Here is a 278,069-nt window from a genome sequence, read left to right as displayed (position 1 = left end):
GTTGCCACAGTATTTTAAATATATATGACCTCGCGTGGTATATGACAGCATACATTTATTTTTGAATGACATCAGTTTGCATGCAAGTCTATATGTACAAGTAACATCAGGTTATTGAAAGGCAGCATGAAAAAATCATATGCTTTTTCAAAAAGAGAAACTTCCTAAATTTAAAAAAAACATCATGATTACCATGTGTGAAAAGTCGCTATGCCTGGATTACTGTTCACCAGTGTCAAAGGTTTTTTAATGAAGAAGTGACCGTTTTGTAATGTTTCACAAAATCATGATGATTAACTGTTAGAACTGCTCAGTAAGCAGCTAATATAAGTCATATTCTAGATTCATTTTTTTCTATAATAATGATTATATTTTTCTATAATATACATTTAAGAATGACAAAATGAACATAAGTTATGATTAACGTTTCTTTTCCCAAGTGAAAGCATTTTTCTTTCATGGACTGAGAGTCACAAGACGAACTGCAACATGAGTATTTTGCATTTTGCTACTTTTTGCTTTAACGCCACAAAATTTCATAACAAAATATTCCTGATCATATTCTTCCAAATTTAACACACAGTGGATAGCCCCTTTTCACCGTTTTACGTAGAGCATTATAATATTGATAATGCAGTTTTAAATGGGGAATGTTGCACATTTCACTAACATTTTGTGCACTCTCAACACTTGATTATATATATATATTATTTACGTACCACCAAACTTTGGATTGAAAGATGACTATATCTCAATAGAATTTGAAGATGAACAAATTCAGAGAGACACCCTGAGTCCTCAACACCCCAGAGAGCTTACATCCTCATCCTCACTGATACTCACCAGTACTGTATTTTATTCAAGCTCACCATTGTTATTGCGTTTTGTGTTTGAGAGCGATTAAGGCTCCAATTTCTTTTTCCAGAGCTTTCTTGCTTACGACAGCTTTAGTGTGTGTGGGTGTGCTAGTATATTCATGTGTGGACGCTACCGAGCTGCTGTTCGCTTTGTGTTGTGGGTGTGATCGGATTGTGGCTGTGAAAATGGACTTGAAACTGTCATTTTCTCGAGAAGCATACGCTTGACTTGTTTAATCACTGCATGAAAGAGCAGTTGGTGGAAACTGCTGATCACTTTAAACTACAAGTTTCCAAACTGTTGCGGAAACCTGAATTTAAATCTGAGCAGTGGTCTACTCTAACAGCTAATGATGTTTACCTCCTAAACTGGTTTCACCTTCTCTGGACTATGCAGCTGAAATACTTTGCTTGAAGGAGATGCTGTTACGGCCTTGGCCGTATGTTTTAGTTCTGTTTATGTCCTCCTGTGTTTTTGTTTTGGTTCGTACCTCTCTGTGTGAGTCCTGTTTTTGTCATAGCAGCTCTGCTCGCCCCGCCCACTTCCAGACGTCAAGTGGAGTCAAGCCCCTATTGGTCAGCTCATCACCTGCCAGGAGCCAAAAGGTGCAGGAAGTGTGGAGGAAGGGGGGACTCGGCCTGACAGCAGCTGTGTTGCGTTTGTGTGTTTTCTTGTCAGAGTTTTTGTCAGAACTGGTGATGTCCCCCTGAGCAGCATTTCTGTGTGATTCGGTGAGAGTTTTTGTGTGAGAACTGGTGGCGCTCTCGTATTGGTTGTTGAGATTATTTGTACCATTGTACATATTCAGTACTTTCTTTGGTTTACTTTGATTTAATTACCTTTTTACCTGGAAATCAGGCCTCTTTTTGTTAAATAAATCCACCATTGAAGTGATCTGACTTGTGTTGTCAAGTGTTTGTTTTGGAACACAGTTTATGTTCCTTACTTTCTTTTAATCTTTTATGTTGCGGCCTTGCCCCTAGACTGGGTCGTAACAGATGCGCCGGTTAGATCTTAAGGAAAAAGAGCTTGACAATGATCTGGAGACGCATGGAATGGAAGAGGAAACCAAGCAACAAATTAGAATGAAAGAACTGGAAGTACAACAGCCTCCTGTGTGATGAGTTTGACATTAATCCGTGGTTGTGTTTGGTTCCTCTGTTTAATGATAAGGATGTGGATAAATAATTCATTTCAAGCACGTTGCCACCACATTGAAATGGCCTAAACAAATTTAGCCATTGCTTCTCTAGTGTCTTTACGGGAAGAACCCAGGATGAGTCATCGTCGTCATAAGCCAGCCTTTAATTGTGTTGAAATGAAAATAGGTGTGCTGAGAGCATACGGGTTTCGTGTCCTGCTTCACTCCTTTCACCTTGACCGTGACCTGGTTCAAGGTTGTGTTGTGATGGGTGTGAGTCAGCTGCTCCCAAATGAGGGGGTTGCTTTTACAGTGGGGGACTATCTAGCTGGAGGTAAAGTGCTGCTTAATCCAGATGTGCCAGTCATCCCACTTCCTGAGCAACCAGGCGAGTTAGAGGGGGAGTATCCAGGTGTGTTGTCCTTGTGCGCTGTGACGGGCGGGCGCAATGGCTGAGAGGAGGAATCGAAATTCGTCTGCTGGGGAGATGGATGACATTGATTTATCTAACAAAGTACTTCTGTTGGCTCATGATAATCCTCTTGCTGGTCACTGAGGGGTTAATAAAACCTGTGACCATGTGTTGTTGTTTGTTTGGGCTGGGATTGAAGAGGGATGTGCATCAGCTCAGTAAAACGTGTCATGTCTGTCGGGTTTCCGTCAAACAGAACCAGGTTATTCCATCGCATCTGTTAAATCCATGTCCTGTGGTTGGTGAGCCGTTTGAATGGGTACTGGTGGACTGTTTAGGAGGCGGTTCGCTGACTGTTTTTGCAGCCCTTTAATTTCATTGTTCGCCATGTTAAAGGCAGTAAAATGTTCTGTCCAACACACTGTTTTGGTGACGTGTGAATAATCGCATTCCATTATTCACCATCTTCGGGTGAAGGGTGTTATGAGTGGCCAGATACTGGCTGATCAAAACACCCAGGTGTGTTTTCGGCTGCAGATTTATTTCCTCTTTCATCCTCCACCACAAGTCAATTGGCTATCGGGAGAATAAAAGGGGAGGAGGAGGAGGGGGAGGGAGGCTCAGGAGGACATGCTCTTGCTCTTTTTCTTAGTTTGAGGGAAGTGCAGGGTGCAACGCTCACACAGTGGTTGGCCCTGTGCTTTCCTCTCTTTTGTTCTTTTTGGGATTAACATCTTTCTTTGTTTCTGTTTCCACAGTGAAAGAAAACAAAAACTGTGTTTTTTTTTTTTTTTTTATCCTGAAATTCTTGTGTGGCGTCCTTTTTCTGTGTTATGGTCTCTTTAAGCTGAGTCATGTTTATTCATGAATTTTTATTAAGCCGGCACAAACATTTCTACCTAGACTGTGTAAAAATGGTCTATTTTTGAGAAAAAGCTATCTTTTCTTAATCAGTGCATCTTGTTTTTCACTTAAATTTTACACATCATCCCAAACTGTTTGGAAATGTGGTAATATATATATATATAAGTCTGAACAGCAAAAGAAAATGCGACTTCAAAAAGCGCCAGCTTCGAATTAGGACAACTGAACACTGTGACCTTAAATTGAGATCAGGACTCAAGAGTGAGCCCTTTTGGCCCATCAGGCTATATGTCCAGAAATTCAATGTGTGGTACCCAGGTTTTAAACTCCAGTTGGGCAGGAAAGGATGTGTGAAAAAAACTAGGACTGCAGTGCAAACTGCAATTACTATCTATGGTAGAAAGCAGCTGACATGACACCTGCTGTACAGTCTGTCTGGGCTACGGTATATGCAGTGGGTACGGAAAGTATTCAGACCCCTTTCAAGTTTTCACTCTTTGTTTCATTGCAGCCATTTGCTAAAATTGAAAAAAGAATATTTTTTTTCTTCTCATTAATGTACACTCAGCACCCGATCTTGACCGAAAAAACCCAGAAATGTAGAACTATTTGCAAATTTATTAAAAAAGAAAAACTGAAATATCACATGGTCATAAGTATTCAGACCCTTTGCTGTGACACTCATTTAACTCACATGCTGTCCATTTCTTCTGATCCTCCTTGAGATGGTTCTACTCCTTCATTGGAGTCCAGCTGTGTTAAACTAAACTGATTGGACTTGATTAGGAAAGGCACACACCTGTCTATATAAGACCTTACAACTCACAGTGCATGTCAGAGCAAAGGAGAATCATTAGGTCGAAGGAACTGCCCAAGGAGCTCAGAGACAGAATTGTGGCAAGGCACAGATCTGGCCAAGGCTACTGAAGAATTTCTGCAGCACTCATGGTTCCTAAGAGCACAGTGGCCCCCATAATCCTTAAATGGTAGAAGTTTGGGATGACTAGAACTCTTCCTAGACCTGGCCGTCCAGCCAAACTGAGCAATGGTGGGAGAAGAGCCTTGGTGAGAGAGGTAAAGAAAAACCCAAAGATCACTGTGACTGAGCTCCAGAGATGCAGTAGGGAGATGGGAGAAAGTTCCACAAAGTCAACTATCACCGCAGCCCTCCACCAGTCAGGGCTTTATGGCAGAGTGGCCCAACGGAAGCCTCTCCTCAGTGCAAGACATATGAAAGCCTGCATAGAGTTTGCCAAAAAAAACACATGAAGGACTCCCAGACTATGAGAAATAAGATTCTCTGGTCTGATGAGACCAAGATTGAACTTTTTGCCATTAATTCTAAGGGGTCTGTGTGGAGAAAACCAGGCACTGCTCATCACCTGCCCAATACAATCCCAACAGTGAAACATGGTGGTGGAAGCATCATGCTATGGGGGTGTTTTTCAGCTGCAGGGACACGACGACTGGTTGCAATTGAAGGAAAGATGAATGCAGCCAAGCAGAGATATCCTGGAAGAAAACCTCTTCCAGAGTGCTCAGGGCCTCAGACTGGGCTAAAGGTTCACCTTCCAACAAGACAATGACCCTAAGCACACAGCTAAAATAACAAAGGAGTGGCGTCGATTACCATTCTTGACTGACCCAGCCAGAGACCTGACCTAAACCCAATTGAGCATCTCTGGAGAGACCTGAAAATGGCTCTCCACCAACGTTCACCATCCAACCTTGACAGAACTGGAGAGGATCTGCAAGGAAGAATGGCAGAGGATCCCCAAATCCAGGTGTGAAAAACTTGTTGCATCATTCCCAAGAACACTCGTGGCTGTACTAGCTCAAAAGGGTGCTTCTACTCAATACTGAGCAAAGGGTCTGAATACTTATGACCATGTGATATTTCAGTTTTGCTTTTTTAATAAATTTCAGTTTTTTTCTGTCAAGATGAGGTGCCGAGTGTACATCAATGAGAAATAAAATGAACATTCTTGATTTTAGCAAATGGCTGCAATGAAACAAAGAGTGAAAAATATAAAGGGGTCTGAATACTTTCCGTACCCACTGTATGTATAAACAAATGTAAAGGTGATATGTCATTTCATTTATGGCATTTTCTGGACAAATTAATAGTAATTCATGCAATTTTTTGGGGTGAAATATTAACCCAAATATAGGTTTTTGTTGTTGCAGCTGCCTCAAGAATGAGGAATGTTGGCCTTTCAAGTTTTAATATAAACTCACACGATTGGCTCATTTCACATGTTACACCATGGAACTCTCACTGTACTTGAAGACAAAACACATGGTACAAAAGTAAATACAATATTTAATCTTTAATAGTTACTTCTGACACATCGGGGGGTGACAAAGATTTGTTTTGCGTCTGTTTTGGTCCCGAGTCACTGTCAAGGTCTTCATCTCCCTCTTCTCCAAGGTCATCATCATCACTGTCAAAGCCCAAGTCTTTCTTCCTTCCACATTTTTTTGGTCTTTGGTCGTTTTCCTCTTCCTCCTCCTTGTCCAGATGTGAGTTTATCCTTGAAAGAGATTTTTGAAAGTTATGTTTTAGACATTTACCTTTCAGTTTTGCTCTTTCCACAATGAAGGACACATGTATGCTAAAAAGTGCCTGTAAAGTACATTCTTCAGAAAGACCATCCACGCTCATGTAATTTAACTCCACGGTGAATGAATATAGAAAGAATAAACCTTTTTGCCAGAATGATATGGGAATTGTGGGTGCACTCATGTCATTAAAAAGGTTATACATTTGCTCTCTGGAAAAAAAAAAGACCATTAAATGTTGGAACTATCGAAATTATTGTTGGTTATAGACACAGAAGCAATACATGGTTCTAATTATTACTTGTAATAAAGACTGTTGGCCACAAGATGGCAGACTTGAAGTAATTTCTTTTTTTTTTTTCTTCCTTTCAACCTAAAAACAATGTTTTTAAGACTGGAATGTCATTGGAACCCAACAGTGATTTAGTGGTCAGCACTGTTGCCTCTTAGCAAGAATGTCCTGGGTTGGATTCTAGGCTTCTAGGCCTTATGTGTGGAGTTTGCATGTTTTTCTTTAGCATGCGTTAATTTTTCTCAGGAGAGTCCAGTTTCCTCCCTCAGTCCAAGAACATGTGTTTGAGGTTAATCAGGAACTCCGAATGGCCCCATGGCTACGTTCACACTGCAGATCTTGATGCTCGATTCAGAGTTTTTGCTGGTATCCAATTCCATTGCGTGATCAATCACATTACATTTTAAACGCATCCTCTATCAGACTGCTGTGTCAAAGTGATCAAACAATGGTTTCGGTCCCCGAGCGCATGCCCAAAAGACGCTGTTGACGTAAGTAAATATGGATGGCATGCCGGTCCGCATCAGGGGTTTGCCAGATGTGACACACAGTTTCCTCTCAAACAAAAATCCTGTTCGCCTGTGTAGAAATCATGTTGAAAGCATAAAACTATTATATGTGTAATAAAAAACGTGCCATAAACAAAAATAAACAAAGTGAAACGGTCAGCGAATTTGGCTCCCCAATTCCGGGATACCCGCCATAGCTGGCAACACAGATCAGCATGTGTAGATCCATTTTGAAGTGGTTGATTTTGACAATCTAGACAAAATGTGGAGGGAAATGAAGAAAAAAATAGAGCACAGCTTTTAAGAGATTGGCAGAGCAGTTTCCTCCGGCGCTTATCCGTAACGTCAGCCACAAGTCAATGACGAGGCAGTGACATGTAGAAAAATATCCGAATTGGTACCGCATAGGAAGGAGGCCTGGGTCTGGTGTGAAATAAATCGGAATTGGCGCTTTCACACAGCCACAAAACAGGTGGGATATGGGTCACGTGTGAGCAAAGAAATCTGAATTGGTTCGCATTTCCCTGCAGTGCGAACAAGTGTGAGTGTCTAGTCTCTCTGTGTTCGCCTTGTGGTGGGTTGGCTCCCCTGTCTTCAGAGTCAGGTGGGATAGGCTCCAGCACCCAGGAACTTCAAGTTGCATGAGCATTATAGAAAATGCCACAAATCTCACAAAAGAAATGATTCTTTGGCGTAATTTCATTCAGTAGTAATGAGTGAAAGGGTCAAACATTAAATGGGTTACATGAAACAGAGACAGTCTTTCTCTATTAAAAGTAGAAGTCGAGATGATCAACTCACGGAACAACAATGTCCTCTTTCTTCCCACACTTGCAGCAAATCTCAAATTGTAGAGAGCAAGGCTTACAGATTATGTAATATGCATCTTTCACGGTCTTTTGTGAACATCTCACACTGTAAAGAAAAGATCACACGTATAAATATGCCATTGATAGAGTGTAATTGCAAAACACTTCACCCCTTTACACAGTAAAGAATGCATTAGCGTTGAAATGATGCGACACAGAACTTTCCTTGGACATCCTAAAGTCTCGTACCATTTCTCACTAATGAAGTAAACTATCACGAGTAAGTAGGTGGCAGAAAAGCTTTCATCAAATTTCTAGTGGCTACTTTTGCTCAAAATCTGTCTATGTTTTTCTGATTATAGGAGATCAAAGTGATGTTCTTTTGAAGAGTTTAAATTCTGTGACGAACTAACTGATAAACAACATTCCTGTTGAGTCCCTTGGTTTGTACTTTACTCATTATTTACCTTGGTGACATGGGCGTCAATGCAAAAGCACTGAGAACCAATATTTAGTATTCATAATTTCCACTGACTTTAACAAACAGTAAATACTCTTTGGAAAGGTAATAGACTATATTAAACAGAAGTGTACTTACCATTTTTTGGCCTGTGTAAGTGGCTTGTATTTGTTGTATTTCACTTTCCACTCCAGGACACCCGTACAGCGTTGACAGAGCCCATCGTGGACCTTTGCATTTGCTTTCTATATTTAATAAATCAGATAAGCAGAGACATGAGGGTCATGCCTCGACATTAAGAGTGTTGTAAGAAAGGTTCAACAAATAAGTACATGGTACAAGCAAAGTTGAACGAATGAAAACACTGGGAAAAAATGTAAAGCATGTTCTTGTGGTTGTTTTGAGATCAAGGTTATGCAGTGTGTGCCTCGTTTTGCATTTTGTGTATTTAAAGTTTGCACAAAATGTAAGAATTGTGTTAGCTAGATTATTGGTTTCTTGTAAAAGCGCCCAATACATTTCAAGAGCATCTTTACTTAACTATAATTTTGTGCTCATGAACATACTTACACTTGTGGGATCAGATTAGGCATGCTTTCCAACAGTAGAATATAATGAAACGCACCAGAGACACATTTCTAAACTCATTGTGTTATATATTTATTAGGAATCTTTCTAATGCTTATCTAGCATAATATATTCCATTTACTCCGTGCAGCTGTCTATGTAGCTTTTTTTATTATTATTAACGAATTTAGTTTTTGTCAAGACCATTGGAAAGTAAGACTAAAATCACTGCAAACAAATGAAGTAGTAGTCGAGCTACTTGAACTTGTTGAAGATATCAAGTTTCGGCTTGGCAGAGCTCCACATGAAAGATTAGTTAAATATGCACGTACCTTCACGAGTGCCGTCGCTCCGTATTTATCATTTTTGTAGGCGATGGTGTTTTGGTGTTTCTGACCCCGTGATCGAGACACATTACCCTTCTGAGAACTCATCTTAGTGAGATTTTGTTTTTCCACTCCACGCGTTCAACTATAATCAAACGCAAACTCCATGCTGGGCACGAGCCGTAACCCGGAAGTAGTACGTGTGTACGTCACAGGCAAAACGCAATCATTTCAAATATATTTGAACGAGTCATTATACGAAATACAATAAATAAAGACATTTATTTTTGAAACCATGTTGTAAATATGTATATATATGTGCATGTTAGTGTATGTATAAAAAATTGTTCATGTTGATGACGTATTTAGCAGACTAAGAACATCCTTGCCACCTCTGATTAGTCGCTGTCTGACAATAGTAATCATCTATTGGTTTAACCAGCTGTCAATCAAAATTTCGGCCGCAACTCCGTTGTCTCGCCAAGTACCGCCCACAACGCCGTATGATTGGTGGATTGTTTCCACCAAGGCTCCTTGCCATTGGTCCACATAACTGTCAATCAACACCTCTCCTCCTTTCCAAAACCAGGATAACAAGCAGAGTGATTTTTACCACGAAAAGAGGTGATGTTTCAGAGACAGGCGACACCGCTGTGAAGTGATTGGAGAAGAGGAAATCTCTACTATTATTTCGTTAAAACCCACTTCGCTCTGGAGCTGTACAGACCTGGACCGTGTGGTTGAATCGATCTCGTTGTCATTCAGGGCCATATGCTGAGAAAAAAACAGAAGGGAGGAGAAAAAGGAAACGGAGGACGAGGCGGCTGCTTGAGCTAATAGTAACTCTGCTGCCAGGAGGGAGATTCACATTCAACGTGACATCCGTTAACACATCGGACGCGGTGCCGGGGGATAATCTGGACGAGGATAACCTCCTCAATCTCCTCGCAGGTTTAGTTGGTTGTGGTGTGAAGATAAAGCGGGGAATACGGAGACCTTGGCCACGACTGTCACCTCGGTAATAGAACCCCAGCGAGCGGTCAGCCGCCGTCCAGGTAACCGCCACATCGTTTCCTCTCTCGGTGCTAATGAGCTGCACGTTCACGCCTGTGTTGACGCTTCATTGACCCGCCACACTTGGCAGCAAATGATGCCCACAGCCAGTGGAGATGAAATACTTACAAACCAGCCTAGATTAATTGTAATCTCTCCCAACACACTGATCCATCAACTTCCATTTTATACCAAAGCACTGCAGGGATCCTGCCTGTGAGATTAAAGAGTTTTGTAGTTGATGCTCCAGTATTTTCTATAAGTGTCTTCAAGATGTGTTCACACTGAATCCTCTCTGATATCTCCAACTGGAGCCATACTAATTCAGTTAAATGGTAAATTTAGGTTTAATTAGGCTGGCATTACAAGACATAGATAATTATTTTAAATGGATTACACGCGTGATGAAACAAATGTGTATGGACTCAGTCCATGGCAAATCATAAAGTGTCTTGTTTTGTCCTAAGCCATAATAAATAAACAGTATTACCTCATATGGCTAAAGCATCCAGGAAATAGACCTATTGAAGTTGGAGTCTGAGAATATTTTGTATTGATAAATGATGTTAATGTACTATATGAACATAATACTTTGTTAGGGCTTGTCGAGGCCTGCAGCAAATCTATATTCTGTGGATAACATGGCTTTTGTTGCTTCGGTCTTTTTTTTCAGTTTCTTTTATTTGAAACACAGTTGTAACTTGCCTTTCCAAAGGAAGGCCCATGGGGCTGTATATTCTCATAGAATAGCAACATGGGAGTCAAATATATGCATTCATCATGACATAACTTTTAAATCTTTTTGAGAAGTGTATAATCCAGGTCAAGATTTCCTTCATTTAAAATAGCATATAAACAGTTGCTTCAAACTATAGTGAAGTAATAGAGGGAAGTCTCAAGATGTGGAGGCAAGACTTTCAATTTCAGTCCTCTTTTGATTATGTGAATCGGTTATTTTAACATAACCATTGATGTAATGGCATTGTCCTGTTGTTGCAAGTGATTGATGTTTTACTTGGAAATATAATCTGGGACGTTTTGTCACAAGTTGAACGTAATGAGCCATTTCTCCCGTCCCTTTAAAAAAAAAAAAAAGCATGTGTAGTTAAAAGACATCATGTTACAAAGCCGTGCTGCAACCTAAGATAATTTTGAGAATGACCTAAATAATGTCACTCCTGAGGGACATTTCAACCAACCAACTCATGTGTCACTAAACGAGCTCTGCAACTGGCAATTCCAAAGCACCTGGCAAGTCTAAGAGTAGCCTTAGGTAGGGGTCCAGGTGCAGTGTCGAAACAAAAAAGCCTCTTTGGTCAATACCGGCTGAGTGATTGAGGAGCCTCAGGCACTCAACCAGGGTCTGGAAGTAGGATTGTCTTGATAGGTTGTTTTTTTTTCTTCCTGCCGAGGACACCCATGCCTTCTATAAGGGGAAATGATAGCATATCAATAAAAAGGACTAAGTGTAACACCCAGTCCAGGAACCCACTGCTTTGCCACTTACAAAGACAACAGCTCATTGTCAAGACAGAAAATTATTGAAGAAGCTCTGTTGTATGTATCTGATCTCGTCTTGTTTTCTTTGTGATGAATCTGCAGGGGATGCAGTGGCGACTCAGTGTTTCAGTTGTTTGAGTGCTCAAAAAGCCCCGTCACATTTGTTTTCTCTAATTTCCCCTTTACTTGTTTGATGAAGAAGGTACTCAAACGAATGTCTCTCTATTTGTCACAGAGTGTTGAGGATGAACCATTTATCCATCAGTGAGCTATGCTGCCTGTTCTGCTGTCCGCCGTGCCCCAGCAAAATCGCCTCCAAGCTGGCCTTCCTGCCCCCCGAGCCGACCTACAGCCTCATGAGTGACGACAGCGGCAGCCGGTGGACACTGCACCTCTCAGAGCGCGCCGACTGGCAGTACTCGGCCCGCGAGAAGGACGCCATCGAGTGCTTCATGACGCGCACCTCCAGGGGGAACCGCATTGCCTGCATGTTTGTGCGCTGCTCCCCGAGTGCCCGTTATACTCTGTTGTTTTCCCACGGGAATGCAGTGGACTTGGGTCAGATGAGCAGCTTTTACATCGGCCTGGGTTCCCGGATCAACTGCAACGTCTTCTCCTACGATTACTCAGGTTACGGAGCGAGTTCTGGGAAGCCCTCAGAGAAGAACCTGTACTCCGATGTTGACGCTGCCTGGCAGGCACTGCGATCACGGTAAGGACAGATTTCTACGGGGGGGGCGGGGGGGCAGTTGAACTTGTGATATAGGAGATCTGAAGACTCTGTACCATACTGTTGTAGTGAAGAAGATGTTGGGCTTTAAAGGAAAGTTGTCACTTTAACGGTCGCTCTAGGTCCCAACCATCACTGATGCCAAAACTATTTTTCATCAATGGCCACATCACCATTATAGTTGTCTTTATACGGCCAGTTCTAACATTCAAGTTAAATAGCACGGAGGTCAATAAGTTTCTCTGCAGTTTCCGTCTTTAATTGTTTATATGAAAAGTGCATTTCTCCATTCATAAAACAAGAATATTTTTCAAGAGCCCCATGTCTATCAAAGAACTGAAAAGTGACTTTCAATGAAAAATAATCTAAGTCTACCTTTTAATTGTTGGAGAATTTGGTGTTTTTCTTAAAGGCTAAATCACTTACCTTGCATGTTTCTGTTGAAATAAAATGCATTCACGTTTCATTTTCCAACTTTCATTAAACATGAATTTATTTTCTTGGACAATTCAAGATTTTGTTTGTTGACCTATTAGAACGTAATAACTTGATAGAAAACAGTTATGTTGAAATATCAAAATGGAAGCATGGCTATAGTTGCGGGATACTGACATTTCACTGGTCACACAGTCAACATGTGTTTTGGTGAATACAGCCCGTTGTTCAGTGCAGCAGCATAGCGCTTTATTTTAGAACAATGATATACATTTCAAGTTCTCAGGGGCCACGTAAAATGACAGTGTCGGATTTTGCCCGTAGGCCTTGAGTTTGACACACGTGACACAAGATTACTATTGTGGGTGAACATGAGCTTCCTTCACCGGTTGATGTATCCAGGAGACGCTCAAAGTTGAGCTGCCGTGCTTCCCCATGTAGCCAGTTGAATTGTTAGAGCATCTGATTTGAATGGCCCCTCGCATTAGCGGGTTTTTCTTTGCTTTCAATATTGCCACTATGACCCCATTTGGACTGAGTGAAGTAAATGAATGGATAATAGGAAACTGATGCGGACGCAACCCTGGAGATCAGTGCTTTCCAATGGGGTCTGCTTGAGACGCGTTCCAGAGATCATGGAGGGCGCCGAGGCTTCGCCTATTCTGAAAGTGTCGAAATGATTTTGGCACCACGGCAGGTTCGACATCTTGAACTTTCAATTAAGTGGAAAAACTCTTCAGATGATTGGAAGTTGCAGTGAGCTGTATCTTAACTGAAAATGTTAACGGATTCAAAATGAAACTGTCAAAACTTTATTGGGTTGCGAATGGTAATAACTTTTTTTTTTTTTTTTACTTCCTCTGCACATCACAAGTCTCAAAAGCAGTCATTCATGTGAACAGTGTGGAGAGAATCATGTTGATCGAAACTTACTGTTGTGTTGGCTGACAGCTTTGTGTTGAAAGTTAGAAATAACAATGCGAACATCGACAGAGTGGGCTTTTTCTCTCTTTTTTTAAATTTATTTTTCTTGTTCTGATTGTGCTGCGAATGATGAATGCAAATATGAGGGCATTTGAGGAAAAAGTGTATAAATTAAATTGGATTCACTGGAAAAAAGAAACAAAAACAGCTGATGCAGATCATTGAAGAATGAGAAGAGAGCGTGAGCAGAAGAAGAGTGTTGGAGGAGCTTTGTCGGAGGGATGATTAGTGAACTGAAGGTGATAAAATCATGGGTGGAGATGATGAGGAATGATTTAGGAGGGATGACTTGATGTTCCTGTGGGCGATAAGAAACGTGGGTTTTATGAGTATGGAGGTGTTGAGCGGGCGCTCTGCTGCATCTCTTGGGGTCCCAGGCTATGAATAGATGGATATTTGTTGTGTGGTATTACACCTCTCGTGACTAAAACTTGGGTATCTGTGATATGACTGTCAAGAAAACTTTATTTGGGGCCTTGTGTTATTCATACAGATATATTCAGCATCATAGTGGCATCATAAACATAAAAGAAATGATAACCTGATGTCCTGGCGTGTTTGCTTTTTTTTTTTTTTTTTTTATAGCATAGATGTCCGACCTTTTTAATAATACTAATAATATAGCAGAAAAAAAAACTAATTTGTAAACTCAACTCAAATTTAAAGAAATCACCCAGTAATGGACACAAAAACAGACCCAACGTGCAGGTACTTGTTGCTTACTGATTCTGAGTCATTGGTGTGTCGTACGGTCTTATAGCAGGTGTGGACTCTGCTCGGCTTCAGTTCCTTCCCACAGATAAGACCTTTTCTGCATGTAAGCAGTGCTTATCAGTCAGTTTTTTTCACCCCACGTTCCTCACTTCCTTCCATCCCTGTTTAAAGACATCTGCTTATTGTCCTTAACCCTCTCGTCATCTCCTCCTTTTGTCCTTTTAGCCACACCGTAGACACTCATGCCTTTTGGATCTTGTTTGCCAAGAGAGTCTCTGTGTGTGATTTGTCTGCTAAGAGGATATATTTTCAAACATTTGTTGGCAGTTACAGCATTTTAAAATGGACATCTTTTACAATATGTGACTTTTCTAGACGAGGAGCAGTTCACCGATTAATTGTTGGTAACTGGTTGGTTAGTTTCAGGTCGGCACACATGCATGCAAAACAAAAGCTCTCGTCGCACGAACAAGATAACACGCATACACACACACCTGTTCTCCCATAACAGGATATAGAGGAAGAGTGTATGCCATTGTATGTTTGAAAACAATTTGTTCTTCATATTCAGGACCTTGCTGTTTGTGAATTATAAGTAGATTGTGTGGTTCCTGCTGGGAGACAAAACATATTAAAAGAGCGTCTAAGCAAACCGAGGAGCCAGTAAGATGGAAGTCAACCAAATGAAAGTGGACACCATTATGCTTCGAGTGTGGAGAGCACCTCCTATGTCAGTGCTGATGTGGGTGGACGTCTTGTTGTTGGAATTGCAGATAGAAATGATACTACTGGTGCCACCACTGGCATCAAAATGTGAAGGTTTACTAGATACCGACTTGCTCTGAGTGTCTCTCGGCACATTGGCTGTATTTAATGACGGCTTGTTTAAATAAGGATCTGTACATAAGGAAGCTGGCTGGTCAAACAGGAAACTCTATCATGAGGGTTTTGCACACAAGAAGTGGGCCACTGCTGTGAGAAAGAACCTGCTTCTCTGGTGACCAGATTCTCCGTGTGGCTCTCTCTCTCTGAGTCGGGAATTGGTTGTATTCTTTTAACTTTCTGTAAAAAGAGCTTCTTTCACTCGTGTTTTTCAACCAAACGAATGGCACGGTTTTACCAGCTCCGTCAGTAACGACGCAAATCTTTCTTCTGTGCTTATTTTGGCCAGCAAACAACTACCCTAAAGACAATGGAGCACTTTTGGGGCAGGGATAGTTATGGCAGTTATTAAAGTATTTACGAGTCTTTACGCTCGCCTTCTCTTTCCACGTAGATCAGTTGCATATATGATCAAAAAACATTCCATGAATAAGTGAGATTTCTCTTTATTCTACACAATCCCTGGCTTCATCTAAAGTGTCTTTAGAGATCAGACATTTAATTGTCACTTCTATGATGCTTATCAACTTTTTAGTCCGCTTTCTGTTCACATACCATGCAGCTTCCACTTGTTGGAGCAAACTAAACCTTTACCTTTAGTCAACGTGGGAGGTCATTTGCTTTCAGTCAGTGCATTTACTTGTGCAGCTGTAGCTCAACGAAGCTGTTGAAATCCTGTCGCCTTCACGATGATCGGTGGCGATATGAACTCTTCCAGCCGGTCAGTATTGGGGCATTTCCTGTTGTAGATCACAACAACAGTCGGGGAAGCTAATGAGTGTCTCCGTATCCATCCAAAAAGAAACTTCACCAGTTTTCGCGATGTTCACAATCGGTTGGTTTCTCCTAATTAAGCCTGTTTTACTTTTTTAAATGCTGTTTGATTTCTGGATGAGTATTGGGCACAGAGCTACAACATCTTCCCTCAACACCTCGACCTGTTCCAGTCCAACCTCTCTGTCTACATAGATCGATTTTAAATTTCATCATCTGTGTTTTAGTCCGACTTTGAAAACTTGATTTCACACGAGCTGGCATGTTTTGATCAGACCTTCTTTTGATGCAGTGAATGTTTTTGTCGAGTCCACTTTAGTGATGGCTTCTAAAAAAGGCTTCTATTTTCTGTGTGATATAAATAAGCCGTGTGTGTGTGTGTGCGCGCGCGCGCCACTGGAAGCCAAACAATGGGTTGTTGTCGGTCATTCTCAGCTTCACATGACTCTGTAGGTCAACCTAGGGAGAAACCTATTTAAGATCAGATGAGGAGCATTCAGGCACAATGAATGGTTTTGACATTTTTAAAGCCTCACCTTGGGTGCGTACTGTATGTCTTGTGATTCGCAGCCCTGCAGCACAGTGAAGCTGAGCGGCTCCTCGCTCTCGCAGCCCGGACAAGTTGAGTTGGGTTCGACGAACGAGTGCTTGTTGTTTTTGTTTTTTTTAACGCAGCACTTCGTCGCGCGTTCGCCCAGTTGAGATTATCCCATCTATCCCGATATTGCAGTCACTAATGAAGTATCTGTACAATGCTGCCTGGTGTTGATAAACAAGCTGTAAATCACCGGGTAATTGTTCCTGCAGGCGACACTTTGTTTGTGCCGAGTGGAGACGAGATGCAGGACATAAAAGTGTGCCTTTTTTCCCCCACAAATACGTCGTAAACCGTGATTATAAGCAAATCTTTGATGATTGTAAACTGCACACTGGTCACAAAACTGAAAGGAAAACCAAAACATCAGAATTCTGCTTTATATGGCTCCACTTATTTTAACATGTGGAGGTTGTTCCATAAGATCTACAACTTAAAAAAATATATTAAAAAATCAGCAAATCATTCATTGACCACTTCGTACTCTAGCGTAATGTGGATATTGTCTTGGAAGACCAGTCGGGTTGAAATGTCCTGTTAGTCGCTAAAGGTGATCAATAACATCTACTTTGCTGCTTTGTATGGATCTGCTACAGCTCTCAAAACAAGTTGACTGTAATCGTAGACATTTTCCTAATATCTTTCTATCTAAATATTGATATTTTTGCTCCGTTACCCTGCTTTGTCAAATGCAGATTACTAATGTGGATGCACTTGGGTGGGGCCGGCGGTCTTGTCACAAACACTGGTAAATGGGCCTCGGTGAGAAGCAGTCAACAATACCACAGCCTGTAGCTGCTGGATTTTCCTGACGAGCAGGAAGATGCGCCGTTGCGTAACATTTTGCGCTGTGAGACTGATGTTGTTAGAAATGTGCCTGAGCTGTACAAATGACCTTTATACCTGACTTGGGATCGGTGTGATTGCAGTACAGTGTTTTAAGTCTTGCCTCTTTGTGTGAACATATGATTGATTTTACAAATGGGACTCTCAATATGTGAATGAATAGAAAATTGTCTGGAAATCTAATGTGATTGGCTGCAGTTAGTCCTGTCACCAACCTGCTGGACGACAGATGGCTTTTTGCGACGAATACATCGTGCCACTATTTGTTGTCCTTGTGATGTACAACGTGTTTAGAGTGCATGCTGCCTTTTTCCCCACCGCAGGATAGGCTCCAGCCTCCCATAACCCACATGGCGCTCCTGGTCCCTTATTTTGCTCGTACATAGTCTTGAAGCTTTTCACACTGGTAGTACCATTTCATTCCCCTATTCACACACGTAGTCACACACTAAAGGGAACAGCTGCACTGCAAGGTGTTTGGCCTCTCTTGGGAGTAATTTGGCGTTCAGGGTCTTGCTGAAAGACTCCGACATATAAACTGAGTGAAATTGGGAAACGACCCACTCTCTCAACTAATATTCTTATGTTTCGCTTTTTAAATAGCTTAAGCTAAGGAGGACCGTCAGTGTAAAACGTCTTGTCGCTGGATCACTGACGTCATTATGTTAATGCTTTATTGCTACAATATGTCGGTTCACCAGATGCTTCTGCTTTAAATCCTGGAAGAGTTAAATGATGGGAGCAGACAGATTACTAACAGCACCTCAGGGCTTGTTGCTTGCTGACTGAAACAGTTAGAAAAAGGTTAAAGTAATCAAAATATTTTAGGGATTTATTTACAGGCAACATGAATGCAATTTTGTGCACAGGTTTAATCAGGACAGATACTTTAGGAAAATAAGGCTGCCTTTATCTCGTAAGATGTGTCTTTAAAAAAGAAAAAAAAATTCAGCTGCCTGTGCCTGCCTGGTTGTGCCAACTTCATAATAGACTGCCTATTTGATTGGAGGGTACAGCCCCTCCGCCTTTTGACCCCAGTGAACATGAATCAAGTAGATTGTGTTTATCTCATCAAAAGGGTTCTCTGCACAGCCTCACATTAGTCGGCTGCCTCCATCTCTCAAGTTAGATCAAACACACAGCCTGAAGAATGGAGCTTCTCTCATGCTCTCCCGTTGTTGGATTTGTCAGTGCCCCTATTCTCTGATTCATCTGACTTTTCCCAACACGGCCGATCTTGAATTTTCAGCTTTTGTTTTGTCAGCGTGTTCTTTTTTCTTCCAAAGAGATCTTCATTGAAGCTCTTCTGAGTTGTTTCATCTCCCACAGTTGTGTGACTGAGCGCGGCCGCCTGTCACTTTGCAACTTTAAAACACAACCGCACAGTAAGAGACACCGACACACGGTCGTCCTGCTGTCTTTTGTTCAGCCTCTGTGGATGATGAGGCACTCCCTTCACCTGTGCATGGTCTGATGACACAGTCACCGTGTGAGTCAGCTGGTGTGCGCACTCGGGCGGCGTCCATTGTCATACCGAGGATTACACATGCTGGAAGAATGTGACAGGTGTACTATTTGTTGTAGCGCTTGAGAAGAAATCAAGCGTGAGGAGAAAAGCACAGTTTGTTACTTAATGAGCTGATGGAAGCCATCCACTTCCTCTTTTTGACCATGGGCATGTGTGTGTTTTCCAGGACAAAATGGCACTGTATCATTTTCTTTTCCCGCTCAGAGGTGGAGGCGGGCCAGCAGTCAATCCTGCTGGTCTAATATTGAGCAGTAGCGTAGCAACCACTTTGCAATGAGCTTTCAGACTGAGGTCTTCCCCCACTGTGGCCAATAAAAACAAAGGGGGAAAAAAAAACTTCCTGGTCAATCAGCTTATTGATTGAAATCTAAATGGTTTTTATCGTGGCGGTGGGGAATTCTCGTTAATGTGGACAGGAGGAGAGGGAGGGAAGCAGGAGCCCGACATTAACGTTGTTTACTTTGCCTACGTTGAAATATCGTTTGGAGTGACGAAGTCCGCACACAAAGGCCGCTCTGTTTGGTAAATCACTCGCTCACCTGACGGATCTCCTCCACACAGGCCGGTATTGTTCTCAGGTTCTCACATTTAAATCACTTAAATTCAGTTTTAATAAACTATGGCCGAGCAACTAGATCTCAATTTCTGCTTTATTATTTTCCCCCATAAACAAAGTCACGAGCTCCTAAGCATACTGACAGATCAGTGAGCATTTCAGCGACGACTCCCCCTGCTGTGGTGCAGATGGTACTCTAATCTGTGACAATTGTTGTACATATGCTCCGGAAGCCCTGAACATATCTATTAGGCATACTGACTGCTGTAGAATGAGAATATTTGTGGTCCTTGGCGAGCACAAGGTGGGTAGTCAAAAGGGAGCGAGCGCTGCGATGGAGGAATGAGGGAGGATGTGATGCATAATAGATTGGATTTGTGTCAGGAGACTAAATTGATGAAGGTTTGAAGGGGGGAGGGGGCTGTAACCAGGGAGCAAGACCGGCTATGGCCCGTTGACGTCTATTCAGGCTGAAATGCAATGGAGTAAATTGCATAGTAGTGTTGTTCGGCCTGGGGGGGATGGCGGGGGAGAGGTGGGGGCTGGGGGCATCTTGTGTGGAGCTGGGTGGCTCAAAGCCTGTCATGTTGTGGTTTAAACACAAGTGCAGCTCTGCTCTGCTCTGCTCTGCAAACATCCTCCTCTTTTTCTTCGCCTTGTCTGGATATGCATGCGTAAGCCAAAACAGAACTGTACCAAGACAGCAGGGTGGGCATGCAGTTAGTGACCTTGGAAAGAGAAGGTCACAGATTCGAGCTTTGCATTATTCACCACGTTTCTGTGAGAATCCTCCAGGAGAAGAAAACACTCCTTATGCCCCGACCACAGATGGTAATAACAGTGCTGATGTGCCAGGCAAAGGGTGCCCATTTAGTTTAGGGTTGGATCTATTTACTGTCTTTCAGACTTTCTTCATGACTCTGAGTTGTGTAACGCTTCCACTTGAGTATCATGTTCATAATTTGTACATTGTTGTGTCTCTCGTGGTTGCCCTAGTTTCAGTGGTCTGATAGGGCAAAGAGCATGGATGAGATATGCTAAAGCTGCACTTGAGAAAATGACAAGATAATGACTGATAAAGGTATTTATTATTGTAAACAAACAGACTGTAGGCTGACTACAAAGGTAAGGTTTTATTTTGATTTTGAAGGCAACGGGGAACCACTGGAATATTAACCGTGTTGTCATATCTTATGACGAAAACATTTGTTTTGTTTTTTTCTTCGAACAAATAAACATCTGAAGTCAGAAAACATGTTTGACCTTCAAAATGAAGACACCACAGCTTATAAACCTCTACATATCTAGTTTTTCTTTATTTACATAAAGTGTAGTTAATGTAGATTTTGGAAATTTAAGAACTTTATGTTTTAACTCTTTTTAGCTCTTTTAGCGGCTTTTTGCAATTTGGAGCAATTTATCCCATTTGAATTGTTTCAGACGGTTACTTATTTGGAGCAGTTACACCAGTTCCATTCATTTCAGCCATTTTTGCCATTTGGCCAGGTTTATCTTTTCCTTTTGGCCATTTTAGTACTTCTGGTCAGTTTGATCCCTTTTCTGTTGAGCACATTTATCATAGCCTCTTAGTTGTTGACCTCTCTCCACCTAAACTAAACAAAAACTAATCATACTTTATTCTTCCCCCTTGGGGAAATTCCCTATTCTGCATTTCCCCATCCTATTTCCAGTATTATGATGCTCCAGGGAGCTGATAGGGGTCGAGGGTCTTTCTCAGAGTCCTCACAGTGAACTTATACATATTTAATTTCTCAACACAGGAGTCTTTCTATGTTGAATTTAATTTGTTTTGTGAGAGTTGTGTTTGTGGATAGTGGACATTTATAACTTCAGGTGAAATGCAGCAGGCAGGTGACATAGATCTTACTCAACATCTGATTTAAGTGTCACGTTTTTCAACTTGAACTGTGTGATAAGGCTCCTTTTGGAGGATTTTCTGCTGTGCACGATTATTAACGAGACAAAATGACTGAATTGTATATTTTGTCGTAAGGTAGAAATTAAGTGATATTTAAGAACAGTGTGTTCCCTGTGATGAAGCCGTTCTAGAGTGTACTGTGCTTTTCTTCGATTGTTTGTTTCCTGCAACTTCATGTTCAATAAAGTGTGTACCAAACATGGGTAGATGGATAAATAAATATATTGTCTAATTACATTTAGACAACGATTTCCTTGGATCGTAAGCAGGAGTGTGGTGGATTTAACTCTGCTTGATGAATTTAGCTACAGCGAGGGTTATTTGTATCTTGTTCTTGTTCTTGAAGCAAAAACTAAAAACCTATCTTTTTAAAAAAGTCTTTTTTTAATGTTTTATGTATCCCTTTTAAACTTTAACAGACTTTTCTCGCCCTGACCTACCTTTTCTTTTAACAATTAAAATTTTTTATTATTTTATTTTCTATTTTTCTGTAGCACTTTGAGATTGTTTAAATGTAAAGTGCATTACAAATTCAATGTATTATTATTATTGAAGCACTACATGTACTTCAATAACAGACGGAGATGCAAAAATGTAGTAAAATAAATACCTTTAAATCGAAGTGGAATGAAACTACGAATACTCACCAAATCCTTTGCATGTTCAGCGCTGATATTGTTGGGAAGCTAAACTTCCGATATTTTCACATTGAAAGTTCTTCGTCGGGATTCATAGGAAATAAGATGGACCATAAAAAGCTTGAGTTTATCTTCTAATTTTATTTTATATTGAGGATTTTTTTTACATTACTTTCTAAAACGTGTTGTCGTACTGGTGAATGGGACATGCACTGTACCAGATCTTTTTTTTTTTTTTTTTTTGGTCAGATCTTTAAGCAGAACGGAAGAGTCAAATAAAGCACAGCAAAGTCGTTTGTAGAATTTTTCGAAGCATCACAATTGTTGCAAGCTTTGCTAAAAATATCACTTTGAAATCGCACTCGTCTGTAAAATAACCTTTTATCCCTGATCTGCCATCTCCAAAATGTGTAATATTGCTTCAATTTCCCATGTGTATTTATTCTTTCTTGCTAGATGTAATTACCACTGGCGATTGAGGTGATGTGTGTGCAACACTACAAAGCTCTGCCTTCAGTAATCTCTTTCAGGGATTACAGTTTTTTGATGCAGCTAATTGTGATCAAAACCATTAAACCTCTCTGAGCCTTTTAAAAGATTTTGAGAAATTTCCTTTCCACACATTGCGGTAAAACCATAGTGGACTCAGCATTTGCGGCTTTTTTTTTTTTTTTCATTGTGAAGTAAATTGTGAAAATTGCTCCAAACATAAATGGCTATAAAAGTATGGTGACATTTACTGGCGATAAAAGCAGTTTGAGGCCGTTTTTTTGTTTTTTTTGTTTTTTTTAAGTCACTGTCACATTAGGAAGGGGCAGTGATTTCTATTCTGCGTGGAAAGAGACTTGAAATGTTGACCTCCTCCTTAGTGTGAGTCACGTTCCTTAAACAGCCACATTTTGTTGAATAACCAAGACAAGGCTCCACGAACCGTGCATAACGCAGGCCGAGTTAATGGAGCTGTTAAAGCTGAAGCACCCGTCTCTCTGCACGCTTTATCATGCCGGGCCAGTATTATTACCCCTATTTATAATCCCAGAAGACCAGCTGACACACCAACGGTAAATAGTTCCTATATTTCCTCTAATGACTCAACGCGAGCTGTGTGAAGACTTCCATGTTTTTGTTTTTTAAGTTGGCGTGTCTGCAGCCTCCTTGCTGCAAGCCTACATTACAGCAACGGTTTAAAGTATAAAAATCCATCACAGCAGTTTAGAGTGGAGCCAGACAGCAGTGTTCATGTTGTCATCCACCGCGGAGGATTATAGGAGTGCAGCTGTAATGCTAAGCTCGTAATGTTAGTCTTGTGTTGGAGCTCCTAATTTTAATAATAGAGTGGAGCAGAGGTTTTGTCAGGCCAGTGTGTGGCTGTGGGGCACGTATTACCCAGCAGTGCAGCGGCGGGTTAGGGTTAGTGATGCAGTGTTCTGGGTTCCAGTTCATCAGCTGACTGCTGCTGGACTGGGTCACGTTCTCCATAATCAGCTGTGGAATGTCTTCGCTTCCCCCCTTTTTTTCTTTTTCTTCCCTCTCTCTCTCTCTCTCTCTCTCTCTCTCTCTCTCTCCTACCAGTGTCTCTCTTTGCTCTCTTTCTACTCTCATTCCCTCCCTTCCTGTCTGAGTCACAAGACTACTGAGGTGGTCCTCTTGAAACAGAAAGCAAGCTTCACTCAACTGTGGCTGTGTCACATCTTCGTTGGCCTGTTTTAGGAGGCCTTGTAATCACTGAGTCACTGTGGGGCGACGTTCACGCTCATGATGGAGTATTTCAGTTAGCGCCACACAGGTGTATGTGAAATAGCAAGAACAATGGGAGACTTAATAGTGATTTTAACAGTCCCTTTCTGCTTTGTGTCATTTCACAGACAGCCCAGTTGGATCCCTGCCTATGTTTAGTGGTTTTAATAATGTGTGGTTATTAGGAGTGTAAATATCCTGCTCATAAGGAAGGGAGAGTGTGACGGTGTGATGTTCTCTGTCCCTGTTTCCAGGTATGGCATCCGTCCAGAGAATGTGATTGTGTACGGTCAGAGCATTGGCACCGTGCCCTCGGTGGACCTGGCGTCTCGCTACGAGAGCGCCGCAGTCATCCTCCACTCCCCCCTCACCTCCGGGATGAGAGTGGCTTTCCCCGACACCAAGAAGACCTACTGCTTCGACGCGTTCCCAAAGTGAGTGACTCGTACGGACCGGAGGTCTGAAAACCGCAGCGCTCCGGCCTGTCGGCTCCATGCAGCTTTACAAAAAAATACTGAATACTCCGTCATCAATTACTTTTACTGCAGGTGATGCTTAGTTCCCCAAGATTCGATTTCAATGTGTGTATGTTTGGAATAAACTCAGAAAACGCCAGTGAAAATACCAGTGGTTCTTAATATTATCAATGCAACATTTTTGGTCTTCGTACTAAAACTGAATGTTGTAAAGCCGGAACATTTTCATGTAGAAGGTTTGAATATGTTTTGCAGCGTCGGAGGGTTTCTTTTGATGGTAAAGGTTGCAGACCGCTGGTATGAACAGATGGCATGTGGAACCGGGCTACATGAGCCTCAAACGTGCACCGAACAACACACAGCATCCCTGTGCAGTTCAGATAAAAGATAAAACATCTTGATGCAATGGCATTGAAGGGCTGAGTTTGCATTAAAAAAAAGCACAAAGACACAAGCAAAAGATCAGATTTGTAGATATTAGACTTTACAAGGCAATCCAGACAATTTAGGAATCGAACGTGCTCCCTCTGGTGGTCAGTTAGTGAAATAACTTTCATTTTTTCTTTCATCAAGAAAACTTTACAGTTGAAGTTTTTGGTATTGAAACATTCACCCAAACTAACCAAAGTTTTATTTTTTCTCCATGTCCCTTGTTTGGTCTCACCTCTTCCGTCCAAAGCATCGACAAGATCTCCAAGGTAACGTCACCAGTGCTCGTGATCCACGGCACGGAGGACGAGGTCATCGACTTCTCTCACGGTTTGGCCTTGTACGAGCGCTGCCAGCGCCCCGTGGAGCCGCTCTGGGTGGAGGGCGCCGGGCACAACGACGTGGAGCTGTACGGACAGTACCTGGAGAGACTCAAACAGTTTGTAGCACACGAGCTGGTCAACTTGTAGAGGAGCTTGTAATCGGGGTGGAGGGGGCAGACGAGAAGAAGCAGCATCAGTGAATAAGAGATTACCACTTTTTTTTTTTTTTTTTTCCCTCTCGCTTCATTTTTTGGTGTAGTAATGCAGGTAGAAGCGATGTCCGTCTGTGTCGTGCTAACTTCTCACCGTCTCACCCCTCCCTCTCTGAGCTGCCGTGTGCCGAGGCCCCGCCCACCCACACCGTCGCACGCTGCAGCCGTGAACCGAGAATCACCCGTCGTTTTGTTTTGCATAGTTTTTGTTATGTTGACAATTGCACATTGTGAAAGAGGGGAGGAAGAAGGCGTGCGCACAGAGAAAATTGTGTGCGTCCCCTTCGCTGCCTTTCGATGTCGACATGGTCCACGGTTCTTAACGGGACACCTTCATCCAGCTTGCAGGCCTCTCCACGTTCTGGGAAACAGCCTTTGTACTTACCGTTCTGGACCAGAGTGGCTCTACTTCAACTGAACCCCCTCTGACGCCACAGTCGGGTTTGGACCCGCAAGCTGCAGTCACCAAGAATCATTTCTTTTTGGAGTACTGTTGATTCTATTTTTTTATATTTTCCATGATATTTGCACGTACCGGCTCACTGAGGAACTGTACGAGATCAACTTGACATATTATCTAGCTGTGCCAGTGTTGCCAAATGTTCAGTAGGATATGACGCGGAGACTCGCTCACACAAAGAAGTGTACTTTCAACTAGAAACTTCTCCAAAAGCTCTGCCAGCTGTATCGAGACCCCACGTCTCTGCTTTTAGTTTTGAAAGTGGTACAGTTCAGTGTTGTGTAATATGATGCAAGACCAGGCTCGGGTTAAAATGTTGAGGCTGTGTGTCGCCGAGCTATGAATTGTGGGCGGCTTCCTCACGCCGTTTCCACACGTTCTACTCGGAAGTTTTGTCGCTGTGGTGTCGCCCACGCTGTAGTTGAACGAGCTTGATGTTTTTAGAGAAGTTAAAAATACTGGCACTTTTGTAGACCAACATATCTGACACATTGTATTCAACTAGATATAGTAACTATTATGAAACCCAGTTTGGACCATTTTTCAAAAAAAAAAAAATCTTTTGGATATATCTTGTTGAAAAATCGTACGCACTCTTATGCATATAGGTTAGATCTTTCTGGAGTTTTCTGTTTATGAGAAAAGTTTAATTCCTGTGACAGCAGCTAACGGTGGATGATCTGATCAACACTTTAACCACTAATGCCAATCAGAATGAAGGTTGAGAGCACAGCAGGCCTCTATTCACTCTCGGTGCAGAAAGACTATTATAATTAGTTTTACTTGAGTTTGATAGCGCTGTAAAATGAAAGTACTTCGTGACTGACTCGCAACACGTACTGAGTCCATTACAAGTGGCTCGGCGTTATAAGCCTCAATCGTGAATATATAATTTTTCAATCTTAATTTTCCGTTTTTCTCTGCATGATATCTTTGAGCCCATTGTTGTGTTTTGATTTGCCCTCTAATGCCGAGTGAAGCCAAACGAAGCTTGAGCACGCTGATGAGCTCCCGTTCGGCTCAATTGTCAAAGTGCTACTGCATGCCACAGCGGCTGCTTTTCTTTACGTCTTCGGCCTGTTTGAAAAACACAGAATCACTTAAGAGAACTCTGTACATTATTTTCTTACGGGTGTTTTTTTTTGTTTTTTGTTTTGTTTTATACCGGACTCAATCTTGAGCCTGATGGGGCTCAGATTCTCTCGACAATGACAATTAACCAATAAGTCGATAGGTGCTACTGTAAACCTTCAGGTCGAATTAGTTGCAGACTGAGACGCGGTGGAGAAATCTTGATTTAGTGGTGAATTCTAGTGAGCTGAAGGCCTGTTCTGATTTTTCTCACACCTCATTTGTCTTATAAAAAAGGTTATGCGTTTTCTTTGTTTTTACATTGTAAATAATATTTGTATGGGACATGTCTTTTTTTTTTTTTTAAGATTGTTTCACATGCTGTTGTCATCTGTATTGACTGTATTGTCCAACTCTTCATATGACTACCAGCTCGAGGAGGGCTGTCCTGGCTTTTCAAACGACCCCGTGAACCGGTCACCTTGAGGAGTGTCACCTCTGATTTTGATTAATTTTGTACAAATGATCTCAACACGGAGAGAACTTATCTGTAATGACATTAATATAGTAATTCTAAAATGGATAGAGGAAATAAAATGGTATTTGACAAATAAAAGAATTTGTGTCTGTTTTTGAAGAGAATACTGGTTTAATTGCGTGTCATCAAAATAAATCAACAAGCAAGTCAGATGTCTTGTAGTTGGTTATTATGGCTTTATTCTGCAACTTTAAACTCAAATGCCAAAGGAATGGACACAATATTAAACCCCTGTGATAAAGTCAATGTCCAAGGAGATCCAAATGACACATTTTAATCAAATCATGTCTTTGTCTTTGGATTACAATAGAGGCAAATGGGGGTGTAGTGGGAAGGTTATTCCCATTTTCATTCCCAACTTGTAGGCATTTATGTGTGAATTTGCCTATGCACGTGTTTCCACTGGATACCCCGGTTTCCTTTCACGGTGCAACAAACAATATGTGAGTGCCTCTCTGTGTTTGCCCTGCATTGGAGTGGCGACTCGTCCAGTTTGTACCCAGACTTTGCTGATAGTCAGCTGGGATCAGCTCCAGTTGCCTCCTCACCTGGATGAAGTGGTATCAAGCAGACGGATGGCGAGATCGCAGACAGGTGACCCTCCTATAGTATTCAGTATATTGGTCCTTATTGTGCATTCCTCGTGCTGCACAATGCTTTTGCGTGGCACTCCATATATTTAGGCATTCTTCATTTGAAGAGAGATGCCAAGGTGAACTTTGCTTCAAAGCAAACTAGCAAACATGACACAGCTCGAGTTCAAGAGGTTAAATCTGGTGTTTTGACTCCGGCTCAGGATAAATTCCAAAAGTGACTAAGAAGGAATGTGAGGTGCATATTATGAGCATAATTGTTATGAAAACATCGGGATGTGTTACAATCTTTTTAGACAAAGTAATTATACTTGTTGCGTCTCGGCCAACATTTCATAATTTATCATTCTGGAGCATGACATTATAGGTGTGTTATGCTGCTCACCAGCAGGGGGCGCTGTTGCTCAAGTTAAAGCTTTTTTTTAACCTCTTGTCTTGAGAAATACATTTGTCATATTCAAATACTTTAAGTTTATCGCGGAAGTGAGGCTTATTTCTTCTGCCACTTCATGATTTCTGCTCAAATATGTTGACTGAGATTCAGTGTGATTCTGTTGAGCTACTTTCATACATGATTGAGGCTTCAGATGCTTGCACAGTTATTTGCTGATGTGTGGGTTGAAACTCTCCAGTCTCTGATAATTTGACTGTCCTAGACATGGTAACATTGTCATCTGTTCCTCACTGGCCCAGTCTGGCTCTTCCAATGACTGTAATCACATTACTGCCGCCTGATTCTCCAAAACAGACTCCCACATAGCAGCCGAGTGTCATATAACCATCTTTTCGGTTAAGTTATATTGATTAACTCGTGCTGCTGTTTCTCGGTATAATTGCACAAATTGTACGTTTATTGAATATTGATTTTTTTTTTTTAAAAGTCAAGTAGGCTATTGCCTCAGTTACTATAAGAAAACTATTGCATTTACTCATTTAAAAGCAGTAAACACTATGACTTACAGTTTACATGATCAGACATAAACTCAATAATCTATAGTTTCAATGAATATGTCATAAATATTTAAACAAAAATAAAGCTTTGCTATAATCCGATTGTACTGAAAATAATTCTTAAAATGTTGAGGTGATGCATGCAAAAAAAATGTTTTTTTGCAATTCTTTGCAATTCTCCAAAACATCACAAACAACATACCATATGTACATCTTACTGTTTAAAAAAAGAGCTTATTTTATATTTATTGACCAGAGTACATCTCAAAATACTTGAGGTAGAGACATACAAATTCTTTGTGTATGTAGTCTCTGTTGGCAGAGCTTCACCGATCTATAACAAAAACGGCAGCAAGATTTTGTGCAATAATGTAAAAAACAAAACAAAACAAATGCCTTAAAAGTGACTGTACATTGTAATGATTCCCAAAGCCCCGATTTTTGAGTGAGCTTCAGTGTGCAGAAACTGGAAAAATCAGGGGGTTAGGGATTCCTTTGCCCTTTCAATGTTTGAGACTATTAAAAGAAAAGGTGATTCATCATTCAGACTTTCTGTTATAGATGGAGGCTTTGAATAATGAAGGGAGTGTGGAGTGCTCAGTGTGGAGGATCTGTGGTACATTTGTATCAAGAGAAACAGGAACAGTCAAAAAAAGAATTATTTCGATACCTAAAAATCAGATATTTTCTTTTGAGGACCCGCCCAGACCATTTTGAAACACACCTGACAGGCGAAACATATGTCCCAGAAAAACTACACAGTGGAAAATAATGTGATTTTGTTTAAAAATGATCTGTTGCAAGAGCAAGACCAAAAAATGAATATGGAGAACATAAAGAAAAGTTGAAAGAGGATACCCAGTATGGGAATAGCAGAGGATGTCTGGAAGAAAAGTCTGAAATATGTGATCAGTAGATGCTGCTTGATCCCGTACAAAATCCTACATCACTTGAGGGTAAAATTACATACATTTTTCCAGAAACTCTGTGGGGAAAAAAGTCATCAAGCAAATGGGTTATGGTGACACCTGACTTTTGACGCAGAGCTTGGCTTGACAGCAGGGACTGATGGTTTAAATTTAAACAAGATTTGAGATGACACTAATGACCGAGCGGATTTTTCGAATTGGTTTTTAATCGTGTAATATTGAGGGAATACAGTTATCCGAAATAAATGTGAAAACCCTTAATTCAACAGTGATGACAGCTGGAGACAATTATAGAACCACATACCTGATATTCTCATATTTCACACTTAAAATCATCTAACTATGCCAGACTAACTAGCCCTCATCTAAGTAGCCAGAGAGATTAAGGGGGTGCACACCTGGGGTTACTGACTTTTCCCTCTTCATTGTTGAGAAGAAATCCTTATATAAATAGATAAATAGGCAGTGAAATTAAATTAACCTTATCTCCTTTTCTCCCTTTTTAAATTTCTTCATTCATGTTTTATTCTTTTTTTTTTTTTTTTTAGAACAAAATCAATTGTAACAGTAAGGATGACTGACTAAAAGAAAAAAAAGAGGTTTAATTGAAAACCACCAGTGTAGAACAGTGGCACACACTATCTTATCCAGACTATTTCTTGCCAGCTTTTTCAAATTAAAATAGTAAAAGTTCCATTACTCCTACTACGACTACTACTACTAGTAATAATACAAATAATGGTGATGATGATGATGATAATATACTAATAGTAGTAGCAGCATTGGTGGCCACTACTACAACTACTACTACTTCTAATAATAATAATAATGATAATAACAATAATAATAATAGTAATAGTAATATACATCCAATATTGATATTAGTGGTAGCATTAGTAGTGAGCTACTAACGTTACTAATGATAATACTACCAATCTACTATTTCCGACAGTCACTGAACACCTCCTCCCTCCTGTCTTTAAGCCCCGCCCCTCCCGCCCCCCCCCCTCTCGGTGGAGCTGTGAGGGCTGACCGACGGCCGAACGACAGCCTACAGCAGTAAAAAAAAAAAGAAAGAAAGAAAAAAGTCCACCATGTGAAAAAAGATATATAAAGGGGGACGCGTAAAACCGCAGTGTTGCCAGGGTTCGACCTTGTTCGTCGTCCAGCGGCCGCGGGTCGGTGTATCTTGAAGCGGGCTCGCTGGGGAGCGGATGGACAGAGCCGCAGCGGAGCAGGACAGTCTCACCCACGGTACGTACTCACCGTCCGTCCGTTTACATTGTGTCCGTGTGTGTGTGTGTGTGTGTGTGTGTGTGTGTGTGTGTCAGCCTGCTGGGGGTGAAGCAGCGCTCAATGGGGCCAGTCTCTCAGTTCGCTGTTTCACCCTGTCGCCCCGCGTGGTGAAAATAGTCACTTTATTTAGCTAAAATAAGCGTTTTAAATACCGCGCGAGGGCTTCGGTCACTTTCAGGATATGTGTCACGCTCCCTTCAGGCAGTCTCTGAAGACAATAAAAGAAGTGTAGTGTTTCTGAGGGTGGGCTAAACAAGCCCCCAATCATTGATAAAGCATCGTCTGGTCCCCCGCGTGTTCTCCGGCTCTCTCCTGCTCCTGTAGTCTTGGTTTGTCTAATGTAGGAAACACATGGTTCACTCACTGTGTGTCACCCTGCCAGTGAGCGTGGACCCCCGGACTGAAGGAGCTGAACAAGTCCAGTGGTTCCCCCCCCCCCCCCACATCTGGTACATCATCAGCTCTCAAATCAGGAAAATGTGAGGGGTGAGGGGAGGAGACCCTGGTTGTTAAGAAACATTATGTCCACAGATCCTGTCATCAGATTAATTTCCAGACCCTGATCCGGCCTTCAAGGAGGAAAACTTAGTTCTGACAGGTCAGATAGTAGCAGGGGAGCTGGACTGGATCTCCTTTTTAAGGCGAGGAATGTGAATAAAAACACAGAGATAGGATTATAAAGACTGATGCCCAGGAGATCAGCGCATCACAAGGTTCCCACTGAGGAGGGGAGAACATGAGTCACATTTTATGTTTTACAGCCACATAAAGGTTCCAAACATGAGCTCCTATAGACTCTAACAACTTTGTCATTTTGTTATGTTGCCTGCTCGGATTCATTTTCCAAAGTGAAGATTGTTCATACCTGTTTTTATCATTCATCCATCTTCAATAATACTATGTCCAACTTAGGGTGACATCACGGCGTGGAGCAAATTCCAGCTGACCAGACCAGACAGTTACACCGTTTGGCAATTTTACAGCCACATAATGTCCGCAAACATGTGGTTTATGACAGTGTTTAGAAACTAGAGTACCGGTATGTTGAAAGATTTCATGCAGAAACAGCCAGAGAACAGCAAACTCCACACTAGAACTGGACGTACGATTACTCCTTATATTCTTGTTTATCTGTCTTGGACACAGCCAAACTCTGATAATACAATATACCACTGCTAGGCTGCTCATTAACTTTATTCTATTAACTTTTAAGGTGAGGATGTGGATGGTCAGCACCACTGAGTGTTTCACTCCATCCAATCCACAACATAAGATCCTCTGACAGATTTCTCTTAGTTATATTCAGGACAAGAATAAAAACCAAGGGTGTTTCTGTCAGAGCCCCGTCACTGTGGGAGGACATGCCACAGATAATCCGACTTCCTGTTCTCTTTTGAAACTCTCTTGAAAACACTTTTTAAATGTGTGGGCTTTTCTTCCAAGTAATTATATTCTATTTTTAATGCATTACACAATGTTTTTGCGTCACCTTAAGTCTGTTTTTCTTTAATGTGGAGCACACTCAAACTTTGTTTTAAAAAGTTTAAAGATATCACTTTTATTCTTGATATTACTTCTCCATCCGTCCACATTGTGTATCATTGACGGGCTGAAGCTTATCCCACAGATAGGCAGAGTACATATCACGCCACAAACACCAAACAAACATGCCAAAGGAGTAAATTGTGCCTTTTTAATTGTAAACAGTGCCACTGCCACCATCATTTACTGATATCATATCCATCCATTCATTCCTGATTATACAGGCTGGAGTCTTTGGGGCTCACACAGTGTTCAGAACAATGAATCTGAAGATCTAAGGCACAACATCCCCAAATATGAGCTTGGCGAAGCGGTAAATCCTAACTATGAGGTGTAATTAGTGCCACCACGTTCTGCAGGGTCGTGATGCAAGCAACAATTCCGGGCTTGAATTTATTCTCAGCAAGTCTGGTGCCCTGGATTTCTTCCCACAAAGATATCTTAATTAGATCAGTAGTGACTCTGAATCCCTCGGTGTGGATGTTTATGTTTCTAGGTTTTCGATCTTCTTGTGTTCTCTCCTTTCTGTGATGGACTGGCCTCTGGTCTTAAGAGTTGTGTCTGTTAACCTAGAAGACATGTCAATGACGTGTGAAAGAAGCCATGGAGGTATATAACTGAATATGCAGACTCTTTGCTGTGCGACCCATAGTTGTAATCATTTCATTACTGTGTCCCTGACCGGTAGAATAACACCACACTATCTAATAATTCAGAGAAAATGTTTGGAGTATCACTATAATATCTACTCACATTAAACCTTTGTAGAATAAATAAATGAATGATTCAGAGATTGTTTGAATCACACGGCTTCATCTCTTTGTGGATCCTGACGATGGCTTAACATCAAAGGTTCAGAAGGACTGTTTTCTGAAGAACTTTGCCATTTTCCCTTTTTTTCTTTCAGTCTATTAGATCACTCTTTGTGAAATTGTATATAATATAAAGAAACGTTGTTTGGTAAATTCGCTGATCAGTTCAACTTTTACTAACGTCATTGCCACTTATTGGAACAGCCATCCACATATCTGCTGAAGTCATTAATGTAATATCCACAACCTTTGCCATTATTCATAGTTGATGATCTCACAAGCATAATGAACCCCATTTGTATTTGTCTGTGTTTCTTCTCAGAAACAGAAAATGCCTCATTTTTCTCACTGATTCGACTCGGACCGGCCAGAAAGTGAAAATTAAAAAAATGTACGGCGTGATCTCCGCGCCTCTGTGGATGATAGTTGAGATTTAAAGTTGGATGGAGAATAAACCGCTTCAAAGTGGAATGGGATAATTCAAGCTGAAGTGGGTGGACCAGCTGCTGTTAAACCCAGTTTACTTTGTAGCCCGTCTAAATGACTGAAGCCTTGTTGAGTTGTCCTCGATGGTACAGTGCTTTGTTTACGAGTTGAACAGCTCTGTTGTTGCTCCGGGCTGAAATAATGACAAATTGGAGACAATGGTGGTTATGTGTGTGCTTGTTTGTGGGTTGTCACACTTTTTCTTATGTGAAATTCTTATACAAACTTATGACTAAAAGCATAAAAATGATCATTTGTTTCTCCTTGATTTTACAGAGCCGAGAGTTGACAACTGTCGCAGCCTTGCCCTTTTAAAAAGAAAAAGAGATGTGGTCATTCTTTGCGTCATATGGTGAAAATCCGATGTGTAAAATTTAGTTTTAAGAGCAACCAGCAAGCTGTGGTGGCATTACTGTGGGGTGTTTCTGTGTGAGAAAAGTGCAGTTTAAGGCTTTTTTTTTTTTTTTTTCATTTCCTGTACCCCTCTGTGTTTGTGTGTGCAGGTGTATGACCTTTTCCTCTCATGGTGCAGAACTATTTCACTTTTGGGGAGGATAAAATAAAATCCCCATCACGTAAATTCCATTTCAGTGGGAAGAAGAATTTAATTCAAGGTTAGTTAAGTTTAAGCATCTTGAGGAAAGGAATTTATGTCAATCTAATGTACTCTGAAGGGAAAAAAAAAAAAGAAGCTGTGTGTGTGAGACCATGGCTGCAGTTGTTTTAATGCTCTTTTCTCAGTTTGTGTGAAATAAATAGAGTAACAACCAGAGCTCCAGCGCTCTCCTCCTTCTCTACTGTAATTGGTGCCATCTGTTTTGGCTGCAGCTAACATAGTCTGAGGAATGTTGCGATCCATTATTCACAAGCTTTTTCGTTACCGTGGACAAAAGCAGCCAATGTCACTTCTGTTCAGGCCAAACCAGCCGGGGGATAAGTGGACCTCCTGGAGGAGTAGATTAATAGTCTGTTGAAGCCTCACTGTTCTGGTCCTTTACCTGGAAGTCCAGGACTGGGGTGCTCGCTGCATTTTTTGCCAGTTTTCCCAGAATCAGGCCGTTCGCTCACTTCACCTCCTACTGTTTTAAACCTACTTTATGGGACTTTTTTAGGGTCCTCTTCCTCCAGCTTTGACTTCTCCTGTCAGAACTTGTTTTCAGGCACTTTGTTATTTCTTCCCTAAACACTATTTTACAACTATACCCTTGTTGTACAGATGTGCCTATAATTGAGTAAGAAAATACATATATCTCATCGGGTCATTTTAAATTATTTTTTTTGCGAAAACAAATGTTTTATTCACAGACAGTCTGCATTATTTGTGTCTCTTTTCTCTCTGCACAGGAAGCAGACACGTATACCATGCCGACAAGTGATGGCCCCAGTCGCTTCCCCGTCTTTGTGGCTCCGCCTCACGGCCACCATACAAGGTGCCCAGGTTACGTTCCCGGGCGAGTGGCTCCCGTGCGCTCGCCGCCGCCCGCCAAAGCTCCACCACCTCCACCCATAAAACCTCACGGTCCACGAGCGGCACAACAAACCACGTTCAGCGTGTCGGAGGAGAACCAGCGCCGGGAGCTTGCGCAGAGACTCCAGCAAAGAAAAAACACCCTGATTTGCTGTGGGGTGTCGTTGGGTGCTTTCTTCTTCACACTTATCCTCGTCCTTAGCCTCAAAAGTGGACACGTGTTGGACGGTTAGTGTTATGAGTTGGTGATACAAAGTTCTTCATGTGATCCAACACCTCTCTATTTGTTCTGTGCCTCCTGCTGTATATATATATATACATATATATATATATATATATATATATATATATATATATATATATATATATATATTTCTGTTAGCTCCTTAGACAGATTTGCTTTTGATGTCTGTAAGCATGATAATCTCAGACTTGCCACTGATCTTTACAGAAAATTGTCCAGACCATAACCCATCACTAAGTAGCTGGAGTCCAGGTCACCAACCGGAGAAGGCTGTTGTTGTGAGGAGGGGAAACCTGTTCAGGCTGGATGCTTCGGCTACCTTCCTTTCACTTACCATCCAGTCTGGAGGTGAATATGTCAACTAGCTGGAGTCAGTGTCCTGCTCGAGCATTCTTTCACTCAACCGATTGGGTTCAGTTTATTATATTTTTAATCCAAAATACAGCATGCGAGAATTCAGGTCTTTTTTCTTTTTCTTTTCCTTTTCACAGGTCAGGTTGCTTTTGCAGACGACGCTGATGGTTCTAAAAACATAACTTTGAGAACACATCACATCCTCATAGAAGAAGGGGGAGCCCTTCATATCGGTTCGCCCAAATGTCGCTACCGGTCTCGTGCTACCATCGTTCTCATCGGCCGTTCGGATGACAAGGCCATTCTCCAGGTGCCCGGCTTGGGCCAAAAGTTTATTGGCGTTAAGGGCGGAGGAACTCTGGAGCTGCATGGTACCGAGAGAGTTTCCTGGTCTCTGCTCACTCGGAGCGTCCCGGCCTCCGGGCTTGCCACAGGGGGTTACGCCTTCCAGCGGAATTTCAGCCGAGGCATTAACCTGCGTGTGGTGGACCAGGACACGGCTGCCGTGCTGTACACCGAGCGCTACGACACACACGAGTCTCGAAACGACAGTCGGCGACTCACGCAGCTGCTCCGCTCCCTGCCGGCAGGCCGCATCGTCACTCTGGCTGTAGGAGACTCGGCTGTCAAAAGTCTCCTGGATGAAACAAAGAAGGCCATTGAAGAGAAACTGGGCAGCAGTTTTGTCTACGATCTCAAGTACAGGTAAAAACACTGCTGCTTTGTGAATTAAAGAGATGCTGTAAAAACCTGTAAATTGTACATTTTGCACATTAGATACATGACGGATCATTTCTGTTGGGGGGGAGGTGCCAGAGATCACACGTCTGAGTGTGTCAAAATAAAATTTGTACATGTTCTTAGAGGTTGTATGCAGGTCCGTTATATAGGCCTGCCCTAAATGAAAACACAAATTAGCTACATCTTAAAAGGCATTTGGGTATTACTGGGTTAACAAGGTGCTTTAAACATTTCTCCGATTTTATTTTGTTTGACAAAAATTGCTGCTGTTTTAATGAATATTGTGAATCTCATTTTCCAGTACATCTCCAATGGACTGAAAAAAAAGTCTCCAGTCAATGAATCTCATTATTATACAGCACCTTTAACTTGTCCTATTGAAGTTACGTGTTGTAGACGATCAAGGTTATGTTTGTGAGATGCTTGTGGCATTTAAACAAGACACATTTGATGCACCGAGACGCAAGTGTGCCAATAAAATACCCTCCGGCCTTCTTCTGCCGCAGTCCAGCTCCTACCAAGGTTTAACAGGTAGTCTTCTGCATGCCTTGGTTATGACAAATCGTTATTTGATCTGTATTTATGTCATCTTAATCTTTTCTGACAGTCTCCCTTAAGGACTTGCGTGATTATGGCAATGTTGCCAAGAGAACATATGCTCACTGGATTTGTCTTTTGGTTGATGTTTAGCTTTGTGAAATGGAGTCATGGTTATTTTTAAAAAATCCCAGTAGATCATCAGACCAGCCCAACAACTATCCTATGTTCAAAGTCGAGCGAAATGAAATTTTCTCCTTCATAAAGATGCCATGCCTTAAACGTTTGGGTTGCTATGCCTTTGGCTGATTAGGTGTCGGTGTTGGGAGCAGTTGAACCGCGTTGCGACAGCTGAACGTGACGGTGCCCTTGGCTCAGAGGTGTTGCGGCATATGCCAGCATTCTTTGTGTCTTTTGTGTTGGTTCTCCATGCTGTGTTGACTGTGCAAGTCTCTGGGATTGTTTTGTTTATTCTTGGGTCTCCTGGGCCTGATAAAGAAAGTTATTGTGTTTTTGTTTAAGAGTTTAAAGTAAACCCTCTCAACTTTGAAGTCGCAATACGCGGACTGACAACACCAGCCTGTCGCTCAGGGTCCACCCTCTCTGGAAATTTATTCTTTTTCCTGTTTGTCTTTTGCTTCGACTATATCGTGCCCCACCAGAGAGGAAGCGCGCACAGGATAATGGGTCACAGTTTCCAGGATTTGCGCAAAATGTGACGGTTCAGGAGGTTTTTATTTCCCACACGCTTATTCCTTCAAAAGGGCATAAACCACAAATTTATACAGGGTGTAGTCCTGGTCACAAAAGGACAACTTCGGGTTTTGATGATGCATGACATTTAATATTCTGTTACCGCATCTAAAACTCGCGTACAGTTTGTGCCACTTTGACAATTTTGTTAACCGACAGGGCTCCTCAGTTGAAAAATCACAACTGTGCCAAATTTTCTGGTGTCACATTTCAACTATGTGAGAGAATGCCAAGGCAACACAGGGGCTCTCAAACAAATCCCTTCAGATCCACAGCAGAGGGGTATAAACGATTCAGACGATGGCGTCCTGTGTGTGTGTGTGTGTGTGTGTGTGTGTGTGTGTGTGTGTGTGTGTGTGTGTGTGTGTGTGTGTGTGTGTGTGTGTGTGTGTGTGTGTGTGTGTGTGTGTGTGTGTGTGTGTGTGTGTGTGTGTGTGTGTGTGTGTGTGTGTGTGTGTGTGTGTGTGTGTGTGTGTGTGTGTGTGTGTGTGCGTGCTGAAGCCTACACCAATAAGTTAAGTTTGTTCACTTTTCTCAAATCTCAGCTTCATGCGGATTTGCCTGTGGTTAGAGGAACGCATGTATTTATGAGACAGGAAGCTGTTAAATGTCTTGTTAAAGTCACACTATGGCAAGTTCAGCAGTAGAGACATTTGACCTATATGTGTGAGCATGAAGACAAAGTGTAAATTAGTTGATGCCATGCTGTGAAACGGCAGTGAATATTCCTGGAAAATATAAACGACTTATAAATATACATTTCTTTGTATTTCTGTGGGTGTAGTGACCTTCCAACTTCAAAAGAAGACTGTAGAACAAAAGAACAACCTGCAGTGTTGCACAAAAATCCCTGAAATTCCCAAAGTTGATTTCATTTGTGTCAACGAATCTTCCCGACACAAATACACAAATGTCTTGGCTGTTGCCTCGTGCCTATTGACCCTGCTGTCTTTAATCTTTGTCTCTCTGGAGAGCCCTCACACGTGCATAAACATACTTTCATCCTGGTCTATGGTGGTCTTTATAAACCCTCTCTGGACTTCGCACAATTGCTTTTCCCGTCACACAATGAAGTCGTTAAAGGTCAATAAACATCAAATAAAGGATGTGGCTGAAAGAAAAAGCTCTCACTGATTTCCTCTTTGTGTCACATATTTAATTTTTTTCTCTCGGTTTGATCTGTGGAGATACACGGGCCGCATATTGGAACCCTGAAGTGGCCTTTCCTGTTTTTGTGCAGCTGGACAACTCGCAGGAAATGTCAATGTCTTCCAACTGCTATATTCACAAGCAATCCCTCTTAAAAAGCTAAAAACCTCTACGGCTTCGAGTTGCAGTGTGCTGTTCAGTTCTCATCACACGCCCTGCAATGCACGCCTTGCTCCAGTCACCATCCACACCCTCAAGCTTCCCTGTTGGAATGATTTCAGACTCTCCTTATTCAAATCATAGCAATCTAATCAGAAATAATTTTCTTGACATTCCCTCGCCATAAGATAGTGTGCAAAACGGTCAGGAGGGAGGATTTGGAACGAAAGACATCTTTTTCCAGACACTATGAATCAACTGTCTGCCTATTGTAATCTGCTGTGTCAATTGTCCCGCAGAAGAAATTTGACACATCTTGATGCTGATGCCTAAATAGAAAAATACAGAAAAAACTTTATTCTTGTTAAACGTAACATCACATTGACATCTTTATACAAGTCTTTTTAAACTCCTAACGCTACTGCATCTTCATTATCAAGTAGGATGTCATGTTGCTACACATAATATTGCTTTTCCCCAACAAGCGATGGGATTGAAATCCTGAACTCCTCTCACTTTGATGCGTCTTCGACCATTTTTATATAATTTATTTTCCATCCGTCTGATCTCTACAGGCAGGCATGGGCTTTGGTCTCTGTGGTTGGAGGCGGTAATACGTCGTGTTCAGAGGACGTCCGGGAACACGAAAACCACGACACAGGTGGGCGAGCTGTGGCAAGACGCAACTTCACCACCGTGGACGGAGTCGGCTTCACTGTCACTGCCTACAGCGAGTGGAAAAATGGTGAGAATCAGTTTTTTGATGAAAGCAGCTCAATATCATGCATGGTTAAAAGTTGACGGCAATTAAAATGTAGTCGCAGACAGTGTGTCTAATATATATCGTCATTCTGCGTGGGCAGTCTGTCTCGGATGCAGCGGAGATCGTGTCAACCGTTTCTCTCATGACTTTCTTTCAAAAATGATTCATGCTTATTAATAGCCGTGCACTTGGTGAACTGTTGAACTCAAGACAAGATCAAATTGACTTCACTGGACAGTTGGATGAACACATTCGCTGCAAGCTGTTAGATTTTTTATTTTTTTTATGCAGTTAATTCTCCATCATCCCGTTTGTGTATTTTTCTCATCTGCTGAGCATCAGGAATTCATCATGTAGTGGTGTTTAGCCTCACTTGTTATGAAAACAAAAGGCAATACGTTTTGATGGCTCCCTGGAAAAAAGTGACTTTGCATTGCGTCTGTCATTGGAAACGGTGTGATACATGTTTACTGAATTAGATTTCCTTTTAAATAAGTTATATGTTATACCCGCCAGGCTTCCCCATCTCAGGCTTCCAGGTGGATGCTGTGGACCAGGTGGTGCTAAACCTGCAAGATGAAGTGCAAGAGACCTGGCGACCAGGCGATAACATTGTAATTGCCAGTACAGATTACTCCATGCACCAAGCAGAAGAGTTTACCCTGCTGCCCTGCCCTGACTGCACTAGCAGACAGGTCAGGATACAAGGTGAGACTGGATATATTGATTGATTTATTACATGTATTTTTATAGATTTCTAAATATTATTTATAGTGTGTTGTTACTGCTGCCACCTTCACTGTCTTACTTAAAGACCATTTACCACGTGCATAATCAAAGCAGGAGACTGAGCTATCAACACTAAGGTTTGCTCTACCATCTGAGCCATAGCTTCCCCAATACATTTGATTTCTTTAGACACATACTTTAGACACAGTCTTTACATCAAAACCGCTGCGTTTTGCAAATCGTCATTTGATTCTCTGCGAAAGCCCAACTCATGTCATTTTTATCACATTAACCGATGGCTAAAGGTTAAAATTTGAATTAACTTGTCAAATGTTTAGTGATCTGTATAGAAAGATTTAGAAAGATTTATCTGTATAGAAAGATTTATCTTTGTGTGCTTGGTGTGAATATTAAAACTGTATAAGTTTGAAATGTCGCTTTTAGAATTCTGTTCACCTCTTTATAGTCAATAAATGCATCCAGCAGATGTAGTGTTATTAATCCTGAGCTCCAGTGAGATCTCATTTCCTTTACAGCTGTTTTGCTGATGTCAGATTATTGGAGGAGCCACAAAAGAGATTGCCATATTATGTTTCAGAAGTCTTATACCTACCACGAGCTTTCTCTTCTCAGTCTCCCACCAGCTTCTGCCTTCATAAAGGTCTGCCTGAACAATCTGTCCGTTACATTTGGCCCAACCCTCTATCAGCAATGTTTCCTGATCTCATTTTTTTCTGTTATCAACAAAGACCAACTCCCTTCCTGGAGAGAAGGGCGTAGTAGTAAGTGTGTGCCTGCCATGAGAAAACACTGAGCAGCTGGAGAAGCATTATCACTGCGGGCAAGGATACTTTCTGCTTTGTTGAAGAGCTGATTATTCCTGTTTCATATGCAGTTCATTACTTGCATTTACATTTCCGTGATTTCGGCTGGTTGCTTCAGGGGTGTGGTTACGTCTTAATGTTCCGCTGGGTGTTGCTGAGCACACTTCCTGTGGTTGACAGTTGATGGCATGTGGTTTACAGAAAATAAACCTGAACTTGGGTGATGCCACCTCAAAAATGTTACTTCGAAATAAACCACCCTTTTTTCCTCTTAAATTGTGTGTCTGTTGTCACATTTGACCAAGCATCTGCTGCTCTGTGTTTCCCAGGGAGGCCTCAGTATAACCACGTTGGAGAGATCATAGATGGAGTCGACATGCGAGCTGAAGTGGCTCTGCTCTCCAGAAACATTCTCATTTATGGAGAAATGGAAAACTCCTGCTACGGAAACAACATGTGCCAGTTCTATAGCCACGACACCTTTGGAGGCCACATCCAGGTGTGTGTGTGTGTGCGCGCGTGTGCGCATGTGCGCGTGACTGTGCGTGTAATGTAATACCACAGGTCCTTGTTTAGACTGCACTTTATGTCTGTGTTTGCTGATGGATGTTTCTCCCCATCTCGGCTTGACTTCACTTTCTCACTAAAGGTCACTCTGTCTGCAGTAATCCATTTGACAGAGTCCACGCTGCGAAGCCAGCGCGTGTGCATACATTCTATATTTATATGCCATGCTAAATGAGAGAGGTCATTCATGTTCCTACTTCAGTTTAGTCGACGTTCTGTTCCCGCAGCTCTCACCCATTCTCTGACTCTGGATGTCAACTTTTGCTATTTTGAAATGGACACTAAAGATAAAAAAATAAATAAATAACACAGTGATGAAGGAAGACAGATGAGAGCAGGAAGTGAAGCATCATATCCTCGCTGGATTACTTTGCTTGCCATATATTCATCTATCCCACAATATTATGGTTAATAATGGAAACCTTCTTTTCTTATTGTTGGAAAATACACATCAACATTCCAAAGCCTTGTGTAACTGATGTACTTGACCCCCTTTGGGTGAACTAATTTCTTCCACATTAGCAGTTTTTTGTGTTTCACTTTTTTTTTCTTTATATATTTTACCGTATAAATGTTGATATGTTTGCAACAAGGGGGGCATTCACTTATGTTTCATAACACCCCTTAAACTATTACCCAATCTAGATACAGAAACAGACTTTCTTTTTGTTCATTTGCATACAGGAAATCATGCATATGTATCTCAGGTATATAAATTTGAAGTATTAAGCTTCCCGGTGTCTAATTCATCAGGGTATATGCTGTAAAAACAACGATTATGCATGTGTTTGTGAGTGCTTCTGTAAGCGATAGAGCGATTGTGAGGGAGCTGGTCAGTAAGAGCTGTGTGTATCTGGGTTAGAGTTACAGTTACAATCGGGGGATTGGCCAATACCCCCCCCCTAACACAAACCAGACCCAGTCGATTATGCCATACCCACAAAAAGACCTCCGAGAGAGCATTGTACAGCATGTTTGTGTTGTATTATTCCTCGATGTTCCTGTTTAACCATTTTTTTGCCTGTTTCTATGTGTGTTTGGGTTTCGATTTGAGCTTCTATAAACCTACTCCTCTTTTTGGTCAACATCAGTGGTTTTGGGGCAGTTGGTTTATCTGGATCATAACCCAGGGAATAACTCTGTAGACATAAACCTTGAACTTTATATTGTTTTCACTCGACTTAATTTCGAGGCAAAAAAAAAAAACCCCAGTGTTGCCCACCACAAAACCAGAGTGCCTTACTTGTGTTGTGTAATAAGTCATTGTTCTTACTTTATCAACTTGAAAAGCTTGTCACTCATGGCTTTCGATCTACTTTCCACTCGCTGTGGTCTCTGTCTCTGACATCAACAGATTCTCGGTAACTTCTCATCAGTTCATCTTTCCCACGTTGAGCTGAAAAACATGGGTCAGCAGCGGGAAAAAAGACGCTACCCGCTCCACTTCCACATGTGTGGTGATGTTGACCAGAAGGGAGGCTACTGGGAGCCCACGTACGTGGACGGACTCTCCATACACCACTCGTTTTCCCGCTGCCTCACCATCCATGCTACCAACGGCCTGCTGGTAAGGGTAGAAACACACTCTTCAAACTAGTTTTTGATGTTTACAGGTACAGTACATAGTGTGTGTTGTGGTCTGGTTTCTTCACTATTTGTTCTTGCTGGTATTGTAATGGACTTTCACTTTTATCAGTATTAAAAGTCAATGAACTGACATTGTTATTCTTGGACTATTGAGCAACTGAGTGATTTTGTAATATTCAAAAGCTCAACAACTACAACATCAATTCGCTTAGTTGTCTCTGTTTCTCACTTTATTTTTTGTTTAGCTTTTTTGCAGATCTTTATTTCTTGCCTCTTGGTTCATGATAGAACATCTTGCAGTCACTTTGGACTGATGTAGATCTTCTTCTACACCACATAAATGATTTGCACAGACACGTCACCTAAACTATGAAACTTTCTGTAATCACCCTTTGTGGTATTTGCTTTGCTCTCGATGGAATTTTTGAAACCTCCTGACATCAGATCTTAATGGCTAATGAGCATTTGTCCTTCAGACCATTTGATTGAAGAGGAAATAGAATAAAACATTTTGAACAGCATTGTTTTTCATGATTCCTTTCCGGCACGGTGGCTCTGTGAATTTTGTACCATCCGTCTCCACTGGCGTTCAGCTGGGTAATAATAAAGCTGATGCCTCGGACGAAATGTATTCAGGAATTCCAGCTATTTGAGGAAATCGGGGACATCCTGCAGCTGGAACACACTGTTTTCCTTTAGGTTTTAATGATTGCAGAGGTAGTCGTACAAATGATGTCCTTGCACTTTTGTTTACTGACATTGTTTTCGTACATTTGTCTAAATTACAATGTTCCTGGAAAAGAATGCCAAGAAATCTCATGGATTTTTATTTCTTCTCCAGCCAAGAACTCTGCTACGGTCCTTCTGTGCATATATTTATGATGTTTTCCTTCCTTTTGCGTTTGGCACAGGTGAAAAACACAGTTGGCTATGACACCTTGGGTCACTGCTTTTTCCTCGAGGACGGGATCGAGCAGCGCAACACTTTCTACCACAACCTTGGCTTGCTGACTCGACCGGGGACGCTGCTACCCACCGATCGCAATGAAACCATGTGCACCAGCATCAAGGACAAAGTCTACGAGGGCTACACCCCCTCCCCAAGCACAGAGTGCAAGTAAGACAATTAGGAAGACAGTTTTAGTTAGACATTTGAAAAAGAAAAAAAAAGAGGTTAGTTTCTCTACTGTCAGAGTTATTAGTGGTCATTACATTTATCACTTAATTCTTCTTTCATGTGAAGTCTGCTAATAAAAGTCAGTCGTATTTCTGAGTCATTCTGCTCTAGAAGAGCAACGAGTTATGTCAATTTTTATTTATAGCAACAAGAAAATAGAAACTCTTCTTTATCATCCTTTAAACATAAAATACCTTTGATTGCAGAGGTCTTGTTAGGCACCATTAAGTACCAGACTTGACATTTAAAGGGGAGGTGATTTGTTCCCATCTTAAGCGTATCCCTACCAGTGTCGCTGTAAATCGTAGCTGCGGGACTTGTGTGAGAACGCTGGTGAGATACTTTGTTTGAGGGAAAACAGATGGCCTATGCCTTTGCCAGTGAGATAGTGTGCTTGGTAATAGTGCGTGAGAGAGATATTTGCCGGATGGTTTTATCTATGCAATAACAACCTCTTCTCTCCACGGCGTGTTTTAATGTCATAGTGGAAACAAGAAAAGTGGAAGAGGAAGACCGATAAGTCGGTTTTTTTGTGTGTGTGTATGTTGGCAGACACACACACAGGGGTTATGTCGAAGAGGTGGATTATAAAGGAAATTTAGAAAGATCACATGATTCTTTCATCTCTGTCTTATGTGTGATTGTTTCTGATATAGTGAAGAGTTATCTTAATTTTTTGTTTTTCTGTTTGTGTGTCTTTGTCTCTGTGTGCGGTGGGGTTGTTCTCCAGGGCAGTATCTACATTCTGGATCGCCAACCCCAATAACAACCTCATCAACAATGCAGCTGCTGGTTCTCAGGTAATAACACCAGAGTTATGTAAGAAAACTTGATTAAGGAAAAACAAACCACCAATAAGATAAATCTCCGAGGGACGTTGTTACCTGTTATTTATGTACATGTAGTTGCCTGGGCTTTGGTGTTCCTGAACTCCTTGATAAAAAACAAAAGATGGCGGGTTTCCATGCTCATAACAAAGTGATCCATCAATAAAATTGGATTTAGCAGGCCTTAGTGTTTGATAGAAGAGTACAATAACGTAGTAAAACCCCTAATATATGAAAGAGGATCTCTTGTCCCGTCTCTTTTTCATTTGAGCACAAACAATGCACAGGTCCACAGGCGAGGCTTAGTCCTTATTGAGATATTTGTGTGATATTTAGGTTGTCTGTCTATATCTAATGAACAGTGGTCTGGAATAAGCCACTGAGCTCATAAGAACTCCTACATCTGTTTTACTCTTGTGACGTGACTTGACCAACATGGGAACAGTATGACAGCTCATCCTACCACCGGTAATATTGTTTAGATTTAATTTCCTACCTCCTACGGACTAAATGAATAGAGGCACATGTAATAAAAGTCGTGTTGTTGTTTTTGCAGTCACACTATGAATCTTTGCCGTGTTGTTTATCACACTCTCTCCGTTCGTCTTCCTATTTCAGGATGCAGGCATATGGTTTGTGTTCCACAGCTCTTCCACTGGAGACTCTCATGGGCTGGTACCAGAGACCAAGGCAGAGCTTACTCCTCTGGGGATTTTTTACAATAACCGTGTGCACTCCAACTTTAAGGTATTGGTCGTATTGCTTTTCTGCAGGATTTCTGCTCCACATATAATGTTGGCTTAATGTTAGCTGCCAGATAGTTGTGTTGTCCCTTTGTGCTCATGAACAAGAAAAAATACAGTTTATTACTTGTACATTATACTTTGCTCAAAGATGTGTGCTCACTTTTATAGATCATAGCAGCAAGGAGAATGTACACACACACACATTATGTTTCAGTACCATGCTATACATTGATTCACATTAGTTTACTGCAGACATATGATATCGGCCATGACTATAACTATAGCACAACCTTGAAATATGATTTCATTTAATATGTATTTAATTTCCAATAAAGAATTAACTGTGTGATATACAGAAGAACAAGGCTACAGACATAATCTTTCTCTGCCTCATGGGGGCAATACATTAACTCGCATACATTTTTTTGCCGACTTACTCAAAACTCAGCAATAACTACTACTTTCCTAACCTTAACTGTAATCTGATCTTGAAATGGTATTGCATGTCCATCCATCCATCCATCCATCCATCCATCCATCCATCCATCCATCCATCCATCCATCCATCCATCCATCCATCCATCCATCCATCCATCCATCCATCCATCCATCCATCCATCCATCCCGCCACTTTATCACTCTATCCTAGTATACAAATCCCAGCTGGCAATGTGTGAAAGCAGGTTACACACCTGGGAGGGTCAACAGTCCATCTGAGGGCAAAAGGCTGAGAAAAAGATGGCCGCTTTTTAAAAAAAGAAAATAAATAAAAAGAGAAAGACAGCCTCACACTCATTTGCACCAGCTGTAATTTTCGAGATGGTTTCACAGGGAGAACATTCAAACTCTGCACAGGAAGGCCCTCAAGCTCGGATTCCACCCCGTCGATAAAGCAATGTCTTCTCCTGAAACTTTAAGATGCCAAGTCTCCATGGTAACATGGGTCACTGTGCAATAAGCCTACTGGTCCCCACCAGTATAGGAAAAAAAGACACACATGCACACACATGTGAGTGTATTCCACAATGTATCACTGTTGTGGAATGACAGACGTTGGGCAGGTGAACTGTGAGTTCTTTGTCCAGCCTGACCACAGCAGCCTCTCCTACAGAGGAAGGAGCCTTGAGCTTTCAGTCTATACCTCGCTTATATCACAGGACCAACTGAGAGCGCACGTTTACATATACACAAAACGCACACACACACATGCGCACACACACACACACAACCATACGCAGATGTACTCCAAGTTCCCTTTAATTTATTTTACAGGTTATATTTCAAGCATATTAAACTAATCCGCATGTTATGGAGTATAAATATGCATTGCACCTTCACATACATTCTAAATTCCCACAGTACCCCTCGCAGCATTGAAACTCTGTTGAATCCTGTAACTCTGTTCAGCCAAATTTTAAATTTAGTACATTTATTATTGCCTCTGATACCACACTGTAAAATGCACTAGCTGACATTTTTATTCCGTTTCAACAGAAATAGACCTGTGGCATATCCTCTGTCTCTGAGTGTCGTTTTAGAGAAAACTCTGTGCTTTAATTAAACTTTTGTCTTTCTAGGCCGGGCTGTTTATTGACAAAGGAGTGAAAACCACCAATGCAAGTGCTGCCGACCCCCGGGAATACCTGTGTCTAGATAACAATGCCAGGTCGGTATGTGTGTACAAGAGCTGTTTCTTTATTGAGAATCGTGTGTTAGTTAGACTGGTCACAATGCAAGGAGTTTATTTTTAATTCTATTAATTTTAGGCACATCCTGCTTGGTTTTAAGTGTTTATAAATAAATATTGAGTCACAGCTTCCTGGTATTGCGCTTGTGTGTTTTTAAGTATCTTATCCCTGCCTTCAAAAAGCAATGTGGTGGGTTCCCCTAGACATCATGGTGTTAAGTTACAGTGTGTAAATATTTATGGTTTACCAATGTGTTTGTTTAATGCCACTGTCAATAACTGCGTGAATTACATTATTTATCACTTCCTGTTGTATAACTGTGAGAATATGCCCATCGACAGGGATAGATGATGGCTTCAGAGTTGCTGCATTTTAGTGGAAGGCCTGTCTAGTTTGTGTTGACAGAGAAAACAGGGCTTCACAGATAAAGTTTCCACTCTGCAGCTCCCTACCTAAATACAGCCCTCAACTCGCTGGAAAAAATCTTATGTGTCCACTGAGACTGCTGGCCGTGCTCCGTGTGTGTCTGTGAGGGTACGCATGTGTGCAGAGGAATGAGGGGAAGGATTTTAAATGCTACAAAATGTGTGCAGAGGAACTGAGATAGAGGGAGATTTGTGTCGTGTGATTCTGTGAAGCTCTAGTGAAAAGATATCGGCCAGCAATAGTTCCGAGGGCTTCATTCAAGTCAAAATATCCCCCGGAGCAACGTTTGGGTCCCCGAAAGGAGGTTTCTGAAGCTAACCGCAAGAAGTGCCACCAAGGAAATGAGAACAAGCCTATTGAAGATTACAAAAGGAGAATCTGGGTTTATTTAGAGCTATAATGTCAACTTTGTACAAATGATGTTACACACTTGAATGTGGGTTTGGCAATTAAAAAAAATTATCTTGAAAATATGAGCTCCCAAGGCAGATAAAAGCTTTTGTATTTAATGACTTTTTATCTTATAATGTCACATGGGAGGCACAGAGAGGTGCCTGCAGTCTCCAGAACTCAACTTTAGGGTTTTAAACTTTGCGCTTTTATACTAATTCTGTCAGCAGATTTATTACATGATGATGTCATTCTGATGTAATAATTATTACGTTTTTTGTTTTTTTTTAATCCTTTTGCGCACATGATCCATATGAGGACCATATGTGCTGTGAAATTAGGGTGAAATAGGTTTGACCCTGTGGGGATGAATACTTCAGTACACCAATAGAACACAACAGGACAGAAAAGTGAGTTTTCACGTGTGTGTCTTCAGATTTCGACCACACCAGAATGCCGATCCCAGCCGTTCTCGTGTGGCTGCAGTCATCGACACTCTGGTCTCCTTCAAGAACAACGACTTGGGAGCGTGGATCCGAGGCGGGGACATCGTCATCCAGAACTCCGGGTGAGACGGCTCACAGACAGTGTTTCAGCTCGTGTCAGCTTGGCACTCAGCTCAGGAATGAAAGAATGGTGTCATCACAGGGCTTAAAGTGAATTGATGAGTCACGCCGGAAACACAACGTAACCCCATGTGCATATTGCTGCGGTGACACTATCTACTTCTCCTTCCTCTTTTCTTTACTTGGAAAGTAACTTTTGACCAACATCCGGGTTATTTCACTTCTAATGTTCACATTAGTTTGACAGTTGAATTTTCACGGAAACATTTTGGAAAAATGCAGAAATTTGATTCAACTTAACCATTGGGTACTTCAAACACTTTCTTTAATTGCTGGCTGGATAACAATAATGGCTCTCAGTGTCTCTGAAAGAATATTGAAGCATTGCTGTCTGTTATAGGAAATGTTATAATCTGTTGTGTACAGATTTCAAAAGATTTAACAGCGATTCTTTTTTTTTTTTTTTCTTCTGAATAGCTTTGCAGATAATGGAGTGGGATTGTCTTTTGCCAGGTGTGTACTTTCCTAATTCATTGTTCTCTCAGTTTTATTTTCTTCCATATTTGCTTGCTGGCTGGAACAAGACTGTGTGTGATTGATCGATACTGAGCTTAGAGTAGAAGTTTAGACATTTTTGTGGTGTGCTATCACATCTCTCATGCTTGATAATGTGTTTTTCCTGGCAACTTCGCCCATATAAAGAGCATAAATGATCATGTTTACACGTGGATGATATATTATAGTGTGTTTTTACGGCACTATTCTTCAGTGATGGCAGCTACCCGAAGGACGAAGGTTCCAGCCAAGAGGTGACACAGTCCCTGTTTGTGGGTGAAAGCCGAAACAGAGGAACCAATGCAGGACAGAATAAATACTGGGGAGTTGGAGGAACCGATGCCAAAATGAGGACCCTGCCAAGAAACAGGTGAGGGGGAGCAACTAAGAGATAAATGTTTGACTGAATTGAGGAAATAGTGTGCGCGCGCGTGTGTGTGTGTGTGTGTGTGTGTTCCAAGTCGAACTTGAGTTTTTTCAGGAAGTGCAGGAGTTGGGTTGCAGGAGTTGCCAAAAGAAAAAAATACGCTGGGGAAAAACAAACAAACAGGGAAGAGATTCAGCAAGGCAGAATCATGGAGTCCGATGGACAGATGAGGCTGTTTCAGCTGCTTTCGCTGTGAACGAAAGCTCAGTTTTGACTGTAGCTGGTTGCATCACTTACTAGATGAACCAGACATCAGTTTGAGATTACCAGATTGTCTCAGACTAGCCGTGGCTCACTGATAATAGCTTAAATTGGACTTCCTAATACGAGGCAGTTTACACCTCATGCTGTCATCCCAAATCTGAGTTTCACGTCCCCACGGCGTCTCCTCACTCTCTGCCACAGGCTTCTTTCCCACCTTTTCCTGTTACAGATATTGTTTTACTGAGGGAGAGTAACTTAAACAAACAAGTGGCAAATGGCTTCTATATTTAACTTGATGAACCAGGCTGCTAGTTTGTGACCACTGTGTACAACTTTACAGCTGTTTAATAGGTTTTCTGACCGCACTGTGACATCTGGCTCCGTCGGTGTGTCTGGCGTCATTGTGGTCACTGCCAAAGCTGCTGACATTTCTTTTGCCAGAGATAGGTCCACTAAATTATCCTGAGTCCAATTTTCCTTTTTGAGTGAAATTAAATATATCAGGACATTTATAATAAAAACAAGGAAAATCTGTGGGAATGAGTTGGACTTTGGGAAATAAGTGAGAAAAATTATAATTCTTCTTCACATGGTGCAAATGCAGTAATTATTTCATACTGCTAATGTTAAGCAATTAACCTTATCTTACATCCATGTATCTCCTCCACCTGGAGCAAATATCTTTCTGAATGAATTGCACCTATAGGCTGGGCAGGGCTCATACCTGTGTCTAGTTTGAAAGTCCACCATACATTTCTTATATTAATCAAGTCAAGGTCACCGACTGTCACACAGAAACAAGGTAAAAGGTTATTACTGTGATTACATTGAATACGGTCAATGGAGCCCTTCTCACCCTCTGTTGTTCACGTCTTATCTTTATAGTAAATAACCTTAACCACACCTCGTGGGTCAATCGGTGAACATGTGAAACGTAAACATTGAACAAAACAACGTTTCAAAGGTTGCTGTTATGGATCCCTGCTGACTGTGGGTGAAGGCAGGAGCAGGTTGCCAGTCCATCACAGGGCAAACACACACAGACCGATGGTCACACACACCCACATTAACAACAATGTGGAGTTCAGAGTCACAGAGGGAGAACATTCAAACTCCTAGAATGGTAACCAGAACGCCACTGTGGAGTGTATCTTATATGCTATGGCTGTTATTTAGGTTGCATCCTTTACATTGGAAAGTTTCCATAATTTTTCTTTTATTGTTGCACTTCTCCTAATTACAGGACGTTCCCAATCCGAGGTTTCCAGATCTATGATGGGCCTGTGCGGCTCACACAGAGTACATTTCGGGGATTTGCCCCCACGCCAGAGCGCTACACCAGCGCAGTGGGATTCAACTTAAAGAACACCTGGCAGCTTAACCCACGAAACAACCTGTCACAGCTCAGCTTTCACTCCACTGTGAGTAAGCACACATGTTTCCATTGGACGTTATCCTGCCTTAAACACTTTCAAGACCAAAATGTCTTTTTAATGTATGTCTACTGTTTCGAAAGTCACTGAACTGGAAAAAAGAAACAAAAAAACTTCTGTTGTGTATTTGAGTGTGTCATGTTTCATTGCACTCCTCCTATAATGATGTATTATTGGTTTATAAGCAAGCGACCATTTACAGTCTTTTATTTTGGGCTATTTGATGTGGTTTAAGTGACATTTTCAGTTCCTCCCATGTGACTCCAGTCATCCTGTTTTCAATCTTTCATTTGGGGTTCGCTCCATTTTGATGCGTTGCTCTTTTTTATTCATCCATCTGTTTCTTCTTTGTTTGTTGTTTTTGTAACCATTTAGATTCCTTACTGTTATGACCGTACTCACACACACTCTTCCCACTTTTTTGTTTTTTAAATATTTTCTCGCCGATGTACAGTTTTTCTGCATTACTTTTTTTATTTTCTTAAATCTGCTCATCTGTATTACATCAGATCAGAGTATTGTCTGAATTGAAGTTGGGATTTCTTTCTGGCAGACAGAACAAAGTAAATGAAATGAAAAGTCTCCCTTCAGTTAATTTAAATCAGAAATCACTACTGCCCTCTGGTGGTGGCGTCATACAAGTGAACGGTTTCTTAAACGTTAACTTTTCCACACCTTGGAGCAGGTGAGCTTCGTCCCGCCATTACTTAAGCAAATTATAGCAACTAATTGAATTTAAATGACTAATTGCGTGTGTTCAGTTTTAATGCTTCTGTTGTATAATTCATATCTTTAAATATACTCATTATTGCTGTAGTTTAGACTAATTCCAACTGATATGTACTAAAAATCTCCATCATGCAACCATAAGTCGATTCTTGTTGCTCCAGCTTAACGTGAAACATTCAAAGTACATGTACTGTATGCCTAGTCTTAATAAACTACCGTTCTAGTTTGTAGATATTACTACTTTAAATGTGGATCTTATGCAAAAACGAAATCAGTAAAAATCTTGTTTTGCTGGTTTTGTTCTTCATTAGCTCTTTTGATTATGAGAAATTCTACATATCCATACAGAATGCATTGTTGTTGTCTCGGGGCATCCCAAATAATCCTTCTAGGATCAACGAACAATACCTACAGAGGAAATAGCAGCTTTGTTGGCACGTGGTAGATACGGTGCCTCATAGACCTGAGTGTGAAAAGGTACGCCCTAGCTTTTAAGTCACACTCTTTGATGTCGTCAGGTTGGCCTGCAAGCTTTCTTTGGTCGGCCTGGTCAGTGGTTTGAAGAGAACGATCTGGATGGCGACAAAAACTCCATCTTTCACGATGTGGACGGCTCCGTGACAGGATACAGAGACACTTATGTTGGCCGTGCTGATAATTACCTGATCCAGCATCCCAGCTGTGTGAAAATGCCACAGTGGAGTGGAGTGACCTGCAGCGGCCGCTACTCTCAGGTATTGTACAGGGTCAGCACCTCCATGTTGCTCTGAGCCTCTGATGTCTAACATGCTTTCTCTCCTTGACCGTTCCGCTCCACAACTCCCCTCAGGTGTACATCCAGACGCAAGGAGCCCCGAGCTTGAGTTTATCCATCAGCAGAGACGAATACCCCGACGCCCCTCTGTTACTGAGGGGCATAAACAGCCAGGGGGCGCCGTCACAGCAGTACCAACCCGTCCTGATGATGAGCAAGAGTTACACTCTGCACTGGAGCGGCCCTGCGCCCAGAGAGGTCGTCCTCTCCCTGATTAACTTTGATAAGTGAGTAACAAGAAGCTGGCGTGCGTGAGAGAGCCCACTGCTCTCATCAAAAATCATAATCGCTCAATTCAATTGGGTTGTTTTCATATCTTCTTAAACACATTGATCCAGTATCAGTATCGAGTGGTCCTGTGTAATGTTGCTCTGTTTCTTTCATTTTAGAGACGATTGGGTGCTGGTGGGACTTTGTTACCCGTCAGATACCACGTTCCAGATCATGGCAGACATCAATGACCGGCAGAGCAACAGTTTTGATGATATCGTAGACTACGGCACGGCGTCGTCTCTCGCACAGCTCGAGAAGAATCCCATGGAAAGGAAATACTTCTTTGACCAGCCTGTTGGGTGAGTTTTAACAGTAACTCACGTCAACCCGTGATGATCGATTCTCTCACACTAATGACTGAAACACAATTCCAGTATTTCAAATATGTTTCGTCTCTCTGAGGACTCAAGAGTTTCTCCTCTCATTATGACACCCAGCTTATTGTGGCTCTACCTCCGGGCCCGACACGGTCGTGACAGCCCCAGCTATTGTTCCGTGAAAGGCTGCGAAAGAGTGAAAGTCATGGCAACGACATCCTCCAGAGAGACGTGCAACTGTACAGGAAAAGCCTACCCCAAGTACTCCAAGACTCCCTCAGCTGCGGTGCCTATGCCAGCTGTGAACACGCAGCCCTGCAAAGGCTGCGGTGCCCAGCAGGTTTGTGTTTTACATTGGAAATGTAAACATTTGAAACATGATCCACCTCCTCTGATCAGAGTCTGTGTCTCAGCTTGTGTTTTCTAGTGAACCATGGACTTCCTACCTCCAGACACAAGTCAAGTCTCTGAGCAGCAAACAGGAGCAGAGTGGAGATAGCGCCTCCTTCATCACTGTGAGCACCTCAAGCAGCCAAAGCAAATCAAGTGACTTTTATATTGATGACATTTTTGTTTTGGTTTATTATTTAAATGTTGTTTCCCCTGTTTACCCGCCAGGTGAATGAAGTGACCATGTCCTTCTCCCAGCCTGGGTTTTTCCTGGTGTCAGTCGATGCCTGTACGGGAAAAGTCACTAAGAAAACCTCATTTTCCAAGATGGATGCCAAGATGGAACAGCACCTGAAAACAGGAATACCAAAGCGGTGAGCCTGGGAAACTAAGTAAAAAAAATAGGTGCAATGAGATGTTATGTGAGCCAGTGTGGTGTGAACAGATTAACAGATTGATAAGTCCAGACCCACATTAATGTCTACTATAACTTTACTGTAGTTTTAGGGTGGAGAGCCGCCATAAAATCCACTGCACACACATAAACATCACTTTTTAAATGTATGATCTTGTTTGTTTTTTGTTTCAGTTCAATAGTGCTCATTGCAACCCGAGGTCAGCCGGAAGGCCTCCCTGGTCTGGCACCATATCTGGTCTCCTTCGGTTTAGCCAAAGCGGCCGACCTGCACAGTAAAGGTCAGCAATGCCCTCTTATTGTTTGCTCTCTCGACACTATTCTGTTTCCTTCTGTCACACTCTCACTGCTGCACCGTCTAACCACAGAGAGTCTGGCACTTTGGGGCTTCCTGGGTGGTCCGTCACCTCCTCCGTGGGTTTCACTACAAGCCGGTCACGGGGAAGACGTCCTGGGGCTGCAGGAGCGCTACTTGCCCCTGGGCCTGGAGCTCTACGGCTGTTTGCCGCCTGCGGCTCAAACACGCAAAGACCTGGAGCTTCTGAAAAAAGCCACGGGACAACAATAAGCAATGTGAAGTGTACAACTTACCGACTCAACAAGAACACTCTTGCACACAGTTACACAAACACACAGCCAGCTGATGAATGTGAACTGCTGAACCTTTAATTTATTTAACAGTGACCGAGATGTTTACTGATTTCACCTGGGTCAAAGGTATTTTATTATGAACAGGGTGAATATTTGTGTGCGTGCGCGTGTGCGTGCGTGTGTGTGCGTGTGTGTGTGTGTGTGATTAGTTTGCCTTAGGGCCTTTAAGTCAATGCACTTTTTATTTCAGACACACGACTTGCTTTCTCAGTGATCAAATGGAGCTTTACAAAAACCTGGCTGGTTTATCTTGTGCACCAGCAAAAACACGGGCAGGATCTACCCTAACAATCTTATTTATTATGCATTGAGAATAGAGGCGGACTCACAAAGCAGAGGGTAATACATTACATCTGCACATGCCAGAAGGAAATTATGAAAATAAATTACATTTTCCCTGAAATTAGACCGTGCTAGATTGGAACTGAAAATGAAACGAGATGGATTAGATACACTCAGGTCAAAAGGAAATTATGAAAATAAATGCCACAGTGTCTGAACAGCATTATTCCACTATTACCATGTACTGGGGAAAGAAAAATGTGATCCGGGAGATGAGATGTGTGAAGAGCTGGTCTCACTGGGCTGCAACAAATTGTGACTGAAATTCACAAGAGAGTTTCCGAAATGTATGAAAACATTGGCAGGGGCTCGCCAATTTCCCTCCTGAATGTGTCACTTCGAATTTGAACGTGTTCAAAAGATTTGCAAAAAGGCCTTTTTTTTTTGTTTTTTTTATAAGCCTCATATTCTTCTCACACATCTCAAACCTTTCTTGGATCTGAGAAATGTGAGCCTGATGCTCATCCAGAAGCTTCTGCACTTCTTTTATGAGTTTCAGTTTGCTCAACGGGGAAGAAACTCCATACTTATACAGTTAAAAAAAATACAGTTTTCATCATGCAGGTTTCATGCAAACGTAGGGCAGGTTTCACTTGAAAGTCAAACAAGTGTTGAGCAAATGTGACATCAAGTGAGTACAGTACAAATATAAATGTAGAGCATCGCACAAACATAGAATGAGTATCAGCCAAATTAAAGCGAATGTGACATGTACGTCGTTAAGCTGGGATTTGAATTCAAAATGTTCGCCACACCAGGAGTTGGTGTGAAAATCAAATTTGCTCATATCATCACATTTCAGTTTCAGTTGCATATTGTTACCGCCCGGTGTGATAGGAGCTTTAGGGGCCGCGTCCATGTGGCATTTCTTTGTTGTTGTTGTTTCTTTGGGGTTTTTTTGAGAGGAAAGCGTTGGCAAGGAGCTGCAGTGAGCTGAGATAAAGCGTTCATTAAGAAGATGCCTGAGGTCGTGTACCATTGGAACGGGTCGGCCACAAAGCTGATGAGCTCACCTTTCAATAACAACACAACACCGTCTTTCCTACATGGCATCTAACACTCCTGAACAGACAGGATGAGCACAAACTTCTCCATTTTCTAGGCTATGAGGTTGATGAGTCAAATCTCGTCCTTTATACCAGAAAAAAATCATTTCATCATGAAAAGTTTCTGACAAAACAATGAAACTTTCCCCCCAAAAAAGGAGCAGGACACTACTTTTTTCCCCAAAAGCTGTTGACCCTCGGAAAATAATGTTAAGTGGACCTGGAATATAAGTGACTTAAAACAATTTATTTTAAACCTTACAGAAACAAGCCATATTCATGTATGAGGGTTTCAGATGGTCTTGCAGATGAACAGCTCAGTGCAGGAACGTAACCTGGCTGTCTTGCCTTTCTAACATTATAAATGCCATAAAGTGGTTCAGGCGTCTCTGAACGTCGCAGTCCAACGACTGAATCTCCAACTGGAAAACCTCCTCCGATCATCGTGCAGCTGTACAAGTTTAAGCACCTTTTTTTTTTTTTTATGGATTCCTACCTGGACTTACTGGATCTTTGATCTCATGAGATTATTTATCGTTTCACAGCGACTGTCTCAGCGAGTGCAGCACAAATCTACTAATATTTTTCTTTTTTTCTTTTTCTTAGTCAAACTGAATTGAATGTTTTACCTTTTGTCTGCCTCATTCACAATCCTCTCATTTACTTAATTGCCAAAAAGCGATATATTTACAGAATGCTTGTTTTTACTTGTTTTTTTATCTGTTATTATTATTTTTTTATCTTGACTGTACGGCAGTGAGCAGTAAATGCAAATGGCTCTTCGAGCTGCTGTGATGTATGCGGCTTTACGTTGACACTATGTAATCTGGTAATGGGTGTATGGATGTGAGCAGGGCTCCCCCACTGAGCAGTGGTCATTTGTTACTGTGTGAGTTTATGACTGATCATGGGAGATGGAAGGAGGACAATCACCTTGTTGCCTTTTAACCACTCTACTGTTAAAAAGAGCAAAAGAAAAAGAAAAAAAATTCCATTCACTTTTGTTCAATTGATGCCTTGGAGATGCAAAAATGAGAGATCTCCCCTTTTCTGTCATGAAAAATGAACTTTGTTAAAAATGATCTTGAACTCTGTACATGTAATTGGGATACAAGTTGTCAATATTGGACTTATTTGCTGTGTTTTCTAATTATTTGTTCTTTTTCTGGTCAGTTGATAAATAAATAGAGGATTTAAAGTGATTGTTATAAAGATGCCAGTTTAATAAATACGTTTGATTTGTGGCTTTACCATAAAGAAATGGGAAAGAAAATAATTTTGTGGTGTGGCAGTATGGGTGGTGTGGCGCACATTAACAGATGTTGACGTTCGCAGCAGTTATGCCACTTCACCACCAGGGGGCAGTGTGGTATCTTTAGTGACTCTAAAAATCCATGTTAGCTTTGAGTCTGCCATGCTGCAATTAATTCAATACAGTAAATTGTGTGAATGTCCCTCACGATTAAAATTTTTAATACACACACGGGATCAACTTCGGCCCCCACAGATCCTCAGTTGGACTAAGTGGTGTGAAAGACGGATGGATTGATGCTTATTTCACTACTTCTCTAATGAGCCTGAACCCTTTACAGACGAAACCCTTTGAAAATATACGGTTATAGAGAATGAAAGGCATTGTAGGATATATTGATAAAAATGGCTAAACTGACCACACATTTTTCACAAATCAACATTAAATAGAAATACTTTATTATTTCTAAGCTGGAATTCTTCATAATGTTGCTCCACACATCAGGAATTTACAATATATCAGAATGAAAGTTAAGGCTTCACTGTGAAAAATGAAATATAGAAACATTGAGAAGGGCCTCACAGTACAATAAAATAAAAAGTAAATAAATACATAAAAAAATTTACTAGAAGAATTAGAAAGTTTGAAGGTCACATGAAGGGATGGAGCAATCTCTTCTGATGGTATGTGCAGCTCAGTCAAATGAGCAGGGGTGTGAACGCTTCAAGGATGTTTCACTCCCTTGTTTTCCGTGTATAGAAAGGAATTTTTGGAAGATTGTTTTTTTATCCATCTATCTATTCATCCACAAACAGTGTATATGTAGTACAAATGTGATGACTTTTCTTCATCTTATAACCTCAAAACCAACAATATATTTCTGGAAACGGGCCAAATATTGGAATGGGGCTCATATCTGTAAGCTTTATAATGATTCAGAATGGGAAAATGTTTCTCAGTGGATGCCTGTAAAACAACCAAAATAAAACAACAAAACAAGGTGTACCGGCCTGCCATCACATCCTATGTATTATTAAATCTTACGGGCTCATAAATGTGAAATATACGTGGGAAAAGTGCTCAAAACGGAACTCCCTGGACAACAACCCTGAGCTTGGTTTCTGTTACTCTTTGTTAGTCTGGAAGAAATGTGTAAATCAATGAGCCACTTCTTCTCGCAGACATGTTCAACCATAGATGTGCTGTTAAAACACGGCCGCGTGTCTGCAGCGGCTGTGTCACGTCATAAAAAGAAAGGAACCAGAGAAAAAAGGATGGATTCAATGGATTTACCATCTGCAAGAAGCAGGATGTGCTGAAGTCGGCAAGCTGAGCAACAAATAAATAAAAAAAAAAAAAACATAATTCGAGTAATTTGTTAAATATCTGTTGCACGGTGATGCACTTGCTATCCTGGTGATAGTGTCTGTGAGAGCGACTGTGTCATCGACAACAGAAGGATTTAAAAATGACACAAAGAAATACGGTGTAGGCCACCAACCCCCCCCCCCCCCCCCCCCCCCCGCCCCCAAACGTGAAGAATGTTTTGCGGATACACTCGCATTCGGTGTCATGTAAACGGGGCCTAATTCATGTGCCATTTAACATAAAACCAGTACGCACCGGGTGGCATCATTACCCAGCATCTTTTTCTTGTGTTTCTGCACAGTCCTGCGTCTCAGGTCCTCGTTGAGACAGTTTCACAATGAGACACCGTCATCAGTAGCGGAGAGAGAGAGAATCTTTCCATCAGATTTATTGGCACATTCCAGAGCTTGGCAGGGGCTGATATTCGTCCTTTGACAGTTGTACGCTCATGACACATGGATGAACTGAACACTATTTGCAGCTGAGTTTTAATTATATAATTTCAAGGCTTTTGAACTGTGTAAATACATTTAGAGAAATTCAGAGGCTAAAAATACTACACTCGAGACCCATGTGTGAGTGTGAAGAAGTGTGGGCGGCAGGCTTTAGCATAATGCTTTATATTATTTTTACTAGAAGAATAAAGCATCAGCAACACACTATATTACAGAACATCAGTCGTATTGTACCTCTTTATTTTTTTATATTGTATGAAAATGATTCCCAGACTTTTTTTGGGAGGTCTCCTCTTTAAGATTTAATTAAGAAACTAAATGTTAAATATAACTTGTGAACAAAAAAAAAACACATATTTTGTAAGGTAGCTTAATCTTTATCTGAGCTGGTGTCTGATTCCTGTTGCAACTCATCCATCCTGTTCTTACTAAAGTTCCACACACTATTACAACCCATTGGACTGGATTGGAGTTTTAAAGTAACTGCAATGATTGTCACATTGTGAATTATGATATTCATTGTGAAACTAAAAACCTGGATTGAGAGTAAAGTTTACCAAAGATGAAGCGGCACAAGCTCTCAAGTCCCATTGTATGTTCTGTATGTATTCTACTGTAATGGGTTCCAGCATAGACACAACATGATCTTTAAAAACGTCTCTGCAAAGTCATATTCACATCGATAGACACCTGTGGCGAAAATTATTATGACCACAGATATTAGAAAGAATCACTTCCTGGCAGTCTCAGATTATTGGATTACCAGTGTATGTATATTCGTGCAGCAATGAAGTCTGTGTGTGGAGATGCTCATTATCAGAGTCCACCTGGGAGCCTCGGGGCCCGGCAGTGCGGCGGATCCACGCTAAGTTTATCTGGATTCCCACAACTTGCTACGTGGTATAATTTTTTAATCTCCCCATTCAATCGGTTCAGCGGTTCCAGTTGATTCCCCGCTGTTGCTCGGTGATGGTGGTCCTGAATAATTAAACGATGCTGACAGCCATGTGGGGGTCCGTTTCCATGACAACCCCGTCTCCCGTTGTCCCCCGCAGCCCCGAAGAGCAATGTAAATCTGCTGTCTGCTTAATGTCACAGTGGCACCGAGCAGAAGTGCCACACAAAAGCCGCACGGGCAGGTTGGAGGTGAGCGTGGCGGTTTTTGATTACACCGCCGGCCTCGTCTCCTCGCTGCTGGGCGTCCTCGTGACAGTGAGATGTGGTGGACAGTTTGGGATGGCATCAAGGAAAAGGGTTCACACTCTGGCCGATGAGTAAAAATGTGTGTAAACGAGCCAAATGTGAGCGATGAGCATTCACCATAACGTTATGACCTTGGACAGGTGATCTGCTCATCATGGTGACTGTTAATGAGACGGATGTGTCGGTCAGGGTGGGAGCACTTTGTTGGTTGTTCCAAATGTTTCCAAACTTTCATTTGAAATGACATTTCTTTAGCTGATCCACGTTTCCCCCCCATAGCCAAACAACTTCACTATGCACTGAATGGTGAGTGCAGACGTGGGACGGATGCCTTTAAGGTCACATAGGGAATATTTTAATGATGTCAATAATCTTTTCTGGCAGTATGTTGACATATCCGTAGCTTCTGAGGGTGACGCTCCCTCCTCCACACACACACGAACACGCACACGCACACACACACAGCACTACTCAGACATAGGCAATTACCCTTTAACATCAAATGCTTCATCACAGTTCCCCCGGCCCATTAGACAGTGAATTAACCTTATCTACCTGTAGAGGAAGAAGTATGGCTATGATGGTTATAACCTTGTTTCAGTTGGAGCTATTACAAGAAAACATGCAGTGTACTTTCCACGCAGCACGACACTGGCTTATCAAACCCTGAGAAATGCAATAAAAAAGGGATTATGGTGCAGTTATTTATTGTCAGAAGTGCCTTAATCGTTTGCTGGGTTATAAAGGGTGGAGGACGTCGATGGAGCTGTGAGTCGTGGAATTGTGAAAGCTCAGCGGGGGATTTTTGAAGCCAAACTTGCTAACTCTGTGAGTTTAAGGTGGTTTCTGCTCCGTTAAACGAGGGGCAGAAAGTGAGAACGCTCCACATGTGAAAGCAGAGTTGGAACAAAAATGAAAACAAGAAAAGTGGCTTCGCTCTGGTTAAACGTTTGCGGGTCGCTGGAAAAGCTTTCAGCAGAAACACAGTTTTGTAACATGTTGGGGTTGCTGGGAGCTTTTTCAGCACATGTTAATTAGCAAAATCTAATCAAACGGGGCCATCCAAATGTTCATGAAGCCACGAGGACATTGACGTTTTGGCAATCACAGCGATGGTGATGACTATGCAAATGATGATCGTGATGGCAGCAATCACGCGTGTTGAGTCGCAGCCTGCGTCTCCACTGGCTCTGACTCCACTCGCCTAATGAGAGACAACAGCGCGGGTTACCAAACCAAGTTCGTCACTGCTCCCTGCAGACACGCTACCACGGTCCAGTCCTGACCGTCCAGACATCCCAGCTTTGTGCTCCGGGTCCCTCGCTGACAGCTCCGATCCTGGAACCAAGCCACTGTAAAAACTATCGTGGTACCCCCGAGGGCCCAGGTTTGTAAAGTGGAGAGATGAAGGGGATTAAATCCTCTGAGGTGCTCTCTCAACATCTTAGCCCGTTTTGGCCAGAAGACACTTCAAAGATACAGCAAACTGGCAGATCCCTATTTACTCTGACAACTTTTTTCATCAGGCCAGCTCAATACGTGACACAACGGAGTATATCTGTGTGGCTCACGTTACAAATTAAGTGACTTATATTTTATATGTGTGTGGGGGTTACATGGCCTGCAGCAACACTTTATGATGAGAAATAGATTTTGTGCCTTCTTTGCAGAGGTCTATGTTTTGCTTTTGTTTACAGTTTGATCATCTTGTTATTGCACCACAGCAAGGGATGAAACCTCAGTCCCCATTCTTTTATCCATCGACTTTGCCCATTTTAATATCCAAACTAATCCCAGCTGACATTTGGTTAAAGGGTTCGTAACGTGACTTAGAGAAACACACTCACACGCACAAGTAATATTCAGAGATACTGTAACAGTGAATCGTAGCAATAAGCTGGCATACCCAGACAAACAGGTACGAGGAGATCATGCAAACACCACACAGAAAGGCCAGATTAAAACCTCGGTTTACTTACTGGGTGAAAACAGTGCAAACCACTGTTGTGTTGAAGCGTCCAGGTAAAAATTAAAAGATTTCTTAGCTTAAAGTATGTCAATTGTCTAACCCCAATCTTGCTTTATGAGAGCTGTTCTTGTGTAAGACAGCTCTGGACATACTCATAAAATGTCTTTGGCAGTGGTCTTTATTTCTCTCTCTTCTCTTTGAATCTCATTTTAAGTTTGTTTGATTCAAGACAAAAAAATCATTATTAAGTTGTCGTGGTACAAATATAGAATAATGAGTAGATCCAGTTTTTACCCAGTCAGGAGACGTCACATTTGTCAATATTCACCGTAATATAATACATTTTTCAGTGTTTTAATCAGATCAAAAAGGGCATCAGGTAAAACTTTTACAATCAGTTACAATTAAACAAGTCGATGGTTCTCCTCTAACCCCTTTTCATCTTTTGTTTCTTATCCATCTTCCTTCTCTCTGTTGTCATGCATACCTGGCAATGAATATTTATAAAACCAAGGGGAAACCACCCACTCACTGTCACCTAATTGATTGCTAATTGTGTGTCGTTATCTAAAGCTATTGTCTAAGAAGCCTCTCCTTACTGCTTTATCTTTTTCATGCTCTTTGTTTCCTCAGACCTGCCTCTCCTCCTTGTTTATCTCACATGTAGCCTGGCGGAGGCTCGTGTTTTTGGTGTCTGAGGAATGCCTGAATGCAGCAGGTGTACACACTTGTGAGGGAGCAGCGTGCAAGTGAATGAGGCCCTGATCAGCACCGGTTTAAACCTGATATGACAAAACACGCAGGCAGGGCATGATGGGAGAAGGTGGAAAAGTGAAGGAAAAACAAGGAGGTGGGGAGGGGAAATGGACTGAATCAGGAGGGATGCCACTAAAGCAAGTAGGAAGTTATGTCATGCTCATGTTTCCAGACAACGGAGAGGGCCCTAAAATGATCAGCGGGCCAACGGGGGCCCCTCGCTGTCGCATCACAGGACGGCTCCTCCCTTCTGTTGCTGTGGCGTCCAAATGATCTCTTCATTAATTCATAGTACGGAGCAGAACCGAATTAGCACTCGTTAACCACCCGCTGTTTACTTTTCTTTATTTGCTGTCATTAACCCACCACCCTTCAGACTGGGATGGGTGTGTGTGTGTGTGTGTGTGTGTGTGTGTGTGTGTGTGTGTGTGTGTGTGTGTGTGTGTGTGTTATTGGGAGAGATTGGGGTGGGCATCATAGCATTATCACCTAGCAACCTGCCCCAGTGAGATGCTCAAAGGGACTTGATCACCATGGTCAACACAAACACACACACACACACACACACACACACACACACACACACACACACACACACACACACACACACACACACACACACACACACACACACACACACATACACACACACACACACACACACACACAGACTCCCGCCCTGTAGTTTCACTGTGAATCAGGTGCTGTAGCGGATGACGAGTCTTCAAGTCCTCTTGCGTTCTTGGCGTCCATGATTCTCTTTCACCCCTATCAACAGAAAAAAAGGCGCAGCATGGTGAGCCAATGAGAGAGAGACCGCAGGAGATGTGCCACATCAGACGAGGACACAGGATGCCATCGCTTCCTCTTCATCACCTTCAACATATTTTTAATCATCACTTCTGCCAGAAAATCAGGAGATGTTTTACATAGAAGATTGCCTCTTTTTCTTGTGACCGAAATCAAACTTATGCAAGACTGACCACAAGAAGTAGATCCATCAATTAGAGCATCACAATTACTTTGATATCAACAAACCAGTTTTTGTGTTGCGAGTGAACCAAGATGGTCACGGAATATTGCAGCTCACTTCCTCGGCCCTGCAGTCGCCATGGATCTACAGATGTGTTATAGAGACTGACAGTGTCTTACGCACACACGCACACGCACACGCACACACGCACACACGCACACACACACACACACACACACACACACATGCTGATGGGCTGCGTCATGCCCTATCCTCCAGCACGCCTCCACTAGCAGAGGGACGTCTCACCCACCTGTGGCTTCTGACTCCTGGAGCCACCCATCTTATCACAGCCACCATTTCTGTCTCCCTCCATTCTCATCTGGCGTTTTCCTCACCTGGTTTAGGCACCATCCACGCTCACACCTCTTTGTTTAAAGTTTTTGAAACAACAGAGAGAGGCACCTTTTGCTGAGAAGTTCAGGACAGAGAAGTATCCAGAAGAGGAGAGCAAATCCGAAACGAAGCTTCAGGGATCTCCAGAGTGGTAAGACATCGGCCATTTTGAATTAGAATTTCCTGTTGAAGTTGAAGTTTGGGGCTGACTGCAGAAAGAACAGAGACAAAAGATGATTTATGCATACACAGAAACTTTAATCAAACCGTAGCTGTGAGGAGAAAGATAATGACACTTTAGTTTGTGAATGAAGGTCCCTGTAGTCTGGGATTTGTTCATGTGATACTTTTTTATTAGGCAATAATTAAATTTGCATCATATAAGTAAAATAAGTTCATTGCTGCAAGTGTCCTAAATAAATGACAGTTATCTCCCTACAATCCCTTTCTTTCTTGCTTTGCCCCTCCATCTGTTGGCTGTTGGACCATGAAGTTGCCATATGGTGTCTATGTATAAATCATTCACAATAGCCTGATCGCCGTGAGTGAAACATGGATTCAGCACATTTTGAACCTCTGTCCTTTAGTTCTTTGTGCTTTTCTTTCTCTACTGCATTGTCTTCACCTGTCCTGTTTGAGATGTTTACTCCATCTAGTCTTTTGCCTGATTCTTTGTTTGTAAAAGTGGCAGAAGAGTTGGTCACGACATGAACGTTTCTCACCCCCGAGCTGCAGAATCATCAGGCTCACGATGAGATGAATTTTTTGTCTTCAATCTGATTTGCTGCTTAACTAGAATCACACATGAGCCGTCCCTCATTAGCTCATGTGTGATTCAGATGGATGGCTGGTGAGTCATGCCAACAGTCGCATGAAAATTACTGATGCACCCATTATGCAAGCATATTGAGAGTATCATGGCTTCGCTTGGCTGTCATTTAAGCTGTTGTCAAACAGGCTGAGTGATGTGTAGGAGTTTCAGCTGTAGTTCGGACAGTTTTAGTGACACGTCTTCACGGGAGGCTGTGCTTGTTTTTGCCCCGTCTGCTGTAGCAGCCTGACAGCTTGTAGAGTCTTTCCCGGGTGACAGCAGCAGATAGGTTTGAAAGCCGAAGAAATGTTATATTTAATTCATCTTTTATGGAGGGTTTGTTCATCTCTATGGTTTACATTGGTGCTGCAGGATGATGACAGGCACAGAACACACCGTAGAGCTGCCGTGCTGGATTTGTAGATCTCTCTCCCCTCTCTTGAGCCTGAATCACTTCACCAGTTTTGTCCGTAGGAAAAAAAAAAAAAACAACCCAAAAAACATTTAGATACACAAGGAAAATTTATACGAGGGAGGAAAATCCACAGATTCTGGCAAACTGAAACACACATATTGTCTGTGAATGCTGTGTGTGAATTATTGATAGCATCAGCCTGCTTAAAAATGCATCCCCAACCTTTCTGCCTCACGGAGAGAGGAAACAGTAATTAGTGTTAGGATATGAGAGGAGACACAGGCTAATTATCAGAGGGGTAAACATAAATACATGCATTTTACATCTAAAATAATGGGTCCTTTTATCTGCAAAAACAGAGTGTGAAAATGCCATATTGTTCATCATCGGCTTTACATTCTCTCACAATATACAGCTGGTTTGGTTTCAGTCAGCAAATAGCAACAAGAATCCTGATTCTGAATTCATTACAACAATTTTCCACACTGATTTGCTCATTTCGGAAAGGTGGCTCCAGGCCACAGAGGAATAAAACAGAAAACCTATGAAGGTATGAACAAATGAATGTGGAACGGTGAACTGCAGCGGGTCTAGCTGGCTGTGATGAAGCTCAGGAAGTTAATGGCCAAGTCTTGTGAAGAAAGCGGGAGTGACAGGTGAGAGCTGAAGCGCTGCTGGAGTTTGTCACGCCTGCCTCCTCCCACTAACAGCCGCCGACAGCCAGGATGCATCCAGCATTCCTGTCCTCTGAACGGAGTTGACGTGCTTTTCTCCATAAATGATCAAGTTTACAAACACACACGGGAGCAGAAACGTTATTTTATGATCAGATCGTGATCATTGTCACTCTGTTGATCGAAATGATCGACAAGCAGAGCAGATGATAAAGAGCCTGAAAGAAATTGTGTTCAAATTATCGTCCCCGTAGGGAATAAAGTAAATCCACCGAGAAGCTCGTTTCACCATTTCCACGACATCTGCATTGTCTTTGGCTGATCTGTCTGACCATTAGGGAAGTTTGATTTCAACACTTTCCCAACCAATATTTTCTCTGAAGCTCACGCTGTTATCAGTTCTTGTAATTTAACTTTGTGTGACGCAGGTCTCGAAGGTATACTGGCACAAAGTTAGAGAACAAACGTACATCCGACTGGAAACTCGCAGACTTACAAATCAACATAAAACCGTCAACTTCATCACCTCAACATGTCAGAATGGCGATGTCACCGAACAGACTGAAATAAAACAGGAACAAAATAAATTGACACTAAATTAAATTAAAGAGCAGGAATTTTAATGGTGATAGAAATCTGTTAGCAGAAGTCAAGCCTTTTGTATTCTAAGCACTGGTTTGCTCCTTTTCAACACATTTCATCATGGAACCAGTTACAGTGAATTATGTAAACCATACCTTGGTTTTACTGTAGCACTGCGGTGACTTGGACAGCGGACGAGCAGCATAGAAGATGGATAGACGGAAATCAAGTCATTGGCAGAGAATTGATTTTGTAAAAATGTTTGTGTTTGGGATGGCGCAGGTGTAAAAGACTAAGTTTTAAATGTGATGTCTGTTCTTTAGAGAGGATTAATAGTATGATCTGCTCTCTGATGAGATTTTGGAGCATATTGGTTTTCTCCAAAAAACAATTAGGTCATTGTTTGCTTTTTCCCTCCAGAGAAAGATGACGAGGAAAGCTCACGCCAGGAGAGTCCTGACCCCGCTGTGCACAGAAATTAAGGTAGGAACGTTACAAGAGACTTTCCAATGACAACATAACATTGAATCACCATGAGATTTTTCTTAATTAAAAAGAAAAATAACCAAAGTTGAATGGGATAGTTCTTTACAGAAAGAGAATTAACCATATTATTTTCAAGAGAGTTGATTTGATAAACCAGATGTTAAAAATGCTCTGAATGTGTGAAAGATAAACGGACACCCAACTTTTTCCAAAGACTCCTTTTTCTCTGACAAGTCATGAAAACAAAATCTGTGTTCTTTACTTTACCTGTTAGTAGGTTGAGTTTATACAGCAGCAAAGGGGACACTTCATCCTTCAAGTTGATGAGTCAGAAGTTGGAAAAATGAACACGTATGAAGGTTCGAGTGAGTTTGATGAAGTGTGATGACTGCGCCAGAGCATTTCCAAATCTGTTGCTCTTGTGGGGAGTTCCTGGTCTGAAATGGTCATTGTCAATCCAAACTGATCCAGTGTGGCATCAGGGTCATCAGTCACCAGCGCTCGGTGGATCCACTATCAGGACCTAAATGATCTGATCTTAAAGTCTTGCTGTCAGACACATTAAGGAGTTAAACAGGTTCTCTTAATTCATGGCTGCAAGTTGTGAAGCCAGCTATTAAATCAACGTATTTGCATATTTCTTACTACTGTAGTGATGGATTGATATCTGTGGTAACTTTTCATCGACACGAGAAAGGTCTGGTAAGTAAATACTGACTTGTGAAGTTAGTATTTGCTTCTTGGGATCAAATAGGGATCAAGCCACGTTTGAGTCTGACACTAGACCACAGAAAAAAGAAATTGCTAATCAGACTTTTAAAATTGTTTTATTTTTAATGAGATGACCCGCAGTTAATGAATGTTTTGATCAGGGAACATACTCCGCAGCACTGAACCAGAACACGATGTACTGTCCTTTATAAACCTTACTTTTTGCTATTTCAAGTTTGCTCCATAAGCTCTTCAAACGTCTCGTTATGTGGAGGCATGCCTGTGTGCAACAGAGAGAAAGTGCAAAGATTTCTGCAGTTATTCGAATGGAGGGACATGTTTTCACGGATGAAACTGTGAAATTGTGCGTGCGGCGATACATGGTTAGATTATAATGAAGCAGTGATGAGGAAAAATTTTGTGTTCAGGTTAGTAACCATGGCAACCCCCTGACACTGTGTAGGTGTACGTTTGATGTTAAAGAGAGGGGGTGATTGCTAGGAGGGGGGGCTGTCAGCCTGAATACACAGACTCATCCAAACTTTAAACACAGTATCAGATTGCCTAACGATTCCCCGTGTGAAATGTACAATCTCTCATTTCGCAATGAGCCCAATAATCAGTAAGCATGAAGCCTTCCTCACAGAGCCGAGTGCGCCGATAATCCACAGCAAAATGCACACAAAATAACTAAACCTCAGTTCAAAAATATGCTTTAACGACCTTGACAAATAAAAGCATCTGTCATGAAAAAAAAAGCTGTTATATGATCAATTTGTTTGCCGTTTTAGTTTCTGTGTTGAGGAGGGGTCCCTCAATTTGTTTTGTTAAAAACAAAATTGCATTACATAACACCTGCCAGGACACAATACAACGGCACACGATGCAAGCGCCTGTTAGGAGGCGTTAAAAACCCACCACTGCCAACACATCAATTGTCATAATTTTTCTTTTACATAAATCATAATAATACATTATTCAAAACACACATTGTGTGAATAAAATAGTTATCCTGAAATTGGATTTTCATTGCTGAACCTTGAAATTTACATTGCAGGTACGGTTATGGTCACTTTAAGCTCTGAATATGTGTTTTTTTCTATTCTTACACCACTAAATAGTTATGTTCGTTGAAGAAAGTGGAACATCTTGACTTGGATGGTTGTTTACAGATTTGGAGGAGACCCTAAATAAAGCAGTTTACCTGGCCAATATTCACTCCTCCTAATGTCCTCTTCTCACTTTGCTTAGAGGGAGTGAGTGATTGGCATGCTGACTGCAAGGATGTCCACCAGACCTTCGATTCGAATGTTCATTTCGTGACCATGAGCCATCTCCAAAGGCATTTTAAAGAATTTGGCAGTACATCCAACCGGGCTCACAACCGGGCTCACAACCGCAGACCACATGTAACCACTCATTTAGCATCTTCACCTCCAAGATGTTCTGAGACCAGCCACCCTCACCGCTGCTGCATTATTCAAATTGGATAACCAAATAATTTCTCCAAAAACAGTCAGAAACCATCTCAGGGAAGCTCATCTGCATGCTTGTACTTATCGAGGTCTCCGTCTGACCGCAGTTTTTGTCACCATAACTGACTTGAGTGGGCAAATGAGGCGCCATTTGATGGCGTCTGGCACTTTGGAGAGGTGTTCTCTTCACGAATGAATCCCGGGTTTCACTGTACAGGGCAGATGGCAGACTGTGCATGTCATCGTGAGGGTGAGCAGTTTGTTGATGTCGACGGTGTGAATGGAGTGGCTCGTGGTGGCGGTCGGGTTATGGTCTGTCGAGGAGTTATGGTGCATTGTATCGATGACATTTTGAATGCGCAGAGAAACCGTGACAAGATCCTGAGGCCTGTTGTTGTTGACCATCACCTCATGTTGCAGATTGATAATGCCCAGCCCCATGTCGAAGGATCTGGACACAATTCCTGGAAACAGACAACAACCAGATGCTTGCATGGCCAGCATACTCACTGGATATGTCACCCACTGTGCATGTTTTTGATGCTCTGGATCGACTTATACGACAAAGCATTCCGGTTCCTGCCAATACCCAGCAACTTAGCTCAGCCATTAAAGAGAAGTGGATCAACGGTTCACATCCACAATCAACAAACTGATCAACTCTATGCCAAGGAGATGTGTTGGGCTGCGTCAGGCAAATTGTGGAGTTTCCTTTTAATGTGGCCAGCGTAAAGCAAACCTGTGCAATAATCCTGCTGTCGAATCAGCATCTTGCAATGCCAGACCTGTGAGGTGGAGGGATTATCTCAGTAGAGGAAAAAAACAAACCCTGGCTATTTCCCCCTCTACATTTACAAAAAAAAAAATCGTCATTTATATGACCCATATATACACCTGGTTCAGAGCTACTATGAGCATGCCAAACCTGTAGGGGGCAGTGTAACGAGAGGCACTCTGGAGACACTGAGCTTTTCTTTTCTTTTTTTTTTAAAATACCTGGGTATGCGTAAACTTGGCCTCATACATATTTAGACACATTTGCGAACAATATTTGAGAGGAATAGGCCTTAAGTATTGAGTTTAGCTAATTAAAAATGGGTTCAAAAACAAGTGTTGGGTTTACATATTTGTTCAGTGTATTTTCTTTCCACTTTAGCTTGTATTATGTAGTGAGTCAGTCCAGGGGATCAGACTGTGTCTACATTAAAAATTATTTGTTGATTTTTTTATTTTCTATATTATTTTTTGCAAGTTATTCTGGTCATAACATGAACTAGCCTACTCTATTTTGGAGAACCAGCTTCCTGTGGCCATTTGTTTCATGACTTTGACAATATAAATAGGTTATTAAGAATTAACTCTGATCTATTAGTTATAAATCACAAATGTAAATAGTGAACTGAGAGATAATAGTTGAATTTGCATATTTCCGGTTTGTCAAGGATAGTGAACTTATAAAAGACTTATTAATACTTTGCCACACGAAAACAATATTTTTTAAAATTCCTTTTTAAAAATTTTTTTTTAAGAGTTCTAGTTAGTTATACATTAGACATTATCTGATTATAAACCAGTCTGCGGTCTGGCCCACTTGAGATCGCACATCTTTACTGAAACGGGAATTTTATTGAGAAACTGTCAGAGGAAGTGACGTAAGAGCCCAGTAAGGGTTTGACTTCTTGAGTCATGCGCCCCTTTTTTATTTGTAAAAAAGAAAAGAAAACAAACAAACAAATAAACATGTTATGACACTTAATCAGCTGGACGCAGAGAATGTTGACCGCCCCGTTGTTCCTGCACACCTCCGCGTACTGTCAGGTAAGATACATTTATTCAAAACAAGGCGTGAACTAATTGTCACACACTGATTAGATAATTTTCTAACCACCTGTAATTGATTGCAGCTGAGTTCAATTGAGCTTTTCCTACAAAATCAACCCGAATTTGACTGTTTCTGAAGCGCATTTTTGATTAGCATCGCTGGTAAAATTGCCCTGTTCGAGCCTTAATGGCAAAAAATTTGACAAAGTAAAGTTGTTTCTGTTTTGGGATTTTGTTTTTTCGAATCAGTGCTAAATATTTCCACCTGTCATGGTTGGAGATTTAACTGTGTACTTGTGCAACTTTTGAGTTTTCTTTATGTAAACAACTTGTAAACATTTTCTCAGCTATTGAATTAATTTTCTGTGCAGAAATTTTGAAAATGATGAATATATTTTCAAGATTTCCCTCTTCTTGTTCAAGAGTCTGGAGTTTTTGAGTTTACAATGATATAGAGGGGTGAATGATAACCTCTGGAGAAGCTGTGCAGGGTTGACATTTCGCTTCAGGTGACCTTTCCTTTTCTATAATCCGGCAAAATATTGACAAATGGTTTTAACATTGTTGTTGCGTGATAGGACTGACTCATTCATCCAGCTGATGCTGCTCAGACACTGTCATTATTGCCATTGATTCACAAGCAATTTACAACACCCTCCCGTGCCTTTTTCCTGCAGCTTTTTTGAAGAAATTTGTCACAGCAATTAATGTGTGAGCCTTATTCAAAACACCAGTAGGATTTTAATGTCCCCGTGGTGTCTCTTTGTCTTTTATCAGAATAAACTTGTGTCTCTGTGTGTGTGTGAGATTTTAATCCCACTGCTTCTCCATCTCCCTCCTTCATATGCTCTTGTTTTTTTATGGTTTCATCCTTCAGGGATCTTTGTCTCTCTCTCTCTCTCTCTCTCTCTCTCTCTCTCTCTCTCTCTCTCTCTCTCTCTCTCTCTCTCTCTCTCTCTCTCTCTCTCTCTCTCTCTCTCTCTCTCTCTCTCTCTCTCTCTCTCTCTCTCTCTCTCTCTCTCTCTCTCTCTCTCTCACACACACACACACACCCACAGGAGCATATTCTCAGGTGGCGAATCGTTGCAGAGAGCCACGACAACAATGCCCCTGGTGCTCCGACACCGTCAACCCCTTTCTCTCAGTCTCCACGACTCTGACCCCGTCTCTCCTCATTCCTCCGCTCGCTGTGACTCTCTTGTTCAATAATACTTGTGTGTCTCCTTCCTTTGCCAGTTTGGAATATTTTGTTTCCCAACCGCGATGCATCTTGCCACTTGTCCTTCTCACCGCCACACTTGACAAAATGACCTAAATTCATATTTCTGTGTCAGCTCGGCTCACTCCACTCTGGCATTTTCACATCCTCCAACACTTGCAAGTGGTAGATTGGAGAAGGGAAAACAAAAATTATGACAACTGCTGCTTTTGTTTGATATCACCCTTCACCACAGAGAAGCTGATGCTTAGGTGCTTTTACTTCATGAAATTAAAGCAGGAGAGGAAGACGAGTGTAGTGGTGGGTAAAGGCTCGGGAAGCAGGGAGAGATGAGGGTTTTTCAGAGTAACCACGTTCAGAGTGAGAGAGTGACTTTCTGTCGGTTTCTCTGCCTCTCAGCTCAGAGCAGCTCGGCGCTATGCTCAGCAGGAACCCTGCACTCCAGAGACTCCTGCTTGTCTCTTCGTTTCCCTTGTCTGGTAGCCTTGTCTTTACTCTTCTCCCCACCTGTCTCGCTGTCATTTGTTCTTTCTCTCCCGTCTTCCTCGCACCACACCTCCTCCCTGATAGAATTTCTGAAGCCCTTTTCACCCGGACCTCAATATCGTTCCCTCCTTCTTCTTTTCTCTTGCCGTGTTTCCCTGCTTCTCTGTCTCTCTTTCACTCTCTCACTCTCTCTCTCTCTCTCTCTCTCTCTCTCTCTCTCTCTCTCTCTCTCTCTCTCTCTCTCTCTCTGTGTGAGGAGGGAAAACAGCATCAACGGCTGAGCCACAGTAACGGCACATGCAACAGGGTGCAGGCAGCACCTTCTGCTTCGCCACCGTCCTCTCTGACTCTCACTCCGCCCAGAGGAAGACTACAGGGAAGAAAAGAAGAGTGCAGCCGACCAGGTGAAGACGAGGTTCAAGAGACGGGTAAAAGTATAGGCAACGCAGGAAAAAAAAGGAGTCAGAAACTGCAAGTTCTTGTTTTCAAAGTGAAAAAGAGGACTTTGAAGAAGAAGGAGGGGCACAGCCCATTCAGGAGGCAGTTGAGAAAGAAGGGAAGATGCCACCTGTGGCACGAGGAGTTTGATTGAAGAACAATCTCCTCGACTCAGCCAGGCTGATCTGCTGCCCACGTCTCTTGAGTGAATCCTTCATGTCAATGGCTTCCAAGAAGAAATGGGGAGAGCGGCGGGAGTTGAGAAGGGAGCGGCAGTTCTCCTCCCGGGACGACGCATCTGTCACGTCCGGGACATCCGGGCCGGGCCGTTCCACCACCAGGGGGCGCTTTTCAGAGTCATGGAAGAGGCTCAGCTCCAGAGGGGGGTCCACCAAGAAGGGGGGGCTCAACTCTCAGCAGCCAGCGGTAAGGTGTTTCGAAGATATCCAGCCCCCCCCCCCCCCCCCCCCCCCCCCCCCCAATTAATCGATGACCCAGGTGCTGGGAGGGAGGGGGGACAGGAAGGCTGCTGTCACCTTGTGCGGGAGGGATTTAGGCATCTGTCTGGGATTAGGCGCTTGATGGGGAATTCAGACAACTAACTTTTTTGTTTAATATGCAGTTTAGTAATTTCGAGTTTAATACTGTGTTAGTTTCATCTTCCGTGTTTTACCTCTCTGTGTCACTTTAGTATTACTACAAACATCTGATTAGAGTAAGATGCTGTTTTTGTCACTGTGCAGTTGTTTTTAGATATATGTGCTCTTTCATTGCCCATTGCCTTGGCAATGAGACCCTGCAGCCACATCTGCATGTATTTCACCTTGTTTCATTCATATAATATACATATGATAGTAAACTGCACTATAGAAAAGTCATGCAAGAACAATGATTGCTCAAAGCTTCTTCTTTTTCTCATTATCCACCTTCGTGGCGCTAATTCTTCCTGGTGGTGTGTAAGACTCATTTGACCCATTTCTCACTAGAAACCATTTGTGATTGTGGTTTCTGTTATTTCTTTTAATAAATATAGGAACAGAATATTCAGAGAATTAAAATAGCCAAATGAATCTCAAATTACCAGAGTGAGTTAACAATGGAAAATCTAAAAAGTGAAATGTACGGTGGTGGTGTTGAAGGTTTGGGAAAATTGACAGATGCTGCACTTGGGAAAACTTACAAATGGTGGATTTGAAGACTGTTGATATTTGATAACGTTTAATTTGAGCCTGGGATGTTCTCAAAATTGTAAAGGAAGGATTGATTGTTTTGGAAACTGCATGCACTTACACCTATTTACTCCGGCTTGCTCAGATTTAATATTTTCAGTGCATTCTCATCTTTTAGATATTCTACAGGTCCTGCTTTACGACGCTGGGCTCTTCATACACTTTGTTTTCTGCTTTTGCCAAACTGATGGGAGGAAACAGTCTCTTTAGTCATTGCAGCGATGATGAAACTTCTCTGCAATATTGATGTGGCCAAGCTGGGATCCCTTCCACTCTATTTTTGAAATGTAGAACTTCACAGATTTTTTTGTGGATCAAGGTCAGAATATCTAAAGCGGACTGCGAGCTGCTGTTCCCGGACTATGACACATAGCCAATCTGTGGGGTGATATTTTGGCATCTTGGCAGGGAGATGTGTGGTAGACCAAGATGCGCACTGATGGAGATACGAGATCCATTTCGGGTTTTTCAGTTGTGCCCCAGTAACCAGTGCTATTTTGTATTGCACACATGGCCAGGTATAAAAATCCCAGGTGTTTTTATTTTAGCAGTATGTATTGGAAGGTTTTGGGCTACTAGTCTGTTTTGTTACATCTGTACTATAGGGGACCATGCAAAGGATATTTATGTGTTACCAGTAAAACTGCTTGGTGTTCTTCTGTGTATCTTGCATGTATTTAAAGTGTGTGGCTGTGGGGACAGAGCAAAGCTGGGCTTAGTCCTTGTGGATTTGTGTTGCTTAGATATGAGCCACATGTTGCACTACTGCAACACCACTGCCAGTGTCAAATCATTATGTACTTTGAATCATTAGGCCCTCATGATGGCTCGCCGTGTGTGTTTGGTTGTACAAATGCTCCTCGGAGAATGAGCGGTCCTGTGTGTGTCTGTCTAAATAAAAGAGAGTGAAGAACTGAAACTGAGGGAGAAAAGCCAGAGAGAGATGGAGAATTACTCTCAACAGGAGCTTTGAGGATCCACTGAATGAGTGAAAGACAAGTAGAATTAGAGGGCGAGAGAGATAGGAGGGAAGAGCTTTAAGAGAGTTCTCTAAATCGCAGTGGATTTAAGTGTTTCTCTTGAAATCCACAGCAGACGTCTGTATGCTACTGTAGGATTGGCACGTTTGTGCCTGAAAAATCAGGTTGTATTCAGGAAACTATTTTGCACACGTGACAAAGTTGCCATTGCAGTGAGACTGGAGCTGTCCTGATTGATGAATTGGTAAAAATTGAATTGACCGAAGGAATGATTAAAAGAGAGAGAGAATGAGAGAGACTTCTTGATGCGACTTTAGAATGCTGACTACTACACATGTGCACTGCTGTCGTAGTCAGTAGTTTTTCTGTACATCTTCAAGTAGATCGACGACAATAACAATGGAGGATTCAGGGTGTTTGTACTGCTCACTCTTTTGAATGGAACTGTTTCTCCAGTAAAGTTTACCAACGCAACGAAAGACCGTTAAAAGGAAGTTGGATGTTCTCACTGTACGGTGTGCGTGAAAGAATGATTGTTTTACAAAACAACACAGCAGCAACTAGTGGTCTGATTGGTACTTCAGTGTTTTTCAGTATTTCGGGTGTTTCCAGAGCAATTGTTTTTAAAATTTTTGTTGTCAGAACCTGAAACTTTGGACAATCTGATTAATGTCCACATTTATGTGAGACTCCAAAGAAAGAGAAGCAAGTCTTTTTCAAGTTTACACCTAATAATTAAGCAAAAAAATAAAATCCACTCCAGTGGTGCATAACGTAACTGCGTTAAAAGGATGTCAATTGTGATTGGGGCCTGTGTCCATGTGTGACAATAATTAATTGATACTCTTGTAGATACGATTTCATCCAGACTTCCATTTACTGTCCACATTGAGATTGGCCCCTTTATCCCCCCAGTCTTTATCACATTGTCCTTCTTTGGGGGGGGAATGGCTCCAAAATGAAGCAGTGTTACAGTGTTTGTCTGGTTTTATAAAGAATAAGCTGGATTTAATCACTATTTCTCCTTTTTTGGTCAGAGCCACCACTGTCCAGAAGACCATCTGGACCCAAGAACCAATCAGTGCTCCGTGTGTTGTAGAGTGGCAGTACAATGATTTTAGCACTTCAGTTTAATATGCTTACTATTCTTCATCGTGAGCCAAGTCTGGAGGTGGTTTGGCTCAGAGGATCTCAATCTGTTCGCAGTGTGTCTTGAGTGCTCTTGCAAAAGCCTTTTTAATGTGGTCAAGTGGAATCCCATTGCAGTGTGGTCGCACTAAACGCTCCACAGAATGGAGATAGTTATAAAAGCCATTGAAAAGTGATGTAATGAATAAATGTTTTTTTTTTTATCAAATGTGTGACTCTGCTGCACAAACTAAAGTGAAGGAAATTTGGCAAAATATAAAGGAAAACTGTATTTTAGAAATGTTAATGCAACATCTGAAATACCTGAAGTTATGAATGCATGCATGCATGTAATATTTAGCATTTTGTTAAAAACATTGATGATGTGGCCACACTAAAAAAAAACATTAATTGTTGCTTTGTCTCCAGAAATGTTTTGAGGACAATTGCAGATGGGGAGCAATAGCTTGATTTTTATAAAACTGATTCAGTTCATCATCTTTGGTGATAAACCATATGCAACTTTCTTATCTGGACTTCAGTGGAATTTTTGGGGATAAGGGGAGACAAATATCTTTCCAGAACAAAATTCTGGACCACAGAATTGAAAATCTATTGAGATTTGAAAAATGTTGAACCTGTTTTAACATTTACACGTTTTGGTTGAATTTACAATCTGTGGATTGAAGTGTTTAAAAAATAATATATTGATATATCATTTTTACCTGAGGTGTGAAAAAATGTCAGACATTTTGTTGAGTTCACAAACCAAAAGAAACACCTTCCAGTGAAGCTTTCATTTTTTTTTATCTTGGAACAGAGTGACGTTTCTTTTTTATTTTATATGAAACATTATTTTTTTTCCGGTGTTGTTAAGAGGAAGAGGCGGGTCAGTCAGGGTTTTTACATAGTTTCCTGTGAGTATAACCACAGGAATACACATTTTAAAATATCTGTAGACACAACATCAGTAATTAGACTCAATAGTGAGAAAATGTCTATACAACGCTGCAAGAACAGAGAAACTTGTTCTCTCTCCTCGAGCTGAGAGAAAACAAGAAATCACAGACAGTTTACCGTTTGGTGTCCAACAACTCTCGTGGGATTTCTCAGACTAGACGGCTCAAAGGAACCACATGAACTAAAACCACGTGGATAAGGAGTGAAATATCTTCTAAAACATAAGACAAAGTCCCATTGACCTGATTCACTTGTGTTGCTTTCAGATGCCTCCGACCAAAACAAATTAAATCTGTGATTGTTCACAAATCTGAAGTCGGTCGATGTGGAAAAGCAAAGTCTCTGTGCAGGACTGCTGCTCTTAACATTCTTGCGAATTATGAAATGTCCTGTGCAGAAGTAACTATGGCCACCTTGAGAAATGAACAAAATTCCCTGTTGTTGTTGTGTATGTACCTACTTAGACTGCGATAAGGGTGAGACTGTACTTACCAATCACACACTGGGTGTGGGCTACCTCACATGTGGCTGGAACAACATGTTTCTCAGTTTTAGTTTTTTGGGGGGTTTTTTTTGGACTATATCTAGACCTTCACTTCAAACAATGTCTGAACCCAGAAAGTGGGACATCTAAACAAAATGGGGTTTGTAATTAGAGCTAACTCCACCTGTGCTTTTCCTGTCTTGACTTGTTGAAATGTCCGCGGGGAGTAATTCAGACAGCAACCTTCTACGTGTAGCGTGTTTTCTACTGAAGTGGATCAGTATCATTCATGTTTTGTGTTGATTATAAAAAAACCTGATTTCATTGTTCCATTTTTTCCCTTTAACTGAAATATAAGCTAAACATTTTAGCAGACTTCCAAAGACTGACACAGGCACAGACTCAGTTTTAACAGGTTTTGTAAACATTTGATTGTGTTGTGCCTTGTGAATCAGCAAATCTCTCAATCTGAATGTTTGCTTTTCTTGCCGTGTTATTGATTGTACAGCCATCTAAGGTCTTTTATCTTTTCAGTGCACCGGTCCGTGGAAGTCTTTAAAGAGCAAAGTGTGGTAATGTGTGTGACACAATTTGTGGTTTTCTTTATTGCCATGTGAATGCCCTGCAGTTCATCAAGCCATCTGTGGATCACTGAGACCTTCTGCTCAGTAGAGCGAGAGAAATCCCTCTGCCCTCTTCAGTGAACAGAGAAATGTTTCTTCGGTTCAAATTGCATGAGTGGTGTCTGTTTGTGTGGGATGTGTGCTTACAACTGTATCTTTAATTTCTGAACCGGCATGTCATGAGGACTCCTCCTTTAGGAATAGTGTGTTTTTTAGATTGGATGGCAGAGTTAAAGGTTTGCCGCCCACACAATTATTTTCATGCTTTGATTGGGATGAACATTATATCATGTCACAGTGAAGCCACAGTTGTCTTGGCAGATATTCACGTCCTTAGTGATCACCCCTGGCATCGGGGCAGGACATCAAAAGCTCTCATAGCCTAATCGTCTCTTTTTGTACCTCTTTAGTTGCTTTGATTAAACATATTGCTGCTCACTGTGATCTTTTTCGGTCTTCTTTCATGTTGAGGAAAAAACCCCACCAATTAAAGTTACACTGGACTGTACAGAAAGCTTTTGAAAACTTACCAAACATTTCCATCAGTCTGTCCAGTTTTAAAACAAACATTTTATTGATTAAGCAGAGGGATGCTTGACTTATCTAAATTGCTATAAAAGTAATTTGATTTGAACAAGGAATTTGGTTAAACAATGGAAACTTCATATATCCCTTATCAACATTTCTATTAGCAGTCTCTTAAATTCAGCTGCGGATCAATCACATATTATATTTGCTTAATTTTTATTTGTATTTCCTTGTATTTAACAACTTCAGTATGTTCTTAGTCTGGCACCTGCACTATGAGGGAAGATTATTGGGCAACCGCAGGGTGGTAAGCCTAAATCCGGCCTTTTCATTTTCACAGAGGTGGCTCACGTTTAACCTGGCTCGATCGCCATGGTAACCAGCTCCTGACCAAGTTATGTTTGAGATGAGAGATTAACTCGTATTAAAACACCATTGACGGAGAATGGAGCTCAGTGCACAGATTGTGAGTGGGTTTCTTTATAAGATGAATGTTCAAAGATTGGCAGCCCTTTAGATTCCCATTGTTGTTCCAATTTTCATTACGTTTTTGTTTGTGAGAGATTCTCAGAGGGACTGATTGCTTGAGCGACTGGATGTCAGTGACATGTTGAATGGTGTGTGTACACTCCTCCAGAAAATACATGCCTCTTAGCACTAGAAGATCTGGGCTGGCTTTTTTGGGGTGACTGTGTCCCAGCCGGTGGTTCGGTACCCCTAAGGTTCTCCCAATGGCGTGGGAAGACTGTACAAAGCAGCCATTACAATTGGTGTGTGGGTGTGTGCGTGAATGCGTGAGTTGCATCATAGAAAGCATGTGAGGTCTGCTGAAGAGGTGAAAATCTGTAATGTAAAGTAAAGCTCATCAATTATTTTGTAAAAAAACACAAAGCTGCTGCCAGCTTACTTGCCATACTGCCATGCTGTCCTTACTGCCAGCACACTGTTATTTATAGTGTTCATGTCATCATACGTTGTAGAATCGACCTTTCTGCTTTAATGAGTGTACCCTCTTCACTTATCTTATCAAGAACATCAGTCCTGATTCTCAGGATGTTACATATAATTAACAACTTTGCCTCCATCACATGAACTAGCAGTGAACTCCGCGCGCAAAGGCGGGAATAACAATCGTGATAAGTGTCTTCTTTTTACCAGTTATGTCAAGTTGCATGTTTTAGTCAGTTAAACTCGACTGTGCTGAATTAGTTTTGGAGTACAGACACATTTGACATCCAGTATGTCTTAAATGTTAAACAAAGGGACACATTTAGTTTATTTATTTAGTTTTTTCCGTGACATAGAGCTCTATTGTGGTAGTTTTACAGAGTTGAATTAATATACTCATCTTGTCATCATATAAAACCCTGTTCTGAGTTTGTATGTTGGAAGGTGAAAGATTTTTTGGAATCTACAGTGTAAAAAGTTTCTGTATTTGAATCCTTGATGGGTCCTTTTTGAGTGGAATCTTTACCTTGTAATGTGATTGTCCAGTTTCACCAGCTGCATACATTATGATGCGTTGATGAATGAATGGATGAAGGAAGGATGGTCTTTTGTGCAGCCTTACACACTTGAAAAAAACAACAAAACAGCTTTTGCTTTGGTCTCTGTCAGCTATTTTCCACCTCACAATTTGATTATTTAGTGCTTGTAATTTGACACAATCCTCTCCCGCTGTTTTAGTGCTTTTACCAATAGATGCTTTGAAAATAAGAGAAGGCTGGTATAAACTTTATATTTTCGGTAATTTCATGGCCTGAACCTCTTCCTCAACTTAGTTACTTTAACATTAACATTCTTACATAATTACCCACCCAACATGACGACCTTGTAACTGTGATAGAAATCAACAAAGATGTATGTGCAATAACCGATTTATTTTTGCATCATACGTTCTTCTTCACTTTTGAAGTTTTTGCTCCATCTACAAAACACAACTTCATCTATTACACTAAAGGGAAAAAAGATGTTTCTGTGTTTTATGCATCTTAGGAAACCTCATGACACTCAGGTTTTGTCTTTCTATGACTCAACCATTACAATTGATAAGATTATGTTTTTTCCACTTTGTTTTGAATTATATAACAATCACATTGCCACACCTGTTGCTGGGATGGTTGTTCATATTCTATTTGTGGTAATATTGTCAAAGATTAAAAAAAACGATTTTTTGCCTATCTCCACTAAATTGCAAGGACTTTATAATAGTTTTCCTCAAACCCTTTGGCACTAGCCTGTTAGATATGCTGATAAGGTAATCTAACATGTATCTCTACTATTGACCTCCAAAGATCTCCTCAGCAAACTGACCACTTTGCCATGGTGATCTGGAGGTCAGAAAAGTGAGTTTACAATTGTAAAATATCTGGTTTAGTCCCTGAACCAATAATATATGTTAGTGGGGATTTATGAAGCCACGTCTGGTTCCCACCTTCACCACCACTGTGGGACCCTTGAGCAAAGTGCCTCAACCACCAGCTGTTCCCAGGCACTAACCTGGAGCACTTTCTGGACCAATAATTCTTTGTCATTTAATTGTGTTTGGCCATGCTTTCTCATGTGAACACTTTCGATTTATCTTCGTATAGATGATTTAATAGCACAGAAAACAAACCTCACTGAAGTTCAGCCATCATAATACTTTACAATTTGGGGATCAAAAAGCATTAAGTGCATTCCGCACCAGTGATTTTTCACTACTTCGCTGCGTGGAAAAAAGCAAGCTCACTTTTGTTGAAAAATTCAATTTGTTCTTTTTCGTTACGCCGCTCCTCTGGGAACAAATCTGAAAATGTGTGAATGCTTGTGTTGGATTCTCATTATAATGAATCCAAGTGTGATATTACTTCATGAGACAGAGGTCGTGAAGAAGCAAAGAGTTTTGTCGGTTCCTATGGAAACGGGGCACAGTTCACCAATTTGTATTTTTGCGGAGGGACGCCTTTAAAACAAAGATCAGAGGCTTTTAAATTGTGATTTATCGTAGCAGGTCTGACATTTGCTCTTTTACTGCTGGCTGAGCGTATCGGCAATTTACTTTTCAGCAGGTTTTAGCCAGACAAGACATTTCCATAAGCTCGGCCATACTCTTTTGCATAAACAACTTATATATTACCTTACAAGTGAACTTGCACAAAGATTTATCTGTGGGTACATGTAACTACGGTGCCAATAATAGACAGATGTACTTTTGTTCTGCACAACTTTGTAGTTGAAAGTTAGTTTGCTGCACAGAAAAGTGGGAGGAGACCCACATTCATGAAGTTAGTTTCACCATCTTCCTTGCCTTAATGCCTGTCAAGAAGTTAAACACTCATAGACAAGAACATTTTTATGGGCAAGTTTGACATTAATATTATTGTAAATCTTGTTTATAGGACAGTGATTGATCTAGTGCAGACAGACATTAGTCTTTTGAAGATCCTGACTGTGAATGTTAAAGCATTTAGGGATTTTGAGTTTCTAACTGAACTCTTAAAAGCCAGTTGTTTCCATTTATTAGTTATGGGGTCTATTGATTTGCATTGATTCAGCCGACTGAACCAATATACTGGTTTAACTTATATAAACTTATCAAAACAAGTAAAAATAAGGACATATTGTATGATGGATTATTTTTGTTGTTGTAACAATAAATTATCCTTTTAGAAAACCTGATTTATTTGACATTTAAATGATTATTACAGCTCTTGTATTGTAAGCAATGTGATCATGTGGGGTGGCATCTCGCTCACTGGAAAACAAGGCTTGTCATCATTGGAGGATATTTCAATGTAGAGAGATATTGAGTTTAAATTGTGCGACCAGCAGCACTCCCATATTCATGTCAGAACCACGTTGGCTGACTTGCAGCGAATGCCGTGTGAAGAATGGGATGCCATCCCACTGCAGTGTGAGCAGACATGTGACTATTTTGTGTGGCGTTGTGGTTATAAACCGTCCTTCCAACAGGCTCCTGATGGTAGATATGTACTCCTCAAGGACAGATAGATTCTGCCACTATCTCAAGGTGGCAAGAACAAGAATAATTGTTGTTCTGGCCGTGACATTTCATACTTCACAAGTAACTTGAGTGCAGGAGATGATCCTGGGAGAAGATGAAGAACAAAGAGTGAACATAAGGGGCATGTTCTTTTTTTTCTTTTTTCTTCACTTGAACCCAGTCCACTTGGCTGTTCTGACCAATTACACTACACGAGAATAAAAGATCATGAAGAAGCTGTGAGATCTCCCAAACCAGGCTACACTGGGAATGAGAGGACATTTCTCATTTGGTCCTGTCTATATAGTCCTACAGGCTCCTGTTTGTTAAATGAGTTGTTAAAAAGCCAACATGACCATTCACTTCAGACTTTCATTTGTGCAACTTGTACACCTTGCTGCTCATCCCACAAAATACATGTTCCTTACAAACATGACTCCATTTCTAATAGCGTAAAAATCAGGCTTTGCAATGTTATTAGATTTATTACCAAATAAGAATGTTGCAACAAAGAAATAATTCACAAGAGAAATGTTTTTACTCTTTGTGCGTGGTTTAGTTTTGCCTGCTTTAGCTGTATTTATGGGCGTCTTTTGATCGGCCACATTGACCAAGGCCATTGAGCTGCAGACCCTCCATTGTAAAGTCTTGTACTGCAGCGCCCTGAAGTCCTGTCCTTGGCCACTGCTGAAATGGAAAATCAACCATCGGCCTTGTAGATGATCTGTAGTGCTGCAATCGTGTGCAGGTGAAGTATCAGATTCAGAGTTAATGCTGTATGAACACAAACCTTCAACAATTGCATCCCATCGCAGCGATTTTCAATAATTAAATCATTTTGACTTACCAAAGAAATGTTACCTTCAAAAAACAGCTGTGTTCAAAAATACAAAAAAAGAAACCTTTCTTTGCTTTATTATATTTATTCCACACAAACCAATAAATAAACAGAAGTGAAGCATTGAGTCAATCTCAACATTCATTGACTATAAAAACAGATTTCGGTATTCTCTCACCAGCTGCACAGCTGACATTGCAAAGTGAGACGGTACCAGTGCAGGTTTCTCTGTGCAGTGTGAGTCTTTCTGCAAAGACATTACAATATGAGGATGAAATAGAGGCCCACAGGGCTTCTTTTGCTGCCTGAACGCAATTGAAAGACTCTCTGGGTGAAGGTATGTCTCTTCCCTGCAGCTCTGCCTTTCCTGTTCTCTGGCGCTATCACGTTATGTTTGATGCAGAGTAGCTGGATTCACATTGGGGAATCTCAGCGCTGCCTTACATTTTTCAGCTCAGCTGTTGTGTGTCTTGTAACTTTTTGTTAGTTTGCAATTACAAAATATATCATCTTCCTCAGTTCAAATATTCAACAAAGGCTAAATAGTTCAATTCACATAAAACTCTTTGTCAAGCGCTTTCCTTTTTTTTTTCTTTTGTTTATTTTGGCATGCCACTTGTCTTGCCAACTTTGTAACACCCACTTTGAAAGACAAATATTTTAGCCACCTTTCAACAGACAGTTCTTATCTAAAAATACAATTGGGTGAGATTTCAACTGCATTGGGCTCAGAGAGTCTAACAATGGCTGCTTTGACATACGTGGGCAATGCAGCTGGCCTCTGCAAAGTCCCGCTGAAATCGAGTGTGAGGAAAAGATGAACCAAGCAGGTGGCGTTTGCATCTGTTTGAATTCACTGAATCTTTGTGTTGTTGGTTTTCTGGTGGGTTAATTTTCACAGATAACACCAGACCTGCTAGCTGCATTCATAATTCCATTGTGGTAAAATAGATGAGGGATGTTTTGCCAAGCATTCATACTCAACATGATTATTAATACATTTTCTTACTAATTATAATTACACTGAGCTTGTTTTGCTGTTTTTAATTGATCAGAAATTTTTACTACCATTTGTCATTCCTTAAATAAAAGACTATTTCTAGAAGCAAAACATCAGCAGTAAATGTGTTTAGTGGGTATATTGCAGTATGCAGCATGTAGAGTAACAGCACATCCCAGTACTGATAGTCTCACTTGTTTTTGAATGGATGTTCAGCTACGCAGATGAAAACGAGACAAATTCGGCCTGGTTGAACACCTGCACAGAATACACCCACTTAGAATGCAAATAATAGTATCATCCCAGTGTTGTCGCTGCTGTCAGGAACTTACCTGAAATGAGGCGACCTTTGAACTCCTCACTTATCTAAAAATCTGCTGTTACTCCTGTGCTTAATTATTGTTCCTCTCATTATGGATCACAATGGCAACTGCCGAGTGCCAGAGGTGTCCAGAGTTACACTCGAGTTTCTAATGATTTTGAGTTCACCATTCAGCTTTTTTTTTTTTGAAAGCACTTATGCTCTGTCATAATTAAAGTGAAAGTATGAGACAGAGCGCAGGTCAACATCTGAAGGGGCCGTGAATTAAATTCTTGAAGGCTTTCAAATTAAAATGGTCACAGGAAGTTGTAGCATTCAAGTGAGCTCTTATGTAACTTTAATTACTCTTCCAGTTGGCCTCTATCATGCTGTGGGAATTTATTTGCACAGATGCTTTTGGCTGTTTCTTTTCTGAGTTAGGTTAAAACGTTAGTCCTCATACAACCAGATACTCTGGAAAAAATGCCCCACTCAAAACACACACAAAAAACCCCAACTTATTTCGAGGGACTTTTGCCTTGAAATAAGTGGTAAAGTCTGCCAATGGAACACGTGGAAATAGTCTTGTGGTGAAATTTTTAGAAATAAGATGTGATTTCAAATAGTGAGATCTTAAAATTAGCAGAGAAACTTATTTTAAGCTATATTTTAACAGTCTTTTCACACTTGGTGTCTTAGAATAAGCCACAAATGCTATAATGAAGATGATCTATTTTATACAAATAACACCGTAGCTTGAAAGATGTATGAAATGTGAAATAAACCTTGTTTATTTTAAAATACAACTCAAAACAAGATAATTCCAAGATTGTTTGACTTAATAAGATATTCAAGATGCATTGTATTAAAACAAGAGCCAAGATCTTGCTGAAATATTGCTTGTTCGGTGAATTTATATTAGATCAAATGAAATGAGACATTTTGACTAAGAACAACATAATAAACTTGCTAAAAATTTGAGTTTTTGCAACGTCAACCATCAGAAAGAAAGTTGTAATAAATAATAATAACATATAGCACCTTTCACGAATAAAATTCAGTTCAAAGCGCTTCACTAGTTAAAAATTAGAGGTAAAAAATACATGGGCTTTTTACATCGGTGTCAATATTAAAAGAGAACTTTAAGCAGATTAAAACAGATTATAAAACGTACAAGAATCATATGCAGGAAAAAAAATCACAATGATCACAATTTAAGAAAAAAATCAAAATAGAATATAAAACTACATGATACATCCAAATAAAAAAATGTTATGGAGTTTTTTAAAGCTCGTAACACATGGTGCCTGACGAATATGAAGCGGTAAAGAATTCCACATTTTTAGTCCATAGAAGTTGTTGTGAATGCCGTTGAAAGTCTAGCAGAAATCACTAATTGTGGCATAACTGTCATGTCATGCCAGAGACTTTAATTTTCACTTTCTGTGAGCGCCCCAGTGGGGCTGAGTCACAACAAACCTGACTACGAACCTACTGGCATGCCAATGCAGCTGAGTCCTCAACATTTTAATCTGCTTAACACACGTTTCAGTGGCAGACCGGTAGTAGCTGTAAGCTGGTTATTTGATGGAAGTGATGTGTGTGTGTGTGTGTGTGTGTGTGTGTGTGTGTGTGTGTGTGTGTGTGTGTGTGTGTGTGTGTGTGTGTGTGTGTGTGTGTGTGTGTGTGTGTGTGTGTGTGTGTGTGTGTGTGTGTGTGTGTGTGTGTGTGTGTGTGTGTGTGTGTGTGTGTGTGTGTGTAGTGCTGACTGACATCGGTGGCAACAGTAACTTGGAAACAGCTCAAAGTATCATGTAGAGTTTGTTTAAGCGGGGAACGCAGTGGGAGGTGTTGGATATTGGGAGAATGTACTGCAGAGACAAAGCATGCTCTTGAAGGATAAAAGCGGTTATTTGTGTGCGTGTACGTGAGACACAAAAGAAAAAGTTGAGTGTGTGACACAGATGAAGCTTTATGGGTGAGAGGACTGAGTAGGCACGGAACGAAAGGTGCTTGGTGTCACAAATGAAAGTGGTGTGATTTATCTTTTTTTTCTTCCCCGCCCTCTGTCACACATTGTGGGGGTGTGGCTTGACCTTTTTTTTTTTTTTTTTGTTGAACCTAACGAATGAGATCTCCTCTCCAGATAGGATTCAGAGAAACTTTGCGGATAGTGAATTTTTCAGGCTTTAGAACTGAAAAGGCAAAATGAACTGTGGCCACGAAAAGATAAAAGGAGGGTGAAGGAAGGTGAAGGAAGGCAGCACGGCAGCGTTTGATAAGGTCTCATGACATACTTTTGTTGCTTTGGCAATGATCCCTCAACATGACTGGCTGAAGAAATGACCACAGTTCATCAGATGGACATTATCGGTGTGTGTGGGGTTGTTATGTGCGTGTAGGCTGTCTGGCAGAAGACGTAATTCATCCTTAAAAACACTTGTCTCTGTGTTGTTTTTGTTGTTTGACTCGAGTTGACTCTTTGTGCTACAGCCTGCCAAAGTTGCTCTGAACTATTAGTTTTCCCGCTGTCTGCCTTTGTCTCATGAAAATCACCCAAAATAGCAACAAAGGAACTGCCTGTAGATGAAATCTCACATCCTACACCACCACAGAGCTCCTCCTTCTCATTGCAGACAAGAACACATGCACAGTGTCAGGAAATTTGTGATCAGATCTCATAAAAATTCTAGATATAATTGGGCTTTTATTTATCGCTTCTTCCTCTCGGATACATCTTTCTAATTTGCAGATCCATTCATCCCCTCGCCTTTCTCTTCTTGTGGTTTTATGAGAGGTGGAGGTATTATGACAGCTCCATAATCCTTTCTCTCTGCGAGGCTTTTGGAACACTCGTTGAAAGGGAATACTGTGAGGGGCTAATAATTAAATTGAGCAGGTCGTTTTCATTATAATACACAGGGTGAAGGTTGCTATTGTCCTGACTTAACTTCATCTACACTTTGTGGGCCGCGCCTGTCGGGCCAGCGCAGTAACTCTGAGTGGCAGGAACATCAACGTGAAATCACTTGCAGGGTACATTTCCACAGCGAAGTGAGAGAAATGGTGAAAATCTGCTCGACCTGGATTAAGAACCGGTGTCTTCAGGGTTTGTTATCTACTCCACAGCTGTGACAGACACTTGTGCTCATTTACTGTACACTCACAGTGCAACACAAACATTTAGCTGTGAAAATCAGGCATTTTGTCTAAAATATGTGAAACTAAATCATCACAAGGTCTTTGCTAAAATAGTAATAGATGTTAATTTTGTTATTACCACAGGGCAGGGTGGAGCAAAGGCACTGGTCATGGTCACTTGCCAGAGCAGTATACTGTATAGCCAGTCACAAAAGAACATGCTCTGAGTTGCTCCCCTTATGGATTTGTCAGATTACTGGCATGGGTCCTGATCAAAGCTTTTTTAAACCCTCCTCTAAGCAGCCTCGCTCTGAATTCCTTTTGCTAATTTATCCTCGCCGAGACTGACGAGGAGAAGAGCAGAGGAGGCGAGAGAGAGGCAGACTGAAATGTTTCAGAGATGCTCAGTCATGCCTCAGTCTGAGCAGCTTCCATTAGACCGCTCACATTAGATTACAACCCTTTTGTGTGCGGAAAGAAATTAGTATTAGTTTTTCATTTCAGGGAGAAATCATTGGTTTTCTTTCTTCTTTTTTTCACTGGTGTTGGTCTGGCTGCATTCAGACTTCATTAGGCTAGATCCCAGTCTGCTCGCTGCTAAAACCTGCAGTATTTCTCTATGTATAGATGTGAAATGTGTGGGACCGGCTGAAGGAGTGACCGTGGTTGTCCTCTGATCTCGTGATTGATGGTTCAGTCACCAGCTTCTGCTGTCAATGTGTCCTTGGGCAAAGCATTGAATCCCAAGTTTCTCTCAAGTACCTTTGCTTGGCAGGCGAGTCCATTGGTGTGTGTGTGTGTGCGTGCGTGCGTGCGTGCGTGCGTGCGTTTGCATGGATCTATGTGTGCCTATGTGTGTTTATGTTTAACAATGCTTTAAGAAAGTACCTCTACATACTTGAAGCCTATTTATTATATAGTTTATCTTCTCTTCAAATAGCATTTTATTAGAGAGGACAAACTCCAAATATTCATTAATATGCAAGTTTTTGTGACACGTCCTGTTGTCATATATGAATGCTCCCAACTCGGACGTCGGAACTCCCAGTTGGTAACTTTCCAAGTCCCCAGCTCCATGAGCACACTTTTCACATGGCCTGCATACATTTCCACAGACAGAGGAGCTCTTTCTGACTTTCTCCAGTTTTCAAACAGAGAAGATGTTCTTTTCAAATCGTTGCTCTAATTAACTGGAGACGACTAAATGTAGCATTTGATGAATCTGTAGCCGAGACATCTCGTTTTGTGAGCAGCGTGGAGACCTGCTAACCACTTAAATGCTCACCTTATTTGGCTCTTTTTTGCAGTGCGATGCTCAGTGCTTCTGCTCCTTTTCCCTGAAGGGTAATATTTTATTAAAATGGAATAATTTCTTATGTCAGTACAAGCGTTTTATTTCAGGGAAGCTGGGACTCCTGTTGGGGGAAACTAAGCTGTTGTACAGGGTTGCTGTCCTTGGTATTTTAGAAAGAGGAAGTCTTCAGGTATAATATGCTGTGTGTTTACTCGCCATGGTCCAAATCTAGATCCAGGAAACTCTTTACTAGGTAGTCTTTTTTATGTAAATGTAGACATGTTTGAGTGAAGATCCGTTGATCTGAAACCTGTGTTGCTCCCTCCCTTTGAACTGGAGCTTTGAAGCTCTGCTGTGTGATGCCATGAGCTCTGGGCTTTGAGGCCGACCGTGTCCTCCTATGTTTTTCCTTGTTTAGCCGCGTGGCAATAATGATAGTCATAAAAGCCATTACCAGGGGCCCGGGGCCACTGGGCGGTGGGTCTAGTTTTATGACTCTGGCCCCGCAAGATGGTGATTACACTATGTCTACGTTGCTATGGCAACATTGAGGTTTGCAAAGGCTAATGCAGAATTTATGTCAGGGGAGTGTAGCATTTTTTCAATCCTGACCTGTCTGTGGTATGTGTGTCATTGTTTATTGTTTTGTTTTCTTATACCAGTGGGGACTTAAACCTGACTATAGATCAACCAGGGAAGACTTCTGTCACCATAAGGACAAAACTTTATGTTCTCAACCAACAAGCATGTAATTTACTGCTGAAAATGTTGATAAAATTAGGCGTTAAGGTGAGAATAGGGTTGAGCTGAAGTTAAGAAAATAATTCCAGTACACACAGTATTTAGCAAGTTAGTAGTCGGACTGAGATTAAAGCAAGTCTGCAGGAAATCTTGTTCAGTGACACATTCCTACAATGAAGAAAAACATACTTTGTGTGGGGGAAGGTTTTCATTTAATAACCAATATAATAATGGCCAATAACGTTATCATTTTTGTCCATTCCCAATGTTCTTAAGCTAAATGTGTAATAACTTACCAGTGATGTAATTAAATGGTAAATAATGTTTTACAACCATGATTGAGTTGGTAACATGGTGAATGGACTTCATATAGCTTTAATGAGCTTTATATAGACTTTCTGTAGTGCTTTTCAAGGCATGTTACATCGTTAATCACATTCACCCATTCACACACCAATGGAGGCTGCGGCCATGCAAGGTTGTCACTCCAATGGGAGCAAATTGAGATCGAGCTTGAGAGAGTGTTGCAGAGTTTGTATCCTCGATGAATGACTATGATGACGAAAACTGCACAAAACTTTCAAAAAAATGCTTTTATTTCCTTGAAACGGAGGCCTATTTATGTATTTTTACATTATTCTCTGCAGTTATTAGAATTTAATGCTACTTCAGTCATGTAATAATTTATTACATTAGTGGCAAAATGTTATTACGCTAATGGAGCAAATATATTATTATGCTATTGGCAAGTTATTACACCTAAACCCGGCTGACCCATAGGGGTGGAGGTGAGTTTAGAGCCAGTCTACAGGAAGTGAATAAGAGTCAATGCGTGGGTGTAACTGTGTCCGTTATGGAGGGTCATTTCAGAGACAGAAGGACAAATTGCAGCAGTTTGCACCATTATTTTTACCCATCCACTGTTCCATCCATGAAATTGAGCAGAGGGATTTTTAGGAAACATTTTGAATTGCAGGCCAGATCACTGAACTGATCCAAACGCCATCACGCAGAGACAGAAACTCATCAGACTCACACCTGCCGAATGATGCATGTATTATGAAGATTAAAGTGGGAATGTTGATGATGAGGGGGTTTTCTGGGTTATTTTTACAAATGTGATTACATAATCATTAGATTGAAATGACCAGATCGATGTTGGACTGGGGCCCTGTAAGAAAAATGTTAAATACTTGCTTTCCTTGCATGTTTTTTTTTTTTCCATGGGCCTGTTAAATGATTTTACAGTAGCTTTAACAGACAACTCTTCAGCGTGCAAAAGTTTCATTAAAAGTTTCTCAACTTGATCCTGGATTGAATTAATGAATCAAAAGTCTTGTAAATCCGTACGGAGTGCCGCGGAATGAGACTTTAGGTTTAAGTTGGCAGTGGACTCCACAGCGTTGAGCTGAAATGAGTGACTGTTCATTATAGTGGCTTCTGACACTGAGCCGTGTCTGCATTGCTCTGTTGACTCAGAAGATTACATCGGCAAGCACTAAAGGTAATCTGGCATTTATAGATCTGTGTGTGTGTGTGCGTGCCTGTGCGTGCCTGTGCGTGCCTGTGCGTATCCATCCACATGCTTTGTCTCCCCTCTGAGCACTGACAGGGACTTGTGGTCTTCAGGTATTAGCAAATGGACACAGCACTGACCTGCTGTCCCAAGAGAGAAAGTGTCACTAAAGCGAGGGAGGCACCATCAAATTATCTTTTGTATTATTGTGCAAATGGATCCATCAAACTGAGGTCTTCATCTGACAGGGATTTCCACTTTATTCCAACCCTGACTGCCCATAATTTTCATTTTCTTTTGGGTGTATTTTTTATGAAACTGTCCACAAATTCCAAGGTTTTGAGTTAAAATGAGTGAAGACAGATGCCTGAACAACACACATTCTTAGACATTGCTACAAATTTCAGAACAAAAGTTTAAATTATAATTAAGATTGGACCATCTTTAAATTGTACTAATACATAGTTAAAAAATACCTCCTGGAGGAGCATATTTTGTGGTTTTCATTCTGAACTGCATAAATGCCTCTGGTATAGTTCAAGGATGGAGAGTGAGTTGTTGGTTTTAAACCTTTACACTCAAAGTCCCTCTAGTCACGTCGATGTACATTTTCAGAAACACATTCATAAACAGCCTTCTCCTTGTGGTCTCCTTTTATTTTTTTTTGTTATTTGAGTCATGTTAGCCTTTAAACCTTCATCTTGTGTGACGTTCAGTGGTTTGGTACTAAAATAAATCCTTTGTCAGTCATACAGTTATTATTTGTTTAGGCCTCACTTAGTTAATGATGCAAAAAACTATTTATCTCCAATTAGAATTGGAAAATTACTAGTATTAAAAAAGAAGTTAAAATCCTATACAAACAAAATTGTGTTTATTTAGGGTGGCCATATTTCGATTTCCCAATAAGACACAAATGCATGAATTTTTAGATACAATTTTTTATTTTGTAATCCCCTACAAATATCTGGATGTAGATTTGTGGTTGGGATTCAAATCTCAACAGGTCACCTGCGCAAAGCCCAATACTCAGGACTGCCCACTGCTGATGGGTTCAATGCAGGCATTTAATTATATATGTAACAAATGAAGGCTTCCACTTTGAATCCATTGATAGACCATGTTGGCACAGTTGAGAGCATTTTTCTGAATAAGTAGTCCACGTGGTTCAGCGTATCTTTCCAAACATTCTGTCCTTTTTTCCCCCTGATGTTTCTCTCCACTGTACCAGTGACTCCACCACAGCTCAGACAGAATGCTTTCAAGCATGGCAACAACTTTACTTTCACCCTGAAGCATCTTCTAATCCAAAGCTGTACCTATTTGTTATGATCATGTCCTGTATCTTAAATTTCATGCAATAAAGGATAGGCTTTCCATCTTTTAGTCGGATTTAAATCTGCATTTTATTTTTAACCCAATGTTATTTCACTTGAAAAAACTTAATCACAGCTGAATTTGTGGAATCCTGGCCTAAAAGTTGTTCTTTTGAGAAAAGTATATTATAAAAAAAACAAACTCTGGATGTGACGAGGTCAGTCTGTGTGTACACCACTTCCAGTAGATATATAAAATAACTTTCTTTAAATGTGCTCTCCATGAGGCGTCACACAGAATTACTTCTCTTTATTGCTTGTGGCTTTCGTTTTATGCGTGCTCCTTGATGATACACACTTTGTGTGGTAGATGTAATCTAATTCGCCTCAGTAGATGGTTCATATTGCTGTTAAATGCAAAACACAAGTAGTCCTTTCAGGAAAATTCTTCCTGAGCGATTCGGATGAAAAGGTGGTTTGAGTCACTTCATGAGCTTTATTACAGCCACATTATGCAAAAGAGCGACTCAGGACACTGCTGAATTGTCCTTACAAGTCCATCATGCCAATGCTGTTTTGCTCTCTCTGTATTTTTTCCCGAACTTGTCTTTGCAGCTTTATCCTTTGCACTAGATCCGTCCTCTCAGTCTGCAGAGATGTTCCTCCGCTCTGGCTCTTTATTACACTCTTCTGCTTCATCGAACTACAGATGGAAACACTAAAAACTCCCCAGATGGACTTTTAAAGAAACTTCAAGCCTAACATTGGACATTTTGGATCAAGACAGATTTTATTCTCTTGACTGAGCAAAGAATTCGATCAGTGGAACTGAAAAAAAGTGTCTTGCCGATCCCTGTTGATAGCTGCTTCTAGATGCGTGTAGTAACACATTAAAACTACTCCGGCAAGCACAATTTATCCAAGAAGGTACTCAAGTAAATGTAACGGAGTAGTTTTAAAGTAAATTACTTTTTGGTTTTACTTGAATACAATTCTAAAGAAAGAAATGTGACATTTACTCCATTAAACTGGGATTAAAGCTCATTTTCTAATACAAATACAGTAATATATCTGCTGCAGCCACTTCAATTTATTATATTGTCCTGATTTATATTTAGTGCTACTGATTTCTAAAACAGAAGGCATGTTTCCCTGGGCCAACATCAAAATTTACTCAATGATGCCTTAGAATTCTGATTTATTCAAACTGTCCCACTGCCATATACATAGAAAATTCCATGTATAAGACATACATTCTTCTCTAACGGACAGAAATTCACATAGGCTTCTCAGAAGTTACTTAATATGTTTTGATTTGTCTGAAATAATCTCTCTTACACAATCAATGAAAATAGTTTGTGGAATAAAGAATAATAATAATATAATTATAATGATAGAAATAATGCCTCTTTTATATAGACTATCCCTATAAACAAATATGAAGTCTCTTTTGAAATCTTATCAGAGTAATAATTAACAATATGTAACATTGTTTTGAGTCATTCTTCTGATTTGGACAATGCTTTTACAAAATATATCTTACTTTTTTTTGACTGATATTTTAAACAATAAAGACCCCTCCCCTCTTAAATATATACTTTTAACAAACACAATTATCTACATTTCAATCTGTGAATGGGCACATTTATCTCCCTCTGAAAACCACTTTGTGCATTGTTTTAGGCCGATTCGATCTAATGTCACCCTAACATCTATTTGTCGGGTATTATATTATCCCTGATTATTTGTGGTCACAGTAGTGGTGTGCACACGGCAACTGTTGGAACATTAAGTAGCAAATTACTGTAGTATTCTGCACAAAGTGCCAGTCAGTTTAAGTGCATCTTCTTAAATCTCTAACCACAATATGGTGATCCCAACACAGGATTCAGATAATGTAAACATAATGAAAGTTAACTATGTAAAACTGTTCACATTTATACTTTGGTTAATGACAAGGAATATGTTCAATATCAAACTGTAAGTCTCACTTTTTAACACTTTTAAGATAAAAATAATATATAAAAAAAAAAAAAAAAGTGTCCAAATTGAGATTTGTTGTGTTAAGAGTGGAAAAGTGAAGTAGGCCCCATATCAAAGCTTAACGCCACTCTCCAACAAAGTAACAATACAGGGCTCTTTTCTTCTCTCCCCATGCATGGTTAGTTCCCCCTACATGTTTAATTAGGTTGATAGTTCTTATAATACTTGATGAAGTAGGATGAGTACTGCAGTACGAAGAGTCTGTTCTGCATATTAACGGTTTAATCTGAGGTCCAGTTTCTGTTTGATAGCGCATCGCATAATCATTTATAACCATAAATATATGTTGACATTGTCATTGTCATACTGTACACAGCTTCGGGGTAATAGTGGTTAGCTGCTCCCTAATAAATCCCCCCAACCCATTCAACAACAGACCTCTTTTTGATTCTGAAGTTTGGGGTTGTTGGCGTTTGCATGATTTTCTGGTACAGGTACGTGTACTCCAGCTCCTTCCACTAATCCCCCAAAACATGCTTATTTGGTTGTTGTGTTACTTTTAATTGTGTGTAGGTGTGACTGTGTGCATGAGTGTTTGTCTGCTGTTCTGTGATAGGTTTGGAATGGACTGGTGAGCTTCACCCACAGTCGGCTTGTAGGCTTGGTTCGAGCACCTCATAGCAGTAATGAATGAGTGAATAGATTGAACATGTACATGTATGTTTTATTGTCTCTTATGTGTTAATGTAGTGTGATAGTTAAATAGAGGTGAAACACAATTAATTTTCTTCAAGTTTTTTATTGCATATTATTAGAAAAAATGGATTAAATGATGCTAATCAGTGGCTGAAGTAGGACTGGTTTGTCATGAATCTTTTTTTTTTTTTAATAGTTCACGTAACGAGAGTGAACATTGCCAGGGTACAATCATCACTTGCAGCGAGAGATGTTTCTGATTGCTAATTTCTAAATCGATGTAACACAGACTTGAATTAGATCTCATTGACAAGTCTAAAATGGAAAAATAGTGTCAATTTTATTGTGCATTGAGGCTCAACGTTTTCACTCAACTTCCTGCAGCTTTTACCTTAAAGTTGGCTGCAGGCAGATCATGAGAGGTCATTGTTGTGGTGGTATGTTCTCAGACTGAGCGATCACACTGTTCCGGGGTCAATTATGTCAGATTGGCCTGAGTCTGGCTCCCTATCACCACTCACAGCAGTAGCCATCATCCTGTGCTGCTGATGTCCAAATGCTTGGGTGAATGTGGTCATGCATTTATCCACTGGAACTGGACTATTTGCTATCTCAAAGTACTGACAAATTGCTCTCTTTGTTTCCCACTGTGATGTTTCAAAACATCAGTGTGCTCCAGCACCGCTGCAGGGAGGACTGCTGCTTTCTAACTGCTCAGTCGCCCCAACTATGCATGCACATCAATACTTGCAACCGAACTATTAACCTATGATCGGTGCTTTAAATATTAAGCTGTATTCAAATGTTTACTTTAAGTGTGCTTATATATTTTGTGTCATACGTCGGAGTGCTCGGAGTGATTCTCCTGTAAAGACCACCAGTAGATGTTGTACCACATTCAGGACCAATTACAGGGACAGAGTGGCCATAATTGCGCCTCGCTGTGTACTCCGTTTATTCCTCCCTCGGTCCCGGGCCAGTTTGATGTTGCATTTTCATTTACAGGTGATCCAACTTCTGATGCATACACACCAATAACAGCTCTAATGCAATTTACATACGCCCACATACAGCCTGAACGTACTGTAATGCGCTCTTTATTTGTAATTGGCTCATATCTTGTGAACTCTATTTCAACCATCACACATTTGAAACGTTGCAATATCAAAGGAAATTACCTTTACTCTGCTCCCATTTGGTTTGTGATTTGCTTTTTAAAGCAGAGCAGGGTCTCTGGTCTCATAGTCCACGTGTTATTTTTCATACTGATCACTTAATGGAAGCATTATTTGTAATTGTCTGCTGTCTATGTGGTTCTACTACAAAATAATTAGCTGTAATGAAGCAGATAGAGAAATTTCCTTTTTTGTGACTAGTGTGTGTTTGCACCATGCTGTATTTCAGCTATAAACCTAGCAATGCTTGTTCTTCTACTGAGTTATTTGCTGCTTTATGGGGAATGCCAAATGGCACATAAATTATTTGTACTGCAGAGAAAAGAGGATTGACTCTCGCTGTTCCTTTTTGACGCCCTCACAGCTTGAATTGCTACGTGCTAAACTGAAAGGTTGAATTTGTCTTTAGGGAAGACCGTGCTTTCCTTTTATTACTCCAAACTTTCATCATTAAAGTTTATATTCCATCTTTTCTGGTTCTCAGCCTCGTTTCTACCATCCAGTGTTCAGTACTCTCGGTCATACCTACTTTATCTGTCCTCTGCTTCATTTCCTGGTTATGTAGTTGTCAGTAGGGTCATTTACTACTCTTGTCTCACAGCAAGAAAAACACTTTTTCAAGTCTGTGCTCATGGCCTTTCTGTGAGGACTTTCATGTTCTTCTGTTGTGTTGGTTTTCTTCAGGTCCTCTAATTCCCTCTCATGGTCTGAAATATAGATTTATATTAATTGTTGAAGGCTACACGATGGCACAGGGAGGCGAGAGCGGGAACCACTGAGCCATCGTGTAGCCACATGCATATGAGGTTAATTGTTGACTCAAAATTACTCCAGAGTGTGAATGCGAGTTTGTGTATAAGTGACCTACCTTCATCTACTGGTATTGTCTCTCGCCCCCCAACCCTAAAGTGCATAACTCATCGTATCGAACATGGATGGATCTCTTTCAATACACCAGGGATTTAAGTGTCAAAAATAAACAAACTAAAAAATGTGGCTCCACTTACAGAAACATATGGCATTACCAACAGAATAAAAATGTTTTTCTCATTTAACAGAAATCCTTTTCAGAATTTGTTGTTTTGTTTTTCTGTAATAGGAGAGAGGTTTCTGAGGCGTCCAAATTATATCAGAAAATCTTGCCTGATTGGAGCAGTTCAGGATGTTTTGGTTATGATGTTATAGGTAGCGGGTAGCCCAGGAGGAGCTACCTCAGGGAGTGTCGACCTTGCCTACGCAAAATCCAGGCTCAGCTGGCTCTGGCTGTCAGTACCCGTTTAGAACCCCCCACTCCAAGATACGAGTACCTCTGCCTTGTGCCTTACCATTGCTTTTGGAAAGTCAAAGGGAGTAAACCCTGACAGAAAATCAGGAGTGGAGCCCCTAAGGCAGTTGGTGGAACACTGTGACACCTTCCTGCAACTCCTGCAGCTGCGCTGACACTAACTGTATTGGCTCGTCCTTTCCGTTGGATTCTGCCAGCAAGGCCGAGAGGGGGATTCTGACATCTGGGCACCCCAGGATCTCCACAACTTTTGTCCAGCTCTGCGCCCTGGAGAGGTCACTCCAGTGTCAAGCAGAAAAGTGCCAGGTAATGACAGAATCCCGCCGGGGGTCATCAAAGCGGGAAAGGACAGCTCTCTCCTCTACCATCTCCATGAACTCCTGCTGCAGTGCTGGGAAGAAGGGACAGTGCCTCAGGACATGCGTGATGCGAAGATCATCACGCTGTACAAAAACAAAGGGGTCCGTAGCGATTACAACAAATATCGTGGAATATCCCTCCTCAGTGTTGTGGGAAAAGCCTTCGCTACGCCGTCCGACAGTTCAAGGATGGCATCTTCCGCCACACCAGGAGCAACGGCAGCCTTTTCAACCTGGTATACCTCTGAGGGAAGACAAAGGCATGCAAAGTCCTCATCAGGGAGTTGCTTTTTATGGATGACGGCGCTCTAACTGCTCACAATGAGGAGTCAGTACGGCGGCTTATCACCTGCTTCGCTGATTCCTGCACCGAGTTCGGTCTCACCATCAGCTTGAAGAAGACCAACATCATGGGTCAAGACATCAGCAGGCCTCCTCAAATCTCCATCGATGACCACACCCTAAAGTTGTCGATAATTTCACATACCTGGGCTCCAACATCTCCAGGAGCCTCTCTCTGGATGCCGAGCTGAACGTGCACATTGGCAAGGCAACAACAGCTGTGGCTCGTCTAGCAAAAAAAGAAAGTTTGGGGTGACACCATGCTGACAACCAACACAAAGGTGAAGGTGTACCAAGCGTGTGTGCTGAGTACGCTTCTCTGTGGAAGCGAAGCATGGACCTTTTAGTCCTACCACGAATGCAGGCTCAACGCCTTTCACCTGCGTTGCCTCAGATGACTCCTGGGCATCACCTGGCAAGATCATGTTACCAACAACGACGTCTTGGCCAAGGCAGGGATATCCAGCATGTCTGCCATGCTTATTTATTCATTTAGTTTTTCCCCTTGTCCTGTTTGGCAGCTTGGGCAAACAATATTATGTGATTGAGAGCCTTCCGGTGTCAGAACAGTTTTTGCTCTTGCAACAGGAAGAGACCTGGAGTCTCCGCCTTTATTAGAACTTGGCATGGCTGCCGTACACAACCGGGGGGGAACGCTCCAAGAGAGAGAGGAAAGAGATGATTGAGGGGGTGGGTGGAGGACAACATTCAATACCCTTGTTAGTGCTACATATATTACTTGTAGTTATCACAATGATCCAAATACTTTCTAACTGTTAATAAATTAAAACAGCCTGAGCAGCTCTATCGAGACAGTAACAGGATTTTCAAGATTAAACCAGCCTGTGCAGCTCTATCTAGAAAGTAACATGATTTTCAAGCAGGAACATGAATTAACAAAGGCCCCGACCCAAGCCAAGAGCCCCCAGGCCAAGTGGGCCGGGAGACCCCCATAATCCTGGCAGCCCCCCCAATCCCACCAGGCCACCACGAGATCCTATCCTCCACTAATCCAACCGTGAATGGGGAGGGAGAACCGCACTCCAGCCCCCCCGCGAGCACCATGCCTGAGTGAGCCGGGATGAGACCACAGCGGGAGGTGCTGGGGGGAGCTCCATCTACCACCCCCAGCACCCTGTAGAGTGTTGGATGCATGTAGGGGTGTGTCTTTGTGTTTTGAAGAAGTGGATGCAATGTGTATGTCTCGGGTGTGGTTTAAAATTGGGGGGTAGCGGGGGCCCGGGCGTTCTACCGCTGCCATGCTGACACAGAGACGACTGTGCTGGCTGGGCCATGTCTGCCGCATGGATGATGGCCGCATTCCAAAAGACATTCTGTATGGTGAGCTGGCCACTGGCCCCAGACCTACAGGACGCCCTATACTGCGCTACAAAGATGTATGTCCCCATTCTGTATGTGTGACCTGAGGGCAGGTGGCATCGATCCAGTTGACCTGAAAACTGCATCCTCAGACCGCCTCAGTAGACGCTCCACTGTGAAAACCGGCATCAAAAAAGCAGAATTGAGGAGAGAGACCAGATGGGAAGAACAATGGCTCGGGAGACAGCAGAGAGTACATCCAGCATGCAACACCATCTAGGCCAGCATGTTTACCTGCAGTAACTACGGCAGACACTGCCTTTCAAGGATTGGTCTGTACAGTCACAGCAGGTGTTGCAACTCCACCACAGACTAATCCACGGTGCAACTACCATAGTCTTCCCAGATTGACGGATGCCAGTAGGCTATGATGTTGATTCCAGTGTTAAAATGGGTACATTGTTGATGGTATTGGTTTATTGTGTTGTGACAAATTTTGGTATTTATTTTAACAAATGTACAATTTTCTTATGTTTAAAACACAACGAAGGCTTGCTGTTTTTCCTTGAAAATATTGCCAGGTAAACAGGCCTACCACGTCTCTCCCTCTGAAAAAGGAACAATACTATCACTCTTCATTCCTTTGGTCGCAATATACGATCAAAAGTGAAGTATCCCGCTTTGTTACGTTCAGAAACCGCAGGAATATGTTTGTTTTTGTCACTGTCTTTAGTAGATAGTTGCCTCTTCTGAGTCGGAGCACCTTAGAAGTCTTGTTTCATAGATTTTCTGAATTGTCTGGTCTTAAGTAGTCTTGTCAGATTCATTCAGGCATTGACAGATGCTCATTTGAGATCTATCTAACGTGGATAAACACGCCGACGATACTGAATGTGTCACATCTCCTTTGTTTTATATTCGACTGCTCTTAAAATTTTATGCCATCTGTATAATCTATTAAAACTTGCACTTTTCAGATGCTATTAAAGTTTGCAGGGACAATTTCAGATTGAAATGCTGTAACTAAGCTGATGTGAAGGCAGGATAGACATTTTGTTTTATGAGGAGAACCTGCTCAGATTAGGGCTCAATGCTTTGGATTTGATCTGGCAGATAAACTCTGTGTCCACAGGCTGGTGGATACAAATAATGAACTGAATCTTTTCTGACCTGAAATAACATTATGGGAGGCTTTAATAGAGGATAAGTAGTTGCCACACGAACAATCCCTGCAGGTCATTATTTTTAATTAGTAGCATCTCCTCACTGTTACCTCTGGCCTAAGTGATAACACAACTGCTTGTCAACAGCCGTTTGCACCTGCCGATATCATTCAACAGTGCTGCTTGAGGCCTAAATGTCAGGGATGAAAAACGGTTACCTCTTCCACAGTTGTGAACACATATATATGACTTTTTTTCCCCCTCTCCCCTTTTCAGCTTAGGATGATCATAGTTTAAGAGTTTTCAAGTAGTGTTAAACTGCACTGGGGCTTTGGGATATTAAGACAATTCTGAACACTCATGAGCTTGGTAATGAGTAATGGTGGAAAGAAATGTGACATAAATAACACATCATGAGGACTATTTGTGTATGTGTGAGCACGTGTGTGTGTGCAGTTTCATCCCACTGGCTAATAATCATTGCTTGCCTCCAGATGGAGGAGTGTACCCGACTCAGCGGAAGTCTTCCTGCCTCTTCAAGGCCGAGGCAGTAGGGGGTCGTTGTGTGTGTGTACGTGCATTTGTGTGTTTGTTTGAGCAGGTTTGAAGCTAAGTGTTTAACTGTCGCTTACCGACAGTCCTCCAGGGTATAATGCGATAAAGCAGAGGAAGCCAAATTTTAAAAAAGATCATCAGTTTGGAGGAGACAGTTTTGTTAACACATAACTTTAGTCATTTAGTGCTCTCAAAAGTTGGCACCAGATGCATTTTCATGGTCACTGTTTTGTTTTTCAGTGTGATTGAATCTTGTCCAGTTGAGAGATCCGATTGTCCAATTTACATAGAGACAGAATAAAGTGATTACATTTATGTTTGAGTTTATACACATAAACAATATCATCGGATCCAGTCACTGTGGATCAATCCCATAATGGTTTGCACTGCGACATTGGCTGTTCGTGATGTACACACATGATTCCACATCCAGTTTTACCTAGAAGACCACTTGTGTTGAAGATAATTTTGTTTCTTAGACTGATCAACGCTGTTGTGTTTGCTTGTGTGTTTATTTGTGTTTGTGTACAAACCTCCTCATTCAGAGTGTGAGAGACTATAAAGTTGAGAAGCATTGTTATCTCCTGCTTTGTGCTTTCCCACTATAACTTTTCTTAAAACATTGTGTTGGGATGAGTCACATGGTGAAGACGGGTTACAGATGTGCACAAAGCTCCCATAGTGGGAATCAACATAATGTACCATTTACATGGACTCATAGACTTTGATCATAAACAGGCTGAAATGAACTGTATATAATAAACATGTTGATCCGTTTTCACAATCATAACTTCACAGTATGTTCATGCTAAGACTGTTTCACTGTTACTTCAGGTATAGGTGTGAACTTCTTTTCAGTTCTGTATCTCAGAACTAAATAGCAGATGGCAGAGTAGCTGTCAGAGACTACTTGGGACACCTACTTTCACTGCAACTCTGAGTAGAAACCTTTGGAATAGCATCTACTACTCTCTGAAATGTGGTTTTGTAGTCCTATGCTGTGGCCTGGAGTGGATCACTGTGATTAGAAACATTTCACTAAGCCTTTATTCAGGACACTCAAAAGGAAATCACTGTCTGTTCTAAATTCTGTCCATGAATAAATGCATTACAATGCAGTAGATGTAATTATTTATTTATTTTTTGATAAGGAGTTTAACCTCAACATCTTAGAGCTCCTGGCACTTCTGAACAGATCGGTTAAAATGCATCCATGAACCCGTTCAGCAGACTATAACGTTTTTCTGTTTTGATGAATGTTGTCAGGCTTCACCAGAGAAGCAGCTTGGGGCTGGGGAAGGTTTTGTAGTGGATCTGACCTCTGGCGGACACAACAATCAAAGATATTCTGAAAATGTATTGTAAAGCAATGTTGAAGTCCTTGTAACCAGACATGAATACCTGAGGTGAAGTCTAGTTTCTAGACTGTGCGCTGAGTCCACTCATCACAGTCACTAAACTGCCCACAGACATGCCACCTAACAAATGTTGCAGATTAAGGGGCTCCTGTTTAGTTAAACTGGCAACTGGGAACTGAATCAGCTGGATATATTTGACCTTTCAATCACAACCACGAGGCAAACCAAATTAATACCTTTCTTTTTATTCAAGCTTCAGTTCTGACAAATCACATAGCATGTGGCTAAGTGGTGTAATGCTGACTTGTGGATCCTAATGTCAGGTTTTAAAGCTCCTCTCCCAGTCGACTCTGCTCAGGTGGTTTAGTTTACTTAGATACATTTCATCAACAATAGTGCCAAGATTTCAAATAAAAATTCTTTGTGTGCAACATAATAATGATATAGCACGTGTCCATCTCATTTTCTGAGAGACGCTCGCTGATCTTTGCTCTTTCACAAGTTGCCTTTTCACAATACGAACAGAGAGAATCGTCAAAGAGTATGCAGCTGTTCGGTAGCTCCTGCTTTGCTTGAATGACAGCTGGAAATTGGCTTCTTTCTCACTCCTGTCACAGCACAGATAGGCAATGTCACAAGGTCCACCTGTAGCAAAGATGTTTCAGAATGAATCGACTATAGGACACCCACTCAGTGCTATCACATATAAATTTGCACACACGCCCACTTGTACACCCAGCTGACTTCTTGTGGGTAGTGAGTAGCACAAAACAAGATGAAATCATGTCTGGAGGCAATGAAACACTATGACTCCAGTTGGCTTAATAATCATTTCACGTCCATGTTTTGTTCTGATACTAGTGTCAAAAATAAATCACCTCCCTCTCAACTTCATTCCAAATTACCACAGAAAACTCCTCTTTTCACCTCGTATTAAGACATGATAAAACAAAATTTGTTTGGGATAGTTGGGATTTTTACCTTCACCACCTTGTTCAAGCTCTCAGGGTTGTTCAACTGAAGTGATTCACAGTAAATTGCCTCCCTTGTCTGCCAAGTTGGGTCCCCACTGGGAGAAATGATTCACAGAGAGAGAATAAACTCTCCTCCTGACTGGTCTTGTTTTTTGTGTTTTTTTTGCCGGGGCTTTAATACCTTTTAACATTGTGATAATTAGTGTGGTCATGAAGAGTGAGAGGACAAAGCAAACAAAGCTGCTGAGTGTTGAACAGGTGCCCTCTTCTGGTATAAGTGAGCAGCTTGACTTTCTTTGTTTTGTTTTTGACTAAAATAACAGACCATTGCTTTGTTCTTCATCCTGACATAGTCACTGATGTAAAAGGCAGACGGTGTTTCTCTACTATAGTAAAGAAGCTGACACTTTAATGTAATTCAACTTGTGCAGTATGTGTGGTGATGGAGAGTTGGAGGGGGGGTGAGGTTGGTGCAGTGTTTGTGCATTAGAAGGTTGCCATCTAGAGTCACCATGAAAGCAGTGCAGGGTGAAGCTGCTGTGTTCGCTGAACCATCGCACGGAGTGAGATGGAGAGGTGCGAACTGAGAGGGATCAACGGGAGAAGCCCCCAACACCACCACCACCACCACCACCACCACACACACGCACAAAAACAACTACTCACTCACACGTTTCACAGTCAAGACATCCCAGAGGTCTCTGCAGTCCTCAGGGGACACCAGTGGTCAGTGAGGTGAATACTCTTAATGTCAGGCTTTAATTAACAGGGAGAAAACGCCTACAAACAGTGAGTCAGGAGAGTAATTAGGACTTTTACTGCCAGAGAAAGGAGTTCTATACTATCAGTGATGTATTTGAATTTCAGCGTGACACAGTCAAAGAGCAATGTGTCAGTTATGCCTCATCTTCTTGTGTTGTGATGCAGCAGCTATTGTTTTGCTGTTAATTTTGAGGAAGAAGAACACAAAAAAGAAAACGCCTCCTTCTTTGTTTCTTATTTGTGCTTTGAGAATGGCTGTGACAGTATTTCTTGCCCTAACTATGCTACAGGTTTCATTTTCCCCAAAAGTACGTTAATCCATCCATCTTCTATACCGTTTTATCCAACTCAGGATAAAACAGACTAGACAATCTGCCTCCAGTCCATTACAGTGCAAACAGAACCAGGCCAAAACCCGAATACAAGGCCTCTGCTTTCATTGTCCTTATGACAGTAATGTGCTTCCACTTTCTTCATGTTGCTGCTTGCACACACTTTCAAATATTTAGATACTTGGATGCATTCATTGTGACATTATTTTGAGACATTTCAAAACATCGACAGTGTCTGGTACATCTACCAGAAAGCTTTTTGGTTTATTATCAACACCTTTGAAACCCTAAGGCTTTTATTTTACACCAAATGATCACACTGAATCATCTTCAGCCAGCACAAACGCGTCAACGCTGTCCCAATGACAACTGTAATTTTATTCCTACCTTTTGTTGTGACAAGTGTTTGAGTGTTCAAATATTGTGTCTCGGTAATTATCCTGAGACGAACGGTCCGAGTGGTTCAAAATAGAAATGGAAAAACAACAAAGATGAAGCAAAAATAGATGCCTCGTTTAATTTATAAATTTTTGTCAGTTTGCATCACAATCAAGCATCCAAGCCTTTGAGAGGTGTACCACTGATAAGGTTGGCCGTGGCTGTATCTTCGATTGCTGCACCTCGGTGGGTGAACCAACAGCTTCTACAAAATGCAATTCACCCTCTGCCCTTAGACAGTGAGAATAATCAATTACCTTGTAATCAAATCTGGTAATCTCAGTTTTTTGTAGTAACAGATGGTGAATAGATGTACTTAGCCCGATGCAAAACGACTGTAGGAATGTGTTTCTAAGGAGCTGAAAGATAGCAAGGTGTAAAAACAAAAAAATATTTAGCTATTAGTGTAGACTGACAAAGTTGAAGAATCTGTTATTATTCATACAGCTTGTGTGAAATGCGACCCGTTTAAATGAGGCTGGTTTTAAGACAGTTTAGGAAATCTCTATCAATACTAAATCTGCGACTGCTAATCAATTCAATTGGTGTGCATTTTTTCAATGTTCATTAAAATTTTTATTGGTTAAATATCTCAGGTACATAATGCATATATTCCAGGTGTTTGGTCTCAAATATGTGAGTCACAAGTTGAAGAAATGTACAGAACATGAAGAAAATGTGATGTGTTTTTTTAAATTTCTGAATGCAATTTAACATTCACGTCAATACGGCAAACAGAATTGCATCAAATGAGCGAGGGGGAGGTGAGGATGTTGGGAGGCATTTAAAATGAGTTTATACAGTATGACAGTCACATCAGCAGTCTAGTCTTCAGCATTCCTTGGTTGTTGTTTTTTCCCGCCACTCTTTGGTGCATTTCGATGCGTAAATATGATGTCTGACATGCAAATTTGTAAGTAGGTCGTACTTCTCTCCACTGCCACAACACCAAGTTAGTCAATGCGCTTCCATCTTCATTCTCCATCTGGATTCACTCCATAAGACACGGCTCTCACTCTCCTTCACCCATTTCCCCTCTGACCACCACACAGTGCCTCGTCACATCTCTCCATCTTGCCTCCTCTATTTGTTTCTCTCCATCCTTTATTTTTTCCATGCACAAGAGCAATTTTTTTTTCAATTTGTTTTAACATTCAGTCTCCATACTCTTATTGTCAGCTTGTTTTTTAATTGTATAAAACCATATTTTTTCTCCTCCCCATTCTCCCTGTCTTTCTCTCTCTCTCTCTCTCTCTCTTTCTTCCATTCTCTCTGTTTTCATCTTGGAGACAGTAGTGTGCAGCCTCAAATCTAAGCCACTGCCTGTCAGGCTGCTCCGTTTATGCGCTCTGCGTTGCTCTCCTTTCCTCTCCTTTCCTCTGTGCTTTACTGCACTGCACTGCACTGCTCATCTCTCCTCTCCCCACATCTCCATCTCTCCTCCTTCTCTTCCTCTCTTTCTCCTCCTCTACCTGCATCCTTTCACTCTATGCGCTCTTGTCTCTGTAGTGCACTGCTGGGCTCTGCTCCGTTCTTTGGAGGAATACTGTACTCTCTGGGTTTTCTCGCGCCAGAGGAGAGTGCACTCCAGCTACTGGTGGGAAAGGAATCGGATGCTCTTGGTGCTCCTGGTTGGACTTGCCTTGGATTCTTTGGATTTGTGTGAGCTGGAGAGGAGCAGCGTGCAGCAAAGGAGTGGAGAGGGGGCAGAGAGCTGCCCGCGGGAGAGCTTCATCTGCTTGGGGAAGTAAAGGCTTCAAGGTGGTGGCGGTGTTAGAGGTTGATGGTTGTCTGTCAAGGGTCATGCCCTGGGACTTGCGTGTTTTTCGGCAGTTGGAGTTGGAGACCCTCTCCCATCCTCGCCCCCCTAGTGGGGCAGCATTGATCCTGGTGCCGGGAAAAGCCGCCAGGCACCAGTGGCCGCGCCGTGAAGAGCGGACACCATGAACCAGCTGGACGCGCCACGGCCACTCAACTGGACCATCAGAAAACTGTGCCATGCAGCCTTCCTGCCATCTGTACGCCTGCTAAAGGTAAAAGAGCAACAACAGAAGGGAGAGTGGGAATGAACCAAAAAAGATATATGCCCAGGGAGATGTAGTAAAATATGTCAGGCAGCCCTTCTGCTATCCTGCTGCTTTCCAAAAAGAAGACAAGTAGAGGTGAGGATACAAAATGAATGCTGGGGAAGATGTAATGGCACATCTCTGGTTCCCTTAGCGTGTGCTTAGTGCATAACTCAGTGCACGTAATGCAGTCATCAAAGAGGAAGAAAGAGAATAATTTTGTTGTAAATGAAGGCAAGTGTGAGAAAGCTGTCAGCATTACACTCTCAGAAGGGAGCTTAAAGGTTTGGAAGTGTGGGGATGCGCAAAGAGTGTAGGATAAAAATGGAGACAGGGAAAATGGGAGCATGCTGCCAGAGAGACGCACTGGAAGAGTGGGATAAAGGAAATGGAGGGGGGGGGGGGGACTGAGAAAAGTGTTGGAAAGAAAAAAGCTAAAAAAAATTATTAATTTAGTGTTAACCAAAAAGGACACTGCCATCGCAGGGTCCAATCTTAAAATAACAAGAGGCTTGCATATTGAAGGAAGCCTGCCATGTCCACAGATAACGAGAGTTTGCAAAAACATTGAGAGAAGCAGGAAAGAGGGGACGATGACCTCAAGAGACAGAATCTGAAGTGAGAGGGATTTGTGGGGATGTGTGTGAAAATGTTAAATTGGAGATGACAGACGGGGCACAGGAGCTTCAGAGAAGAAGTGGATGAAATCCCAGAAGACAAGTGTTGAAATGAATTCCACAATGCACCTTGGTCATGAGGAATTCAGGCTGGACTTCTCTACTTTGCACTTTGAGTCTTTTTTTTTAACAGCATCACCTATGCAAAGGTGTGCAGCGAGTGGATGAGCATCCATCTGTGTGTATGAGCATGTAAGGACACCTTGATCTTGTGTACTTGCCTTTGTAAATACACATTTCCTTTCAATAACACTTGCTTACAGATGTTTCCATCCAAAAAACCTAATTACTATACATACATTTGCTTTTGTAAGCCAGTTACTGGCTCTTTGTCAGGAGGACTATTGTCAGAGGTCTTGAATGCCTCTCCTTCACTGTCCTTTGATCCAGCTTTATCAAAGCAGCTTCACTGTGATGTTGAACCACACAACCAGAGTGCCTGGGCTCATATGTCAAGCATTTGCATTTGTATAGCCTTGTTAACTGATTATCATTATGCGTGTGTGTTTGTGTGTGTGTGTGTGCAAGTCGTACAAAGTGTCATGTACACCTGTGAAACCTCACATGAGAATGCAGCTTTTTATTGTCCTCTTCATTCAAATACAAATTACATAAGCACAGCGGGTCTAGTGGTTAGCACTGTCCTCGCAGCAACCGCATCCCTGGTTCAATTCCAGACTCTGTGGGAAGGTTGCATGTTCTATTAATGCGTGGGTTTTCTCTGGGTTCTCCAGTTTCTTCACAGTATTTGGAGACTTCAAATTGGCTGCGTTTGCTCTCTGGTCAACAAGCAACCTGTCTAGTGTGTGTCTTGCCATCAACTTTTGGCAGCTGGAATCTGGTCCAGCCCCCGTTCAACACTGAGTTGTATACAACAGTACATACGATGGAAAATGTCCTTTAAACACAACCCTATATTTTAGTACATTTAGATATTTTTGATGGCTTTTCTCCCTCACAAGCAAAGGAATGAAAACAACATTTTTTGAATAAAGTACTGAGGCACTTCAGAAATTCTTTCCTTGGTGGATTCACAACAACAATAAATGATATTTGTTTGGAAGTAGGGCGGTTTTCCCCGTCCTGCTCCTGAGGGACCCTATGCCCCGTGTGCTTCAAATGCCTCGCTGTTCCAGCACACCTGATTCAAATGAACGGCTTGTTATCAGGCTTCTGCAGAGCTCAGTGGCGACCCGTTCATTCAGGGGATGGTGGAGCTGGGAGACATTTAAAAGATGCAGGGCATGAGATCCCTTTGGACCAGGACTGGGAAATACTGATGTAGGGCAGCAAGCTGTGAATCAAAAAAGGTTCCTAGCCCATATTCTCTCCACGTGTGCAAGGGCTGTATGTGAGGCAGCTCTGCAATCGACTACACCGGCACCATGCTACTTATCTCAGGTGATCCTCACTCAGCTCTCTAATTTTACAGTGAGGGTGGATCTTGGATTTGGTATTACTCCTATATAGAATGTTGCTGCTTTTGAGTTGCTGAATTATTTCTTTTTTTTAGCTTATAATCCTTGGCAATGTTTTCTAACCTTGGGTTAGAACGTTTTTTTTGGTGGTTTTTTTTAACTGTTCACACTTGAGTTGTGGCTACCTGACAACCATGGAAACAAATGAATGGAAGATAACATTCCAATCTGGCTTGATTTTTTTTTCCATACTGACATTTTTTAATATCGGACATGAAGAGGTAAACATAAGTCACGCTGAGCAGCTGTTGTGATGTGTATTATGCAACAACAGTGCTGTATGCTGAGCTAAATGCACTCATGGGAGTTTTGTTTTCAAGCAGCTGAAAGCTCACAGACTGCTTATAAAATGGAGAAATGAGTCCAAACAACAGAAACAGAAGGATGTCCTCAATTATACACATCAACACCAATGAAGAAAATCTCCTGCAGGGGCCCTTTTGGCTCTGACGCCATCACATCCTGTGTTGATAGACTTCCTCACTCCAGATTGCATTTGTCATCTGTTGAATGACGCTTAACTCAGCAGCAGACTGAGAGATGCTTTTCAAATGATATCAAGGTGTTTGTTTTTTGGGCCTCAGTTTCTTTTAGTTTACTAATGTGCCACCGTTTTGCACAAGGGGTAAGAACACACCCTCTGCTGTCTTCTTGCTCTCACACACCTGATTCCAAAAAAGATCTGTGCAAGATCTGGCACAAGAAAGCATATAAGGGATGCAGGGCAGTGGCTTCCAGGACTCAGTGTTCTGCTATATGGATGTCTGCAGTGGCAGTAAAACCTTTGACTAAGCTTCTGTTAGCACCACAGATATGGTTCAAGAAACTGTGTTTACTTGATGTGAATCCTCCTGTCGGCCTGTCAGTGTGAAATTAAGCTAATAGCCTGTCATTATTGTTGGAAATTTCTGCACGAAAAACACTTTCCTCTCATGTCCCCCTAACTTATTACCTGCCCCCTGCTGGCAAATGTGTGTGTGTGTGTGTGTGGGGGGGGGGCGTGTGTGGGCGTGTGTGTGCGTGCGTGTGCGTCTTCAATTTATGAGCTATCAGAAATGTTTTCCATCTTCCCTTATAAGCAGGGAAATATGGCCAACAGATTGTGTGTGCATGTTGATGCTGGTGCGTAGGTGTGTGCACGTGCTTCACAATATGTATGTGCATTTATAATGCAATGCCACAGGCATTGTAGCAAATAGGTACCGTGCCAGAGCTGATGCGTTAGCTCATGATCCCAACCCAGAGCTGAAGAAACAATAAGGTTTCAAAAATTACATTTATTAATATCTAATATCTTGATGTTAGTAGTCATTGCCAATGCAGATAAAATCCCATGGAAATGTATGCCCATCATCAAGTAAGAACTATCAAAGCTACAATTCTATAGCTGTTATACAAACACTCAAAACTTGATAATGGCATTTTTTTTTTTTTTTTTAAAGGTCCTTATCTGAAGTGGTAAGGAAGTGTGATCCACCAGATATTGATGGCAGATTTAACAAAAATGTTTTGCCTCTGTCAATGATGGTCTTTCCTCTTGAAATAATCACGTATTTGCCACATTGATAGCTGCAGTCTTTACGAGTTTAAGCCTGGGATTTAGTGTGGACTCGGCAGAATAAAGTGTCAAACAGGGAAACAATATTGAGAATTGGGAATGGTAAATCTTCTCTCATCCTCCCTTGGAGTCTTTAAGACTTGTTTCCGTTGTAGTTTGAAGCACATACCTTCGCCTATTTTTGGCTTTATACAATGGCAGACCTTCTTATCGTCTGCATTTTGATTGAGCTTTTTTTTAATCTCACGTTTGATCAACACCCTATCAAGTTGTGTTAACAGCTTTTTCCTTATCAGTTTGAATTGCCTTCACCCTCCTCACAGATTAGACAGAGCTGTGCTGTAACTTGAGTAAATAAATGCTTCCTACAGTGAATACAGTAAAGATATTTTCTTTGGTTCTCCTCGTGAAGTTGTGTAATTTCAACGCCCCCCCCCCCCCCCCCCCCTTCTCTCTCTCTCTCTCTCTCTCTGTCTCTCTTTGTCCCCTTCTCCCTTTTTCATGCCATTGCTTCCATAATCACAAAGCATAGATAACGCTCCATCTTATGCAAAATACATGGGGGATGGAATGTGCTGCTAAAAAGAAATATATATATATATATATATATATATATATATATATCTATCTTACTAAAAATAAATCTGTTACATAAAAAGGTACACTGTTGCAGCGCTCAATACTATGTAGTTTAACGCTGATGTATGTCTGAATGTATGAATGCCTTTCACATAGCAATCTTTATTATATTAATTTAAAATATTTCTGAAGCAATTTTTGATGCCTAAAACCTACTAAACAACCAAGGAGCCAAGTACGAGCTGTCACCCATAGGTGGCACCACCCATTTTTCTATCTGTGGTGATTGAAGTTTGGTGGGATACAGCAGTTTCCTGCCTGTGATTTGTTTTGTATCTATGTGTTTATTACTAACAGTTTCAAATGGTATGTATCAAATGTATTTATAGTAGTTTTAACCCGTGTGCAATAATCCTAAATACTATTGTAAAACTTTTTCTCAATATTTCTTGCACTCAGACATGTGAAGTTGTAGATCTCATAGCAATTTATCATGTTTAGATAAAGTTAAAATGTATATGTATCTATATTGAAGAAAGGAGAGAGGAATCCCTTTAATATATATGATGTATTGTTGCAGTGTATTCACAGGCAGAGCTGAGTCTTTGCTTCAGTCTGCCTCTTTGTACTTGTACTTCATTTACACATTGAGATAAATCATTACGATGGGGACAGCAGGGATTGTTCCAATTATCAAACTATGATTATCTGATCCAATTTTCCCATGGCTAATGACACTTCACATGCACGGGACATTAAGATCCTTGACTGCGTTCTGCTGTTTCATTCTGTTTTTCCAGGCAGTGAAAGTACATGTAAGCAATAAACACAATTAACATGGTTGTTACTTAAATACAGGGAATATTACAGCAAACATGGTCACAAATGAATAAATAAATTACAAACATGAAATATCATTAATCATTTAAAATTACGAAAATCTGCTCATGCAGTGTCCCTACATATACATAGGTTGCTTTAGTTTAACGGTGCATTTCAGGTCATTGTTGCTTCTCCGTCACCACACTCGTCTTCTGTTAGTTTCCACACACACATGCAGACAGATCCTAACGTGTTGGGAACAAATGCTACTTGAGTGTTGGATTAAGCTGGAGCACACGCACGCCCCAGGGAAGGTCCTTTACACTCTCCCTCACTCTTTTTTTTTTTTTTTTTTGTTAACGCTCTTGCAGGAACAGGCCTCAGAAGAACAGGATGTCTCCCCGCTTTCTTGTTTACGTCTCAATTAACCAGCAAATGCAGCATTTGTGGGATTTCAATTAAAACATTATCTCTCTAATGAGCCAAAACCAGAACATAAGCTGCCAATTAACACCTCATTTCTTTATTTGGGCACAAAAAGACTTTATATTTTCTATTTGGCACCCTTCCATGACACATAACAGGAAGTGAAACAAGTCGTTAATACATTTGTTTTTGTAATGCTTTCAGAAATTCGGGATCCTTAAACAAGACACATGCTTGTTGAAAGAATGTGTAGCCACGGTTTTTGTACATTTTGTTTGTAGGTGCGTTCGTCCTGATTTAATCCAACAGATAATACAGAACAAATCTACCTACCAGTCAGCTGCTGAATAATTCATGAGAACGGATGCTGAAAGGAACCTGCATTTTCAGAATAAATGTATAACTTGACAAACCACCTCCAGCTTTTTATCATTGAGATATCCCACAAGCTAGTGTACAAACCTCAGTGACACACATGCAAATGCAAACGAGCTATTCATTCTCTTGCTGCCGGCACTCTGTAGGTACAGTAGCAGCATCCTTAACTCCAGCGCTGAAGTTATGAACTCTGAACATTGACCTTCGGTCTGCAAGCTGCCCGGAGTGTATACATACAATATATGCTATAAAGCAGTGATGGAGGCCTGTTTAACTATGCATGAGGGTGATATGTCATGAACTGCCATGAATTGTTTTATGAACCCGACACATGGGTGTCAGTCGTGCTGAGAAAATTTATCGGCTGTGTTTGTGTTAAAGTGGTCGTGTGTGCCCCAAGGTTACCATGCGCATTTGTTGATTTTTATAGGTTAACTTCTTTTTTTTATCCAGCATGCACATCCAACACCTCTATGAATAATGGAAATACCAGGCATTATTCACTTTTCAGCTTTAGCAGATGACATGAAACTCATTGACTGTGAATTCCTGTTAACTTTTATTCAAAGGGACAGCTTGAGTATGAACATTCAGTATGAAATTGAAGCCAACTGGGCATTAGTCTATATTGGGAAAATGGGTAGTCGATGGCATCACTTACCCTCAAGCACTATTTAAGAAGATGAAATATTTAATTTTCAATGATCTGAATCAATGTTATAGCAGCTTAATTGAAGTTTGTCAAGCCAGCTGAATTACCATTGTTGAATGCTATTTTTCCATATACCTTTTGATCGTAGGGCACTTACTGGAGACATCAGGTAAAACCAGTGACATCAAGTGGCTGTAATAATGATGAACAAAAGAGAAAGTCCATTAGTGGGCAATGCTGGGATATAAGTGGAAAAGGCCCACTGACAATTGAGGAAAAAATACATAGAAATGCTGTCAAGCTGGGAAGTTGAGCTGAGAGGTAACCTTAACCCTAATCCTTACCCAAAGCAGGTCTGCCGTGGCTAAGCATAGCAGAAGTTAAGAATTTACTCAAATGTACTCAATTGCACATCTTTCATCTTATATGTTCTAACAAGAATCATGACACTGTACCAGTCCCTCTCAGTGAAATAGACTTCCCATTTGAAACTGTTGCAATTCACAGCATCAGTTCTAATGATCGTTAAGGATTGTCAACGGAAATAAAGAGAGTAATAAATAGAATACCTTATCTTCACTTCATCCCCTTCTTTTATTGATGCATGTGATGAGGAGCTTGTTAATCTTCCCTTTTGTTCTCCGACTGCAGCAGTAAAGCAGCACTGCTGGATTCATCCATGCTGCTTGTTTGTTTTTGTCATGTTAACAGTGTTAACTGGGAAACGGTCCCTTCGTAACTGGATCCCAGTTACCAGCTGCGTGAGACCACAAGTAAATATCAGCCAAAAATGTCGACGTAGGGCAAAACCTAAAACCAAACAGGACTGGGTTCTTTTTGTGTATACCTGAGCACACTGTATGACGTTTACAAGATAGTACCAATGATTGAGTAACACTTCATTGACATGTTGACTAAAGCATGGTTGACAAAACGACTTTACTGAACTTTAATCCAGCTTGTCATCAATATCCAGTATCTGTAGCTGGCTTGTCATGTCCCCTGTATGATCACCCGGTCCACTTCAACGGTCGGCTTCAATGTCAGTTTCTTTTGTGCACACGTGCTGTTCACACAAAGCTATATTATTAAGGAAATCCTTTCCTTGTTTAGTCTTTAAAACCACTGTCACAAATGAAAGTGTTATGTTTGCCTACTGCTTCTATGTAGAATCAGCCTGATAAATCACTTTAACAAGGATGTGGTTGTCTTAAGTGTGTTATTGGATATTCACATAGATCCTTGGGAGGTAATTTGTGATCCATAGTAAGCCTTTCAATAGGTCAATGATGAATCAATGAAAATCAATACATTTCCATTACCACTCCCACATAAAATTATCAAACCTGTTAAGATAATGAAAAGATCTGTTGAGGTGTGAGAGGAGGATAAGAGATATATCAAAATCCCCAGCACAGGAAACCAAAATTAGAGGCTTTATAATCATCTGAGAGCTACAGCCATATTGTTACTGAGTCATGTGTAATCAATCAAGCTGTTGTTCACGTTGACTAGGAGCCAGACAATCAGTGGCACTGCCACAGTGAAATGCAGCCAAATTGGCCCAAGTTTGAAAATCAGCACCACGGCCAGCGACGGCTCTGCATCTCTGACTCTGACGGTGAGATATCTTCCAAATAATCACTGCATCTATTCATTTATTTTAATACAGCCATGCAAAAGGGGATCAATAACAACAGTTACTACTCATCTATAATTGGGTGTTTTGTTCATTGTCTAATCAATTACTCGTATTCTCTAAAAGGTCTGAAATCAATGTATTCACAGTGTATGGACGCAAAGGGACAGTGTTTACAGTAAAATTCTCTTTTTAAAAGAAAACGCTTCAATTTCCCTTGGAAAATATTTGATTAAAATTAGGAATGTCACAATCAGAATGATAGTATTGATTATATATGATTTCAGAACTTGGACAGGTGCAATATAAGTTCCTTGGCTCAGTAGATTAAAAAACAAAACAAAACAAAACAAAGAAAACAGCTGCTGTAAACTCAGCACAGTTTGTGAAATTCCATATTAAACCATATAACAACTCCACTCTAACGGCATCAATAACAGTGTTTATTATTTCAGCGTTGTGAAAATAATTTTAAATGTAACGCAAAAAGAGCCACGTGCAGTTTCTGAAACACCAGCGTTTCAAGAGGTGACCACGTCACAGCTTCACTCAATACAACTAGTTTAATACAACTTCTGAAAAGTAACCACAAAGCAAAGTACAGAAGGTTCTGTAAACGTGATTTTATATTACATACAGTATGTAGCGGACCACTTGCCCTGTTTTCCACAAGTTTGAGCTGAGAAGGCAGAAATGTAATATTATAAATTCTTCTTTATTTTATTTTTTGCTTCACTAACACCACATTTACAGAGCGTGAAGAATGTTTGTGTGGATGCTGAATTGTAATAGTCCTGTCAATCAATTTTCTATATTGCTTTATCCAACTTGTGGACTGATCCCAGCTGACTGTGTGAAGGCACGGTCACCGGTCAAACACACAACGACACGCAACCACCTACTGACAATGTATTTTAATAATGGATCCTCAAACACAAGTTTTCAGACTTTAAGAGGAAACCGGGTGACCTGGACAAAAACCAACATACTGGAGGAACATGCAAACTCCACACGGGCTCTTTGCTGAGATGTATTTTGTTATGAGTGAACAATCTTGCAAAATCAAAGTGTTTTGTATCCAGATAATGACTGGGAGTTTGTTTGTGTGCTCATTACAGTACATAGATGTCTTTATTAAAAACATGCACTGGTATTTTCACTTATTTAAATCTGGGGCCAGCCCAGGGGAATGGACGTGTAGCTGTCTGTGCATGTCTGAGCATGTGGTCGCCTGTGAATAATTGATGCGGCCTTCATGTGGCGTTCATTGTTTTGTTTGTGCATGTGTGTGTGTGTGTGTGTGTGTGTGTGTGTGTGTGTCCACCTGTTCTGTTCTAAATGGTCTAATCTTTTGTTTTTACTGTTTGTGGACGCAGTTCAACCCTTTAACACTTAAAGATAAAGAATGATGCTAACAGCTGGCCCTCCTGGTTGCTGAAGCTGAGATGGTGTGATTATTATTGTTGTCACTGCTGATTTAATTATTTTTCCTCATTACGAGGGAGACCAAACATTTAGTGATATCAATTGCACAAACAGTGACTGTAGTTTGGCCTTTATCATTTTGAGGCATCAAATCAAAACAAAGTGCTTCTATTAGTTTTCATTCCTTCAATATCGGGTTGCCCACACATGAGGTTTTTTTCCACCTCAAGAGATTTTTTGAAGCACACATTTATCACTGTGAAGATATTTTTTTTATTGAAATTTATCACGGTGCTAAAACAATTAGCAAACACAAATCTTTTTAAGTTTCATTACACAATGATACAGAGGCATTGTGGTCTGTTCTCCATGAATCGATAGCAGATCTGACACCTTGTCTGTTGTGTTGGAGGGCTGGTGCTGCGGCGTGACAGCCAAATGAGGAGGAATGAATAAAAGGTTTTTATTAAATGAAAGAGAATGAAATAATTTTTGACACAACGAGCCTTTTAACAAAATGCTTTGATCATTGGGACCTCAAACAGATCTCTCTCTCTCTCTCTCTCTCTCTCTCTCTCTCTCTCTCTCTCTCTCTCTCTCTGTCCTGCCTCGGCCTCTGCTTTATCATTCTCTTGATCTGTACCTTTCTGTCACCTCACACTGCGAGTGTTTCCTCCATCCATCACCAGAGGTGTCACTCTCAGTACTCTCTTCAGCTCTGCTTCTCAGTCTCCACTAATCAAGAAAAACTAAGCTAAAGTCAAAACAGTTTCCACCTCAGTCAATCCTCCTGCCATGTCATTCTGTGCTGTTATATTACAACTGTTTCGTCTGGTCAGAATAACACTAAATAAACTTGCCAAACCTATCTCCCTCCTGTCGTGATGAAAGCTACATCACCAGTGGACAAGACAAAATACGTTGAATAAATATAATCTAAAAACAAAGTGAAACTGCACTTCTAGCTCTCATACATTTGAGTGTAACTCAACCAATTAACTCTAAAACTCGCGTTCTCACGCCAAATAGTGGCTCTGGTTGACTTCCCAATGTCTTTCTTTGGAGGAAATATTGTTTCTAATAGCAGTTGGTATTAAAATACAATGAGATGCATCGCCCAATAACTAACTGGCTAATCTTGTATGTAGAGTGCGGCTGTGGCATTTGTTTCACTCTGGTTTTGCATTGTTGCTTGTTTCGTCATTTGAGTTGTCTTCATAATAATTACACAGCATTTGGTGTTAAAATGTGCTTTTTGATAAAATAGTTTCACCTCTACGAGCACCCTGTTGTGTTGTTAGATTTGAGGTTGTGTTAAGAAAAAAGGCAGAAAAAAGGTTACTCTTTATGCTGATATTGACTCTGCAACAACTGCTCTACTCACAATGTTAAACTGCTCTTTTACTATGAGTTCATTCTGACATATTCATAGATAAAGTGCTTCACAGACAGACCAGCCCACAACATTTACAGAGTTCAGATGAGTGACTTTGAGTCTGGCACTCGGGGCCAGTTTTGCACGGTCGTCCAGCTGGCCGACACTCTGTGGTACTTAACTAAAATGGGACAGGTCATTGGTCATATTCATGCCACACATTCACATAAAAGCACAATTTTCTCTGAATCTGAATGATCTCTAAATACATGTGCACTTTATTATTTAACACCTTTAAAATCTTTATATATAAGAAATATGCAGCCTTTTAACAAAGTGCTTGAAACATTCACACCACACTGGTAATTTTACTTCTTTGTTCCAACATTTCTCCAAATTTAAGCTCTTTTCAGTATTTCATCTCTCCAATTTTTTTTTCAGCCTGCAGCCTGCCGTCTCTTTTCCTGCATCCATCTCCTCAGCAGCTTTATTTTCCTGCAGCTCTTACAATGGATTGTTTCAGCGTTTGTGTGATCTCACTCAGCTCATTAGCTGCGAGTGGTGGCATCTTAAATCATGCCGGGGCAGCTTTAATTCCCCTGAATGCCTCCTCCGAAATGTTTCCCGCTGCTTTCATTTGTGCATCAGCACATACACACAACAAACAGGAATGAAAACGCACAAGCTGCCAAGTATCACACACACACAAATGCTCACATGCAAGGAGCAGGTAAACTAGAGAAGCAATGCTCTTTTATTGCATGTGTGCAATTAGCCTGCTTTCTGGCTTAGTGTTGTAATGGTACTGTTAATAGCAGTGCATTAGCTCTTCAGCAAGATGGAGGAAATGGGTAAAAAGTCTGCACCCAGTGGAGGAATTAGGGGTTTTCCTGTGCCAAAATGAATCGCACACTCCAGTGCAAGCATGCGCATGTTCTTGCATGTGATTCATGAGGAGCGTGATAGGTCTTTGAAGATCAGCTGGAACACCAAGCCTCAATTTCTAAATCTGGTATAAAAAAGAAAAAGAAAAAAAGGGCTGAACTCCTGTGTGTCACTACAAGCCACCAAGGAATGAACGGCACATGTATGCAAATTGACCGCTCCACTTTTCTGATACCAAGTGCCCTTCAAGCCTTCATCTCCAGCCTACTGTCTCTTCCACTCCGGGTTTCTCCTACCAACCGCTTACCAACCGCTTACCATCGATCAGTCTAACTTTCAGCCCTCTTAAATTGGATGAGCAGCTCTAAATCTCATGGCATGACTGTAGGACAGCACCCATGGGGACTTCTACCTGCTACTGTCAGTGTGGGTGCACCTCTGAGAGAGCATGCCCATCCTTATGTGTAACTGCACCTACGCTCAAGTATGAATTATTTCCCAGCGCATGGCAAGGTAAAACTTACCATCTGTTGAAAGTATATATAATCGAAGGTGGGAAGGCAAGAGAGAAAAAGGGCGACTGTGGAGGTAAAAAAAGAATGTGAGAATAGATGAGTTATATCACAAAAGTGAATGAGACGGTCTCCATATGTGTTTGTGCCGCAGAGAGAGTGTGTAATTTGTGCTGAAGTTGTGTGTATGAGAGACATTAGAGTGAGATGTGTGAAACTGTGAATATGTGCCTGTGCGTGTGTGTGGCTGTAAATTGGATACTGGGACATGGAAAATGAAAGTGAACAGCATGGCCACACAGGGCTATTTTTGTCCTTTCATCCATCTCTCAGTCCGTCTCACGCTCTCCCAGTGCAGATCCCCCCCCCCCCCCCCCCCCTTATGCTCCTTCACCCCACTTCTTTTCTCCACCCCCCTTTTTTTCTCTCTCTCCCTGGTCTGTCTTTCCTATCGCTACTTAACCAATATATTTGGCACAAGTGTGCCTATATTTGGCCAGTCAGACCAGTTCATCCTCTCTGTATTTCACCAGTCGCCCTTCCATCTCTAACAGTGGGTATAGCTCCTGCCATGAGGGATGGCTGTCATTTTATATGTGATTATAGCGGTGCTTTGGCTTTCTAAGTGCAGCTTTAATAACAGTAATTCTAAAATGATCATCAATCAGACCTCTCATCAATCATTTTCATGCCCTCCAAAGTCCTGCGTCATAAAAATGCAGTTTCTGTTCATCTTTAAAATGTATTGCATAATATGGTATGCAGCCATTTTTTTCTCTTCATAGGCTAAATGAAATGGAGCAGCATTGCTGTTTTGCCCCCGAGGAAAAATTCTTTGGAAAATTCTGCAACTGTTTATGCAGGATTTCTCCCACTTCTTTTAATCTTTCCCTTACCAGCTTCTACAGTAGGCACCTCAGCTCAGATAAATGAATCTGCATCTATAAAGTGACACAAACCACTCTAGATACTTTCAGAGATGCATTTCAAACATGCCGATATGAGGGGGTCGCTCTGGCTGACTTGATAAGTTGCAGACTTGTGTTAAAGACCAAAAATAACCAAAAGGTCATTTGTATGTAACAGTTGCTTCATGAAGTCGTGTTTGGTCTTTGGATCACTCAACAGCTTTTTGGCATTTCACTGAGATTTGTTCTGAATGGTGGTTCCCATGTGCATGCAGAAGGCACAGATGTAACACAAAGCAGGGATTGCCACCAGTACAAACAATGCAGTGCAGAATAAATACGATCATATGCTTGTGTATCACCCTCCACAGCTGTACAGTTGTAGTTTGAATATTTCTCTAAATTCACACATGCTGTGTCTTTCCACAGCTGAACACTTTGTGAGCTACATGCAGTGCATATAGTGCGCGTGTTCTATCGCTGTGCCTCACAGAACATCAAGAGGATTATGCACTCAGTGAGGACAACCAGAGACTTAGACGGTATTGCGCTCTCTGCCTGATCCCGAAAGGCAGGGGCAAGCAGGACGGAACAAAGGCGAGAAGACACGAACAACCAAGCAGATGGAAAGAGGTATAGGAAATCGGATGCAGGAAGTAGTGTGCAATGATGAGCGTGTGCCCGGTACGATCCGTGGGATTGTTGGCATGCGCTGTGGCCGCTGAGCACCGGCTCTGGTCCAGCCAGCAACCTTATGTAATGATGCTTTATCCTCATCACCTCACGAGGGTGAGAGGTACCGCGGCACAGTGCCATGAAGGGATATCGAGATGCAGGTCATCAGAGGGAAGTGTGAATGGGATTTGCTTGTGCAGCTTCTTGTGATTTTGCCACCTAATACAGTAGATTACGTCGCTCACTGTGACTCATTCAGTTGCCTTACAGTCAGTTCACTCTGGGGAATAATGGTTGTTCACCTGTGAATGTTCTTGTGCGTTTTACTTCAGTGTTTCAGTTTCAGATGCAGCTGGATTGGTTGCTGATCCATTAAAATGCTAATGAATGGAAAGCACTGACCACTTTGACTTACAACAAATTGGTTATAGAATCAGACATTTTGTACATGTTAGCAAGTAAATGGGATTTTTAGGCTCTTCCTCACAACTCACTTGTTTAAATGACAATAAGTGGAAAGGGGTCCGCTTAGAGTAATACTGCCCACAGAAGACCAGTAAAGCATGAAATTATAAAATTGTAATCCGCTGCTTGTTTTTTTAATAGTAGGGCTAATATTTCACACTTTTGACATGTTTTTCTAGAAGAAATATAAATATGTCTCATGAGACATTTACTTCCACGAGTTATTTAGAATAGGGACTTTAACTAAAGAGAAAAAAACCTACAAAATATAAGATTGAATTTATATTTCTGAGAGGTTCTTTCATTTGTTCATAATGTAAATAGTTTATTATCTCAAGAATTCTGTTTATATTTTATTTTTCAGAAAGATTCAAGCATCACAACCACTCAGACATATACATTTTGACAGTCCATTTTCAAGTTGCAGTCAAAGGGTCAGTGCGAAGGGGACTCCACAGTTGAGTGAATTTGTGTTAACACAGAGAAAACAAGGCTCGTTTTTATGCGTCGATCAGAAAAGGTCGTATTCAGTTCAGCTGAATTGTAACACATTCTGGAGCCCTTCGAAAGCCAGTAATGCACTCTGTGGGTCCATTTTCCATCATCCCCGATGGCATGTCACATATGCTTTTAACCTGGGTTATCCCACGCCCCACGAGACTCTATCCATACTCTAGGTTCTTGAAACACACACTATGTTTGAGTTTGATCACATGCTCCCTCACGCTTTCAAGTTATTCTTATTTTCTGCAGATCCAGCCCTCCTGTACATATATGTGTGTCAGTGTTTGTCTGCTGAAGAGGGTCTGGTGCTTGACGGTCGCGCCTGCCAAGAGAGGCAGACAAAGAGAACCTAGACCACAGAGAGGCTCTAAATGAGAGTAACTATTTGGGGAAACCTCACACGCCTAAGCATTGACACACACGTACATTGAATTTATATATTTCATGGGCCAACACCAGCTCATGACTTTGCAGCATGTGAAGTACAGGTCCACTGGGATGTGCACATACGTAAAGGTTCATTTGCGTATAATTCTTTATGTCAAATAAAAAGAGCTTGCATGCACCCACATGGTCAGACATGCAGGAAGCACACACTCACTATCTCCCCATCACCTCCATATTTGCATGTTTGTATGGAAGCATTTTCCCCCATGAATTGGATAGATTGACAGAGTGGGGCAGGGGAGTGAGGTGGGAATAGGGGGATGAAAAGCAATTAAAGTGGCAGTCAAATGGCAGCGGTGTAACGGAGCACTGGATGGAGTCGGTCCCTGGCTTAATTACGCTTAGCCCTTCACCACAAGATGTGTCATTATGACACGCCAGAAGAGCCTCGAACATGTGGTGAGGTTTCTGTGTGATTTGACCGTGAATGTATTAGTGGAGCTGCGGAAACTGTGGATACTAATTTCAGTGGCTGCTGGTGGTATTGCAATGAATAATGCAACCATCGAGTCAAGGATGGCCTTCTTGGGGTTTGTTCAGATTTTTCAGTGATGGTTCAGATACTTGTGTGAGTTCAGTGTTATTGTTGTCCATTTGCAGAATAACCACGGCTGTCATCTGAACTTTTGTGTGCACAAAACAAGAATGCAGGAAAAGAAATGCATGCATCACCGCCTGGTTTTGTCAAAGTGAACTTTATTTAAAGCCTTATTGCAGCACAGACTGAGTCTGACCATGACAGGTTTTAAAACCATCTAATTATTGCAGCACCATTGAGGTAATCCTTGTGCAAGTTGGTAAATCGGAAGCAGAAAACACGGTGGTGAATGTTAACTGATCGCCAATATGAGAATTAACTGACAGCTGCATTTTTTTCAAAAATATGTACACTCTAATTGCTTTCATTTATAAATATGAGCTTTGATGATTATTTTCCAGAAATGTCTTTCACTTCTATGTGTATCATGACAAGGTTTGCAGATGAAGTTTGGTTAAAATGGGATCTTCCAGCTTTTTCTTTTCCAGCCCCGTTTCCTACTTTCCATCCTGCTTCTGTTGAGTTGCCTCCACTCACAAGCGCTCCGGCTCCCTCACATGTCCTTGGCTCCTCTCAGTGTTTGTCTTACAGGAGCATGTCTCTGGGCTGACAGCCTGACAGCTAGAGAAGAGACGAAAAAGAAACCTGAAGAAAAGGAGAGAGAAGAGTTGAGTGCCAGGGAGCTGGGAGGTGATGAGGTGTTTCAACAGTGGGAACAGAGGGCGAGAAAATCCCATTTTCAAAGAGAGTGAGAGAACTAGAGGGTGAAGGCAGTAATGAGTTTCATAGCAAATGAGACAATAAGTCAGAAGAGAGAAGAAGAGAAAATGTCCAGAGTAAAACAAAGAAAAACAGGGAAGCAATTTGATTAGCAAGAGATATTACGTATAGGAGAGGATGAGGAATAGGAGAGGAAGACCTGCTAATAAATGGGGGTTGTGCGAAAATGAGAGAGTGAGAGAGGGGGAAAAGCAGAGGTTGTGTTCGCTCTGATCCTCAGCCAGCTCTTTTTGCCTTATCAGACTGGTCCAGACAGAAAAAAAAAACATTTTTCTACACTGCACTGTGGCTGCGACTCTTGAACATCCGCTTGGAAAGAAGCTCTAACCCTGTCCTATCAGCTCAGAGGTCGGCTGCCAGTGCCACTGGCACGTCGTCTCTGGATTCAGGGAAAGATTTGCGTGCTGAGCTTGACCGACGGAAGGACACTCTCATGAATGCACCCGAAACTGAGCCTTCAGCAATCAAGAATTCTGTTCAGGACAAATTATTATCTACATCATTGTCTGAGATGACAGCTCACGCCGAAGACAAACCCAAGACATGCATAAGCATAGACAGGGTGCAGCATTTTCCCAGCATGGCTTTTTCTTTGTCGTTTCTGAGAAGAAATCGCGATGAAGGTAAAACTTTATTTTGAAACACAAGTGTTTTTGAACATAATGTAATATAAGTCTGATGGGGATTGATTCATATGATAAAATATAGTCTGTTGCAAAACCATGTGGCGCAATGGTTGAAATACATAAAGAAATAACTTTTAAAAGTCTGAAGGTGCCACCTGTTGTCTCTGGACCGTCACAATCATTAAAGGTTAAAGTTTTAAGTTTCACACTCGGTACCTGAGGGTTGGAAGCTGCTTTGTGAAAATACATACGTATGTCTATTGGATTGAATTTGACTGGTCTGCTGAGAGATTACCTTTAATCACTCTGAGGAGGAATAGATTGAATCCTCATGAAAATAATTTAGGTGATGGGAGTATACGCAATCCAAAACCCACGTATACAAGGACACAAACTCATGTTACATCTTGATATTTTAATAATAATAGAGTCGGAATCACTTGTCGGGCCCTGCAATTGCCGCAATGTTCAGATAGTTTAAAAGTGCCATGAGATGCCTGTGTTTTAATTGGCGCTACATGAAAAGAAGTGAAATGAAATGAAAGAATGGTTTCGACAGGAAGGACTGTCTGAGCCAAAGCAGTGCTAGCATGTCATGAGTAACCACATCTCCTATGTTCTCGTTCAACACACAAGTTCACCAACTAGAATCGAGTGCATTGAAAAATGTCAAGTTAAAATAAATGGCCTCTTGTAAAAGGTTTTTTGGAAAACTTAAGACACACACTGTTTAAATAAATTAGCCTAAATGGCTAAAATTCCTGAAGGAAAGATTTGTCGGAATTAAATACATCTGGAAAAGATCAAAATGATGATTATTTTTTCATCTTGATGGATCACATGTTGGATCCCTCTTGCTGCTTTTACCTTCAGGCCATAGCAGGCACATCTGAAACAGATCTGACGTTTGGGAAAAGAAATGTGTCACAATTTGACAATTTCACAAAGAATGGTCCAACAAAAGATCCCTGGCTGGCTCAGTTGGTAGAGCATGAGACTCACAATCTCAGGGTAGTGGGTTCGTGTCCCACGCCGGGCGCCACCTTCCCGTGGGCTCACCACCTGCAAGAAGGTTCTAAATCGGTGCATTGTGATCTGGGTGACAGTGCTCAGACTGACACCCCCGCGACCCGGAAACGGATAAGCGGAAGAAAATGAATGAATGAATGAATGGTCCAACAAATAGACCCAAACTGGTTTTTCTTAGACCCTCACAAGGTTAAGTGTGTACTTGTTGTAGTGAGTAGTACACATGCATCACTCTCATCAGGATTCAGAACTCAGCTGCTCTGACTTACAACCCCTGGCAACTCTGAGGGAAGTGTGCCGTCTAAATGCACACATTACTTAGTTCCACCACATTTACCACAGTGCTTGTTTACTGACATGTAATTTGCAACAGAATTATCCCACTTACCTTATATGCGTTTAGAGACACGCTTGCTTTTTTTAGGTCACTTCTGAAGGCCGATCAGTGACGACTGTTTACTCTGGATCTCTTCACGAGGGCCAGAGTTTTGGTAACGGTGGCTTTTTCTGCTGACCGACTTTGAAGAGTTCATGAAGCTGTTTCCTTAGCTGAAGGGTAACCGAACAGCCCATGTGATGTCATTTCAACTTGACACGGGCGTGAAAAATGAACGCAAAAGCATTTCAAATCACTCTTCTTCCATTTCAAATGAGATATTGTGCACGGTGTGAGAGCAAGACAGACAGATGGGGGTGGGTTGAGGGGTGCGGGCCGCCTCATGAACTGTGGTTGTGAGGGGTGTGAACGTGGTGTCCGAAAACTCTGCATGGAAATTATATCGAGATGAGATGAGTCTCCATCGGCAACACACAATAAAACATGTTAAAGTGATCCAATGAATGGAGGATAAACGTGGCCTGTTTTCTGCTGTTATTAGTTTTAAAAAGATGCGTGTTTTCATTGACCTTTACTGTACTGGATGTATGCTCTCATCAGGCCAGATGATTGCCTGATACCGCAAGAGGTGTAGTGAGTTCTCGTTGTCCTATTGTTTCTGCACATCTGTTGCAGATTGACCTGCACGTCTCCTGCTAACCACATGTTACTGTCTGCTCTCCAGGCGCTGTCTGAAGCACAGCTGTTTGCCCACAGTGCTGCACAACAAGCGGAGGTCGTCTGAGTAGAATTAAGAAGGTGAAAAGAACTTAGTGGCATGAAAGTGCATTCACTGACTGTTTATAATAATTTATTGTTGATTCTGCTGGAAGTTCAGTGTTGGAGCAGCCCCTGCGGGTGACTGTAAACTCTTTCAGAAAGCAGGTTTATTAGGCTGACTTTGAACTGACGAATTATATTTTTAATTGAAATGTTTCTCCCTCTTGTGAAGTCGCAGTAAATGGCCTTGAACATTTGACTGATTGAGCTGAAATGCGTGAAGCCGACTGATTTGTTAAGACAACATGGCAAAATGCTGCTCGCTTTTGAAAAAGGGACCAAATGGCAATTGGCAACGGCAATAATTTGATTATACCATTATTAGGCTTGTTTATAGCATGAATTTCTGAACTGAATGTGTAAATCCCTTCTGACACTACTTTTCCAAACACTCCCGAAAGGCTTGACTTGCTTTCTTTTTTCCATTTCAGTTCTTTGACATTCGATGTGTCCTTTTGAACCTATTAAAGCACATTATCAACACAATAAATTAAGATTTGCACCTTTTTGTGTTGAAACAAAGTTGGTGAGGTCCTTCGGAGATGTGTACAGGGAGGGAAAGAGGAGGATGACACACCAGCTTCGCTTTGATTGCTATGCTAGAGAGAGTGTGTAATTGTGGGCAGTGCTGATTGTCTGATTATGGAGCTAATGGCTCTGTCCCCTGAGACCCCGCTCACCCCACAGTTCATTTGACTGGATAAGTTTGAACCAGCTCACGTTAATCTCAGTGAAACTGAATATAGCAGCCCATTTAGCCCTTTTTAAGATTTGAATGGCAGGAAATGGATTTCTAGATGCACATGCAAAATTAATGAATAATGAAAAAGTTGTCTGCTTGTGGTTTTAAAGCTTTGGGTGACTTACTGTACAAACATTTACTCTGTGCTGGTGTGGTGACCCATTCATTACCTTTGAACTGAGCTTTGACAATGAGAATGGGTGCATAATAAACACTTTTTAATAACCCCGCTCTGTTAGAAAGGTCACGACTGTGACGTTCAGTCTGTATTAATTCGTCACGAGATGGCATTTCATTCGGAATATATCACATTCATCCCGCCAAAAGCCCTCTTGGTGTCATGTAACTGATTCTGTAATGAAAACCTTATACTAGTCTATTATTACTCTGTTTCTGTACTAACATTTACTGTATTTTTCCATCTGCGATATCTGCTGAACTGAGATAGGAGGCAGCTACATCCTGTCTCTGCTGGCACGCTAGCAGGCATGAAGGTTGAATGCTACGAGAAAACCCATAGATGTGATAAAAGAACATGCAAGCTCCACATAGAAATGCCCCAAGCTCATATTTGAGTCTAACTTTTCTAGCTGTGAGACCAGACTCTTAACAAGTACTAACTACTCCACCATTGTATCTTTTCTGCTTCAAGACTCACACAACATTTGTTTTGGAAACTTTCTGAGGAAAGTCGAGCTCAGACAGCAGTGTACAGGTTGACCCTCCAATTTGGTTCCAGACCAGGGTTGAATAAATATTGTAGCGTTTCTCACACAGTCTGGTCCACATTGTGCTTTCACTGGCATTTGTACTAACGTACCGATTAGGGTAAACTTTTGAGACCCGGGATATTTGGTCATCTCAGAGATTTTTTGAGTCAGTCGAACTGCAACACAGTTCATTTAAAGGGGGATAAAACAAAACAAAATATAATATACAAATAATATAATTTCTGTGATATAACATTCAAATCAGTCAGGTTCATTTCTGTATAGTTTTTCAGGGGGCGGCTGTGGCTCAGTTGGTTGAGTGGCTGTCTCCCACTCGAAAGGTTGCAGGTTTCGATCTCCACCTGTCCACATGCCAAAGTGTCCTTGAGCAAGACACTGAAACCCAAATTGCTCCCTCCCTTGCATGGACAAGGCGCCTTGCATGGCAACCGCCTCCATCGGTGTGTGAATGTGTGAATGTGATTAACAATGTAAAAGCGCTTTGGGACTGCTCAAGATGCTGAAAAGTGCTATATAAGTGAAATCCCTTTATTTCAACTGTATTTCAAACATAGAATTAGAATAACTAATTGGCCGCACTAATCCAGCTAATCACACATTTTTTGTTTTGTTTTGACTTGCTGGAATCATTGAAAATTGTAAACACAGCCTCAATTTCTGCAGCCGTGTGGTCTCAGCACATGCATCTCTGCATTATATATCTCCCTCCCCTGTTCCGCCTCTTTCTCTTTGCCTCGCTAATTAAAAGGCCCTTGTAAGTTTTCACTGCGGGAAATTTTTCTTGCTGAAGTAATGATGTGTAAATACAGAGCATTTACTGTACCATCCACTTCCTCTTTGTCCAATTAGAGGGCCTGACACAAATCCCTGCTGAGCAAGGACAAATAGTGCACAAACTGGTAATTATCTGTAAAAGCAGGGAACATGCTGCTGGCAAACGGATCACAATTGTTTGAAGAAGATCAAGATAAGCCTGTTCAACACGTGTGAAAACCACGGAGCTCGTCCGTCACACTGTCATTCACACCCGCTCGCCAGCATGCAGCATGTGACTGGTATGGATATCATCACGGTTCTGCACGATTGTCATTAGTGCACCTTTACTGAGTTGCATCATGTTTGAGTCAGACGGAGATAAAGAACCAGAAATAAAGAGTCAGAAAAATATTCATGAGCTTCATGTTAATGTTGGCATCTGTTATTTGCATAAAAGAAGTATCAAAGCGGAGGAAGCTTTATCCACATCTGAACAAGACTGAGCTCACACGCAGTGCATCAGCATACAGTATGAGCCACATATTTGTGTACATTTCATAGCGTCTACTGTTCTTTGGTTATGAGAGATGCAGTAGAAGAAAATGGAGTAGTGATAGATGTACAGTAAAGCAACATATGGTGGCATGTCTCTCTTTGTGAATTTGTACCTACATTTACAGACACATGCCTCATTTAATGCAGGTATCACAGAAAACTACAAGGTTAGTTTGTACCAGAGTTTTTTCCTCATTATCTTGTCATGTCTTTGGTTAAACAAAACATTGCCCCTGCCCATCCAATTAGATGTAGATGCCCACAGCACAGCAGCGGTGACACGTGAACAGATACTCCATTAACACTGATCGAGATGAATGGTAACGGACCACAGGCGGGAGAGAGAAGAGACATTTGTCCTTCACTGAGCTTTTCCTCCTTTTTTTTCTTCTTCTTCCTCCAAACAGCTGCCTTTCAAGGCATCATTAGCAGACACAAAGTCGATCGAGTCGTGATTCCTCTGAGAGACACGAATATCTCCACAAGAATTTGGCCGGCCTGATAATTTGCAAAATGTCTCATGTCTCACTTGATTGGTTTTCATGTTTGCTTATAGTCAGTAGCCTACAGCAGTTACATACAAACAGGCTGTAATGATTCATAATGAAGCCAATGAAATCTATTCGCAGTGCAATTATACTTCTCTCATTTATCTTGATGTGACTGATACCATAGTTGTTGTGACAAGCCTGTCCGTGGGGTTCAAAAGATGTACTCCTAATTTAGATGTGAATTTAGTGTCTTTGAACTCTCCACCTATTAAAATTCATCCAATTAAATTTTTCGTTTTAGTGACATGCATGCTTTTACTCACAAGGCAACTGTATAATCACAAATGACTTAGTTGTGAGGATGAATTAGTATAAATGAGAAGTGCTTTTCTGTGGAGGGTGCAGTTTAGAAAACAATATAGTGAGCATTTGTCAGTCAGAGGGAAAAATGTACAGAGTTTTTGATAGCTTTATGCAGGATTTGACTTTTTTTTTTTTAAATCAAGCGACTAAATGCAAAGTGATAAAACAGAACCGAAAGTTCAACTAATGTGGAAAGTTTTTGATTCATCTGGAAGTTCACACTTGTTTTGTGGGAGCCAGATCATCATGTTCAAGACTTTTTGGTCAATCATTTGACCCTACACTGATGGTACTGCATGTTGAATAAGAACCCTTGTTTTCATAAACTGCTTCAACCTTTTGACAGTACTATACATTGACAGTGTTGGTGTGGCGGTATAGTCATTAACTATGGATGTGTGCAACTAGTTGACTAAATGATGAAATGTATGCTTCCTTTACACCTAAATTGATATGTGTTTAATTGTTGTCATGTGTCACTGTCTTCATACTTATGTTAGTGCGATTGTTAAGTACTACATTCCGTAGAGGGCAGTTCATGTTGATGGTTTCATGTGGGACAATATTTTTCATATCTAAATGTCAGTAAACAGGTTCAAAACTGATGAAATAGGGATTTATGTCCCTCATAGTTTTTAAAACTTGGTCTGGGTGGATGATTTGTTGCCAACTCCCAATGACGAGGCGAAGTGAAGTCTTTCTTTGAAGGATTGTCATGTCCATCATCCATTGACGTTGCCTTCTTTGGTCATTTCGCTGATCACACAGGAGGTATACTGAGCCCTACCTGTCATCGGTAGTACTATTCTTTATGCTATGCGTACATGAACTCCCTGTAAACATCCCAAATCTTCCAGGTAATGAAGGTAGAAGACAGACAGAAGGCTCCTTCCATACCTAAATTCAACTTGTAGAGCTTGATTGGCCCTTTATACGAGATGTCATTTTTCAAAAGCAGTGCACTTTTTCTCTACTTGTATGAATAATATATGAAACAAGGTTGCAACAAGGCTGTGTTAAAAAAACCAAAAAAAACCCAACCATAAACTGGAGCAATACACAGATTGACAGCCGCTGTTAATGTGCAAGCTAGCCCTGCGAGACAGCCAATTTGACATTGTTTATCTGAATAAGCTCTTTTCTCACCCAGTCTGAAAATATAGCAACAGTTCCTGATGACAGTGACCTTGCAAAATATGCTTCCTCTTCACTTTGTTAAACGTGAGGGTTTATGGGTGTTAATGGAATATGTTGAGTCTGAATACACAGCGATAACTCATTACACAAAATGATAACCTTGTACTGCTTGATGCAACGTGTCTCGCATAATTCAAAATCCAACATGAATGTTGAAGTTTGTGATTAGGTATGCATTAGGCTTCAAAATGCTCCTAACACTCCCAAAATATTAAAGGACAATGTTTGAAACACCTGATCACGGCTGCCTCATAGTAAAAACATCTTGATCTTGAAGGTACATTGTGATTATGTGTCTTTGCTCAATGGAAAACAGCCGATTTGAACAGACTGTACCCTGCCTTTCACTCATTGTCAGCTTTAATAAGCTTCCTGCTCTCTGTGACCCTGTCTTTGATATAGAAGATGGTTGGATAAAAGATAAAAAAAAATGTTTGAGTAAAAACCACGAGCCACATACGTTTTAAATGCTTCAAGCGTTTCTGTTTAGTAGCCTTAATATGGGCTAGTGTGCAGGTATATTAGTTGTGCCATTAAAGAGATGTACAGAGACTTGCATTTAGACTTCCACTAATAAATAATAACTGACAAAAAAAAACAACTGTTGTTTTGATTTTACGGATTTAGAAGAAATGAGAGAAGAAAAAAAAACATCTGTTTACCTTTTTCCACTTACTTTAGTTAATTTCTGCCTTTCTTTATTCTCTAAACATATTGCATTGCAGCATCCTTAAATGGCTTTGTACTGAGAGTGTAGGTGGGACAAATCATTTTAATGAGCCTTGCTATTCTTTTTCTTCCCACAGCTTGTCTTTAAGGCCAGGGTTCCTCTTGATTTTGCTGACAGGCTGCTGTCGTGAGTGTGTGTGGGAACGGCTGACCACAGAGCAACCGGTTCACTGATTCACATAGAAAGATGAAACACTTTTTACTCTGTATGCTGAACAAAGCTTGTGATCCTGCCAGCACAGGCTCCGACTCCTGATGTTCTCCGATGAAATGTATGTCCCTTCTAATGAAACACAGCACATAATGAAGAAACTAAAACAACATTTAAAGTCAGAATATTCTCCTGCAGAGGAAGGATCATTGTAATACTCAGATAGATAAAGTGTGAAGTTCACATTACTGTATGCCATGTATATCAGTATTTTCTACATGTCTCCCACACTACCTTTAGAAGAATCATGGTTGACACTTTCTGAATTGAATACAGAGTGTTGCATTAACCCACATCTTAAGAAAATGAGATTACACAAATATTATTAATAAAAAAGTACATTGAAATCACTTGTCAAACATTCGGCCTTGGAACAAGATTAGCTGAAACTCAGCTTGACATGTTCTCTTCTTTTAATCCTTGATGTCCTCGACTTCCCCTGAGAAGACATAATACGAGTGAAGAGGGTGTGTGTTTGTTAAAGGAGCCTCACAAGTATGCAGGTATTTTAGCTGGTGTGTAAGAAGCAGTCAGTCCATCCTCAGACTGAAACAGAACAGGTTGAGTTTCTCTCTCAGTGGACGGGTGTGTTCACACACTGCTCACACTTGTTTCAGTCAAAACGAACACTGGTTCGATTGCTGCATCTCTGTGTCCCACTTGCAGCACAGTTGCAGCAGTGGTGCAGTTTGATTAACACTCAGGTCATTTCTGAACCGACCAAACACAGGCTGTGGCAGACTTCAGAAACACTAAATCCTCCCGGTTTATCTTAGTTGTTTCGCATGAGGGACTAAATCCTGTTGCTCTTTTGAGTCCTTTATACAGTATCAATAGAGGTTTTTAGTTCTTAGGTGATAAAACATCCTGTCAAAATGATCTAGCACACAATGTGTTGGGTTTGATGCAGCATACAGCATTGATGTGGATGTTATGGCATACAATATGAATGAGAAAAGTGTCCACCATGTGTTTTGTTTGGTCCAGTGTGGAAAAAATGCCAGTGTGAACTTGAAACATACTGAACAGAATTAAAACTTGTATCTTTTATTTTTTCAAATTGGGTTCAACAGTACAATATGAGGCGCATTAAATCCTACACTAGAGAGTAACAATACAGGATGACTGTTATCATAGTTTCACGAACAAACATGTTCTTCCTACATGGTCCACTCTCTGTTTCGTTAAGTTTAAGTTAAACGTATGTGGCAAAATGTAGCAAATGCATCCTTTTGTAAATGTTTATTTTTTAAAAGTTCCAAAGTGACCTTGCTAAAAGAAAATTGAAAATTTAAAAAGTTTTGTTCTGTGTTCTATGACAAAAAGAGATGTTGAAGCAAATGATAATACAGTGAGTCATTGTTTTTAATTAAAAATGTTTTCAAAGAGCGCTTTTGAGATGAGGAAAACTTTGTGATTTTCTTTCTTCTTTTTTTATATAAAACAATCACTTAACCTCTTTGTGTGACTGGATTCAAAGGTTACTCTTATTAGTAAATGCCTTTACTGTAACCTGTCCCTTCAATTTATTCTCTTCCAAATGTGAGTCTCTTGGCCGTGTTACAGCCATGCTACAGATCACTGCTTTTCATCCTTTTTGCTGACTAGGCCAGATATGCACATGGATCATTTTACAGCTAACACAGTTGACCTGTATGATCATTTTTCACGTGAGAATGGCCTGGACGTTCTTGTTCAGCGTGAGGGACCTGGGTGGAGTGTGTCAGGCACTCAGCACAGATTTAAGGATTGTTCCGTGATCTATGTTGTTCCTCTGCGCTGTCATCTGGGAGTCCAGTCTAATGTTTACCTGAGAGTGGATTCAAAGGTCTCTACTACAGCCTGAAGTCAGGAACCTGCCACTTCTCTCTAGGTCAGTGGAGCTACACTGCCCTCCTGCCATGACATGGACAGGTACCTGACCCAAAGAAGTCAAAACATGCCCCTGGATTGCCTGAAACCTGTCCAAATGATTTAGTATCACCAGGAGACATAAGGGGCACCAAGCTCCTGAGTCATTAACTACCAACACTCTTCACATGGGAGACAGCAGAGGAAACAGGCATGTCTTATCAGATAATGTGGCCTGAGTTGCCTCAGATATGTCCATCACATTGTAGAGACTCTTCAATCTGAACTCAGATACTCTTGTGCCAATCTGAGCCCCGGCTCAGCGGTACTTAATGCCCTCAACTTCCCCCTCAGTAGACGCAGCAGTGGTTACCCAGGTGTAAGTTTAGCTGGATCTCGGCTGCCTGAGAGGCTTGTTCTCAAAAAAGAGCTGCCCAGCCCCAGACAGGCATTATCTCAGTAACACAGACATGCAGATATTGTTATGTAACGTTTTAGTGAATTACATAAAACTCATAATCGCACAACAGTGCAACTATTATGTCTATTTTGAAAAAATATCTTTTCTGTGTGGTTAGCCTTTCTGTAACCAACGTCAAGATTGCATAAGATTGAGTTTTCTAAGATTTGACATAACAATACAGGCATACCATCTGTGCATATCTATCCTGGGTGGATATTACCAGTGATTGGTGATTTGATCATATATTGGTGATTGGACAAAAAATAATTGTGAAAACCACAATTGTTTATTTTCTCTGTTGCGATCAAAGGTTTAAGCAATCGTACAGTGAACCTTACTCTACACAAGGGGTGTCTGCTGCGGTCAGGGAATTGTGACTGCGAGACAATTCTTGTGATTTCACCAGGGTAGGCATTGTGTGTTTCAGACACCTTTGTCTGGTGAACTGTTGTCAAGCTTGGGACTCGACCCTCCGGTTATCACTGATCCTAAAGTTTGTTCTGCTGCGTCACAGTGAGAAGACCACTCGGGGCCTTTGGTGACTGTGTGTGTGTGTGTGTGTGTGTGTGTGTGTGTGTGTGTGTGTGTGTGTGTGTGTGTGTGTGTGTGTGTGTGTGTGTGTGTGTGTGTGTGTGTGTGTGTGTGTGTGTGTGTGTGTATGACCATGTTAGCTCTGTGATGGACTGCTGTACTGATCTGTTCAGGTTGTACCCTGCCAATCGCCCGTTGTCGGCTCCCTCCAGCCTGGAGCTGTATAAAGCCGGTATCAAAGATTGATGGATGAATGGAAACCTTCGCACCCGAAACTAAAAGTTTTTCTCAGACCTCTGTTCCAACTTTACTTCTACTTTTCATCCATTATCTGTGGCTTGAGAGGCAGCAATGTCAGTGAAAAAAGGAATTAGTTGTATAGTAGGAACCTCTATTGAAAAATGTGTTCTATGAAACTTTCAACAGTACTGGGTTGTTTCACACTTTTGGGCCTGTCTTTCAGCTATAGCTGGAAGGAAAAAAATCTGTTCCCCACTATCCACATACTGTGTATGTATTATTCTTTCTGTTTCCTCCAGTAGTCTGCTTCTCCCTCAGCACGCTGTGGTTAAACCTTCTCTTAACCCCTAGAGTGGTTGTACATTTGAGTAGCCCAGTCAGTTGCTCACTTTTCCATCTTTCTTAAAAATATTTCCCTTGTTATCTCTTAACTGGTCATCCTTTACACTCAGCAGCTTCCTCTTATCCTTCCTCTAGTGTCTCTGCTCCTACAGTAGCCGTCCCTCAGGGTATTTTTTGTTTTGGTCTGACATGCTGACAACAACAACAACAAAAAAAAAAGAATACTTCCAGTGTGTTTTCCTCTCTCTAAAGACTAGAAGCTGTTTGTGTTGACATAAATGCCTTCAAAGCTCTTGTCAAATTTATTTTGACCAAGTTTGACTAGTCCTTTCCATGTACATAAACACCTGTCTGCAAAATGACAAATCTAATTTAACTCTGAGTCAAGAGTGGAAGTTCTGAAAAAACAGGAGAGCTACAGCATGAATAAAATATCATGTTTATTGGATTGAGGCTTATGTGACACTTTTGTTGCCAGGCGACTAAAGGTGAGACACTTTGTCGAAGCACGACGATGATCTGAGTGACCTTTGGGTCAAAACTACACATCACCAGAGCTCAAATTAATCTTCAAAGCCGAGCCACGGTTTTCCGTGCCTGGTGGCAAAACATCACAACATCTTCTGCTACAGCACAGCGTCACTCCCTCGTCAGGGAGGTCATTTTGACCTGCCCAGAAGAATGATTCTGCTAATGAGGATATAGAAAGACACACTGAGGCGTTAAGATATTTTTGAATGGCCCTTAACAGCTTTTTAATTTTTTTATTTTAGATTATACGGATGTTATTCAAAAAAGAAGTTGCACCTAAGTTTTGAAACAAAGTTTCTGGAAAGTCAATTATGTTTGGCTTGCTTTTGTTGTACCTCTAGATCTCTGAAAAAGGAAACTGAGGCATGCACGAGGAGGTAGATGAACAGAAAGGGAGGAGGAAAGTTTTGTGTTTGTTCAGATATAGCATGTGCAACTCGGTATATTGTGACATGTTTTTGTTTGTATTCTCTGGGGTGTGCAGATTTAGCATGCAGTTCGAGCAGCATTTGGCACCACAGCTATTCATCAGAAGTGGTGCCATAGGAAAATACCTAAACTGTATAATCATTGTTATTAACGTAGCAGAATTAGGCCTTTTTTTAAGATCCTTCTGCCTGTATGATATTTTTATCGGGTCTGCTTTCTCCCTGCCTCTGTGTAAGTCTTTAAGGCTTCTAATGCTCCACTCCTTGTCTCTGTTTGTGTCACTTTCCATAAACTCTCACATACACAAAACAAGATCCTGGGTTACAAGGGGGTAATGTACACGGAGAGACTGGAGAGAGGCAATCGGATTAAGGCTCAGGTCTCAGTAAAGAGCTTTGTGTCAGTGTAGTTTTGACCACAGATACATTTCTAAGCTGCTGTGTGAGCACAAAAAAGATCTGATTCCCACAGAAGTGCTCCAGGCAATGGACCCTCTTCAGGGAAATGGAGATATTGTCCTGTGCTCTGTCTCTTTATTCCCCCAAACAACATGCATCACAGGAAGAAAGCTTGCAAGTCATCTACGGAGGGATAGTTAAATTCAATTCAGTTGATTCTGTCATTTAGCGTGTGTGCACGTGCTCTCAGGAAAGAATATCTCTGCCATTAAACTCGTTTCCATCTGTTTTACATGTTGTATGGCAACAGTTTAGTTCTGACAGGCGGTTCAGAAAACAATAAGAGCCAGTTTTTCTCACACCTTTGACAGACAGCACCATTACCCGGCTAGACAGCTCAATCCTCAGGCTGATAACAAATCACCATACTGTGCGGCTCCCATGGAAAAGAGCATGTCTCAGAAATGTCAACATGCAGCAATTTGTTAAGCTGTACACCGTGTGCATGCTACCTCCGCAGCCATCAAGACTGTACAAGAATGTATTACAAAGTAACAATGTGGCAAAAATATAAAATGGAACTCATTAGTCCTTTTTATGAAGTCCAGTTCTAAATCCTTATCAACTTCAGCTGGTCTAGTACAGATAATTGATAATAGAAATGGGCAAAAGAACAACCCAATAAGTTTTTTTTTTTTCCCGAACTATTTATGCTTCTCCAAACAAAACATCACACGATGTTCTGTGTGTCATCAGGGCCGATTCTTCCTGAGATATCGCCTTTGAAATAAATGTTGTAACCTTCCATTTTACCGCCTGCTTCTTTGAGTCGGCTTTGTCTTGTCTATACTTGGACATGGCTTGATGGCGAGTTGTCCTCCCAGGCTTGTTAAATATCACCTCACATACAAAATCAAGTTTGATGGACAGAGGAAGAGATAAACGGCAAGAAAAAAAACTAAATCCTTTTCTTGTCTCCTCATTTCCTTTAATTGGGATGAAAGTTATTTCTGTATGAGTCATTTTCACGAGCCAGTCAGAAAAGTACTGTTGGGCAAATGTGTAATTATCCTTTAGAGCCTTATTTTCAGTCGCTGTGCGTGCATGTGTACTGTTTTATCAATGTGCTGACGCATGTGGGCATGCTCCAGAGATCAGCACTCCAAGTTCACAGCCATGCCTGAGGGGTTACAGGAGGGGGGGCAGGAAACAAGGAGGGAGGGAGGGAGGTGAGGGGTGGCAGGGTCCTCCTTGTTTTTATTTATTTTTTTTGTAACCATGGTAACCCCGTCCTGCCCTGCCAGGATCTCTGACAGTGGTACTGAAGGGTTGCTATAAGGAAGCAGATGGGATGTCGCGAGGGAAAAAATGTCCCAAAATGGTGGAACAACTTTAAGTAACAAAGAAAAGGTGAAGGGAAAGAATGCAAAGGGAAGACTGCAAGGATGATGTGTAAGCTGCCAATAATAATTTTGATGTAGCACTTATCATTTTTAACACAACCTCAAACATAAATACATAGTGGTGGTGTATATTCCTTTCGGCTACAGCTGATTATATGAATTACATGTTTTGACTCTGCAAGTTTCACACTGGATGCCTCTCCCATAACATATTCCTTTTGCTGTATTCATATAATGACAACTAAAGCATTCTATCCTATCTATTCTATACTGCTGTGAGGCTAGATTCACAAATTTCCACTTACAAGCTCTTCTCTCAGTGCTCAAGACCACCACTGCCCCAACGGGGGACTCTACATGCTAGAAAGTTCTCGCAAATGACAGAACAAAGGAACTATTTTTTGCATAATGACATACAATATCCACCATCTTTTATTGAACGACTTACTAGAGACCCACAATAGCTTTATAAAAGACAAGCTTGATGAAATTAATCAAAATTATTATATTTGTGAAGACCTAAATCAACTGTTTTCATTATTCCTTAATATATTGTTGCTGTTTGAGAGAGAATGCACAACTTTTAATCTCAAATATGCCATAAATTATGTTAATCTAATAAATAACTGCATTACTGCTGTATTTTACTGAAACCTTTTAATTTCTCATCTATTCTATTTACCTTTATTTAACCAGGAAATCCCATTACAAAAAAAACAAACAAACATATGTCCAAGAGAGATCTGGCCAAGGTAGCATCACCCATGCTGAGTGTCAGAGTGGGTGAACAGATCGGAGCAGCCCTTCCACCTGGGTTTAGGTGACAATGCTGCTAAATGCCGAGCAGCAGTTGACAAACAACATCATTATATAGTTTCCTGGGAGGTCCAGGTGGTCCAGAGCTGTGGGAAGCCACCGATATATTGAATCTGCTGCCACTGTGTGGCAATGGATCCAACGCCTCACCTTCCTGCATTCCTTTTTGGCTGTCTATAAAACTCTCTTTAGGTTTGATTTTGCCACACTGGACAGAGCTTTGTATTATAACTTGAAATCACAGAACTGGGTCTTTGGGAGTGCCTCCACTTATGAACTCATCTCTGGTTTTTGGTTCGGATAGAATCAGATCTGACAATCAATAGTGCCTGAAGTAAGATAGGAGAGCAATGGGAGTCTCACTTTCGTCACACATCTTATATGATGACAATAAAGGCATTCATTCATTCAGTTATGATATTGATTACCATTATTATATGATCATGGTGCATGTTATGAGAAGGTTGTTTTGCCAACTGTCTAAATCCAAGGAACACTGAAAAGCAACCACCCGGACGCATGCAGATGGTAACTACTAGAAGTAATAGTAAGATCTGATTGCACCCAGCAGATCAACATATACTCGTGTTCGTGTCTTTAAATGCCCTTGTGTTTAATGCAGACCTTGTTTGTAGACATCCTACTAACCCGTTTTGAAAATCTACTGCTCTCCGGACAAAGGAACTGCAGGACTGCAGCACTCTGATGGTTGACATGGAGTTTAACCTTGGAAATCACAGGCATGTGGTCTTTGGATAAATGGATAAATGGAGAGCAGAAAGCATGAGGGAAGATTATTGAGGAGAAAAAACCATAACTTAGACCTACTGCGTCATTTTTCACTGAAGCAATGGCTCTTTCATCCCCACCTCTAACAACCAATTTACACCATACACCCGACCTCCAACTGTCTCTGGCAGCAGGTCCAAGACTGACATGAAGCATTTTGCCGCTCTCTCTCTCTCTCTCTCTCTCTCTCTCTCTCTCTCTCTCTCTCTCTCTCTCTCTCTCTCTCTCTCTCTCTCTCTCTCTCGATTATGAGGGTCTGACTCAGTTTAGCAATCAGCCAAATTGCTTATTGATCAAAAGTGATACACGTAGCGGGAGTTCTGTAATTTAATCAGGTGTCAGGATGTGATTGTAAAATACCTAAGGTGTGAATTTGCTAGTATCTGAGGTTGGGGAAAGCCTAAATATACGGTGGCTGTGGCTTATTCATTTTTTAATTATGCATGGGGGTTGTTTTGCATGTGTGTTGTGAAATGATACTGATGACATGCCAGAGGAGGAAACCTGTCAGCTGTTCCCGCTGTGGTGAAAACAACAGGGAGACAGACAGAGAAATGGAGACAGATATTGTGTGTGTTTGCAACCTTTTCCTCAGAGTGTGACAGGGAATCTTTGTATATTTGTGTGACCGCACAGTTTCTGTGATTGTGATAAATGGATTCAGCTTCTCATTTCTGCCTCAGCACAGTAACCATAAATACATGTTTGCTGCAAATAAAAGCTGAAATCCATGCCACACTCCAAAATGAGAAATAGGGGTAGAGGAAATAATGCGTCTCGCTCTCTCTCTCTCTTTTCTTTTTTTTTTTTAACAAAGGCGCAATCTTAAAGCGAAGTCATTTCTTCCCCATTTATTTCAGTTTTGAGCTTTTCTCTCATAAAATCCCTTCATTTATTCCAATTACATTAACATTTTTCATCAGAGCTATTGATCACAAGACTACGTCCAATTACATCTCAAAAGCTATCGATGATTAAGTGTAAGAAAGGCGTCTGTGCTTCACAGTACGCCCGGCTGTTTCACAGTATTCAGAAAATCTTTTCAAGAATGTTACTGCTGCCGGGAGAACGGGGGCTTCCTCACAGCCGGAGTTTGAAATTCGCTAATGGGACCACATCTAAATCACTGTGTGACCGCTGTGCTGGTTTTGATATTAAAAATGAATTATTGGCCATGTACACTTGACCTGAGAAATACATCCATCATACACTGATGAAAGAGTGAGAACTTGGAAGGACAAAGTGAAACGTGAGGGAGGAGGACAGATAAGGTCACAGCCAATCAGTGCGTGCTCTCGTAGCACCGATCAATGTATTGCAAGTTTTTCATGAATCGGCCCTTGCGTTTCTTTATTTTTCTGTCGGTTTTCTCTCTGTTGTTTTTGCACACATTTTCAAACTGTCCATTGGCGAGAATGTAGTGGTCACACGAGAAGCAATTTCACAGTTGCTGGTCTGAACCTCCTCAGCACCTGAAACTTCATTACACTACAGTGACGTTGGTTTGTTGTACACGCACACAGAGGAACAAACAACACAGAACAGTGAAGTGCAACAGCTTGAAATGTGACACTCCATGATAATGGCTGCGGCATGCAAAGTGCCCCAGTCCAATTGACGGAGGTGTGGTAGAGCACAGATCACTTTGTGATTCAGCAAAAGGCAAAGACTGACATACACCGGTCCTAGAGGGAGAGACGTACAGCTTGACACTGAACTACTGCACATTTAGAAAGAGTGCAGAACTTTGCACCACATCTCTGTTTTTTTTATTTTCTGGGTTTGTTTTGTTTAACCACAGCAAGAAAATCCCTGGGCTTGGGGGCTTTCTCGAGAGAGTTTGCATGTTCTTAATGTCTTTGCATGGATTTTCTCCAGGTACTCCAAAATCCAAAAATATGATTTGACGCAATTGGTGCCTTAAAATTTGCTAAAAGGGGTGGATGTTATAGTCTGTATCTCTCACAGGTGTTTGACCTGTGATAGACCTGTCCAGGGTGTATTCTGCCTTAGTCCATAGCTGTCTAGCCCAAAGATAGATAAGTGGTATAGAAGATGGATGGGTGAACAAAAGTGATGTCAGGATTAAGATGACCACGGGTTCCTAACCTTTTCTTCTCTGAAACCTCATCAGGTTCACTCTAAAGAAAAGCCTCCCCTGTGACCTCTGACAGCCCCTCCAAAGGGATTGAGCCCCTCCAGATTGGGAACCACTGCTTTAACCCTTTATAACCTGGACTACCATGTGTACAGCTCTTTTAGTTCGATGTGACACATGTTGCTTCTCCATTTAGAATTTGATGTTAAATGATTGTGGCTTTTCCCACATGTATTTCAGCAGATCACAATGCATTTCATCAGGCACAGGTTCAGATATGTCAAAATGAAACTCTGCTGTGGCTTGATGTATGCATTATATGTATCAGCTTGGCCTGCCAGATCAACTTAGGGTCCTACAGTCACAGACAACATCTTCAACTATAGTTAGAAATGGAGTAATATGGCTGAAGTCTTTTCTCCCTGTGGGTTTTCTCTGTTACTCCAGTTTTCTCCCTAAGTCCAAAGACATCTGTATTGTTGTGATGGACTTGTGATGGACTTGCTGCCTTTCGCCCATGCTCAGCAAGGATCGACCTGCAACCATGGGATAGATGAAACATTAGAGAAAAGAGATGGACAAATTTCTTTTTTTTAGAGTTAGTCATTAGCTATTATTTGTGTTAGGGTGTCTTTCAACCAATATCTGACAAGTCACAGTTTGAGTTGATTCTCCCTCCATATTTGATTTTGCAATTGGCTTTAAGAAAAATTGACTCATCTGTCCAATCATCAGACAAATATTTATGTAGGTGCATGTTGTTGTTTTTTTAATTCTGCGACTCTATCAATATCAACCGTGTTTCTACAAACCAAACTTCATATAGACACTCACCATGTGGGGGATAGTATTCATTTAATACATCCTGATCCTCATGTCAAACTGTAATCACCTTTATCTATTTTTTATTTATTTAAATTTAATCAAATGAATTGATAGACGAGGAGTTTTGAAAGAAAAATTGTTTCAATATGGTTTTATATGTGCTTTTTAGGAAAAAAAACCATTGATCCTTTACTTGTTACTGATGCATGCATTCACTTACATGATAGTTGTTAATTCATCAATTTAATATTTAGGGACAAAATTATCACATTTCTACAAAATAAACAACGTCCAATGAGTGAGACTATCTGTAGTTGAATTGCTCAAAGCATAAACTAGAATGGAGAAGGAGAAAAATGTCACTTCAGGTCTCTGTGGGTTAAGAAGAGACTTAAACACCATCCACATTTCCTAGGGCATGCAGCTGATGAGTGTTGGAGGCTTCAAATCAACTTTCCAATCAGAGCAAAGCAGACCGAATTAAAAATGGCAACTTTAACCTTCATCTTAAGCAGCTAGCTCAGTATATCTGTGAAAAGCAACTTAATGCCACAAAAACAGTGAATTGCTGTGTCGGTTGCTGTCAAGTTTTCCATCCATCTTCCGTACCACTTTACCCACTGCATGTTCATGGAGTCTGGGGCTGAAGAGAAAGACAGGTTACACCCTGATCAGACCATCAGTCCTTCATAGGGAAAGTCACCAAATAAGAATGTCTTTGGACTGTGTGATGAAACCTGAATACCCGGAGAGAGACGCACAGGGAGAACATGCAAACTCAAGAAAAGATGGAAAAGCTCTCAAGCCCAGAATCACTGTGATGAGACACTGCTTACCACTGAACCACAGTACAGACTACTATACTAAAGGCACGTTTGTGACAAACTAAATCATGAATTGACTCTATATTTGGAACATCATTTGGCCTCCTGCTGTTTTTCAGTTGCAAAAAGCCAACAGTGCTAAATGTGTTTTACACTCTCCCATCAGTTTGAACTGAAATCTGAATCCGGAGATGCTGTGCAGCTGCAAGCATTTTATAGGATGCATTAATTAGCAACATTTAGCAACCGCCCTCTCAAGCGCGATGAGTCATCAGACATTTGACATAGATTTACAGAAATAGAAACATAGCAAATTTAAGGTGGAAATATCTGAGTACAAATTTTGACAATTGGTTGAAAGCCTTATTGTATAAATGTAAGGAAATCAGTCATGCAAATAAGGAGGATGTTGTTAAATTATAAAGCTTTACCACTTTACTTTTCATTTAGAAAAGAATACATGTATATAATACAGTAATCGCTTCCAATTACGATGAAAACACTGGTCTCGCTTAAGGAGAAACCCCCTGTTAGCGGCAAGAAATCACCTACCAAAGCCTGACTTAATGACCACCGTGCAGAAAACAGTTGACCTCTGGTCTGATCGCCACGCTGCATATTATACATTATGCACGTAATGAATTTCGTCACAACATGCTATAACAACAAGATAACAAACCGACACGGCACAGCGCATGCATCAGGCGGCACAGTGAAAATCAGTAAGACACAGCAGCAAACCTTCCCCGCTGCAGCACGACAACCCAACAGCTGTCTGAAAGTATCCAAAACCACAGCGTTAACACACCTGATGACACTGAAACACCCAACGTGAACTCATTTTCAAACTCCTGTTCTCTTAGTCTTTAGCCTCTTGAGTATTTCAAGGTCACACTATTTCTCCAGGCAACTCGACGCGTGTCAGTCAAACGGTGGCTAAATGAACTGGCAGGTGATCATTACATAGACTGCAGTTAACTGACTGGATGCTGTGCTTGTCATTCACTATTGCTTGTTGCCTCTTGCCTTTTCTTCACTCTTTCTGCCACAGTCTCATCTCTACTGATTTAAAGTTTGTCACTCCTCTGCCCTCATCATGCTGCAGACCTAATGGACACAACTTATCTCTCCTTAGCTCCATGGTCATCTTCCTCTCCATTTTCTTCATTTCTTTTTCTGTTACGTCCGCCTCATCTGTCTCTTAAGATTATTGTCTCCACTCCCTCCTCTCCCTTGCCATTGCTTGTCTCTGTTCACTTCCACACTTTAGTCTCTCCTGTGGTATTTTGACCATCACTTTCCCTCACACATTCTCACTCATACAGTACAAATCATCTCATATCCTCCCACTGCCTCTCTCATTGTGTACACTCTGTGTCCATCTTCTCACCATTAACTCCCCCACCTTCACCCCTGCCTCACCTCTTATCACTTCTACCACCTACCTTTGCTCCCATCTTCTCCTCTCTCAACCTTTATCCTTCCCTCTACCTCACCTCATGGTGACGTCCCCTCCCTCCCACCGAAAGCCTCCCCAAAGTGTGAACCTGTCTCCCACCGATCTCCCCCCTCTGTCACAGACAGAATGGCCATGCCAGTGTTGATTAGAGTCTGCATGGCCAGATGCTCAGCTTGGCTTAACGTAGGCCTGTGGGAAAGAGAGCTGCTTATTCTAGCCTCGGGAGATGGATTGAAAACGACGGGAGCTAAAACAAGCAAGCATTCTCTCATTATGCTCGCACATTCAACACACATGCACATGGACACAAGGAGGCAAACATCACACAGCAGTACCACACCGCAGAGCACAACAGATGCATGCAACAAGCACATTGTTAAAACCTTTTTCTTAATACATTTGTTGTGTATTTAATTATAATACAGCTGATAGTCAACCTGCTGTGGCTTTCCTCTTGAAAATTCAAAAACATGCCGCATACGTGGATAAATTCACATGTTGACTGCCATAAATTGAACTTCAACTCATTTATCCTTCGTGGAGTAAAGTATAACTTTCCTTCCATTAATGGCCCTATACTTATATTTCATGCTTCTTTTGTAGTCAGCCTTTATGTCTTGGGAAATGTATCTACATGAAAGATCAAGTGCTGCACAAATTATCATAAGAGGAACATAATGTGTAGAGCAGGGTTAGTGCAGATCACCATCTGGTGTGTGACGATCAAACCAGTAACAGTCTCATACGAACGCCATCTTTTCCAGCAATTATAAACCTATTTATATCACGAGTAAAAACTTGCTTTCCAGTCATTGCTGAGTGAACGAATACATATTTAAACTATGCAAGTTAGAATACCAGTTTGTGTCAGTGGGGATTTTTGTCAAGTGATTCATTGCCTTTAAATGTTCATTTAAAAGCTGTGGTTGGTTTTGTGAAGCAATTAGACTTTATTTTGGCTGTTTTTATAAATAACCACATAACCTTAGATGGAAGGGTTAACCCGAAGCCACATCAAATAGATTAAAGTTTAAAGCAAATTGAAAGTCAAGTCTCTCACTTCAAATCCAAGTTGAGATTAGATTAATTTCTTAAATCAAAAAGGGAAACATTTTATTTTTTCAGTCCATTCTGAGCTCCATTTTCACATAAAATTGTATTTATTGCATTCATGTTACACTGTGATTTACTATTACTTTCTGAGAACATATTTCTCAGCAGAGAGTATGTGTAGGTTGATTTCACAGAAAGCCATTAATATATGAAGTGTTGAGGAGTTTGATGTATTATTATTGAAGGTTGGTTGAGGATTTCAATTAAATATTACATAAATCAAGCTTAGCACATACAGAGTTGAATGAAATAGAAATACTACTTTAAAGGTTTTACTATCCACTGTCCTGGAGGACACCACATAGCTACAGAAAAACCTATAAATCATACTTAAGTTGCTCCATAAATCGTAGTGCGACCTGGAGTAAAATACTTCATTGGGATGGCTGACATCCCATTACATATGATTTGAATCAAGGTCTCCTCAATACCATTCAGTTGAAAGGTTGCACACAGATGTGGACACAGATGTGGTTCTCAGCTTTTTAAAATATAGATAATTTAGCTGCATTTGATTACCTTAAACTCTGTGACTAGAAATGAATGTGTTAAGTAGGAAACAGTTTAAAATTGATGGGCAGATTTATGGCCTCTTGTGTTACATCTATAAAAACTAAAACAGGGTTAAAATGTGTTCAAATATTTATGTAAGCTTCAGCTGCTTCAGTCTCCTGCATGGATTTCTTTTGAAAAGCAGTTGTTGTGGAGGGAATGAGAGCCAATTTGTGAAAAGTGAAAAGTGCCTTTTTTGCCTATTTTTTGGCAGGGGAATGTCGTATTTGCAGTTAAGTGAAAAGCCAAAAAATAAACGTTGGCTTGTTGTTCAGCGCCTTGACTTTGTATTGAGGCTTACCATATTGTGTCTAATCAAAATATATAATATTAATCGTACATAACAAAAGTCTATTTTTGAAATTTAACCCAGCTTGTTTTTATTTGGTTGGTTCATGGTAATAATTGGACCTCACGATCAGTGCCATGCAGCTCACCTATATGGGTTGGGTGTTGTGTTGTGGGTTTACCACATTTCATGAAACTGAACCAATGAGGTGTCTTTTTAATGTTTGGTTCAAATGTTCATTGTGAACATTGCGACCATTCGCCCCTTCTGATTAATCCTGGTCAGGATTGAGTGTTTCGCTTCACACACCAGGCGGAAACTGTCACATTGATTATGTTGTGTATTGTCCAATTCAATACTTGTGAAAACTATTGAGCCAGTAGAGTTTCATTTCGTCTACCAAACTGGAAATGCTGCTTATCTGTGGTATAATTGTTGTTTTAGGCAAAAGTTCTGCCAGCGTTGTTCACTTTGTATTCATATACGGTCTGTAGTACTTGTACCTGAGTTTCTGACTAATTGGGTCAAAGAAGGAAAAGCCCTCTTGCCCATTGGGACCATTGGAAAAACAAAAACACAGACGCAGCCCTTGTAAATCAGCTCACATACAGCATTGACATTTATTCCGGGTTATACTTTAAATTGCTCTGAATCTACAATGTGCTGGAATAAGCATATGTGTGTTTGTGGCCCATGGCTACCCTGCAGGAAGATAAACCCAGCATCTTTCTGTGTTCAGGTCAGTGAGTGTCAGGTTACTTCACTTGCATAAATGGTTCCTCCTCTTGGCGGGACTGCATTTATAGAAGCATTGACCTCGTCACTAAAGCAAGCATTAACATGAAGCTGCGATCGGTCTTTGAGGATCTGGATCAAACGTTAAATCGCCGTTTACCAGTGCATTGACTTGCACAAGATAGGCTATCTTGTGAAGGTCATATTGGCTATCTGAGGGATTAGTTATGGTGTGCATGGTTTGCTTCTAGCTGCTCTTGAAGAAAAGAGAGTAGGGATAAATAGGGACTCGGAGTGACATATAGTGGATTAAGTGGAATAGTGGGCTGAGATGGAAGGTGACTGGCTCTGTTTTAAGTCTGCTGTGGACATCATGGGTCCACATTCAGGTAAAGAAACCAATCTTTGAAACAGTTAATTAAGGTCAGCTTGGTTGTTGACTTACCACTCAGTAACTTCTTGAACTAATAGTCCAGTGTCCCCCTATAATACATTATAGTCTCTTTTATGCCAATTATATATTTAAACCAACTCCGTCATCACATTCTTTTCTGCCCAAATGTCATTAATGGGTAAAAGCATCCTCTTCACGCCCAGTGTATTTAGTCTTATCCATTAGGTGGAGAATTTGAGTGTACGGTTCCCATCAAGTCCATTAGAGGCTCATTAGGGAGAAAATCCTTCATTTGCATGAGTGGGGCAGAATTTACTGTCAGCAGCTGCAGTCATTGATTTTCTAATGTGTTCACAGATAACTTGACATCTTAAAGCATAAAATATTTTTAACAGTGTCTTTTTGTTACTGTCACTGTACGGAGTACATAAGGATGCCACGATATCAGACTTTCATTTCAGGCTAGGTATGGGCTACGAATACCACAATAACAATATTATCACAGCATTAGTTGAACATGATTATTTATGATATACGTAAACTTTTATAAAAAAGACAGCATAGGAACAGAATGCAACTCAAAATTTTAAGTTTAACAAAAGACTCAAGCTTTATTAGACTGAGAGTAGATCATTGATTAGTAACCTGAGAGCCATGTGACTCTGCTGGTTGACATCTCAAACTCATACTGAGTTTATGCTCAAACATATCAGATTGTTACGGCGAATTTAGCTGAATTTGGCAGAAATTAAGAAAATGCAATATGGGAGATTATCTGTCACAAATTCATAGCTGCAGAAAGATTGAAGAAGAGGTACAACAAAAGCATCTGCAAATAAAAGTTGTGGAGAGCCAGGCGAGGAAATGTGTCTTAGCCCAATAACAACAGTATCATGACTAAAGTGACTTCAAGTGCAATAAAAACAGATATGATCATAAACAACGCTGCTTTGTTCAGGTCTTTTAAGTCACATGAAGCATTGTACATTCATCTATTAGCAGTTGTGTCAAAAAGTGTTTGCCCTCTCCCGATTTCTTATTTTTATGCATGTTGTCACAATTAGATGTTTCAGATTGTCAAAAAAATTTGAATATTTGTCAAAGACAACACAAGTAAACACAAAATGCAGTTATCAGATGAAGGTTTTCTTAATTAATGTGCCTGTGTGAAAAAGTGATCCCTCCCTAAACTTAATAACTGGTTGGGCCACCCTGAGCAGCAACTACTGCAATCAAGCATTTGCGATAACTTGTAATGAGTCTTTTACAATGCTATGGAGGCATTTTGGCCCCATCATCTTTGCAGCATTGTTGCTTTTCAGCCACATTGGAGGGTTTTCAAACATGAACCGCCTTTTTAAAGTCATGCCACAGCGTCTCAATAGAATTCAGGTCAGGACTTTAAACAGGCCACTCCAATGTCTTCATATAGTATGTCTTCAGCCATTCAGACGTGGACTTGCTGGTAAGTTTTGGATCATCATCCTGCTGCAGAATGCCAGTTCATCCAGCTTGGCCAGACGTTGTCCTTCAGGACTTTTTGGTTGACAGCAGAATTCATGGTTCCATTTATCACAGCAAGTTTTTCAGGTCCCGAAGCAGCAAAGCAACCCCAGACCATCACACTACCACCACCATATTTTAGCCTTGGTATGATGTTCTTTATCTCAAATGCAATGTTACTTTTACGCCAGATGTAATGGGACACACATCTTTCAAGAAGTTAAACTTTGTCTCGTCAGATGTTGATGTTTTCCGGTAAAATTGAGATGAGCCTTAATGTACCTTTTGCTTTAGCAGTGGATTTCGTCTTGGAACTCTGCCAGGCAGGCCATTTTTGCCCAGTCTCTTTCTTATGGTGGAGTCATGAACACTGACTTTAACTGTGGTGAATGACTCCTGCAGTTCTTTGGATGTTGTTGTGCCATCTTTTGTGATCTCTTGGATGAGTCATCGCTGTGCTCCTGGGGTAATTTTGGTCGGCTGGCCACTCCGGGGAAGGTTCACCACTGTTTCAGGTTTTCACCATTTGTGGATAATGAGTCTCACTGTGGTTCACTGGAGTCCCAAAGCTTTAGAAATTGTTTTATAACCTTTTCCAGACTGATAGATCTCAATTACTTTCTTTGTCATTTGTTCCTAAATTTCTTTGGATCTCGGCATGATGTTTAGGTTTCAAGGATCTTTTAGTCTTCCTCACTACTATTCAATTGATTTCTTGATTGAGAACAAGTCTGGCAAGATAAATTGAACTCAGTTGTGATAAACCACATTTCAGACATTGCTGCTCAGGGTGGCCCAACCAGTTATTAGGTTTAAGGCCAATTCATACTCCATAAGAACAAGAAGAAAGTTCAGCACTCGGGGGTCCTGCCGAACAAAAATGACGTCATTTTCGTCGGCCAACTCCCTCTGGCCAAAGAAATTTGGTTCGGCTGTGCCAGCCATCCTGGCCGAACTCTGTGGGTGCCGCACTGCCGAAACTTCGGCACTGCCATGTGCTGTGCATGCGTGTTCCAGCTCTTTAATGACTATCAGTCATATTTTAATGATATTTAGCTTGTTAGCTCGCTACTGTTTGAGCCCCGCGGCTCGTTAACATATCGGAGGCGGACTTACATGATGCACCTGAACGCATCAGTAAAAGCTGTCAGCTCCTGCAGTTAAAACCAGACAACATGGCGGCTCGGACAAAAACTCTCTTTTATTACTGAAACAGTTCAGAGAAATGTATTTCTGAAAGTATTAGAGGAGAGAAATAAGCTGTGCAGTAGAAAAATTAAAACGGCGCTTCACAGACGCGTGGCTGTTGTGAGGGGGCGGGGCCTGCGAGTTTGACAGCTTCTTATCGGAGTATGGACAGCATGTTTTTCGTCAGCTGGCTGACGTCACTGCCGAATTTTCTTCTTTTTCTTATGACTCCTAAATGGGAGTATGCAGGGGCTTTTAGGGGGCTCTCACTTTGTCACACAAGGCCATGTAGGTTTGGATTTTTTTCTCCCTTAATAAAGTAAACCTTCATTTAAAAACTGCATTTTGTGTTTACTTGTGTGGCCTTTGACTAATACTCACATTTGTGTGATGATCTGAAATATTTAAGTGTGACAACCCTGCAAAAAATAAAAAAATAAAAAATCAGGAAGGAGGCAAACACTTTTTCACACAACTGTACTCCTTCCTGTATTTTATGTGATCGATTGTCCCATATTTATGAATGCTAATGCACTATATAGATATGCACTATATGTTATTTTGTGCGTCTGTCTAAGAGTTGTTCTTGATTGCAGTCCGTGAGTAGATCAGCTTCCACATGCGTGTGTGTTCAAACTCAAGGTCACACCCATTTTTATATGCAAAAACCTTTAGAACATCAGACCTTCAGTATTTAAGTGGCATTGTGTCACTTGCAAAATTTTATCATGTGTACATTTTTAACACTAATTAATTGCTATTATTCATTACCATAACTAATGGCGGTATCCAGACAATGCATTTATTCACTGCAACACATGGACCAAAGGCAATAGAACAGGGACCAGTAATAAATAATGCTAGCCTAAGAAAATGATGATAATGACATCAGAGAATACAATGATGTTTGCTTATTTGACCGAACTGGTATGGCTGCTCAACCTTAATTCTAATTGTGCCATCTAATTCTGGGATATTACATGTGATTACGATTTTTTGGTCATTTTCAAGCTTTCAACTGGACAATGAATTAAAAATGGGAATAATTAAAGAAAAACCATGTAATTATCACAGATTTTTGTTGTTGTTGTAAAGGAATAATACACATTATATTCAGTCATGATACTCAAACTGCAGCAGCATTACACTACAATTTCTGTACAAAGGCAGGCCATGTGTCGTATTATACCGTTGTGTGTTGTCCCACTCGGTTATTTGGGCCTACTAGTTAAGCATATCTGACAGGTGTGAAAAGTGCATATCGATTATTCTGTGATTTTATTGTCAAATGAGTAACATTGTGCCCTAAAGCAGTTTTGCTGCTGAGTTCCATGTGGTTGACACTCGGTTTATTGGGGATTAATGCTCAGAGGCGTCATCAATTATCGTTAATATGCTGTCTTTGCTTTGGCAGAAATGAGTGAGTGTCTCAGATGGTAAAAAGAACTTAGAATGCAAATGTTGTTTATCTCGGAACAACTGTTATTTATATACAGCAACAGTTTATATTAAGGTAATATTGGATGTTAATGTGGGTATATATCTGTTTGTGTGGAGCCCTTCCTCGCAATACCCCAGAGAAAAAAAACAAAAATAGAAATTTACAACCATGCAGTCATCGCTGCTTACTCATAGGTGCATGTTTGTGAGTCTGTCTGTGTGTGGTCTTGTCAGATGTACACACACCTACCTCTTTTGCCTCGCAGCATCTGGATGGACTCAGGTGCACCCCTCTAAGCTTTCTGTTTGTCATAACACTGAATACATTAAGGATTTTACTTGCACCACATTTGGAGAAGCAGTCCTTTTTGTTGGATGATTTTGCTTAGTTAAACAGTTTTGTATGTGTAGCTTGCGTGCTTGTTTTACACTACATCAAATCATCTCGGTTGAGACGGCTAAAATCAACACTAATAAGGACAGTCGCCACTTTTTAGGTAAATAGGTGTTTTAAGGTCAGGCACAGATTGCATATGAATAGGAGTAAGGTTTAGGCAAATCGTAGTTACAGTTGAGATTAGATAAATTCTGCATAACAGCAGGGTTAGGGTTCTGCATGGCAATTATTGTTTCAACAAGGTCATGAATACATAATGTGTGTGAGTGTTTGTGTTCAACATTAACAAAGGATACCATTTTTAGAAAGGACAGTTTTTATTTTGTTTCCTTGCTGCCTGTGCATTGTTCACTTTCATTTATTTCATTGTTGTCTTATGTGCCCAGTTTATTTGCATCTCCAGATAATTTTTACTGAACTGTAGTGTATCCAGATTGGCTCATTTTATTGATGAAAATAGGTCAGAAGTGACACTTTGTACAGTAAAAAAAAAAAAAAAAGTGCACTGGGGAAACAATCATGCTTAAACCTGTATGTGTCATTTAGGGCAAAATAAGAATGGTGAAGAGGCTAGACAAGTGTCATGTTGGTCCACCTAATAGGCTGTCTTGCCATTCAGACTCTCCCTTCGGTCTTGATCTCTGACAGAAACGCAGCTGAGGGAGACGTCGCGCACACTTTCTCTCAGTCCAACTAATTTGAAGCTAAAGTAGGTGAGGTCTTGTAAAGTGAAGGACACCCACTTAATTATCTTAAGTGCACTGTCTCTGGGGAACGATGCAGACTTTTCAATATTATTTTGTTTTGGAAGGGTCAGACGCGACTGGCATCACATACAGATACTGTAATTGATGAACTGCATCTCAATGTGAGATTTCTAAAATGTTTTAATTTTACTTCTCAGCCTGGGCTATGAGAGCTTGGGAGTGGGGAGGAGATTGTTAGGCACCAGTTGAACACATGCCTATGCCACTGTGAATACACACACACATTGACACACACTTACAGACACACTCTGGCAGTCCTCGGTCCCAGAGTGGGTCAGTTGGCTGTGGACAGAGAGACAGGCAAATCATATTTGGTGTGATGAGATTAATTTAGATTACATCTTTACTGGGGATCATGCTTCTAAAATCCCGATCAATATTGACTGTGAAGGAAAATCTGCAAAGATGCAGCTCGTCAAACACAGGTGAGTCAAGATAAGATGTGTGTGCTTCCGGCTCTTTGTCATATAAATTATCACAGCTTGTCATTGGTACACTTGATGTTTGGTTAGACATAATCAGGCTTCTCGGTCAGTTTTTTTCAGTCTTTCATTTGTGGAACTCTGGTTCTGGTTCTGGTTCTGTTCTATGTGTTTGTGCAGGAATGGGTCTTTTTGTGGGTGATTTTTGACCAGCAAGAAAAGAGTAACTGACATGTGCATTAGGTTAAGTAGTTCTTAACATCACAATATCAGGATTAACTAAATCTTTAGCATGCAAAAACATGGCGTAATTGTGGTTGTGTCCTCTTCTTTTAAAAGTCAATGAAAACTAAGGAACTGTCCTGATGTGCATGAAATCAAAGTGACCTTAAAAAAGGGATCAAACGACACTCCTGTTCAGCAGCCGTGAATCTTTTTCACTGATAATTTCATCTCTGAACTGCATGTGGGGCTAAATTAATTGTGACACAATTGAAAATGTCTACAAAAAGGAAAAGATAAAGTGGCACAAAAGAATAAGTGATGGTGATCTATTAAATGTGAAAAACATACTTTGTATTAAATTCAGGCCGGCTGCCCTCGTGCTCACCTGTATGATCATAAGCTGAGCCATTCATGTTGGTTCAAGGGAAAAGAGAAGAAAACGGGATAAGGAAAGGGACAGAGTGGAAAGATTAGGCTGTTGATTGGATATGGTTCTCAATTCAGCTCCCTGCCAGTGCCAATAACAAAGAGACGATACAATAGTGAAGCCGTGGGAAGAGAGGACAGGGAGAAGAGGCTGGAGGTGGCTGAGGTTGAGCTTAATGGAGTCAAGGCCCTTGCTGTCAGAGGCTGCTCACTTGCACCACAGTCATCCCCCCCCCCCCCCCCCCCCCCACACACACACACACACACACGCGCAAGAATCAATTTACTTGTTTGCCAGACAGCTGGTGTGTTTGTGTGTGCATGTGACTGTGCCCCAGTGATAAATCTTAATTACACAATGGAGTGCAGGCCATGTGCCATCTCATCATACCATGTCAAATCTCATAAGCGACACTAAAGCGAGTGAGTGAGGAAGAGCCAGAGAGGTGCAACAGTGTGAGGTAGACGGATCGAGAGGGAAAGTGTTGCATATCATATCTAAAGAAGAATGACGGCGGAGCAGCTGTCAGGATGGAGGAAATCATTCGCTACAAAAGGGAACTGAGTTCCAGCTTTGGATGTATTGGAGTAACAGACATATCTTTGCTAGAGGTTTTCCTTCAGAACATTAAAGAGTTGTTTTTTTTTCTTTTATGTGCCTGCTAGTGATTTTCCCTTCAGGTCTGTCAATAATAATAAAGTTTTAAAGCTTCTCTTGCTCCTGTTGCCAATAAATAGACTTAAAATCCAATGCTGTATCCATCGAACGGATCTATTTTGTTCCAGAAGTCGCTGGCGGATGAATACACAGTTTTAGCATGTCAGAGAAATAATGGGGCTGGGGCGTTGTTGTGGGCCGCTGAGTCATCGTGGCCAGGGTGAGCTGTAAAAGCAGCCCCCTCTGCCCCACAGAGTAATGGTTAATCGTGGGAAGTCTGGTGTTAGGGTAAGTGTGCCTGTGTGCAGGCCTGGCCTGGTTGTGGACAGTTACGGTGGGTTTTTGCGTGCCTCGGTGTGACAGGGCCAGTCAGGCGGATGGGGCGTGTGTTGTTGTAGCTGTGACAGCGAGGAAAGCCCTGTACAAGCAGCTCTCAGCTCTGCTGGCTGGGAGGAGGGCAGGGGCAGCTCTCCCAGAGTAAAGAGCAGAAAAAAAGCGCTGCCCTTTTGTTTTCACGGCTGTTGTGTTTCCCTATGGCGTGGATTTGAGAGTCTGCCCCGGGGTGCCCTCCTTGTTGTCTGAATGTCCCTTTGTGACATTTGGTCCTGTTTCGGACCCTTGGTGTCGCCACAAAACCCCACACGGACACTTCCTGGAATGGCGGAGTTGACCCAGGAAGCACAACCTTTGAACCTTATAGTGCTGAGTGGACAAAATTAGATTAGTAAATGGAAGAATATGTAAAAAATGTAAAGATTCCGTGACACAATGCTGAACTCTTTTGAAAGAGGTGAATGTTTCAGAATTCTTTTTTTCCTTGTCAAACAGGATTCAAGAGAGAAACTTTACAAAACCTTCCAGACCTGGTGTATTTTTCATTTGGTAATACAGAAAGTGTATTGTGAGGTTTAGCACTAGAATAGGATTTGAAAATAAAATCTGCAATATGCTCCCAGTCAATGTTTTTTTTTTTTTTCTGAAGCCCTGTTATGAAAATACTGTTATGCCAGTCTGGTGAGGAATCAAACAACCTTCAAAAGTTGGTATTGTTGAGCCTCTTTTATTGCTTTCCGTAGAAGTGCTTCAGAGAGCAGGAACTGTTTTCCATCTCGGCGAAAGTGCAAACTGCTTTTATCAATGCAAACTTTTCTAAAACGATTAGTTTTGCACACTCAGTTCTCAGAAACAGGAAGGTTGTGCACCGGCACACTAGTCCAGCGGTCAAGGCAACGTTCTTGATAAGGGGACGCACCAGTGACGACATAGGAGACATAGAGCTGAATACTAAAGAGTCACAACAAAAAACACTAAGATGGAAAAGGTTTTTCATTACAGTACATTATAAAATCTATAATTGCAAATATGAGCACAAGACTTTGAACGTGTAAAACAGGCCACGTGGTTTTTCATTAATATTCACAGAATAGCACATCTGTGTATTATTCTACAGACCAATATTGAATTAACTTCATTCAAAGAGATAAAATATGATTATTTGTATGAAGCATAATTAGATTACTAGTCAGGAATCATTGCTGGAAGCTGACTGTAGCTCCTACTTCATATATTTCCTCTTACTCTCTTTACCTTGTGCTTTGTGTTCACCTGCAAACAATTAGCTGCAGTAAATGACCAAGATATTTTGGGAATTGTCATTTACTGCACTGATAAACTAATGTTTCAGATTTCAAATTCTTTATTCATGGCAGTCAACAAAGGAGTGTTTTTTCACAGTTATACTGCTCACTGCTCAATTGAATGCTTAAACTATAAACGTCTGTGCTTGTTTGCTAAAAATATCTTCTACTTTATAGTTAGAAGACAATAATCATTTTTGATTTTTAAATGTTACATCACATAATGTTATGGTGTCCGTACTTGTCTTGTCAACACTGCCTCTTAAAAGAGCTTTTCATTCTGACGCAGTACATGAAATTTTTAAAGCCACTTTGCAGCACTTTCTATTTCCTTTTAGGTAAAACCTCATGCCTAATTTTGGTTTGTAGTGTACTCACATTTTCAGTTGAGAAACATCTAATAAAGTGACTGAATTGAAGAAAACCCAACCTAATCTGAACAAAATAAAAGGCAGATTGTGTACTTGGCTTCCTCCCGCTGTTATACCTCAACATTACTAGTTTTGCTAATGCCACCATTAAAGGAGCTGAATTACTTTATAAGAAATAGAGAGATGCTGCTGCAGAGATGTTCTCTTCTGCAGCAGCATCCTGATGGAAATCAGACCTGCATGGAAGCAGATGCTCCTAAAAACAGCATTGGCTTGTCTGACTTTTAGTGTTGTGGTGGGATTTCTACAGCAAATATCAGAGGAGATTCAGTTTAGAATCTCGGCTTGTGACATTTCGTGGTACCTGTTAGCCAGCGAACTCTTATCTGTTGCCAAACGCAACACTATTACTTACAGGTCACTGTAAACTCCTGCAGAGACTGTATAGTGCAGTCGCAGCGCTTGTTGATTGCTGATAAAACTCACATTGGCAACAATGATATCCAGTATTGCACTACTTTTAGCTGAAACAAGCACATTTTATTTTACACTTTTTCTTTTATTATACAGCACAGGATACATTTTTTTGTTCCTAATGGCTCCATGAGGAGTTTGGTACATACAGCATATTGTGTCCTCTATGGAATTGTGTTTGTTTATACTGTACCAAGGATGTATGCCTTCCAGTATATACTGTATGCATGCATGTGCATATGTATGTGTGGAAACGCAGATGTGTATTACTTTCTAATCCTGTGCTGCATCCCTCGGTGGTTTCACAGAGTCTTATTGGGCGGGATGTCTGCAGCAGGATAATTGGCTCCAGTCACTCATTCTGTCACTCAGACCTGCAGCAGATGTGACTTAGAAGCATTGCAGGCAGAAAAAAAAAACCCACTTCACCAGCTGCACATACAGAAATACCAGCCTACACTTTTACCTATAAATGTGCACACATACATGCAGTGTGCGTACACACACTCAGCGGGTTACGCATTCAGGTTTCTGAGGACTGGGACTCTGACATAATTTACTGCCTCAGTGGCTCTAACATCCGCTTCCTCTTTCCCAGCTCTTCATCTCATCCGGTTTGGGCTGCAGTCTTCAAATAACATTAAACATTGCTGTCAGTGTCTTCAGCATTTGAATTACGTGTGAAAGACTGCACATCTAGGCTGCGTGTGTTTACATTGTGTTTTAGTGCACACATCATTTTGCAAGTGTAATTTTTATTCCTAAACTGGGCTCTGAAAGACACTGATGAGTTTATGGAAGAACCTTTGAGACAAAAGATCCAATATTTCACGCTCTGCTTTCCAAGCCCTGACACCTTCTGACTTCTTGAGCATTGTGAACCTCTCACTGCTATCGACTATCACTTCTCCAAGGTCAATCCACGCTTCTCATTATTTTACAAAGACTGACTGATTTCTTTTGTCATTTTTCTCTGCAGGCACAGAAATCGTGGATAGAAAGGGCATTCAGCAAGAGAGAATGTGTTCATATCATAGTGAGCGCCAAAGACCCCCATAGGTGAGTACAATGTGTGTCTGTGGGAAATGGCACTGCTTGTGTTACTGTGCTTTTGTGTAAATCACATAACTGATTATTCAAACTCTTCAACTGTATTCTGGATTGAAAAGCACAGCATCTTTTTCTTCCTAATTATTGAAAAAAATTACCCATAATGATGTGACAGTCCACCTCCCACAGAACAGTTTAAAAGCCCTGATTGAATACTGACCTTTTAAAACAAGCCTTGGAGTAGCACTGACATTGACTTCAATTTACATCTATCCTAGATTGTCTCGATTAATGAGACACAATTTTAAGGTTACATGTTTAATCCAGAAATGGCTTAGCCTAGTTTAGCTGCTTTATTGTCATCTGTGAAGTTCAAGCAAGTTAATGAGGACAAAGAACTATTTATATTATTTTGAAATACTGTTCATTCAAGATAGAACCAACACTCACCATTTAGCCATCAGTGCTTCACATTACTTAAAATGTCCAAGTGAAAACAGATGAAGATAGATATCGAACTACCAACCTAAGGATTGTATGACAACCCACTCGACCCCGTTTCATAGTCACCATCGATATTTCCTGAATTTTACTCTTTAAAGTCTGCCTCCTTGTTACTACAAACTCTGAGATCCAAGTCTAATTCCAGCAGCACCGGCCACTCGGCACACTTTTACAAACTCACAGGAAAAGCCACTGTTTGCTCGGTAAACAAAATTAACATAACTAGAGGAAAGTCGGCGTATGCCAGAAGCAGGAAGAAGGCAATGAGATGTTCTGCAAGATCAAATCAACTTTTCCTCTTTAGTCAAAAACTCTTGTGCAAATGCAAAAGCTTGAGGAAAGCAAAGTAGCTTTTGGTAAGAGATGATGGAAACATGAAGTGATAATCAAAGCCTCCTGCCTGCCTTCCTTCAGGAGCTCCCACTCCACCCTGTGAGGTTAAAGTAAAGGATATGAAAGTTGCATTCAGTGCATCTGAATAAGCATACACTCTTGTAATGTATTCAAGACTGTCTGTTTGATAACTCTTCTAGTGGCTATTGATGGAAAAGAAAGGAGAACAAGAGAGGCAGACAGAGGTTTGAAGAAGAATCAACAACAAAAAAGAGACGGAGCCAATAAAATATTGCATGGGGCTTTGAATATATTCATCCTTCTCTCCTTCCAATCAAGAGATAAAAGTCAGATGACAAGCTGCCACTTCAGCTATGCCCACCCTTCACGGCAAGGCACATGACTGTAGCAGATCTCACACTCTTTCTCTCTTCCACTTCCAGTCACACACAATCTCCTTCTCACTCTCGCCTTTCTCCTCCTCACTGCTACAGTATCTTGGCTTGGGGCTCCATTTTTTTTCAGGGTTTCAGTTATTCACTGCAACGGAGTGTGTAATACATCAGTCCTAAATTCACTCTTGCTTTCTCCTCTGGTTCAGGTGCTGTTGTGGTCGTCTGATAGGTCAGCATGTGGGCCTGCCGCCGGGAATCTCATCCAGTCAGAATGATAAGGCAGAGCGTCTGGCCAAGAATGACAGTCTGTCGGAGAAGTGGTCAATCAGCAAGCACACACAGCTCAGTCCCACCGATGCCTTCGGCACCATTGAGTTCCAGGGAGGAGGACACTCCAACAAAGCCATGGTGACTGCCTTTGTGTTATTACAGCGTGGCATTTTGTCAGTCGCCTCCCGGTCCTGGAGCATGCTCAACACACTAACGCAGATGGCAATGTGTGGCCCAGTTTCTGCACGTCCACAACCCTCGCTGAACGTACCCCACCACTGTGCTCTCATGCGCCAGTGAAGGCGGCCAGTCGCAGGCCTGAAGAAAATTATATAGTCACTAAAGCTAATGCAGAGAGTGAGCAAACATAGTTTTTGTGGAGAGGTACAACATCCAGTAGTTACTAGTGATGTACAGATCCTGAGAAAAGTGTCTATTTGACAATGAATTCCCATGGTCAAACATTAATGTTCATGCACTCCATTTCAATTATAGATAACTCTGTTATCACACCCTTCACAAACCCCATCCACTGCTTGTCAAGAACAATTTTGATTTTCTGCTGCTATGAAAAAGCAAACTACAGCTCTAACTGCACTATATAATTGGATTAAAATCAAGTTAAAAGATGAAGCTATAATTAGAAGCTACAGTGTAAGTTGAGGGTAGCAGATCACAAACAGTCATGTGTTGAACTTTTGCACCAATAACACTGCACATTTGTGAAATATGGATAGGAATAGTCTCACTGGGACTTTGGTACAAATGTACTGTTGTCAGGAATACCAACTTTGTTTTCACTTGTCACCAGGTAATAATGAATATATGTTATTGCACGGATTATTCACAGCACTGAAGAAGGAAGGTAAAGTCAGTAAAGACAGTAGATTTATTGTGCAAACAGAAAAGTGTTTTGTAACTGAAAGACCAAGTTCGGCTAATTGTTTGAGTAACTGGTCAATATTCCTGTTTTAAACAGAAGTTCAGTAAATCTAAAGGAGTCAGCATTGTTCTTTTGTTGTGTGAGGCTACAGCAGCAATTCGTTGCTTTGAAAAGAGATGTCTGATGTGACACATGCCAGAATGCAACAATCCAGAAAATCAATGTTGTGTAGTTTGGAGCCTCTGCATTTGTGTACCTGTCTGCACTGTGATCCAGGTCATAGTCAACACCCTGATACAAACACAAAGAGAACGCCTCAGCGGCTTTTGAGGCCTAGAAATACTCATCCCACTATAAGGTTGTAGGCATTAACTTGTCAACATCTGGTTTTGCCATCCGACAGCAGAACTTCTTTGGCTGAGTCCATGCGGTTCTGAAAACTGCAGGCTGGTGTTCAGTGCATGAAGTTGTGTGGAAGATGGAGGAATAAATGTGAGAGTCACAGATGGATCTCATGTTGTGTTGACGTGATTTGACAGAATAGACTGAATGTAAGAGGAGGAGTGCAAAAACGTCAGGACGGTAATGAAAGCCGACAGTGCATAATGACTGAATGTGATCTGAAGATATTTTATATCAGCCCCAGTAAACAGATGTGGTTTGACAGCATATGAGTACAGTGAAAGAAAGTGGTGAATGCTCAGCTGACTGAAACAAATTTGCCTACGTGCGAGTTACACCGGGACTGTGAAAACAGCAAAATATCCCAGTGACTGCAGTGCTTTTGTCTATTAATTCATATGGGCCAGATACTAACAGATAATGGCATGGACAAGAGGCTTCATCAAGACTTCTTGTGTACGTTACTCCTACAGTCAATGATATAATTTGTATGAAAGTGCCCAAGGATAATTGAGAAATGAATCAAATTAGTGTAATTATTACTGAAATACTTATGATTGCTTCAAAAGAAAGTGTTCAGAGACTACTGCAGATAAAATGATTAATTGATCTATTCCAAAAGCAGAATGATGGCACATTGTAGTTGCAGAATCTGTGTCGATTATAACCATGGTAACAAAGTCACATTGCATGCACTGTGGCATTCTGGGAATTCAAATGATTAAGTCTGAATTATGTCTGATTTATTCCCAGTGTTAAATTATTCATCCAGACACATGTCAGGTTGGGTTTCGGTGGTTGAATTGGGTAGATAAACAGTTGATCCATAATGCATGTGGCTCTTCAAACATGGCCAGCATCTGTTCCCACTTTTTGTGACTTGAGAAATGAAGCTTGAAACACTCACACAGCTCTCCAACACTGTTCCATCTCATATCTTTTAATTTCAGCTTTTTGCCTTTATTTCTCAGATTTCTCTCACGTGCCTAAAGAGATCCTGTTTGTGTGCACACGTCCTCTTCACCACATATTGCCACCATGTCCTTGAGCGTGATGTGCAGCTTTGCATCACTGACACCTCCTCTAATGTTTTGCAGTACGTGCGAGTGTCTTATGACACCAAGCCTGACCTGCTGCTCCACCTGATGACCAAGGAGTGGCAGCTGGATCTGCCCAAGCTGCTCATCTCTGTCCACGGGGGCCTGCAGAACTTTGAACTACAGCCCAAACTCAAGCAGGTCTTTGGCAAAGGGCTCATCAAGGCTGCCATGACAACAGGAGCCTGGATATTCACTGGAGGGGTGAACACAGGTAAAGCACAGGGGCTTACAGGTGGTCCGAAAGCCCAATGGAGAGCTTTTCTGTTTGTGCATCAATCAAAGGTTAATAAACACTAGTATAACAAATGTGTGTAAGATGCTAAAATCTTTCGTCTTAATATTGTTTTAAATGGTAGACCCTTTTTTCTTTTTATCCAGATTAAATAGGCCCCTCTCCGACAATGAGTGTGTTCAAGAGTTTCTCATAAATCAAGTTATTAAAAAATACTTGTCAAAAGCCTGAGGACGCTAAAGGTATGAATCACTGGATCACAATGATGTATTCTTTGAATACAAACCATGAGCCATTCTTGCAGATTTCTAATGTCAGATCATGCAAATATAATAACTCTCCTTTATTGTTTTATACATTTTTAATGGAAACAATGCCAAACAGTCCAGACAGCTTTTTTTTAAGTCTGACGAGCTTTGAAAGTGTGTCGCTTTTACATGAAATTCTGTTAGTTGTATGGCAAAAAATAACTTGTTGTTGTTTTGTGTTGGCCAGTAGGAAAACAATATTGGTAGAATCTTAATACACTGCATCAATAACAATTTAAACCAATAGAAACATTCCCAGAAGGATAAAGGATGAAACTTTACTGAATAGAGGTCTCTCTCTCTGGCAATACCATGCAGCTGAAGGAAATTGGTCGAGAGGAGCATATGTAAGGACCTTGCATGGAGGAGTGGGAAGGCAGAGCGTGTGAAGGCAGTCCTGGAAGCAGCCCCGTTTTAAAGTTCAACAGCAGCAACATGATGACTGAATAACAGTGTGCTATAAAAATATGATTGGGAAATATGAAAATTCAGCTAACACACTGACAGCACATGACTAATGCATGAAGGGGTTATCATGTATATGGAAAATAGTCTAAGTGGGTGAAATTGAGTTCTACTATGTCTCTGATCTCTGTAAGCTTTGGGGAGTGGCGAGACCTCTCAACATGGCCGCCGATTATCCCTTTGCACAGTATAGCAGCGTTTCCTTGACAGTGTCCACACAATAATTTTTAACTTGCGTGGGTTTGGTATATTCTGAATTGTTACCTTCCAGTTACTGTTAGTGACGTGAATGCTGCAGCCTTTCAGTACATACTACTCACTGTTGCGTACGAGGTCGGAAACAGAAGCCCTTTGATTCAATTTCAATTAGTTTACCTGACTTGGATAATAAGATGTTAGCCTATCATGTCTATTTAGTTAAAAAAAAAGAGACATGAAAAGAAACTATATAACCCCCCCCCCCCAAATACAGAATGGAAGAGAGAGTAAGATTTAGTGACAGAATGGGTGCAGTGGCAAGAAAGAGGAAGAGAAAGGGTCTGAATAATGGATGGATGGTTGGATTGGAGGGACAGTGGGTGGAGGTAGAGAAAGAGTAAATGTCAGCAGGAGAGATGGGATAAGATGGCCTCCAGGTCTGACTGCTGCTCCCCTGAGGAAAACAAGAAGCCCAGAGCTACAACCTGTCTCTGTTTGAAGCTGGTTGTATGTATATGTTCACGCGTGTGTGCGCGTGCATGTGATCGCCTAAACACTACAGTTGAGGACTTGTCATTCTTTTGTGGGAATAAAGAAAAAAATGATTGTTCCTTAAGGTGAAGACATTTTTCAAGGTAGAACTCCATGAATTTGGCTTTAGGATTATGTTAAGTCTGCAAGTAACAAATGTAAGTCAGTGCAATGTCCCCGAAAGGCATAAAAAATGTAATGTGTGTGAGCGTCTGTGGGTTTATATGGATGTGTACATTTGCCCTGGCTGGCATGTTTCTGTCTCCCGCACTTAATAGATTCTTTTTTTTATCAGTTGCAGCAGAGTGTATCATCATCTGACTTTAGGCGTTGTATTGATTGTGACAAACCATACTTCTCTCTCTTTTTCTTTCTGTGTCCTTCTCCCTAACACTCTTAAACATTAATGCACACACACACTTACTCACTGAAACACAGGGGTGATTCGCCATGTGGGCGATGCACTGAAAGACCACGCTTCCAAGTCCAGAGGGAAGATATGCACCATTGGCATCGCTCCGTGGGGCATCGTAGAAAATCAAGAGGATCTTGTCGGTAAAGATGTAAGTGTGCGAGAAAACCCAGCCTGTGTGAAGCAGTAACAACAGCCCACGCAGTGAGTGCTGTAGCATGTTTGTTTATGTGTCTATATGTTAAAAATATCACATGCAGTCCACAGTTGTCAGTGCCTTTAAATTGCAGTCGACAGCTTATTAGCAGAGATGCTGAGTAAGCCATTCCGGTCTGTGATAAAACTCCTTCACAGTGCGCTGGACAGCTGGCAGAACCACACGAGACTGCGGCACACATGCTGACTCATTGAAATCTCAGGGAATCAATGTTACGTTATAGTTTAATTTTCATCAGAGCGCGCCGCACTCTGTCCGGCTGAACAAGTGAGGCAGAGCCGACTAAAGTCGGTGGCTGAAATGAGACGATTAAGTGTGGAGGCTCTGTTTTTATGCTCGGTTTGCTCTTACTGTATGCCTGATGACCAGATGAGTTTGCCTCACATCGCCGGGCGCTGCCCCAGCACACCATAACCCAGCTACTGAGAAACCTCTATAATGTAGCAGAAATAGTTTCACGTTTTTCCAGTGCATTTTTACAACAATGCAAATGATTTAACAAATGATGAGTGCATGTGTATTCCATATAGACCAGTGAAGAGAAACTTTCTTTATTTCTTGACAGCCTAAAAGACGTCTGTCCTCACTCTGCCTAAAGCTTGAATATCTCAAAGGGGATTATTCGGTAGTCGAACAGACACAATACAAACCCATTTAAAAGCAGGTGTCAGAATTTTTGATGGACAAATATCTTGACTTTTAAAATTGGATGCTGCTTACTTAATGTCCTGTAATTTAATTGCTCGTATTGCCTCCATGTTGGTGTCTCTCTCGGTGTTGTAAATAATTAAATTCACAGAAGTTTGTACTTTCAGTGACCATTAAATATTTGGAGGCTCTGAAACCAAGCCAAACTAATCCTGTGGAAATTGTTTTTCAAACTTTGTGTAGTTTTTGTCGGGGTCACAGAGGACCTTAAACATCCAAGTTTTACTGTGTGACTGTACCTTCAAGTGGGTGTTTGTTTTACCCATTAGAGGAGCAGGATGGATGCAACATCGCTACTAAATGCAAAAGTAAAAGCAATTATATGATGCAAAACTCATTAAAATGTAGACAGCTAAAGGTGAAATAGTGTCACTTTCATATTCACATTGGGGAAAGACGCATAGGGCAGGTTCAAATCTTTCCTAATCTCTGAGTGAAAGAATTAAAACTGTCACATATTGATGTAACAGCGACACTTTGCTTTCCTTTGGTTAGGTGGTGCGTCCATACCAGACCATGTCCAACCCTCTGAGCAAGTTGACGGTTCTCAACAGTCTCCATTCCCACTTCATCCTGGCCGACAACGGCACCACCGGCAAGTACGGGGCTGAGGTCAAACTACGACGCCACCTCGAGAAACACATCTCGCTACAGAAGATCAACACACGTGAGTCCAATTTGCCATATCTGTCTGCATCGGGCCATTGCCAAACTGACCTACTTACCCTAAATTAGAATGGGTGTTTTCAAATGATTCAGGAAGAGATAAGAGCATAATGAAGCTGTAATCCCCGTTTTATCAACGACATCACCACAGGTTAATTGGGTTCACTAATTTTTATAGCTGCAACCAGACTAAAATGATCATCACCTGCTTTCTACCGAACACATGCCGTCAGACGGTGTATTTTTAGTTGGCTGGATATAACTAGACGAGCCTTTGAAAGTGTCCCTCCCTTAAGGAGGGATTTTTTTTTTTTTTTTCTTTCAAAGCTTCTTGACAGCTTAGATGAACTCTCTCCTCAAATGAATCTGCTTGATAATCACTGTGTTCATGTTCTGGGACGCCGACAGCTACAAAACCAGCTAACAAGCATCGACATAATACTGAGCACAAATCAATTCTCAAATAAAGCAAAGCAAGACTGTCCCGCTAACACTAGTACGGCAATCATTAAGCATTTTTGTATTTTTTTTCTCTTGACGAGCTAAATTTGTCAAAGCATGACATATTTCAAGGCATTTTGAAGCACTAAGCTGAGACCGCTGTTTTATTTATTTTTGAATCTCATGATAGACACTGATTTGATGATTTGATGATGTTATATTGTTACATATTTCAGTCAGAACATACCTGATTAAATTAGGTTTGTGCAGCTCTCTCTGTCACTTCTGTATTTGTTGCACCAAGAAATCCCGCTAACGCGTATATGAGGTTGGCAGGATTGAATTTAGAATTCTAGATTATGTGCCCTAACACCTTACCTGCTATGTCCTCTGTGCTTTTTTGGCTTTGTGTCTCGGGTTCATCTGCCGCTGAGCTCTTGTCGCAATGCATTTCTATGTTTTCAATTTTCACATTGAACCTTAGCTAGGAACTGAGTGGATTTGCATGAATACAAAATGCATTTCTGTCTTTTTTTCCTCTCACACTGTCTCATTCTCTCTTTCACACACCGACAGAGACACACAAACGCTTGTCGTCTCTGTGATCCCTTTTTAAATGCGTCTCTCAATAGCCTCTTGCGGCATTGTTTAGAATGAGGTGGGAACAACCCTGAGAAATGTTTGCAGCCGTGATTTATTTGTTATTACATTTTTGTGCTGTCAACATAAAGCCATTTGGAAATAGTTTCCCCAGGGTTTGGTTGACACAAATATACACTTTCATATCAGTGCGTATTTAAAAACAGCAGAGTGTGAGAGAGTCAGTTTTGCCAAGTGGATCTAATGACACTGCAGTGATTCAAACCTTTGTTTTGTCAACACTATTATTGTTCACTGTCAGATCACTGAAGCTTGTTCATAGTGAGTTTTTACTGGTAGATGTAAAATTCACTCTTTTACAACTTTGCACAAGTTGCACCACTCGTCTCCTAACTGCTCAGTTTGATGGATCCTCGGGTTTAAAGGACACTCTGTTGAGCCTTCATACTCCAGCTATGTGACTTATGGACTTCCCTTTGTCATCCTATGCCTGGAATTATACAAACGGGGCTGGGAAGGCAAAGGGACGCCCAGTTGTCACGCAAGCATCTGATAGCCCATCTGTAATTTTTGTTTATCCTGTTTTACTGGTATCCATGGTGAATACTAGCATTAATGGAAGTCTAGCTACAACACAAGGTGGTAGGTAACTGTACGATGACATGATGGTATAGTGTGTAGCAAATCTGCTCAATAACTAATCCACCCCAGCTTGAATTTGCATATTTCCCCTGTGATAATATACACTCCTGCTGCCTTCCATTTTCAAGCACTGGCTCGTTAGATTTAGTTGTGACTTTCTGTCTCTGCGTTAGCTTTGTGATGGGGGAATACCGCGTGGACCCTAAACCCTTGGCTGTAAAGCAGCTATAGACATATGATGGATGGACAGGTGAGCATGTGTGCTGCATATCAGCTGCTAACCTTAACCTCAGCAGTGTCTGAGGTTGTGCTGATAACCAGCTTTAGCTTTATAACCTGCCATACGGCCTGGTGACTTGCCTCTGGTGGCGAAGTGCTCTGGCACACAAAATGAATACATTAAACTCAATCGAGCACCGGTACATATAGTACCTGTGAATAGCATGAAGTGATGCAACTCGTGTCAGGAGCCAGATTTTCTCAACTGAAAGATGTTTAAAACAGAAATATGAGTTGTATTAAGCAGTTTATATAAATCTTCAGCACAAATACACATCATGCGTGAACATTTATACCTTTGTGTCATTGTTCTCTTCAAGGTGTGCATACGAGGCTAAATCCTTGATTTGATTGTCTGTCCACAGTCAATCAAGAAAACCATCAATTTTCCTCACAGCAGGGTAGCCTGAAGTGGTGTCAGAGAAAGGAGTGAAAAAATGCTGAGGGCAGAGACACACGTTGGCCTGAATGGCTCAACGTACGTGTTGTTAACCACACATACCCACCAGGTCATTCACACTTTGTAACACACATTCCCATATTTTGCACACAAACTCCAGATGAAAGAAGTGCGGTGCACAAATATGTCTAATCTCCCCCGTGGTATTTTTATTTTTTTTAATGTCTGTGCAATCCTTTTGCTAATCCTCCTGTGCTTGTGTGAATTTCTTTGCAGTGGCTACTGCTATGTGACTGCGCTGTAGCAATACAATTTACTTCACAATATTATGACATAGATTTTCAAATCCATCCTGTATATCAAATATTGAGACATATTCAGGCATAGAAAATGTTGCACAGAAAACAATTTCTCTCTAAATGTTATTTGTCTTGGCAATTTGTCTGAAATCCTGCTACATTTTTACACCTTGTTCCACCTGATATGTCTGGTCGTTCTACACATTGTGACCTTCCATCTGGAGTTATGTGAGCACATTTGGCACCTGTCAAAACTTGTTACAGGACCCCTGTTTTGCAGTTTCCAAACCTCTTAACACCATTTTACATACAACTTTGGATTTTCCACTGTACTCTTTCTCCTCATGTCCCAACTGTAAATTTTATTTTGTAGAAAGCTGTCACCTCCAGTAGGTTTGTCCCCTCCACAGTGAAGGGAGGACAACAACATGAAAAGGGACAGCTCTTGCTTTGGTGTAAACAGAACTTGGCCTGAGAGGTAGTGATGATGGTGATGATGATGATGATGATGATGATGATGATGATGATGATGATGATGATGATGATGATGATGATGATGGACAAAGCCAACAGATATACAGGTTGGACAGTCTATATGTGGTGCCTCTGTGTGTGTGTGTGTGTGTGTGTGTGTGTGTGTGTGTGTGTGTGTGTGTGTGTGTGTGTGTGTGTGTGTGTGTGTGTGTGTGTGTGTGTGTGTGTGTGTGTGTGTGTGTGTGTGTGTGTGTGTGTGTGTGAGAGAGCGAGAGAGAGAGCGAGAGAGAGAGAGAGAGAGAGAGAGAGAGAGAGAGAGAGAGAGAGAGAGAGAATGAGAAATACACAATCACAGGGTTTTATCTCTGTTGATAAAGTTTTTTATCGACAAATTGCTGATTTTGATTCTGAGGAGAAAGATTTCTCAGCCACGGAGTCCAGCAGGGCGGCTTTACGTGATGCACCTGAATGCATCCCTCACAACTGTCAGCTGCTGGAGTTCTGGACCACGGAAAGCAGCACAAGACAAGGTCACGAAGAGCAGAAATATCCCTTTTAGGACAAGTTTTTGAGAAGCAGAGGCTCAAAACAGCAAGTATCGACATGCGGAAGTAGAATCTGATGGCAATGAAGCCCGTTAACCCGTAGAAATCCATAAATTAGCCACGTCATTTTATAAGCCGCAGGGTTCAAAGCGTGTGAAAAAAGTAGCGGCTTATAGTCCGGAAATTACGGTACATTACGTATGTAACTTTATTCTGTTGCATCAATATTTTAACTACTATGCTAGTTATTCTTTGTGCTTTTCTGTGTGGAGTTATGCTACAAGAACTTTCCTCTGGGATCAATAAATTCTATTCTATTCTAACGCTGAGACCTGGAACGGTAAATCGCATCAATGCTCATAGCTCATCGCTCGTGAGATACCTTTTGTGTCAAAGCCATACTATGATGCTGACTTGGTGAAATGTAGAAATGCTGTGTCCTGAGGAGCGACAGGCTTTTACCAAACACACTCTGAAGTGAAGTTGTGAGATTTCAGATTGCACTTTTGATTCTTGTGAAATAAAGTCAACATTGCATTAAATGTGGACATTGCCAGTAAATGCTCTATTTCCTTGCATACTAAAACAAAGGGAAAATATTGAGTTTGTACTTATAGGCCACGAAGCTACCAGCCGAGTTGAGATTAAATTGAACTGAATGTGTCCCGTAAACTCAACTGACTAAACTAAAGATCACAAGGATTTCAAGCAGGTAGCCGGGGAGGCTTCAGATGAGAAGAGATGGGAAGAGTTCATGCGCGATGACGATTTACTGCATAATTAAGTCCGAACGCGACTGTTGACTCTGAAAATGCTGAATGGCCACACAGTCACCTGAGGGGATATTTCTTTGATCTCCTCCCCATTTCCTGAAACTGGTAAAAAGCGGGTAAGCCAAGGAAGAAGAAAATCAATGAAATGATTGGCACCATTCAGCACAGTTGGTTCAATCACTGCACAGCCCTTTTGACACGTCTCGAGCCGAATGCCTTTTAATCAGACACCTGCTGCAGAGGGACAGAAAATGGACACTGTTAGAGGGGAGAGTGAGAAAATGAAGACACAGAAAGGGGATTGAGGGCCCACAAAGAGAGAGAAGGGAATTATGTTACGCGCAAAGGAAGTGAGTCGCAGCTGATGCAAGCAGTGAGGCAAGGCATTACCGCGAGGTGAAAGAGAAAAAGTGAAAAGGCAGTGGAGGAGAACAGCATAATAGGCTTCATCCATGAATGTTTTCTTATTAAACTGAACAAGAGGTAAATAAGAATGCCTTGTATCTTATTGACCGTGGCTCTTTGTTTTTTACACAGAGGAGAATTTAAATATAAACACACATGCCAGGTTAAATCAGGATTGAGAATTTTCATATAGATAAGGTGTTGGAGAATGAAAAATTCATACTTCAGTAAGCTCTCTTCCCCTTCACCTGAATCGCTTTGAATATGAGAAAAAAGTGCATGAGTTCACTGAAGATGTGTGCACATGTGGGTGCAGGCATGGGAGTGCTACTGTGTAACCTTCACTGACCCTGCTGCAGCTGTGGTTTCATTAATCACAGCATACGTGAAAGAAGTGGCCGGGGTAATTGAATCCAGAACCAGTAAGACCTTGCGTTGCAGATTAGCCGCGACATTATGACCTCCACCAGCACATGTAGAAGAAATTACAGTTAAGCTATGGTGCGTGGAAACTCAAGAGGGCTGCACCACTCTTCTTTTAACCCTTTATCAGACAAATGGTTTGATAACTTTTCCATTTCTTCACGTTTCTTCCCATGTTGAGTTAATGTCAACTGAAGAATTCACAAGATAAAGTGGGCATGTTTATTGAACATTGCTGGAAATAACACAGTAGTTTATTAACTTCAATGAAAATCTTTTTTTTTGTTTGTGCGACTCACATTACCATTTTATTTGGTGGCTTTAATAAGTCATACAGCTTTATTCTCACTCATGAGCTCACCCTATTAACCTTTTTTTTCCCACTCTATCCTTTAACTTGACTGATCCAATCAGACTCTAGCAGTTGGAGAGTATTACATAATGTAATCCCGTAATTATACTGTTCAAACAATTCCACCCAGATACTATTGAAATGTTTACATTAATTGTGGACTTAATTTTGAATTAATGTTCGGTTTCCATGAGCCCTCTGATCTGTGGTGGTGCTGCTGCATTGATCACTTTTTACATCGCCAGGGGTTGAGCTGGTGCTGTGGGAGTGAACCTTTAGATAAAAACATTTACAGCCATGAGAATATAGACAAACGGAGGCAGTTTAGGTACGATTGACGCCATCGCGGTGAGAGGTGTGTTCATGCACTAATGGATACACAAAACATGTCAAAATGATGAACATGAACCGCCAGAGTGTTCCACCCTGTGGTGGAGAGATAGCAGAGTCAGAAGTGAGCTTGATCCAGACCTGCTCCAGGTATGGTTCCAGGTTGAGGACGTGCATGGATGGCAACATGTCAGGTGGTGTGGAAAGAATCTGAGTGCATGATCAGCAATGTGAAATGTGGTCTTTTGGAACTATAGTGTGTGGCTTACGACACTGTAGAGAAGGTCAGAAATGTTCAAGAAGGAGAAATGTGCACTGGACAAAAAGCTGCCTTGATTCACATTTTTTTTATACCTCCTATTTTTATGCTTTGACCTATTAAGTGGAGACTTCAAGCAACTTGGACCTCATGAGTTGGCGGCCGGGCCATTTCTTGTTTATAGACCTCAGCGTTGTCTAACATGTGTTTTGTGATGTATTGTATTGCTCACACAAGTCAGCACCTTATTTGTGTTCCACTACAAGGACTGCCAGTGGTGTAGTGGACAGCAGTCCCAGGTCCCTGGTCCCAGTCTGGGCTTGAGGCCTTGTGTGTGTTGGCTTTCTCCTTGGGATTTTCTCACACAGTTTAAAAACGGGCGTTAAAGTTTAATTAACGTCATGTTCTATATTTTCTAACATCCATTGTCATGGTTGGTATTAACTTGAGTTGAAGGTATCTGAATAAAAATTCATCAAAATGTCCCAAAAGACATAAGAAACTTTCGTTTACCGCTTCCCAACATTTGGACGGGGCTGTCCCTGATGGTCGCCACATAAATCAAGATATAATTAGTGGGAGTACAAAGAAACTTGCTGTCTTGCTACTTGTCATATGCAGTTGGAAATAAATCTAAATCATGTTTTATGAACATTTCTTGTTAATTCTGAGATTTAAAAAAAATGAAATAGTTAATTAAAATGTTGACTGGAGTATAAAAGTCTTTACTGGCGTACGTCAGATGTGTATAGTTGTAAAACAATAAGGAATTTGGTAGAGCACTTGTGTAAATGCACTCAGTTTTTTTACAACCCAGTCCGCATTGAAAGTTGAAACAAGGTGACCACACAGGAGGGCACCGTAGTGTTTGTGGCGTGTTTATTGTTGCTTTTATGGTTCAGTTGAAGCCAGTGAGGAGTGGAAATATATTGTAACTCATTAGTCGCTGATGCAAAGTTACACGAGCTGAATCCAAAATGTTTTGGCAAGGACGAGTCAAACCCTCACACAAGAACTGGATTAAAAGCCGTAAACTGAAGCCCCATTTATACTTGCAATTCAAAGTGACTTGTATCAGAATAGGAAATGAGGTTTAATTCAGTCTGATTTACACTCATGCATAAGTGGGACTCGCCTTTGGCAAGATCCCAGTATTGACTGCATTTAATCTTGGTTTTCCCAGGCTGTATGGAATTAAGTCTCAATTCAAACATATGGATTCATTGGATTTATCGACTATGAGCATGTCACAACAACTTGGCAAATGTTTGGAGTAAAAACTGCCGGAGTCAGTTTATTTTGTTGCTTTAATGAGACAGCTGTCTGAAAAGGACCCTCTTAGGAGCATTTAAACATACACATTCAATTTGAAAAGGCAGATGCATTCTCTCCTTTTTTGTATTCATGTATCTGGTCTCTGTGCTCTGAAGGTGGTTTAACCAGATGACATCTCTTATTCCTTTATTAACTATTCATTTGAGCAGGTGCAGGTCAGTAATGGGTGAACCTTTAGTAATCTAATGTAGGCATCTTGAAAATGAAACTTGTTTTTATCCATAAGTTCCTCCTGTATACACAGATTGCGATATGAAGGGGCATCAGATAAAACAGCAACAAATTGATAAAATGTGTTTTCCAAGGAAAAGGATGCTCAGCTTCATTAAAACACAACTCCTGTCAACAAATCTTTCCCCAGATCTGGCATTGGCATTGTTTTATTTAAAGAAATACAGGAAGTAAGTCTTTCTGAGGTACTTTACACTTTACACTGTAATGACTCCTTTCTTTACCCTAACCTCGGTCTAAGCTTAAAACATCTTCTCACTTTTTTAGTTTTCTTGTGGAGATTTGCTGTTTGCTCCCACAGGGATAACAATTCTCTATATTAAGTCTCTTAGTAAAAAAAATAACAACATTTGGGTCCCCACAATGGTGGTAAATCCCCAAACACACACAGTCACACACACACACACGTAAATACACACACACGTAAATAAACACTAAAATACAAAGGTACAATTCATGTCACCACAGTTTTCTAGCTGTTTTTATTATTTATTTATTTTACTATTATTATTTATTAACATGTAAATGCCATTTCCTGGTCAGTGACAGCCTGCATTAATTCTGGGCTAAGATCAATTTAACTATCTTTAAAAAAAGACTCAAATCACTGGTTCAAAAACACCAAACTACCATGTGACACAACTTCCACTCCTTTATTTAGGTCTCTTGTCACTACCTGAGTGAAAAACAAGTGCTCTCCTCTCAGTGTACCGATGCCCTCCGACCTTCTGTTCTGTTGCCTGTCAAGTCATGTGTCCCTCACAGACGTGATGCTTCTTTGTCGTTGGTATTTATGGATGTGTGCTTTTATTTTTGGAGGAGTGATGAGGAGGTGCAAAGACAAGGGCCAGCATGCTGTAGCAGACCTCCTCCAGTCACTTACTCTAGTTTGACACATAGAAGTACAAACTCAAACATCACACACACACAGACACACACACACACACACACACACACACACACATACACACACACACACACACACACACACACACACACACACACACACACACACACACACACACACACACACACACACACACACACACACACACACACACACACACGCTGGATGAGTCATTGCTGAATCTTTAACTAGAACCATTTAAGCATGTTATGTGTGCCTCAATAACACGCTACTTTCCCCCTCCCTAATTCCTGGTGTTTCTGGTTATTTCCTCATCTCACCGGCTGAGTGGATATCGAAAAATCTTTGATCACCTCTTGTATTTTCCCCTGCCTCTATTTTCCCACTGTTGGCCTTCCTCCGGTGGGACCAGGTGTAGACAGTTGGTTGCGGATGATGTAGCAGAGGCAGGGGAGGCAAGGAGAGAATGGGGGTGTCGTGATTGTGGTATTTGATGTGTTGTTATGTGTCAGAGGAGCATGGGTATAGTCAGTGTAGGAATGGGAATTGAAACGATGAATGCATTAGGACAGAGAGTCTTCAAATTGTTTTGCAAATGTTTATATACCGTAAACAGTTCAGTATATTTTTAATCTTTTAAATATGTTTAAATATCCATTACCATAACCTCAGTATCACTAGTGTTAGGATGCAGTTCTAGAGTTTATTTCGGGGCTTATATGATTTCCCCACATCAATAGAGAGTCGAGTCGCATTTCAGTCACTGAACAAGAAACATAAACTGGAATTTATAGAAAGAAATGAAACAAACCGAAACGAAGTGAAGTGAAGTTTATACAAAGCAATGAAAAGAAGAAAACACCCAGCAACAATCTTCTGGAGAGCAGTCGTTTGCACTGCCAAGATAAACGCTTGTAAAATCTAACAGAGATTAGCTATCTAGCTCTTTTTGTCCGTCTGGAACAACATGTTGTTTTTCTTTGTTTCTTAGGCGCTCGCTCACATAGTCATGTTGTAAGTCTTCATACAGTCAGAATTTTATTTGATGGAAAAGACGTCAAATTTCGAAATTTGCCTCTGCAGATGAAATAATTCAAGGACCTCTTTGCTTTCTAAGAGGATTAGTTTTCAGGATTACATTTAAAGAATACAATTTGGCAGACATCAACACTGCTGCGTTCAGAGCTAAAGTTCCAGCGCAGACTTCCAGGATCAACATCAAACTCACAGTTTTAAGCCCTGAGAACTCCTGAGAACTATATAGACTTTCAATAAGCAAGTCTGAGAAAGGAAAAAAACATTATTCTTTATTTTACACACACAAAAACCTTTCATTGAAATGATAAATAGGTTTCATTTATGTAGCATGTTCCCACTGCTTTTAAAAGCTCCCAATACACTTCACACTGTTAAAGTCTATATATATTATGCAACAACAGATCATTATTTTCTCTCCCCGAGGGTCAATAATGACATTATTTGTTCTTGCAGCCCTTCTTTGGTACTTTAACCAACTTTTTTCTTGTTTTTACCACCTTGTTGTCTGTACTGGTATTGTTCTTTGTAAAAAGGCAATGTTATGCTGAAATATCATTCAATAGAACCCCTGTACTTTTGAATCTATCACAGATTTCTTGCCAATATGCAGCACTGATAATAACCGTCTTTAATCGTTCTCAAGGTCATAATTTTTGCCTTTCATATTTCTATTTAACTATTTTTTCAAAAGGTAACTCACAATATTTTAAAGTGGAGTCACATTTCCAAGATTATTATACGATACTATCATTACACTATACTACTGACATTCAACAGCACCAAATGTACCAATGTATGCCTCTTAAAAAGCACACACACACACACACTCTACTCAGTAAATTATTGAATTCCTGAATAGGTCACTGAAACAAAAAATGTTTTACCCTAAATCTGGAACTCCACAACACCTTGTTGTGTATTAGCCCTAAAATCATAAAATTATTACAAATAAATAAATTTCAACACTCATAAATACTCAAAGAATGTTGCATTTTGGCCCCATAAGGATGATCAGACACCACTCACAAATTTGTTCTCCTCACCGACAGAATTCCCAGCGACCAATTAACCGTGACACAGCTGCGCTTTTCCCTCCTCATCTGCTCCTCGGTGGGTTTCAGTTGAACAATAATCCACTTTGGATACTGTGGCGATGCGCCCCTGAACTCACTCATCATCAATATCAATCCCTGATCTGACACACACACACACACACACACACTGCAGGTAACAACAGAAATAGGCATTCAGAAGAAATGGAAGCGTCAGACTGAAAATGCAAGTCATTACTTTGCTCCTCTCTCATGGGCGTGTGATGTGTTGTGGCACGGTGACGTTTTACCTCTTTGAAGTAGGCAAGGCCCCGAAAATACTCTTCTTATGTAACTGTCCCTGTTGCAAGGCCGCACAAGGCTCTGTGAGGCAAACGTAATGACGGGTGCACACTTCTGAATACGTGCGTGGCCCCCGAGCTTGTGTGAGCACACGCATGCAGCATGTAAGCACGCACTTGTACGTGCCCATTTGTCTGCGTGTTTCGGAGACAGACCACGCTCTTTCCTCGGTGAATTATGCAGACCAGCATGAGGGACAGATCAGGCAGTTACACATCTTTTGAATTAGTTGAGTCAAAACACCCAGTGTGAGGCACAACCTCACGAAACAGACTCCATGAGAGTGGGAAGAGTCACTATGGAGATTAAAGAGAGGAAGGCAGGAAGTGAGACAGAGAGCAGGCTCAGGGTAAAATGATTTAGAAAATTGATTGGACTGAAGGGGGTAAGAGAGGATGAGACTCGGGGGTTTGTGGGAGTTATGATGGTTTAAGGCCCTGTTCAGTGGTATTAAGAGAAGTATAATACAGACAAAAAGACCAGCAGAAATAATGAAGGCCCCTTGAGAACACGGTATTACCTCTGAAATCTGCAAATCAGATCTGCAGCTTTAGTGTTCACAGAGAGATTTACGCTCAATATATATTGAAAGCCACCTGCTTTAGTTACACAATTGGTCAAAACGCCAGTGATCATCAGGAAGAGAGTGTTTGTGTGAAACAAAGGACAAGCAAAACGCTTTGTGCCTCTCGCTCTCTATCTCTCACGGACACTCACTCACTCATTCACTCGCTCACCCACAGAGATCACAAAGCACAAACTTGGCCTGATATTTTTGGTGCTTTTTAAAAGACCTCGTGGCTATAATTAGAGAGAATTCTGACAACAGACTCATGTGATATTGCAGACGTCACTTCAACACTTTGTTCACAAATTTAGAACACCTTTTCTATTTCTAGATCTCACACAGTGAAGTGTAATCATCACTTTGTTTTTGTCTTTTCTTGCCTTCTTTTCAAATGTTTGCTCAGTCTCCTGACTCCTGTGTTCCTGTTTTAATCACCCTTGACCTTCTGTTTCTTCTGTTCGCCCTTTCTCGTGCAGGCATCGGTCAGGGTGTGCCAGTGGTGGCTCTGATTGTAGAAGGAGGACCTAATGTGATCTCCATAGTGCTGGAGTACCTCAGGGACACTCCTCCGGTCCCTGTGGTGGTGTGCGATGGCAGCGGCAGAGCCTCGGACATCTTGGCCTTTGGACACAAATACTCTGAGGAGGGAGGGTACGCACTCACATGCGCACATCATAAAGCAGTTCAAGGACAAACTCTTAAAAGCACATGCTTCATGTTGTATGGAAACTCTTCTGCACTGCAGATCTTGAGAAAATATTTTCAACAAACTGTTTGGTGAATTTATCTGTAATGTATTTCAGTTTCGAGTTTTAAATGGATATTTACTCTGCTGTGTCGCTTGAGGAAATATATGTGGCATGAGAATAAAATCTGGAAGCGGTGCAAGAATATAAAAAAAAAACCAAAACATCCTGATATACTGCTTCAATAACTGCACAACAGAGATTTTTAGCTGTATTTCTCAAAGAAATCCCTAACTACAGTTACAGCTTCCTATATCCAGTGACAGATGAAGGCAGACTTGCATATTTACAGCTCACCAAGGACTCAGAGATAGTTGAGCTGGGAGTCCCAGTCAACCTTGGTTTCACTTACTGGCAAACAAATCTAATTTGCCTGCTTGCCTGTTACCATTTTCTTCTCCTTACCTCCATCTGACCCCCTTTCCCTGACACTCACTCTCTTCTCTCCACACCTCTCTGCCTCTGCAGCATAATTAATGAGTCTCTAAGAGACCAGTTGCTGGTGACCATCCAAAAGACGTTCACCTACAGCCGCACGCAGGCCCAACATTTGTTCATCATTCTCATGGAGTGCATGAAGAAGAAGGAACTGGTGAGTCAGACTGAAGCCTCTCTTCATACAGACACTCGCAACACATTTGCAAATGGATATATGCTGTACGCATACACTCATCAATCCGTCCATGTTATATACCGTACTGACACAGAAATGATGAGCAGTGCGTTCTCAGACATACCATTAAACCACCAGTCTCACCAATAACTCCATGTATTTGATGTCTCTGCTGCATGAAGCCAAAAAATTACAAATATGTGAAGGAGGAACAAAGTGGATTTGTCAAATGAAGCATTCCCATCATGAAACTTTCATTGAAGCAATTATTGCCCCATCTTTTATGTATGACATGTAATGTTAAGTGAATGTAAATGTATTCAGATGACGTTTGGTACCAAACGGCCTCTACCTTAAGAGTCTTCACCCCTTTTGGCAGTATTCAAGTAATGAAACACGTCCTGTCGGGCACAGTGGTCACACTCACACCCCACTGCTGTCAACTGGAGAAGTGTATCTGCCCCTTTAAAGCTCTGTCCGTCACAAGAAGCCAACCTTTCATTTTTGGCGTGCATGCTTGCGTACATGCATTTGTCTTTATTACTATTGTGATGAATGAAATCTGTGTACACACTCAGATTATAGGCAGTCGTCCTTGTGGGGACAAAAACGAGGTCCTCATAAGGAAAATGATCACGTTTGTAGGTGAAGACATGTTTTAAAATTTAACTAAGGTAAGAGTGAGATTACGGTTAGGATGAGGGATAATGAAGAATGAAGTGTGTGTGTGTGTGTGTGTGTGTCTGTGGTAATAACATTAAGATTTTTTGCATTCAAAGAACAAGAAGCATGAATATCATCCATAAATCATCAAGGTAAAAGCTAGATTAGTAGTGATTATGGATAAGTTGTATTTTCTCTTTTTCTCTTTATGCTTTGCTACATTTTTTTTATTCACTTTATCAATCATTTTTTCCAGTCATACACCTCTTGAAAAGTGCAAAAAAAATCTTTAAAAATGAATCAATATAAGGATGTACAATGACGCACCATGCTGTCAATATTTCTTATTACTTTATCATATAACATTTAAAATGTTTAAAACAAATTACTGTGTTAACAGACATTCATCCATGACAGTCATTGTGCAGTAAAGAAAAAACTTAAAAAATATATATATAGAGGGGAGTTTCTTTACTAAAAAGTTTACTACTACAATATTGTTTTATGGAGTAAGTTAGCTTACAACTAAAAGTAAGTCAATTAGTGATTCCTTGTAAAGAATATTGAGAATAAAATGTTATTCTTTTGCATATTTTTAACATTTTTATGAGTCACAATATAGCATAAATACTTGATACGTTATGCATGAATAATAATGTTTCAATCCAATAAGTAAAAAAAGCTCACATACCCTTGGAATACTCCAAAGTATCCCGAGGGCATTAATTCCTCTATTTGAGAAACGCTGCATCTGACTAAGTGTAGTTTAAAATGAAGGTGACCCGATCATACCTCTGTAAACAGACACAGGCACCAACGCAGAGTGACGTCATCACGAAGCTCTCCAGCGCAGGCTGCTGATAAATGTGTGCACAGAGGCTTACCCTCCAGTTCAGACCTGGGCATTGTACGGCTCGCCTCATGTGGCCCCCTGCTTGTCCCTGAGCAACCCACGAGGGATCTACGTATGACGATTAGCATACATGATTCATTCACTGCAGCTGCTTTGCTTTCAGTCTCAAGACAGTAACTTTTATTTTTATGTTATTTGTGCGTGGGTGGGTGTGTGTTTGAAATATGACTTGAAATAGTGCAAAACAGTAGATCGTTGAAACCATCCGACTTTCTGATTTTTCTAGGACATATTTAGTAGAATTCAGTCAAACTCCTCGCTCAGCCTTACACTATAGTCCTAGTTTTTAATGTGCCGCCCTCAGGAATTAGTTTCACACCCCTGCTCTAGCTACTAATCCAACATTTGTGATGGACACAATGTAGTGAACAATGTCTGTAGTGAAGTCATGGACTTACATTATCAAATGTTTGATATCTGCCCATTAATTAGTGACCAATCATTAGGCAAATCCTGACAATCACTACATGTTGTGAGTTTAAGGTGAGTTATGATGATTTTTCCCTGCTTTGTGTAAGTTCACTTCGAGCTTTGATGGTTTATGAATGTGGAGGAAGTCTTTCAAAAATGAACTTAGATCATCAGCCTGAGGATGATAAAACAACGGCTGTGTTTACGTTCAGGGTTTAATTTACCTGAACATTATTGTGTGAATATAATGTGTCGTATGTTTTGTAATGGAGAGAATATTTGCCGGAACAGTGACTTGTGCTCACCTACCAGCTGATAGTCTTTCATATTACATGTGCATTAAATATCACGCACGCACTCGCACATCCTTGTGGTTTTACTTTGTGGGGTTTACTCATTAAAATATTGAAGTCCTGAATACAACACTGAATTGCTAACCATTAAAATAAATGCTTAACCGTAAACTTGAACTTAACTTTACTGTGTTTGTAGCCGTGTAATCAAGAAGTAAATAAAAATTCAACAATTTCAATTCTTATAAATACTTAAGGGAACTTGCATTTTTGCCCCATAAGGATGATCACACACCACTCGTAAATGTGTTCTCCCAGCGTTTAGACCAAACAAAAGTGATAAAACAATCAAACTTAATTTTTTAAGCACTTTCTGTGCAGATTGGTCCACAGGAAGCTTCATACTTTGATAACAAGGCAATTAAGAACAAAGAAATAAATGAAAATTACAAGACAAGAACATAACAGACTGCTATTGAAACATAAACTGAGAATGATTGTCAAAACCCGTCGAAAGTAGAAGACAGTTAAAACAGATTAAATATGAGAATACATTCAAAGCAAAGTCAAACTGGGAAAAACCAGATTAAAAAAAGTATACAGCAAAAGTATGGACATAAAATATTAGTATGACAATGAGATGGTTAAACTGATAAAAGTGAAAATAAATCAGTTTTAATAAATAAACCATCGAAGAATTGAAAGTCAAGCTTAGATGGATGTTTTAAATTCTCTTTTAAATGATTCAGTACTTATAGTTGCCCTCGGCTCACTCATGCCCTTATGCTGACCTCCACTTCCATCAGTGTGCAATCCGTATGATGTCCCCATTAGTATAGAAGAACAAGGCCAGCCACACACACCTGCCAAGCCACCACCGTGAAACACAAAGACTGTGATGTTTGGGAGCGGTGCGCCAAACTCTGTCTTGGCAATGATTGGATTTATTGTTGTGAAACTGTGTGGTAATACTTTTGTTTTTTGTTTTTTTGTTTTGTTTCAAATTGTACCACAGTGATTCAGATCCCCGCTCAAACACACTGTATGTTCACACTCAGCACACCGCTGCACGCCTTTTCTGTGCAGAGGACGGTGGATTGATTGCACCCTCAGTGGGATTGCTGCGCCGGACCGACGCTCACATTGACGTAACTTCTGAACACAATACACCAGAGCTGAACAATCGAGTGTGAATCATTCAGCAGGAGCAGCTGTAAAACTCAGATAATCTGACGCTGCCTGTGTGAATTTACAGGACTATTATCAAGGCTATACCCAAGGCAATATTAGCAGTCGGTGCTTCACCCCCACGCTAACATATCAGCTTTAAACAGAACAATTATGTATCTTGTGAAGAGGAAATGTTAGTTATGCAGGATTCCTAGTGAAAAGGCACTTTTAACCTTCACACTGTGGCTCGAGTTGGAGGAGTCAGCACAGCTGCTGTGTAAACTTGCATCTGCATGATTTAGATAGCAGAGTGCAAGAAGATTAAACATTATGATTCAGTGCTTCTATTCAGTGCTTTGCTTCTTAATTTGTGTATGACCATGTGAAGAACTTTTCTCTTCTATTCTCAATAACACCATGAAACATTCACTTGTGACATAAAACACACAAGTAATAGATGTGACGTCTCTCTGCTGTCTGGCACCTTTACTGTCTCTCATGCTCAGGTGACTTAACTTCCCTCCTCTTTATCAGTCTGACAAGCATTACAGGGACGATCCCCTCCAGTTTGCACTCGTTGCGTGTCTGCGCAGGGAGCGTCTCGCCAGTCTCGACCACATCTGACAGAACAGATACTCTCCGATTATCCAATCTAGCTGTCCGCACAAACAGCAAAAGTGCTCAAATTTTATTCCTGTAACGAAACACAAGATAATCTTTGTGTTTTACACACGCAGCCACAAAGACATTGTATTTACATCTACTTTTAAATGTCGTGGGATTACTTCAAAAGTTACTTTGATTAGATGCTGCATGCACATTGTTTTGGTCTCTTTGAGTGAAGCAGTCATTTCTGACAAGTCACTCCTGTAATGCGGATGCAGTTTTTGGCAGTCATGCAGAAAATAACAAGAACTAAGGTGAACAAGGTGAACTAACATTAATTTAACTAAACCACCAGTTCACTGGCTTTTTTTTTCCAAGTATTGACTAACACGCTCTTTGAAAGAAACATTAGGCATTTTTATTGTGTAAATTATTTAAAGCAAGTAGTTACATATTAATCCAAATAGAAGACAGATCTATTTTCTGGAAATGGGCTTTAAAAACTGGGTTAATCTTATATCCGAGGTCTAATATCTAATATTCAGTGTCCTGTTATGTTGAGTTCAGCATAACAACAGCCCGGGGACTCGGAAACACGAGGAACATGCTGGATACATCCACCTGACTGAGTCAGTCAATCTTGGTGATCATACGGGGGGGATAGGAAGCCAGCGACCAGTGCTGCGAGTTATTGTTAACAAGCTATATAAAGGCATTAAAATGCTGCGGCTTGAATGCTTTGGATTGCAGTGAAGACGATGTGCTATGGGAGGAGCAGGCACAGCCAGAGCGACGACAGCTGGAGTAAAACCAGACGGCTGTAGAGAATTGTGTCAGGAATAGGACAAGGACACTGATAAGACTGTGTGTAACAAGAAAACTTCAGAGAAGTGCAGCAAAGTTTACCAACAACTTCATACTGTTGCTGAACGCAGCACCCACACAGGGCTTAAGAGCTGATGCTCTGTGAACATGCTGCTCATGCTGGGCTTTCTGCATTGACTCCAGCTGGAAGCTCCTAGTGTAGAGTGCGTACATGTGTGACTGAGGAAAGGCAAGACTGTAAGGCAAAACTCTCTGGTGTGATTGAGCAAAGATACTGCCCTCCCCTGAGCATGAAAAGCAGTTTAATAATAAAAGGTTAGTAATGCCCTTCAGTGAAATTTCCATGTTCTCTTTTAGTGACTTTACCTTTTTTCTGACCTGCTCAGCATTTAGCCTGAGCTGCAGTCAGTGATTTAACTTATGATCAGATATTGTACTTAGTCTAATGCTGGTCTGTAATGGAAACTGTCGACTGAGATCAAGGTCAACCTTCTTATTTTTAACTCTTTAATGTTTCACATGCTGAGTCTGCAGCGTCGGACTATACATTTGTTGCTTCTGTATGAAGGAGGTTTTGTAGAACTTCACTGTTACTTCTTGAGGAAAGTAGTTTTTTACACTAGTTTTACAGTGTCTGTGAAATTGGAAATCAGCAATAATTTAGGGAAGAAAAAAAAGTCCTTCGAGGTCCACATTATGAGCAAAATGTGTGACGGACCTTTTGGAAACCTTAAAAACTGTTGATTACCAACGTGAACAGGAAACTCTTGCAGCTAGAACAAAGCTCATGTACAGCTTGCATTTTACCCTCTTGTTTTTTAGGGGGGTAAAAAAAACCTCACAAGAATAACAGCACAGGGGATCGAAATATATCTCGAAGTTTTAAATAGACTTCGCACTCAACACTGCTGTTAGTCAATGTGTTACCTCCACCTTGAAATTGGGTTTAAGCAAGATGTTGTATTATGAGCAGTTTGTTGAACAGATCTTCCAAACTGCTGCAGTGATGTGTGTATTGGTCCTGTGTGGGGCGAAAACCTGTTCACCAAAGTCAGTTTACACTAGTATCTCATGTCAAAACCCAGGTCAGGAATCAGGGCTGGGTATGTTTCCTCCTTTAGCCTGAGTCAGAAAAGAGGGAGTGTGTAAGAGAAAGATGGACAATGAGAGTGTGTGTGGGCCTCATTGTCTCCTGTGCCAGTAGCCCTGTGCTTTCTTTCTCTTTTTTCTCTCTCTCTCTCTCTCTTCTTTTCTTTTTTTGGGCTCTGCGGCAGGAAATCCAAGGAGTAGGAGAGAAAGAGATGGACGAAATCTGACTGTTGGGATAATGTATGAAAGAGAGAGAGAGACAGGGACAGAGTGTGTGCGTCTCCACTTAAGAGGGCAAGTGAAGAGAAGGAGGACGACCACAGAACGGCCGGCTTGCTTTTTTCCTTATTTTCAGCTTGTTGGTTTATTCATGTAAACATTTTTTGCTTCAGTTATTTCCTTGCTGTCTCTGCTTTGTTCATATTTCTCAAGGGTGCTTTGCTTTGTGTAAAGAGGAAATTAATTTGTGATCCATAATGGACGCACACTGAAATCTATACATTTGCACCATCTAGGCGTTTAAGTAGTTCTTACACAATTCTTTTTTTTTTGGTTTTTCTTTTGCTCATGTCATCTCAAGATGCCATGTGATAGATTTTGACATCTAAAATAGCAACAATATATTCTGGTGTTTTTTGTGAGACATTAAACGGAGGGGTGCTGATTGCGGCTGCAAACAATAGCCCTAATTATCTGCTTTATGGTGTCATTTAGCATGTGCAGGCTCATTTCTCAGTAAGGACCCTTTTTTTCTGGTAGATGATAAATTATTATAAATATAAAAATAGATGAGGAGATACTTACAAAGCTAATCAAGCTGATCAAGGGTATGGGCAACACGTGAATTACATAGATAACCCATTGTATGAATGTAATGAAAAGGAATTCTGAAGTAGAGCACATTTTTCTGTCTTTTTTAAATAATAGAAGAAGCTATCTTTCTCATGTATGCTCATTACTTATTGTGTTTCTCTAATCACATCTACGCAAAGGTGGAACAGTTCTCTATTCATTTCAAATAAAAAAAAGATATGAGCCGACGTGACAATCTCCATTTTTATATATTATTACAGCTCTGTACATCACTCCTTTTCTTTTATATGTGAATCCAACTCTTTTGTCCAATTAGGAAAGTAGTAACTATTCCTTTCTCTTCCTCCTGTGTTCTCCCTCTATGAGGTGCAGTATAAGATCTGCTATCGCAAAGCTCGGTCTGAATAATTGAAAGCAGTTGAGTTCGTATATGTTTAATTTGGATTAAAAATACAGGAGGAACCAGCAGCCCGTAATGTTCCTCCGCCTCCCTGACAAGAGAAGCTAAGAAGGAGTAGGAGTAAGATGAGGAGAGCAAAAGAGTGACTTAAATGGACCATGAGAGGGAGGAAGGAAGGAAGGGGCAGATGGAGGAAGGGAGGGAATGAGAGAAATGCAGTTTGGGTAAATGGGGGAATTGAGGAACCAGCAGAGAGTTTGGGCCACAAACAGAAACACAGAGAGAAACGTCTCCTTCCTTGACTATCATCAAGTCAATTTATCGTTTAAAAATTTCATGAGTGCAGTAACTTAGTTCCTCTTTTTCCTCAGCTGTGAGGGCGCTGAAGATGGATGGTGTATTGTTAGACCAAGAAAGAAGGAAATACACATCAAAATATTTTATGCTGAAATTTATGCAGTCAAATGCTTTTTTTTCCCCGAGCCTTCTGGATTGTCAAAATAAAGGCTGCAGGAAATTCTTCAGAAGAAAGCTTGTGATGTGTACGGCCATGTGTTTCTGCGTGTGGTGCCTGCCATGTGTCTTGTATCATACATCCGTGCCATCAGTGTACCAGCATCAGCACGGTCTTTGCCCGTTAAATGAAGATGAATGTTTTGCAATCAGCTTGGCTCATTGGAGTGTGAAGAGCAGTTTTCTGATCCTTTGAGCGTGGAGCTTCGCGCCTCTGAAGATGCGAAATCCTGCGACAGCACCCAGTTGCACCGAGAGAGATTGCACACTGCCTGTTTTTCCTTTTCCATTTAATGTATCCGTCTTTAATTTGTCAACACTAAATTCCCCGCCTTCCTGTCTCGCATTCACACTTTTCTGCTCTCCTGTGTCTGTCTTCCCAAATCTCTTCCTCGACTTACCGCTCATCCTCTTCATTCTTTTCTCTGTTTCTGACAAAACACAGCGTGATTATACATCAGATGGGAGATCGTATATCTTGAGTGGGGGGATAAAAATGCTGAAGCCGTGTCTACTAATGTGCTAAACTTGTTTGCTGACATTAAGTACTCAAGAGCACCTTTGCTTGTACGAGGTGATAAAAATAGATGAGGGAGAAAGCTTTCTGTTTGCACACACATATTGATGACTCTCCGTGGGATTGTCGAGATTAAACCAGCAACCTTGCATGGTCGCAGAGGATATTTTTGCGCCGTTCCTAATCCACACAGGCCCATGTGATAACAGGTAGCGCATATCCACAGGGTCACCTTGGGGGTGTAATTGAAGGAAGTGAAGAGGGACAAAGAAGTATCAAGGAAGTAGGCAAAAGATGAGGCGGTACAGTGCCAGTGGGAGTTCTGCTGGAAGATAAGAGGCTGAAAAAGATGAAAGGTGGAAGAAGAGGACGGTCTAGAAACAGTAGTTAATATCTTCTATCATTATTTTTTCTAATCTATTTCTCCATCATCCATCTTAGTTCACAAAGATCGTAGGGAAACCCTCCATCAGGCTACAGGCTCCAAGTACAGTGTATAGTCTACATGTGGCTAAAATAGGAACATTTACACAAACACACCTTTAAAAATTGCAGGCAGCTTCTACCGCTCTCTTTGGCTGTTTTATTTATCTGTCTCATTGGATTTTTTTTTTATAGCAGTTGTCATCACACTTTGTCATACATATAGCTTGACCTTTACAGGTGACCTCATAAGAGCCAGGATAAGATTCATTTAAAACACAATCACACAAAAATTGGTCAGTGTATAGACGTGTGTTGAACAGACGACCTCCTTAGTGCGTTGACAGAGATGCATTCTAGCAAATAATTATCTAGCCACTGGCTACACAATTAGACCACACACACACACACACACACACACACACACACACACACACACACACACACACACACACACACACACACACACACACACACACACACACACACACACACACACACACACACACACACACACACACACACACACACACACACCACAAGATAACATAACTTAGAGAAGCAAATGAAATTACACACTGCACCAAAATTCATTGGTGTCTCTGTTGAAGATCTCAATCAATACCTTCACATCTCATTGCACTTCTATTTCACTTGAAGGAAGAGCCTTCGATTCACCAGGCATGAGGCCACCACATACTGATAAGTACAAACCACACACACACACACACACACACACACACACACACACACGCACACACACACACACACACACAGACACACACACACACACACACACACACACACACACACACACACACACACACACACACACACACACACACACACACACTTTGCTTTATGGGTTCATATGTGTTGTATGGGAAAAATAGTTTGACTCGCATACATTTCCTGTAGATTTACTCTGAATACATTCGTAAATTACAACTTGTTGCCTAACCCTTACTCAAACCTAACCTTAGACTGATCGTAACACATGTTCTCACCTAATAAAGTGTTGATTTCCCTAATGAGGACCTCCATTTTTACCCTAATGAGTCATGCTGCAACCATGTTTAGGTCCCCACTAATATAGTAGGGTAAGGCCACAAACATACACCTTAGAGCTGAACTATTAGCAAATGCATTTGCAAAGTTTAACACAGGTCTTAGGTTACTTGTTCTCTAATTGCTTATATCTCTCTCAGGGTGGAGGCAACATGTCATCAGCATATGATGCACAAATGATGAATGAGAACACACAGACTCTACTGTAAATCATCGGTGGGAATTGGATTACAGTTGAAGTTGAATATTGTGTGAAACAGGGGGAAAGAGGAGAATAAAGAGGAGGGTTAACCCACAACATTGCAGCATTGCCCAAGGGAGGCAGCAAAAACAGCAGTAGCAAAGCCTGCAGATTTTCCGAGCACCACAAAATGAAGCCATTTAGAGGGGGGAGATGGGATGGGAGATGGGCTGCAGGGAGGGATGTGGGAGGAGATGGATGGGTGGTTGTAAGGATTACAGGGAATGCTCATCAGGCATTCAGAACACACATTCTCCCTTACACCGCTCCCACAAGGTGCCCTTCACACATGCACACACATGAGCGTGTTCATCCACACATGGTAACGCCAGGTAGTGTACGCATGCTCTTTTATAGCCGACTTAAAAAAAAATAAAAAGTCCAGAAAAGCTTGGCCATTTGTCAGGTTTTTTTCCTCAGCTGACTTTGGCTTTCATCCATCGCACCATTAGTTCATCTCACAAATGATATGAACTATGCAGCTACGAGAAAAGTCTGACTGATGACGACCTCAACTGCCCTTAGAGTAAAGTACCTTCTCAATGCCAAATCCCAAAAAATGTTCGACACAGCAAAAGGAAAAGTATTGAATGATCCGTGGTCATGTGAAGCGATAGCGGTTCTTATTCATTTGATCTCTCCCTTTGTCGTGGTTTTTTCTTCCGCTCTTCTCAGTTTCCTTCTGAGCAAATCCTTCCCTCTAGTGACTAAGCCTTATGTGAGTGTTGTGGTGTTCGCTACACATGAGACGAGAGGACAGAGTCTAGAGAGGGGATACAGTACAGTACATCAGAGAAATCCCTCTCTTCTACTCTCTCTCTCTCCTCCTCTGAGCACCTCAGCAGCAAGATTTTTTTGTTAGTGTTTAAAAAATGAGAGCACTCCCACTCATGATGTGACTGTATGTCGTTATGCTCTAAGCCTTGATGCATTCACTCCAGCAACAATGGAATGACTCAAGTGCAAAGTCGCAAACACTCCTCCCACAGACACACTCACGTTTGTATCTTCCTTCCTTCTCTCTCTCTCTCTCTCTCTCTCTCTCTCTCTCTCTCTCTCTCTCTCTCATTGACTCTTAGATAACAGTTTTCCGGATGGGTTCGGAGGGTCATCAAGACATTGACCTTGCCATCCTCACAGCATTGCTCAAAGGTGGGTCTGTGTGTGTGTGTCTGTGTGTTTTCTGGAGTTCAAATCTAACACAGTAAGTGGCTTCCATTTCACTGCCACCTTCGAGGATTTATGTTATTTGCAAGATTTTGTCCATAAAAGAACTGCAATACACTCTTTGAGCGCATCCCTCACACTGTCCTAGTTTAGGTGTCTGTGCAAAGCACATATGTCTTAGTTGTACATACTTCAGAGCGCAGGAGTAAAACATCTGTGCTCTTCATGTCTTTCTTAAAGCTCCATTAAGTCAGTTTTTGCTGCATCACACGGCTGAAAAAGTCCAACGCACGTTTTCAATGCAAGAAAAGAAATAATTAAATACAATATACACAGCACTGGGTAAATCAAACAAACAAGATCTCATATTTTCATATATCTTTAGTTACTTTCACCCATTCACTCACACCCCGATTGTGACAGCTGCTGTGCAAGTTGCTCACACACAATCAGGACTAGATGGGGGATTGAACCATCAACCTTGGGATGGAAAGACAACCCACTCTCTCAACTCTCCACTGAGCTACAGCTACCTACTGTTATTTCCTGGATGTTGGTTCTCCTTTTATTAGCCAGATGTGGACCTGGAATCGATCCACATTGAGCTGTCCATCATAATACAAGGAGAATATTACTTACTCATTATTAATATTATCATTATTTCTCCTACCTCTGACCTTCTGAGCTGCATTATGAAAACAGTTTCAGATACGCACGGAGTTCTGTTTTCTAACTTTGTGGTTTTGAATTGTGGTAAGTCTAATCTCTTTTGAGGTATATGTTTCAAATCAGAAAACAAACGGCTTATTTACGTGGAAGAGCATTAGTATCACACAAGTTTTTTAAATTTTTTATTCTGAGAATCAGGCCACAAAGATAAAGCTTGAAGTAACGTAACAGAGGTTTATAGGTCCCATGTTCCCTGGCTATTCGGGGTCTGAGAAACATTGAGTAGTGTAGAATCGGTTATCAATTCAGCACAGACATTGGGGTGTTGGGGTTTGTTCCTCTGAGATGAGCAGGTTGTAATTTAAAGGCTTATTTCTTTGTAGCTTCTACCTCCACATATCACACATATAATAAATCTGAATGGCAACAGTATGATAAAATCTGGAGATGTGACTCAGTAAAATATACAGCATGATACACTCATGCAGCAAATGACTACTCATGTCTGGCTTGCTGTTAGTGTCTGTATTGATGAAGGGGATTTTTCAGTGTTTGCAGTAAATTGCAAAAGACATGAGGAGGTGGTCTGCTGTTATTTGTATTGGACTCTACTGGATTACACAATGTAAACTTGAATTCTTAAAACTCAGCTTCATTGCAAAGTCCTATTTTGGTCAATGCTTAGTAATACATACAGTATGTATGGTGGAAAACTACATATATTGATCTTAACTCTTTACTACAGAAGAACATAATCTGAAATACTCATGTTTAACTTGTAGTATACGTATGCACACATTATCAAAGTACACACATACACAGATGGTTTTCATGGTATGTTTGGTACTTCTGGTGAATTCTTATGGGTGCATGGCTTCCAACAGTTTAGGCATTTCAGTAACATTTCAGGTTGCAGCACTGCTTTTGTTTTTATGGAATCCATGGTTTGCTGGGAAAGTATCGTTATTTACTGCTATTTTGTACCGACTGACGCTGATGCGTACTTCTACTACTACCATAACATAAGTAATAAAAGATGTTTCATCTGTAATAATTAAAAAAACTGCCAGAATGCAGAAAAATAGAGCTTTTCAAATGTAATTAAAAAAGCCTTTAATACCAAGAAGCTGCCTAGTTTTGTGACATTCCAGTTTTGGAGTTCAAGTGACTGCTGTTTCATCACATTTAGTGAAAGAAAACAGTAAAGACCGTAGATAGACTTTAAATACCTGAAATGGAGGGCTGCTGTAGATCAGAATTGTTGACTATCCCTAAAATTGCTGGATAAAAGATTGTCGCTCTTTGGACCACTATTTGTAGGTCCTCATTACTGGGTGGACCCAACATGTCTTTCTCTATCAGAGACCAGAGATGAGGGATGTCTGGGTCTGTTCTCCTGCACCTCTACATTTAGTCTCTGTGGTCATAATGCTTTGGCAAAAGCTAGAGGTCCACACACACTAACATATTGTGACGCATTGACCAATGAGCACAATAGACAGATTCAAAATGGCTGACAAAATTGAACATTTGTCAAGTGTAGACATTGAAATTAAACTAGGCCGTTGTTCTTTTCTTACTCCAACACGCTTTCAACAGGTAACTCGTAAAGTTTGAACTAAAAGCCTGGAAATCTAATGGGGACAAACAGTGTATTTCTGTGTCAAAAGGCTGTGATGACGGAGGTGACGAGGACTGTTGGAGACAGCTGTCCTTTAAAAGTGCAATAATTTCAAACTCTCATACAAAAAGTACGAAGTACAGTCATCAATGATAATCTGCCCAGACTGTGCACTGCTTTGGGTTACCTAAGAGAGTGTCCATTTCACAGTTTGGCAAGTCTGGAGCCCTTTGAGTTTTTCTGTTTAAGAGGCTTTGGGGACTTGTTGCCATTTAATCTTGGGTGGCCCGTGAGCCACGAAAGTTCATTTTGGAAGGAACTGTTGAAACAGTCAGCAGCGCCAGGCTGAACAGAGCATCTAAACACTTCCAAATGACTTGTTTTCATAATTTACTTTCTACTCTACACACCTGTTTTCTCCCTCGGTTTCCTGGTCTCGGAATCGCTCTGTTCTCTCTTCCTATTCCATCACTTATTCTGTCTGTCTCTATCTCGCTGCCACTCTGACCACAAATCTCCGATCCATGTGACAGAAGACAAGTTAAGGATTTCTGCAGTCCCTGTTTTATGTTAGGAGACACACACACACGCACGCACGCGCACGCACACACACACACACACACACACACACACACACACACACACACACACACACACACACACACACACACACACACACACACACACACAGGATTCAGGGATCCATACTTTCGATTGGCTTCAGTAGGTTGTATTGACGATGGTTACTGCTCCTTCTTTTCTTTCTCTCTCTCTCTCTCTCTCTCTCTCTCTCTCCCCCCCCCCCCCCTTTCCCTAACAGGCCTGTGTACAAAGAAGCAGCAAGTCTTTTGGGACTGTTTAACAATTCAGAGCATATGATTGACTATCACAGCAATTGTTCCTCTGAGACTTACCAGTCCACAGAGGGAGAAAGCAACAGAAATAGAGTTTGGATAGAGGCAGAGGTGGAGAGAAAGCAGAGTTTGAAACAATTTATGTCTAGCTGTCAAGGACTATGATTTGTTTAGCTGACATATCACCCCATGATCTTTACCTCTGTCTGGGTGTCCTGCTCTCTCAATCCATCCTCATGTATTCTGTTGGTGACATGTATACATCAGTTTTTTTTCTCTTGATACCCCTTCCCTGTCAATTCTCTTCACACTGTGTTAGAAGTTGATATTTAGATTTTAGGGATTGAAATCAAAGAGAAAACGGCTGATAAAATAGAAAATGCAGAAGATGAAGAAGAACATCAACAAAACATGTTTCAATGTGCTTCAAGATCAACAACACGAGAGCAGTTTAACATGAAAGTCTCTTTTAAGACCCATTAAGGCTTTTAGTGTAAAATGAAATCTGCCACATCCTGCCTGAGCGCTTCCTCAAAACATTGGATTAGACTTCTTTGCTGAAGAACTGAATCACTGCCTGAAGCTCAACAAAACACAGCTCTGGCAGGAATACATAGTGTAGAGAGAACAGAGAAAGAGTTGAGGGGAAGGAGAATATCAGGAGTGTGTGCAGGAGTGTGTGAGAGAGATTTAAGAGTGTTGGGCAGAGACCGAGTAGTAAGGAAATAGCAGCAGAAGACACATGGCGTAAGTGGGGGGAGTTGGGTAGTAATTGATGGTGTGCTGTCCGAGGTAGTCAATATCCTGAGGATTGGATATATAAAGTCAGCTGGCTGCGGTTCAGCCTCCCCGGAGGCCGACACATTGAAGCCACAGACCCTTGATAAAGCAGGGCCACCCCGCCTGCTAATATACACACACCCCCACTGAAGCTCTTATTAGTAGGCTCTGCATCTTATTAGTGGTACTATGTCTAAACTCATACCATTAAGCTACAGTAATGCCGCAGAGGCTCTAATAAGTCAGAGGGAGGACTATTTAATGTGATATTGGTTGACTTATTAAAAAATCACACTACCATGACAACAGGGATTAATGTTGTATGTGGTTTACAGTGTTTTGTAAAAGAAAAAAAGGGGTTAGATGAGCTAGGTTCTTGGGTTTGTCAATTTTTGCAGTGTACAGATAAATTATTAACGTGAACAGCAGACTGTGGCTTTGTGTTCGATCTCACGAGTCAACAGTGGCTGAAGAGGCTGCAGATAATCTCTTGCAGGGTGAGTGCAAGTGAGCAAATGCAGTTAACATGCAGATCAGTTACCAGTCAGGTTTAGTGTATGTTCATTAATTTTCTTTTTGTGAAAAAAAACAACAACTGAGATTAGGAAGGCTTTAAAATCAGTGTTTTTAATGCATGTGCTTTACTGCAGGTACTTCAATTTCTACTTCACGGTACAGAAATATACATTTGAAGTAATTTGGTTTAACTGCTAAGAATGTCTTTTAGTCCTATTTGACAAGTAGCAGAAAAAAAAGGAAAGGGTCCAGGAAATAACTCCACTGAGTAATAAAATAACTAAATCCTCTGCAAGCACAGTATAGTTACACGACCAGCATTAATTCCTTTTCTTATGGAAATCATATAAGTTATTGAAGCTGTGAATCTATAATTAGATTTACAAACGCCAGCCTGTCCTTCACCAAACAGTAAAAAAGTGCAGTGGTGACAGGATTATCTCTTAAATACTCAAACTATTCTTGACTTTCTCTTTTGTCAGTCTGCTCTTGAATAAAACAACATGTCCTTCACTCAGCCGTGGACTATTTGGTTTTGCTCAGAAAAACACTTTTAGTTTTGATATGTGATATACACAGTGATGGTTCAAGTGATTTTCAAGAACACAAACGAAACATGCTCATTCACAATGTTTGCAGAGATGACGTGAAGCATCGTCAAACCTAGTGATGAATAAAAAAAAGAAGCTTTTATTCCCCAATGTAAAGACATGTTGAAGTAAAGGTTACAGAGTGGACCTGTCCATATAAACCCCCTCCAAGAGCGGATAACATGAACACAAAGTCTGGCACTTAATTCCAGGAGGTAGCTCTTACTCTGTTAATTATTCATTGCTGAATCATTCTGGGCTTATTGGCAATCAGATCACCATACTTTTAAGAGTTATGAGTTCTTTAAGAGCGTATATGCTAAGACGTAAAAGGCAAATGACAGCAGGAGTTTAGGATGATGGACTGGCATTATCTCAACTGAAATGAAATGCAAATTATCATCTGTAGTTCGATCCTGACGGGTCATGTCTTCATGGAAATATTAGTGGTGAATGTTAAAATTACATCTATTATGCATATACCCTGCTTCACTGTAGACCTCCACATACAGGTATTTTGTAAGTTCATGTTTCCTACATGGGAGCAACAAAAACACCTTCATGTCTTCTGAATCTTTTAGCAAACCTTGACTAAAAAGAAAATAGCATCTTTGACTTGAGACCTGGCTTCTTTTAGGGCCCGTTCAGACCGAGCTTGAACATGCGTTTCGGAGGATGTGATCACAAGTTGCGAGCCCTAAAGACGACCATGAACAGGCACCAAAGCGTTTTCACTAAAACCACTGCTTGAGGTGGCCAGACACACATCTGAGGTAGTAACTCAATCCGATCTCAAGTGGTCAACCTAAAACCCCTCATATGGACAAGTGTAAGCAGTTTGCGTCAGGGCTCACCACATGATATCGGAAACGCATTCTAATGCCAGGTCTGAACAGGCAACAGTGCAATCACTTCCCGTCCCTTTGCAGTAGTAAAGAGCCACTAGTGTGATAAACCACACCTCATCAACATCAAGACAGTCCAGGACAGATGGACATGTGCAAGTATATGTGATATTTTAACAGTGCAGATGCTGGAAGAGAAAGTTACAACTCTGTGACTTTACAACAGACACAGACTATAGGTGTAAAATAAGGCACACGGTTCTGTTGCAAAAGGCTCGACACACACAGTCAGCAGAGCACCAACCCGCTGAGACTGAAGGGAAATGAAGCTGCTGCACCTCATAAAATCCTCACATCCACAGCAGCACCTCAATAAAGAGACTGGAAACCACAAACGTGGGGAATTTCACCTCATTGAAGAACAAGTCATTATATAAATAACTAAATGTAAGAAATTAATAGAGAATCAATCAGTCTTTCAGACAATCAGAGTGAGGAAGGAAGGGGGGAGATCAACCGGAACAACTTTATTTACTTTTCTTTCATGAGTAGGGAACCAAAAAGCTTCCAAAACAGTTGATCACAATATGCCAACATGATATAGAAAATGTCCTATAAGAAAACTAATGTTAAATCCATAAAGGCCTAAAAGAATATTTAAAAAGAGACATACAATAAGAAATGTTCACATGTTTAACCAGGAAAAGTAAAACAAAAACCCACAGAGGAGTAAACTATTCTAAAGATGTTGATTATTGAAATTAAATAACCCTAAAAGTAAACAGTGGAGATTGTCATTTTGGAATACTGGCACATCGTTTAATTAGAGTGAAAATTCATTATGTCTTTTAACCCCCACCAGGTGCCAACGCTTCAGCACCGGACCAGTTGAGTTTGGCTCTGGCGTGGAACAGAGTGGACATTGCACGCAGTCAGATTTTCATCTATGGACAGCAGTGGCCTGTAAGAAACATCCACAGTACCACATGAGTGTAAATACTGGAACTGCGACTTTTAATTCTAATAAATGGATCATTCTAATTAGAATTATGAGAAAATAATGTGCCTCGGTTTTTGAATTGTACATCAAATACATTTGCTAATTTTCTGTAATTATGCATGGAAAAAGTGGCTTGTATTAGTGGAAATAATATCATGTCTAAGTTGTGGTTTGCAGGGTTGTAAGCGCTGTGCTTTCTGTGCGGTATCTGCCTCAGGTTGGCTCCTTGGAGCAGGCGATGCTTGATGCCTTAGTTCTGGACAGAGTGGATTTTGTCAAGCTGCTGATTGAAAACGGAGTCAGTATGCACCGTTTCCTCACGCTTTCCAGACTAGAGGAGCTCTACAACACGGTAATAACCAGCACACAGCGTACATACAATGTTCCTTTTTTTTCTCCTGTTTTTTCTTCTCAGTACACGGTGTATCATTTTTCTCCATTTCCCCCACAGCGACACGGCCCATCAAACACACTGTACCACCTTGTCAGAGACGTCAAAAAGGTACGACCCCCCACTGCCGTCCTCTTAGCTCCGTGGCTGTACAGACATCATATGGGAATGTTGTATATCAAAAGAGACATGTATGACTACATAGAGTTTCAGTTGCTTTTCTGTGGTGTGTTCTGTTACTCGGTTTGCATTGATTTGTGTTTGGATTTTTTTTTTTTTTTCTTTTTCTTCAGTAGCCCTAGTTGCTGTTAACTGCAAATAGAGGCTGGCTTTTCTCTTTCAGCTGGAGTTGCGGGCTGCAGTGGCTGTGTATAGCTATGCACGACTCCCATTCCTCTCATTACCCCTTAAGAATTTACCCCTTTTCTTTCTCCAAGGCACACACCACCATGGTAAACAAACAACACATGTATTAAATATTGTTTTATCCACAGAGCCGAAGTGAGGCCACAGTGGAACTGCTGTAAGGCTTCTGGAGAAATCCTCAGTAGACCCACCACTTATCTCAAATTTAATTTGTATGAAAAAAAAGGCTTCATTCAGAGAGGTCTGGTTGTATGACAGCGTGACAGCGTGACTTCTTTAGCCAATGCTTTTGCACGGGAGAATAGGTATCCCAGCTTTGTGTTTTATTTTTGAGTTGAAACTATGAAATAACGTGTAGGTTTTAACTAATGATTGATTTTGAAACTCTGCTGTTTGATTACCTGTTACTTAGCTATTTCCTATATTGCACGTGACAGCTAATCGTAGAAGAAAACAACCTAGATTTCACAGTCTGCACGTGTCTGCACTCCAATTAGGAGTGATTCCACTGTTGAGAGGTGATAGCGAGGTCAACACCACCGCCATTAGCACTGGAAAGTCTTCATTAATTAACATGTTACTCAATGTAATCCCACTTGCTCCTCTGAGAGTTGCTGAAGAAGTTTTGTATTGTAATCACTTCTTTTTTTTACCCGCCTCGCTGTCTAAAAACACATCTGTAAGCTCGCGCTGACGCAGAAAGAATCTGTTACACAACATTTCACAACTCCATTTCACTAACATGCAAAACACAGCGTGTAGTGCATGGCCTAATATTACCACCTTCTTTTCGCAGAGCTGTGTGTAATCCGCTGTAGTGTCGCTGGGTGTTTGTGCGTCATTGTTGTATCCTTGTACAATGCTAATTAGATTCAACTGCAGTCCCTCAGGTCGAGTCTCCATGTCATCGCCGTTTCCTTCCTTTCTCATTATACTGTGAAGATTGCTGGGCCGCACTGTCAGCAATTGGCAGTTTTTATTGTGTTTCAAATTGCAGGTGTTGTGTTCATATTGGTGTTGAGGATCAGCGTAGGTTTCCTTCAGGTTTTTATCTGGTCCGTTCTTTGGACTGTATCAAAGCTGGATCAAGAAACGTGAAAATCACCGTGGCTGGCCTGTGGACTACAGCTGCCAAAGCCCAAATTGGTTTTCCAGCAGAATAAATGAACAATGCTGATTTGTGGCCTACGGTGTGCAGTAATGCATCTTGTATCTTAGGGTTCACATTACAGGAATCTGAGTAAACGTGGATAAATAAAGATGCAAGAATGAGTCTGTGATTGAGCAGATCTGCCATTAAAACCACATTGAAAATAATGACCCAGTATGTTACTAATAGTACATGTTTATGATCTTTGTTCTGAAAAGTTCAGCTCAAGGTTAGGCTCTAGGCTTGAATAATAGTGTCTAAGCTGTTGCAGTGACTGCCTCTGCTGTGAGGTGTGGAGGGAGTGAGGAGAAATGAAAGAGTTTCTCTTTAAAGCAGTTTCCCAATTCACCAGCCCGCATAAATCCAAAGTTTATAATATATACTGGAAAATAATGGACTGGAGCAATGTAACTTCTCAAACACGGTGTGAATTAACTGATATTAACTTTATGTTTCCAGACAAAAGTGAATTTTAAAAAAAAAAGGGAGGGGGGGTGGGGGGCACTTTACATACAGAAATGTGTTGGTATAGTTTTTGTTATTTAAATTAAAACAGTCGTATGGGAAATGTATCTACGCTAAAACATTAATCACACCTTCAAATTCATCAAATCTCTGAAATGAGAGGTTCCAGGTTTGATGTAAAACGTTTAAAATGCACTGGTGCAACATGTTTCTTTTAAAGCAAAGTTGTTTATTACTGCTGGTGTCTTCTCTGCTGAAGTTTATACAGTTAATGAGTTCTTTGAATTCTGAGAAAGAAAATATGTATAGATCAGTAAATGTGACAGGCGCTGAGCATGTAACAGTTCAAAACAATGAACAGCAGAGAAAAGCTGTTTGGCATTACCAAAAAAGATTTGTCAAATTTGTAATGTGCACATCCTACATACTTGAATGCAAAGCGTCTTTACTGTGTTATAAATTGCTTACAAGTTTTACGTACATAAAAAGATAAACTTAACAGGATTTAACCAGTTCACACAAAGACTCCAAGTGGATCAAAATATCGTCACACAATTTCTAGACAGCGCTTGCAATCGCCGGTGTCAGTATTTACTTTTACAAAGATAATGCAAAAATGTGACCTGTTATCTTTACCTTAGAAACTGTTGTCTACACCCAATCTAGAAATAAACAACAGATTTTAAATAATATGCACTGGACACATAAACACTAGAAACATTTGAAGGCTTTTCAACAACTCAAAATGTCCGACTCTTTTCAGGCTATGATGTGTCACACATAGTGGTGGAAACCCTATTATGTCGAGTTCCTTTATAATTTCTGCAAAGATGTGAGGTCAACTGTCTGAAATCTTACATTCATTCCCAAAATAGTGATCCTAACTACACTAACAAATAGAAGTTTAAAAAGAAGGAATTAAGCATTATTGAATGGTCTGGTAAAAAAATCTGTTTATGACAGCCATTCGAATGAGATGTATTGGGGATTTCAGATGAGTAATCCATGCCAGAAAACCTTAAACCCTTTTCCAGCCATGAGGATTATGAGTGAAAGAGTGTCAGATTTTCCAGCAAGCCAGTGCAAAAAAACTGGTGAGCATTTATGCCGAACATGTAGAATAAACATCCAATTGACGCCAACGGAATACTTTAGTTTTAGAAAAACAATTTACATCTAATAATTTCATATGAATAAAGCATTCAAATAGATTTATTTTTTAAAGTGTATTCACTCAATTACATTGAAAAAGCCAACATTTTTCTACTGCATGTCGTCTTTCCTACAAGACCCCACATAGTGATGAGTAGGACAGAGAAGATTTCCAGGATCTGTGATTGCAGCAGAGTGGGAACGATATCCGGACAGGTGTAAAGACATATCAAGTAGCTGTTGTATCACCAAAGAGCAGTGCAGACCAGGATAATGACTTCAGGGTGTGAAGGTAATGGCGAGGGCACGAGGAGGAGCGCTGATTGTTGACATGGTTTTAGTCCCGACATGAAAGAACTTCTGCTTCAATAATGACTCTCCCCTCCAGCCTTTATAGCTGCCCGTCTATCTTTCCATGCTCGTGCCACTCTCTTCCAGGCTAATGACTCATTTCCACTTTTCTTTCTCTTCTCCTCTCTTCAAGACTCCATTGAACCTCAATGAGAAGATCTCATTATTTCTCCAAATGCAAATTGTAAAAAAAGAAAAGAAAAGATAAACTAATTTTTACACTAATTGTCCTCGGATATGACACTCAGTAACTGAAACCACACCTGAGAATTAATCATTTCTCACTTACGTGGTGAACTGAAGTGAAGTGACGAGCTCATTTGAGTGCGGACACATTGCTGGAGAGGATTCTGGAGTAATTCCATGCCGCCTGCCACTGTGACCATTTCAATTTTTGAACATTCAAATCTAGATCAACATATTTTTAAAGAATTGAAAACATAAAAACAAACAAACTGAACGATGGTCTGGTTGAGAGAACAATTTATCAAAGGCACTGGAAGAGAGATCTTGCCTGAGAGTTTCTGTGTGTCTCATTTCCCCTGCTCTTGCTTATCGTGCGGTTTACTCACTGACATTGTGTGTTCTTTCCAAGCGAGAATATCCAGGGTTCAGTTGGATCTACTTCAAGGTGAATCAGATAATCACGTTTTCTCTCATAGCCAAAAAAAACCCAAAACAGTTTGATATGGATTTTGTGAAGTGTGTATGACTGTGTGATTTGTTTTGTGCTCCTGTTTTGCTTCCTTTGTTAATCAGCCAAAGTGGGTTTGTTGCCTGTTAACACTGTCTGGTTTTTAGGGGAACCTGCCCCCGGACTACCGCATCAGCCTCATCGACATCGGACTGGTCATTGAATACCTCATGGGCGGGGCGTATCGGTGTAACTACACCAGGAAGAGATTCAGAACTTTATATCATAACCTTTTTGGACCCAAAAGGGTGAGTGAAACATTGTCACCTTCATGAGCATCCTACCATCTAATAACATTCAGCCCAGGAGGCGTTAGTTCACGTTTTAATGAAGTGAGTCTCATGATCAAATTTGCCCTGTTAGGGAAAGACGAATGATAACTGCAAATCAATTTTTAATAATAAAATGTTGATCAGGGTTGGTGCACTCAAGGGTAAACTCCACCTTGCTGATGCAACTAATAATTACCATGATGTACGCATAAACGTGATTGATGACTGTGACATGACAATGAGCATGAGACCAGAACACTGAATATTCAGTGTGCAGAAAGCGTGTTTCTTTAATTTGGAGGAATGGCGGGAGAAATTTGAGCAATGTTCTACTTTGTTTGTAGATTTTTGGTCTTAAAAGTGCATGTTGATCATTCTCTTGCTAAAATGATCATTATTCTGAGATATCAAGAGACACATTGACTGTATGTGTTATCAGACTTTCCTTATGTAGGAATAAAGACTTCCATCTTGGATTACCATGGAAACAAAAAGCCTCATAACTTTAGAGAAGGATAATGATCCTGTCAATGGATCGTCACAGCAGATTGTGAGCCACATGTTTATACTAGCAAATGCTTTAAGCCGGACGCCGTTTCTGACCCTTCAAACTCTGACCTTCCAGTCACAAGCTTTCTCCTCTAACCTATAGGCAACCATTGGCCTTTCACAACTAAAGAACCTACCATTCAAATTCAATACTGAGTGGTCATGGAGTGGCATGTTATAGCACACAGTAAGAAGGCTCCTGCTGTGACCTTTTATGCGACCTTTCTGTGTGGAGTTTGCGTGTTTCCCCATGCTCACGCAAGTTTTCTCTGGGTATTCTGGCTTTCCTTCACGATATAAAGACATGCGTGCTAGATTAGGCTAATGGTGGTGTGTGTGTGTAGTTGTCTGTCTCTTTGTTAGCCCTGAGATGGACTGGCAATTTGTTCAACGTGTGCCCTACATTTTGCATCAGTCAAATCAGCTCCAGCTCCCCACAACCCTTGTTGGTATAGAAGATGAATAAAAAGGGTCAATTATTGCACTGGAAACAGTTTATATGTATATGATTCTTTGACAGAAGATGTATTAGCTTATTACAGCTATTAGCTCTTGTCTAATGAGGTGTGAATTTATATATTTTTGTTTGATCATTCATACCCTCCTCCTGGAGTTGTCATGTGATTTCATGCAATCGAGATAATGTTGATGAGGTCCAACTTAAGTGCCTCACTTCCTCCGTTAATCATTACCACATCAGATAGATTGTCAGGATAGCACAAGACATGATCAGCTTGATGCAGCAAATCATCTACCCATAGCAGTGGCTTTTCATCATGTACCATTATGATCTCAAGGAAACCCGCACTTCATTACACCCCTGCAGAATCTCATCACTGATTAGTACACTCAGCTGACGTCGGGGGGGGGTGGGGGTGGGGTGGTCATGCTATACTGTTTGTGCGGATTCATGCTTTGCACTACACATGCTGCACATCACATGGATTTGTTAGTGCTCTGTAATTGTGATGTGTAATTCTCTCAGTCAATAAGTAGTCACACACCACCACAGGTGTGATGAAAATAGAAATATACACAGCATTGTTTCAAACTGCTCTGATGGTGCACTTTAGTGTTTGAAAATTGTAGTGTGTGTGTGTGTGTGTGTGTGTGTGTGTGTGTGTGTGTGTGTGTGTGTGTGTGTGTGTGTGTGTGTGTGTGTGTGTGTGTGTGTGTGTGTGTGTGTGTGTGTGTGTGTGTGTGTGTGCGTGCCTGCGTACGTGCGTGTGTCATTTATCTCATTGTTGAGATGGCATGGCTGCAACAAAGCAGCTGGAAAGACGCAGATAACGCGCCCAGCAAAAGAATCAGGACGGAGACCCAAGTGAAAAGGCAAAATGGGAGAGAGGCAGCGTGAGAGAAAGAGCCAGCTTCAATTTAACTGCTATTTTCTGGATGAACCCAGAACACGATCACCCAGAGATGTGCATGCACACACAAACACATGCTAAGTAAGAACAAAGCTTGGAAATAGATGTAGATATCAAAATCCCCACAGGAAACCTGAGTTATTTTTACCAACTCAGATGATGGCTCATGAATGCATAATTCATACATGCCCTGCTTTAATACAGATACACAGTACTGTACGAAATGCACTACACTTTAATACATGCAAACACGGAGCTGCAAGAGATTATTTGCTGTATGTATGCTGTACGCTGTCAATCACAACAGCACCTAAATGCTTAAACCCCGTACAGTTTCTGTTTGAAAGAAGAATGTTAAGCTGAAACTCAGCGGCACACTTTATTGAACAAGATTTCGATTGAGTCTTCAAGTGTGCACTCTGTTGTTTGTACAGTACGTCACACAATAAAATACATTTGACAAGGTCGTGTTCTGTTTGTTTGATTTTTCTAGCCCAAAGCCCTGAAACTGCTGGGGATGGAGGTGAGTTTAGATCTCCTTAAAGTTGCAACACGATCTTCACTCTTCCTCTTTCACTTTTTTATGTGTTGAGCCAATAGTCTGTGTGCAGTCTGTTGAGTAAAATACCAGTGCGAGTGGGTGTTGTGTGCCTTGCAGTCTTTGAAAGGAAAACCTTGAGATATGTTTAATTCATTCGGCTGCCATTCATGTGCACCTCTGATTTACCTGCAGACCTGCTGTCTAATATTGACACAGAATAGAAGTTAATTTAAATTCTTTCTTCTTTTTTTTTATTTAGATTCGTGAAATTTTAATTCAGGTTTGTAAAACGTACAAATCGCAGAGCAATTCAGAGTGATTTAATTGAATTGGTGACGACTGCGTTACCGAGCTCAATCATGCTCAATATGGTGTATGCACTCACATGGTGTACACAACATGACAAATCCACATCATAAAGCTTTTATCACAGCGTGGGTCTCAGAGGTATTCCTATCTAACATGCATGGCTGTACATCCTTTGTGTGTCTGCCTGTTTGAAATCCACCTCCCTGTGTGTCAGTTGTCAGTTTGTGTTTTGTCTCGTATACGCCTATTTAAATTGACCTATTTGAATGAATGTTTTGTTGTTTTATGGGGGGGGGGGGGGTTATCATCCAGTCAGTATAGTGGCCTGTCTCCAAAACAAAATGTTAAATTTATTGCCGTAGATATTTGATACCTGTGTGAGCAAAGATTCACATCCATGAAACTCCCATTCTTCTTAAATGTACATCAAATCTGAAGATTAAACCCCCATAAATGTGTCACTATCTCAAATCACTGCATAATTCACTTCAATTTTATTGTGCCTCTTTGTCTTGATAATCTCCCTCAAAGTAAGGTTGAACTGAAAGTCATTTTTCAAATGGATGTAAATCATTAAATGTCAGTTGTCCTCAACAGATTAAATGTGAAGTTATTGGAGATCAATGCGGCTGAGCTGACAAGCTATTTAGAGACGTACTGGCACTTTTCTGTTTCTCCAGAGTCAGCGAGCAAACCTTGAGATATTCAAGCTTCTCCAACATATATAAACTCTTAAGTAAATGAACTTGTGATAATATAAGTCGTATTGCTACTTGCCGAGCATTGTGCAGCCCCTCACGTCTGTCATATGGTTGGACTTTCACCTTACATTTTTCTAAAGCTGCAAGGATCAGATTCAGCTTGTGACCCAAGAAGAGTCAAGATACAAATTCTTTGAATGCCACCATTTAGAGTCTTCACACTAATCTCACAGATTCAGGGCACGATTTGCAGAGTGGGAGGTTTTCCCTGAATCTAGTAGCAATAAATAGGGTTTGTCAGTGCGTGCTAGTTACAGGCATTTGAAAGATTAAAGTCCTGCTACTTCTTAATCTGCAACTTTATCCTGAAACATCACACTGCAAGACACAATACCTTCAAAATCTAAGTGTGAATCCATGGCATGACATTTTGTGTTATTTTATAAGTTGTCTTCATGGACCACACAGTGGTGCGGTGGTTATTGCTCTCGCGTCACAGTGAGAATATCCCTTATTCATGTCCAGGCTTGGGGTCTGTTCTGTATGGAATTAAAATTTTTAATGGAATTTGAATGAGTACTTGTGTCTCAAGGAGATAACCTGTATAAACCTAAAAAAAAACAAATAAAGGAAAAACGTATGTTCTTCTTGTGCTTGCATAGGTTTTCACAGGGTATGCTCCAGTTTCCTCCCTCAGTACAAAAACAGGCATTTGAGTGACTGTAAATTGCCAGTGGGAGTGAATGTGAGTGATTGTCTCTCTGTGTTGACCCTCTGATTGCCTGTTGACCTGTTCAGGGTTTACTTGGCCTTCACCCACAGTCAGCCGGGACTGGCTCCAGCCCTGTTTGACACTAAGTTCAATAGAGCAATATGGAAGATTGATTAATGGGTTGAAGTCTTTCTTAACTATGCATTTAAAAATGTGTTTCATTAATGATTTATTCTCAAACATGAAAGAAATCTTTGACCTTCTAATTCCCTTTCCTGATTGCGCCACAAATTGCACCATATGTTTCTAAATCAGTCCAGATCAACCTGAAATGCTTTACTTGTGTCCTGGAAAATGATGTTGATGAATATCATTTAAAGACCACCAAGAAAACCCTTGCAAACGTGTCTGTCCTCTCACCAGGATGACATGCCAATCCGCAGAGGCCGACAGAAGACGACACGCAAACGAGAGGAAGAGGTGGACATCGACTTGGACGACCCAGAAATCAACCACTTCCCCTTCCCCTTCCATGAGCTGATGGTGTGGGCTGTGCTCATGAAACGGCAGAAAATGGCCCTGTTCTTCTGGCAGCACGGCGAGGAAGCAATGGCCAAGGCCTTGGTGGCGTGTAAGCTTTGCAAGGCCATGGCACATGAGGCATCCGAGAACGACATGGTGGACGACATCTCTCAAGAGCTGAACCACAACTCCAGGTGGGTAGTATGAATTATGCACACGGCCCCTCTGTGCGGTTCAAGGATGGGAGTTTAATACAGTTTAATATGCACAGGATGTATACTGTTGTTCTGAGCAGGACCTGGAAAAACAGACATCTCAGCACTAAATGATTTATAAAATGTAGAGTCTAGCCACTAACATTTGCCCCATGCTGCAGTTTATACAGTATAAAAGCAGATGCACACTGACATTCCTGCTTTCCTGCAAACTGCACTGTTTCAGACTGCCCCAGTCGCTCATAGAATGTTAGTGACATACATTCTGAGGTCTAATAACATGCAACATCGTTAGTCAAGGATATGCATTAAAAAAGACAGCAATGGTAGGAGTGAATGTTGGCTACAGAAATTACTGTGAATTGGAGGAGGGGAAAAAATCAGATTCTACAAATAAACTATAATTACATTAATCATAACTCTTCCGGCACACACACATGAATATACTTTCCAGGGATATCCTTGGCGCTGGCATGTTTTGAGTTTACTCTCCACAGAGAATTTGGCTGCCCTCCTTTGGAGAGCTTATTTTACCACATACATTTTTATATTGGCCCGTAGTCTTTACACAGATCATAGTTGTTGATGAATCCATAGCTGTTTTTATAAACTCTAGGGATTATTGTGTGCATTTGGATGTACGTAGTCTGTGTGTTAATGTTTGTGTACATGTGGCGATGACTACATTCTATAGTGATCTCCTGCTTTTCAAGATATTTGCAGACAAGCTGCATAAACACCATTGCAACATTTTCCTTTCATGTATCATAGTATATTTAAATATAAGTAAACAGAAATGAAGAGATTTGTCTTGTGTACAGCATTGATATTGTGTGAGCTCATGAATCTCATACGATCCAGCACTGTTAGTCCCCTGTTTGAATTAAACGACACATCTTTGTGTGCGACGATGTGAGAGAGTGAAACATGATAGTAATGATTTAGTTTTCATGTTTTTGATTGTCTGGAATGGACTGCATTCAAGTGCCGACACACGAAATGGTAGGTTGTTTTTCTATGGGCGTGTTTGCCTTTGAGACATTCCCATGCAATATTACTGAAGGCTTTAATATTCCGTGATAATGAATAACAAATATTGAAAACTCCACTCTGTTCAAGTATTGGCATGCAAATGACATCTCCTCCAACAGATGGCCAGTGATGTCTTGACCAGTTTAATTACATATTCCCAACGTGGACAAAGCATATTACTGTTTCTGTTCATGACTCTCTGTGTACTCGTGTGTCTCTCGCATATATTTTCCCAGAGAGTTTGCCCAGCTGGCTGTGGAGCTCTTAGACCAGTCCTACAAGCAGGATGAGCAGATGGCAATGAAGCTGCTGACATATGAGCTGAAGAACTGGAGCAACGCCACCTGCCTGCAGCTGGCGGTAGCAGCGAAACATCGAGATTTCATCGCACACACCTGCAGTCAGATGCTGCTCACCGACATGTGGATGGGACGCCTGCGCATGCGCAAGAACTCAGGCCTGAAGGTAATTTGAGTGTTGCAGATGTTTGGGATCATCGGTAGGTGAAGATAAAGTACACTTACTGTCTTCAAACTTTTGTTGTGGTTGTATCTGAACGTTTGAATCCCTTTGAAAAACTTGGGCTTGTAATGTAATGAGGAAACCCTCTCTCCTGAGAAACGACTGAATATTTGGCACAAATCTCTAGAGTAGGCCTGTTGGGTAGCTTACAGAGAAGTAGAGAATGGATGTACTTGATATGTGAACACCCGAGGACAGGAAACAGAAGTTCTGATTACCTCTCAGGTAAAATTCAAACTTGGATTCAGTTTTTCATTCATTTTTAACATGGCTGATCACCCAGTAGGAGTAGTTATCAGTACAAATTACCAATACAGAGCAGAGTTTTGATCTTTCATGGTCAGGATTAGTGTTATAGATCCAAACTCGCACCAATTCCAGGGTGATGAAGAGGATTGCATTCTTTCTACTTAAAATCACCTGCTGATTATTTGCTTTACATGCAGAGACTTCCAGACATTTTACTCATATATTGTAGTTGCCACAGTTTCTATGACATGGTTTGTGTACAAGACAGAAGGAGAACGGGGATCTGTTAAAAGGCTTGGTGTCATTGGGGTATTTTATCTCTTTTACAAGCAAGGCCTGGTCCAAAATAGCAACGTTAAAAACAAAGGATGATGTGAAGACACACATAGAGAAGAAATCATAAATAAACAAACAAAAAAAGAGAATGTCCCAGAGTGGATGGGTTATGTTACATAGTCCGTTGAGGGATGGGAGAGTATAAAGGGAAGAAGAGGGTTGGATGGAGCAAAAAAGGAGGTAGCAGGGGATCCTGAGGAAAGAAAAGAAATTGATATTCTATAGATCGAAAGTAGTTACATACAATAAATCTGCAGCAGCATGTAGTGGAATTATATGTTGTTTAATAAGATATTAATATCCTTACTTAATCTCACTCTGTACATTCATAGTCGCAAAATACAAAAGAGCGAAAAGAGAAAGACTTCTATAAAGTTGGGACCGCGGCACTATGAGTCATTCTTCGGGGTTTGGTGAGCGTGCACTGGACTGTGAGAAGTAGACAGGTCACCACCACTGAATGTTGAAACGCTGCTTTATCTTCACCCACTTCACTCTGTTTACAGTTACATAACATCAGATTAGGCTTTTTTTTGTCTTGTTTTATATTAAAGTCAAGTCTAAATCCAGAATTTCAGTTTATAGGAGAAATAGTTTCGATTACCTGAAGCATACAGTCCAATCACAGAGGTCTTTCGATGTGTTTCGGGTGAATGGATGAGTAGTGCATGAAAAAACTACTCAATCAAAAATCTTTTTTTATTGATCCATTATTTCAATTGTGTTTTGTCGATTAAATAATGTACTGTATGATGCTGATAAATTGATGGCCTTGTGAAGAAGATCAGCCAGAAAAAGAACATTTAATCGACTTTAATTGAAGGACTAAGATTGTGATGAATATCTAAGCAAGAACTCTTTGAAAGACCAATTTATCTCATAACTATGAGAAATTATGTATTGATTTTGTTAGTTTTTTTGTACAAACCCCCCCAAATTCTGCATTTGTCCATTTTCCATACAACATCACTTATCCATCTCGGGGTCGAGTTGGAGCTGATCCCGTCTGACTGAAAAAAACGGGCACACATAGAATGACAGGCAATCATTCATAATCAAACCTACTGGGAATTTAAAAATCTCTTGACTTTGTGAAGTGTCTCTTGACATGTGTGTGTGGGATAAAACCCAGACACACACACAGGCAAAATCCAAAGGAAACGCTCACTGTAATGCAAGCGTGTTAACCACTACCCATTTTCACTTAGTATCACTGAAGGATGGCGGTTGAGTTTTGAACACTGTTTTTTCATGTGGATCTACCAAATGTCTGGTGGTCCGGTGATAAGAGGCAGCTGCTCCGATCATAGAGGTTAGAGTTATTTATAATGAAGAGATGCCCTGGGATTTGCTGAAGGCTCAGTTGATACTCATTCATACACGAGTGAGGCAGAATGATGGGTCTGGCTGGGTAGCGTCTCAGAGCAGGGCAGGCTGCTCGTGCTCTAAGTATGGTTTGGCCTTTGCAACAGGGAGGGAGAGAGCATGACACCACTGCAAACTCATCAGAGCAGGAAAAAAACAAAACACGAATGAAACAAAGCGATTTGGTGCCCGCTGGAGTTCATGATATGTCAATATCCTGTTAAAATAATCTGCAGTTTGGATGCAACATCAATCAGTTTCACTACTCAATCAGTTTGTGATTACTGAAGGCAACAAATGGACTATAAAGTGTGGAGATGAGTACACTGCTTTCCTTATGCATCAGTGAGTCTGACATAATATTGACATTTTTTGCCGTCAACCTCTGAATATGACTGATGAATATAAAAAAAAAAGCAGACACATCACTTTCTGCACTGCTCATACATTTGTCAGCGGTCATTACGCCCCCATTCCTTCACGGGTAAACTATCACCTTCACATAGTCAATTATCATTATCAGTCATGTAACTTCTCCATCACCTCAGTTAATAATTTATTAACTTCATTTAATCTTCATTTTCTGCTTCTAAAGAGTTTCAATTCACTCTTGAGGCAGTCATCAATGTGATGAAAACAGCAAAAAGTTTTCTCTTAAAATAACGACAGCTGCTTCCAGAGATAAGAAGACACTTCATTACTCTCTATTTTCTCCCTTTCTGTTGTTTTTTTCACCTTCCTGCTGTTGTTATAGCGTCTCTTGCTTCCCACTGACTCCTCTTGTTTAAATGTTATGTATTTGGAGTGTGCAGCATGCCTTGCGCCTTTATCTGCTGTTGGTGTGCGTCCCTCTCATTCACCGTGGCGTCGCAGTATCCCTACTGCCAGTCTGAAGTAATGCTTTTATAATTGAGTTCCACAATGAGAGCTCCTTCTTCAGCTGTTGTAAATACCGAAGCTTTGTCATTCGGTTGCATGCAGGCTGGGGCATGATGGGAAGGTGTTCGCAGGGGAGAATTTATATTAGGAGAGTTTGGCAAATGTGACTCAGACAAAATATAAAAGCCAGTTTGTTCTATAATTCCTGGGAGTTGCCCTTGGCAAAGTGCAAAGTGGTGCCATGGACAGTGCAAGTGTCGCTGCTGGATTCAAACACTGTTCATCCATTCATCCATTCCAGTGCTGATGCGTCCTTGATGTCACCAAACCTGCTTCATCCAGTTTAATGCCACGGAGAAATGGAGACAATCCCAGCTAAGAATGGGTTGTGTACTTCCTCGACCGGGTGTCTATTATATAATCAGTACAGAGAGGCAGACTTTACAGGCAGTTTCATCACCAATCACCCTAACTTGACACGCATGTCTTCAGATTGTGGGAGGAAACCTTTGTGCCGGGAGAAAACAAAAGAAACCAAAGGGAAATTGAGAAAACTCCACAGAGAAATGCTCCAAGCATACCTAAGCACTGGCCCAACATATGGCTCCGCATATAGCTTGTTAAAATATATATTGCACCTGCAGCATCACACAACAGTAGGATCTCAAAGTGTGCATTCAAAGCGCTAAAGATATGTAAAGTTAAGGTTTTGACACAAAAGCACATAACATTCATCCTTAAATGGAAGAACAGGATCTAACACTTTTTTTCTTTTTACATTCCTTGACTTCAGCGAGGTGAACTGTCACACATTCACTATTTGTTAAATACTTTCAATTCAAGGTTGATTAGATCTACTTCATTTGAATAAGAAGGCCTTTTTCCCGCAGAAACATTGTCTATGATTGGACAAAACATAATGGTGAAATGAAATTCCAGGCAACCCCACACGTTTACTAACACAGAAAAGCAGAAGCCTCCAAAGCAAAAGGATTGCTCATTTTCTTTGTTCTGCCAAGATTCCAGAAATTGTTCTTCATGTCTTTTGGAGATGGGGTTTGACATGTGCAAGGCCCCGGGTGATGTCTGGGGGATACCTAAACCTCTAGGCGGTCCTGGTGGATTCCGGGTTTGAAACCTTTGCATAAGCTCAGTAACAAAGGGCCCCCAACATGTCAACTGTCATGAAACTGTGTCCCAGGTAATCTTGGGGCTGCTTCTCCCACCATCCATCCTGAGTCTGGAGTTCAAGAACAAGGATGAGATGTCCTACATGCCCCAGGATCAGGAGGCCTACCTGCAGGAAAAGGAGGAGGAGGAACCTGAGAAGCCAGTCAAGGAGAAGGAAGAGGAGGACATGGAGTTCACAGTAAGATCTTACTGTGAGACGCAGTACAACTCCGTGGTGAGAGAACCCACCTCAGCCCAGCATCTCAGAATCTATACACATATCCAGACACATCTTAAATTTCATCACTGACCACACAGCTCAGATTCTGTGTCCATTAATAAAATGTCTCAAGTGGACCAGTTTTAAGCAAAGTTGGTACTGTCCACGATGAGATGACACACACACACACACACACACACACACACACACACACACACACACACACACACACACACACACACACACACACACACACACACACACACACACACACACACACACACACACACACACACACACACACACACACACACACACACACACACACACACATTTCCTCTCACTTGTATCCCTATTTTGGCCAACTGGACCTTTTCAGCCAAATTGGCCTTTTCCTGTTTCTCGTTGTCTCAGCAAAGACATGGTTGTGGAGTTGTAGCGTCTCAGTCTGTCGCCGCTTGTGGGTTCCCTCGTGTCCGTTTCTCCTTCCTTCCATCTTTCTCCTCTTTCTGTTCTTCCCTCTGCTTTCTTCTCCTCTTTCCCTCGTTCTTTGTCCGGCTCTCTCTTTGCCTATTTTGTTGCTTTGTTTCTTTTTGCCTTCGACCTTTTGTTCTGCACTCTCTCTCTCTCTCTCTCTCTCTCTCTCTCTCTTGCTCTCGCTCTCTCTCTTGCTCTCTCTCTTTTTCTCCAAGCTCAGGTCTGATTGAGGTACTGTACTGTATGCTAGCCGACTGCTGCCCCTCACTCTCTCCCATCAATGATGGCTTGCTGCAGCATACCACTCAGCATGTCGGCTGTTGAGCATGGGAGGCCCAGGCTTTGGCATTATATAATCACCATGCCCGCCTGCTGCTGCAGAGCTTAAATCATGCAGAGTCTGAGCACCTTCTCCCAGCTCACAGTGGAAGAGTTGGTCCATCTGCATAGGCACGGATGTACAGCTGGATTAGGATCCGCTCAGTTTCAATCCAATCAGTTGTGGTGATGATAACTCGATCCACTTTGTGTATTTAAAGGACAACTGGAATTTTAAAAGCTTTTTTCAATACATGAACTGGATCTACCATTGTCCCACGAAGCGATCGAACTGAAGTTGAACGCCTTTCTCCACCACTGTACATACTCTCCATCTGCATTGAGCACAGCCAGCAAGCCAGTGCAAACTTTCCATTGAAGGGGACATTTTACACTTGCATTCTTTGAGGGACTCTGGTGTTAAAACAAAGCGTACCCTCCTACCACAGGATGCATTTGCAATGAACCACTTTCTTTTGCCCTGGCTTCTGACTGCATAAATGCACTTTCAGACACTTGTGAATCAGACAAAGATTCATATAGATATACACACTGCTAAACCACAGAGGGAGATTGTATTGTTTAATCCTCAGATCCTTTAGGTAAGCCACACTGTAATAGATGTGAAACCTTGTGTCCACCTGCTAATCAGATAAGGTGCATGTTCAGTGCAGTAAAGGCATGGTGTGATCTAACCACTAGCACTTCAATCTGTTTATCCTGATGGCGCTGTCTGTGTGTGCCTGGGACACAACTTTGACTCTAGAGATTTTGCATATTTGGAAGAAAAAAAAATAGTCATCCTTTATTCTTTCCATTTATTTTCTTGACTGATTTCATAGGAGAGGTTTTTATCAATACTGTGCCAGTTGTGAGGCCTGGGAAGTTAAGCAAAGTCTTTGGTATTTAAAGTTTAAATCAGTCGTGAAACCTGAGTTTTCACCCAGGCCTCCATTAGTTTTTTGCATTGCAATACAATTTTACAAATAAGCTCCCTCAGAGGTCTGGTGTTGCTTTGACATTAAGACCATGACCCATATAAACAGTGGGCTCCAAAACCCTCTCTCATGGATAAAGAAATGTGTCCCAGATAGAAATGAGATATATCTATGTCTTATCTTTTTCTTTTCCTTTTCTGTCCTCTTCTTGTCGTTATCTTGTCTCTCTTCTGCCTCCCAATTGTTGTCTGAGACACAATCCATGAGTGTCCATGTCCTCGTCATTCTGTGTTGCCATCTTCACATAAATTCCACCTCAAAACACACATTTCACATTTTGGAATGATGACATTGCCTGTGCTTGCTTCTTTAATTATGGTGTTGAAATTATTGTTGTCGCTCCTAATGTAACCATCTTACCCCCCCTTTTCCTTTTTTTCCTCCTTATTTCTTTGTTATTCGACTCTTCCCATTTCAACCCCTCTCTTCCAACTTCATGTCCTCTCTCTGCATCTCTATGGAATCCTCCCCCGCTTTTCCGATCCGTTACACTTTCCTCTTCCCACACTCTCCATCCCTCAATCCCTCACACCTTTCGCTCCTTCCTCCCTCGCTCCGTGTGGGGTTTGTATTCGCCCAGGCAATGCTGGGTAAGGTAACGACAGAGACATCCAGAAAGAAGGATGTTGAGGAGGTTCAGAACCGCCACCGCCTTATCCCCATGGGACGCAAGATATACGAGTTCTACAACGCTCCAATTGTCAAGTTCTGGTTCCATACGGTCAGTGTCGGCTTCAGCAGCACCACCCACATACTCCCGCTTCCTGTTGGCGCTGTCATTGCTTACTGTATTTCTGCTCCTGCCGATCCCTGCCGTTAGCGTCTACTTTCACACTGCCTCCATTGTCATTAACCTCCTGCTCAACCATGTCATTACCCAGCTTTACTGGGGTGGGAGAGTTAAGTGTGTAGGCAATACAGAAACCGATGGAGGCAGCGTGGTCAAAAAATAACAGGAGAACAAAAGAAAAAAGAAATCGAATCAGTCAAGAAGGTTTTGTATTGACCGTGTAAATAGGCAGGGAAACCTCTCAGCCGTGGTGTTTTGCCACTGGATTAACGAATATAAAGAATAAGTTCATCATCAGTGTTTACTTGCACGGCAAAGTGTGTTTACTACAGCACTGTAGTATCTGGAATCTATAAGCCATGTCAATCTGTGCATAGTTTTTGGTTTGTACAGTGGCTGCCTGTGAGCATGGTTTGTGTAATATTTGATTCATGCTGATGTTTTGTTTTCCACACCCTTGTCTTGGACTCTTTTCATTTACTCACCCAGTAAAAACATCTCTTCAACACCGGCAGGGATTTCACTGTTTATTTATGCTGAGAAAATATTTTGACTGCCCCTTGTTTCATCCCATTTCCCTTTCTCTGGCTATTTACTCCCTCCCTGCTCCCTCCCTCTCTTTTCTGCCCTTCAGGTTAAAGAAAAAAAAAAAAAAAACACATTCTGCAGCACATTTAAATGGCTGCACTTGTAAAACAGATGTGAGGTTTTCTCTGAGCCGGGACCCGATTTGTATTCATATCTCTCACCTGATGTTGAGTGCTGCCCTTTTTCTAGTGATATTAGTCAAAGTTCTCATAAAACCAAATGTGCATGGGAGACTGAGTGAGAACACTCCTCATTGCAGATCATTACAATCACTTTGTCTATCTCCATCTGGGGAAAGCTTGATTTGTGGCGGGAAAAGAAACGGTCTTCAGTTAACTTGTTGTTCTTTCCATCTGGAGCTTAAATATTTGAAATTACTGCAGTTTGTCTGTGTAGCATTACTGCAGTGCACCCCTTGTCTGTTTGCATATAGAAAATGTAGATGAACAATCGTAGAGGTTAAAGTAAACACAGTCTTGATACGAAATATATTTTACAGCATCTTGAAACTGCATTAGGGAGAGGGGCAAACAGGGTCAATCCTCCCCTTTCTAAGTTTAATTAACACAGATGCATACAAAAACACCTTTTTTTCATCCAAGCCCTTTGAAGTATCTTTGTCCGCGGAAAATTAAGCCTAGAAAATATGCACATATGGCTGATTTGAGAGAAAACACTCAAACACAAGTACGTGGCTTTACAATGTCTTTCGTTGGCTGTTGTTTTCTGAATGCAGATGGCCTATGTGGGCTACCTGATGCTGTTCAACTACATTGTCCTGGTCAAGATGGACCTGTGGCCATCTCCTCAGGAGTGGGTAGTCATTGCTTACGTCTTCACCAACGGCATTGAAAAGATGAGAGAGGTACAGTAGCTCCTAGCGGTGCCTGCCTGCAAGTGTTTTACTGTAAATGCAGCACTGTGTTAACCCAATTTGCATTTTTTTCTGTGCTGCACCAATAAGTGAAGACTCTCAGTCCATCACCATAATGTCACCTCAAGTTTAATTTAGGGACAACTGAAGCCGGGCGTTATATTCAGATTAACAAGCAGTAAATAATAAAAAGAAATTACCACCGGTGGATTGTATACATAAGAAAAAATCTGAGACTGAGGGAACAGTGTTAAGAATCTAGTGGCTGTGAAGATAAGATATAGAAATGAGGGAAAACAAAGAAAAAGAGTTATAAAGATATAAATAGAGATATAGTCATGTGGCATAACTGTACTCTCCAGCCTCACTCTGGCTTTGTTTGTACAGTAAGCATATGAAAGGCATTAATCATTGTGTCACATCAGTCTAAGCTGCACTGTGAAGCCTCCTGATTGGTGAACTCACACTGCCCTCTCATGGTGACCATGATGGAGTGCACATCTCTTGTTGTTTCAGCCCGTCTTTGAGGTTACTTTTTCTTAATTCCCTCCCCCCCCCCTCAATCTGTCTTCCAGATCCTGATGTCAGAGCCTGGGAAGTTGTTACAGAAGGTTAAAGTGTGGCTTCAGGAGTACTGGAACATCACGGACCTCATGGCCATTCTCATATTCTCTGTTGGCATGGTTCTGCGTCTCCAGGAGCCGCCGCTCATGAGCTACGGTCGGGTCATCTACTGCGTCAATATCATCTATTGGTACATCCGGCTGCTTGACATCTTTGGAGTCAACAAGTACCTGGGTCCATACGTGATGATGATTGGCAAGATGGTGAGAAGAGACAGGGGATAGTCAACTGTGTGTTTGTGTGTGTGTGTGTGTCAGTCTTTTATATCTACCGTATCGCTTGCATTTAAGTCCCCATTATGTATTTTTCAGTTTATCTGTTTGCCCTCTAACCTCAGTATCATTTACACTAATTGTAAGAGCTCACAGAGGTCCCTGATTATGGAGATTTAATCTCTAAGTGGTATGCAAACCCACGTCTAAGAGAGAGCTCTTGTGCCACTTCACCTTGTTTGATCTCAACGGGTTTAAGATCAGAGAGTCTGATACACACATGGAGACAAAGCAAGAGAGGAGATCAAAAACATGAATTTGTATTTGTCTGATGCTCAACCATGTGTGACGTGGGCAGCTTACCGCTGGACACAAACACTTTGATATGAAAATCATCCATTAGTTAGAGAGCGCCGATTTGGATCTGCTTTAAATGATTTGAACTCATATTTAAAATATGTATTGTCACTGAAATGTAAGCCGGTGGGAAATATTAGCTGTCCAGTCCAACAAAGGGAAGTTTCATCAAAAGTATGTCTTTGCATGTTCTCTGTTGTCCAGATAAGTAGCAGCTCTAAGCAATTAAATGTGTTCACCTCGACGTGGTCATATATCTTGGGTTTGCCCCCTACTGAAAGTGGCTTCATCAATCCATGCTGTTCCCTTGACGAGGCTGGTTAGTCAGGGACCAAACGCATTCCAAGACATGTGACCAGGTCCACTTGACCTGAATTACTTGCTTTGACATGCCTCCTACCTGAACGACTGAGAAAATACACAGACATACTTTTGAGGAAAATGTCTTTCATACTGGTATTATACCTCATTATCTTTTAATTTGGCTCATTAATTATGATAAAACAAGATCAGAGGCTTCAGATTGACTTTAAAAGTTAAATTTTACCAAGTATGTTTTTCAGATATCCAGAACGACGGTGAATGACAGTTCAATCGAATGTGACATTCTCTTACTCTGTGGATTGCTGCATTATAAATTAGCCTGGAGAGAGGCAGCCCCCTCAGTGCTTTGGCTTCCTTAATCAATCTGATATTAACCTTAATTAAGTGCATTTTAATATTATCTCTAGGTTTCATTCCAGATCAAGTTAAATTGAATTTTAATAGACCGGTGACGACTGTGAGGAATAGCAATCAAAAAATGCAAATGCAGTCTATCGTTCATCTCAAACCTTACCCTCCAGCTGTAACATAACAGGCTCCTTTCCTGTTTCCTTTCCAACAAACACTTTGTTCCCAATTTTTACCTTCTTTCTCCTTGTAACAACCCTCCTCTGCCTCCCTCCTTGTGTCAGATGATCGACATGATGTACTTTGTGATCATCATGTTGGTGGTGTTGATGAGTTTTGGGGTGGCTCGTCAGGCCATCCTCAACCCCAATGAAGACCCTTCATGGATGCTTGCAAGAAACATCTTCTTCATGCCTTACTGGATGATCTACGGAGAGGTGTTTGCCGACCAGATTGACCGTAAGTGCAGGGCCAGAGTGTAATGCTATTTATATTTGTGGATTCATGGAGGGATAGACCCAGACTCTGAGGAGAGAATCAGGAGTAGCAAGACTGAATATTTGCATATATCAATGTGTGGAACTAGATCTTCCACAGCTTTAAATATAATTTAAATATGTATTTAAGTGCATACTTATTAAAATCACTGTGAATTTCCTATTTTATTGATCATGATTTGTGAGTTTCTGACTAATCTTATTCCTTACAGCCCTGTGTTTGCCTTATCTTTCTCACATGAGGACATTAATGTGTATTGTCAATTTTAAGTCTTCACATTATTATATATGAAGAAGACACTTTGGCATTGTGACTCAATAAATCAGTGAGCAGTGTCTGAGAGAAAATGTCCTGAGAGTGCGAGTGTTTCTGGTATCTGTATGGTAGTATATCTGATGGTGTGTACAGAATGTGAGGAGTGGCCCAAAGAGAAGAGATCTGAAATAATGTTTTCGTTCTTTGTTTCAGATATGCATAGTAGGAAGTTACAGCACAGGCTGAATGAAAAACTCTGGCTGGTCGAAAATTACTTTCGAACTCACGGAACCTGGCGTAGTCATGGTCCATTCACCATTGCCCAGTGCAGTCCAAATCCCAGTAAATCTACAGATATATAGACCTCAATTTAACCACATCCACCTCTCCCACCTCTCCTTCATCATCCTCACATTACCGCCATGTCATGCCCACTTCTACCACTAGAGGCCACTTGAGACAAGAGTGTGCATGCGGCTCTGCTGTAAGGCTAAAGTTGCCCTCATGTTGGTTTCTTGATAAAGCTGCTGCATATCAGCAGTTTTTTTTTCTCCCCTGCATATAACAGACAAGTTCAAGAAGGAATGGAGTTAATAAAAGCTTGATTTTTTTTTATGAGACTGTCAATACTTTGCAAATCTTTGACTGAGACTGCAGGATGTAGCCTTAGCTCGGCCTTTGGCTGCATCTTGTATGCAACTTTAGCCTGAATATTTTTGGCACTGGCTGGCAAAATGGCACTGTTACATGGCAGTAGCACCTTTCAAATGTGTTTTGATAGTGTCATGATCCTTGTCTTTACTCATCAAAAGGAACTATCAAACTTTAAAAAATAAAGATAAATGTTGATGTTCCTTTGATGTTTTTACCCCAATTTTGTATCAAGTTTCATTTGAATAAGTGACCCTGCCATGTGAACATTTTCTGGCACATAAACCATGTCACCTTCCCTTTACGCCGGCTCTGCTTCGCACTGGAGCATCAGCCAGTGTAGCCCACTTGTAATATCACCAAGCATTGAATTATAAACACCAGCAGCACATGCAAACACATGGCCACACCAGAACATACATATTAGCCACCTTTCATCATCTGCAATCTGTTTTTTCACGTGGTTCAGTTGTCAGAGTTTTTAAATCCAAATTTTTAACGTAAAATTAAAAAAAAAGATTTAACAAAACAGGAAAAATTACTTCAGTTCTCTGTCTTTGGGCTGCATTGTGTGAAACAATTGAACTTTAAGCAATGATGAGCATGAGTAGAATGAATCTCAAAGGCAAACAAACCAAAAAAACAAACAAATGCTGAATGTTCCCCAGATAAGCCGCAGCAACTGAACCATCACAGATGGAAAAAACATACTATGTATCCTGAATACATCTCAAATGATTCAGCGCAATCAACCATTGCTGAATGAAGCTATGGCTCACATATGTGACAATATATTTTAAACAATGACTTCATGTTTAAATATATTGTGAACACAAATTGTGACAACACATGACGAATGTATTTGTTTTATTATTTTGTATGTATTTTGCTTTCAGATGCACATTTTTGAACATGAGCCACCACCATTATAGCGTCCACTCTTTCCAGTCCCTTTTTTTCAAGGAAAGAAGCATAAACATATATTATGCTTCTTGTTTGTTTGCAAGATACATAATTATACATTTGTTTAGTATTTTCAGGTCTGCTTGTCTCTTTGTTTTTTGCTGTGGTCTTGTGCTCTGATTACAGTCTGTCTATGTTTGTTTTAAGTTATTATTATTATTTTTTTTATATATATATAATTTTGTTTATTTTCTGTTCACGTTGTGTGTCTGCATGTTTTTCTAATATGCTGTGCATTCAACAGTTTCAATTATCATTACTAATGGATTGAAGTCTCTCTCTGGTGTTTTACTTTGTAATAACTAGTGTATGTGTGTCTTTTATTTTGTTGCGTTGTGCAGCCCCCTGTGGGCAGAACATCACAGAGGATGGGGTGGTGGTGACTCTGCCCCCCTGTAAGACCGGTGCTTGGATTGTCCCGGCGATCATGGCCTGCTATCTGCTGGTGGCCAACATACTGCTGGTCAACCTCCTCATTGCCGTGTTCAAGTATGTAAACTCTTGAGTTTATTTACATCAAGACTTGTTTTATCATGTCATGTCTTGCTTTAGACCTAGGTGTGAAACGATAATAAAGAAATGACAAATTAGAAATTACAAAGAAGCCCTCAACTACTAGTCAACTATACCTATGGCGTGGATAGACTGTTTCACTAAGAGTAAAGGTCCTAATGCAACACTGAGCCCAGAACTCAACAGTACATTTAAACCATGCTTGTCACCAAGAGGTGTGATTCAGTCGTTACTTTATTGTTAGTCAAAAAGTATTGCCATGAAAGCCATACTATGAGGCCAAGTTTGTGAAAGCAGTCATGGTAAACTCTTCAGGAACAGTGTTTTGACAATCAGCAGATTTTGTTCCTCGATTAGATTTAAGGAAAACACTGAAGCAGACAGTTTCAGAGGATTTTTTTTCTCTCTCAAAAAAAACCAACCCAAAACACTTCAGGTTCTTCATAAAAAGTTTTGTATACACTACACTTTTAGAATACCCCAATCTTTGCACTTTTATTATTGACAGTAATTCATTTCAATGAATTAAACTTTTAAAAACATTTGACTCATGAAAGTAGCTACCCTTAATTGATTTATCAGCTGAACACAAATGTGGCTTTCTTCAATGGAAATCAGATATTTTTCAGAAAGTTTTCCCCAACTCTGTTGCAGAAGTTTCCATATATGTGTGACACTCGTAGGTCGCTTTGCTTTCACTGTGGTCGCGGCTCTCACCCTGGATCCACCAAAACAACCTCAGACCATCACACTTGTCACACACTGCGGAACCATTCTGTGACCTAATTGACGGCGTACAAAGATCCTGCGCTGGTACCCAAAGTTTAAAATTTACCCGTCCATAATACCTTCTTCCAGTCTCCAGTTGTCCAGTGGCGGCGTTTCCTGGCCCAGACAAGCTTCTCTGTCTTGTTATGACGTCTGGCTTTCCTGCTGCAGCTCGTCCAGTCAAACCTGCAGCTTCTCGTCACATTTCAAAACAAGACTACGACCACTATTTATCTGGCTTGAAGCTGTTGTCCCGTGAGCAACTGATCATGTGCAAGTTGTTAACTCTCAGAAGACCAGACCTCTTCCCTTCAGAGTTTCCCCCAGTTTCTGAGAGCCTTTTGCTGCTGAAAGAAAACTGTACTCACTGACATCTTAACTTACTTTGAAGTTCTCTGTCTCTGGGGTTGTGCAGTAAGTAATCCCGAAGAGATTGAACATCTGTAGGGATTAGCAGCACCAACTTTCAAGACTTGATCAACCTTCATTGCTGCAGAATAGTTTGAAGTTGTAAACTCCTTTTTTCTTCCCTGAAAAATACTTATTTGGAAAATTCATAAAAGTACATTATTCCATTTTTATAGTAACCTTACCTTTTTTTCTGGCGGTTCACCACTTATCCTTATGGCATTTCAAGCTATTCATTGGACTTGAATGACTTGATTTTCAATAAATAACTGTAAAGATTGTGGTGTTCTAAAACATTTGACCTGCATTATATATATATTCAATGGGATAATTTTTACATGTACCAAATGAAATCATTACTCAGCTGTCTGTGGCCTCTCAACTAAGCTGTTTTGGCACACCTGGTTTAAGCCAAAGTAAACATGGCTGTCAGACAGGTGTTTTCTTTAGGTTAGTAAGTGTGTGTGAGTGTGAAATAGAAATGTCATTCCTTTAAACTGCTTTTCAGCCACCCTCCTTAAAGGCTGGTATTTATTCCACAGTGACATTATCATGATAATTCTAAAAATGCCTGTGCTTCTGTGTAATCCATGTAACAAGGGCTTAATCCTCTTCTTTTCCTTTGTCAGTATAATAACCAACAAGTGCACAATGGGGGGGACTGAAGTGAAGATTTAATCAGATCATATCAAATTGGTATTTATTTAGCATTTGGCCTTGTATTTCATTGATATCTCCAAATAATACTCCTGATGACTGGATGTGGCTCAGCATGCTGCAGGATACAAATTAAAGCAGTCAGATCATCAGATACTCAATGTGCATCGCTACGATGCTATGTTTGTGTTAGTTTTTATTTCTTGTAAACTTTGTCAGGCAAGTGTGCAATCCCTGTCTGTCTGTGATTGTCTGCAGTAACACCTTCTTCGAGGTGAAGTCCATCTCCAACCAGGTGTGGAAGTTCCAGCGTTACCAGCTCATTATGACCTTTCACGAGCGCCCGGTCCTTCCTCCACCCCTCATCATCTTCAGTCACATCACCATGATCCTCAAGCATCTGTGCTGTCGCTGGCGCAAGCACGACGATGACGAAAGGGACTATGGACTGAGTGAGTGAAGTTTTCACAGCTTTGTTCGCAATGTGGAAAACGTTTTGTTTAGCCATTTTATGTCCTAACAAGATTAATTCTGTATGTGTTTTCTAATAGTTTGCATAGGATTTATGAATTGGAGTGTTGATCTGTTGTTTGTGACACTGTAACACTAGCACTCTCAAACTCTTTGATCCACAGAGCTTTTCATCACAGAGGACGAGCTGAAGAAAGTCCATGATTTTGAGGAACAGTGTATCGAGGAGTACTTCAGAGAGAAAGATGACAGATTCCACTCTTCCAATGACGAAAGAATCAGAGTCACTTCTGAAAGGTCAAACATGATTTTGTCTGCTTTCTCTAAAGAAAATCTGTAGAATAGATATATGGAGGATATTTCATCTCACAGTCCTTAATACTTTTACTTTTCTGTCCCTTGTTAGACAGTTTGATGGTGTGAATAAATCCATTACTACTTCCATGCCACATGCTATCCTACATCGAGTCATTTTCTTCCCTGGAAGAAGATGTGTACATATTTTTGCTTTTGATAACTGCTCTGCCCTCTTTTATTCTACATTTTGCAATAAATAGTCTTATAATTATGTGCTTTTGACATCATGGTATGGTTTTGTCGAACAAAATTAAACCAAACCTCAAACTGGGTATATAACCGTCATCATGTTTAAAGGTGGTACATTAACTTGATATGGCATTAAGGAACAGACATAATAGTTTCACACCTTATTTGCAGGCTGTATGAGTGATATAAACGTAGTCATACTGAGGTAGAAGATAAGACCATCTTTGTCTTACTCCATTTTGTCATTAATGAACTGAAATGATTGTACATTTTATTTGAAGGTTAGTTGTGGTTTAGTTTATTTTATTGATATTGTGTTTCCGTCTATCTTTTACATTCAAAATTCTCTCACTTTCCTATATTTGAAGTGAAGATTATCCATATCCTTTCCTTTTTCTCCTCCGTCTCAGGGTGGAGAACATGGCAATGCGTTTGGAGGAAGTCAATGAAAGAGAACACTTCATGAAGGCGTCTTTGCAGACTGTTGATATTCGTCTGGCACAAATGGAGGAGCTGATTGGACGAATCGCTGTGGCTCTGGAGCGCGTGACCGGCGTGGAGCGCGGCGAGGTCAACAAAGTGCGTTCCCGGACTTCGTCTGACTGCACCGACTCTGCATACATCCTCCGCCACGCTGAGTGCCCAGATGCAGCATACATCCTCCGCCAAAGTAGCTTTAACAGCACAGAGGGGAATGCTTACCGCCTCCAGGAGGCACTGGAGGGAACAGCTGAGGGCTCCATGTCCCCTCCATCTCCTACAAGCATGGCTGCACGGACAAGGAGCCACTCGTTTTATGTTGGAGGAGGCCGCGGTGGTGAGCGTGGGAGTAGAGCTGAACGAGCTGAAAGCTTCTTCAAGGAACGCTCCATCAGCCTCCACCGTGCCAACAGTTCTCAGTCAGTGTCCTCATCTGCCGCCCCCAAGGAGTCTAAGCCCCTCCCACTGGCGACGCTGTCGGTCTCCCAGCAGCACCGTCCATCATCATGTATTGATATCTATGTCTCAACTTCTGAGGAGGTGGGGCCTGCGGAGGTCTTTCTAGATCCTCTGCGTGTAATCCCACCGCTCCAGAGAGACTGCTCGCTACAGTCGGATATCATGGAGACGGTGCTGCCCGGAGGCCGCGAGTTCAGCAGCGCTGCCACCAGCGGTCTGGGCGACAGACACTCGGAGGGTGGTGCGGGCAGCAGCGGGACAGCTGGAGCTATGTTTGATGACAGTGCCGCTGCTGATTTGTCCTTGTGCTCAGCACACCTCTTGCCAGACACCACCTTACCTCTCTGGGATATGGAACCATCCCCACCTCCCTCAGCAGGGCCGCTCGAACGCTCCAAGAGCAGCCGCTACCTCTCTACAACAGGCACATCTTTCCTGGATGAGCCTCATCTGGTCAAGTCCCACAGCCTCATGTTCACACCCCGGGGCTGCTATGGGGGGATAGGGGCAGGGGTCCAGGTCAAGGCTGCAGAATACACCAGCATCACTGACTGCATCGATACGCGCTGTGTCTCCACTCCGTACACCCCTGTGGAACGCTCGCACTCGCCGGGGGCCTCCACCTCCTTCCCGTTTGATAAGCCGTCAGACATTGGTTCTTCTCACCCAGAAAGAGAGGCAGAGCTTAGCCACACAGAGTCTGATCCAGAGGACCCTGAGGACCTGATTCCAGCCCCTGATACCCCTCGTTTAGGGGGCCTCGGTGGGCCCAGTGGGGCCCCTCTCTGCTCCCCCTTCTCCAGGCTGGAGCGGGCAAATAGCTGCTCTTCAGACGACTCCCATCCTTCCCTCACACTGGCCCCTCCGCACCGGAAGAGCCTGTCAGTGAGTGAGAGGATGGAGAGGGGACCGAGTCTGGGGGCAGATAGGGGGCCTGGGCCTGGGGGGCGGGGCCTGGTAGGAACCAGAAACCCCTTCCTCAGGAGCAAATCTGGAGCCAGGCCTGATACAGCCAAGACTGACAGCCTGTCCATGAGGAAACTGGCTACTCCGTCAGCTTTTCGCAGTTTCGACAGACAAAACTACACGTGACAAGGACACATCAGTGCACTCGCACACTGTTAGGACCAGGGAAGAAAACAGAAAGGGCCATGGGTAAATGTGAAAGCAGAGTGAAGTTGCCCATAGATGCTGATCTTGACCAGATCTACAGGTTTATTATTCTTATCTTTTTATTTTAACTGAAATAAGAAACATTTAATGATGGACGGTATTGAAGGGCAGCTTCACCCTGTCTCTTTTATCAGTGTGGAAAGACACAGAAAGCCAAGGGGTCCTACTGTACACCAATCAAAACAAAGAGCTATGAATCTAGACTAGTTTTTACCTCTTGTAGCTAAGTAACTCTCAGTGGGGTGTTATGGCCATGGAAGGTGTATTTGTACTGTATGTCTTCCACCCACCACCTTTAAATCAAGTAGGCATCTTGTCACTGTGTTACATCACATATCAGTCATGCTAGTCAGACAAAGTATACCGTTACTCCTAGCTGCATTCAATGGTAGACTATGTCAAATCTGAGAGACAAAGGGGGAGAAGAAAGAGAGACAGCCACCTCATTTTGTCATTTTGTTTTTTCGCATTTGTCATTTCTACTTAAAAACATGTACTTCAAAAGCATTTTCCTCTCTTCATATAATCCTAAATTTTACTTGTCGGAGCTCAGCACTAAAGCGGACAGGAGGAAGCCCACTTATCTGCTTCAGAGCAGCAGCAAATGTTTGGGCTTCAAATGATATCTGTAACATGGCAACAAATTACCTCTAGATACACATATACACCGATCGAGTGATCATTGTTTTTGGCAACATAAACTCTTCCCCCCCCCCCCCCATTTTCCTATTTGTAGCATCAGAGAGGCAGTGTGTCACATGCCAATGTCTGTCGACTGAAAGTTACACTCACAGAAATGTATTTTGTGTGTTCAGCTACCAGCAGAAAGCACTGAAAAACTCACGTCAGCTCATGCTTGATGCTCTTTTTGGAGGCATTTGTCACGTGGCAAGAAAGCAAGTGGGAGTAGTCACTGCTTTGAAGACCAGTGAACAAGCGAGGGGTGGCGGCAGAGGAATTTGGTGGGGTAAATGTTGGTATTTACATTCATATCCACACACGCATTGAACAAAAGTGAAATCCTACCTATCACCAGGAGATAAACACCTGAGCCCGGAGAGCTTTAACAAGTGCAATTGCTAAGGACGGGGGCAGGAGGTGCTGCGAAGTGGCATCAGAGGCGAACCTGGGCGAACCTTCTTTGCCTGCACCTGACACCAAAAATCTTCCGACTCTACTAATCGTAGCTCTCTTTTTAGCCTGGCCCTCCTCCTGTAGTGTTTGGTAGCGGCATTGTTTTGTTAATGCTTTACATCCACATACAGCCGATGGATCCGTCCTTCATTGATAACATGACTGTCAATCATTTTTATCTCTCCTTTACTTTCTTTATTGCATTTAATGCAAACAGCTGCGATGAGAGACTTCTAATAAAAGCAGCATCCCAATGACAATGTTTAATCATATACAGGTCACAGAGGTCCTAATGAAAATTCAATATTTAAAAAAAAAAAAAAAAAAAAAAAAAAGGTTGAGAATAAGCTGTCAAATATATGCATTTAAGCTGAAGTTTAAGAAAGGCATGCATTTTAAGTGACACGGAGGAGGAAATCTGTGGTTCTCATCATCAAAAGAAGCCAGATCAGTGTTGAAATTATACTTTTCTTATATACATTTTTTGTTTATTGTAATGGGGGAAAAAATCTGCAGAAGAAAATGTCTTTCTTTGATAGCTATGTATAGATAAGATAGCTAAATGACAATTGACTCTCTGATTTTTAATGTTTGTTTTATATTTTCTCACTTCTTCCAGTTCAGTTTAATCATGTTGCATTCATTTTGAGATTGATTCTATTTGACATTTTCTTGCTCATTAAGGATAATTACAGTAAATGCCTGTTTGAATTTAAAAAAAAAATATTTATATCTTCTCAGTGATATTTTTGTCAAATTTAAGTATTTTCTAATCAAGCTTTTAAATTTAATAAAAAAAAAGATGACCATCTACATGCACTAAATGATGATGTATTATATTATTTATTAACTATAGAATTGTCTGATATACTGTACATTGAAAACATATTTAAAGTATTTAAAGTAGTTTTTATTGTATGTTTTATCAAGCAGCTTCAGAGAATTTTCTAATGTTGACTTGGCAGTGCAAATTTGCCAGTATACCAAACTTAGGGTGCCTTTTTGGCATGAATGAAGTATGTGGGGGATGAAGTGATTCAAATACCTGTGAAATTTCTCACCATTGTCTTTCCTTCGCTATTCATAGAGGCCAAATATCAGTGGTCATTTAATCATAGATGTTTTATGTTTTCTTTGGTCACATCTGATGTACAGAGTGGGGACAGTTTGAAGATTGTATCATTGGATTCAATTTGTTAAACCACATTTAAGATTGCATCGAGAGTAAATAACTTTGTAACTGGAGAAAAAAGAAATTGCATGTGAAAATGAGAACGAATCGTGAGGACCAGCCACTCTTTTTTTTTTTTTCTCACTTGATGTAACTTATCTGATTTATCTGTGCCACAACCCGACATGACGAATCAAACAACCAGACTGTTAAAATGCCCCCATTGTTTACTTTGTCACAAATGAAAGAAAAGAGTTCCTGGAAAGTTTATTAAACCTCGTAATCACAACGTCAACACATACCGCAGCGTCAATACATCTCCGGAATGTGGTTCATCGAGGGGCGAGATTGAGGAGTAGAACACCTCAAAGGCATGTACAAGTCAGTCAATAAAAGATCAGATTTCCTCAACAAACATATATTAGTTACTGTATTAGATTGGATTAGGAGATGAAAGGTTGACCCCAGGTCAGTGCTCAGGGACAATACTACTACAGTGATGCAAAGTACTAAGTATATCATAGAGTCACGGTGGAGGGAGAGAGAGAGGGAGGGAGAGAGAGAGAGAGAGAGAGAAAGAGAGAGAGAGAGAGAGAGAGAGAGAGGAACAGAAAGAAAGAGAAAGTCCAGATTTGAGTGAGGATTGTCTCGAGAAGTAGGTGTTCTGTATAATCACTGTGCTTTTTGAGTCTAACCCAGAATTTTGGGTTCATAGTGAAACGATATATTTTGTGATTTATGTCCTCAAAAAAAGGCAATATCATACGAACGAATGTCTTCAGAACTGATCAATCGTAGTTTTCAACCACATGAATAGGAAGGAGGGATTTACGTTTTGGTGTTTTAAACCAAAACATACTTTGTCAAACCAAATGGAAGTGAGCTGAGTTCTGCTCCTACTGCCCTGCACAGCTGGGGCAGATGTGGGTTAGCCAAGCAAAGATGGTGCAGCTCACCTCGGTTATGCATTGCGAAGTAAAAAAAAAAAGAAGAAAAGAAGCAGATGACGATGTTGGATTTAAGGTTTCGGCCCTCCTGTTGGAACTTCTGATAGGAAATCCAATTATTATTTTGTAATTTTTTTATCCTTACAGTAAGGAGTATAAGATAGCTTACATGTCCATGGCATGTATGTACTGGTATGTACATGATTCTCCAATGGTTTTGTGATATGTTGACACGACTGTTGTGGCGATGTGTTGATTGGAGATGCGCTTGTGTGCGTTTAAGTTATCCAAACATGCAGATGACACCGACAAGCAAGGAGGCATGACAACACAACCCAACAGAATCTCATTGTACAGTATTTTTTAAAATATTTTTCACACTATGTCTTACGGTTTTAAGGAATCATGATAATCATCAGATTTGCTTCCCTTCTATGGAACGCTGGGACTCGTGCAGCTGAAGAGAGTTTCACGCACATGTTTTTTCTGCAATAATTACTGATGTTGTTCCACCACAGGGGACACGTCCCTCTACTGATCACACTTTATTTAATGTCCTTTTAATGCATGCAGTTCTTCCACTCAGCGTGTACAGCGATGACCTGTAATGATGACTGAGAGAAAGACAGAGAGAGATTATAATATGAAATCAAAGTAGTGAGTATTTGGATGCAAATACAAATCTGTATTCTTCAATGTGAATAGGATCATGTCTGGCATGCATTGTTAAATAAACAGTTAAATAGATTGATACTCTTCTCCTGTGTGTTTTTACTGCATCTTCATATTATGCAAGGAAAGTATGTGCCTGATTTGGTGTGTAAAAATAATGATTGGAAATTCAGGATTAGAATATTTGATTTGTCAATTCTCCCCCTTTTAATGAGCTATAATATAAATAAGTTCATTTTAAAAGAAATGCAAAAAGTCAGTAGATTTTATACAGCTGAATAGTTCACTCCACTGAGCTTCACAAGTAAGCGAGCTCTTGCATAATGGGATCTACAAAGATGGATCCATTTTCTACCAATGGCTTTGGGCTAATTTTGGCAGAGAATGTCTTCTGTTACTTACGGCCCATTGAGCCAGTTGTACAATCGCAGTTAGAGAAGCAAACAGACCTTTGCTGGTTAGCAGGTTGAGTCCCACTGCCAGTGTGGCTTCCTGGGCAAGGCCCTTGAATCTCACCCCCCAGTACTTCAATCTGAAAAAAATTGGTTTCCTAAGATCATGAGCGAGGTCAAACTGACCTGTCTCATAATAGCCTAAATGCAGGTCTCATGATCTATTAGTGGCTGAATATATGAACAGGTGGTGCATTTGTCTTCACAGTGACAAGAAAACTAACATCAAAGGATCCAAAAAGCTGTGTAATAAAAGTTTGGCTGACAGATCTCTGCAGTTGGTCTTTGTGTTTCCTTTGTTTTAATTAATAAAGCTTTGGCAAATACTTTGCAGAAAAATTGATGGTGGTTTGTACATCAAGTCGGATCACTGACGGTCACATTGCGATGACACCTTCATGTTTCAGTTGATATATATGTCTGATAAAGGAGCGTGGACATATTGTAACTGAATTAAATGGGCAAGTGGTGTATGAAACTTTACTGAAGTCCCACTGTGCCCTTCCTTCATGCAATCTGGTTGGCCACTTGTGTCCTGTCCAATTGGCATTGGTTCTAAATGATCTAATTGTTGTGTAAAGTTTCCAACTTTATATAAGGAAACAAAAGACTGAAACTATACTTGAACGTAATAGAAACAGAAACTGTAGGACCAGACTGGTGTGTCCTTGAACTCAAACAAGCATTTGACAGTTTAGTACTATGTGGTTATAATCAGCTTGCTTTACTCTGCCAGGTGTTTCTGTCATCCGTGACAATATCCGTCCCCATGTGACATGTTTCAAGCTGACGGCTTGGGGGTCAGCTACGCCCACTTCACATGACTGAGGCCTGGGAAGGAGTGGTACTGAAGGTCCTGCAGCACCCCCTGCCAGGTGGTAGAGGACCTGCATATATATACAACTTTATCAAGTAAAACATGTACAAAAATCATGCTAACAATATAACTGTGAATAAAGAGATGATAGATAAGTAAGCTTGTTTAGCTGGAGCGTATTTTCATTACATTTGACCACATTTGAGGGCTGCGTGGTGGCATAGTGGTTAGAGCGCCCACCCTTTCTTTGTGGAGTTTACATGGAAGTGGGTTTCCTCCAGGAACTCCACTTTTCTCTCACAGTCCAAAAACATGTATGTGAGGCCAGTTGTTGGCCCTGTGATCAACTGGTGACCTGTCCAGGGTGTAACCTGGTTAAATGGGATTGGCTCCAGCGCCATGCAACCCTGTACAGGTCTACTCCACTCCCTGTACAGGAGACGGATGGATGGGTGGACTACATTTGATTACTGAGTAACAGTCGCTTGTGATTTTAGTAATCATGGATGTACAATAATTTCCCCACAAAACAACTATCATTTTTAGCATTTGGTACAATAATCCTACATTTCCCATAGGTTCAGTACCCCCTGTGAACCAGATCCAGCATAAACAATTCTCTGTCCTTAAAAATACTCTGCCCTGCTCTGCACATTTGCATGACTCCCAACAAATGACTCCAGCTGTTAGCCATCCCTGCAAAAACACATAAAACGATAAAGGCATACAATGTTGAGCCATAAAATAATATTAAAGTAGTTATGGAAAGACATAAACCTCTCCTTCCTCCCCCTCCTCCTGTTGCTGTTGAGATGTGAGAGACATTTGCTGCTGTGCGGCGCGTCACTTATTAAAGCTAAGGCAGAAACACAGCACAGAACAAGGTGTAAGAAGAAGCTCGTGACAGTAGAATGTCTCTCTTCCACGGGGTTAATGACTGCCCAGGGGACCGAGCTGTTATGTCTGAGCAGTGCGCAGTGCTGCCTGTCAGTCTGCACTGAGAGGCCGCGCCGTCCTGGACTGGGACGACCAGTCTGTCGGCTGTGGGTGTGTGTAGTGTAACACACACACACACACACACACACACACACACACACACACACACACACACACACACACACACACACACACACACCGCGGCGGGGGGAGGGGGGGGGGATGCGCGCGCGCCAACCGTGGTGCGTCAGCTCCCACGACGCACGTGGACGGGAACATTTTGTACCGAGGTTTCTGCACGTGCCTGTTCCGTCCTCTGGGCTGCGCCTCGCGCACGCGCCGGCGCGCAACGAAAACAACCTAATCTCCGCGGTGTCGTGTCAACGCAACAGCATATGACCCAGATGTACCGTGCACTCTTGAACTGTTGCACTTTAGTGAGGAGGGAAGCGGGGAGAGGCAGGCCGAAGGAGCCGCGGAAACGCCTCCTCTTCCCCAGAAATGTTTACCGCTCGGCTGAAAGGGGGAGTAAACGAGGAGGGGTGGGGGGAGTACGTGCTATAAGCGTCCAGACCCTGAACCGAGTTCTTTTTTTTCCTGGAAATATGGGAAATCTGCAGGGTCGAGGAAAGAGGGGGTGGTGTTGCACTACAGTTCTAGCAGGAAAGAAGGCAAGAAGTCCTGGTACACAACAAAAAAGCACATTTCATTCTGAATAACATATTTTTCATGTCGTGACAACTTTTCAATTTAGGGATCTAGATTCATCTGCTTGAAAGTAGTGACTCACTGAAGTTTGAGCCTAAACTAAAGGGGCATTTATGCAGCTGTTCAGGAATAGGTGTGGCACTTTGTGAAAATACAAAAGCCACAACTCTGTGTTGATCTGCAATTATTCCCCATCTGATTTCTCTATGATAGAACCTCAAGCAACATTAAACAATGTTTTCTTCTGCCCTTAACATTTTGATTACAATCTGAAGCAATTATATGTTGACATATGTGACAGTCCTCTTTCGGTATGCTGTGAAGAACGAAAAACAACATCAGCTATTGTACAAATGGCATTGGATGGGTTGTCATAAGTTCAAGTGAAGCTTTGAGGACACATGAGGCCTCCGCTAATTTAGGATCAGCCATGGTTGTGAAACTGGGACACAAAGTGAGACCTGTCCACAGCTATAACATAATGACACACAGTTGCTGGATTGATTTCCAAAACATGCCCTACTCTTAGTGACACAGATTGTTGTGTCATGTTTAAAAGGCTGAGCTGCCACCTCTTATCAAATCAAGTTGCAAAAAAGCTGTTGAGCTTAAGAGGTCATGGTGATTTGAAGCTAGTAAAATAAGTCAGTGAAGGATGAAACAGTCAAAGTTTGACTGTTTCATCAGAGCTTTTCACACTGATTACCTTTTTTGGTAGCAGGGTCTAATTGTAAAAACGTGTATTGATTTACAATTTACATAAGCGTCAATAAAAAATGAGATTGTAACGCATCACATTTAATCTGCTCGATCTGTTTGTGATATGTTTCAAAAAATGTCTCGACCCAAAAATCTAGAGCTTTAGGCTGAAACCTCGAAATGTCAGCGTTGGAAACGTTCCTTTTTCCCAGTTTTGTTCAGTACCTGAAGGCAACACCAGTGTGATCCCTCCTTTTCCGGACTGGTCGCGGACTCTGATTGGTCCCGAGCTTCATCCATCACTCCACTGAAAAGGCAATTCCAAAAAACCGAGTCACGTTTTTTCTCAGCCAATCACAGCGCGACTTTATCATGACACCGTGGGATTCCGCGAAATTGTTTCTTGGAGTTGGAAGAAGTGCCGCTCTCAGTAAAATAGGACAAGTTGACGCATGTGTGGGTGCGCACAAAGGCAGCATAGGCGCAGACACAATAGTCCGGTGGGTAAAACGCAGTGTTTTATTGAACCTCTGCTCGGGATAAAGGAGACGGAGGGAGACGGAGCGAGGTAGAGCCGGAGGCCGATTCAAACCGCTATCTTTCCTGAGGGGGGAGTTTATTTATCCGCCCTGCAACATCAACGAGAAAGCGCAGTCTTTGCGGAATAGTCACATTGAAGACGACACGTGTGGATGATTAACCACATGTTTCCTGGGAGGGCTGCGCTCTGATCGCCTTTACTGTGTCCGTGTGGTTGGATTGGGTTTTTTTTTTTGTTTGTTTGTTTTTGGGTTTTTTTTATCGGACACGTCGATCTCTTTCTCCAGCCCCGGACCCGCTGCAGGTTTGTCATGTCGGAGGTGGATGTCTCTGCGGACCGCGTCCCCAGCCGACCCCCGGGCCGGACAGAGGACGTGCTGAAAGAGAACCCGGAGAACAGGACTTTGCTCATGGTGGCAATGATTTTACTGGACTTGAACAAATGCAGCCCCGGTGGCATCAGCGCCGGAGGCAGCAGATGCTTGGGGGGCGGTGAGGCCGCCGCGCAGGAGAAGGTGGAGCGGGGGGGTTGCCGGTTGAACACCGGGGACAGCCGGGGCGCCCTTGTCCCCAAACAGCCCCGGAGCAGGAAGGTGGCGGGGGGCCCGGCGAGACAGGAGTCTCCCGAGAAGCGGCACTGCTGCCCGTTTAACGGGTGTGGGAAGATGTATGGCAAGTCGTCCCACCTCAAAGCCCATCTGAGGGTCCACACCGGTAAGTGGGCCCTGTGTGTGTGTGTGTGTGTGTGCGCGCGCGCGCGTCTGGAGGGGGGTTCACGCCTACGAAAGTCACGGGCTCGGTTCTGTTAACTGCTCTGCGTCACTTCTGCCTCCCAACACTTAAAAAAAAAAAAAAAAAAAAACACTTCCCACCCCCCCCATCCCGTCATATTGATTTATATGAATTAATAAAGTGATCTTCCACATAACAAACCAGGCTTACAGACCACGGTGCCTCTATGTGCCTCGAGGATTGTGACTTGTGAGGGGCCACATGTTCCTGCCAATGAATAACAGATTATAGGAAAAGTGTCCCCATGAAGCGGCCCTGGGGGGGGGGGGGGGGGGTTCTGTCCGGACCATATTGGGCCAGGGGCAGGTCGACTCATCCTGGAGAGGCGGGTTTGACGTGTTGTTGACACGCAACCAAACCGTGAGTAGCACGTACCGCCGCCCTTATTAGTGATGCATGAGACTGTTGAGGAGGTGTGATTAATCATGACACACAATCTCCTCCGAGAATCTCTTTTTTTTTTTCTAACTGCGTGGACATAAATCTGCACCGTACGTCATGCCCTGGCTGTGACTGCGGGTGCACTGGGCTGTATGGTGCCTCACAGGTCACTGCGACACCGTTGTCCTCACACGCTTGTGTTCTGAGATAGCGCCCCTCCTGCACCACGACTTCCGCATACGTCATCTCCCCCCGCCCCCTCACGCCGGGTTGTAAACAAGAGCGGACATGTGGTCAGCGGAGCACGTGGAGGAGTTTCACTGGAACCGTGTTTGATTTTTAGATTATTTTTTTTTATAACTTGTGGTTTTCGCAGAGCTTGACTCGCCATTTCCAAATCAAAATGTTCTTATTTCCTCCTTAGAAACTACTGTTTATGCAACTCATTCCGCGACTCCCTTCCTGAACCTTTGTTACCTTTGTTTTTCACTCAATCTGATAATGCATCTGTGCTAAATATTCTTATTTATTGGACGACTGTCACATTTTCAACTTTTCTGTGTCTGGGTTCATTTGTATCTCTCCACATTCCCAAGTCCATTTGCCTTCCAGATATGGAATGATCTCTGTGATTTATAATCTGTTATATTTTTTTTTGCTATCTTGGGACCGCTGTGTTCCCAGAGGTTTACATACCATGAGACCATTAAAACCACTCTACAGTATACATTACTTTATGAATGACTATTTGGAAGATGAATGCCATGTGGTCATACATTTTCTGAAACAAACAAAAATATCTTCTCCATTAAGTGTTTTAATAGAGCATAAAGGAAAGGAAAGTGATAAATAACACAAGGATGCATATAACGACTCAAATCAGGTTAAGCTTGTGTGCGATATTGATTAGATTAGAATAGTTTTGCTATTTCGTTATTAGTCCCACAGCTGGAAAATTTCAGCCGTACAACTATGAAATAAGCTTTAATGCAAAACCACAAGTGCAACAGTTACAGTAGTTACAGATTATGTAGAAAAACATCAGAGATAATAAGATGAGTGGATTTGATCTTTATGAGATTGACTCATCCCCCGCACTTCTATTAATATTCAATACAGCAGTTCTACATAATTATATCATTGTAATAGAGTATATGAATATAAATGCACATAAAAGTAGGAATAAATAACTTTGTTCATATATCACAGTGGAGACTGACTAATGTAATTAGTGATAGAATATTGTGTACTAATTATGCGACATGCTTGTGTTTCCTCAGGTGAGCGGCCTTTTGAGTGTACCTGGTCAGAGTGTGGCAAGAAGTTCTCCAGGTCAGACGAGCTGACGCGTCACTACCGCACGCACACGGGCGAGAAGCGCTTCAACTGTCCCATGTGCGACAAGTGCTTCATGAGGAGTGACCACCTGACCAAACACGCCCGGAGACACGCAGGCTTCCATCCCAGCATGCTTCAGGGCTCCAGTGTGGCAAAGAGACGGCGTTGCTCCGTGTCCATGTCCTCCTCCGATTCCGGAGATCAAAGCCCCGTCGGGGTGTGAGACCCGCCCACATACTGTACAGAATAAACGTGAAGCCACTCTCACAGGCAGACATAGAGGCAGCCACAAACACAGACACACCTGGATGTGTCGCTGACACAAACCCCATCAAGACAGACAGCTCAACCAGCCAAACCACAATTCACAGAGTTTTTTTCTACTGCACACTTCCCATTGTGTAACAGCAAGTAGAGACCTCCTCAACCTGATTGTAGTTAGGCTAGAACTTCCTGTCCTTTTACCTGAAGTGACTGGTATTTATTGAGGGATTATCAGGGTCTGTCAGGAAGTAGCTAGAATTGTTTTTTATTTAATGTTCTGTCACTTTTTACTCAAAAGAATTTGCCATCCAAGTGGTACAGTTATGGTTTCCATAACACACTACACATTCTCATTACAACCAACTAGAAGACAAAATCCTCTGACTGATATAATGATAGCTTGTTAGGTTTTGGAAGTAGAATATCACTACTGCACTAAAGTCCATCTGTACAGTTGCTTCTTAGTGCAGGAAAAAGGCGATTGTACAGTATTATAGTATCATCGTGTAAATAGATTAAGCAGACTACCTTTTGAATGGATGCTATGTTCAGTACAGTATAGTTATTAGAGTTTAAAATTTAGAGTTATTACATATAGAAATACAGAGCTTGGATATTTAATTTTATATATTTGGCTATAGACCTGAGGTATAATCATGTGTGTATCAGTTTGTAAGCAGTGCGTTATTGTGTTGAGACATACATGTTGTAACATCAGGTTATATTTGCAGAGAAATGCACCAAAATATGGTTTTACAGTGCTTTAGAGACCATAGTGCATGGGAAATTACATTTCAACATTTTGTATTTTTTTTTTTCCAGGCTTGAAGCTTGCCAGTGGGGCAAGTGAAACATAACAGGGTAAAGCCTTTAAATAGTAAAGTTGGAACTTTACTTCTTCTCTTGCAGTTAAGGCGCTACAGTCTTACGACCACAATAGTCTATGTTAAGTAAATGTCTGTGCCTTTTCTGGTGCATCTGCAGCACAGGACAGTTTCTACATTTTTAAGCCACTCATGGTGTTAAGTCTTGAACTTCGGGGTTGGGGGACCCGGGTTTCGATTCCCACTTGCAGCAGGAAGGGAATCCGGAGTCAAAACGGGCCTGGTGCAGGTTGCAATAACTTGCTGTGGCGACCCTTGTGAAAAAGGGAGCGGCAGAATAGACGCTTACTTTAAGCCGAGGGAAAAACACTACCTAATTGAGCCTTGTTGACACTTTTTGTTGCTCTTCGTTGATACTTCACAGATTAATGACTGTCTAATACCAACAGTGCCAGCTGCTGTACACTGAAACCTGCTTTTTGTTTGTCTCTGGACTGCATCCTTTTCAGGGTCTTCTCATGTGGCGTGTAGTTATATGAGTTTATTGCTACGCCCCCTGCTGGTGACATGGAAGCACAACATTTTTCACAACAGAAAATCATAAACCTCTTTTTTATATTTAATTAAATTCGTGTTGCAGTTTGAGGAGTGTTTTTTTTTTTTTTTGTATTTGTTTGTTTTGTGAATCAATTAATTCCATGATGTAGCATGTTTATACATATTTCTTTGGTACCATGTTTGCTTTGTTGGTTAGGTAATCTTTTTATAATCATATTAATGGGTCGTATTAATTAAGGAGCCAGATACATTATTGATGTTGACTCTTCATTTTATACTTATGGATATTGCATCAAGAGGCCCAAACAGGTTAAAGTTCAGAGTTGATAACCGTGTAGAAGGCAAATTACATTTGCTGATTGAAAGTCCCTGTTTTCTTTTACTTCTTGGCATTACAATGACTGTGATTAGATGCTGGTGCCTTTCGGGTTGAAGATATTTCTTCTGATGCTACTGTACTGTAATCAGGGAATGTCAATGCAAAACCACATGTTCTTGCAATACACACAGCTGTAAAATAATTACTGTTCAACAGTTTTAACATTAAAATTATAAATTTGTTTCTTTCTAAATCGTTTGCTCATTTGTCCTTCCATTGCAACAGTTACTTGAATACAAAACTACAGGTGCCCCTTAATAATTCCGACAAACATTGAAGTCACTTTGATCCAATGAGATATATTAAAATCAGATTGATTTGTGTGACATATAAAACAAAACTATAAACAAGAAAACATGTTTTTACTTTTAGATATTCCGTTTATGTTCACAAAAAGTTGCAATATATTTATGTTTTTTTAGACACCTGGGCATATGTGAACACAGCAAGGTAAAACTTTCATTTGCTCCGTGTTTATTTATTATCATCATACACTGCACATAACAATAACACTGTTAAATACTGTAATGTAAGTGTCTACAATACAAGAAAATCATCTTTTTTTTTTTTAAAGGTAAATCAAATAAAAGCAACTTTAAAATAGATTAAATGTAAAAAAAAAACAACTGCATAAACATCAAATGTTCCACAAAAAAAAAAACAATGGCAAATAATACTAATCTTTTAACTTCTCTGTACTTAAGGCATACTGCAATGGCAAATGAATTGATCTAGAGGGGAAGAACGGGGGTAAATGTTGATTTTAGTGTTCCAACTCAACGATCCTTGATGCTTCAATTACAGAAAGATTTCCATCCTATCAGTTGTATGAGAAGTCGAGATCATCTCACATCAGTGTTTTGTCGTTGATGGTCTGTATGCCTGCAATGAGAGCGAGAAGAAAAGGAAGATCTCTGAGGTCTGACCTTGTGCGCTCGCTGTTCTCAAACATTGAGAAAAGATAAAAGTGATGACAGTGAAAAATCTATCTAAAGTTCCTCTTTCAGTTCCTTTGGCCTCGATAACGTGACGATCATGTAAGTACCCCGTAAGGGGGGGGGGGGTAATCTTCCCTTTTGACACAGTTGATTTTGGCTAAGCCACTCCAGTGCTGTTCAGGAAGGAGTGCACTCAGGAACTCAAAAAAAAGTGCAAATTTAAAACTATGGAGAATGTGCAACTTGTGTGTTTGTGTTCGTATTAGTTTCTCCTCAATCAATCCGATGCACTACAGGCTGTTCTGAAGCCATTCTTGCTCAAACATTCATCTTCAAACTGCGTGAAGCAAAATCTCAAGTCCGTCGGGTGAAGAGAGAAGAAGTGTTGAAGGTGGCGTGAGTGAGTTGTAATAACTTGGTCTGTGCTACATCACAATCCTGTACAGTACAAATTAATCCGGCACCAGTTTCCCTTCATTTAGAGAACCAAGACCATCGTGCACACTTCTCAAAAAATCCGAACAATCACACCGATTTCTCCAAGGTAAAAAAAACAAACAAACAAAATAAGGGCTTCAAATAAATAGAAAAAAAAGAAGAAAATAAAACACAATCCAAAATTCAGGTTAGCAGAACAGTTGACTCAGCAGTTATGATAATGTTTCCTGTTACTCAGAGATATTTCAATCACTTCATGGCATCAATCGTCTTTTCATTTATGTCAACTAACAGCAGTGTGTTGTATCACGTGTACTTGGAGAATAACTCTCAAACACAAGTGTTCGTCCTACCATAGGAGGAAACCGCCGCTTTCCCTAAAGTTCAAATACATATTCTTTATTCTCACACGTTCTCCTGGATTTTGAACCAAGGCTTCTCTCTGTTGGTTTGATATTTCTCATTATGATCATAGCACTTAACTGCCTTTAGAATATTTTATCGATGCCTGGCTGTCGCCAACTCCGGTGGCGAAGTAAACTCACAGCAGATGAAGACGAGGAGAGGGGGTCACGCTGTGTGGAAGGGGGCAGGAGATCAGAGGGGCGGGGTTACTGTATTTGACAGGTGGTGGAGGAGGTTGCCTGGCAGCACATGCAGGTGGGGTTAACAGATTTGGGCGGGATGAGATCCAGGTCTTCGTCATCCGGGATCTCATCAAGGCGGTAACCATCTTTCAGCAGCTGGATGTTCAGATCCTGATTGATTTGCTGGGAATGACAGAAAAGGCAGAAGAAGATGTTAGTTAAGTGGTTCTATTGTCCACAAACAGTGAAAGGGTGCAGGATTTGCTACACAACTACATGTAAAGATGACTTTACAATGAAATAGAATAGAAAATAGAAATAAACATTATCCTGAACTGAATGAAGCTGGACAGAAGATGGATGGTGCGAATTCCTTTAATTCACCTGCAACTGCTCACATCTCGTGACTGAAGTTGATAAATCGCATCTTTGCCACAGGATTTGGTCGATGGACCAAGTCTAAACTTTTGTTATGTGTGATGCTGAAACCTTGATGCTTGAAACCTACCTCTTCTGCTGGACTTTTAATGAATTTATAATCTGGGTTTTAGTTACGTTTTCTCTATATTAAAAAAATGTTTTTCTGTCTTGTCAAACTTGACAATTTTCATCCAAATATTTTGTCACCGAGGTAAATATTCCTTTATTTCGTTACAAATGTATTCATTTGGTTATCCTTCCATAGAACTTCTATACCACTTCATTCAACTCGGGGTCGCAGGGCACCGGAGCCGATCCCAGCCGACAGCAGTTCATCACAGAGCAAACGGAGGGGCACAGTCACACTTACTGGCAACTTAAAGTAACCACGAAATCCCTGTGGGAGGAATCTAGATGCATCCAGAGAAAACCCACATACACACATAGAGACCTCAAACCCCATCCAGAAAAAAATCCCAGGACATTCTTACAGTAAGGTGAGCGTGCTAAGATATGAGCTTTGTGACACATTGTGTTATTCTGTTAGATAACCATCAGGGGATGGTGCACTGCGGTCATGAAGGGAAGGATTTGAGGAACCGCAACATTCATAGGCTGTGAGCTGAACTGGTACTACGCAGTGGAAGGTGTACCAAGAAAATATCCCCCACATCACTAATGCGCCAGGAGAAGCCTGGATCATTGACACAAAGACGGATACACGATTCTATGCTGTTTACACCAATTTCTCACCCGACAATCATCAGACCAGCCAACATTTTTACAATCTTAGTGTTTTGAGGTTATGAGCAGTTGGAATAATGTAAATAATAATCAAGTAATCAGAGAGTGTATGTCTCCTAACGTGATAGAGGGGGCAGGAAAGACGTTTTCTTCAGGTTATTTTACATCTTCCACCACATTGGGTGATCCATGACAACATTGTTGATGTAGAAACAGGTCATTAAGTATCGTGAGTAGGGAAGCTGTGGAGCTCGGGAGCGTACAAAGGGACGCTGGTGATGAAACACATGACGTGAATGCAAAGGGAAGAAATCAAAACATGTTGACTGTAAATACCCCGAGGTTACGATATGTTGAAGAGGAAGTCTCCTGGCTGAGCCACGTGACTTCTCTCACTACAGTTTGTAATGACGTACAAGCCCTTCCTCTGAGTCACTTCGACAACATACATGACGACTTTTCTCGTGTGTGTGACTTGGACCGGTTTAAAGTTACGGCGGTAACCATGGCGAAGCACACTCACAGATGGCTGTGAGCATCTCTTGGAGCTCTGTTGGGAAGTAACAACTATTATCCTGGTGTGAATTTTGTTTCCATCAAATATAATGTTTTGTTTGCATGTAAAGTAAAAAAATAAGTATTTTTCTTAAATGTAACAAAAATACTGGCTTTTCTACAGACTGTATTTTAAAGCAACAACCACAAAAACTTGCCACTGTGTGCTGATTATTGAAAATGTTCTATTCTTAGCCCAAATAAAGCCTCAAATGAGTTACACAATTTAGTCTTAGCTTGTTATTTTTGGCAACACGGTGCCATTAAGATCGGAGCACTTGAGAAGTATTTAAACGACAATGCAACATATCCACAAGCCTCGACTGAACACCGATACAGAGTGTGGGAATCAGGATTCCTCTGGGGAAAATATGCAATGATGTCTCTGTGATTTACACTTTTATTGGCAGCGGAGTAGAAAACAAGATTTGCCAGAGCAGAGAGCCCGAGATTATATTTCATTTGTGTCCCGTACACATTTGTGTGCAGGTGCATCTGGTGTGTAAATCATGCACTTGCAGCAAGGGCGCACGCCTACAGAATTAACATGGACGAGAGGGATGGAAATATTCGCCTCCAGACTGTATTACAAAGGCCTGTCTCGTTGGCCCTTTGACAATTGAAACAAAAATGGATGTGAAGGAATGAATTAGATTGTAAAGAAGAAAGAGGAAGAAGCACACATCTCACCTCTGCAGATGAGTATCCTGATGATGAGTATCTAGACATGTCAAAATCATCATCACTGAAACAAAAGAGAACCACATAGTCGTATATGATTACTTGTTTACGTGCCTGAAAAAGTATATTAAGTTTTGTATTAGTGCGTTAGTGTTTACCTGTCTGTATCTAGGGCCACCAGGGGCTTCTCATCAGGGCTCTGGTCTAAAGAAGAATAGCCTTTATTGGGCACTACCAACCTGCATGGAGGAAGTAAGAGAAAACAGAAGTAATATGTTCAGGTGCTGAACAAGGGCAAAACAGTGAGAGAAAGAGGGAAGGCCACTTTATTTGTTAAGCATTTCACAGCAACAAGTGCAATTAAAAGTACTGAGAGAAGTACTGGTGGCTTCGGTCTGCTCACTAATATCATGGAAGGTTATGTGGTTTTTGCAGGTAGTGTGATTTTTACTGATTTTCCTTTCAAAATCCGTAGTGAGATAATTACAACTGACAGTCAAAAGTAAACCATTGTTTTCAGATGAATTGTACCCAACAGTTATGTTTCTAGAGTAAATCCAGCTTTAAATAACATAACATGTCGACACCATCTATATTTATTGCTTTATTGCCAACATCCTTTCATTGGCTTGAGTAAAATAGGAAGATTTTGTTAAAACTAACAGTCATTAGCTGTGCAGTTTTCTTATTTGATTAAACTGTAGACCTGGAGCAGATGCAAAGAACAGAGAACTGTTCAGAGAATCAGTGACACATGTCCCAAAAGAAAAGAGAAGGCCTGTTCAGAGACATCAGAGAAGATGTTGATGATGTGGAAGCAGAGTTGATGTATGACCGTGATAAAAACCACAACCAGTCATGATGATGATGATAAGTCATATAGGCCTAAAACCAGACAAATGGCCCCCTCTGGAGCTGTTGCCGGCTTCACCACAATTGTTCAGGGCTTTTGAAATAATATCACTTAGTAGTAACTTCCATTTCTCCCCTCTCACAAACAGACATGTGCTTTGTCACGATACGAGAGACAAGCTTTCTCAGGTGGAACACACTGAAAAGTCTGAGAACCGCTGATCTATGATATTTGGTTACGAGACATTTTATAGGTGAAAATAAAAGGTGAGCATTTCAACTTGTCATGTTCTTTTGTGCTTTATCATATTTTGAGGTACATTTTCTGGTATAATTTAATGGATGAATACACCCGACATTAGTGACTAACCGTATAGTTTGTTATCTCAGGTTAAAAGAACTAAAACTCAGGCCCGTCCTGTAATTTTATGGGAGCTCATTTCAAATCTTTCAAACAAAGCAAAAACTACAAATATATTCTGCATGTTTGGTTTTGACTTTGGGAAAGAAAGCAGATTCCATCCAGCTGACCCGAGACGTCTGATTCATTTTTTAACTGAGAAAAAGATTTGAGATGCATTTTCGGGCTTATTAAAGACCAGTGGTCGTGTTCTGAAGATAATTCTCTGTGGATCTGACAGCAAGAACACAGACCTGCGAACTGGGGTGGTGTGATGGTTGTGAAGGGGAAAAAAAAGGGAGGAAAAACAAGAAGAACAACAACAAGAGTGGTGAGGTATGTTGAAATGAAAAAGTGGGGCCTGAAGGCACCATCACACATGGTCTCCGGTAACAAGAGGCGTTTAAAAGAGGTCTAATTTAAAAGTTCTTACATCAAACAAACCCTAAATCAATAAAGCTATTTTTAGGTGGAGCACAACAGTGGAGCCAGTAATCAAAGACAGCAGAGTGGATGTTATGTGACCGAATGATGAATTCACCGAAAGGCATCTTTCTGTATCAAATATAAATCCCTCATCTGAATAACAAACCTATAAAGTGAACTATGATAGAGAACATTAAAACACTTTCTTATTTGAGACCCAGTAAGACTTCTTGTCTTTGGAGGCTCGTGTGTATAGTGTTGGACCGGGGTTAAAGTAAATTGCTTGATAATCCCTATGATTTCTAATCTAAACCCTTTTAGCAGTGCTGAATGGCCTAACAGCTAACTGTGCAGTCGCAGACCTCACAGACACTGAAGTGAGTCTAACTTCATGTTGGACTACATCCATCAGGGAGCAGCTACACTGCTGTGCTCCACACAGCTGCAGCCAGCGGTTCTGCAGAATATCGGCGGATCATGTTTGACTTTCCCTGATGTTTTGAAAATGTTTGCTGTAAAGCAAATCCCATTGATTACAGATATTTTGAATTATATATTGTATGTATCATATGACTTAACACAAGTAAATTCACCAACATTAACACGAACAATTTGCAATTTTATGGTATTTCATATATACATATATATGTTTGAATTAGATGTCAGTACTTATTATGTATTTGTTGAATAGAAGCCGAGATTTGCTTGAATATTGCACAAATCTGCAGGAAAACATATTTTTTAGAACTTTGCTTTCTCTGATGTATCTTATGTGTGATGTGGAGCTAATCATTACAGTCGAAAACCGAAACATGGACGCTTGATGTTATTTAAAACTTTTTTTAAACCATAAATCCCCTCATACACAGAAAAGGCCTTTCATTCTTGCCACTAACTCAAAGATCCGTGGGCTCACTTCTTACCGTGTTCGGGCCATGACGTTGTTCTTCTTTGGCTGCTGGTTGACTGGACTACCTACGGTGTTGCTATTCTTCAGCGAGCCCTTCCTCGCCAGGTCTCTCTGTTTCTCTGTGTAAAAGATACGAACACAGGGATTCTTTGTAAATGACACAGAAAGTAGTAGATAAAGGGGTTAGCTGAAGTCCTCACTCTTCAACTAAGACACATAAGACTTAAATCATATGTTGTTATACCCTTATTTTAAGATTCTTAAATAAATCTCTTGTAATTAGCAGATGTCTGTTCGACAGTCTGTCACATCTACTGTTGGTAAATGTGCCCAGATTTGACAACAACAAACTGGTTTGTCTGAAAGACACTCATCATAAAGTGTCATGATTAGATTGAATGAGTGTCATTTAATTATATACATTTTTCTTTACTGGTAGGGTGACAAGAAATCTTTTCTCACTGCTTAGGAAGTGAGGGGACTGTTCAATTGTTTGTTTTAACCACAGTAACAAATAAAATTAATGCATTCAAGGAGCTCAGTAGCCAACATAAAATACTTGGACTGTCCTATTCCCCTTTGTTTGATTTTCATTCCGTTGACAAATTACCAAACTCGTGCTGTTAGTCAAGTCTGAACCAGCAGCAAAATAAACTACATTAACAACACAAGAAAATTAGGTATCTCATTTAAATTGCGCCATCAGTTAACAACACGACAATTCTTGGTCCATGAAAGCATCTTAAAGAGACACCAAATGTAGATTAGTTGCTCCATCTCAGGGTCACAGACACGATTCAGCAAACAAACATTATCAAACAAATATCCTCAAATAACATTTTGTGTTAAAGACACATTATGGAAGTACTTTAGGTTGTAAAACAACATGCACAACCAGCAAAAGGACCAATTTAATAAGTGAAAGTATAACTGTACTGATGCTCCAAATCTACAATTGAGCCCGTATGAAGTGAACCTCAACACGGGCTCAGGTACTGAATGTGTAGATGGGAGAGTTCAAATTCAATTCAAGTGTTTTACTCAGTTTAAAATGCTTTTGGTTTTAAAATGTAAGTATATCAACCGAGGAAAGTAAAAAAAGTGCTGCCGCTGCTCCTGGACTCTGTCCAAGGTGCTGAAATGAATCTTGAAGAACTCCAGTCATTAAACCAGCTCGGATTGGAGATATATTTTGCCTTGAAAGGCATTACTTCAATAACATCTGGTGTTCTGGTAACTGATAGGTTGTATGTCGTGAAAAAAGTATCTGTGGAATAGATTTTAAATTTACAGCCAATTGCACAACATGCTGATTCACAGAGATATACACTCAGGCCTGCAAATGCTGGAGCTCTTACTCACCTATTTTCATCTGCAGAGGTGAGGGCTTGTAGTTGATAGTGACAGGTTCCCCCTCTCTGGTGTCCGAGTCTGCCTCTGAAGCCGTGGACGAGGCCGGGTCCTGGACACACAGAAGGTATAAGACAGAAAGACAAGCAGCAATACTGCATTACAGTGTCACCCATGAATAATTAATGTATCTTTTCTATTTGCAAGGAACAATAGCCCACCACCACCACCATGCCAAAGCAGTGTGAATAAATAGTTTGTGAATACTGAACTTGGCAGATCCTTGATGTTCCCACGTGGGAATGTGTCAGTGTGAGGGTGGGGAGGAGAAAACTACCATAGTAGGTACATTTATTGACTACAGAGCAACATTAAGAGGAGCGGGGGCTTGATGGACCACATGGGGCATTGTGGGTGGATGGAGGTGGAGGAAGGCAGCAGATCAGACTGGTCAGGGTATCTGCTCCGGCCCCGGGCAGCAGAGGCCGCCCTGCAGGCTGCAGTAACCCCGGGCCGCGCTGCAGGCCACGGGGCGCACCGCCGGACGAGCCGCAGCCGACTCACCAGCGAGACGCACAGCTTTAATAACACATCTAGCAGATCGTGACCCACTCGTTGATTCTCTTAGAGAAGGAGCAAGTTGCTGCATGGATGCTGAGGGTGAAGCAGCCGTGTTTGGGATGGGAAGCCCGCTTCCGCCAGACATGACGGATGCTGCGCAGCAGACCGGCCGCTTCACGCGCAACACGGAGACACATAAACACTGCTGTATGTGAGCAGATCAACCATCACGGAGACGTCTAGACGCCTAACTCTCTGATCCGTTCCGGGAAAACTTGCTGGAAACGGTCTGTCGGTGCACGATCCGGTAATATTACACATGTGACGGATGTGTGATGAACAGCAGGCCTGACACCAAAAAAACACACACTTACGGTGCCATTTTAAAGAAGTGAACACAAACAAAAACACCGGATCGTCTGTGACTAATAAACACCCCACAAATGTGATTTACCAGCGGCTGCATCTCCGCCTGCATCTCCGCCTCCTGCACCGCGCTGGGCACCTGGAATCTGTCTATCTCCTCCATCATGGTGGCCGCGATCCTCCGTCTCCTGCGGGCCGAAACGGAACCGGGGCGCAGCTGCTTTCCACGGGACTGGGTCCGCTCTCGGGTCGGCTACGATCTCTGAAGCTCCCCGCTGATGAGCTACATCCCAGCAGGCAGGATGTCGACGGTGGTGTGACTGGCTGGATGGGTGACGACGAGTACACCACCCACTTCCGGGTGGGAGATCCCCAAGCTGCGGCCCGGGGACCCGACGGGGGTCCTCTGGAGGGGAGGATAGTGGTACCCCATAGATAGATAGATAGATAGATACTGAGAGCACTAACCACTGCGCCACCATGCAGCTATGTACAATTTATAACAATTTGTAATATTTATACTTTTGAAATTCTTAAACACCAACATATCAAATGATTCCGACATATTTAATAATTTAATATTCACTCATCAGATGCTATTCAATGACACTAAGCTATTTAGCAATATGAGTATATTACTGTTCTACAACACCAACAATTATATATAAGAAAATATATACAGCAACACTGATATATATAAACACATTTAATACACTGGACTACCATCAGCATATATGCTATCATAATACTATGAACAAAAGTTAATAGAAGAAAGGCAGATCTTTAAATAACATAAATAACAAAATACTATCCAGTGAAAACATATTTACAAATATATTATATATTTAGGAATATGTACACATACTGTAAAATGACACCAACATATTTTAAACTATACAGTATATATATTAAATAGCATGCAATGGCACTGACATACTTGCCAATATATACTATATATAAGAATATCAATATATGTGTCATATCGGTTAAGTACAATAAACTACCACCAATTTAAATCAATAATATAAACAAAGGTTACAACACAGAGGGAGGAATGGCAAATAACAAGATTATTACTGTAACCTAATTGCAACTGTATTGAAAGCAGAAAAATCATGGTGCAACCCCATTCATAGTGGTAGAATTAATGAGTATAAGTAATCATACTCATTTTAGCTTTAAATCACTTTTGTGTCTTCACTGTTTTTGTTTCAGGAGGGTTTTAACCCTTCATGGTGCACTGACTGACATAGTATAGATGAATGATTACCTTCTTTTCCACAGTTGTGATTCATTTGTACTTAGTCTTAGAAGAACAAAAAAGTCTATTTTGGACTATCATTGCACCACTTCCAGTTTTAGGGTACATTGTGGGTGATGTCATGACCTGGCAGCGAAAACATATTGAATAAAGTTTGTAACTCACTTAACTGCAGTAAGACAAATGTTTTATAAATTTCATTTAGATAATTATATGACCTATGTAATCACCTTTAATTCACATCCTTGTTGAAAGGTGGTTACTTCTCACTGGATTTTTACAAATAATCTTTTACCCTCATTTTCTTTTTCCTCAATGGACAACATGTCTGACCTCATGAACACATCTGCATGAGTGAACACTTTAGCTCCTCAATACCTCAACACAACTACAATTTAGAATGGAATTTATATTTTCATTCTTCAAACGTACACTAGAAATGTTTTATTATACTTTCTAAATCACACATTTCACACCAAACCATGTGGTCAACTAATTAAGTATCCAGAGTATTAAGGTATTAACCCTTGTATGGTGTTCGGGTCTGTGGGACCCGATTTCATTTTTTTTCAAAAGAAAAAACATACTGTTAATTAATACTGTAAACTGAGAACTATTGGCCTTGGCTCATTTTCTGTGAAGATCATATACCAGAACAAATTTGTAATGTCCACATACTGTACACCCCCCCTACACATTTATATTACATACAGGGTGTCCGGGTCCACTGGACCCAGGGCTAAGAAAAGTGTGGAAATTGAAGTTTCTATGTACCCTTTTCTCATCCTGTGTGTGTGTGTGTGTGTGTGTGTGTGTGTGTGTGTGTGTGTGTGTGTGTGTGTGTGTGTGTGTGTGTGTGTGTGTGTGTGTGTGTGTGTGTGTGTGTGTGTGTGTGTGTGTGTGTGTGTGTGTGTGTGTGTGTGTTGTTGTAAATGTCAAGCACAACCACCCGTCTGCTCCCACATTCCTGCACATTTCACCCTCTTGTCTTCTGGGAACCAATCTCGCTGCCCTTTTAGACAGTAGGGTATAAAGTTCTGGGCTGCCCATGACTCCACTTCCTCCTTGGAACCTACAAGGTTCTACAGGGAAACTCATGAGTACCCTACACAGGGACAGGAGAATGTGTGGCCAGTTGCATCAAAAACCAATATTCTTTGATATACTGGATGTTGTTAAATGTTTTGTCATCTGGATGGTACTGAACCCAGAGTGAAACAGAGAGAAACTCCAGATGCCTCGTTCTCAAGGAACTGGGGAAGGTCTGGCCAGGCCTTAAATCCAGAGAAAACATCTTCCAAGAACTCTACCTCTGCAGCCACCAAGAGGAGTATTCAGGAGGAGATTGTTGGTGCCTCACCTGAACAAACCCACTAGAGCTACAGAACGTACTACTTAGCATCTCCTCAACCCCAACCTCTGGATTCCCGGTCCCTGGTTCTCCTACCTGTAGCGCCCCTGCCTCTTTGGCAGCCCCCCCCCCCCCCCCCCCCCCCATGGAGCTTCCCCGTCCTTCTCCTTCAGTTGTGTGGCTCTCCCTCTAGTCTCCCCCCTCCAGTGTCCCTTTTCTATAGTGACCCCCCCCACCTACACCTTTCCTGAGTCAAACTCAACATCAGTAGCAATGATACATCTTTCTTCATTTACACATTTGTTGGTTATAAAAATATTTTTTTCCTGATTACAACTGATTTTCTTTATTTTTGCATTTCATCAAAACCATTACGAGTAGCATTTTTTCCTTTAAAAGTGCTCTAATAAAGGTAAAGGGCAAGTAATAACTAGATTTGTTGTTTATATTGCTTATAATTGGGATCAAGTAATCATCTGTTGAGTATTTTAAGGTAAAATTACTTTATCTGTTGATTTACATACTGCAAAACGCAGCGGGTCCAGCAGACCCATGAACACTGGCTGAGTAACAAAAATACGAACACCACACAAGGGTTAAGGTAAGATTGTCTCTGTAACTCTTGTTAGCAACTGTAAATACGACTATATTTGTTGATTGATTGATTGATTGATTGATTGATTGATTGAGTGAGTGAGTGAGTGAGTGAGTGAGTGAGTGAGTGAGTGAGTGAGTGAGTGAGTGAGTGAGTGAGTTATTTTTTCTTTCATGTTTCAGGTCTAAGTTGACTATGACTCTGAAGTTAGTTACATTAATAAAATAGGAACTATGGGGGATATGGCCTTTGTGGATGTATTTCTTTACTTGCATTTGTTGAAATTATCTTGAAAAGTCCCTGGTAAATATTTTGTGCACACTTTTAGTTGGTAAGCTGTGACTATCACCTCTCACTATCTGCTCTTGTTATGCACACTATTTAGTATGTGAGTGCACATAATTCCCAAAGGATTGTTATTGTGTGCTACTACTCTGTTTGCTGCAGCTCAGCAGGGCAAAGTAAATTCCCCTATCGGGACAATAAAGTTTATCTTGTCTAGTTTCTTAGAACTACTTCATTACAGTATATAAATACATAGTATAAGTATTTGCTTTTATTTGCTTTTATGTTCTGGAAACATTGTTTGTTTGCTTTATAACTCAGATACTTGCTTTTTTGTTTTTAAAACACGATTAAGAAGTTGAATCAGTACCTCAATTTCTTTCTTTTTTTTTAACACCAGCAATTTTGTGTAACTTTTCAGGTTGACTATCTGTGTAAAAGATTCATAGGAATAAGCAGCAGGCGCTCAAAGAAAGTCTCAACACAGCCCAAAGAGGTGAGGATTAAAACTGTTGTAGTTGACCATAAAATCAGAAAACCTCTTTCTGACTGCTCAGTTTTTATAATTCCTTTTTTTATTTTTTACTTTCTAAAAAACAGTATTTTGTTTATCAATTCACAACAAACCAAGTCAACAAACAGCTCAAGTGTGTGTATACCTGTGTGTACTTCTTTGTTGAGGATCAATGAAATGCTTTGTGAATTCTAAAAATTCAACAGGAGAAGAAAAACCCCGGTAAGCCACAAACACAGACAGGCTGCTGCTCGCAATGATATACAAAAAAGAAACAGGCACTCCTGGAATACAGTCTGTGGAATAAAATTCACCTTCTATCAAAATGATGGAAGCAAAAAAAAATTGTATGAAACAAGAAATATGTTGTGACCTTTTGCACAGCATCTCCCCTGTCAAACAAGGTGTGGGATTCTGATCTGAAGTGAGACTGTCCACTGACTTTCTCTTGATTATTTCTCTGATAGAAACTGTAGGATGAGAGCAGATATATGCAGAAAATTGAAATATGTGCAGGCCTTAGCGAAAGCATCAAAACGCAATCAAAACGATCACAATAAATGGATGGTTAAAAGCAACCAAAGACCTTTTCAGTGTGAGGAAGTGAAATATCCTTCACCCGCTGAGTCAATCACTTGATCTCAATCTGAAATTGATTCAACTTGCTGAAGGGCAGACTTTAAAGCAGAAAGATAACAAGAAATTGGCTGCAGCAGGGACTCAAAGAACCTCTCCGCATGTACACTATAGCTCATGTTTGACCCAAAATATCCAATTTACTTCATAAATATCTGTGTCGCCACTATTAAAGTCATCAGCTCTGAGCATCATTTGTTAGAACATTCAAATCCGTCTGATAAATTATACAAAAAAAACAACAAAAACTGATGCATTGAATCAGGGAAGGAGAAATCCTTGAAAGGAAAAAGCACATATTGAGTGTATAACCAATCGATCGCATGTCAAACAGTACAATCTCAAGTGTTGGGGTTTCAGACTGTAGGAGGAAGCAGGAGTATCCAGAGAAAAACCATCCAAGCACTGGGAGCCCACATGCGCTCCCCTTGGGAGGCACCAAAGCCCACCCTTGAACTGTTAGTTTTCTCAATGTGTGGTGGGAGTTTTATCCACGACACTGCCATGTGGTTCATTCCTTTAGACAATAGCAAAAACTATCCGAAGACAAGAGAAGATGTAAAAGAATCCATGCTGACCATATGCCATACAATAGATTATAATTTAAATGACTAATAATTTAACTGAACACATTAAAGCAAACACATTATTGCATTACCTGTACCTTTGAGACATGTGATCAGCTTATAAAAACATGGTTAAATATAAACTACAAAATGCTAAGATATATAAAGTAACATGAATTAGTAGTAGACCTAATTTGTACCATACATGGCACTGAGGTGAAATGGCAAGTTCTCCCAGCTCACATGTTCTGCTTTGTGCTTGAGGGCTTTTCTGTTCCAACTTGGCATGTATGTGTGTGTGCGTGCACGTGTGTGTGAGTCTAACAGTATTAAGGCGAGTCTGAATGTGTGTGTATTGTGTGGTAATCTGTCTCTCTGTGTTTGGACTCTATAGTGAACTGGAGAGCAATAACCAGTCCAGACCCCCACGAACCTAAATTGGATTGATTTCAAGAATGTGATTTTAAATTATTACTGATTTCTACACTGTCATTACTACCTCAACAAACTGATCTCAAATAATCTTTGACGGCACAAATGGCATAAACACTTTTAAACTATGATAATTGGACTCACAACAATTTCAAAAAAATGCTATTATTTCCAAGCTATGTCCATACCTTGAGTGTCCTTGTAGGGTCTCTGCAGGTAACAATTACCCTCTACACTGCAGGTCTTCAAATTAATTATAGAAGTAATTAAGTTTTCTATTTCAAATCATAGTTGAAGTTCTTGGCATGCCTCTAACTGTTACTGCATGCCTTCACATTTTGGCAGGCAAAATGAACAGTTGGACACACCATACAGATCTAAATACTGTGAATTAAACAATCAAGTGGCCATCTTGGAGCAAATTAATTATAATTCTCAAGAAAATAACCTCTGGCTAATGACAGCCTGCCAGCAGACGCAGTGACTCCTCAATGAAAGTCACTGACACGTCTGATTGCACATTGTTTTACCTGGAAACACCAGCAGAGAGCAGTAAATGTGTTCCTCTTGACAGGAATGGAAATGCCTCACGGTCACTGCAGCAGAGACTACTTCAGGCAAAGCCCAGCAGGGGGCAGTGTAATCCCACAGAAGACTCGGGCTGCGTGGCGCATGAACGACTAAAGTGTTGCAGGGTCATGTTGGTTGAGATGCCTTTTAGTCTGCTGAATCCAAACAGTTTGAGTTACCATCCTTTGCATATGAAATATGATTGGTTCATCTGTTTCACTGTCAGGCTCTTCAGGCTGATGGAGGTGTGAGGTGCTTAGTTAGTGCATTTTGCAAATTTAAGATGATATCATGCACTTTTTTAAATTTTCTTGCTGCCTTCCATTTTTCAAAGCACAAATTATATATATGCCACATAGTGATGCGAGTCCTGTCACCACCCTTATCCGACTTGTTTCATGCTCTAATTATACTTCTGTTGACAGAATGACAATTCCCACCGACTAAACTCTCCTGAATTAAAATTACTTTAATATCAGAGCTGCAGTGTTGTCAGAATCGATTTAATAGTTGTATGTCTGTGTTCAGTTAATTGTTTTTAGGACTCTGTCGGGGTTCCGGCATAGAGATCTTAATAGATGTAATTTGATGTTTGACATTAATTACCCATATTCAAGGAAAGCCTATACCACATACCTGAATACTTATACAATACTCTTAGACTGCATATATTTCATACTTTTAATTAGAATTGGCTTTGAAATGACAGTTGTTTGTATGTATATTTGTTTTGTGACCTACATAAATGTTTGAATTTTCTAGTTTCAATCTGATAATGCCAGTCAGAAATCTCCCTTATTTTGGGGGTGTGTCGTGTCCAAAATATAGATGAACATTTGATCCTTTTAGGACTGAGTTACAACCTCCAAACTAACACGCACACACACATAAATACTACCCAATGAGTCAGTGCAGCCTGATGTGGGTTATGCAACCCCCTCCAGTGGTGCAGATGGACTTGCAGATTATTGCATGTTTATTAGTAATCTCCTTGTCTGCAATATTTGTCCCGATCATTATATAACACTGGGTTGAGTTCAGTGCCCCTCCTTCATCTCCAGCGTTGGAAAACATTGCTTTTCTGCTCAGCGATATGTTCTCTGGGATTGAGTGACTGATGTCAGCTGGGCGAATCTACTGTAAACATCAAACCTGAGGTGAAGGGATCGATGGGAGTGCGACAGGGAGGCCATGGAGCGGAGGGACCTCCGGATAGATGCTTATTGACTGCCCTCAGTCCTTAGTAACACACTTGATTGACTAATAAACTCCTGGAGTGGTCTTCAATTACAAATCTGACCTGTAAACTAAGAAAGGTTAGCACAGTGGCTCTTGGGTATAGATTGAGACAGAATCTGCTGACCTTCACCTCCTCAATAGGTCACTATGGAGTGATAGATCACTCGATCTGTGTTGGCCAGTTCGCATAGGTTCGACACAGCGACATCCAGTTAGATGGAAACAGAGAAACAAAGAGGGGAAGACAGCCAAAGGGGCGAAGACGGAGGGAGAAACTGGCAAGCAGATGAAAAGAAGTGAAGCAGATAAACACGGGGCTGCTGCAGAGACGCCTTTCTGGTGATTTTCTCAAGTTGACAGCTTACCAAACTCTCCAACCATCTGTCTCGTATGTTTCTACTATCTTACGCGTGTTCGTGCATGTAGTCATATTCCGCTTCTCAAACATTCATGAGCCAGAAGGTTTTGACTGCCAATAAACATGACGTCTTTTTTCTCTCAAGATACCTATTGAGATATTATTGTGAGGTTATCAGGTAGTCACGCCTAAAACATATGAAAGATCAGAAGAGAAGCTCATCATATTTCTAAACGTGAACCTACTCACAATCAGAGGGATTTTAAAGTTCACGATGGTTGTCTGTCCGTTTTCGGTACCTGCTTTTGCAGGTTAGGGTCATGAAGAGTTGGAGTTCATCGTGGCTGACTCGAGGTGAAAGACGCAGGCCGCTAGTGCACATCGGGACACTCACACACTCACCTGAGGACAGTTTGGACTCACCAGTTAACCTCACGAGCTTGTGTGGCCTCCGGACGGCACCTCAGGTCAATCCATTCACCAGCACTACATTCACTAATAGGTTCCCACACTGGGCCTTAGGGACTGTAAATACCCACTGGACACACTCATCATCCACTCCCAGCTTTCTTTCTTTTTCTTTTTTTTCTTTAACAACTGTTGAACACAATTAGATTGATACTATATCTTGTGTATGATGTGCACTGCTTGTGCATAGAACACCAACACTTTCTTTGTGCCCCTATGTCAATAAGTATCAAGCCTATTTGTTGTATTTTGGCCAGTTTTGTTCTAAACATTTCTTTGTATTCCTGAAGAAAGTTCAGAGCCCCAGGAGATAAATCACATGGCGCAGGAAGAACATGCCAACTGTCAACAGGAAGTTCAAAATTGAAATTTCACTGTGAGCTACCGAAGTCTTAAGATAGCAAAATGTAAAGACCACTCCCAGCCTTAGCTTCAGATTATTATTATTATTATTATTTAGTAGTACTATTTAGTAGTAGTTGATTAACTCGTTATTTAGTAGTATTTTCAATAATGAAATACTCCTGACACTTTGTTTCTTTGTGATTTCCTCCATACAGAATATTGCTGTGCTGGTTAATCCTTCACTTTTTACTTTATTCAATATTTTTGGTCTTATGTATGGGTTAAAATTTGTGAACTAACCAGCATGTTTCCAGAAGGGAGTGAAGGGGGCAAAACCTTAAGTAGAAGGTATGAAATAAAATGTTCCAGTATCCCTGTTTAAGTACAGAGGACAGAAAAATAATGACCGAAATCAATGAAACGCAGCATAATGACATTAATTGTCTTCCAAATAAAAGACTATCAGCAGTTAGCAGGAACCCTCTCCCCCAGCTTCTATAATGATGCTGCATTGTAGTGAACAGATAAGGACCATAAGCTGGTGTCTGACTAATAAACAGGATGTGGGTGACTGTTGAGGTCAATATGTTCCACATTGATTACTTTAGTGCAGAAGGATGAAGTCAATGGCTATTTTAACTCAGGCTCTAATGATCCCAAAAATTTGGCATTGATGATAATTCACATCAAAAGACAAAACATTGCAACACAAATTGAGGATGACAATAGTTATAAACAAGAGTAAATTATTTCATTGTGTCAGTAAAAAAAACAAAACAAACAAGCAGTGTAGCAGAATAGCAGTTGTGCATTAGTGCAAGTGTTAAGCTGCAACAAATTACAACATTCAAGATCTGTTGTTGTGATGGATGGTCTTCGATTGATGAGTTAGTCCACAAAGATAAAAATGTCATCAAATCAACACTAAAACTCAGAACTGCCAAATTATGTCTGACAAGGTTTTATGTGGTGGATAGCACTGAAACAAACAACATTCAAAATGCAAATTGCAAGATTTACAAACACTTTGAAAACGGTTTAATTAAGATCAGTTAAACAGAGATCAGAGATGTTATTTCTGCAGAAATCAAAGCTCGGGTAACATGAAGATTGTGCAGAAATGTTCAATAATTCTGAAATACAGAGTATTTTTCTTTCTTATTTTTTTTTTAGAAAATAAAATCTGTGTGTCCTATATAATCGGACAAGGCAATAGTACACCTGAGATTGCATGTGAATTGATGTGTTAAAATCAAAAAAATATTTCTTAAATGCAAGCATATCATCCAAAGGAACACACGCAGGTTTTTTTGTTTTCACTCTGACGAGAAGATGGTGTTATGATTGGCTCAGTGTTTAGTGTGACAGTCTGGGGTCTGTCAGCTGTCTTCCCTGTGATATCACTCAGTCTGCAGTCACTGTAAATTCACCACAATAAAACACAATGTTCACCCAGAACTCTGAGCCGGGAAGTCTTCTGTCTGCCAGTCGATTCTGATGATGGCTGTCTATAAATATCGTGTTCAGTCTTTAGAGGAGCTCACAGAAATGAATGAGCTGCACACCAGGACATGAGTAACATTGTTCCTGTTACTTTTAATCCCGTGGGAGTTTGGATCATCACTGTGTCAAATGGGGAAACTGTCAGACGGGGCCCTGGAGCTCCATTTTCTGTCAACAACACATCAAAGCATCACCTTTCCAATTCTCCCCCTGCACTTTATCCTCTCCCCCAAATATAAACTAAACTATATCTCAGTCTGTCTCGACTCACACCCTCTCCCCAGCAACATCTCTCTTCTTGCTGCCTCATTTCGGCTTTTGGTTTCTACCTGTCATGTATCTGCCGCTCGGGCGCTGCCATCATTAGTGCTGCAGCAGAAAAAAAATAAACGGCTCATGACTTATAAAGGTTTTTCTTTTTTTGTTTTTTGTCTATTTCTAAAATGTTATTGTGAGTCTCAGCCAACTTTCTCATCTCTAAGTCCTCTACTCCAGTAGCTCTTGCTGTTTCTCCTCCACGCCCACTCCCTCCGCTCATATGGAGGGATGAATATGAACGGAGCAGAGAAGGAGATCATGTCGGTCTGTGCAGAGCAGACCAAACTGACAGATGGACAGTCCCAGCGACGCACAGCAGAGATAAGAGGATTGGGCCTGCTTGTTGTTGTTGGTCTTGCCACAACTCCTAATGCAGTTAGCTTACTCTGAGCTCCAATGAAAGGCACAAATGAGATGGGCTGATGGTGGAGTGATGTAAACGCCACACAACACAATTGTAGTCAGAGAGTGTAAATAATGACTGAATGAATTCCAGCTGGCCTGGTGGCACGCTGTGTCTCAACTGTTGAATGCAACTGTATTAGATAAACTTAGTAGAATTTGCAGTTTTCTCTTCAGGTTTTGATCAAGCGGCGCTCAGCATGTACTTCTGCTCGCCCTTCTTCTGCTCCAGCTCCGTGAAGAAAACCGGGGTTTTCCCTTGGTGTGAAGGCACCTTGCACGCCTTGTAGAGGATGACGAAGAGGATGAGGATGAGCACGCCAACCACAGAGTTGCAAACAATGGCCACAATAGCCCACAGAGACAGTCCCATCCTCAGATCGTGCTCCATGACGTACTGAACAGTGTCCAAAGTCAGATGTCAGAGGTGGCTCAGTGGTCTGCCATCGGTGGTCACATGAACGCCGTGAATTCTCCCTGAAAAGAAAGAACATGCATTGCATGATTTATCAAATAAGAGTGCAGAACATTCATTGCATGTGGTGTGTTTTAACAAGATGAACTGGAGATCAACAGCTAAAAAAAGATCAAGACTTTAGAAGATTGAGACACAATGATCACCCTTCAATTCCTTTCTGTCAACATCTCAGAAAAACATCTCTCGTCAGGAGAAGAAGGACCGCCAGAGACTGTCTTTCCTCAGGAAGCTAAAGCAAGTTTGCTTCCCTGATTCTTCTCAAGCGGTAGAGAAGAGAAGAGAAGAGAAGAGGAAGGACCAGCAGGAGGTGGTGAGGCTAAACAATTTGTTATCATCGTTAAAAAAACGATATTGAAACATCTTGCATTCTGTCAAATCTTTAAAATCCACATTGAGTGTTTTTAACAAGACAAGCTAAAGTATGGAGAATTTATATAGGAATAGTTGAATCGTGATGACAGTAAGAAAGAACACACACATGCCAGTGCACGCACGCACACAGTGTGACATACTTGGCTAGAGCTGACCTGCTCGACACGTGGGCACGCTGAGTCCACAGGTGAGATGAGCTCAGTCCAGATTACTTTCTCCCTGACAGGTTAGTCAGTAGGCCAAGGTGCTTTCAGCCTCTTTATATGGAACAAACTGCACCATCTCAGAACTGTATCTGCAAGAATAGATTCTATTCTCAGGTTTTTTTTTGAATAAAAAACTTTGAGCGTCGATAAGAACTATTTCAGTTCGAGTACCATAGCAGCACGGAGGGGTCTAAAAAAGGTGCACCATAAAGTATTATTATAACATTCCCCTACAGGTAATGCGCAAGGAAAGTGTCACACAATTGCCAGGAGAGTTTCATTGTGTAGGCCACTGTACGGTCTAATAATCTGTGGATAACAGGAGGCTATTCCAGGACAAGAAGGTGTCGTTCTGCTGCAGTTGTGTCACAACATCTTTTTTTATTCGTTTCTTTTATACGGGCAGGGAGCAAAGGAGTTATTAAACTGATAAAGAAGGTGCCAGTAAGCACTTTTTCTTGCTGAATTATTTTGAATGAGCCTTGGCTGTAATGTGTTTCCAGGAGGAACATGTGGGAAAATAGGTGCCAGTTTTGTGGCTGATATTAAATGGGTCACTGAGGTGTGCTGCTGTGTGTGCGTGAGAGAGAGTGAAGTCGGTTCAAGCATGAGATGGAGGGTGTGAATATTTTCCGTCTCAGAGTTTAACAGATATAAACTCCAGCTCATCTCCTCACTTCTATGCCTCGCTCTCTTCCCTCTAATGCATTTCTAATGAGACCACATATTTTCTCCTTTCCCCAACTGAGGGCAATACTACAACAGTCCAGGCCTGCTGTTGAGAACTCATTTCAAAGTTATCCTTCCCTTTATGGGCATTTTATGACCAAGCCAAATAAAGACAGAGAGCTACAAGCCAGAGTAGGTGGCAGGGATGCATTTGATCGGCTCTCTGAAGCTCAAACTTGGCCTCTGTTTGTTTGTATGCGGCGGCCCATCCTCCAGATGTGGGTGACATTATTGTTAGGAAAATTGCCCTCATAAATATTAACAGGGATTAGTGTCAGTTAAATTGCTCCCACAATTTTGAAAGACTACATCCCAACCAATTCAGGTCTGCTTCCAGTTTACAATTTAATTAGAGCCAACGTGAGGAATGCATATCAGCGATTAGAGGACCAAGGAAAGCAACGGGAAAGCGTTGTGCATGTGCTCAAGAGGGACCGCAAGCTCAAACGAGTGTGAACAATGCGTTAGAACAGAGGACTGTTTGCATGCTTATATTAACGTCAGGCAATCGCTGCTGCACATGGCAAGAAAAGTCACATAGTTATTCATTATCACCCATCATAACACATTTTCATAACTCAACTTCCCCAAATGAGAAAACTGGGGCTCATACATTAATAACTACAAGGATTATTCATTCCAGTTTGCAAGATAAATAAATTTTAGTGACCCAGCTCGAGGAAAATAAGAGTATTCCAAAGGAAAAAAGAGAAGATGCACAAACCAAATTACAAGGAAGTTACATTTACAGTCAATAGACTAATATAGTTATGAGGTAAAGTTGGTGAAGCTTTGCACTACTGAGGGGTAAAATCCATGGTTGTGGGAATAATCCAAGATGATAAAAAAAAAAAGAAAAAAAAGAAAGATATCCCAACTCTGAAAACAAAGGGTGTCAAATATATCCAATATCCCTGCAGGACGATATCACATGGTGACAGGTGTTTTGGTAAGAGAAGAACTGAACAGCAGATGGTAGCAATGTAGTTGTGCAGCAGTATAAGTTGGCTACTTTACAGATCCCCAAACTGAATTAACAATAACATGCAGGTGAGTGGGTCAAAATAAAAGCTGCAGAAAATGAGCAGTCAGGGAAATGAGAATTTGTTAATTTGTCAGAGAATTTGTCTCTCTTGACAAAAGAGAAAGACTTATTTTTAGTCATTATTAATGGGTCATTATCTTTTGTCTGCTTTGGCCCAATTAGGACCAAACTGTGTTATGCGAGGTCCCGGAACTAGAATGAACTTGACACCACTGCTGTAATTTGAACATGACTTTCAAGTAGATGTTCATGGTTCAAAAATGAAATGGCACATGGCAGGCACACAACCCAAACAAACAAACATGCACTCACATACTTCAGAGGTCACATTCAATGCAAAGATTAATGGTGAGCAATATATTTCCACTGCTTACATGTCAGTGAGGGCTTCGAAAGCACTGGTTAATCTTTAGAACTGGAGTCACGTGAGAATAAAGTAAAACGTGCGCTTGAGCTTGCATGTGTTTGTTTGTGAATAGAGTCACTGTCCTGCACAAGTGCCTTGTGTGGACACATGGAAATAATGTCATGTAAATGTATGCAAATGCGACATGCTCCTACACACTTGTTGAGAAGCCAAGTGGGCAGTGCATGAAAGGATGTCCACTGACCACATGGAAAACTGGAGCCTGCCTCTGCATTATTTATCACCTGGCTGTGGATTCATCTCAGGTGACCCAGCTGCCTCAAAGAACATGAACATCTCATAAAAGAGCCTACCTAATGCCCCCCTCTGATGTCTTTTGTCCATGCGTATTGGACTCTGCGCGCTCCTCAACTCCGAAACGTAGACAATTCTCCGTCGTAGCACCGTTTGGAAAAAAAACCCCCAAAAAACTGCAACTTTTTGCCTCGAAGTAGGTCACAAAACTCTGGCCAGCAGCATCGGACTTTGGGAGTTGTATTCAAGTCAAGCTGGCGGTGTCCCGGCCGGTTCCCGGTGACTGCTGACAGGCGCAGGGCGACAGAGCGGAGATGCTGCTGTCAGTGCGGCTGCTCGTCATCCCACGCCCCCTTCCCTCCCTTCCTCCCTCCCCTCCCCTCCCTCCCTCTCACTCCCCACTAGTGTCTAACGGACCATCTATATAAAGACACGGTCGGAACATCCTATCAAGGGCTTTTCCTCACAGCGCAGTGAAGATCTCAGTGTCACACCAGCAACCCAAACAACCAGAGCGCAGCGCAGCGGCTGGAACAAGGCTGTTCTCCAACATGAGGGCAAACTACACAAGTCATTGTCAATGCTATCTAATCAGTCACATTTAGTTTACAAGCAACTTTCCCCGTGATTTCTCATAACGATTTTTAAAAGTGTCAAAATGACAAGGAATGAACACATTTTAGTTCAGGGTCCACAAACACCCCAAAACCCCCTTTGAGTTGGCCGGCTTGTAAAAAAAAAAAAAAAGTGGAATAATAACCTTTACATTTAAAAGTTAATGTTTTTCCTTGTGGTGGCACAGAGTATATTCTGTCCACCCAAGCCAAAATGATCTTTTTTCTTCCCACCATTCTTAAAAAGTTTCTCTTCCACATGGGAAACATCTTCCTCCAGGGGCCACCATGAAAACCTCTCAAAATGACATGTGAAATATGTACATAAGTCGGTGACGCTGTAACACTGCCACTGAAAAAGACTAAAAATGGAGAAGACTCGGAGCAGGAAAAAAACGCATTGACAAACCGATCGTATGACCTCGCTAAACCAAAGAGCATCAGCAGTTTCTGCAGGACAATATGCAAGTTGGCGTCTTTGAGAGGTTCTTGGGGTTACTAGGCCAAGAGGTGGGGAGATTATGTCATCGTCTTCGCCAGATGTGCCTTGTCCATCCACATGTCACAGTAGAGACAGTGGCAGAGTTTTAAAATTTCTCCAATCTGGAACCCATTTTCAGGCTCCTAAAGCACAGCGCCATGTGAATGATCCGCCGAAAATGATGCGGTTCCATGAAATGGCGTAGTCATGTGGACAGGACCTCAGCGTTGTGTTCTTAGTGTTGTGTTCTGTCCGCTATTCTTAAATCTGTTTTTTTTTTTTAAATTTAATGTTTTCTTTGAATTTTTACAATTTGAATGGTGGTTTGGTGGACCCAACTGGAGCCTCTTCTGGCCAGTTTTAGCCCACGGGCCTTATGTTTGAATCTCAGATCTCCTGTTATGTTATGAGCCATCCTGACGTTTCATGTCAACTGGATCTAACCTGCTTTCTGTTCACAGAGACAGAACTAAACTTTAAGTTTAAGCACCGAATACTTGGAACAAACTCCCTGAAAATGACAGGACAGCTCCAACTTCTCAGTCATTTTAAAACAACGCTCAATACCTTTCTCTGTTTATTTTATGTTGCGCTGTATCTTTTATATTTTATAATTTTTATTTTTTTTAAATTTCTGTGAGGTTTTGTTTCGTTGTGGTTCTGTCCTTACCTTCCCTGTTTATATTCACCTTCCTCTTTGCTCTTGCCAACTGTAAATGTTAAAATCACGCACTTCGAACTGCATTGTGTGCCGTACAAATAAAGCTGCCTCGCCTTGCCTTGCCTAGTGGCAGAAATAAGTGGGGTTGAGATCTGAGGTCCTATTTACACAAAACCCAAAGCATGTGCATGTCAAGTCTCTGAATACTGCAGGATTCAAAAACAGCTCCCAGAGAACAAAGTCTCAATTTCTGTGTAAACAGGGAACACAGTGGCTTTGCTGTGTCATACTGCACACATGCAAGGTTGTAGTCAATAGTCCTTTTCTGTTCAAGCATGAAGGTTGACAGCAATAACAATGGTGGATTTGTGAGGACTGTTTGTGCCGCTCTTTGTTTTTAATTTAACAATGCTTTGCCAACAAAATGTACATTTAGTACACATGCAGATGTGGTTGCATGGCCCGAAGGCTGGAATTCAATTACTGTGAGTTTCTGAGTAAGACCCCAGACCCTTTTCATTATGTACTCATACCTATGTTCAACAAAACAAATGAAAAATTAGAAGTTATCAGTATTTTAAAGGACAATGTGCCATAATTTTACATCCCAAATGACATGAAATCATTGTGGCCTCTGACCTGTGCCTTAGATAGTTAGAACTTACAAAACATGTTTAGAAATATGCATAAAGAGGTGCAAGCAAACAATGGGGTCAAAAGAGTTTTATAGAACAATATGAAATTATTGGAAGTGATGATTAAGCCAAATTGCAGGCACTGAAGCAGTGAATCACGAGCACCTTCCTCTGCACTTTGTTCACTTAAAACAACTTGCATGAAGCAAAGGAGCAGCTGCACGAACTTCAGACTTGTTGCCTCCTCATTTGCTCATTAGTATTCAGCACGGCAGCGGGGTGTCCCTGGGGGATTTTGCTCGGCTCTCTGTGTCGCCCTCTCTTTGTTTCTCCGTCTGTGGATGTAGTTGTATGTCTATATTTCTGGGGACCAATGTAAGTTGCCCTTGGAAAAGAGGACATTTTGGGGAAAGCTGGGGCATTTCGCCTCAATTCCACTTTCAGCAGTTTCTGTGAGGGTTAGAGTTCAGATGGCTAGAAAATGAAGTTAAAGTTGGAGTCAGGCGTTCATGGCATGTAAGGTTAGAGTGAAGGGCTGTTTGGGGAATGCACTGTGTGCACGTGTGTCCTCATAAGGACCGAAATGCGTGCCCGTGTGTGTGTTTGGAGTTGGATATCCTGACCCAGAGTTCAGGCAGACACAAAGCACCCTTTCTTGAGGCCTCTCGCTCGTCCCCACAACAGGCTTTAGCTCCACATTTCATTTATTTTTTTGCCAATATTTCCCAACTTTGACTGTTGCCATTGCTGATTTATGTGCAGACAACACCAAATCCTAGATATTGTAGAAATACCTCTATTTGATGCCCCGATTCAAAGGCCCACTGCAGACGAAGATGCAAAAGGCCTTTACAAATGCTCTGAGAAAAACAAAACATTCTCATTTTCAACTATGATATACATACACCATTATTTCTAACTAGCATTACTATAAAAATAATAATGTAAACAGCCTAAAGAGGCTTGAAGCACTCAGGAAGACGCTTTTGATATTTCTAGGTTGAATAAAAACAAGCCGTTGAGTTTAGCCAATGCCCAGGTTTCCTGTTAAAGTTCTTATCAGCTGGTACCGATGACTAGCTGATATCATCATGTTCCCATTTATCAAAAACTTTGATTCTGAAACAGATTCATGTCGTCCCATCTTTGTCCAACTTGACCTGGTCTCACTTGATTGTATATTTTACAAGACACTTCAATTATAATTTTGCAAATATTACAATTCTTGGGAGTTTATGGTTAATTGACCTCAGTTGGACAAAGCTCGACTCCCTTGGAAGTATAAAATGCAGTGCAGAAAATGACGATTCATCTTGGATCACAGACCCATCCATCTTCTGCATCACGTTATTGAATTTACGGTCGATGGAGCTAATCCCAGTTGGCTATGAGCAAAGCCCAGTTACACTCTGGACAATGCATCCGAATATCACAGAGCAAACACTGAAAGAGAGACAATCTCACACACAGTCACACCTCCAAGGTAATTTACAATCACCAATAAATGCAAATTTATGTTTTTGGACTGTGGGAGAAAACTTATGCACACATACTGAGAACATGCACACTCAACATAGAAAAGCCCTCAAGCCCTACCTGGACTGGAACCTGGACATTCTCACAATAAGGTGAGAGAGCTAATCATTACACCACCATGGCAGACTATGCAAAATATATCCCTGAATATTTCCAGGTCAAAACCGAGTGATGTAATCTCATGAACATGTACTTCCAAAACTGTGCAACATAAGAGATAGTCACTGTAATTTTGGGGGCATTTTCAAGATAGAAAGCCAGAGTTGTGCTGCAAAGTGTGATCATTTGGGGTACAATGGAGACCAAAGACAAAGGGAAGGGTAGATAAGAATTACTACTGACAATATAATAACGACCACATGGTGAGCTAAAACTGTAATGTGGCAGGTAATAAAAAGGCGATAATTACAAGTGAATGCATTAGGTCAATGTGATGACTTCAGTGTAAAGGACATGACAGCTCACATTATTAGGACTAAAGACCTTTTAAGGACTTTTCTTTTTGCATACCATGATAAATTACCCTTACGATTACAAAAGTATTGAACATTAGTTAAATCTCAACAAGCTCAACAAAATTAGGAATGTTCCCGAAATGTATAAGCAGCGCTCATATTATCAACAAAAGAAATAAATCAGACTGAATTAGTTGCAATGTGCGACAGCCAACATGGGAGCTTAGATGGGATGGTTATCATGGATCACAGGCTTGTGCTCTGGATAAAGCTCCCTCAGATGTGTGAATCATTATATCACAGAAATGCACCCAAACACAGCCCGAGAGAAACACGGCCAGGCAGTGAAACTCAGTCTCTCTCTCGCTTCCCCTCCTTCTGTCTGCTCCTAACATCCATGAACACACATCTGCATGAAGCCAAACACAAACACACACAGAGTCATTATTGGTTACTCTTGGAGGAGCTGTCACATCTGATCACTGCATCTGATGTCAATGAAGACATTCACTGAGTCAAAACCCATCAGAGCGTGTGTCTTGCAGATGTGACACACAGAAATGAGAGAGTGTGCATGAAAGGGGAACTGGTGAGAGGCAATTTAATTTCTATCTCAATTTTTGTCCCTTACTCTTCATCTCATCATTGAGCAAAAGAAACGACAGAAGTGTTCATCTCAACTTTGTCATCATGGCTTTTTTCATTTTCAGCTTGCTCTCAGCAGAATGAAATACCCTCTCCTGTTGAGTATTATGGATTTTCATGAAGCACCCCCTGTGGAGAAGGCATGGAAACAAACCAGGTCGGTTTCATGCAGAATCATTGGATTTGTGTCCTTAACTTATCACAGAAATACACATTTTCTCACCGATGCTATTCAGTGTGCAGCTTAGCACAATTTTACTTTATTTTGTGTGCTTGTTTGGAGGATTGACATCTGTTTGTCGATGCTGTTTCCCAAGCAGAAACATTGGTTATTCTGCTCAGCATCCTGCTTGGGAAAGCTGTCAGAAACAATTTCCTATCATGAGTGTAGGAGGACACCTGCTGGACAGAGGTTGACATGGTTCCCATTTGTAGGAAACCTCCAAGGACAGAACACAATCAGTCCTTCTATCTATGCTAAAGAAGGTATTTATACATGCAAACCATGTGCAGGACATATTTTCCAGTTTTGTTTATTTTATTAGAGACGGCAATATATTTAGTTGTTCATCATCGTCTGCAAAGAAAACAAAAGTCATTATTAGATGAATTATGTAACAAGACACAACATCAAGGAAACTAAAGATGTTTTTTTGAGAGGAAACACCATCATCGGCATCTTTTTTACCTGGTCGATCCAGTTGTTGAAAGCAGAGACTCTGGTGAAGACAGTGGGTTTCTTTATGAAGTTGCAGCCCAGGCCAGAGACAAAGCTGGCAATACCGTGCACCTCCCAGACACCCTCACTGTTCTTACAGTTCAGAGGACCCCCAGAGTCACCCTGGACACAAAAGAGAGGAGGACAGCTCATGTTTCATTCACTTTATGGATCTATCTGCAGACCGGCGAGGCACAGTAATGAAACTCACAATCATTGTGACCGCTTCACAACATATAACAGGGACACAAAAAACATTTGTCATGTCTTGGCAGCAAGACAAAACATGTCTGATTCTTTGAATATATTTTTATTTTAGCACAATGGGTGCATTTAAATTCTCTCCAGAATTTCACCCTGGTTGTGTCAGGCTTATGATGTGTAGTATAATAGATATAATAATTGCTGTGAGATAATATCATCTGGACTCACACGAGTGAAAAATCCCCTCTCTCCACATGCACATGCACACAAACACACGCAGTGTAAACTTACGTTGCATCCACCGACGATTCCATCTCCGCCGGCACACACCATGGAGGTCCTGACAGCAACACCCCACCAGTCAGGCTTGGAGCAGGTGGCTTGGTCAGCCACAGGCATCAAAGCCTGCTGCAGCTTATCAGCTATGGGGCCTCCGGCTAAAACACACAGGCAGTCTATTACCATCATCCACATACACTAGCCGGCTGTCAAAGCTGCTTTGCAGCATTTCCCCGAGCACCAAACTTATAGTCTGACCCAAATTTTCAATTTAATAGTAATCCACCCAGAAAAAAAGTTTCATCTCATGCATGTGATTTTCATCCCCATCTTTAGAGGTTTCCTACGGTACCCCCCAATTGCATAAGCCCAGACAGGCCTGGCTATAAATCCGAATATCACACCAGTAAATACCCTGAGAAAAATGGAGACATTGCAAACACGCCAAACGATAAGAAATAAGGCGCATACAAGGCAGACGCCACACACTGCACAGGCTTTTCCCAAACAGAGACTTACTGTACAGTCTGCCCCATCCTGTGATGTAGCAGGGGTAGAGGTTGGCCAGCAGAGTGCCAGCAGAGGGGATACATGCCAACTGCACCTGGTCGCTCAAAGTCACAGACTCTGACAGCTTGATCAGGGCAATGTCGTTGCTGAAGAAACACAGAAACAGAGAGGTTGAGAGAGAGGGAGAGGCTGAGTGAAGTGGTCGCACTGACAGGCAATTTAAAACTGCCCTCCAGAACCAGGATGAAGGAGAGTAAGACAAAGACAGATAAGATAATGAGGAGAAGTGCAATCTGTATATTTGCATTCTTTTCTGTGTGTTATCATGTCTATACATTCTGAATAATTAATCAACTCAATTTACAATCTTATCTCAATAAACTCCCACCAAGGAAAATGTCTGGCTACATATTTGAAGGTGAAAAATGTAGCAGCGCACTTGGAAAGAAAACAAAAAAATCCCTTCTTATTTGTTTAATTGGCTGTGGAGATACTCAAGATGAATGAAGTTGGAGAATTTTGGGCAAAAAAAGCCAGTGTGACTGAAAGTGAACAAATTGAATTTGAGGCTCGGCCCACTTTGTCTCATCGACACAGAACAGATGAGATTATGATGTACCGTAAATGGGAGATTTAACTCGCTGTTCACACTGTACAGTGAAGGTTGTTACCCGAAGGCCACGAAGATAGGGTTCCACTTCTCATGGACAATAATCGTCTCAGGCACGATGGCCTTGGAGCCAGCCTCGTCCTCAACCAGGTTGTGTTTGCCCACAAACACTCTGTAGGAGAACTTGGTGCTGTGGGAGAAAAAAAAGACATGCAGAATCTCCAGTCAGACATACAGAATATTTAGTGATGCAAATGATTTAGTGAATTAGACTTTATGATTAGGATTTGATCTGAGCAGTGGTATTAATGGGCTTTGGTGTGCTTTCAAATCCTCAGGAATTCAGGGCTTTCCAAATCTTTATTTGTGTAGGGGTGAAGAAGGGGTAGAGCGATAAATACCGCTCAGTCGGTAGCAGTTCTGTGTATGTGTAATTTGTAAACGTGTTTACAAGTGGTTCTTGTTTCACGGTTTGTGTTTTTGGTAACTCTCTCTCTGATGCTCTTCTTACTTGATGCAGTGAGCAGCAGTCATGACCCAGTTGGCAGCAATCAGAGAGCCCCCACATGTGTGTCTCCACACACCATCCCTCTCATACTGCAGAGAAATCTGAAGATGAAAAAGAAGTGAGGAAAAAGCAGGTTGGTGACGTACAAGCCGAATAGGGCATAGTTTGCTGTTTTTGTTCAAAGATAACACTTTAATTAGAAGATTTTTTCAATAGCCACTGGGCTTGACATCTAATAACCAGATGCTGGACCCACAAGGTTTGCCAGTGAAAATAAAAACACTGACAGATGTGTACACACGAGCGTACCTGCCAGGGCCAGCTGTGAGGCTTGGCATCAACTCCGTTGACCACACGGGAAGTCAGGGGCTCAACGGCCGGCGTGCCGCACCCAAGGGCTGGAACGAGAGGACATAAAAGGGAGTGTGACAGACAGCATTTCTTTTTGATTCTCTCATTATGAAGAGACGGCCTCGTGTTACTTTTTGATTGGAAATTGCGGCGATCTGGCTCCTTGTGTGGTAATAAGCAAAACACACACATTTACACGCACAAACTTGCAAGCATGCAGAAACAATTACACAGAGAATTAGAAAATGCCAGATGTTCTTACCGCCAGCAATGAGCACAGAGGCCAGCACAATGGGGATCATGTTGATTGATGCTTCTGCTGAGGGACAGCAGGACACACACTCTCTTTTAAACTTTTCACCACAGGCAACACCCGATCCGAATGCAGCAGCACACACACTACCATTGGTTTGTCGAAGCCTCCAGGGGATGACGATGAACCAATTGCAAAGGGGGGTCAATGCGTTTGGGTGGGTGGCGGATCACACAGGTGTGTGCACTGGAACATTTCTCATGACCTTCCTGTAGGATTAGAATGCACCATATGTTTGGTAATGATACGCAGGATCTGTGGTCTCTGAAGCTTCAGTACAGGCACACGTGCATGCTACTTTTAGAGATTTAAATGCTGAAGGCCCAATTCGAACATGTTTTCATATCCTGCAATTAAATTCACCTTTACTCTTCCATTAAGCTTTTTCCCTGAAACCTGGAATGAAGTGCTTACATAACAGTGTGGGACGACAACATCTGGATTACCACCAATCGCCTGGTTTCCTTGAAATGTAAAACAAAAACCAAACTATGAGTGTTACTATAATAAATAACAATGAGACACTCGGAAACAGATGGTGTCAGTGACGCAGGAAATATTGATAGCTACGCTACAATCTTTTTGACATCTTACAGCTCTGCAGGGAATTCTGCAGTGCTGCAATTGTGAGACATATTGGCCTTATTACACATGGCACCCTGCGTGCTTCACATTTCTGGTGTTATATGTGATGTGCAGCATAGCTGCCGTTGTAAAGGTAAATGCGCTGCTAAAAAACACTGGCCTGGTGTGTCAAGAGACTTCATAATGACTCAAATGAATAGAGCTTGAATAAGATATAAGATTTGGAGGACACAGGCACGGCTCCCGAGGCATGAAAGGGTTGAGGCCTGAAGTGACTCAGAATCAAAGACATTGTAAATCTGTCACAAGGCTGCCTTGGCAATATTATTTGTCGCAATAATAGTAAGGTGGTACTTTGCTGGAATCCGGTGGAGTGAGTAGAAATGGTTGTGTGACATTTATGAGAGTTTTTTGGTGAAATCAGGACCGACGAAGTCCGAAATCTGTGTTCGTATTGATGCAACTTCTTTAAATAACCATTGTGCTGTAATCACAAGTAATTCAGAGAACAGAAAAGAAAAGCATTAGTTCAGTATAGGTTTATTTATATAACACAAATTACAAGACAGCCACATCAAGGTGCTTACATTCAAATATAGAAGGAAAAAAAACCTACCAGGACCCTCCAGCAGAACCTGACTCAGAGCTGGTGGCTTTCTGGTTGCACAGGTTGAGGTGAGGAAATGGCAAAAGGAGAAAGAGTAGGACAGTGAGCAACAAGTAAAAAGTCAGACATCAGACACCAAACTCCTCCATCAGTCTCCCTCAGAAGGCAGACTGGACTTCCTCCTCATGAATCATTTAGTTTCCCAGTTCACCACTAGATGGGACAATTTATCTGTGTAGAATAGATAACACTGCTTTACAAAAGAGCAAAAGAAAAAAAAAGCTAATTTATGCAACAACTGGTCATATTTGCTTTAGCAATCAAGATCCAAGCTTTTCAAAATGAGTAATTTGGAAACTCAAACTGAAGTCGAAGTGGGTTACGACGTGCAAAAAGGAGGACAGACAACAACTTGATAGTGGAAAGACCCCGACACTTCAGAGAGTTTTGCCTACACCTTCAAGATATGTACCTCATAACAGCTGAATCTACAAAACAGCTTTGCTTTTAAAATTTTATTCTAAGGTTTGGATGGAGACCCCATTTAGGGCTTATAGAGTGAAGCAAATTCTCAATGGAACGAAAAACACTTGGAAGGCAACTCCAGTAACAAAACAAGCTTAGACATCCCCAGCCTCTGTGTGTGTGTGTGTGTGTGTGTGTGTGTGTGTGTGTGTGTGTGTGTGTGTGTGCGTGCGTGCGTGCGTGCGTGCGTGCGTTAGTGCGTGTGTGTGTGTGTGTGTGTGTGTGTGTGTGTGTGTGTGTGTGCGTGTGTGTGTGTGTGTGTGTGTGTGTGTGTGTGTGTGTGTGTGTGTGTGTGTCTTCTCCACAGCTGTGATATGCTATTAAATGAAATCTAATTAAAATTTCTCTTTAAATTTGTAAAACATTGTTAAACGTATTACAGGCCAGTGTCCATATCTCCTTTTTTTTTTTCCTTCCTATTTTCTGATTAAACCTGTTGTATTCATTAATTTGATAGAGGCCAGATGACAGAAGATACTGAAGTGAGGTGTGCACTGAAAAGATATAACTAAAAGTGCTAAAAAGATAAGAACAGATAAAGAGACTGATCTCAGTTAATGCACTTTTTCTTCTTCTAGAAAAACAAACTCGCATGTCCTGAAATACCATCGAACCATTTTATTGAGTTCAAAACCTTTGATCCACCAAATTTGCTCTTTACAACTGAAATATGTTTAGACACAGTCAGGGGAAGTCTGTCATGTTCTGCGATGAGGCTTAGTAGTTTTATGGCTGAGCAAAGCAGAACGCCTCATCTCGTGAAACCCCCCCCGGGGTTTGTAACAGGTACACTTCAGACTGTTTTTCCTATCAGAACAGCAGCTGAACTCTGAATGACACAATGTATTGCGGTTTATGGTTGGATTATATCACTTTGGGGCAGTAAACAGTGCACTGGCCATTGCCATTTTCCATGTGGGGCTAAGGAGGAACATTTTGCAATAATGTCTAAATATTATTGCAACACGGCTGTGCTATTGGTTGCAGCCAGCTGTACTGCTTTTTTTCTTTTTTCTTCTGCCATTTAATTTGCCTTGCATACTTTTTGCACTGGTATGTGATACGCCTATGCACGAGATAGTTGGATCTTTTTGGTTTGTAGCAATAGCCTAATGTTTAGCCCATTCTGAGCCTACTAATGTCCATATTGTTAAGCTTTTCGCCTCAAAACAAATATACAGCAGTGTTTTCCAGTGGCTGTCTCGTTTGCCACAGGCGCTGTGTTTGGAGCCAGAGGGCTGAAGTAAATCCATCAGCTGTCTGCCGCTGATTCGCTTTTATCATTCATGCTGATGTTAACAGAAGGCCCCCGCTGGTTTCACTCGTCAATTGTCGGTGCATATGTTTATTCCATTTTTTATGTCTATGTTTACTGCAGGATTAATCATTTCTTCTTCCTTTTTTTTTTGTGCTGTGGAAGTTCCAGATTGAGCACTGCTCACTCAATTAAATCCCATAAGCACATCATGACCCAACTGGCCTTCCCCGGGTCTTGTACATACTTGCCAGGTTTCCCTTGGTGTTCAGAGGCAGAGAGGAGCTGCAGGGTACCGAGTCTGATTCACCACATGCACGACTAAGATGTGCTAAGAGCAGCTGATTGCTTGAATACGGCGCTTATCTAAATTGGCATTTGTTTCAGTGTGTGCACGCGTTAGTAATCACTCAGGGTTATATTTTCACTGGATAAAATCATTAGCACTTTTCTGACAGATAAATTAGCTCAAGTTTGCAACTGAAAAAAAAACAAAAAAACAATAAAAATTCTCCGTGTCTTTCTGTGTCTCTCTTGTCTCCGTCCAGCTTATCCTGGTTCTGCTGAAACCACACATTAATGTGTCTTCAGTTTGCAAACCCACATCTTATTCTTTCAGGGACGACGACGCTACTCCGTGTTATTCTAATAGTCATTTTTATTACATCCTTTGAATCCAAATTCAGCATTTCGGCAGCATTATTTATAGTCTTTTGGTTTCATTCAACATCATAGAGCTTGAAAATGCCTGCATATCAGAAATGAACACATGGCCAGAATATTTCATTCTCATATTTACGCAGAGCCCTGTTAAAAATTAATGACTGCTTCTGTTTATTTATATACATATTTATCAACATTTACATTGGGCTGTTGTAAACTTCTCATCACTCCAAAAGCTGTGTAAGTCCTGGCAGCACAGCACTAAAGATAGAGCAAAAACAAGTTGTAACATTCCAGTAATTATGAAGCTTTTTTTTTTTTTTTGCAGTTTGACTCAGTTCAAACTCAGAAGAAGTTCACAACAGGTAAAGTGTTTGGAGATTTACAGTCCAGCAAGA

At 41.2% G+C, this 278,069-nt stretch overlaps 7 protein-coding genes across 12 annotated transcripts; 4 read left to right on the top strand and 3 right to left on the bottom strand.

The window, feature by feature from the left end:
- Positions 1-5,592: 5,592 nt before the first annotated feature.
- Positions 5,593-8,987, bottom strand: cUnh9orf85 (chromosome Un C9orf85 homolog). Its single transcript, XM_080468263.1, has 4 exons — positions 8,807-8,987; positions 8,046-8,152; positions 7,440-7,553; positions 5,593-5,809 (listed from the first exon to the last, which is right to left on the bottom strand). Exons 1-4 carry the CDS (start codon positions 8,906-8,908, stop codon positions 5,599-5,601), a joined length of 534 nt encoding a protein of 177 aa, XP_080324389.1. The 5' UTR covers positions 8,909-8,987; the 3' UTR covers positions 5,593-5,598.
- A 412-nt stretch (positions 8,988-9,399) lies between these two features.
- abhd17b (abhydrolase domain containing 17B, depalmitoylase) lies at positions 9,400-26,255 on the top strand. Its single transcript, XM_080467178.1, has 4 exons — positions 9,400-9,855; positions 11,589-12,065; positions 23,966-24,145; positions 24,867-26,255. Exons 2-4 carry the CDS (start codon positions 11,599-11,601, stop codon positions 25,084-25,086), a joined length of 867 nt encoding a protein of 288 aa, XP_080323304.1. The 5' UTR covers positions 9,400-9,855; positions 11,589-11,598; the 3' UTR covers positions 25,087-26,255.
- Positions 26,256-30,852: 4,597 nt separating this feature from the next.
- On the top strand, positions 30,853-58,371 carry cemip2 (cell migration inducing hyaluronidase 2). Its single transcript, XM_080467599.1, has 24 exons — positions 30,853-30,947; positions 35,174-35,525; positions 35,749-35,889; positions 36,033-36,600; positions 39,810-39,979; positions 40,514-40,705; positions 41,880-42,049; positions 43,472-43,684; positions 44,616-44,821; positions 45,612-45,681; positions 46,327-46,455; positions 48,032-48,120; positions 49,395-49,526; positions 50,002-50,037; positions 50,294-50,449; positions 51,954-52,131; positions 53,391-53,606; positions 53,702-53,913; positions 54,076-54,258; positions 54,397-54,616; positions 54,690-54,791; positions 54,895-55,040; positions 55,256-55,362; positions 55,450-58,371. The coding sequence occupies exons 2-24, from the start codon at positions 35,192-35,194 to the stop codon at positions 55,647-55,649; spliced, it is 4,170 nt and encodes a 1,389-aa protein (XP_080323725.1). The 5' UTR covers positions 30,853-30,947; positions 35,174-35,191; the 3' UTR covers positions 55,650-58,371.
- A 16,461-nt stretch (positions 58,372-74,832) lies between these two features.
- Positions 74,833-229,261, top strand: trpm3 (transient receptor potential cation channel, subfamily M, member 3; the record flags this gene model as incomplete). Of its 6 annotated transcripts, none has more annotated exons than XM_080468013.1 (27): positions 74,833-75,036; positions 161,361-161,440; positions 162,870-163,071; positions 165,316-165,529; positions 167,491-167,615; positions 168,885-169,056; positions 181,188-181,362; positions 181,926-182,049; positions 193,095-193,167; positions 199,920-200,020; positions 200,275-200,409; positions 200,509-200,559; positions 204,528-204,563; positions 204,734-204,874; positions 207,311-207,340; positions 209,504-209,796; positions 211,086-211,314; positions 215,402-215,605; positions 217,964-218,104; positions 219,498-219,626; positions 220,211-220,462; positions 221,785-221,959; positions 222,467-222,595; positions 224,209-224,356; positions 226,472-226,665; positions 226,849-226,981; positions 227,641-229,261. In XM_080468013.1, the coding sequence occupies 27 exons, from the start codon at positions 74,833-74,835 to the stop codon at positions 229,259-229,261; spliced, it is 5,511 nt and encodes a 1,836-aa protein (XP_080324139.1). The 6 variants fall into 6 exon arrangements, with proteins under 6 accessions (XP_080324139.1, XP_080324140.1, XP_080324141.1 ...); XM_080468018.1 differs by lacking the exon at positions 74,833-75,036 and adding an exon at positions 109,223-109,449; XM_080468016.1 differs by lacking the exon at positions 74,833-75,036 and adding an exon at positions 109,360-109,449 and having other exon boundaries at positions 221,785-221,963; positions 222,477-222,595.
- Positions 229,262-237,236: 7,975 nt separating this feature from the next.
- Positions 237,237-242,144, top strand: klf9 (Kruppel like factor 9). Its single transcript, XM_080467031.1, has 2 exons — positions 237,237-238,132; positions 239,872-242,144. Exons 1-2 carry the CDS (start codon positions 237,730-237,732, stop codon positions 240,150-240,152), a joined length of 684 nt encoding a protein of 227 aa, XP_080323157.1. The 5' UTR covers positions 237,237-237,729; the 3' UTR covers positions 240,153-242,144.
- A 270-nt stretch (positions 242,145-242,414) lies between these two features.
- fam219ab (family with sequence similarity 219 member Ab) lies at positions 242,415-251,504 on the bottom strand. Its single transcript, XM_080467030.1, has 6 exons — positions 251,271-251,504; positions 250,268-250,367; positions 248,919-249,024; positions 246,476-246,556; positions 246,327-246,381; positions 242,415-244,100 (listed from the first exon to the last, which is right to left on the bottom strand). The coding sequence occupies exons 1-6, from the start codon at positions 251,346-251,348 to the stop codon at positions 243,942-243,944; spliced, it is 579 nt and encodes a 192-aa protein (XP_080323156.1). The 5' UTR covers positions 251,349-251,504; the 3' UTR covers positions 242,415-243,941.
- A 19,266-nt stretch (positions 251,505-270,770) lies between these two features.
- On the bottom strand, positions 270,771-274,055 carry ela3l (elastase 3 like). Its single transcript, XM_080466688.1, has 8 exons — positions 273,986-274,055; positions 273,682-273,770; positions 273,376-273,473; positions 272,926-273,054; positions 272,264-272,400; positions 271,757-271,902; positions 271,232-271,384; positions 270,771-271,120 (listed from the first exon to the last, which is right to left on the bottom strand). The coding sequence occupies exons 1-8, from the start codon at positions 274,023-274,025 to the stop codon at positions 271,103-271,105; spliced, it is 810 nt and encodes a 269-aa protein (XP_080322814.1). The 5' UTR covers positions 274,026-274,055; the 3' UTR covers positions 270,771-271,102.
- Between the last annotated feature and the right edge of the window lie 4,014 nt (positions 274,056-278,069).

Source organism: Lipophrys pholis (assembly GCF_963383615.2).
Source record: "Lipophrys pholis genome assembly, chromosome: 7".
NCBI classification, from domain to species: Eukaryota; Metazoa; Chordata; class Actinopteri; order Blenniiformes; family Blenniidae; genus Lipophrys; species Lipophrys pholis.
The sequence above is the reverse complement of the archived record's forward strand: the minus strand, read 5'-3'. Positions and strand labels throughout refer to the sequence as shown.

Coding starts and splice junctions, on each gene's coding strand:
- cUnh9orf85 (XM_080468263.1), bottom strand. CDS start 8,908: ATGAGTTCTCAGAAGGGTAATGTGTCTCGATCACGGGGTCAGAAACAC. Junction 7,554..8,045: donor CTTACACAGGCCAAAAAATG/GTAAGTACACTT, acceptor TTTTCTTTACAG/TGTGAGATGTTCACAAAAGA. Junction 5,810..7,439: donor AAAGAGGACATTGTTGTTCC/GTGAGTTGATCA, acceptor ATCTCTTTCAAG/GATAAACTCACATCTGGACA.
- abhd17b (XM_080467178.1), top strand. CDS start 11,599: ATGAACCATTTATCCATCAGTGAGCTATGCTGCCTGTTCTGCTGTCCG. Junction 12,066..23,965: donor TGGCAGGCACTGCGATCACG/GTAAGGACAGAT, acceptor CCCTGTTTCCAG/GTATGGCATCCGTCCAGAGA. Junction 24,146..24,866: donor TGCTTCGACGCGTTCCCAAA/GTGAGTGACTCG, acceptor TTCCGTCCAAAG/CATCGACAAGATCTCCAAGG.
- cemip2 (XM_080467599.1), top strand. CDS start 35,192: ATGCCGACAAGTGATGGCCCCAGTCGCTTCCCCGTCTTTGTGGCTCCG. Junction 42,050..43,471: donor CCTTTGGAGGCCACATCCAG/GTGTGTGTGTGT, acceptor TGACATCAACAG/ATTCTCGGTAACTTCTCATC. Junction 50,038..50,293: donor GTGGGATTGTCTTTTGCCAG/GTGTGTACTTTC, acceptor ACTATTCTTCAG/TGATGGCAGCTACCCGAAGG.
- klf9 (XM_080467031.1), top strand. CDS start 237,730: ATGTCGGAGGTGGATGTCTCTGCGGACCGCGTCCCCAGCCGACCCCCG. Junction 238,133..239,871: donor CCATCTGAGGGTCCACACCG/GTAAGTGGGCCC, acceptor GTGTTTCCTCAG/GTGAGCGGCCTTTTGAGTGT.
- fam219ab (XM_080467030.1), bottom strand. CDS start 251,348: ATGATGGAGGAGATAGACAGATTCCAGGTGCCCAGCGCGGTGCAGGAG. Junction 250,368..251,270: donor AGGCGGAGATGCAGCCGCTG/GTAAATCACATT, acceptor CTGTGTGTCCAG/GACCCGGCCTCGTCCACGGC. Junction 246,557..248,918: donor AACGTCATGGCCCGAACACG/GTAAGAAGTGAG, acceptor TCCTCCATGCAG/GTTGGTAGTGCCCAATAAAG.
- ela3l (XM_080466688.1), bottom strand. CDS start 274,025: ATGATCCCCATTGTGCTGGCCTCTGTGCTCATTGCTGGCG. Junction 273,771..273,985: donor CTCTGTGCTCATTGCTGGCG/GTAAGAACATCT, acceptor CTCTCGTTCCAG/CCCTTGGGTGCGGCACGCCG. Junction 273,474..273,681: donor CTCACAGCTGGCCCTGGCAG/GTACGCTCGTGT, acceptor TTTCATCTTCAG/ATTTCTCTGCAGTATGAGAG.